The sequence below is a fragment of the Mesoplodon densirostris genome, chromosome 4 (assembly GCF_025265405.1).
Source record: "Mesoplodon densirostris isolate mMesDen1 chromosome 4, mMesDen1 primary haplotype, whole genome shotgun sequence".
NCBI classification, from domain to species: Eukaryota; Metazoa; Chordata; class Mammalia; order Artiodactyla; family Ziphiidae; genus Mesoplodon; species Mesoplodon densirostris.
In genome coordinates this window covers 87732363-87952381 of record NC_082664.1, presented here as the reverse complement: position 1 = coordinate 87952381, position 220019 = coordinate 87732363, and the positions used below count along the sequence as shown (strand labels likewise).

General features: G+C 43.2%; 5 protein-coding genes, 1 non-coding gene and 2 pseudogenes across 12 annotated transcripts; 4 read left to right on the top strand and 4 right to left on the bottom strand.

The window, feature by feature from the left end:
* The first annotated feature begins 267 nt into the window (after positions 1 to 267).
* CDAN1 (codanin 1) lies at positions 268 to 13688 on the top strand. Of its 2 annotated transcripts, none has more exons than XM_060096698.1 (28): positions 268 to 385; positions 617 to 1107; positions 1330 to 1536; positions 1726 to 1895; positions 2028 to 2141; positions 2224 to 2302; positions 2728 to 2848; positions 3021 to 3130; positions 3599 to 3688; positions 4581 to 4656; positions 5421 to 5626; positions 5926 to 6046; positions 6389 to 6535; positions 6652 to 6818; positions 7210 to 7297; positions 7543 to 7632; positions 7832 to 7886; positions 8107 to 8240; positions 8331 to 8434; positions 8713 to 8871; positions 9221 to 9284; positions 9451 to 9529; positions 9715 to 9863; positions 11062 to 11169; positions 11297 to 11360; positions 11523 to 11704; positions 11958 to 12065; positions 12897 to 13688. In XM_060096698.1, exons 1-28 carry the CDS (start codon positions 296 to 298, stop codon positions 13020 to 13022), a joined length of 3699 nt encoding a protein of 1232 aa, XP_059952681.1. In that variant the 5' UTR covers positions 268 to 295; the 3' UTR covers positions 13023 to 13688. The 2 variants fall into 2 exon arrangements, with proteins under 2 accessions (XP_059952681.1, XP_059952680.1); XM_060096697.1 differs by having other exon boundaries at positions 290 to 385; positions 1333 to 1536.
* Positions 13689 to 15789: 2101 nt separating this feature from the next.
* On the bottom strand, positions 15790 to 149625 carry STARD9 (StAR related lipid transfer domain containing 9). 3 transcript variants are annotated; one of them, XM_060096692.1, is made up of 34 exons: positions 149527 to 149625; positions 144895 to 144964; positions 142987 to 143103; positions 84032 to 84148; positions 82507 to 82539; positions 82356 to 82417; positions 80119 to 80231; positions 69030 to 69099; positions 67524 to 67596; positions 64756 to 64823; positions 63590 to 63687; positions 62966 to 63175; positions 62701 to 62798; positions 61254 to 61331; positions 60763 to 60834; positions 57398 to 57577; positions 53785 to 53836; positions 53314 to 53451; positions 52524 to 52606; positions 52301 to 52404; positions 46746 to 46912; positions 45809 to 46280; positions 43829 to 44103; positions 34034 to 43328; positions 33649 to 33846; positions 33051 to 33234; positions 32547 to 32684; positions 19115 to 19232; positions 18844 to 18962; positions 18578 to 18642; positions 18204 to 18406; positions 17990 to 18069; positions 17619 to 17777; positions 15790 to 17122 (listed from the first exon to the last, which is right to left on the bottom strand). In XM_060096692.1, exons 1-34 carry the CDS (start codon positions 149571 to 149573, stop codon positions 17021 to 17023), a joined length of 13458 nt encoding a protein of 4485 aa, XP_059952675.1. In that variant the 5' UTR covers positions 149574 to 149625; the 3' UTR covers positions 15790 to 17020. The 3 variants fall into 3 exon arrangements, with proteins under 3 accessions (XP_059952675.1, XP_059952676.1, XP_059952677.1); XM_060096693.1 differs by lacking the exon at positions 60763 to 60834; XM_060096694.1 differs by lacking the exons at positions 15790 to 17122; positions 17619 to 17777; positions 17990 to 18069; ... (2 more) ...; positions 18844 to 18962; positions 19115 to 19232 and having other exon boundaries at positions 32657 to 32684; positions 33020 to 33234.
* Positions 84318 to 85173, top strand: LOC132489187 (voltage-dependent anion-selective channel protein 1-like; annotated as a pseudogene).
* Positions 109990 to 112038, bottom strand: LOC132489186 (importin subunit alpha-1-like; annotated as a pseudogene).
* A 709-nt stretch (positions 149626 to 150334) lies between the features above and the next one.
* Positions 150335 to 150464, top strand: LOC132489685 (small nucleolar RNA SNORA11). Its single transcript, XR_009532075.1, has one exon. It is a non-coding gene; the product is annotated as a small nucleolar RNA SNORA11 (small nucleolar RNA).
* Positions 150465 to 164212: 13748 nt separating this feature from the next.
* HAUS2 (HAUS augmin like complex subunit 2) lies at positions 164213 to 175385 on the bottom strand. The gene is made up of 6 exons (XM_060096689.1): positions 175265 to 175385; positions 171759 to 171851; positions 171333 to 171402; positions 170129 to 170261; positions 167913 to 168021; positions 164213 to 166294 (listed from the first exon to the last, which is right to left on the bottom strand). Exons 1-6 carry the CDS (start codon positions 175355 to 175357, stop codon positions 166130 to 166132), a joined length of 663 nt encoding a protein of 220 aa, XP_059952672.1. The 5' UTR covers positions 175358 to 175385; the 3' UTR covers positions 164213 to 166129.
* A 47-nt stretch (positions 175386 to 175432) lies between these two features.
* On the top strand, positions 175433 to 181511 carry LRRC57 (leucine rich repeat containing 57). 3 transcript variants are annotated; one of them, XM_060096688.1, is made up of 6 exons: positions 175433 to 175527; positions 175762 to 175867; positions 175964 to 176102; positions 176766 to 177034; positions 179365 to 179550; positions 179978 to 181511. In XM_060096688.1, the coding sequence occupies exons 2-6, from the start codon at positions 175784 to 175786 to the stop codon at positions 180017 to 180019; spliced, it is 720 nt and encodes a 239-aa protein (XP_059952671.1). In that variant the 5' UTR covers positions 175433 to 175527; positions 175762 to 175783; the 3' UTR covers positions 180020 to 181511. The 3 variants fall into 3 exon arrangements, with proteins under 3 accessions (XP_059952671.1, XP_059952669.1, XP_059952670.1); XM_060096686.1 differs by having other exon boundaries at positions 175441 to 175671; XM_060096687.1 differs by having other exon boundaries at positions 175443 to 175520.
* Positions 181512 to 184224: 2713 nt separating this feature from the next.
* Positions 184225 to 217974, bottom strand: SNAP23 (synaptosome associated protein 23). 2 transcript variants are annotated; one of them, XM_060096690.1, is made up of 8 exons: positions 217865 to 217974; positions 199467 to 199568; positions 198643 to 198684; positions 198178 to 198226; positions 197311 to 197428; positions 187687 to 187845; positions 186482 to 186626; positions 184225 to 185286 (listed from the first exon to the last, which is right to left on the bottom strand). In XM_060096690.1, exons 2-8 carry the CDS (start codon positions 199521 to 199523, stop codon positions 185221 to 185223), a joined length of 636 nt encoding a protein of 211 aa, XP_059952673.1. In that variant the 5' UTR covers positions 199524 to 199568; positions 217865 to 217974; the 3' UTR covers positions 184225 to 185220. The 2 variants fall into 2 exon arrangements, with proteins under 2 accessions (XP_059952673.1, XP_059952674.1); XM_060096691.1 differs by lacking the exon at positions 217865 to 217974 and adding an exon at positions 217610 to 217854.
* Positions 217975 to 220019: the final 2045 nt, after the last annotated feature.

Here is a 220019-nt window from a genome sequence, read left to right as displayed (position 1 = left end):
GGGGCCGGGCCTCACCGATAGTGGTGCGCTGCACTTGGGGGACCACCGTACCTCTTGTCGGGAACCGCGGACCCATCCGAGGCCTTGAGCCAAAGCCTGGGCGGAGCCTCAGCCTGCTGAAGTGCCGCTACCGTCGGCCCAGATCCCGGTCTCGGTCCCGCCCTGGTCCCGCCCTGGTCCCGCCCCTCCGCCCCGCAGCCCAATGGTCGCCCCGCGGCGCAGGCCCCGCCCCCCGGGCGCCGGTGGCGCGCCGGCGCCTGCGCCTGCGTAATCGCCTCCGAGCGCCCGGACTGGGATGGCGGCCGTTTTGGAGTCGTTGCTGCGAGAGGAGCTGTCGGTCGCAGCCGCCGTGCGGTGGATCGCGCGCAGCGCCCAGAGCTCGGAGGTAACAGCGCCGACACGCCCCCAGGCTGGCCCTAATCTGCTTCCCGCGGGAGGTACCACCCCTCCCGTCCTCTTCCTCTAGGGTGCCTGGCTGTCAGCCCGGGCCGAGTGCGCTCCAGCTAGGGGCCGCTACCCCCGGCCGCCCACCCCGCTCAGCGCGCCCTGCGGCCCCGGCTGCTTGCGGCCCCGGGCTGGCAGCTGACCCTCTCGCCCCTCGCTGCTTCTCCCTCAGGATGACCCTGGGGAGGCGGCCGCGCTGATCTCACTTAGGCCGCTGCGGAAGGAATTCGTGCCATTCCTGCTGAACTTCCTGAGGGAACAGAGCAGCCGCGTCCTCCCGCAGGGCCCCCCAACCCCCGCCAAGGCCTCGGGCTCCTCGGCAGCCTTGCCAGGGAGACCCGGGGGCCCACCGCGGGGCGGCCGCGGGGCGCGCAGCCAGCTCTTCCCTCCGACCGAGCCTTCGAACGCCACCGCCGCTGAGGCCCCTTCGGCCCGCCGTGGGGGCAGGAGGCGGGGCCCGGGGCCGGCCCGTGAGCGAGGAGGCCGCGGCCCCGGGGCCCTGGAGGAGGGGGTCAGCGGGGAGAGCCTGCCCTGGGCCGTGGGCCGGAGGCCCAAGAGCTCTGGCGGCCCCGGCAGCCCCAGCCTCGCCCGCTCTGATCCGCCAAACCTCAGCAACCTGGAGGAATTCCCTCCCGTAGGCTCGGTTCCCTCCGGCTCTGCAGGGTGAGAACCAGCCCTTATCTGGGAGATGGGTGGCACGAAGGCTCTACTAGGGGAGTTAATAAACTAAGGCTGGGTGCTCTGTAGTAGAGCGTGGTAATGGCTAGAAGGTTGGGGATGAGATAACTACAGTGGTGAGGGGCATTTTGCAGGGGGTCCAGGCTGTTGTGGAGGGGGAGATGCTTGAAGAAAGGAATATTAGAAAAACCCGTGGCTACTCCTCAGCAGGACCAAGCCTTCACGCAGGATCAACCCAACTCCGGTGAGCGAAGAGCGGTCACTCTCCAAGCCCAAGACTTGCTTCACCTCACCCCCAATCAACTGTGTCCCCAGTTCCCAACCCCCAGTCCTGGACACTAGCCCTTGGGGCCATGGCCTTCCCCCAGGGTGCAGAAGTCTGCAAGAGGAGCGGGAGATGCTCAGGAAGGAGCGGTATGGCCTTGCTGCTCCCTGGGATGTCAGCTGCCTCTGTGGGGGATTGGCAGGGCTTTTCCCTGTGATTGATTTGTCCCCTGGGAACCCTAGGTCTGTTTCCTGGGCTGTGGATGTTTCTTTGAGGAACCTGAGTATGGCTGTGGAGGGGAAGGCGGGCTGACTACTCATGACATTCCTTCCCCATAGCTCTAAGCTGCTGCAGCAGTCACCTGCTCCCGCCTGCCCCACCCCAGAGTCAGGATGTCCTCACCCCAGCCGGACAGGAAACCTCACAGCTGAACCCGCTGACCCTGCCAGAGTATCCTCCCGCGAGCGTCTGGAGCTGGTAGCCCTTGTCTACTCTTCATGCATTGCAGGTGAGTGAGAGCAAAGGGCCCTGAAATGGAGATACTTGTAGAACCACAGGTTAAAACAATTGATAAGGCATGTAGGACTGAGCCTTGGTTCTGAATGGTGTTCAATACCCTGCAGTTTCTTTTCTTATGTAGAAAACCTGGTACCAAACCTCTTCTTGGAGCTTTTCTTCGTCCTTCAGCTCCTTACTGCCCGGAGGATGGTGGCTGCCAAGGACAGTGACCTTGAACCAAATCCAGGAGCCGTAGGTTGGTGAACAAGCCTCTTTTTGAGAAATGGGGTCTGGAAATGAAATCATTCTTAGCCAACAACTTGGTACTGTCCTTCTAGATTCCCTGGAAAGCCCTCTGTTCCAGAGTGTCCATGATTGTGTCTTCTTTGCAGTGCAGGTTTTGGAGCATCAGTTTCAGTGAGTTTCCCCAGCAGAGGCATTTGAGCCTTATTCCCATTGTCCACTTAGTTCTCTTGTTACTTGGGGTACATGCTTGTGCTTGACACAGGTGTAGTGTGACCCTGGACCTTTTCCTACACGTAACCTTCAATTTTGTGTCAAGGCTATGAATTTAGCCCTTGAAAGAATCAAACTGCCCCCGGTGGTCTTGGTAGCTGACCTTTGGGTTTATCTAATGTTTCTGCCCTGCTCTCTTGTTCGCTGCTCCATAAGGTCTCTCTCATTTCCTTCCCCTTTGCCTTCATCATCTTTAATCCTTTGCCCATGACTTTTCTTCATGTGCCTGCTCCATGCTCCAGGTAACACGCTATGTGGTGTGCAGGTGCCAGCTTCCTATTTTCAGTCTGTCCCATTCTTGGTCATCTGTGCTCTTGTCCCTGTAGCGTTCTTTCCCACCTGGACAAAGGGACCTTGAAGCTGTTGGCTGAGAATGAACGGCTACTGTGCTTCTCACCAGTTCTGCAAGGCCACCTGCGAGCTGCCTACGAGGGCAGTGTTGCCAAGGTAGTGACCCCATCTTAGACATCTACTAGCCTGGACCTTACCCTTTCTGGTCTCATAACTCAGGCAGCCCAGCTCACATCACTGTAGTGTCATTTGCACTGGAATGGGGATGAAGTTTTCTGAGCATGAACTCTGCCAGCTTCAGTCCCTAATTGTCACTGCCATGTTTTAGGTCTCTCTGGCGATGCCACCTTCTGCACAAGCTGTCTCCTTTCAGCCAGAAACTGACAATCGTGCCAACTTCTCCAGTGATCGAGCCTTTCATACTTTTAAAAAACAGAGGTGATAAGAAAAGGGAACTTTGGGGGAAGGGGATGAAGCAGGATTTTCTCTGGGATAGGCAGCCTGTGTCATTTTCATAGAAACTAGGAATTTGACACTAACAGGTGGTAGTTTAGCACTACCAGGCCCTTCCTGGCAAACCTCATAAGGGCCACTTAGCCTCATTCTGTTCATGCCCATGGACTTGAACCTCTGACCTCAGCAGCCTTCTCGCAGGTGTATGACTCTAGTCACAGGGTTCTCAGATGAGAGTGCCAGATCAACTTTAACTGCCCACAGAAGTATGTGAAGCATGTGGTGTACTGCTACCGGGTCTGTAGCATTATCACATAGAGAACCCTGGAGAGGATAAGGAACGGGGCTGTGGATAGTCCTGTCCTCAGTTCTTCCGAGCTAGGGAAGGCACTCCTGAGAATGAGTTAGGCCAGCTATGCTTCAGTTGATCGGACATTCTTATGTGTCTGTCAGGGATGTGTTTTATGAGGTGCTTCGAGAGTGGGAAGATCGCCATGAGGAGCCTGGCTGGGATTTTGAGAAGGGCTTGGGCAGCAGGATCAGGTACGTGCTCATACACCGGTCACCTTGTCTTTCTTGCTTCCAGCAGTGAGCAGCTTAGTGGTGCTTGGGTAGCTGATTGGAGGAAGGCTTTGTCCTTCCAGGGCAAAGCTGTTTTCTTCTATCCTCCTTAATCTCTTCAGTTACTGCCACCTCTGCCTCTACTCAAAAGTGATTTGTCGGGCTTCCCGCAGTGGCGGGAAGTGGTTGAGAGTCCGCCTGCTGATGCAGGGGACATGGGTTCATGCCCCGGTCCGGGAAGATCCCACATGACGCGGAGCGGCTGGGCCCGTGAGCCATGGCCGCTGAGCCTGCGCGTCCGGAGCGTGTGCTCCGCAACGAGAGAGGCCACAGCAGTGACAGGCCCGCGTACCGCAAAAAAAAAAAAAAAAAAGCAATTTGTCTCTCCAGCTCCTTCCACTCAGAAATCACTCATACTTGCTCTGTGATTGCAAATGCTTGAAAAAAGTGGAGTGCTCTTATTTCAGGTTGCTTGAGTTTTGGCCCAAGTTTTAGACCCTTTCCAATCTCCATTTTCTCCATCATCTCATTTGACAATACAGATAACTTTGCATAGCTAGATAACTAGGATACAGAAAGAATATCCTCTTGTCCACGTTGGTCATGAAGCTCACTGGCGCTCGGTGTAGACTGAAGATGAGAGGGGCAGTACTATTTCATGTTTGGCTAAGTGTATCTCTAGCTTTGAGGGGTCTTGGGGCTGAGGAGAGTGTCCCTTACCTTTTCCCGTATCCTTGTGCCAGCCAGCTCTGGCAGAGGTCTGCTCAAGCCCCTGGTAAGGGCTGAAAGGCCCAAGCGTTGGCTTATTCTCTCAGATCTTTCTCTCCCTCTTCCTCCTTCCATCACACTCCATCCCTGCCTCTTTATTCCTCAGAGCCATGATGGGTCAACTCTCTGCAGCCTGCAGCCACAGCCATTTTGTTCGACTTTTCCAAAAACAACTTCTCCAGGTAATAGCCCCAGCGGGAGACTGATTAATCTACAGTGGACAGTATGTATTATAGGCAGCCAAGTAATGGCTGACACTTTGGGATAGGGCAGGCAAGCAGGCAGGTCCTTGTCTGGAGATTGAACAAGAGTTCTGCTCTTTGGGTGGTGGTTGAAACTCAGGAAGCCAGAGGAGGCGGAGCGCTCTCTCCCATGCCCTGCACCTCCTGCCTCCCCGGGCCTCCTCAGACACCCGGCTCTCCTGGCCTTCCTTCAGCACCTCGCTACTTTCTTGCCCTTGATTTGTGCTGTGGTAGAAAGAGCACAGGGTTAGGACTCAGGTCTGGTTTCAAATCCTAGCTCTTGTGACCCTAGGCAGATGTTGAATCTTACAGGTTCCGTTTCTTCACCTGTAAAAATAAGAATATAATCCAGACCTCAAAAAACATATCTATGGGGCTTCCCTGGTGGCACAGTGGTTGGGGGTCCGCCTGCCAATGCAGGGGACACGGGTTCGTGCCCCGGTCTGGGAAGATCCCACATGCCGCGGAGCGGCTGGGCCCGTGAGCCATGGCCGCTGAGTCTGCGCATCCAGAGCCTGTGCTCCGCAACGGGAGAGGCCACAACAGTGAGAGGCCCACGTACCGCAAAAAACAACAACAACAACAAAAAACCATATCTGTGGCACATGATACAGGGTTCATCGCTTCCTCCTCATCTTGTTCAGTCCTTCTTTCCAGAAAAAGTCACCGTTTTTTTGATTTCTCTCTTCCTCCCCCTGCCCCAGATGTGTCAGAGTCCTGGTGGTGCTGGGGGCACTGTCTTGGGCGAGGCTCCGGATGTGTTAAATATGCTTGGAGCTGACAAGCTGGGGCGGTTGCGGCGCCTACAGGAACGGCTTGTGGCCCCTCAGAGCAGTGGGGGGCCCTGCCCTCCCCCCACCTTCCCAGGCTGTCAGGGCTTCTTCAGGGACTTCATCTTGAGTGCCAGCAGGTAAAGGTCTCCTGTCTTGCAGAGAGTGGGGGCAGAGGCCGGAAGAGGTTTGTGTTCACAGAAGGGCAGCGTTTTCTCTCCTTTGTCTGGAATATAACAGGGTGGGACTGGGTGTTTCCTGGGCTCCTTCTAACTCACACTTCTGCCTCCATTTCCCTTCTCATTCTTTCACCCATGAAGGTAACCGCATTGGCCTCCTCTGTCTACCCTGCTGAGCCTTTCTGTCTGGAGCACCTCTTCTCTATTCTGGTCCTTCCTACACTTCTTCCAGTACCTTTATTTCCCCCTCCCCTTCATAGCTTCCAGTTTAATCAGCATCTCATGGATAGCCTGAGTTTGAAGATCCGGGAGCTCAACAGCCTTGCCCTGCCTCAGCCTGAGCCCAGTGATGAAGACGGGGAGTCAGACGTGGACTGGCAGGTTAGAAAGCAGAGGGAGATGATGGGGTTCTGACCTAGCGGGGAAAGGGTATTTTCAAGAAGAAATCTGTAACAGATTTGGCTTTTTTTTTTTAAGATTTTTTTTGATGTGGACCATTTTTAAAGTCTTTATTGAATTTGTTACAGTATTGCTTGTGTTTTATGTTTTGGTCTCTTGGCTGTGAGACATGTGGGATCTTAGCTCCCCGACCAGGAATCGAACATGCACCCCCTGCATTGAAAGGCGAAGTCTCAACCACTGGACCACCAGAGAAGTCCCACAGATTTGGTTTTGTTCTAGAAGCCTTATGCTTGGGACCTTTTCCTTCTTGATGCACTGCAGGGTGAACGGAGGCAGTTTGCTGTGGTGCTGCTTAGCCTGAGGCTTCTGGCTAAATTCCTGGGCTTTGTGGCTTTCCTGCCATACCGGGGGCCCGAACCACCCCCGACCCGTGAGCTCCAGGACACCATTCTGGCCCTGAGGAGCCAGGTGATTGGGGGTTCTGGTAAGGAGGGAGCTGGGAGGAGCTGCAAGGCAATGGCGTTAGAAGGCTTCCCCTAGCCCCTGGGACTGACCCACCCACTGACTGACGCTGGCCCTGCCAGGTGCCCCCGGTCCTGGATGTGCGGGCTCTGCTGCAGCAGGGGCTGCGGGCCCGCCGAGCAGTGCTCACAGTGCCCTGGCTGGTGGAGTTCCTTTCCCTGGCTGACCACATCGTCCCCATGTTGGACTATTACCGCAGCGTCTTCACTCTCCTGCTGCACCTGCATCGGTGAGTAGAGAGAGAGCGGGCTTGAGAAAAGGGTGTGGGGAGAACATTGCTGAGGCTGCTGTTTATGAAGAGGGTCAAGCAGCCTGTGCTTCCTGTGTGGTACCATAGCCATAACTGACCCTCAGGGAAGAGGCCAGGCCTTGATCCACAAGGAAAGACAGTGGGCAGTTATTGAATATTTGCACTTTGATTGACCCTTTTCTATTCCTACTGTGGCCCAGCTCAGAAGGGAGTACAGATCTGGGAGGGGTAATGAGACCTGGTTTCTTGTACAACAGCAGTCCCTTTTAGGTCTGCTTTTGAGAAGTACCTTCCCAGTGATAGCCTTCTGTTACTGCATTCCATTTCTCTCTTTGCACAGACTCCATTCACACCCTCATTTACCTTTTAGGAGCTTGGTCTTGTCAAAGGAGAGTGAAGGGGAGATGTGTTTCCTGAACAAGCTGCTGCTGCTGGCTGTCCTGGGCTGGCTTTTCCAGGTTGGTGGGGTGAGGATCCAGGTTGGAGAAGGGGGTGACTACTGTGGCTGAAGACAGGGAAAGGGAGGATGCATGAGTCTGAACAAGGGTGGGGCCAGAAGGTGAAGGTTCAGAGGAGGGGTAGGGATTGCTATAGTTTCAGAGGAAGGTGGCTTTGAACCTGGTGTCTAAACCCTGGAACCATGAGGTAGGAGGTGTGACAAATCTCTGAAGTGCTGACTTGCACTGCCCTAATCTCTTGCCAGATTCCTACAGTCCCTGAGGACCTGTTCTTTCTGGAAGAGGGTCAGTTGGATGCCTTTGAGGTGGACACAGTAGCTTCAGAGCATGGCTTGGTGAGTGTTGGGGTCAAGCCAGAGCCAAGGGAAGCACAAGAGTAAAGGAGGCAGGCTGCCCGGTAGGGCCCAGCAGGAGACAAGCTAGAATAGAGACTGAAGTCTTTTATGTAATTCTCTTACCTGACCACCCCGTTTCTGGCACGCTGGGGAGGAAGGGAAGCCTGCCTTCCCAACACTGGCCTGTTCTCTCCCCCAGGACAGCATGCCTGTGGTGGACCAGCACCTGCTCTACACTTGCTGCCCCTATATTGGTGAGGATACTGGTCTCCCCTTAGAGGGTCCTTGGTCCTTGGCCTGTCCCTTCATGAGTACCCAAAAGGCACCCTGTGGGCCCAGTGCCCCAATATGTTGTTCTGTTCTTAGGCGCTCCCTGGTGCCTCCGTCTTTCTATTCCATAAATGCTTAAAAGTCAAGATGCTGGGGAGGGTGGGACGGTTCTGGAACTTAAACACTTGGGCTTCTCTGATGCAGGGGAGCTCCGCAAACTGCTCGCCTCCTGGGTATCAGGAAGCAGTGGACGGAGTGGGGGCTTCGTCAGGAAAATCACCCCCACCACCACCACTGGCCTGGGAGCCCAGCCTCCCCGGACCACCCAAGGGCTGCAGGTAGGGGGCAGGGCGGAGGCGGGGGGTGGGGGGGGCGCAGTGGAGAAGGGAAAGCGGGCCCTTCACTGCCCTGCCCCCTCCTCCCGACAGGCACAGCTGGCTCAAGCCTTTTTCCACAACCAGCCGCCCTCCCTGCGCAGGACTGTGGAGTTCGTGGCAGAGAGAATCGGCTCGAACTGTGTCAAGCATATCAAGTGAGGATGAGTCGGGATTGGGAATGGAGGTGTTGAGGGTCCTCAGTCTCATTTCCTTACGATTTTCCCCTTTGTAACACCTTGTTGCCAAACTGAGGAAAGTCAGCTGAGGGGCGGCGGGGGAGCGGGTGATAGAGGGCAAGGGCCAGGTGGGATGGGGGGAGGCTAAAATTGCTGACGTTCTTTCAAGTTAGTTCTGACCAGATTTCCTTGAAGTTGCAGCCCCTTTCCGATTCACCCTTTCCAACTACCTCAAAACCTTGCTGTTCCTACTGCAGGGCCACACTGGTGGCAGATCTGGTGCGCCAGGCAGAGTCGCTTCTTCAAGAGCATCTGGTGACGCAGGGACAGGAAGGGGGAGATCCAGCCCAGCTGTTGGAGATCTTGTGTTCCCGGCTGTGCCCTCACGGGGCCCAGGCATTGACCCAGGGGCGGGAGTAAGACGCCAGTCTGTTTGAATCTTCTCATCTCCACTCTCCTCTTAGTTTTACTTTCCTGTCCCTTTTTCCTCTTTTGTACTCACCCTTTATTGCATATCCTCTCCCCACCCTGCTTTTTTGGTGCTTTTTGTGCTTGCTCTGTAGGCTCTTATCTTGGTTTTTAGAGGTTTTAGGGCCCAGAGTCCAGAGTTGAATTGGAAGGGCATCTGGGGTGGGGCCAGAGGGCTGAGGGTGCCTTCCCCTGAGGCAGAGCCCTTCCAGCTCGGGCGATTGGTGCACTTGGGGCGTTTCCTTCTGTGGGCCAGGCTGATGCACCTAGACATCACTGACCTCTGTCTCCTTTCAGCTTCTGCCAAAAGAAGAGCCCTGGTGCCGTGAGGGCATTGCTCCCTGAGGAGACCCCGGCAGCCGTACGTAGGAAGGAGTCCTGGGGTCAGCGGGCTGGGCGGTTGGTGGTGGGAGAGGAGTGCTGTGGGGTTGTATGTGTGAGGCTTCTGGTGGCAGGTGGGTCACTCGTGGACTTGGGCATTCGTCATTGTCCTAACTTGCCCCTGACGCAGAACTTCTGTGTCACAGGTTCTGAGCAGTGCAGAGAACATTGCTGTGGGGCTTGCAACAGAGAAAGCCTGTGCTTGGTTGTCAGCCAACGTCACAGGTAAGGTCCAGGGAGGGGGAGTGGCTGACCAAGTTTTTCAAAAGTGGACTGGCAGGAAGTTGGAGGCCATGTGGGGGAGATAGGACTCGAAGCCAGTTGGTAACAGGGAAGGGCATGGGTTGGCATGGTGAGCCTGTGCAGGGCTGCTTTGATGACCCCTTTTCTGTCCTCCCTCTGACTTGCAGCGCTGATCAGAAGGGAGGTGAAAGCGGCTGTGAGTCGCATGCTTCGAGCCCAGGGTCCTGAGCCAGCTGCCCGGGGGGAGCGGAGGGGCTGCTCCCGTGCCTGTGAGCACCATGCTCCCCTCCCCTCCCACCTCATCTCCGAGATAAAAGTACACAGCTCCCTACTCCCTTCGGCTCCCCTCCTCCCTCTCCCTGCTCTTTTCCTAGTCTCCCTCCTCTCTCCCTCAACTCCAGTATTTGTGTGGCAGCTTTCTGTGTTGTCCAGCTAGTTCCCATTTTGTTACTGAATGGGATTAGGTAGGGCAGAACTGAACTGAATGGTTTTCGTAACTGCTGTTCTCTGACTTCTGTACTTGAATCACCCAAAAGGGTGAAAGGGAAAGGGGTAGCTGTGAAAATTGTTGACTGAGTACACGTTACACAGATGATGATGGGAGTGGGTTAGGGAATGGCTGTCCAGTGCAGTAGGAAGTCTCTAAGGAACAGTCATCACAGTATTGGGATATGATTTCAGAAGTATTCTCCTATGTGGGAGGTGATGCTTGTTTAGTTACAGGCAATAAGAATAATCTATCAATGCTCTTAATTTGATAAAAAAAATTTTTTTGATACTGTCTAGAGCAGGAGTCAGCTGACAACCTGTGGGCCAAATCCAGCCTGCTGCTTGTTTTCGTAAAGTTTTATTGGAACACAGCCATACTTGTTCATTTACGAATTGTTGGGCTGCTTTTGTGCTCCAGCAGCAGAATTGAGTGATTGGGGCAGAGTCCTAAACTAGTGACCCGGATCTGGGGTAGTAGTGTGAGAATAAAGATTTGGAATAGGGACTAAAAAAAGGAATGACTAAAATTAGAAGAGTAAGAGGGAGAAGAAAACTCTCAGCAGCCATTAGCTACTGGTTTTCAACATGCAGAGGATTTCTGTACTGAAACCTCGACTCTCGTGAGATGAACAGAGAATCATGAGGGACGGAAAATAGTACGACATGTACACGACAGGACAGTTCCCTTGAATGCTTTCAGAATAAGATGCTGTCTGGGAATTGGCTAGGTATGACTGTCCCAAGATGAGTGCCATCTCTTGAGCTCTCTGGCAGCGCGTTGTCCATTGGCTTACCTGCTCCATCTGTTCCTTTGTTGTCCACTTGGTTGCTTCTCCCAGCTGTGCTGTCCTGCCCAAGCCCCAAGTCTAAGGGCACCTTTGCCCGTTACTTCACCCCAGGGCCCTGTCTTCCTTTTCCTTCTGCCTCTTTCCACTGGCTGATCCCCACCCCAAGCCACATTCTCTGTGGCCTTCTTGGCCCTGGCCTGGCATGAAGCCTTACTCTGCTTCCACCCCTCTCTGCAGGACGTGCTCTCTTTGGCCGTGGGGCCCCGGGACTCTGAGGAGGGAGTTTCCCCAGAGCATCTGGAGCAGCTTCTAGGCCAGCTGGGCCAGATGCTGCGGTGCCGCCAGGTGAGACACGACAAGATGCTCTTCTTATGTATCTTTGTCCAGCGCCTAATAATCAGAGCTGCATTGGCTTGGGGCTGCTGCTCTAAGGATGGTGCTAATGTCCAAGGTCTCCCTGTTTTTCACCCAGTTCCTGTGCCCACCTGCTGAGCAGCATCTGGCGAAGTGCTCTGTGGAGTTAGCATCCCTCCTTGGTATGGCTCCTTTTTATCACATCACTCTGTTGCCAGATCCCCCAGTTCTCAGGGTGGGGTACAAGCAAAATGAGAAAACAGCTTTTTTCTACTCTGTGTCCTCCCAGGGCCATGTGACCCTGCCTCCATTTCTTAGAGCTTGGCATTCCTCTCTCCCCATAGTTGCAGATCAAATTCCTGTCCTAGGGCCCCCGGCACAGCAGCAGCTTGAGAGAGGGCAGGCTCGAAGGCTCCTGCTCATGCTGGTTTCCCTGTGGAAGGAGGACTTTCAAGTGCCGGTTCCGCTGCAGCTGCTGCTGAGGCCAAGAAACGTGGGGCTTCTCGCAGCTACTCGGCCGAGGGAGGTGAGCTAGAGAGGTGGGGGGAGGGAGGCAGGTGGGCTTCTGAGAAGTGTGTTACCCCTACCACCCCCACCCCAAATGTTATTAGCTGGTTTAGTCCCCCTTTGCTGAGGCTGTGCTTATCTTCTCTTCCGCGCTCAGACTCCCTTAGTCTCGTCTCGTCTCCCCCTCCTCCCTCAGCAGCTCTGTCCTTTGTATCAGGGTCACTGTGCGGTCCTCCTGGCCACCCTGACCTCTTCCTCTGTGTGTGTTGCAGTGGGACCTGCTGCTGTTCTTGCTCCGGGAGCTGGTAGAGAAAGGTCTGATGGGACGGATGGAGATAGAGGCCTGCCTAGGCAACCTCCATGAGGCCCAGTGGCCCAGGGTAAGGAGTCCTCGTCTCCTTTGACCTGGAGAGAGAACAGGTGTCATATGTCCCTTTTATCCTGAAAGGGGGCAAGCGATGGGGCCTGGCATTCTTAGGATCTTCCCAAAGCTCAGTGGATTTTGTCAGATTTCTTGAGGACCACCCTGAAATGAAGTGGCTGCTCTGGGGGGCTTCCTTCACGTTTAAGTATCTATTGTATGAAGGACTGTGTCCATGGAGGAAGGGAAGATGGAAGGGGCAGACAGTGCATGGCATAGTGAGTGTGGGGTTTGTGGGGTTTTTTTTTTTTTTTTTTGGCCACGCCACACATCTGGTAGGATCTTAGTTCCACAACCAGGGATGGAACCCGGGCCCCAGCAGTGAAAGCACCGAGTCCTAACCACTGGCCCACCAGGGAATTCCCGAGTGTGGATTTTTAAAATCAGAATAACCTGGATTTTAATCTCAGCTAGTCCTTAATGTTATTGTGATTTGGGGCAAGGTAATTTTAGTTTCTTCATTCATAAAATGGGAATAATTTAGACCTCGTGGGGTTCTTCAAGATGAAATCATGTGCATATTAAGCACTCATGAGTGGTTTTGACCTTCCCATTAGACTTCACTCTCCCTGCCGGAACTTGAGCATCCTAGAGTACTAATGGGACAAGGTTTCCAAGTCCATTTCCAGGTAGAAGGCAGTTGGGGAAAAATAAAACAGGTTGTCTGGTTAGCTAGGGCTTGATATTTGGGATTGATTTTTAGTAAAGAGGGTGAAGATGATAGAATCACGTGGGTGAACAATCTAGGATTTTGTGTCTGCCTTTTCCGTCATCCCTCTGCTTATTCCAGGATTTCTCTGAAGAATTAGCAACACTGTGCAACCTCTTTCGAGCTGAACCCCATGTGCTACAACCTCAGCTAAGAGCTTGTGAGCTGGTGCAGCCAAACCGGGGGACTGTGCTGGCCCAGAGCTAGGGCTGGCAAGCGGCCCTACCTTGGGCATCTCACCAGAGCGCTGGAACCCAGCCTGACTGTGCCTCGGGAGGAGGCCCCAGAGCCACCCCAAGTGCCCACCCTCACCCTTGCTGGTGTGGAAGTAGCTCAGTCTGTCATCAGGCTTCCTGCTCACGTGTGAAGGAAGAGAGTGGCAGCCTGGCATCCCCGTGACTGCGGGCTCACCATGCCAAGTCCTAAAGGAAGAAGGAGGGGGTCACCCGATTCAGGATTACGGTGGAAGACCCTAGAGACTCCAGTCCTGGAGAAGAAGAGTTGGCATTTATTATGAAATGATGTGTGGGGGCTTGTCAACACAAGACTCAAGCCCCACTTGCTGCTGTCCCAGCATCTCTTAGAACTTTGTGCTTTGGGAAATCATGACAGAGGGAAGTGACTTCTGCTTAACTTGTGAGTAAAGTTAAACATGAATCTCGGGAGTCTACATTTTCTTACCACCAGGAGCTGGACTGCCATCTCCTTAAAAACGTACAACAAATGTGGGGCTCGCCCGACAGAAACCTGCCTTTTACCTTGCACCCCGCCTGCCTTCAGTCCCGTGCAGGTAGTAACTTTTGACTCTAGCTTAATCCAGGGGCCAAGCACGGGCAGAACATTAGAGCTTTTTAAAATAAACTGTTTTTTTTACCAAGGGCTTCATGTCTAGTTATTTTCACCTTACTCATCCCTGTAGAAGGCCGCAAAGTCTTAGGTGGGCTTGGAGGTGGGCATTGACAGGGTAGAGCTGTCCCATTGGTTGGCCACTTAGCAATGCCTAAACATTCCATCATGTGAGACCCTGCGGCCTTTTTTAAGCCACTGCCAACAGTATTGACTTCTGTTCAACTCCTTTAAAGGTTTAGGATGTGTGAAGTTTCTACTCACCAGATACTGCCCACTTGTGATGCTTGCTTCTTGGTGGGCTGGGGGTGTTTGATTTGGCTCAGAACAAAAGCATTCTACCTGTCTATAAATGATGCACCAATTTTGACTAAGCAAGCACTACCTTGATAACGTGCATTAAATTCACTCCTCTAAAATTCATGGTTTTTCTACTTTGGCAGTGTGTGCAGAGAGATTCAGTCTCTGTCAGGGGAAGGAGAGAGGGTAGGGTACTCAGCGAACCCTCTTGAAGTGGCTTGCAAAATCTGTCTGTGCATATGTGTGTATTTCTTAGGAGAAAAGTTCCCAGCTGTCAAAGGTCTCCAACCCAAGGAAGGTTAAGATGCTCTGGGTCTAAAGAGGTCTGCTGTATGACTTTAGTAAAGCCAGTTGGGAGCTCTTACAGTAGGTCCCATCAGCACAGAAAAGTTAAAAATGGGGGTGTGTCTCACCACTTTGTAATCATGCTTCTGCACAGTCAGGCAGTGATCATCCCTTCCCCTCAGCTCATCCTAATCAATAAGTTTTTGCATCTGAACCTTTTTTTCTTCACCTCTTCATTTGTCCTTTAAATCCAATTTATACTATAGCAAATTATGGAAGTTCTGAATGCTTGGGAACCAAAACAGTTTTAAGAAATATTTTATCTTTCTGCACCCATCAGGTGTGGCTGAACGAAAGCACTGCCCCAGGAAGCTGAGCCCCGAGGTAAGCAGACACCCAGCTACTTCAGACACCCAGCTCCATGTGAGGTGGGACAGGCAGGCAAGCATGGAGGAAGCCTGAAGCCCCAGGATGCTGAGTTTAAAGCCCACTTAGTTAAACCACACAGGCCCAATTCAGGAAACGCTGGCCAGTGTGAACCTTAAGGGTTTACTTTAGGCAGGCAGTAAGATAAGAAAGGAATTAGAGACAAGCAGCTAATGAACTAGGGAACTCATTAGTATTTAGGTTGTTTTCCATATACCTGCTCTCTACCAGTATCAGTGGTTTTCAAAGTGTGGTCCCCAGACCAGCAGCCTCATCATCACCTGCAACTTCCTAGAAATACAAATATGTGGGCCCCTCTCCACTCTTCTAAATCAGAAACTCTAGGGTGGGGGCCAGCCTGGGGTGTAACAAGTCCTTCAGGTGATTCAGAAGCACAATAAAGTCTGAGAACCACCTGTCTTAACCAAAACCTGACTTCTCCTGGATCATTTGGAGCCAGGTCCCTGGATTATCCTTAACACCTCTGCATTTTACTGTAAGATCAGCCTCAGTTAATGTTCTTTAGGTTTGCTGACTCACATGCCTGGCTTGTGGCTTCTCTAGTTTAGGGGATACAGTCACCTCCAGGCTAACCACCGTTCAGATTCCCATTGCTGGCTCTACCTCAGAAGCCCTAGAGGTGCATACCTGTTAAAGAGCTTCCTTCCAGGGGTCTGTGGTCACCGTTGAGTGTGGCAGTGGAATCTGTTCTGGAATCCTCCCTCATGTTCATGTCTGGGCTACAGCTGGCTGTAGCTGGGCAACTTACCTGGTTGCTCTTTATGTGCAAAGCAGTGCTGAGCTCATGGGAAACACTCAATACATATGTGTAAACTATATAGCTTGAAACTGGGCCATGAGTAGTTACTGCCATCATAATCACCAGGCTGAATTCTGAGCCCAGATGACACTTAGGCTATCCCAGGGTAGTCTTCACTGAATAAAAGTACACATTGGACTTTTAATTTGCAAATGTTCTGCACTTTTCAATCAGTGGTCTTAGAGATTGATATGAAGAGAGATGGGAGTACATAAATAGGGTGTTAAATATATCAATTGTAACCAAAAAAATTAACCAGAAAAATAAGTTTAAAAGCAATAAAAAAAAACCCTTCAATAATATATAAATAACTTAATCTGAGGTAAGAGAAAAACAAAATCCTGCAGATACTTTTAGAAAAATAAACTTCTGCTGCACTATACAGAAATTTACCTTTTACCACATCTTCTCAATCCCCATATGGTCACCCTCCTCTTCCACCAAAGACTCGGCACCAGAACTGAAGCTGAGAATCTCTCCGACCCCTACACTTCAGGTAATCATACAGAATATTCAAAGCTCGAGTTCAGCCAGGCTAAGTTACAAGAAAACTGAACCCATTCTCTATCCCACCCTAGAATAGAAGGGGCTACAGCAGTGCGTGGATTGCTCAAGAGACGACTGAAGGCTGGGACCAAGTCTCTGAGTGAGGTAAGGAATGGAATTGCACTTCCTCCTAACAAATCACTTACCTCCTTCTAGGAGGTCCATTATCTTCCCTCCAGTCTTCAAAAGACAGTTTTTCATCTCTGAAATGAGAGATGCCCACGCACCACACCAAGTCCTCCTCAAAGAGCTAGGCCCCCCCCACCACAACCCCAAACCTATCCAGCCAGTTTCTACAGTGGTCTTCCCATTCTTCTGAGCTCTGGAGTGGTGGCTCCATGACAGAGCATTACTCTATACTCCTTACTGGGGCCAAGACCCAAATAATTGTCTTCTTCTGTGAGGGAAAGGAAGAGGGAGGGCAAAGCAAAAATTAATAATAAAGCATTTTGTAAAAATTCAAGGAGGAGAAACAATTCTAAATCAGTGTTCTGGTTTGTGCAGCTGTTTTTTTAAACCATTTTCTTCCCACAGTGGAGCTGACTGCTGGAGCACATTCTGAGCAGAGTCTTGGCCAATGGCTCCTGCTTCCCTACCAGCCCCAGGGCTGCACCGAACTAAGTAAGCCCCATGTCAGAGCACTGCAGGCTCCCAGCTCTGCTGGCTGTGTCCAGTCCTGATCCTTGAGTGGCCTGTATGCCACAGGGTCCCAGAGACGGGAAAAAAAGGTGAGAAATCCAAAAAGGTGAATTGAGCTTCGTTCACTCTGGACAGCCAGGAGCTCAGGCCCCCTCACTCTGCAGAGGTGCCAGCTGTGACCAAGTACTGACTAGGTTTCGCTGGCAACTCAGGGCTGAGTGCTGTCTGCCCAGTCGGGCACAGCAGGTAGCCTCGGCTCTTCTTAACATCAGGGTACGGAGAGTAACAAGAGCCGCCCCAGCATCTCTGGGGCGTCCTGGAGCGCCATCTTGACCGTGAGATGCTAACTACCAAGGAAGGAAGCCAGTCTGGCTATAACCAGCGGCTGCTGTTTGATGAAGGAGCTTAGGAGCTGAGGGGGGAATCCTGGAGCACCAAGTTCTACCTGAAATAAACCAGAGAGGGAAGTGTTAAAGGTGCAGACAGACCCAAGAGAGTACACGGGCACACTTCAGCCATAAGCAGCCACCCCAGGCTGCTGTGATTGGAGAGGCTCTAAACAGAACTGTCTACAGCCCTGTGCTCTGCTGTTCAGATCTAGGCAAAAGCTTCACTTCCCAATGACGAAAGGTCAAGTCAGGGAACTGAGGGTGCTGCTCCGCCTCACAATGACTCATCTATCTCCTGAGGACCCTGGGAACAGCCAGAGGATGTAGGCCGCCAGGCTCTGGTAAGAACAGCTTCAGAAGGTTGATCAACTCTGCCTCATTCCTTCCTCTCTGATTCCCCACTGATTCGTGACCCAAGAAACCCTGGAGTCTCCAGCTCTCAGGCCACAGGTCCTGGGTACTGAAGAATGTTGAACAGCTATACAGAAAGCTCCCATGGGGCTGGGGTCAAACCAAGGCATGCTGTGAGGCCAGCTGCACAAGGTGGATCACCTGGACCAAGTAGATGACTCTGGTGATCTCCTTCCCTTCCACAGTGAGGGGCTGCAGGATCCAGGCACTGGGCAAGATCTCCCCTCGGACCATCTCCCTGCTGGGTCTCGGCATGGACGCATCATACACAGACTGAGCTGCCATGATAGACAATTGCCCCTGGAAACAGAGCAATGTGAGTTCAGCCTACGTGATATGGGAGGGACAGGGACAGACAGGGACAGGCTCCAGTGCAGTCAGTACCGGGGAAGGCACCCTGGCCCAACTTGCCCTCCTTCCCCCAGAGGACCTGATGCCCACAAAGACTGCTTCTCACAACACGCCAGTCCAAGTTCCTCCCACAACATCTTTACCACCAGCAAGGCAGGCACCTCTTTGGCTTCCACGCAGACACAACAGAAATCCCGTGGCTGCTTCAGTGCACACAGGGTGGTATTGCACACCAAATACACTGGAGGGGCAGGGATGCAGAAAGTCAGACCGAGTTCTGCCCTGTGACACCCCATCATCCACAGCATGACACCCCGCTGGACCTAGCTGAGTACCCGGCCTTCTGAGAGCACTGCCTCTGTCCCCTGGGCTCACCCAGGTTGATGTTGTTGGTCACCCGCTGATGCAGCCTCACTGTCTGGATGGGCTTGTGGTATAGGGGCCACAAGGTGGGGTCACTCACAGCTGCCCACACATGAGACAGTGGCTGGGACACCACGCCAGCCCCCAGGAAGCCATGCCGAGTAGAAGAAAACACCTTGTAGTACAGATGCACGTCCTGCTCCTCGCCCTGATGGCTGGGGGAGACACCAAGGGTGGGGAAGAGGAGGAAGGGATGAAAGCTGGGTTCTAGAGTCACAGAGGAAGAGCTCACGGTGAGGGACTCAAGGAAGCCGGGGTGGAGAAGGGAAAGGAGGAGAGAAGGCGAGCAGGGCCACAGGGAGAAGACACTGTGCAAGGGAACTTACTTCCAGCCAGCTGCTGCCTGGCAGCTGAAGAGGTTGTTCAGATTATCTGAGCAAGCAGCCATTACCTGGGGACACAGTGACCACACCCAAATTAGTGGGCACGGTTGGTACAAAGCACACTCTTGGATTAGTCCCTCAGGCCAGCATTTACTGAATTCCCCGCTTTTGTAAAGACAGAGAACTGATGAAGAAGCCCTCATCTGCCCTGTTCCTTCCCTCCTCTTTCTTCCTCCCCACCCAGCAGAGTTGGCTACAGGAAACCTCACATCAGCCATAGAGATGTCCACGATGTGCTTGGCCAAATCCTTGTAGGAGGAGGAGGAGGTCCCCAGGCTGGACAGGCTGGACGGAGAACAGCAACAACTGCCCAGGGAGGCTCTGCAGCCTACAATGAACAGGTGGAGATTCTTGAGATGGCATGAGCATCAGGGCCTCAGGGCAGCAATGGCCTCCTGAGGGACAGTGGCTCCCTAGGATCTAGCAGACCTCAGCCCCGAAGTCCCCACACCAGGTAGGTAGCTCTGCCCCACCACTCACTGCAGGCTGAGGTTTTCCAGGCAGAGCTGGCCAGGTTCAGCTGACTGTTCCTCACTGCAGAGCGGCCCCACACCTCCCCTATTGAGGAGTCTCTGGAATCAGGTAAGTTTGTGTCCCGCTGCAGAAGAGAAGACGCTCAGGACCAGAGCAGAGGCAGGGAGAGCAGAGCACCAGAAAGCCGGTGCAGAGTTCTCTCCTCTGCCTCTGAACAGCACCAAACAGCTTTAGACATAGAGGCTCAAGTGAAAAGGTCTTCCCTGCTGGATGCCCTTGAGAAGTCAACCACAATAGAAACCAATCCGCTGGAGAGTTTCCTTGCCCTTCAAGCCACACGCTCAAGGTTGCTTGTAGGAGAGTTCCAACAGGGATCAGAATGAACTGGGACCTGAGACGATGGGGTACCAGGGGTCAGTGAGTGGGGGGGGGCCCTCTGCACCACTGCAGCAACAGGAACGAGGCCATGGCTGGAGCTCTGTTTAATGTGGGCAGCGAACAAAGCCCAACTGGGAGGTGGGAGGTGGAATGGGGAAGAAAAGTGACGGGCTGTGAGAAAAGCTTGACCCTTGGCCCCAGCCCCAGGTACAGCAGCTAAGCCAAAGGTCCTAATTTGGAAACAAATGGGGATGATCCTCTGGATTTGCAATACAGCCACCACACCTTTACTACAAGCAGCTCCTCAATGACATGACCCTTGACCTCTGCTGGATCTAACAGGCGTCCACTATCCTACCTCTTATCATCAGTTCCTAACCTAGTGCTACTTTTAAAAAAAGGTGAACAAAGGTATTCTGTCTCCATCCTTACGTCCTTTCTTCCTGCTGCAACATCCAAGTGGTATCTCTCCTACTTCAGGCAGATTGAGATTTTGTGCCACCTTCTTAAGAACCTTTCACTACTGATCATCTCTCTCCTCACTTATTGCCTCCACCTCTACCTCTTCACTAGATTCTTCATATCAGCATTTAAGCATGCAAAAATTTCTCCCACCTTTAAAAACTTTCCTCTACAGGCATCTTTGCTCCTTTGTCCTTTACAGATAAACTTGAAATGATTGTCACCATTTGCCATCTCCCACCTCTTATACCCTTCTGAATGCACTCAAGTCTAGCCTTTGCTAGATCCATGTGCCTGGATGTGGTGAACAGGTCCCAGTCCTCATCTTGCTGAGCATCTCCCTTTCACTTGCTTCCTGAATCCCTGGGATCTTGGCTTTCTATCTCTCTGGGTGTTCCTTCCCAGTTTCCTTTGTTGGCTCATCTTCCCCAAACATGAGTTGATTTATTGGGATTCTTTCAAGACTCGGGCCTAGGCCCTCTTCTCACTCTATAGTATACTCCTGTATGATCCCATCTGTTCCCAGTGCTATACTGATGACTTCCAAAAGTAAATATATGTGGATTAATCAAATATTGCTGAGACGACAGGGTCACCATCTGAAGAAAAGGTTACATCAGAGCCATTTCATACATCTTGCCAAAACAAATTACTTATGCTTTGTGGCTCAAAAATATACAGGCTGGGCCTCCCTGGTGGCGCAAGTGGTTGAGAGTCCGCCTGCCGATGCAGGGGATACGGGTTCGTGCCCCGGTCTGGGAGGATCCCATATGCCGCGGAGCGGCTGGGCCCGTGAGCCATGGCCGCTGAGCCTGCGCGTCCGGAGCCTGCGCGTCCGGAGCCTGTGCTCCGCAACGGGGGAGGCCACAACAGTGAGAGGCCCGCATACCGAAAAAAAAAAAAAAATATACAGGGTGGGGGAGAATTTAGTATTACTATGAGAAAATTTTTTTTTTAATTTAATGATCTCATAGTGCAGAAATGCCCTCCTAAACAGGGCACAAACTCCAGAGGCCATGAAAGAAAAGACTGATAAAAACTAGATTAACATATAAAAACAAACAACTAGGAAAAAAAACACTGGCCTCTCAAATGGCAAAAGGATAACTGTCTTAATATAAAGAAAGGCCACCAAAAACAAAAGGAGAACAACCTAACAGAAATGGACCCAGTACACTGGCAGGCAGAACAAAAAGCCAAAGGGCTCTTAAATATCTGAAAAGGCACTCCATCTCAGACACAAGAGAATTGCAAATTAAAACTAAAATGAAGTACTATTTTATGCCTATGAGATGCACAAAGATTGAAGGAAAAAAACCCTTAATAAACACTGTTAAGCAGAAATTTGGTAAGTAGGCACTTATATATTGTTATTTGAGAGTGTAAATAAGTATATTTTGAAAATATTCATCACATATTTTAAATTAAAAATACATATATCCTTTGACACCTAGCAATCCTGCTTCTAGGTATTTAATCTACAGATATTCTTTCATTTAAGTGGCAATAAACATTTTCAAATATGAACTCAGAGAATATACTGCCCTTGAGTCTTTCCTGAAGAAATTACAAGAAGAATTACTAGGGTAGAAAAAAGAATGTATACCAAAGAACTGCAAATGAGCAGTAGCACGAGAACTAGAACTCTGAATACAAACACTGTAAACAGTATAGAAATACTGTAACAAAAGGTAATGAGAAAAAATGAGAGAAGGTGGAAACACGCTGATTTCCTCATGTTTTACAGCCAGGGTGAAAAGAAAACTGCTAAATCAAGAAATAAAGACTATTTAAATATATATAAGTGATGAAAAGAAAGGGAAAAAAAGGCTTCCAAATTACCAGAAAGAAGACACATATACACCCCCAAATCAAGGAAAACACAGACCACAAATGAAGATAAACAAGATTTTTAGAAGCCAATGGAATATTCATGACCAAAACCCTCAAATATAAAAAATAGAAATTTTACTGTCTCTGAAATCATACATTCTCTCAACACATGGCAAACTTAAAAATTAATAACAGGGCTTCCCTGATGGCACTGTGGTTAAGAATGCACCTGCCAATGCAGGGGACACAGGTCTGAGCCCTGGTCTGGGAAGATCCCACATGCTGTGGAACAGCTAAGCCCGTGCACCACAACTACTGATCCTGTGCTCTAGAGCCTGCGAGCCACAACTACTGAGCCCTCGTGCCACAGCTACTGAAGCCTGTGTGCCTAGAGCCCTTGCTCCGCAATGAGAAGCCACCATAATGAGAAGCCTGCACACCGTAATGAAGACACACCCCCACTCGCTGCAACTAAAGAAAGATGGGTGAAGACACATCCCCACTCGCTGCAACTCAAGAAAGCCCACACAGCAATGAAGACCCAATGCAGCCAAAAATGAATAAATAAAAATAAAGTTCCCTTAAAAAAAAATCAGAAAACACGAGGGCCTTTCTACCAAAAAGTTTTGAAAAACTCTTAACAACTGGGTAAAGAAGAAATACAAACTGAAATTTCAAAATTACTATAAAGCAAAATTATATACAGATATATATCTATATCTATATATATATCACAACTTGTGGAATACAACTAAAGCAGTGCTCAGAGGGAAAGTTTTAACTTCAGATATTTACATCTATGAAAATGAATAAAAATGAATATTATGAACAACTACATGCCAACAATTAGGTAACTCAGATGAAATGGACAAGTTCCTAAAAAGACACAAACTACTGAAACTGACTCAAGAAGAAATGGAAAATCTGAATAGACATTTAATAAGTAAATTTAGTAATCAAAAAATTTTTTAAATTCCCACAAAGAAAATTTCAAGATGGGATAGCTTCATTAGTGAAATCTACCAAGCATTTAGAGGAGAATTAACACCAGTTCTTCACAGTTCTTCCAAAAATAGAGGAGGGAACACTTCTCAACTCATTCTATGAGGCCAAGATTACCCTGATAAAACCAAAGACATCAAGTAAACTACAGACCAATATCCCTGTGCATTTAAACAAATAAATCCTCAGCAAAATAACTAGTAAACTGAGTCTAGCAACATATAAACAGGATATATACCATGACCAAGTGGGATTTATCTCAGGAACACAAAGTTAGTTCAACATAGAAAAATCAATGTAATATATTAATAGAACCAAGGAAAACACCCACATGATCATCTCAATAGATGCAGGAAAAAGTAAATCCAACACCTTTTCATGATAAAAACACTCAATAAGCTAGGACTAGAAGGAAATTTCCTCAACTTGATAAAGATTATGTATGAAAACCCCACAGCTAACATACTTAATAGTAAAAACTGGATGGTTTCTCCTAAAATCAGTAACAAGACAAGAATGTCTACTCTCACCACTTCTATTTAACATGGTACTCAAGATTCTAGCCAGGGCAGTTAGGCAAGAAAACAACAACAAAAGATTGGATATTCTATATACAAGGTCATATCACCTAAGGAGTCTAATAAAAAAGTATTAGAACTAATAAATGAGTACAGGAGACAACATCAATATACAAAAATCAACTGTATTTCTGTATAGTAGCAATGAGCAAACCAAAAAGGAAATTAAGGAAACAAGCCCATTTATAATAGCATCAAAAAGAATAAAATAGGTAGGAATAAATTTAACAACAAAAAAAACTGAAGAAGTTATACTCTGAAAACTATAAAACATTGTTGAAAATAAAGAAGACCTGAATAAATAAAAAGATATCCCATGTTCATGAATTGAAAGACTTAATATTGTTCAGATAGCAACCCTCCCCAAATTGATCTACAGGTTCAATGCAATCCCAATCAAAATCCCAGCTGACTTCTTTTCAGAAATTGAAAAGATTATCCCTAAAATTCATATGTACAGTCAAGGGACCCAGAAGAGCCAAAACAATCTTGAAAAAGAACAAAGTTGGAAGACATATACTTCCTGATTTCAAAATCTACCACAAACCTAAACAGTTATCAAGACAGTGTGGTATTGTCCTAAGGATAGATATATAATTCAATGGAATGGAATTAAGAGTCCAGAAATAAATCCACACATCTATGGTCAGTTAATCTTTGACTAGGGTGCTGAGACAATTCAATGGGAGAAAAGACTATCTGTCTGAACAAATGGTGCTGGGACAACTGGATATCCACATGCAAAAGAAAGAAATGTGATCCCTAATTCTCACTATATACAAAAATTGATTCAAAACAGATCAAAGACCCAAATGTAGGAACTAAAACTATACAACTAAAAGAAAATATAGGCATAATCTTTGTGACCGTAGATTGAGCAAGAGTGTCTCAGATATGAAACCAAAAGCACAAGCAACAAAGAAAAAAAGTAGACATGATCAAAATTTATAAATTTATAAAATTTATAAACTTTGTGCTTCAAATGACACCATCAAGAAAGTGAAAAGACAACACACAGAATAAAGAAACTTTTTATAAATCATATAACTGATAAGGGACTTATACTAGAATATATAAAGAACTCTTTGCCTTAATAATAAAAAGACAACCTAATTAGAAAATGGACAAAAGATGTGAAAAGATATTGCTCTAAAAAAAATTTATAAATGTATAATAAGCAAATGAAAAGTTCAACACCATTAACCATCAGGATGATGCAAACGATGAGGTACCACCTGACATCCCACTGGGATGAATATAATTTAAAAGATGAATAATAACAAGCGTTGGCTAGGATGTGGAGAAATACATTGTTTATACACTGTTGATGGGACTGCAGAATAGTGCAGCCACTTTGAAAAACAGTCTGGCAGTTCTTCAAGTGGTGAAACAGAGTTACCCTATGATCTCAGTCCAACTCCTAGGTAAAACCCAAGAGAAGTGAAAACACGTCCACACAAAAACTTGTACATTAATGTTCACAGCAGCATTATTCATAATAGGCAAAAAGTGGAAACAACCTTAATGTCCAACAACTGATGAACAGACAAATAAATGTGATAGTCACACAATGTGATATTATTAGCCATAAAAAGGAATGAAATTCTGATACATGCTACAAGTGGATGAACCCTTGTTGTGGGGTGAATTATTGTTCTCCAAAAATGATATGTTGAAGTCCTAACTCCTGCTGTCTATAAATGTAACTTTATTTGGAAATAGGGTCTTTGCAGATGCAATCAAGTTACGATGAGGTCCCACTGGATTAGAGTGGGCCATATATCCAATGACTGATGTCCTTATAAGAAGGCCACACGAAGACACAGGGACACAGAGACACACAGGGAGAAGCCACGTGATGCCAAAGGCAAAGACTGGAGTGATACAGTTATAAGCCAAGGAATGCCAAGGAAGAGAGATATTTATAGCCATACAATCTGACCTCAGGAAACAAGAAAAATCTCAAATAAACAACCTAAACTTACACCTAAAGCAATGAGAGAAAGAAGAACAAACAAACCCAAAGTTAGTAGAAGGAAAGAAATCATAAAGATGAGAGCAGAAATAAATGAAACAGAGATGAAGAAAACAATAGGAAAGATCAATGGCGCTTCCCTGGTGGTGCAGTGGTTGAGAGTCCACCTGCCGATGCAGGGGACACGGGTTCGTGCCCCAGTCTGGGAAGATCCCACATGCCACGGAGCGGCTGGGCCCGTGAGCCATGGCCGCTAAGCCTGCGCATCCGGAGCCTGTGCTCCGCAATGGGAGAGGCCACAATAGTGAGAGGCCCGCGTACCACAAAAAAAAAAAAAAAGAAAAGAAAAGGGCTTCCCTGGTGGCGCAGTGGTTGAGAGTCCGCCTGCCGATGCAGGGGACACGGGTTCGTGCCCCGGTCTGGGAGGATCCCACATGCCGCGGAGCGGCTGGGCCTGTGAGCCATGGCCGCTGGGCCTGCACGTCCAGAGCCTGTGCTCCGCAACGGGAGAGGCCACAACAGTGAGAGGCCCGTGTACCGCAAAAAAAAAAAAAAAAAAAAAAAAGAAAAGATCAATGCAACTAAAAGCTGGTTCTTTGAAAAGATAAACAAAAATGATAAACGTTTAGCTGGACTCATCAAGAAAAAAAGGGAAAAGGCTCAAATCAATAAAATTAGAAATGAAAAAGAAGTTACAGGGATTTCCCTGGTGGTGCAGTGGTTAAGGATCCACCTACCAATGCAGGGGACACGGGTTCGAGCCCTGGTCTGGGAAGATCCCACATGCCGCGCAGCAACTAAGCCCGTGTACCACGACTACTGAGCCTGCACTCTAGAGCCTGAGCCACAACTACTGAGCCCACGCACCTAGAGCCTGTGCTCTGCAACAAGAGTAGCCACCGCAATGAGAAGCCCGCACACCACAACAAAGAGTAGCCCCCGCTTCCCGCGACTAGAGAAAGCCCACGTGCAGCACAGCAACAAAGACCCGATGCAGCCAAAAATAAAATAATTGACTTTAAAAAAAGAAGGTACAACTAACTCCAGAGAAATACAAAGGATCATAAGAGACTACTACAAGGAACTATATGCCAGTAAAAGGGACAACCTAGAAGAAACGGACAAATTCTTAGAAAGGTATAATCTTCCAAGACTGAACCAGGAAGAAACAGAAAATATGAGCAGACCAATCACAATTACTGAAATTGAAACTGGGATTAAAAAACTCCCAACAAACAGAAGTCCAGGACCAGATGGCTTCACAGGTGAATTCTATCAAACATTTAGAGAAGAATTAACACCTATCCTTCTGAAACTATTCTAAACAATTGCAGAGGAAGGAACATTCCCAAACTCATTCTATGAGGCCACCATCACCCTGATACCGAAACCAAAGACAACACAAAAAAAGAAAATTACAGGCCAATATCACTGATGAACATAGACACAAAAGTCCTAAACAAATACTAGCAAACTGAATCCAACAATAGAACTGTAAAAGGATCATACACCATGATCAAGTGGGATTTATCCCAGGGATGCAAGGATTTTTCAATATCTACAAATCACTCAGTGTGATATACCACATTAACAAATTAAAGAATAAAAACCATATTATCATCTCAATAGATGCAGAAAAAGCTTTTGACAAAATTCAACCCCATTTATGATAAAACTCTCCAGAAAGTGGGCATAGAGGGAACCTACCTCAACATAATAAAGGCCATATATGACAAACCCACAGCTAACATCATAATCAATGGTGAAAAGCTGAAAGCACTTCCTCTAAGATCAGGAACAAGACGAGGTTGTCCACTCTCGCCACTCTTACTCAACATAGTTTTGGAAGTTCTAGCCGTGGCAATCAGAGAAGAAAAAGAAATAAAAGGAATCCAAATTGGAAAAGAAGGAAAATTGTCACTGTTTGCAGATGACATGATACTATACATAAAAATCCTAAAGATGCTACCAAAAAACTACTAGAACTCATCGATGAATTTGGTAACATTGCAGGATACAAAATTAATACATGGAAATCTGCATTTCTATACACTAACAATGAAAGATCAGAAAGAGAAATTAAGGAAACATTCCCATTTACCACTGCAACAAAAAGAATAAAATACCTAGGAATATACCTACGTTAGGAGGCAAAAGACCTGTACTCCGAAAACTATAAAATGCTGATGAAAGAAATCGAAGATGACACAAACAGATGGAAAGATATACCATGTTCTTGGAAAAAATCAATACTGTCAAAATGACTATACTACCCAAGGCAATCTACAGATTCAATGCAATCCCTATCAAATTACCAACGGCATTTTTCACAGAACTAGAACAAGAAATTTTAAAATTTGTATGGAAACACAAAAGACCCCAAATAGCCAAAGCAATCCTGAGAAAGAAAAACTGAATTGGAGGAATCGGGCTCCCTGACTTCAAACTATACTACAAAGCTACAGTAATCAAAACAGTACGGTACTGGCACAAAAACAGAAATATAGATCAATGGAACAGGAGAGAAAGCCCAGAAATAAACCCATGCACCTATGGTCAACTAATCTGCGACAAAGGAGGCAAGAATATACAGTGGAGAAAATACAGTCTCTTCAATAAGTGGTGCTGGGAAAACTGGAGAGCTACAGGTAAAAAAATGAAATTAGAACATTCTCTAACACCATACACAAAAATAAATCAAAGTGGATTAAAGACCTAAATTTAAGACTGGATACTATAAAACTCTTAGAGGAAAACACAGGCAGAACACTCTTTGACATAAATTGCAGCAATATCTTTTTGGACCCACCTCCCAGGGTAATGAAAATAAAAACAAAAATAAACAAATGGTAGCTAATTAAACTTAAAAGCTTTTGCACAGCAAAGGAAACCATAAGAAACAAAAAGACAACTGACAAAACGGGAGAAAATATTTGCAAGCAAAGAGACTGAGAAGGGATTAATCTTCAAAATATACAAACAGCTCATGCAGCTCAATATCAAAAAAACAAACAACCCAATCAAAAAATGGGCAGGGGGGCCTCCCTGGTGGCGCAGTGGTTAAGAGTCCGCCTGCCGATGCAGGGGATACGGGTTCGTGCCCCGGTCTGGGAGGATCCCATATGCCGCGGAGCGGCTGGGCCCGTGAGCCATGGCCGCTGGGCCTGCGCATCCGGAGCCTGTGCTCCGCAACGGGAGAGGCCACAACAGTGAGAGGCCCACATACCGCAAAAAGAAAAAAAAAAAAAAAAAAAAAAAATGGGCAGAAGATCTAAATAGACATTTCTCCAAAGAAGACATACAGATGGCCATAAAGCACATGAAAAGATGCTCAATATAGATATTAGAGAAATGCAAATCAAAACTACAAGGAGGTATCACCTCCCACCAGTCAGAATGGCCATTATCCAAAGTCTACAAATAACAAATGCTGGAGAAGGTGTGGAGAAAAAGGAACCCTCCTACATTGTTGGTGGGAATGTAAATTGGTACAACCACTATGGAGAACAGTATGGAGGTTCCTTAAAAAACTAAAAATAGAACTACCATATGATCCAGCAATCCCACTCCCGGGCATATATCTGAAGAAAACCATAATTTGAAAATATACACATACCCCAATGTTCATTGCAGCACTATTTACAACAGCCAAGACATGGAAGCAACCTAAATGTCCATCGAGATTGATGAATGGATCCATTGATGAATGGATCAAGAAGATGTGGTACATATATACAATGGAATGTTACTCAGCCATAAAAAAGAATGAAATAATGCCATTTTCAGCAATACGGATGGACCTAGAGATTATCATACTAAGTGAAGTAAGTCAGACAGAGAAAGACAAATATCATATGATATCACTTATATGTGCAATCCAAAAAGATGATACAAATGAACTTATTTTTTTAATTTTTTTTGTGTGTGTGGTACGCGGGCCTCTCACTGCTGTGGCCTCTCCCGTTGCGGAGCACAGGCTCCGGACATGCAGGCTCAGTGGCCATGGCTCACGGGTCCAGCCGCTCCGCGGCATGTGGGACCTTCCCGGACTGGGGCACGAACCCGTGTCCCCTGCATTGGCAGGCAGACTCTCAACCACTGCGCCACCAGGGAAGCCCCACAAATGAACTTATTTACAAAACAGAAAGAGACTCCCTTTGAAAACAAACTTATGTTTACCAAAGGGGAAAGGTGGGGCAGGGGGGAAGGATAAAGTAGGAGGTTGGGATTAACATACACACACTACTATATATAAAATAGATAATCAACAAGGACCTGTTGTATAGCACAGGGAACTCTACTCAATATTCTGTAATAACCTATATGGGAAAAGAATCTGAAAAAGAATGATATGTATAACTGAACCACTTTGCTATACATCTGAAACTAACAACACTGTAAATCAACTATACCCCAATATAAAATAAAAATTAAATTAAAAAAAAATACACTACAGGGTCCGAAAAAGAAGAATAATGGGAACAACAAGGTCCTACTGTATAGCACAGGGAACTGTATTCAACATTCTATGATAAACCATAATGAAAAAGCATATAAAAAAAGGAATGTACATATATGTATAACTGAATCACTTTGCTACACAGCAGAAATTAACGCACTATTGTAAATCAACTGTATTTCAGTAAAAAATAATGAAAATCTTAAAAAAAGAAGAGTAATGAGTAGGAGAATATATTATAAGCCTTGGTACAAGAAAAGCTGACACCTTAAACTGGTGAGACAAAGAGGAACTGTCTAGATGAACTATCTAATAAGCACGATAGGGATAACTAGATAACCATCGGGAAGAATAAAGTTGGATCCACACCTCACACTATATATGCATTCCAGATGGAGCGAAGACTTATATATGAAAAATAAAACCATACAAGTTTTAGAAGAAACTACAGGAAAAATTATTTATAACTGGAATGGAGAATGTATTTCTAATTATGATTCAGAACATAGACACTATAAAAGGAAAACCGATAAACAAAACTTTCTGAATGGCTCCAAACAGAAGAAGCAAAGCCAAAAGAGAATGAAGAACTAGGGGAAAAAATTTCTAATTCCTATCAGGCAAAGGGCTATCTTACTAATATATAAAGAACTCCTTGAAACTGGTAAGGGAAAAAAAAGGAGATAAATGAGCAAAGGATATGAACAGACCACCCAGCAAAAGTCCCAACATTTGGTAACACGTTGGTGAGGGTGTGGGGGGAGACGTACTCTCTCCCCCTGCTGGTGGTGGTGGGGGCGGGCGAGAGTATAAAGTAGGACATCTGTGAGGGGAAGCCTGCCAATACCTATTGGTTTCAAATGCCCATATCTTTGTATAAGTCCACTTCTGGGAATTTACCCCACAGATATATGTGCATATGTATGAAATGATACATGCACAAAGCACTGTTTACAACAGCAAAAGACTGAAAACAACCCAAGGTGGAGGACTGGTTAAATAAATACAGTGCTTCTCTATAGCGGAACACTGTGCAGCGACAGAAAAGAAAAAGTTCTCTGCATTCTCGTGTAGAAAGGGCTCTAAGATATACTGAGTGAAAAAATGTAAGGACAGAACACTGGCATAATGTACTTTAATTCTGTATTTATAACACTCTAAGAGGGCCACCACTGGTCTCTTGGGTGGACGAGGGGGAAGGACTAGGTAGATGAGGGACAGGAATGGCTATTTCCCTGCATACCTCTCTATATGTGTATTTTTTTTGCCTTTCCTACTATATGAATATATTATCTCTACAAAACATCACATTTAAAAACATGCAATAAAAGAGAAAAAAGAAACACTATTCAACTGTTAAAAAGAGCATTTACTGATATGAAATGATATCTAGAAAATATTTTTAAGGAAAAAGACAAAATGGGTACAGTATGCTCCCATTCATGAGTTTTACAAAAAAAGATATACATATTCTCAAAAGATATACATTTTCTTATAGATGCGCAGACTATCTCTGGAAATATACACCAAACTGGTTCTGGGGAGGCAAAAAGACTGAAAAATGCACTTGACATTCTATGTCTTTTGCTACTGTTTGAATACTATTTTTTTTTTTTACTATGTGAAGTTTTGCTTATAAAAGGAATTTCAGATTTTATATCTCCAGCCAGCTCTTACCTCTGAGCTCCAGACCTGGATTCCAACTGCCTGATTTCCAGCTGCTCCCCTGCATTTCTCACAAGCACTTTCAACCTGGTAAATACCAAACTAGACTCATGATCTTCCCCTCAAAACCTGCCCCCTTCAGGGCTCTTCGACACATGGACATCACCAGCCCTTCGAGCCCAAAGTGCATGTGGTTCTGACTCCTCCTGCTTCCAGCCTCCAACTTCCAATCTGCCCCTGCGTCCTGTGGATGCTCTAGCCAGCGCATCCACATCTGCTCCTCCACTCAGGCGGTGCCCTGAACCAAGCAACAGTCATCTCTCACTTGGCTTTGCCAAGGTCATGAGCGGGTCTACCCAGGGCTGCTCTTGCCACTTCTCTGGCAAGCTCGTCATTCTCCTCCCCGCTAAAAAGCTTGTCAGCAGCTTTGAGAAGTAACATGATCAGATGGATTAGAAAGCAGCCAGAATTTTCAATAGCGTCTACATAACCTTGCCTTTTCTAGTCCCTTCTCATGTGATTCTTCCATCTCACTCTTTACATTCCAGCCACACTAACCTTCTTTTAGTTCCCCCAACTTCTCCTCCCTCACTTGCTGGGCCCTCTGCCTGGAAGGCTATTCTCCTGCCCCCCACATATCTCCGGACACCAACTTTTACTGAGTTAACTACCTCTCGGCCTTCCAGTCTCAGTTTAAACACATTCTCTTCAGAGCATCTTTGCTGACCCTCCAGACTAGGTCAGGTCCCTGTTTCATCCGGCTTAGCACCCCTTCACAGAACCTACTGCAACAATAATTAAATAATCATAAAATAAGCTGTTTAATATTTATCCCTCTAATAATCTGTTTAAGGACAAGAACAATTTGCTCAGTGCCTCAAATAGTGCCTACAAAATAAACACTTGTTGAATGAATGAATGAATGAATGAGTAAACAGGGAGGAGAAACAAAAACCACAGGGAAGACAAAGGCCATCATACAGGAGAAGGGCTCATGTCAGCAGTGGCCTCCAGGAGGCAGAACTTCCTCCCAAACTCTTGGCACGGCGCTCCCGGCCCGATTGGTGCTTGCATTTGCCTACTCACCACACTGTCTGGGGACTGGAGCTGGCCTGGCAAGGCCGGGCTGCTATTGTAGCCGGAGGTGACACCAGAAGAGAGGCTTCCGTTGGAGCTGGTGCACCAAGAGCTGGAGGTGGCCAGGGTGTGCAGCTTTTCTTCTTCCTGGGAAGGACAGATTACTGTCAACCAGCTCCAGGTGCACCCTCACTTCCCACCCTCACTTTTGCCCCTTCTCACCTCCCCAGTTCCCGTCACCTCCCACTGCCTCCTGCCTCAGCCTCATGCCCCCATGCCTCCCCCATCCCCACCCCCAACTATATACCCAAGCCGCCTCCTCCCAAACTCTGGCCCGGGGACAGGAGCTGGTCTGACGAGGATGGCATGAAAATAGAGAGTGAAGCAGCTCTGAGCTGGCACCAGGGGCCCGACGCCCTCCTCCAAATTCTACGTCCCAAGACTCAGAGGCAGCCCTGGTCTGCCCCAGGCTCCAAGCCTACCCTGACATCAGAGGCTTGCCCCACTCCCCACCCGCAGCAGCTGGCAGACGATCTGCTGGCGGATTCTCAGCTTTTCCTGTTCAGTCTGCTCCCGCAGTCGAGCCTGGGCCCGGGCAATCTCCGCCTTGGCCTCCTCACGGGCCCGCTGGTATTCTCGTAGCATCAGCTCTATGTCAGAGGGTGGGTGAGGAGACCTTGACGCTGACCCTGGGCTCCTGGGGAAGACCAGAGGGTTGGAGAGATGCCTTCTAACATGGTGAGTGGGCACTGGCCCAGGCCCGCTCAACACTACCTTCCTGAAGGGCCCATCCTCTCTTTGCCCACAGGGCCTTCGGGTGTGGTCTTACAAACACCCTGAGGCTCAGGCCTGCAGTCTTACATAGCATGGCACGGCTCCTCTATCCACCCCCACCCCGTCCGCTGCTCCCTCCCGCACCCTCCTCTTTCCCTTTGCCTCAGTCTCCACAGCCGCCTCTGACTGTCCACAGTCACGTAGGACCCACTCCTGGAATCGCTCCTGGCAAAGGAAGCTGCAGCCTCCGGTGTCCAGGACACTCAAATCCAGGCCCTACTCCCCACACTTGCCCCACACAGAGCCTGCTCCCCACAGGGTTCTGGGTCCACCATACCTGGTGGTCTCCACAACATCCTTCCTCAGCTGCTGCAGGTATTCTCGGCGCCTGCTGGGCAAGTCAAAGGCCCAGGTGGGGAGATCCCGGTTGAATGGGAAGCTCAGCTGTTTCTGGGGGCTGAGGCTTCGCGTCCTGCGGAAGTTCTGAAGTCGCTCAGCCCGCTCCCTCCGGAGGTTTTCTGCAGTACGTTCTGGCCTGAGACAGAACGTGAGTGAGACACTGAAGCTGACCCTGACTGCCCTTCTCCATCTCCAGACCTATCTCTGACCCCCGGAAGGTCCCAGAGCTGAGCCGGGAGGAGGGAACGGCCAGCTGTCAGCCGGCTCGGCTCCCTCTCCTCTCCGCCCAGCCCTCGCCGCCCCACTCCGAGCCGGGTCCTTACCGGGCATACGGCTCCTCCTCTTGGGCAGCGAGTGCCTCCCCCGTCCCACTCTGCAGCACCTGCAGCAGGGCGTCTGCCTCCCCAAAGCCGTGGTGCAGTTTTGCTTCCGTGAGTTCCACGCTGAGGGAGAGGTTCTGGGCCCCGACTCGCAGGGGGATCTGCTCCCTCTGGGACCACTCGGGCGCCTGGCTCTGGTCCTCAGGAAGTTGTGGGAGCCTCTGTCCCTGCTCTCCTGAGCTGCAATCACATCTGGTCCCCAGCAAATCCATCACACCCAGCGCCCCAGGGGAGCCGTCCTGACCCCCACACCAATCGCTGGATTTGTTATACACCGGGAGGTCCCTCAGACCGTGGTGCTGGGGCTCAGGGGCCGTGCATGTCTGGGAGGAACTGGGGCGCAGCAGCCCCTCAGGCTGGCAGGCCTCAGTAGGGCCCAAGATGCAACCCCGGAGCCCTGGGGTGTCAGCCAACTCAAAGAAAGGGCAGGGGCAGCGGCACCGGAGGCCGCCCCACGAAGAGGAAATGTTCAGAGCAGGCCGTGGCTCCTCTGGAGATGCTGAGCTCTCACCCCCATTCTCTGTCCTGCACTGCCATGGACTCAGCCCCCTACTGCTCAGTGGGCCACACTCTAGGGAGGCCATGTCCTCAGGCACAAAGCCATCAGCCAGCCTCCGGCTCCTGCTTCCCAGTGGTGGAGACGACAGTCTGCTCTGGACCCCGGTGGTGGTCCTGGGCTGACGCTGCTGCGGGGACTGCTCCACGCAACGGACTTGGGGCTTTGCGCTCTTCTCTGGGTGGCCTCGGGAGCTCAGCCCAAGGGAGCACCTGTGGTCACCCCCTTCTAAGGGACTGCTATCTTCTCCACATGGAACCTCCACTCTCTGAGAGCTACCTGACTCATCAGTGGTTTGAGAATAGTTACCCACTGCAGGCCTCGGGGTGCACAGGGGAAGGCTTGGGCGGGAGACAAGCTTCTGGCAGCCTTCAAGGGAGTGAGCTGAGGGGGCCGAGAGAGACAAAGCGCCTGGGGGGCGCCCTGACCCTTGGGTGCTGGCGCTAAGCGTGAGGATCGGGGAGGAGGCCCTGTCCACCAGCAAGGCGCTCGTGGGGCCCTGCTCCTTCCGCACCCCGGGCTCCTCCTCAGGCTCCACAGCATGGGGGCAGGGCCCTGGGAAGGGAGATGCACCGAGGCTGTGGCCAGGGCTGCCACTAGCCAGGCTGGGAAGCAGGGGGGCATCCGGAGAAGCCTGGGGGATCAGAGGAGGCAGGTTCTGCCCAGGGGGAACTTTCTGAAAACTCAAGTGGGATGAGGGTATGGGGGCGCCCTGGGGCCTGCAGAGGGTGCTTTCTTCCTGAAGGTCTTGGGGCCCTGCTATTTTCCATGTGGTCCCCTCTGCCCCTCTCTTCTTAAGCGTCCCAGGGACATGTCCCTTTTCCTGAGACGTGATGGAAAGATCTGAGCCCAGCCTTTCAAGGACCGCATTGAGTTTCTGAGGGTTGGCCTCTGGGGCCTGGAGGTGCAGAGGTGGTGAGGCCGGGTCAGTCTGGATGCCCTCATCCATGGTGGTCTGAGTACAGCCATCCATCCTCAGTGCCTGGGGCACCTCACCCGGGGTCTCCCTCTTGGCATTCCACTCCTTTTCGGCCACACTTGGCTGGGAGAGACTCCCCAACAGCTCCGAGGTGCTGTGCAGGAGCTGCGAGAGGCGGAGAGACAGGTTGTGTGTGCTGGCCCAAGAGGCCAGATCTGACTGAGCAGAGGAGAGGTCAGCGTAGCTCCAGCGCGACCTGCAGCCCGGGGTCTGGGTGCCCTGCTCCAAGGTGTTCATCCTAGACACACCCACAGGGTCGCCCTCCTCTGATGGGTACAGCAGCATAATCTCATCCACCGGGCCCACAGCACTTACTCCAGGCAAGGGAGGCTCCCTCCTCAGGCAGCCTGCCTCATCAGGGGTGCCCGGGAACCCGCCTCTCTCGTCAGGACCCTTAGCGGGGGCTGCCCCTTCAGAGCCGATCAGGACGTGGGGGCTCCCCAGGGCAAACGAGGAACCCCCGACTCCCCAGGCCTCACGGGAATGGCGGGCACTTTCGACGTGGCTGCGTGTGCTCGACAGGCCTCGGGCACTGGCCAAGGTGCTGCGGTGGGAGTAGACCGGGAAGCCCTGGTCGTCTAGGCCGTCGTCCTTGCGGGAGAACCGGTCCACGTCTGACGGTGTCAGGCCCTGGGGTGTGGGGCCACGGGAGACATCAGCTGCGCCGCCAAACACATACTGCTTCCAGCCGACGCGCGCAGGCCCCTCGGGACGCCAGGGCAGGACGCAGGGATCGATGGCACTGGAGCCAAAAAGCAGGGCTCCTCCGTCCGCTTCAGAGCTCCATGCCTCTGGCCGAGCCTGGCCACCCAGTCTCTCTGGCTTTCCTGGCTGGGCCTGGTCCGGAGTACCAAATGGCCGAGCAGCCATGAGATCGGGGGTCAGCAGGCACGAGACAGCTGAAGTTGCCAGGGAAGGAGTGGGTGTGGATGGCAGGGGCCTGGGATCAGCAGCGATGCCGTCCAAGTCAGAGGCGGCTTCCTGATCACGGCCCTCAGCTTTCAGAGACGTTCTTGCCACAGACTTTCCTGAGGAAGAGCCTCTGGGATGTGGGGTCCACAATCTGCTAGGCTGCTGTATATCCTCATCTGTTGGGGAAGGAGGCTCCACGCTCAAGCTTAGCTCCTGAAGAGACTGGGGAGAGCTGACCACAGAGAACTGCGGTCTAGAGTGTTTGGGGCCAGAGACGATGGCGACCACAGGAAGTGAGCACCGGTGGCGGGGTGCCGGCTGCTCCCCGCCAGAAGAGGGCTGCCCGAGGCCCTGGGCCACAGGCCAACATGCTCCACGTTGCCCCAAGGTGACACTGGCTGAGTCTCTGAAGGCTGCAGGGGGCCTGGCCACAGCCTCGTCCTCTCTGCCTGCACCACTAATCTGACAGCTGCCTGAGCCACCTTCATCCGCACATGGGGGGCTCCTGCCCCAGGCAGCGTCTTCTCGGCCACCTGAAGCCTGGTCCCTCTGTTGCTCTTCCTCCTCCCGGGGGCTGTCAACCTGGGGACTGGAGACACACTGTAACTCTGCTACCAATTTGGCTTGGGGATCCAAGCCACTATGATCCCTTGACTCCGTGGAAAGTTGTGACTTTTCTGGAAGGCATCTGATGGCATTTCCCAAACATCCATGTTGTGGTCCCACCAGCGGCTCACTCGCAACACACCCTTCACTTAAATTCAGGCTGTGTGGTCCCCCAGCTGTTGCAAGTGGTTCTGGCTTGGTTTGAGAGCCCTGTGCACTCCGGCCACCAGCGGAGCTGTCCTGAAACCTCCCGGGTGGCTCGGAGCACCTGCCTGCGTGGAAAGGGGGAGCCTCAAGCTCGGCGCTGACTTTCTTCTCGGCAGCCTTTTTCTCAGGATCCCCTACTGACCTGGAGCTTCCGTCAGCAACCCAGGGGCTGAGGGGACTTGTCCTCACATCAGGAGTGGAAGGGGAGCTGCAGCCCTGAGCCGGAGGCAGGAGAGCAGCAGCAGAGGTCTCCGGGGTGCTGCCGTCTGCCGGCCCCAACTCCACATTAATGCTTTTGGGCTCAAGGCCATGTGCCCAGAGCACATCAGGTTCCCTGCAATGGCCCTCTCCTCTCTCCACCCCCCAGGCCCTGGGGGGGACCACGCAGGGTGGGTGGCGAGTGTGTGGGGTGGTCTCGGAAGCCCCCTTGCCCAGGTCACCGTCTCTGTAACACAGGGAAGTGGAGGAAGGGGAGGCACGGGCCCCGGAAGCAACGGGTTGAGGGTTGCACGGTTGCCAGCAAGGATGAGATCTGCTGTCTTCTTGGCCCCCGGACGGGCTGAGGGTCCTGCTGCCTTCAGTGCTCCCCGAAAAGACACCACAGTCTGAAGTTTCCTGCGGGCACCTGAGCAGGGCCTCCTCCCTAACTCCCCCGGGTCTCTGATCCGGCAACAGAGTTGGCCTGGGACCTTCGACGCTGGCCCTGCAGGCTTCTGCTAGCCCAGAGCCAACACTCCCCTCCCGTTTCACAGGCTGCTGAGAGGGAGCTTCCGGTTCAATCCCTCCTAGGGCTCTGGGCAGGACGGCACCCCATTTGGGACTCACCTTCCCTTCTTCTAAGCCGGTGGAAGCCTCAAGGCATTGGCCCTGGTCTTGGTTAGGCCCTGAGAGACTGGCAGAATTCTGAACATCACAGATCACAAGGTGACTTTCAAAACAGGTTGGTTTTCCTCCTTGTGCAGCCACTAGGAAGCTACCAGGACCTCCTCCCCATGTGTTGTCCAGAGTCCCAGGTTCTTGGTGGGCTGGGCTGCTCTCCTGCCAGCCAGGGAGCACGCCCTGGGCAGCCTCCCAGGCAGCGAACGGGCCTCGCCTACATGGAATCCCTCCAGCATCATCAAAAGGGGCCTGAGAATGTAAGGCAGCCACTATTTCCTCCGCCATTACCCTCCTGTCCTCCTCCACAGCTGCTGAAGAAGGAAGACGGTCTGAGCCCAAAGCATCAGCAGAGGAAGGTGTTCTGGTTGCTTCTCCCTCTTTCTCTCTGATTTCAGAAGAGCTAGTGTGGTGCACAAACTGTTCACAGGCTCCCAGGAAATGTCTCAGTTTTCCAGTACAGTGACTTTTACCTGGAGCAGGGTCAGCGTGGGAGGAAGTCCGTGAGGGGTGCCGCGGCCCTGTGTCAGTGTCAGTGCTGGGCAAAGGGTGACAGCTGTCTGCAGAGGGGGGTGTGGCCTGAAGGACAGATGTCCTCTCATCACTTGACATGTGTCCTGGTTTAGCAGGGAGAGACGCCACATGAAATCCCCGTGATTCACCCTCATTTCTGGTCCTGGCTGACACTGACTGGCCCATTTGTGCACACTGAGGCCTGCCAGGGGCCCCTGAAGAACATTCAGGTCCAGATAGCGTCTCATCGTGAGGAAGGACTGTGCCCCCAGCCACCACGTTGTGAAGCTGCTTTCCCTGGGCCTCTGCCCGTCCTATCTCCTCCAACTCGGCCAGGCACGTGGGTGGATGGGCAGAGGGCTCCGGCTGAGGCAGCCTTGGCGAGGACACGGGTGCTGAGAAAGCACCACTGGCTGGAGTGAGGTCCTCGGCCTCCTTCTCTGCCTTCTGCCTCTCTCCCCTGCCTCGCTTGCCCCCCTCTTCTAAGGGGCAGCTGGCCCTCCCTTCAAGCGGGCTAGAGGCCCTGTTCAGGGACCTGGCTCTGTCTGGTCCCCTTGGTACAGCTGCCTCAGCTTCGGAAGGAGAACCCACCCTGCTACCCAAGCCCAGCAAGGTGCTTCTGAGGTCCCCTCCGTGGCCTTGCGGACCGGTGCTTGTTGACCTCCTGCCCTCTGCCCCCAGGGGAATGCTCGCTGGTGCACTGGATTGACTGGAAGATCCCACAGCCATGGATATCACAGACCCGCAAGAAGCAGGGTGCGCTGCGGAGAAGCCCCGTCTATCGTCTCCCTGCTGTGAGCTGTGGCGTCCGGGCTCTCCACTCTGGTCCTGATGCCCCCCTCCAGTTACCAGGGGACTGGTGGGCATTTTCAACAGGGTGGGATCCACCACACAGTCAACAGAAGAGACGCCTAGAGTACCAGGTACATAAAGATAGGTTCTTGGCGGCCTTGTTGAATTCAAGGGCAAGGCGTTACTCAGGTCTCGGCGAGGAGCCATACAGGACCCTGGCGGGCTTGGCAATGGGCCGGTCTCTTGGCTGAAAAATGTGCGCACACAATGCTGGCACGGGCCAGGGAGTTTCTGAGTTGATGAAACCACTTTGTTTTTCTCCTGTAGGCTCCCTCTTTGCACAGCAGTTTCTTCAACTCTGCCTTGAACTTCCGGCTCCTCTTGCTTAGAACTACGTATGCGTTTGGCAAAATGGCTTTCCTGAACACCCTTCACAGTCTCCAGCTCCTCGAGATTTCCCAAGCCCCGGGGCGGCCATCTGGGGTACACTGCATTCGCCGGCTCGCCCTCCTCAGAAGTCCTCTCAGGCATGGGCTGCAATGGCAGAGCTCCAGCCAAAGCTCTCGTTTTCCTTGGGTGAGCAGAAGTGTTGGTGCATTCCCTGCAAGCTGTAAATGTCCCTAAATAACCACCAGTTTCCCTGGCGGGTCTGTCTAATACAGCTGGGTGGGTGTGCCCTTTCACAAACCTGATGTCGCGTACCCAGGGAGCAATGCTACTGTTAACCTCCATTTGTCCAGCTTCACCATCCCTAAAGAGAACATCATCTTTCCATTTTGGAGAAGATGGCTGATCCTTGAAGGACAGGTGGTTTCTAAAGCTGCCTGGCCTCAGCACATGGTCAGCCATCTCCTGGTCCTTCTGGTCCTGGGACATAAACTCCTTACTGACTCCCAGTGTGTGGTAAGCACATAGCTGCTTACTCTGTTTGGATTCAATTTCCAAGATGACATTTTCCAGCTGCATTACACTCCTAATTAGCCTAGCCATCTCATCAGTATTAGTATCTCTTTTACTCCATCTCTTTCCAGGAGGTTCTTCTTTGGGGTTTAACGTTTCTCGCACCTTTCCAGGGACCTTGCATTCACTGAGGTTTCTTTCCTGAAAGCACGCAACTGACTGGAATCTTTCATACGTAGACTCTGCCTGTGGGAGCCTAAACTCTTCTGAGCCATCTTTGGGATGGAGCGCTTTTCCAAGAAGCCCAGCTTCATTCCTCCTTTCCCCCTTGTGGGTTGGACTCTCATCCTGGGCTGCTGTCTCTGGGCTGCTTACTCTATGATGTACTGATCTGGACTTCAAAGAAAGAGCGGCTTCCTCTATCTTGTCCTTGTCAAGGCCTAAATTGATGGTTTTATAGGTGAAATCAGTCCTGACCCCGGAAGGAAACCGTCTCTTCATGTCAAAGGCCTGGGTCTCTCTGAGGACTGCATCCTGCCCCTGCTCTTCTTCCCCACTCGTCTCAGATTCACACACCAGGAGAGGCTTCCTTGACCCAGAACTGTCTGAGGAGACACTGCAGGAGGACTGTACAGCAGCCTTTTCTCCCTGCTTGAGCACTGGAAGACTGTGTTTATTTAAAATTCCAACTTGATTTTCAAATTCACATACTTTTATGCTGGTAGATGGAAGGAAATGTCTGTTCTGAGTGACAGAAAAATAAACTGAATTATGGCTTTCTTCTTTAATGTTTCCAAGGCATTTCCCTTTTTCTCTGCAAACGTCCTTGATGTTCAGATCAGCTGGCCTCTCTGCTATGACCTGCTGAGATGATGCAATCTTGGAATTCTGGTTTTGTAACAGTACTGGCAATTTATTCTTCACATACACATTTTGGAGGACTCGGTGCTCATGTCCAAAGCCCCATGCTTCCCTGGGAGGTGGGGAGGGCGCCCTTGCTTCTCTGCAAGCAGGGATTTCCAAGGCGGTTTCTGTTAGGGCATCTCGGCTTTTGGTCACATAGAATGTTTCCAAGGGAGGTGGCTGCAGGGAAGATGGGAGTGGATTCCAGGGAGCAGGGTGGAGGTACAGCTCTGGACCTGAAGGAAAGGCAAAGGAAAACCTGCTGTGTCTTCTACACGCTTCCTTGGAGCTCTCCTGGGAGTCTGCCTTCTCTTCCTGCGGGGGGCGGTGGCTGTTCTGACCTAATTGCCCCCCTGGGTCTGCACTATTCTTCCTCAAAGGAGCCCAGCCTCGGGGCCAATGGGGTTCTTTGGTGTCTATGGTGACAATACGGTGACAAGCGTTCGTTAGGATGAAACATTCATCAGAGGACGTCACGAGTCCAGGTTTCTCGCTACTCTGAGAGGCTTCTTCCAAGCTGCTCTCTTTGACTCCCCATGCTTCCATCACGGGATGCGCTGTCTTGTTCGCTGCTGTAGAGACCTGGGCATTTGTAGTTCCAGAAGTCGATGATTCTACGTCCGCTGAATAAGTTCCACTATGACTGACCTCTTTCTCACTAGTTGTAAAGGAATCTGAAGTACTTTCTACCTCAACACGCAGACTGTCCTGTTCTTTCTCAGCTCTCAAACGCCTAACTGTGGACAGATGGATAGGAAAGTTGTTGAAATCCGGGCTGCTAGATACCCTAGGACCAATTGGCAATAGAGCATCTCCTCCCCTGCCAGAAGCTTGGGTCAGGGAACCAGAGTTTTCCTCGAGGGAGGGCTTTCCCTTCCCTCGAGGAGGAAGACTGGGTGCTCCTGTGGCCCCCAAAACAGGATGAGACAGTTCAAGGAGGTACTTTTGCTGAAGGGCAGCCCAGTCTCTCTCACAGGCACTGCCAACGTAAGTGAATGAGGTGGCAGAGGCAGCCAACAAGCTGGACACACTAGAGTCGGATGCTTCAGAGACGCCCTTCTGGGCCATCTCAGGGACCCCTCTGGCCTGAAAGGTGCCATCGGCTCCTGGCTGAAGAAGCCTATAAGAGTCCCAGAGGGACACCCTGGTCGTATCAGAAACAGGGACTGTGTACACACTTCTGACACTGCAGGGCAGCTCAGCACCGCCCAGGGGCAGTTTGGAGCTGTAGGACAGAACTGTTTCTGTATCTGATGACTTTAGTTCTTCCATATTGGGCCAGTATCCAGGCCTCTTCCAACCGCAGGGCTGAACATCCTGGACGTCAGGACTTGGACATAAAGAACCTGGGGGGCTACTGGGATTGTTCTTAGAGTCACAGGAGAACCAGGAATCCATGGACACCAGAGGGCTCCCTCTTGAAAGCTGCACGTCTTGGAGAGTGTTGGTTTGTTCTGTGGAGCTTGCCTCCACCGCCAATTCTGGCTGCTCACAGCGGGGCTGGAGCTCCAGGTAAAATGATCTGCTCACTGGCAGGGGGGCATCCAGCCTGGCTCCTGTTCTGTGGCTGATGGGGCCAGGCCTGCACACTGCCTCCTGGTCCCCTGCGGGCAGACTGGAGCTCTGCAGGCGCCAGAAAGTCTCCGTGGGCATCTCGTCAGCTGAACGGAAGAAAGGCTCTTCTTGCCGATGGTCCCCCAGTTCTTCCTCAGCGTCAATCAGGCTGTCGAGGGAAAAGCTCCTGTGAGTTCGGGTGAACAGTCGATTGTCTGAGGATGTGGTGAAGCCCCTCACAGAGGCTTGAGCTCTGGCCCTGGAGCGGCCATGGCCATGGGTGAGATAACTGAGCCCTGGGCTGTCCTGTGGGCTTTGGTACCCCTTCTCGGCCAGCGAGTCCTCGGATATTTGGCTGTCTTCGCTGCCGGAGTCATCTGGCTCTGGGAGATCCCGCTCCTTCCCCTGGGGCTCCTCCAGCTTCCATGGCTGCAGCAGGGCTTTGGCACAGACACAGGAGAGAGAATCTACTGAGTGACTGCTATCTGCGTCAGATAAATCACCACCTTTTTCTCTTGCAAGATCCTCTACGGGGCTGGAACCTGAGAGTTAGGCCGTGGTACCTGGGTCCCCCGCACTGTGTTGCCTCTTCAAAGGGCTGCTGTGAGGCAAGCGAGAGGACTTCTCCGCCCTAGCTGCCAGGACCCTCTGCTGCCTCTTCGATGCCCCGCTTGGAGAAGGTGGGGAGGATTCTGCCCAGAAAGTCTTGGCTGCCTTTCCACGCCCAGTGGCCTGTTTGGATCCATGGGGATGTGAGGAACTGCAACTGGCTCCCTCAGCAGCCTCACGGGGCCCAAGGTTCCCTTCTTTTCCCCACCCTGCTGGTGAGTGGCCTTAGCCCTCCTGGTCTGGGTGGAAGGGGTGAGGACCTCCGGCTTATCCCACGGCTTTAGCTTGTTAGCTGTGAAACTCTGGGCCACCATCTGACAGGGCTGCTTACCCACTCTCTCCCTTTCTTGGACACTGGCAGACTCGCAGCTCTCAGTGAGGCAGGTGCCAGAGGCTGAGGCTCCCTTCCTGGCCAGGGCCTTCCTGGCTGTGCAGAGCTGCCCCTCGCCTGAGGAATGGAGGGCATGCTTGATGAAATGCCCTTTCCTTGGGGGGTAATAAGCAGCCTGGGACAAGTACTCTTCTGATGGGATTTTCTCTGATAATTGCTCAGTACGGTCAGGCATAGGAGGTAACGTGGTGGAGGGATCCCAATTCAGGAAAACACTGTGGAAACAAGGAAAGCCATCTCAGAAAAGTAAGAGGTCCCTACTTCCTGCTGACAGAAGGAATATAAAGTCCCACTTAGTTTGCCCTGAAAGAGGTTTAAAACTAGGTCAATGTCACTGTACCCTATAGCCTTTGGGGTCAGCTCTATAGGTACATAAGGAAACTACAGACTATAGTCTTGGCTCTCAAAGAAGCACCAGGTACACTCTGTTCCTCATTTTCTTTATCTTACAAAAAGGTTGAACTGAATCTGGATCTAATCACGCCTTTAGGGAAAACTTCCAACATGAGGAACTGAAGAATAACTTAAATGGCACTACAAGCAATCAAACAGACAAATCTATAAAGGAGTACATTTTACAGAATTGACCCGCTTTCTTTAACAAATCGATGATATGAAGAAATTTTTTTTGCAGTACGCGGGCCTCTCACTGTTGTGGCCTCTCCCGTTGCGGAGCACAGGCTCCGGACACGCAGACTCAGCAGCCATGGCTCACGGGCCCAGCCGCTCTGTGGCATGTGGGATCCTCCCGGACCAGGGCACGAACCTGTGTCCCCTGCATCGGCAGGCAGACTCTCAACCACTGCGCCACCAGGGAAGCCCAAAGAAATTTTTAAAAAGCATGATTAAAAGAAACTTAAAAGACATAACAGCCACATGCAGTGTGTAAATTCTATTGGATCTTAATTTCAATTAACTATAAATATATATTTTGAGGCAATTAGAGAAATTTGAATATGGCCTAAGTTTTTGATTATACTGAATAATTAATCTTAATTTTGTTGGGTGTGATGACAATGTGGTTATAAGAAAACTCCTTATTTTTCAGAAGTGTATACTTGATGTAGGATTGAAATGACATCACATCTAAAAGTTGCTTTAAAATGCTTCATCAGAAAAAGGAAGGAGGGGAGACAAAGCAAGCATGGTAAATCTCGACATTTGCTGAACGTGGGTGACAGGTACACAACTCTCTCAACTTTGTGTATGTTGGAAATTTTTTCATAATAAAACTTAAACAAAAAAAAGGCCTACCTAGTACTCTAAAGACCAGATTGGTAAGCAAACATAACAGTAATAGACATTAATTGGGCACCTAATATGGGCAAGGCCCTGCGCTCGGCCTGGAGGATATAAAGAGGTAGACAGAGACTTCTGCTCCAAGCAGTCTGGGAGGTAACATATCCTCACCTTGACTGAATGTGAGGAGTGAAGGAGAAAAGAAACAAGGAGGATCCCAAAATGAACCCAGGAGTCAGAAAGAGAGTGTTTCACTTGCTCAGCATGGTAGGTGGGCTGGGAAACTGACTGGAGCCAGCAGGTCGGGTGGGAGGGGAGGGGAGGGAGGAAGAGTGCGGTCTGAGGCAATAGGAGACAGAGTGGCGGCAGGACACACACAAGGAGACGTATGTGGCTAGTCAGGGTCTAGAGCACACGGAAAATGAGGCTGAGATTCTCCCTCAGCAGATATGATCAAAGAGGCAAGAGCCGCCCCTCAGAGTGGGGGCAGGGAAAATCTTAGAAGACATCAACTACAGAGGAAGAAGAGAGTGATCAGGAGAAAAAGGGATGAGGAAGAGAAGCGTAGACACATCTTTCCATTTCACAGATGGAGGAAACTGAGGCCCCAGGAAGTAAAGATCGCTGCAACAAGGCTGTAAACCTCAGCCAGTGCCCCGAGGCGGCCTCCGCTGGCTGTACCTGCGCAGTTGGGCCGAGTGCCGGCTGCAGGGCCTTCGGAGGCTCAAAGAACTGCAACTTGTCGATCTGCTTCTACGCTGAGGCCCTGGGACCAGGGCACCAGGGCAGGGAGCCGGGAAGGGGGGCCTCCGGGGGCAGTCATCCTGGAGCCAGCACAGCTCCCTGAGCTGCTCCAGTCTCCTGTGGGCCTCCAGCAGCCTCGGCTTCTCGATGATCCTCTTCAGCTGGAACGAGACCCTTCTCTGCCGGCCGTTCCGCTGCGCCACCCAAAGCGCTAGTCTCCGCAGGAGCTGCGGGTGCACCACCCTCTTTTGGCTTTGGACCAGGGGGGATGGCTGAGTCTCAGGGTCTGTCTGGCACCATGAATCAGATGGAACAGCGGCTACAAGTTCTTTCTCTTCTACACGGTCTTGCTGCAGCTGCTGCTGCAAGCCGGCCCGCCAGGTCCCTTCTCTGAGCAGCCACTGCTGGTCTGCGAACCAAAAACACCCTGAGAGAAGGTCAGCCCGTCCTCCCTCCCTGGACTCAGGCACCTCCAGCCACGGCTGCACCTGCACAGAGTGAAGAGCTGGCCAGGGTGATGTGGCGGGATGAGGGCCACATGGCCCTCTGGGGCAGCAGTGCCGGGCCCCCTGACCACAGGGCAAGTGGACGAAGCCCCGGGCCTCAGCAGGGCAGCGGGCACACGCTAGGGCCGGCAGCAGAACCTGGACAAGCGTGCATGAGGGCAGTGAGGAAGGTCGCTTCCTTATTCTTGCTTCCAGCCCCATGTAAGAGCCTCTGGTCTCTAAAAGAGGGGAGAGGACCCCTAATTCCAAAGATTCCATCATATCACAAAGAAAACAAAGGAGAGAATACAGAAGGCCGGGGTGGTGTGGAGAGATGGGAAGGGGAAGCAGGCTCCTACCGTCTTTAACCTGCCGGCTGGCACACGTACCGTCCAGTTCCCGTTCCTGTTTGGCTCTAATCTGTCCCTCTAGGATTCGCTGCCTCAAATCCCCCACGAAGCACAGCCGCTGCTGCTGCTGAATCTGGGCTCCGCAGGGTGTCTCTCCAGCCCTTGGTGGCCTGTGGTCCTTGTCACTCTGCTCTCCCAGCGCTTTCCTGTCACAGGGGCCGGGGTTACCCGGGGGAAATGTAAACCCAGCTCAGCACACACCTCCGCGGCCTCAGCCCCTCCCAGAGAGCCCTGCATTCAACAGGGCGGAGAGGGCTTTGGACTTCTGGCAACTTGGGACACACAGGCACGGTGTCACAGGCAGCTCATGATGTCACAGTGCGGGAGGGGAGAACAGTCCTGAGACTAGCATATTCTTAGACTGTGGGTTTAGCAGAAACACACGTTCATTTTGGTTAAGGAAAATAACCAGGAAAGTAAAGCGGCTGTTTTTAGGAAACACAACATTTTAGCTAAATCAAGAAACTTTGTCCTTTAAAAAAGAATAAAAAGGTATCTGCTAAAAATCTGTTGTAACTAGACTAGAGCAGAAGCTCCAGAAACACTGTGGGAATGGAAACCCTCTCCTCCATGTCAGTGATCACTACTGTACCTCCACTCCTAAAGCAGAAACCCTCTTGATGTGGTAGTAGGAGGAGAGGGAACTCAGACGCACGCCAACCTGTGTGTGCAGCAGGAGCCCCAGGGGAGAGCTGGTCTCCACTCAAGGGCTGTTCTCGGTGAACGAGCCCTGGACAATGGTTCAAGAGCTTTAGACTCGGCCACACCTTTCAGAGATACATGCTGACACGTTTACTGGTGAAACTGTCCAAGATTTGTTTAGATCCAGTGGGGAGGAGTTGGGGATATAAATGAAACAAGATTAGCCATGAGTTGATCATTTGTAGTGTATTTAAAATTTTCCAATAATACAAAAATTAAAAAGGTTTTCTTGGGCCTCCCTGGTGGCGCAGTGGTTAAGAGTCCGCCTGCCGATGCAGGGGATACGGGTTCGTGCCCCGGTCTGGGAGGATCCCATATGCCGCGGAGCGGCTGGGCCCGTGAGCCATGGCCGCTGGGCCTGCGCATCCGGAGCCTGTGCTCCGCAACGGGAGAGGCCACAACAGTGAGAGGCCCGCATACCGCAAAAAGAAAAAAAAAAAAAAAGGTTTTCTTGGGACTTCCCTGGTGGCACAGTGGTTAAGAATCCACCTGCCAATGCAGGGGACATGGGTTCGAGCCCTGGCCTGGGAAGATCCCACATGCCGCGGAGCAACTAAGCCCGTGCGCCACAACTATGGAGCCTGTGCTCTAGAGCCCAGGAGCCACAACTACTGAAGCCAGCATGCCTAGAGCCCATGCTCCACAACAAGAGAAGCCACCGCAGTGAGAAGCCCGCGCACCCGCTAGCTGCAACTAGAGAAAGCCCATGCGCAGCAACGAAGACCCAAAGCAGCCAAAAATAAATAAATAAATAATTTTTAAAAAGGTTCTCTTGGCTTGCATGAGGACCCGGGCTCAATCCCTGGCACCTCCACCAGAAAAAAAAAAAAAAATTCTAGACTACAGTCACGCTTTTACTCTGCCACCAGGTTCTTGTGTGACCATGGATAAGTCAGAGCCTTCCTCTGAAGACTGACAGCTTCTCCTCTCATGCTAACCTCTCCCTAGGTCACACATGACTTCTATGCAAGGGCCTCCCATGCTGTTTCTGCAGGGCCTCTCCGTCCCTGTCATTCAGGTTTCAAAAAGAGCCAAATGCACCGGGCTCCGCTCCGGGCTGGGAGGGGGAGCGTCTGGGAAGGGTCAGGGTCTGCTGGAGACCGACACAAAAGCCCCAGCCAGCCTCGCTTATCCTGCCCTCGGCCCTCATTCCAGCCCCAGGAGGCCACGGCTCTCAGGCTTGGAGATTCTCTAAGTGACTTGACACTAGAAGCAGACGGCAAACCGCCTGAGCAGTGTGCTCTGAGGGGTCCATTCCACTTAGGAGGTTTACCACTTTGTAGAGCAGAATGAAAGCAGAGGTCCCCAAACTACAGCCTGTGGGCTAAATGGTGCGCTGCCTGCTTTTGTGAATCAAGTTATTGGAACACAGCCACACGCGTGGTTTACGTATCGTCTCGGGGGCTTCCGTGCCTCACTGGCACAGCGGAATAGCTGCGGCGAAGCCTACAGCACAACCTGGCCCTTCACAGAAAGTCTGCTGTCTCTGTCTTAGAAGAAATTAAGATACCTTAATGTAGCCTTAGGAGAACAGTGAAGGAGGGACGGGTGGGAGAGTGCATAGATGGATGGGGGCGTGGGTGGGAGCTGACACAACAGCAGGCTCCTCTCTGGAAAGGAGGCTGGGAGGTGACTCAATCCACAGTGAGTCCAGGAATCAGGAGGGGCCCAGGCACCTGTGTGAGCGTGCTCTGGGGAAGACGGCTGCTGGCTGCTGTGGGCAAAAGGGCAACATACAAGAGTGGAAGATACAGAAAACAGGAAAGGCGCCGTTCGTCACACATAAGGCAAGGGCCAGGGATAGCAACTGGAACAAGAAGCCGGTTAGCGCCACACAAACAGAAAAAGCAGTTAATGGAAAACATTTCACACATATATTTATATGTATCACGCCTGCGTCACAGCTCCAAATTGTGTCTGACCACAGACACGGCTGAATTACAAACCTGAGCCCAGCAGAGGGTCTCAGACACACCCAGCTAAGATCTACACCATCAGATACAAAGGGTAGGAAGGAGATCTTTATTCTGAATTCCCTGAGAGTGTTCAACTTCCTCCTCTGACTGTCCCCGGACCCTCAGATTTACAATCTGCTTCTCCCTAGAAGAGAGCTCCTCCACCCTTCCCCGGGGAAAGCTGTAGCCAGCCTGTCAGCTTCTACAGACCCAATACAGCTTCCTCCATAGCAGCCGCAAGCCCGCAAGGAGAGGCGGTCTGGGAGAAGCCCCACAGACATGCACGTTTGTCCGAGGAGCCATACACCTTCAGACTGAAAATGTCTCCTGTGCTGAGTACATCAGCCAAGTTCCCCGAAAGCATGTGAAAAAGAACACGCCGACCTAATGCTGTATGTTGGGTAGATCACCGAGTGCCAGCCTTCAGTAACCTGCGGCCAAGGACCTCTGTCCCTCTCAGATGGTGCCCTTCTCCCTGGGGGACTCCAGCATCCCCAGCTGCTGCCAGGGCTCCATCACGCCCTCCGGCTGCTCGGCTCTGGCAGCTTCCACAGCAGGAATGCAATGGCACCTACTCGCTGAGGTGGCAGAGACTGTGGCCGCAGCAACAGTGTCCCCCGGGCTCTAGGCACTTAAGGCTAAGCTCTCAAAATTCCCAGGAGGAAAATGCCAAGAACACAGACAACAGTTTTCAAGGACAAACTGCTCTCAGGTCCAGATCACTCACTGCTGCAGGGAGAAAAGGAGGCCGACAGGCCAACTTCCCCTGCTCTGGAGTCAGCTCTGGCTTCACAGGCTCCCCACCAGAGAAGCATCCATCCAGAGAGAAAGAGGACGGAAAGGAAACCTAGGACACGGGGAGACTTTGGAGCCGACCCCACCCAAGAGCATATGAGAGACCCTCATGGAGACACAAGCCCAGATGGGGAGCCCTGCTGACAACGTGCAGGGCTCCGCACACTCACTTTCTCTCCTGGCCCCTCTGCCCGCTCAGAGGCTTGAGCCTACACCACCTGCTGCTGCCAGGGGCTGGCGCACGCGTGCTGGCAATGGTAGCTGGGCAGGACCGGCCCGGCCCACAGGCTCCCAGAGCTGGAGCTTAAGAGCGAAGGCAGTGATGGGGAGAGGCCTGCTTCTCCAGCCCCCCTCTGTCCTCTGCATGAAAGGGTGCATTCTTGGTGCGACTGAAAGGTCACGTCCATGCCCATGGGGCTAGAGAGCCTGAGGAGACCTTAAAAAGGCAGAAGCCCGGTGTTCTCTGGGGTGGATGGGTCCACTGGGGCAAGGTGGGAGGAAAGGAAAGCAAAAGGGAGGCCACCTTCCCGGGCAGACCCTGCCGCGAGGGCCTCCCGGCAGCGGTGCTGTGGGGTGTCGGGCACTGGGCAAAGCATTCCATGTGCACTCGCTCTTTCAAGCCATGTCACGAGGACCCCTGGGAGGGAGACGGTAGCATCCTTACTTAGAGGTGAGCCAATGGGCTCACCTCTCAAGCCAGTAGCTTGCCTAAGGTCACACAGCTTTTCTGTCGTAGAGCCAGGAGGTAAGGCCGCTTTACCCAACTCCAACGTATCTCTTCAGCATCCACGGGTCTTTAAGTTGCAGAACCATTCCCTGTAGACCTCTGGACTTTGGGAAAAACACAACCTCAGTGCGACTTCCCAACAGAACTGACCTAAGACAAGGCCTCCTTTCATGACTTCACTACAAAAAGGGAGGCCACTCTGACAAACAAGAGCCCCGGCCTCAGGCCTGAGTCTACCTTGATCTTGACATGCTCCACCCTATGTCACCCCTCAGGGCCCACAGTCACCCAACACTGACCATCCTCCCTTAGGCCCTGGAGCATCGTCCTCTGGTCGTCAGCAGCCCTCCTGTGAGCACCTGCCTGCTGCTCGTACTACCTGCCTCAGAGCACTCCTGTCCTCATCCAACATCTCACCACCGAGGTCTGCCCCAAGGCTATCCTCAGCTGCCATCAAGGCTCCTGGCCTGAGGAAAGAGCAGCAGGGGACCAAGGGCCATGAGAACCCTCCCAGGCACCCTGTGCACATGGTGCTGGACAGCCCCCCACACCAGGGGTCTCACAGGTACCGGGTCCCCTGCTGACATTTTCTATAGGAAGTCTCCAAGGTACGAGCCACTGTGGCTTTCAGAACAGGAGGACACCACTATTCCCAGGATCCAACCCACAAGGCATCTCGATCTGGGAGGGGGCTCCTATGCAGAAATGGATAAAGAACGACTATGAAGAAGAAAAGCAGTTCCTATGAATCATGTAGAAAACTCGGACCCACACTCCACAGTCTCAAGGCAGGTGAAGCGAGTAGCACAGGGCAGAGCCCCGAGATATTTTCATGTTGGTCCTGGAGTTCCTGCCCCTCAAGCACAGTACTGGACCCACGGTTATGAGGAAAAGAGGCTTCTCAATCCCACAGTAACTTTAAAAACTCAGAGGAAGTCACAGTCCTGGAGCTAACTGACACACACGTGAGCTCACACACAGGCAGGCCAGAATTTAAAGGGGTTAATAGAATTTAAAGAGGTAGGTCCAAAAGCAGCAAAGATATCCAGACACATCAGTTGTAAATCTTGTTGACAGAGGAAGGTGGCCACAGGAAACATCATGATATATACCTCTTTCAGTGATGAAGAAAGTTGCAATACCCAAGGGGAAATGAATGAAGGCCACGACCACTACCCTGCCAACCACCAGCGGAGCGGCTAGCTCAGTGTCCTCAGGACACTCGCCCACGTTGGTTCAGACCAGGCCTCATTCTGAGCTTGGCTGCTACACTCATCTCCTCCCCACTCCACGTTTTAACGAATTAAAAAGCAAAACCAAAATGTCCCACAGCAGAAGGAGCAGCTGTCTCTTACCTTTCCTTCCCAAGCAAAGGGCAAAGACCCAGCCGGGAGGCAGTGGCATCTCCGTCCAAATCCAGCCACTCCAGAGAGCCACTGCTACCAACAGTCTCTCCAACCTGCAGACAAGGAAGGAAGCATCATCACCCCCATCCCAACAGGCCCGGACAAAGCTGGACCCCCTCCAGAAAGGAGAAGCGGGGAGGCCAGGAGCCACGTGGAAACACCATGTGCTCACCTGCCTCCTCTGCCGAAGGACGGCGGCCTCTGCGGGGTGGTTGAATCGGAACTTCTGTGCTTTCCCCAGGGTTATGACTGCTCCTGTGGCACAGAGACCGACGCGAATTCAATGCACAGCTCGTGTTCTGAGCACATGTAACGTGCAGGCCACTGTTCTGGGGCATAAAGTCCTGCCCCCACAAGTTGATAATTTAGCTGGGTCAATAAGATATGTATTCATTGGATACCGTACAACGTATGTATTGAATTAACGAGATGAACAGAAGGAACTCTGGTATTCCCAAGGAAAGCAAGATGAGCTCCAGGGGGAGTAGTCAGGGAATGCTTCGTTGAAGAGGGGGTATCCAAGCTCAGCCTCAAAGGACAGACAGAATCTGAATAGATTAATAGTAGTAGTAATAGTGACAATAATCATGATAAGGGATGTTTTCTAAGTGCCAAGAACACTGCTAAGAACATTACACAGATTAGCTCATTCAATCCCCACAACGATTTTATTATTATTCCTATTTTATAGGAAATTGAGGCTCAGAGACTTTCCCAAGGACACAGAGCTAACAAACACAGGTACTAATTTCAGAGAGTCACTCTCTACTCTGGAGCCCCGGAATTGGGGCTTCTTTGTTTATGGGAAGAGGACTGTATTAGGGAATCTTCAGAACCCTGGGTGCAGAGGCTGGGTGTTCCATCATTAAAGCCTGCCTCACTGAGCTCTCTGGGTCTGGCCCATGAGAATGGAGCTCACCGATCACTCATCCTGGCATAAACCGGGCTGTAGGGGGCCCTACCTTGGGTCAGACGGCAGGAGGCGGTGACCTCCCGGCCATTGACTGTGCAGCGGGCCCCGCGGGCAGGCCGCAGAATGACGACCCCACAGGCGCTGGTGATAGTGCAGTGGTCTCTCTCGATCCACTGACCCTGCAGGACTACAGAAGGGGGCGGGGGTCACTTGGGTGGAGGCACAGCCCAGGGAAACACCTCCTCCAGTCTTCTGATGAGATCAGAATCCACATCTGGAAGACCTCACATCATGACAGGAGAGGAAGAGCCACCGCCTGAAACCACCCAGACCTGGATCATCCCACCGTGTGGGTCTCCTCCTATCATGTCCCAGACCCACAACCTGTCAGGGAAAGAGGAGCGGCCCCTCAGACCTCAAAGATTCCTTCCTCTCAGAGCACCATCACGTTCCTCTGAAGAAACCCATCCAGCATGAATACCTGCCACGGAGCATCGGACCCACATGCTCTGTCACTCACCAATGTCCTGTTCCTGGTCTGAGTCAATCCTTCCTATTTTTGTTGTCCCCTCCTAAAGGGAAAAACAAAGCCATTTTAATGAGAATAAAAAGGGACGCAGCCCTACCCCCAAAGGAGAGCCCACCTGTTTGAGCGTCATCACTGTCCTCCCATGCCCAACCCAGCCTTTTCCACACCACTTCTCAGCTTTGCTCCAGGCTGTTCTGACTGCTCTGCCCACTCACGCTGCAGCCCAGGAAGCCCCTGAGAGGGTGGGGTCAGAAAAATGCATGACTAAGCAGCACCAGCTTTTTGCAAAGTCCAACTAGGGCTGGCCGGTTCCTTTCTGTCCCATAGCCTGGAGTTAGGCCGTCAGAGCTTCTCTAGTCTGAGGAAGCAGGCACATGGGTATAGCTTTCTCCCGGGGCTTAAGGTTAATGTGGTCCAAGTTTGGTCCAGTCAGTCTCAAAGAGACACGCCTTCTAGGATGCTGTATGGAAGCACAGGATTTTTACCTTCTTGGTCCGCAGATGAAGTTTAACAGACACCAGATTCTAAGAAGAGTAAAGCACAAAAAGGAGAAAAGCACATCTAGAATCAAAAAAGACTGGAAGAGAGTACAAGAGAGGAGGGGGAAACTGGAGTTAGTATCAGTGAATCACTGGGTTAGTAGAAGACAAGTCCTTTGGCCCTTGCTGGACTATAACAATGCAGTTTAAGACCACATAGCTCTGTTTGAGGAAGGCAGCAACACGGCAACAGAGATGCGAGTTTAGATATGTATTTATCTTTTTTTAATTAATTTATTTATTTTTGGCTGCATTGGGTCTTCGTTGCTGTGCACGGGCTTTGTCTAGCTGTGGAGAGCGAGGGGCTACTGTTTGTTGCAGCGCGCGGGCTTCTCACTGCGGTGGCTTCTCTTGTTGTGGAGCATGGGCTCTAGGCACGCGGGCTCAGTGGTTGTGGTTGGCGGGCTCTAGAGTGCAGGCTCAGTAGTTGTGGCGCACGGGCTTCAGTAGTTGTGGCTCACAGGCTCTAGAGCACAGGTTCAGTAGTTGTAGCGCATGGGCTTAGCTGCTCCACGGCATGTGGGATCTTCCCGGACCAGGGCTCGAACCCGTGTCCCCTGCATTGGCAGGCGGATTCTTAACCACTGCACCACCAGGGAAGCCCAAGATATGTATTTATCATTTACTGACTAACTATTCCCTATGTCTCGGGCACTGCGCCGAGTGCTTTACAGATAGCTCTCATTTAATCCTCTAACAACCCAGAGTGTAGGTATTACGATCAGGAATCTGAAGCTGACAGGGGATAAGCTGCCCAGGGAGCCCACCCACTAAATAGGACGACCCTGGCTAGAATTCAGGTCTCTCCAGGTCCTGTGCCCACGTGTTTGCAACCTCGCCAAACCACCTGCCCGGTGTCCGATGTTTTTGAAGTGACTGGAAAGTTCTGCACTAGGCTTCACTATCAGCAGCCAGAAAGGAGGGCCCTGTAGCTCTCCCAAAATTGCTTGAGGAGAAAGACCCCTGGACGGAATGAACAAGGCTCTGGCTCCCCCCACACACCCACAACGAGCCAGAGCCCAGGCTTTTCCGCTCAGCCACTGAGGATCACACGATGCAACGGATGCCGGTCTCCAGACACGGCCATCCAGAATCAAGGGAGGGGGGTCAAGACCACTCTCAGGGGTTCAAAGTCAGCCCTGATGATGAGGCACATTCCTCCCAAAGGAAGAAAGGACACAGCACATCCCAACTTCTAGATCTGCAGAGCAGAAACCACCCAAGAACGCGCCGGCATCTCCTTTAACACGGGCTGACCTGGCGCCTGTGCCCGCTGCCCCTCTGCCTCTTTACGCCTGCTTATTGGGAGGGGCAGCGGGCACAGAGGCAGTTGTGAGACCGAGTCCAGGGTGTCAGTAACCTGCTCCACCCTCCCTTCCTGCTGCCCGCTCCCCACCGAAGGTGCCTCCCAAGGTGACTCAGGCAAACAGCTCCCAGGCCACTGCAAGGGACTAGTTCTGGGTCTGGAGCCAAGTTAGCAAATAAAAACAGAGAATCTTGAGTGACTACTGTTATACTACTACCCAAACCAGGATCTAAACAAACAAAAAGGGGGGAAATGGGTACAAAACTTGCAGAAATGCCACGATTAGAAGTAGACTGAAATCCTGTTTCCCCAGGTTCACGTCCAGAACATGAGGGAGGGAGTGACCCCCAGTGCACTGACTTGGCAAGGACACCAGCACTCCAGCATCGTCCATCTCCCGCCTCCAACTCAATCTCCCCAACATCCTTCAACCCTCTGCGGCTACCCTAAGCTCTGCCACTTGACGTCTAACTTCATCCACTCACTCCACCTCCAATCAATATATCAGATCAGCTCTACTCAAATACTGAGCATTTTGATCCATCTGGTCTCTCCTTGACCTCCAACCTCTCCCCATGGTTCTGACAAATGGAACGATGGATAGCCTTTGGTGTTCAGATTTGTTATTAAGGTAACAGCCACTTCTGCCTGAGGCATTTTCACTGAGATGATTTATACTGTGTCAAAAAAAAAGCTACTTTAACCTTCTGTCTGGGAGGCTCAGTCTCTGACAACTTCCCCGAGGGCTTATCCTCAGAACACAGACTTTCTAAATGTGTGAGACTTGCCGACATCTTCCCACCACATGTACTGCGGCAACAGCAACCTGATTTCTCCAGGGATGACAGCAGCGTCACACATCCCCATAAACTCTGTTCCTTTTAAATGTCAGTTTAACGTGCTGGGGACAATTATGAAAATGAAGACTGGATTTTCAGTGAGCACAGGGATTTGGGCCATGTAAAGTATGTTCAGCCACATCCATGGGGACTGTCCTTCTACAGGAGGACACTTTTGATGAGGACAGGAGATGAGATTACGTGGGTCACTAACCCTCAAAACACTTCATTCAGAAGTAAGGCCCCGGCCTCCAGGTGACAAAGACCCAGGGCCACGAGGTCTCTGTGGAAGGCCTTCGCATCACTCTGTTTTCTGTGGGTGGCTGCATGTCACGCCCTGGTCACCCCTCACCCCCCAGCTCTCTGGACTCCTGCACGCTTTCTTGAAGCTTCCTAAATCGACTCCCTCTTTCCTCTCTTCTTTCCCAGGCAAACCTAGTAATGGAGAAGCGGGGTTGAATGAAGTGGGAAAGTACGGGAAGGGAACTGTTTCAGATCTTTTGATCCCTTTAGCCTCTGAAAGCCATCTGTGAGCAGCCTGCATTTGCGGGGAGCACTCAGGAGCGCTGCCGGGATTTCGAGGTTAGGATTTCACCCCCATGACTGCACTCCTGTGCTTCAGGAAGCCGGATAAGGAATACAAGCAGCATTATTCTTACTTTAAAACAAGGATATTTAGGCATAGAAAACAAAAGTAAGAGCGACAGGAGCAGCAGCTGAAAACCAAATGACTGTTCTGATTACTAGTCTTCTGCTGTATTCATACAAAAACAAAACAGATCACAGTTGGTTGGCAGGCCCAGTTTCCTGAGGGCACACCTGAGGGCAGCTCTGCGGCTTTGGATGCTGCCGGCTTTTCCCTCCCTGACCTCTGGGGCCAACGGCTTAAGGAGAGAGGGGGGCGCGCCCTGCCCGCTCACCTTGAGGTGATACAGCACGACACCTGTGCTGAGCACATCGTCCTCCAAGGCCATCAGGTGTGGCAGGCTGGAGTCAATGACCAGCCCAGCCCTCCTCCTGTTGATGTCCACTCTGTAATGTTCCACGAGGGCCTTCCACTCGTTCCACTTATGGGCCCAGTCTTTAGTCAGCTGGTCAATCTGAGGAGACAGAGGAGGTGGTCTTGGACACTCAGTACAGGGAGCAGATGAACGGTCCGGCGCCATCCTGGCCCAATTCCTCACGGCATGACTTGCTCACTTTCCTCCCCGTGACTATTCAAGGCCGCACATGGGCCCCTGCACCTCTGTGGGCTCTCTCTGTTTTCTAAGTTTTCCTCGAAAAGCAACTGTTACTTTTATAAATAGAAACTCAATAAATGTTATTTCTAAAATTTTCTGCAATGAGCATGTATTGTTTTTATTTTTTTAAAAAAAGCACCATAAATGTTATTTTTAAAAATTATTTGGGGACTTCCCTGGTGGCGCAGTGGTTAAGAATCCGCCTGCCAATACAGGGAACACAGGTTCAATCCCTGGTCCGGGAAGATCCCACATGCCGCGGAGCAACAAAGCCTGTGCACCACCAACTACTGAGCCTGCGCTCTAGAGCCCGCAAGCCACAACTACTGAGCCCACATGCCACAACTACTGAAGCCCACGTGCCTAGAGCCCGTGCTCCACAATGAGAAGCCACCACAATGAGAAGTCCGCGCACCACAACAAAGAGTAGCCCCTGCTCACCACACTAGAGAAAAGCCCACACACAGCAACAAAGACCCAATGCAGCCAAAAATAAATAAATTTATTTTAAAAAATTAGTTGGGATTTGAGTCACATATCTATTGATATGTTTAAATTCCCCTCTTTCCACCCCCCCTCCTATGTGATCCATACTGGGAGTCCTCTTGTGAACTTCTTTCCCAAGGTGCAGCACCTTGAGTTCTAATATAAGCTTGTATGCACCTCAAAAACCAACAAAGCACCAAGACGGGTCTCCCCAGGGAGAATGAAGACTATGAAACTGGTCTGAACTACCACACAATAAAAAAATAACAACAGTAATAACTAATGTTATTAAACACTGAGGGCGGAGGGTGGTGTAAATTGGGAGATTGGGATTGACATATATAATACACACTACTATATATAAAACAGATAACTAATAAGGACCTACTGTACAGCACAGGGAACTCTATTCAGTACTCTGTAATGGCCTATATGGGAAAAGAATCTAAAAAAGAGTGGGTATATGTATATGTATAACTGACTCACTTTGCTGTACGGCAGAAACTAACACAACATTGTAAATCAACTATACTCCAATAAAAATTAATTTAAAAAAACACTGAGGGCTTACTATGGATCAGGAACAGAGTTTTAAAAATAAACACACCAAGGCTTAGAGGCCTTAAGCTAAGCCCACTTGGGAAACATGAAGGAACAATGTTGAATATAGGGTCCTTTTTATTTCTTACGGTGGAAATTGTTATCAAGGCAGGAAGCTTCTTTTGGGAGTGGAAGAACTGAGGAAGACCAGGAAAAGGAACTGGATTCAGCTAAGCCCTTCTCTCATAAAGAGAAAACTTAAGCAAAAAAAAATCATGCCAAGTTTAGGTACAAGTATTTTATGACTCTAGAAACATTCTTTTTTTTTTGGCTGCCTACGCAGCTTGTTGGATCTTAGTTCCCCAACTAGGGATCGAACCTGCACCCCCAGCAGTGGAAGCACAGAGTTCTAACCACTGGACCACCAGGGAATTCCCGAAACATTCTTTTTAATGTTATAATCATTGAGTTGAAGTTTGAAAACTACAGGGTACCCGTGAAGGGCTGGGTTGGATTGGGCCCTGGCAGAGGTGGGTGGCAGGGCACATCCCCCTGGAGGTGCTGCAGACGACACCTCCCCTCTGGCCAGCCTTCATCACCCACTCCTACCTGCCTAAGGTTGTAAGGCTAGCAAGCGGCAGGTTCAAGTCCAGGTCTGCCGGCCTGTATAATGTAAAAATGCTAATGTGCCTGGAATGAACCAAAAATCAGAACATATAGCTGAATACAGAATTTTTGAGAAACTTCTGGATATGTGAAGTAGTCCTAAAGTTTAGTTTGGGTAACAAAATATTGACATAGCCAGGATACTTTAATAACATATAAGGATGATGCAGTAGAGTACTGGAAATGGGGACATTTATTTGCAAGACCTAAATCTAACCTGTCACCAAATAATGCCTGCTACTTCTTCCTTTTAAATGTCGCTGGGGGACTTCCCTGGTGGTCCAGTGGTTAAGACTCTGTGCTCCCAGTGCAGGGGGCACAGATTCGATCCCTGGTCAGGGAACTAAGATCCTGCATGCTGTGTGGCACGGCCAAAAAAAACTTAACACAAGTGATTAAAAAAAAAAAAGTCTCTGGGAATCACCATTTGATTCAATCTCCCAAAATGTCCTCACCCTCATGGGGTCACAACAACAGTCTCTCTCTTTGTTGGTCTCTCTGCTTCCAGCCCTCAATCCATTCTACATGCAACTGCCATATTAATTTCCCCAATATACTCCTTTATCATGTCGCTAACTGGGTTTAAGAAGCTGTGAGTAATCCTGTTCATGTCAAGTTCAGACCTCCTGAACTGGCCCTCCCCTCCCCTCTGCTCCTCTCTACCAGGAGCACATATCCTAGCCAGCTTCGCTGCCCTCACACCCCGTGTGTCCACGTGTCTCACACCAGCCCTTCTCTCACTTCCGTGGCTTTGCTTCTGTTATCCCTCCCTCACCCCAATACCTCTGCCCATCTCCCTATCTAACAGACCCTATCCATCCTCCACGGTCTAGTTCAAGTTCTCTGCCTTCCAACTCCAGCACTGAGGCTCGCCCTGAAAATTCCAAGCCACATCTGATTTCTTCCTTCCTAAGCTCTTTACGTCTGACTCACGTAAGTTATTACATTTAACCATGCTCTAAATGTGCTTCCAACTAGACTGCAAGCCATCTGAGGGCAGGGACTTCTTTGTATCTCCTGCAGCATCGTGCTGAGCACCTAGCTGGTGTTCAATGAATACACGTCACTGATTTACTTATTTACTAGAAAATAATTTTTTTCCTAGGCTACTGTCACTATCTGAAGGGAGTTATCATGATCCCCTGGGAAAACAAAGCAGAGTCAGAAAGCCAGTCACCAGCCCTATGACAAACACACCCCCCAACTCAAGGCTCAATGGAGACAAAGGCTGTCTCTATACAGAACCTCTCTGTCCTGGTGGGGGAGCAGTCCTGGCCCAGGAATGATGGAGGGAGGTCAGATCTGTTCCCAAGGTGATGTGAAGCACAACTGAGTCTCCCCAACAGACCCACCTTCAATTCATTTTGGAGAGCCAGCTCCTTCAGATTTTCATCCTTTCCCTCATTCAATGAATGGAAGTTTCTCTGCACAAAGAGAGAGATGTGCTTCATGGGTCCCACCCTCACTCTTGTGAAGGAAAAGATGCAGATAAAGGAAAGACTTTATCGTTACAATCAGAAACAAATCAGAAGCCTAAGTATTTGGGCTCAGATTGGTACAAAGAAGGAGAATTCAAGGAAATTTTTTCTGGAGGGCCCCATTCCCCGTATCTGCCCACATACAGAACAAGGGCCATTCAGGCAAACGGCCTCTGGACAGCAGACGGGACACAGTGAGAGGGTGCTCACCCCATCTGAAACTACACAGGTAATCAGAGTAATCGCCATCCTATCTCTGGCCTCTGCTCTACAAGCGTCACCTGACTGAGAACACAACGCAGCAGGGCTCAGATACCCTGCATAAGGGGCTCTGGAGGACAGGAAAGTCCTGACTGCCCACATACCAGCTCAAAGCTCAGCAGCATGGCTTTCAGTCTTCCAATCTCTTCCCTGAGTTCTCTGATCAACTTCACGTTTGCATCCTGAAACAGAGAGAACTTGGTCACCACTGATTGATATCAGGCCCCGAATGGCTGTGAGATGCTACTCGCAATTAGCCTGGAAGAAGCGGATTACTCCGTTGGAGTAACTTCTAGGGCAGTCTTTTCCAAGTGTGGTCCCAGGATCAGCAGCAACTTCACCTAAGAACTTGTGAGAAATGTAAATTCTGTGGACCACGCCCCCTCCCGCAATGCCCCAACACCTTTTTTTTTTGCGGTACGCGGGCCTCTCACTGCTGTGGCCTCTCCCGTTGCAGAGCACAGGCTCCGGACACGCAGGCTCAGCAGCCATGGCTCATGGGCCCAGCCGCTCCGTGGCATGTGGGATCCTCCTGGACCACGGCATGAACCCGTGTCCCCTGCATCGGCAGGCGGACTCTCAACCACTGCGCCACCAGGGAAGCCCCCCCCCCCGCCCCAACACCTATTAATCAGAAACTCTTGAGGGCTGGGCCCACCTGTGATTTAACAAACCCTCCAGGTGATTCTGATACACACTAAAGTTTGAGAATCACTGCCTAGAGCAGGACGTCAGGTAGGTAATATAATACAAATGCCAGAGCATGTATAGGTAGTAGGTGCTAATCTTCCTGTATTGAGTGTGACTAAACTTAGTACCTGACGAATTACGTTGCCCTTTATTTTTTTATTTAAGTCTTTATTGAATTTGTTACAGTATTGCTTCTGTTTTATGTTTTGGTTTTTTGGCAGCAAGGCATGTGGGATCTCAGCTCCCCGACCAGGGATCGAACCCACACCTGTGCACTGGAAGGCGAAGTCTTAAGCACTGGACTGCCAGGGAAGTCCCTACACTGCCCTTTAAAACAGTCCATAAATGGGCTATATGTGGGCCACCCATTTGTGATCCCTGCCCTGGAACTTTTCACCAAAACTGCAAAGCAGATGAGGAACTTTTTGGAATATTCTCATTATTAATTCAGCTTTCAAGACTAAAGGATTCCTCATATGCCACTTTTACCCAAAACAGAGACTTCACTGCAATTTGCATATGAAAAAAGGCACAGAGCAACATAAACTTGGAATAAAGGCAGTAAACACAGACACTTTTAAATGATCTTTCCTCGAGTGGCAACAGTGTACAAGGGATCTTAAGACCAATGGCCTTAGAGAAATATCTAAAATAAATTATTCAAAAACGGCAACTGAAAGAAGCCAGTTGAGACATGAGAGAACGGTATGACACTGAAAGAAAGAATTTCACTCCCTCGCCATTTGGAGAACAAGTCTGGCAGTTGGGGTGAGTACAAAGAGAAGGAAATCAAATGAGAGGAAAAAAGGAGAACTTGGTGTAAACTGCTGTACCAGATCAGGACTCAACTGAAGGTCTCACCTCATTCACCCGTGGCTTGTTGATGATGTTTTTGGCATTGGATGCATATCTCAACGTGCTCATGGTCTCACTGTAGCTAGTGTGTGCAGGAGACACGGCTGGGGTAGAAGGAGAAGGTTAAAACACACGCCAAGCCTTTCCAACCCAGCCCATGACCACTGGCCTTGCTGCCGTCGCCCAGGCTGTCTGAGAGCCTTGATGAAATGGGCGGCAGTGGCGGAGCACCAGTCCCAACACAGAACCAGCTCCGGCAGCCTCTACTCACTGGCAACCATGATGGTTCTGGAGTTGCCTCCGAGGCTGTCCTTCAGCAGCCAGGTCAACACGGAGTCCCGGTAGGGGATGTAAGACTGCCTCTGGGAAGGTCCTGCTCCACTGCTGGTCCCGGAAGGAGAGCTAGGGATCCCACTGTCACTACCATCGCTTGCTGCGCTGTTGAGGCTCTGGCAGCTGTTGAATACCTGAGAGTTCTGGGCTTAAAAGACAAAAAATAATAAAATTGGAAGAAAAAAAGGAATTATGAAACAAATGCATTAAAACAAAGCAATGGTTGGAGAAGGTAGACTTAGCATCACACTTCCTACTCCCTTTCTGCATATGACTGGATGCTTTAAGTGTGGTCCCTGAATTAGACTCTGGACTCAAGAGATGGAATATTTAAGCCAAACAATTTTGTAGTCTCCCTTCTTTTTGGAATGAGAGTGGTAGGATGATGGTCACACTGTGTTCAAAAACTACAAATATCAATTATTCATGCCCAAAGCCAGAAGGTAAACTTTATCAGAAAGAACCTTTAAGTATCTACTCCATTTTGACAAAATGAAAACATATGAGTTATTTTGCAAAGTCTCTCCTCCCACTCTGATAATCCAGGCTACCGTCAAAATACCTAAGGTGGAGATGACGATCCCCAGAGTCACAAGAGACTTGTTGATATTGGCTCCTTCAGTAATCCGGTCCTTACAGTAACTGGGATCTGCTCTTTCACTAAAACACAGTGGATGAAAAGAGAAACAAAAGTGAACAAGAAGACACTATCCTTATAATGCTGTTGAAAAACACTATCCATTATGTTGCACTTTGCGTAAAAGATCCATATAATAAATTCCCCTTAGAATTCAGTTCCAGAAAAAATGTTACCATCGTGTAACGGACTGGCATTCTTCTGCTTCTCAGGCAATAAAAATCAAACAATTCATTACATTTGGCTGCCAGAGCATTTTGAGTTAATACTTATTCACAGTAATGATACCAATATAGTTTTTTGGTATATACAATTCCCCTTTTGTTTTAATTTCACATATTAATGGCTTTATGCTGTGTCATTAATGGTTTCAAATTCCTTATTTAAGTAAATGTGAAATATTAAAAATTCACACTTCCAGTTGGCTGATACAATTTCTTCCAGAAAGCACTTAAGCTTTTAAGGGAGTGGTGTACCATATTAATTATTTAGCAGTTTTAAAATAAGAAAATATGCCTTATTTCATGTTACACTTTTTTCTGACCACATTATTCCTAAGAGATTCTTCTTTCTGGATATGTAAATGAGTACAATTCATGTTTCCTTCTAATACTTAAAAAGGCAGTAGCTTCTCCCCAATGCCACAGTATTTTTTAAAGCTTTTTTTTTTTTTTTTAAGAAATGTGTAGAGCTGCATAAAATCAATATTAGGTCAAAGGAAAAAAGCACGCTAACTCAGTCCCCTCTACTTAGAGCACTGGTTTTCAATCTTGGCTATACACTGCCGGCACTCCCTCTGACTCCACTAATAATCTGATTTATTTGATCTGAGGTGCAGCCTAGGCATTGGGAGCTCTAAAAGGTCCAGGTGATTTTAATGGGCAGCTAAGATTGAGAACCCCTAACAAAATTTTTTAGCCCTCAGAAAACTAGTTTCTTAACCTAGCATTCAAACAATTTGTTTCTTTTGTAATTTTCTCAGGATGACTGAAATGTGTAAAAGGTGGGGAAAAGTTTATTCCCCGTAAAATGAGCAAGAACAAGGTCATTGTCAAGGGAGTAATTCCACTTGGCTTTGAGATCCTAATTACCTGCCTGCTAGGTCCACAAGGTTGATCTTGCTAGCGATTTCAGAGGGGAGGTGGTTCTCCAGGATTGCCTAAAGGGAGAAAAGATATTTAAAGCTTGTCACTTGGGACAATATGTTGTTTTTTTCCCATGACACCCTCCTAACCAAGGTGATATTCGGATTTTTAGCCAACTCACTCAAGAAATCTGTATTCTAATGTGTTCTGAACCAGATGAGCTCTCAATATCTGACAATCAGTAAGCCCTGGGTCCTGCCATCATTAAAAATGTGAGCAAAACTTCCAGAGGGTAGGTGGGCAACCCCCCCACAAAGTCTCCCTAGCACGGTTTACCAGGTAAATGCTCAACTCTTCTCCAGGAGGCTCTGACCCATCAGTAGAGATCCACAGCAGGTTTGCAGGGGCGGATGATGGGGCTTTGTCTCTTGTTAACCTGAGTCACAGCCTGTTAACTTGCTGGGCAGGACTCTGCCTCTCTCTGTTCTATCCAGGGGCATCCAGCCCTCAAGAGCAAAACAACCTTTCCTTTTTTTAAAAAAATTCAATATGGGGTTTTTGTTGTTGTTGTTTAATTTTAATGTTGTGCATCCATCACTAAAATCCAGTTTTAAAATATTTCCTATAACTCCCCAAATTCCAAGTCTGTTTGCAATCCATCTCCATTGCCATCTCCAGCCCTAGGTCACCATTCAATTTTCTATCTCTATAAATTTGTCTTCTCAGGATATTTCACACAGATGAGTCATACAATGTCTGGCTTCTTTCACTGTGCATAATTATTTTGAGATTCATCCAGGTTGAGGCATGTCAAAAGTTCAATTTTATTGCTGAGTAGTATTCCAGTGTATGAATGTACCATGGTTTGTTTATCTATTCACCTCTTGATGGACATATGGGTTGTTTCCAGCTTTGAGCAATTACAAATAAAGCTGCTATGAATATTTGTGTACAAGCCTTTGTATGGACATATGATTTCTTTTCTCTTGGGAAAATACCTAGCACAATGGCTGAATCATATGGTAGGTATATGTTTAATTTTTAAAGAAACTATTAAATTCTTTTTCAAAGTTGTTGTACCAGTAGTATAGTGTATGAGAACTCCAGCTCCTACAATCTTGCCTATATTTAGTATAATCATTCTTTTTAATTTTAGCTATTTTAAAAGGTGAGTAGTGATACTTCATTTCGTGTTAACTTGCATTCCTCTAATAATTAATGATGTTTGCATCTTTTTAAGTGCTTAATTGCCATCTGTATATTTTCTCTAGTTAAGTATCAGTTCAAAATTTCTAACCATTTTTTTGAGTTGTTTTATTATTGAGTTTAGAGAGTTCTGTATATATTCTGGATACAAGTCTTTTATCTGACATATGTTTTACAAATAAATTCTCCCTGTGGCTTTTCTTTTTATTCTCTTAATAGTGTCTTTTGAAGAGCAGAAGTTTTAAATTTTGACCAATTCCAAATTTCAATTTGTTCTTTTGTTCAAGTTGTGTTTTTAGTGCCATATCTAAAAAAACTTTGCCTAATCCAAGGTCACAAATGTTCTCCCATTGTTATTTTCTATGAGTTTAATTGTTTTAGGTTTCACATTAGTGCCTACGATCCAGGTTGAGTTAATTTTTGAATAAAGTGTACACTAAAGACTTTCAACAAATTTGGCAATGTTTTTGGCCATTATTTTTCAATTTTTTCTTATGCCTATTTTCTCTTCTTTCTTTCTGGGTTCCCATTACACTTATGTTGACACACCTGATGTCCCACAGGTCTGTGCGGCTCTGTTCATTTTCCTTCAGTTACTCTTCTTCAAATTGGATTTCTATTTGTCTATCTTCAACTTCACTAATTCTTCTGCCATCTCAAATCAGCGCTTGAGTCCCATTAGTGATTTTTTCATTTCTGTTATTGTACATTTCCATAATTCCCCCTTTTAAAATAATTTCTATCATTTTATTGAAATTCCCTAGAGTCATTATCATGTTTTCCTTTAATTCTTTAAAACATGGTTTCCTTCAGCTCTTGGAATGTATTTATATTAGTTGCTTGGAAGTCTTTGTATGCTGAATCCAACATGTGGAGCCCTTACAGTCAGTTTTTTTTTTTTTCTAATTATTTATTTTTGGCTGCTTTGGGTCTTTGCTGCTGCATGCGGGCTTTCTCTAGTTGTAGCGAGCAGCCTCCTCATTGCGGTGTGCAGGCTTCTTACTGCGGTGGCTTCTCTTGTTGCGGAGCACGGGCTCTAGGCAGGCAGGCTTCAGTAGTTGTGGCACGCAGGCTCAGTAATTGTGGCTCACGGGCTCTAGAGTGCAGGCTCAGTAGTTGTGGCACATGGGCTTAGTTGTTCCATGGCATGTAGGATCTTCCCAGACCAGGGCTCGAACCCACGTTCCCTGCATTAGCAGGCGGATTCTTAACCACTGAGCCACCAGGGAAGTCCCTACTTTTTAATTTTAATGTTTATTTTCATTTCAATCTTGCTTTTCATTTTAAATGCCCAGACTGATCATATAGATATTAAAGTACTTTGAAATGTTAAAAGTAAAATGTAGGTCAAAGATATTTTGATTAGTCTTTATGAAATGCCTGTACGCTTTCTGAGTGTGTAGCTTAGTAGACTGTGTGTAGGTCCTACTTATAATGTTAGGTCATATCAGAGGACCTATAAAGGGAAAGGTAGGAAGAAAGAAAAAGAAATAGGAAGGAAGACAGGAAATCAAGTCAAAAGGGACAATGAAAGGAAGAAATCTAAGCAAATATAAGTGGTAACCAACCTGCGTATAGTAGATAGTGAAGATGGCATGGGATCTGCTGCTGGCCTCATGAACATGGGTTGCTGCTGTGATTCTGTGTATATAAGGGAAGAAAATTAGGACAAGGATTGTTTATGCATGGTGATCCTTAAGGATCCATGGGGAACACAAGAGATGTTAGTGCTGAGGTTCACAAGTGAGGATCATGAAACACACGTTATTTAGTCTGTTATTGTTAGGAGAGTGGCCCCAAGAGGGCAGGAGCAGTGCTCTAGGTCCTGATATCTGAGAATAAAAGTGAGTGTAGCTTCATATTAAACCACAATTAGAACTTTTTTAAGCAATAGAAGTTAAAAATCAGAGATGAAAGCGTGATACTAAAGAGTCATCAACCTGTAAGAATATCCCTAAAACAGACCCATTTAAATAAGACAAATGGACATAGAGAGCTTGCTGGAGAAGAAGGCTCAAAGGCAGAGAAAGTTAAGTCATGATTAAACACAGAATATTAATCTTATAGTGCCAGAAAGGGCTAAAATGAGATCTTGAATTACATGAACATCATGCTTAAGCCAGGTAGAATTCATAGGCTCCCTGAAAGGTTCATTCCAATCTTGACCCTTAGAGTCAAGAGTCTTCCCTTCATCTAAATCTAAGTCAATCTTGCCTCAGTTTAAGACCAACTCATTGACTTCTGTTCTCAGAGGAGTTACAGAACTGAAGAAAAGAGTCAAAACCTAGAGGCTGTTTTATTCAAGGATAAAAAGGACAAGGTGAGGCCTGACACTTAAAGATCAAGGAGCTCAGGGTACCCTGAAGACATGAAGCAAGTGCCTCCAGAATAGTTCCATGAAAGCCAAGGAATAGAATGTTAAATTTAAATTTCTTCCTTCATGTTCAATTAACTCAGACGTGTTATTAATAGGGTACGTAGAAGACTCTAAATTCCCCCAGTTTTTTTTTCAGGTAAAAAAGGCTATTTTGGGGTGTCAAATAACATTCTGGGTATTTCATAGTAACTAAAAATAGAGTATTATCACAATTTACAACAGGTTTAAGGAGAGTCAATAGCACTTAGTATTTCATAGCAGATTCAAAACAGTCATTTTTTGAGTAACCTTTACAGTATGCAAAACTAGAAGAAAAATGGTTTTCTGAAACATTTTAAACTATATATAAACTATATTAAAGTATATCACCTCTATCAAAGAGAGGACAATGCAGGCAAGAATCTGTTCTTTGATGAAAACAGCAGAAGTCGTGTATTATAAGACAAAACATAGAGTAATACTCTGGGCTTACTGCCTAATATTATTATACCCAAAACAAACTCCAGCTTCACCACTAGTGAGGAGAGCACTAAACCTCAGCCACCGCCCCCTACACTGGGTACACTTCTGTTCTGAGAAAGGCCTGCTGACTGTGGATGTGGGGAGCTGCAGAGAGAATATACACTGTGAAGGGGGATGAGAACACAGGAAATAAGAATGAGACTGAAAGAATGACAAGGACAAACAAACCTGTTACCTGTTTGCTATTCCCTCCTCCAAGAGCTGAATTACTTGCTTATAGCTGGTAACTACATGTTGAGATAAACCTATCCAATTTGCAAGGAGGAAAAAAGAAATTAAAAATTTTTGGCAAAGTTTAACCTTTTCCTGTAGGTAATTAAATTTATCATCCTATTTCATATCAGTTGACAGACAAGAATGAGGGAACAACTTAATTCAGATAATAAATTAAGTCAACATATATTTATTGGAAGCCTACTGTCAGGCATTGTGACAGTCTCTCTGGGAACACAGGTCTCTGCCCACACAGACATTATAGTCTAGAATTCATGTAGCAGTTATGCTAACAACAATGAGAAGAATAGCAATAACAATTCCTTAGAATTTTGCTATATAGGTTATAAGAAAGTTCTCATAAATTACCTCATTTGGCCCTCACAAAATTCCTGAGGCAGACAAGGGCTATGTGCCCCACAAAATGGCAGACTCGGTTTGACATACAAACCATACAGTACACATGTCCTTATCCTCCCACAGTTTACAATCATGAGAAATTTTATGATACAAGATAATATGGCCAAGTGCCACAGGACTAGAAAGATAATAAATGCTGAGGAGATCAGAGGAGTGGTCAGGGAAAGCTCCATGGGGGAAGCGAGACTTGAATTGAGCCACTGTAGAATGGGCAGGCTTTAGATAGGTAAAGAGAGCTTAAGGGCATGAAAGTAAATCTTTATGGCTGGTTACCCACCAAGTCAAAAAAGGCCTTCACAACTGTGCTAGAGAATCTCTGTATTAGAGATTCAGGAACCAAAGTAAATTTATGGGCTCATAGCTGAATACACTTACACTAAAAATTAGCAAAGTAACTTGAACACTGACTGGATTTTTTTATATTAAGGAATTATTACTATTATTTAGATGTAATAATAGTTTGGGGTATGATTTTTAAAAAAGATATTCCTTATCTTTTAGGGCTACATACTAAAATATTTATAGATGAATTGATGTGACATCTGGAATTTGCCTCAGAATAATATAGAATGTGGACAGGAATGTGGACAGGGCAGAATTTGCAAAGGGTTATTGGGTTATGGGTTATTGTGAACATGGGGGTACATTATACTAGTCTATTTTTGCTCAAAATTCTCTATAATAAAAAGAATTTAAAAAATTTAACCAAGGATAGGGACTTTCCTGGTGGTTCAGTGGGTAAGACTCTGTGTGGGTTTGATCCTTGGTCAGGGAACTAGATCCCACATGCATGCTGCAACCAAGAGTTCGTATGCTGCAACTAAGAAGTCTGCATGTCACAACTAAAAGACCCCATATGCCTCAACAAAGATCCTGTTTGCTGCAACTAAGACCCGGCGGAGCCAAAAGAATAAAAATAAAAAAATAACCAAGGATAGAGACCTTCTGCTTTCTGTAATGGCAAATTACATAATATAAACCAACCCTTCTGCTGAAGACTATTAGAAACAGCTGGACAAAATATAAAAGATATCAGTGTGAAGGCACAGAGGGATGACGAGATAGTGAAAAATTTCCAGGCTATATACTGGGGGAGGATGGAAGTCCAGAGAGATAAGGCCAGCATTTGAGGACGCTTCTCCTCTGAGAGCATTTCCCAAATCTTGAGAAGTGGCTGACAGCAGTTCTCTTGACAAACTCACAGGCCTAGGGAGACACAGACTGCAGTCCACAGCCCACCTGGAGTGGGCCCTATGGCACCCCACCTCTTTAACCCAAAGGGTTAAAACACAGGAATAAGGCTGAATTAGAAGTAAATAGCCTCTGAAGGGATTACAGCTCAGCTTTGAATATTCTCAGTCCTTAAATTGGACTGATGTGATTCTGAATCACTAGTGTGTGCAGGAACCTGGCACAAATAAATAAAAGTCTTCTGTACTGGCAGATATCACTGTTCTAGACCTACAAATTACTTCTATAAGCAATTTAGCAAATACTGTCTGGCACAAAATTATAACAAACCAGACACATAAGTAGACCTGATAACATAGATGAAAACCAGCAAAAATAATAGGGAATAGAAAGAGACCTAAGAAAGATCCAGATATTGGAGTTACAGTAACTTTAAAGTAACTGTGCTTACTATTTTCAAGGGGCTAAAGACAAGATTATAAAATCTCAGAGAAAATTGGAAACTATAATAAAAAGATCAAATGTAGATTTGGGAAGTAAGAACTACTGTAAGTGAAAAAAAAGAACTCAGTATCTAAGTTTAACAGCAGGTTAGACATAGCTTAAAAAACAATTAGTGAGGGCTTCCCTGGTGGAGAAGTGGTTAAGAACCTGCCTGCCAATGCAGGGGACACAAGTTCGAGCCCTGGTCCGGGAAGATCCCACATGCCGCAGAGCAACTAAGCCCGTGTGCCACAACTACTGAGCCTGCGCTCTAGAGCCCGCGAGCCAGAACTACTGAGCCCACGTGCCACAACTACTGAAGCCCACGCACTTAGAGCCCATGCTCCGCAACAAGAGAAGCCACTGCAACAAGAAGCCCGCACACTGCAACCAAGAGTAGCACCCGCTCGCTGCAACTAGAGAAAGCCCATGCGCAGCAACGAAGACCCAATGCAGCCTAAAATAAATAAATTTATAAAAAAGTTAAAAAAAAGTTAGTGAACAGGAACATATGTCAGAAACATACAACGAAAATAAAGCACAGAGAGCCAAAAGATACAAAGTATTATATAAGAGAGGGTAAGAATCATAAAGTATATATAACACACCTGTAATTGGAGCTCCAAAAGGAGAGAGTTGGGTAAAAGCAATGTTAGAAGTAATGGCTTAGAAATGTCTGCAAAAAAAGATATAAAACCACAGATTCAGGAAGCCTGACACAATAAAAAAAATAAAAATCTATCCCTCGACACTTAATGGTAAACTGTTAAAAACCAAAGACAAAGAGAAAAACCTTAAAGGAATTACTAAGATAACGTCTCAACAGAAACAATGGAAGGCAGAAGTCAGTGGAATAATTTTTAATTGCTGAAAGAAAATAACCACCAACTTAAAATTCTATACTTAGCGAATTTCTCCTTTAAGAATAAAGAAGAAATAAAGTTATTTTCAATCAATTGAAAACCAAGAGAATTCGTAAACAGCAGACCCACACTAGAGAAAATAATGAAGATTATTTTTTAGCTGAAGGAAAATATCAGACAGAAGGTAGGAGATTTAAAAAAAAAAGTTTAGACCACAATATTAGACTTTGATAAGTCAATGACCCATGCTGTAATCTCTACAAAGACTACTAAAATAATAATAAGACAATGTGTAAACAGTAAGCTAAAAGAGGAGAAATATGGGATAATTTAAAAAATTAACCAACTCAAAAATCATGAAGGTAGAGAAAAAGGAACATAAAATGTAAAGAGAAAACACAATGTAACAGAATTAAACCCAAATAAAATTAGTAATTATATTAAAAATAAACAGACCAAAATATGCTTGAAATATGTTCAAATTACAAGACCAAAACTGTGATGCTAGATAAAATAAAGCAAAAGCCAAATATTTTATTTTAAAAAAAACACATCTAAAACATATGGATATAGTAAGGGAGAAAGTATAAAAAAGATTAAAATGCCAACACTAACCAAAAGAAAGCTACAGTAGTTATAGTAATTCCTGACAAAGTAGAGTAGATTTCATGGCAAAGCATTATTAGAGATAAAGAGGGATCCTTCAAAACGATAGAAGCATTCATCAAGAAGATTTAATAATTCTAATTTTGTATGCACATAATAATAAAGTCTCAAAATTTATAAAACAAAAATTGCTGGGATTAAAAGGAGAAAAAGACATTCATAGTCATAACAGGAAATTTTAACTAGCCTTTCTTATTATCTCATAAAACAAGCAAAAAAAATCAATAGGGTTATAGAAGATTTAAGCAACTCAAATAACAAACTTGACAAATAATATTATATAAATGCTATACCCAACTACTGCATAATTATTTTTAAGAACACATGGAAAATTTTAAAAACTTAGCCATATGCTAGGCCACAAACCAAACTGTTATACATATATATTTTTAAATGAAATCATATAGAGAGTGTTATTTGAATGCCATTCTATTAAACTAGATACCTATAATAAAATAGAACTATAAAATCTCCAAATATTTGAAAATTAAGAAATGCAATTCTAAATAACCCATGGGTCAAAAAAGAAATCATTATGAAAATTACATACAATTTTAAACTAAATAATGATAAAAATACTACACATTAAAACGTGTGCAGTGCAGCTAAAGCTATATTTACAGAAAAATTTATAGCTGTAAATAAATATATTAGGAAAGAAAAAAGGATGAAAATCGACAAGCTAAGCATCTACTTACAAAGGTTAAAGAATCAGCAAATTAGACTCAAGGAAAGGATGAATAAAATAATAAAAATATGAACAGAAATTAATAAATACAAAATAAACTTACAGTGGAGGAAAGCCACAAAACCAAAAGTTGATTTTTTGAAAAGACAAATAAAATTAATAAGTCCTTAAATTGAACAAGAAAAAAGAGACAAGGGATAGATAACCAGTTAGGAATGAAAAAAGAGATCCTACATTTAAAGAGACATCTTACACGTAAAGCGTAAGAGGATATTACTCTTTATGCAGATACATGTCTTACATTTAGAGGAAGTGGATTTTTTAGAAAAATACAATTTACCAAAAATCAGTGCAATAAAAAATAGAATATTTGAAAGAAATCAAATCTATAATCTTAAACCTTCTCAACAAAAACTCCTCCAGACTCAGAAGGCTTTGCCAGCAAATTCCACCAAATATTTAAGGAGGAATAACCCCAATCTTACAAGAAATCTTTCAGAAAATAGAAAGAGGCAGCATCTCTCAACTCATTTTAGGAAACAAACAGAACCTTTATACTTAACCCTGATAAAGGAAAATGGAGAATCAGAGAAGGATAAAGAAGAGAAGAGGAGGAGGAAGAAAAACAGGACAAGGAAGATGATAATTAGAGGAGAATTTCACTCTTGAACATACATGCAACAACTCCCAACAAAACACTGGAAATCTGAATTCTGCAATATATACAAAGGAAAATATATCACAAGTAACTTGGGTCTATGCTAGGAATGCAAGACTGCTATAGCATTCAAAAATCAGTGTAATTCACCTTATTAACAGGAGAAAGGACACAAATCATACAATATAGACAAGCATATATAAAGCAAATATTTAAAAAAATTCAGGGACTTCCCTGGTGGTCCAGTGGTTAAGAATCTGCCTTCCAATGCAGGGGATGTGGGTTCGATCCCTGGTTGGGGAACTAAGATCCCACATGCCACAGGGCAACTAAGTCTGCGTGCTGCAACTACTGAGCCCACACGCCACAACTAGAGAGCCTGCATGCTGCAACTACAGAGCCCACACACTCTGGAGCTCACGCGCTGCAACTACTGAGCCCGCGCGCTCTGGAGTCCACGTGCCACAACTAGAGAGAAGCCCATGCGCCACAACAAAGAGCCTGGCTGCTGCAACGTAAGATCCTGCATGCCACAACTAAGACCTGATGCAGCCAAAATAAATAAATAAATAAATATTTTTAAAAAATTCAATAGCTATATATATATATATATATATATATATATTTTTTTTTTTTTTTTTTTTTTTTTTTGCAGTACGCGGGCCTCTCACTGTTGTGGCCTCTCCCGTTGTGGAGCACAGGCTCCGGAGGTGCAGGCTCAGCGGCCATGGCTCACGGGTCCAGCCGCTCCGCAGCATGTGGGATCTTCCCTGACCGGGGCACGAACCCGTGTCTCCTGCATCGGCAGGCGGACTCCCAACCACTGCGCCACCAGGGAAGCCCAGCTATTTATATATTTTTAAAAATTCCTAGAACCCGTTCCATTTCCCTTTCGTGAACAATTTAGTCCTAAAGTCCTTAAGTGGAGCAGAGCCTGCAAGGCAGGCAACCACGTCAGGGCGAAGAGCCTGAGAAGAATGAGGAGGGCGTCCCCGCAGAGGGAAGGCCTGGCGTGAGAGTGGGGTGAGGAGGGGACGACACGGGGGGCAGCCCAGCACAGAAAGTCAGAGCCTGGCGGGCTGAGCAGAGCGTCCCCACGGAGGCAGCCCCGTGCAGGGCATGGGAGCCCGGGGAACGTGAGCAGGCTGCCCATGTGTGGGGGCAGCCTGCCGTGAGAAGTCAGAGGCCCGACAAGGAGAGAAAGGCATCCCCACAGAGGGACTGGCTGTGGAACAAGATTTCTAAGTTGGCTGAGGAGGTGGCCCAGCAAAAGAATACCAAGACCAAGAGGGATATGGAAGGTACCTGCACAGTGAGCGGTGGGGACAGGCAGCCCTGCACGGAGCGCTGGAATGCAGGCATGGTGAGCATGGCTTCCTGTGGTGAAAGGCACAGCCAGGTGAGGCGGGCATCCACATAAGAGAGAGGACAGCAATGACGAGACTAATTACACATGGGGGTGGAGGGACCGATCAAAGAAGCATTTCCACCTTTGGATAAAGGAATTACAAATCTGGAAAGGGAGAAATCCAGAATGAACCCTGTCGTGCTGGACTGCAGTTGGAAGTACTGGTGTGAACATATATGAGCTCCGTCCACTCAGAAGGACTAGGAGTTGCAGCATCTCAAAAGCAATGAGCATACCTAGCACTTAGATCTTGGCTTCCAAAAACTTTTCTCCAATAAAAAGGACCAGATTACATATAGAATGGATAAACAACAAGGTCCTACTGTCTAGCACAGGGAACTATATTCAATATCCTGAGATAAACCAAAATGGAAAAGACTATTAAAGAAAAGAATGTATATATATATATATGTATAGCTGAAGCGCTTTGCTGTACAGCAGAAATTAACACAACATTGTAAATCAACTATACTTCAATTAAAAAAAAAAAAGAAGAAGAACCAGGGCTCCTGGGAGAAATGGCTGATTCAAAGACTGAGGCAGGGAAAGCAGATGAACCTCGAACATCTCCTGTCAGAAAGCAAGGAAGTGCTCAAAGAATGATGGTGATATGCCAAAATGTCACAGGAACACACCTGAAGTGGATTCCATTGGCTAAATCTGGAATAATTGGAGCATCAAAATAAAAAATAGTAGTAACAGAAGGCGACTCGTTCAATAAAATAAGAAACCATGAGTCTATGCCAACATAAATAAATAAATTGAAAGTCAGATGAGGATAGGACACACACATGGTTTCACAGGACCACACCCACAAAAAACACTTGTTGATTACAAAAGGAAAACAGCAATTTCAGAGTGAAGAAGCCTGGCAGATATGACCTTAAGTGAGGAAATTAAAAATCATGAATAATGGGACATATCAAAATTGTGCACCACTTAATGGTGTCAAGTTCATGACAGTCAAGAGAGACCAAGGAGCCTTCCAGACTGGAGAACACTAGAGAGACACCCTAACCAAAGGCAACCTTTAACTCTCAAATGGACAATTACTGGGACAATTAGTGAAACTTAAATGGGTTCTAAGGATCAGATGGTAGTAATGTGTCAAAGTTAATTTCCTGATTTGGATGGTTGTGTTGTAACTATACAGGAGAACATTCTTGTTTGAAAGAAAAACACCCCAAAATAATCAGGGGATAAGGGTCATTAGGTTGGCAATTTACTCTCAAATGGTTCAAGTAAAAAAGTTCTTTAGGGACTTCCCTGGTGGCGCAGTGGTTAAGAATCCGCCTGCCAATGCAGGGGACACGGGTTCGAACCCTGGTCGGGGAAGATCCCACATGCCGCGGAGCAACTAAGCCCATGCACCACAACTGCTGAGCCCGCGCTCCAGAGCCTGCGAGCCACAACTACTGAACCCTCGTGCCACAACTACTGAAGTGTGCACGCCTAGAGCCCATGCTCCGCAACAAGAGAAGCTACCGCAGTGAGAAGCCCATGCACCGCGACAAAGAGTAGCCCCTGCTCGCCGCAACCAGAGAAAGCCTGACGCACAGCAATGAAGACCCAATGCAGCCAAAAATAAAAAATATATAAAAATTAAAAAAAGTTCCTTATACTATATTTGCAACTTTTTCAAAAGTTTCTTTCAAAATTAAAAAATAAAAACTCTTAGAAAACTAAGATAAAAAGAGAATTCCCTTAACCTGCTAAGGCAGTGCTTCTCAAAGCTGCTGCACAGACCGGAGCCAGTTCTCAAACAGTTACCGATGTGAGATGAGACAGGTACAGAAACCTTTACAACAATATGACAGATTTTATATCTTTTGAATCTAATAAAGAAGAATTGGGGCTTATAATTAAGATGTCTTTTTCTTTTTTTTCTAGTAATTCATCTTTATTTTATCAGAGTATTTGTTTGCCATGGATTGGAAATTTTTTAAAAAACCGGTCCTTCCTCACAGATAGTTTGAGAAGTGTGTGATAAAGAGTATCTATTAACAACAAATGCTACTGCAAACACCATAGTAAAATGTTGAAGCTTTCCCCTGGGAACAAAACTAAATACTGTTACCACTCTTATTTCATATGGTACTAGAGGTCCTAGTCAGTGTAGAAAGGCAAGGAAAAAAAGGTGTAAGAATTAAAAAAACAAACACACAAAAATACTCCTGTTATGTGCAGAATGAGTACAAAGAAAATACAAAATAATTTTTTTCAGAGTCCCAACTACCCTCTTCCAACAACCTCCTGCTTTGTACCCATCCCTGTGTATAAAGATAAAGACCAAAGCAAAAATACGATAGTGTCTTTGTCTCACTTAAATATCACTTTAGACCCTGTAACCATTGGGCTTTTATGTGTGCTTTGGGTAGGGCCCTGTACATTTCAGATTTCAACTTAATCTGTCATCTAATTCATAAACTTTTTAATGAAAAGTAAGAGGCTACTCCTTTTCTTTTCTTGGATTTAGGCAGCTATCAAGTTCAGGCTTATAGTTCTAAACTGGAACTACAAGTTTTTTAAAGGCCTTGTATCTTTCATATTTCCCCATGGCAATCTGAATAGTATAGGCATCCAGCAAGTACTCAATAAATTCCTGTAGAATTGGTTTCAAAGCAGAAACCACTTTCTGCTTTGGAATCGTATTCACAGAATATATGAGCCTAAGATAGAGAAAGATAGACAGACAGACTGGTAGGTAATATAAATACTAAATGAATAAAGAAAGCAAACATTTTTAAAAATAAAAAGTTTGCTGTAATGCCATCAGAGGGTAGTAATGGGAATAAGTTCAGAGTGACTATTCAGGGTCTCGGCTTCCAAGCCTGGCTCTATACTATGTGAGCTTACGGTTCCTTTACTAGGAAATAAGAGAAATGTCCACCTGTATTTGTAATGATTTGAGAAAGTCCAGACCAACTTTAAGAAACATGTAACCCAAAGGACCTAAGAGACTTTTTGCTGGTTTAGAATTATTTCTTACCAAGCATCCTTCCTCTCCACAAGGGTTCACTCATGAAGGTATCCAAAAGAGCCCTGAGATTTAAGTCTGATCCTGTCACTGGGTATATGACCCAAGCTGTACCACCCTGTGTGAATTCTCAGGGTTTCAGGTACTATGCCAATCAAAGAATCTATGATCATAGGTCTCCTCCATGTACAGGATTCTGTCCCATTCTTCTCTTCCAGTCCTAGAAAAGGTTCCCAGTTCCAACCCTGCCCCAACCGGCTGTGCAACTTTGGGAACATCCCTTAACTTCTGCCAGACTTCATTTCATTTTCTGTGCAACGAAGACATCAGGACTACATCTGAGGTCTCCTCTAGTTACTCCCCCTACCCGCCCCCCACACCCAAAAAGCACATTAAGATAAAAATAAATTAAAATATGAGAAACTGTGGCACTATTGCATCCACTCATGGTCTGCCTTCAAATTACTGTTTTACACAGAGATATATATCCACAGAGTTTTACAGAGGAATCTCCAACTGGCTCCTAGCAAAGTAAATGGTATTTTCATCATTGTTTCCAGGCTGCCAATTACGATGGAACATTTGGGAAAAGACTCAGCAGAATCAGTGACTAGCACACCTACTGAGTCAGCCATTAGCCATGCCCTGATCAGAGAAGAGACCAGCTCTTGATCTTTCATGTCCCTCTCCTTGTCAAGATTTAAATAAGCTTCCCCCACAAAAGAACCCAACAGTTTCTACTTAATAGCAAGACTTAGCCTAATGGAATAAGACAGATGGAACCAAACACCAAGTATCAGTGCTTGATGAGGAAGCAGCAAGTAGACCCTGCTCCATGTCTTACATCTCCCCTTGTTCCCGACTATCACCACCACCAGAACAGAAAGTACCCCGAAAAGGAGACTGGCTGACCTGGGAATCAGTCCCAGCCCTGCTGGACCTGGCACCACAGACCCAACCCTATTCCATGTCACTTTCCCCCTCACTCACCATGCTTTAGACACACTGGCCCCCTTGACACCACCAAGCCCTTCACTCAGGGCTCTAGCCTATGCCGCTCCCTCAACCTGAAACACTCTTCCCCTTGCTACGCCATTCTTCACACAACTGGCTCCTGTATCCCCTCCAGGTTCAGCTTAAAATGTTACCTCCTCAGGGAAGCTTTCCTGACCATGCTATGCAGATGGGTTGCCTACACCACCCAGGGTTCTTTGCCATCACTGTATCTATTTATCTTTTTTTTTTTTTTTTTTTGCGGTACGCAGGCTTCTCACTGCCGTGGCCTCTCCCGTTGCAGAGCACAGGCTCTGGACGCGCAGGCTTACCGGCCATGGCTCACGGGCCCAGCTGCTCCGCGGCATGTGGGATCCTCCTGGACCGGGGCACAAACCCACGTCCCCTGCATCAGCAGGCAGACTCTCAACCACTGCGCCACCAGGGAAGCCCTATTTATCTTTTTATTAGCCTTTATCACAACTGTAAGTAGTGCTTGTTTTCTGACTCACCCCCACAAGAGTATAACCTTGCCTGGGAGGATAAGACTGCCTTTTCTATTTATTGGTACCTATTTGGCATCTAATACCAGTAGCTGGCACATAGTAAGTATTCATTATATGTTGTTGAATGAATCAGCGACCGTCAGGAGAGCTTCCCAGGCTTCAGTTTGGTCTCAGACCTCCAGGACCACTGTGGCTCACCTTGTACATAGGGCCCCATCTCTGGGTGCTCCCTGACCCGCAGATTATAGGTCTTTTTTTGATCAGACTGTTTCAGCAGATCCCGCACTCGTTCATTATAGATTTCCAGGAAGCTAGAGACATGTAGAAAAAGGCATATAATTAGATCTTGAAAAAATGTGGGAAAAACACTAAGCCAAGAATCAGAAGACCCTAGTTCTAGTTCTACCTCTGACAGTCTAAGACCTTGGTCACGCCAGGTTTCCCCCTTGAGTCTCGTTCTGCATGTGTACAATAGAGTTTTGAGCATTGGCTGTCATTACTCCACAGTTTCAGGTTTACAGTGTCAGTGCTGATTCAAGTTTAGCCTTCAGGAGGCTATTTCAGCATGGGTTTAGGCTGCCACCAGCCTGTGCCTCGATCAGGACCCCAGAGCACAGAGTCTACAAGCATGTTTCTTGAAGTGGTTTTCAAATGTGATCTTTGAGCTCTATTATTCACTGAAGGCATCTCAAGGGCCATGCTGAGCAAAACAGGAAGCTAAGTGAGAAGGGTCTGCTCCCCACCTACTTTAAGTAGCACAATTCTCATTTTACCTGTCTTATACACTGGGATTTTGTTTAAGATATGCTGTCTTATTGGTATCTACTGGCATTTTATGCCTTTTTAAAATAATAACACAGCTACAATTCTTAATTAAAATCAGTAAATATTTTGTTAAATAGGAAAGCAGACTTCTCACAGAAAGGTCTTCCTCACTGGAACACAGATGCTTGCCTGTGGAGCCAGCAGAGAAAAAAAGGCTCCAGTTCAAAGCTGCTCTCTGCACACTCTTCTTATAAAATTTTTCTCCTTAATCTTCTCATATTTGGACACAGGAACTCCAGATATCTCTTAGAATAGTGGTTCCCAGATTTCATGGACAACAGAACACCTAACATATATGTATATGTTTATACCCATAGAGGTTTGCAAATTTTTACTTTATAAACTTAAAAAATGTAAAAATAGTGTTCACAATCATTTAATTTTAAAAACATACAGTTGGGCTTCCCTGGTGGCACAGTGGTTAAGAATCCGCCTGCCAATGCAGGGGACATGGGTTCAAGCCCTGGTCCGGGAAGATCCCACATGCCGCGGAGCAACTACTGAGCCTGTGCTCTAGAGCCCGTGAGCCCCAACTACTGAAGCCTGCGCACCTAGAGCCTGTGCTCCGCAACAAGAAAAGCCACCACAATGAGAAGCTCATGCACCGCAATGAAGAGTAGCCCCAGCTCGCCACAACTAGAGGAAGACCGCGCACAGCAACAAAGACCCAATGCAGCCAAAAATAAATAAATAAATAAATTTATAAAAAACAAAACAAAAAAACCCCAGACAGTTATTCTTTGTAGGGTAATGAAAATGTTATGTAATTAGATAGCGATGATGGTTGAACAACCTTGTAAATAAAAATATATATATATATATATATATATATATATATATACACATACACACATATCTCATTGAAATATATTCTTTAAAAGTGTGAATTTTATGGTATGTGAATTATGTCTCATGTTTTTAAACAGGGACATTGAACACCAAAAACAAAAACAAAAAAGAATACAGAGAATTAAGGGCAATTGGTAACCTTCCACCAACATTTACAGTTCAGACTGGTGAAAACGTCACGTTGGGGTAGCCAGCACTAGTCTAGGAACGAGAGTTTGGGAACTACTGACCTGGAGGACAACCCAGGAGGGGGCTGGAACAGAAATCCCAAAAGCTAGTATGAAACTGTACAGAAAATAAAAGAGGGCTTCCCTGGTGGCGCAGTGGTTGAGAGTCCGCCTGCCGATACAGGGGACACGGGTTCATGCCCCGGTCCGGGGGGATCCCACATGCCGCGGAGCGGCTGGGCCCGTGAGCCATGGCCGTTGGGCCTGCGCGTCCGGAGCCTGTGCTCCGCAATGGGAGAGGCCACAGCAGTGAGAGGCCCGCGTACCGCAAAAAAAAAAAAAAAAAAAGAAAATAAAAGAAAGGAAACCAGCTAGCCAGGGGAAGCTGGGCCACAGGAGACGCCACCTTGTTAAGCCTGAGGATAGGAACTAAGTTTCCTACAACCTAAAACTTAAGTAAGTTTTTCATCTTGTACTGCAAGATATTTCTGCTGTGGCTTTTCTCCATTCCTCTGGACAACTCTGGAAGCGGAGAGGACAGCTCTGGAGTGGAAACAGAAACACTTCAGGCCGCAGAGCCTGACAGGTTCTTACCTTACTTTTATTCTGCAGGAGGAAGGCAGTGGGGCACAGTTTTCCTCCCTGACAAAGAGACCCTGCACAAACCAGAGGGTTGGAGTTTCACTGAAGGGAGTGTACAAAGAAGACCTACTTTGAGGGGATCCAGTCAAAAGAGAGTCTATACCTCACATATCCGTGGTGTCAGCCCAACAGAGGCCTGGAGAACAGAAGAGAAGAAAGCATTACTGTTCACTCACGGTGATGTTCTCCCCCCAACACCCAGGGCCCACCCTCAGCAGGGATGGGCTCCTTGCGCTAGCCTCTTCACTTCAGGCAGTTTCCCCGGCGGTATGTGGAAGACTCTATTTGCCAGTGCTCTCAGGAGACTCTCACGGGAGGAATGTACCAGATGAGAGGCAGATCACCACCGTAAGAAGGAAGAGAGAAGCTAGCAAACCCAGGTACATACTTTCATGAAGAGAAGGTTACATCCTTCTTGGATGAATTCACTTTACCATGGTGGTCCCTCCCAGAACCCTATCTCCTAACCCTGCACACACAGGAGGACTAGAGTACATGGGTGTTCAAAACACACATTTAGAGAGAAGCGGCTTCTTTTTTCATCTTGGATCCAGTGCTAACTTATACTCAGGTTAAGGGCTTTACACCCCTGGGTTATTGGACATTTTCTCCTTTTAATTTATAATCTATAAAATCAGGCTAAACATGGACGTAGTAAGCAATGATCTGGGCCCACGGCAGCAGGGATAATCTTTCAGGAGGACCAACGTCCTAAAGAATGTCCCTGTGCGGTGTTATTTGTCACCTGCCCTACCAGTTCATCTCACCAGGGTACTTCTAAGCCTAAAACAAAGAGGTATTCTTAAGGAACTCTACCCTCTTAATTTTCCATGATAATGGAAGGCTCTCATAAGTCCTACACACTTTTGAAAGCTCCCATCCCAGTAGCTGGTTCTCCTGCTTCTTTCTGAACACTCAGATCGAACACACACATAGCCCCATATCCACATGGCCTTAGCCACCACTTAACACTCAGTCTGGGATTTGTCTACACCAAAGGTGTTAAAAAGCTACAGGTGATGAACTTGGAAATGATATGAGAAATTCAGAAGGACTGACAAGGTCTGTGTCATCAAAGGGAATTATAAAATTCTAAGATTCTTCAGGGAGTAATAAAGAGGGGCTAATTATTCAAAGTTTACCTTTCAAATAAAGTGCTGAGAAACATTGTTTTTTTAACTTTTTTTTAATAAAAAGTTATATAGCTGATTAACAATATTGTGTGAGTTCCAGGTATACAGCAGAGTGATTCAGTTATAGATATACATGTATCTATTCTTTTTCAAATTCTTTTCCCATTTAGGTTGTTACATAATACTGAGCAGAGTTCCCTGTGCTATACTGTAGGTCCTTGTTGGTTATCCATTTTAAATATAGCACTGTGTACATGTCAATCCCAAACTCCCTAACTATCCCTCACCCCACCCTTCCCCCCCTGGTAACCATAAATTTGTTCTCTAAGTCTGTGAGTCTGAAGAAACGCATTCTTAATATAGAATAGGACCCATTAAATCTTACTGAAGTTGACTGACTATGAAACTCACATCCTCTCTCAGTGGCAAGGACAATGCAAGATTCAGGCTTCCTGTGGCTTTAGGAAGATACTGCATTCCAATCCCAATACTCACTGGGGTGCCCAGCATGGTGTATGTCTTCCCAGAGCCTGTCTGCCCATAGGCAAAAAGGCATATGTTGTAGCCTTTGGCAGCTCCAGACAGTACTTCAGTCCCCAAATCCTGGAACACCTATAACAATAAAAATAGAGAGCATGTCACTCTGGTCCTTCACCCCACAGCAGCTTTTAAATTATTTTTTAACCTAAACTAATATAAAATGTTTCAAACATCCATGACTATAAATTCCCCACTGTTTTATGAGAATCAATTCAGTTTCAAAAAAAGATTGCTGACTGCCACCGCTTCTGAGCAGAAGATGGCTGTGCCTCCCACATATGCTGATCTTGGCAAATCTGCCAGGGATATCTTCACCAAGGGCTATGGATTTGGCTTAATAAAACTTGATTTGAAAACAAAATCTGAGAATGGACTGGAATTTACAAGCTCAGGTTCAGCCAACACCAAGACCGCCAAAGTGACGGGCAGTCTGGAAAGCAAGTACAGATGGACCAAATATGGTCTAACGTTTACAGAGAAATGGAACACTGACAACACACTATGCACGGAGATTACCGTGGAAGATCAGCTTGCACGTGGCCTGAAGCTGACCTTCGATTCATCCTTCTCACCAAACACTGGGGAAAAAAATGCTAAAATCAAGACAGGGTACAAGTGGGAACATATCAACCTGGGTTGTGATGTTGATTTCGACATTGCCGGGCCTTCCATCTGGGGTGCTCTGGTGCTGGGTTATGAGGGCTGGCTGGCTGGCTACCAGGTGAATTTTGAGACCGCAAAGTCTCGAGTGACCCAGAGCAACTTTGCAGTTGGCTACAAGACAGATGAGTTCCAGCTTCACACTAATGTAAATGATGGCACAGAGTCTGGCGGCTCCATTTATCAGAAAGTGAACAAGTTGGAGACTGCTGTTAATCTGGCCTGGACAGCAGGAAACAGTAACACTCACTTCAGAACAACAGTCAAGTACCAGATCGACCCTGACACCTGCTTCTTGGCTAAAGTGAATAGGGTTAGGATATACTCAGACCCTAAAGCCAGGTATCAAACTGACACTGTCAGTTCTGCTGGATGGCAAGAATGTCAACACTGGTGGCCACAAGCTTGGTCTAGGACTGGAGTTTCAGCATAAATGAATACTGTAGAATCATTTAATTTTAAACTATTTTGCAGCATAGCTACCATCAGAATTTAGTGTACCTTTTAATGTTGTATGTCTGGGATGCAAGTATTGCTAAATATCATGTTAGACTTCCAGGTTAAAGATGATTCAGCTTTAGGGTGTTACCCTTGCAGAGGTACAGAAGAAACCCAATTTCAAAAAAGGTCCTTTCAGCTGTAGACTTGAAGGGGAGCTTGCTGGCCCTTCTAGAGATGTCAGGTTTCTTTTTTACCTAGAAATGGCTGCAAGTGGATGTTGATAACTTGCAGGCACTTTGTAGTTTGTAAATTTGTATTAAGTAAATGAATGAAATTGTGACCTCCTGAGAATTGAACCTTGGTTTCCTACCCTGATTGAGGAGAGGCTCTTTGATGGTGTATACAAACTCATCTGAAAGGGACTTTTTTAGGCAGGGACTTTTTCCACCCCAATCCATCACCTCTTTTACACCAAAAGTAGTCTGTGGGGCGTGGTAGCTGTTTCTTTTGTGCCATTTTGGGGTGGAGAAGGCGGATGTGATGAAGCCAATAATTCAGGACTTAATTGTGGTTTTTCTCATGTTGTGTTTTTTTGCCCTTGCACCAGAGTATGAAATAGCTTCTAAGAGCTCCAGCTGTAAGCTGGGAAGAGTCTCTGTAACTGTAATCACATGGGGACAACACTCAGAATCTAAACTGAACTTCTGTTGTATTCTCGCCACTCAGTTTATTTTTTAGCAGTTTAATGGGTACGTTTTAGAGTCTTCCATTTTGTGTGGAATTAGTTCCTCCCCTTCAAATGCTATAATTAACATCACTTAAAACTTGAATAAAATATTGAAACCTTAAAAAAAAAGAAAATTGCTAAGGAAAATTCATTCATTCAGTCAGTCAAATATTTTTCAAAGTGCTTACTGTATGCTGGGCACGAGGCTAGACATTAAAGACACAGAATTGATATATATGGTCTCTAATCTTAAGGCAAAAAGAGTCTGGGAGAAAGGCAAAGACACACAAGCAAATTAGTAAAGAAAAACCATGTACATTAATTCTTTTTCCTTCCCATTACCAAAAAAATAAATAAAAGTTTAATATGGTTAATCAGGTAAAGCTACAATGAAATACTGCCCAGTAACATGTCACACAAATTCAGGGTCTCAAGACACCACACTGAGAATCAGTTAAGCCCAGAAGTTAGGGAGGAGTTTTCCCTATGGGGCCCTTTTCTACATGCTGCCTCTTCAGACTGATCCTAACAGCTGACTGCTTCTGCTGTCACTCATCTCTGTAGTGGTCAGCTTTAATGAAACAGAAACAGCCAGAGGTCCTCCTATGAAAACCCCTATACTTTGTGTAGTGTCTGAAAGCCCTGTTGGACTCTGTCAGGCAGACTCCAGGCTCAGGACAAAACAGCCTGGCTTATGGGGAAGGCAGAGCTTCCAGCTGAACCAGTCCTCAGCAGAATGCCACATGGACATCTGCATACACAGCTGGTATGGTGGGCATTTACCCTTTGTATTGCTGCTGCTCAGCATCCAAATACTCTTCCTATCTGAGAGGGGAACCTGATTGTATCAGTCTTGGTTGGAAGCAGGGCCCAACCCTCCCCGACAGAAGCCAAACAGTCCAGGAAACCCTCTCCACCTCCTGGTGGCTAGAACACGAACATGTGAAATGAGGCCTGCCAACTAGGTGCTTGCACTTGAATTTTCAAAGAAAGACACAAAAACAAAGGAATAAGTTCTCCTTGTTGGCATCGAGAGTCCATCAGTACTACATCCTGAACGTACAAGTGCCAAGTGTGGTGCTCAAATCAGACTATTCTGTGATATGGCTTTGCCTGGCTTCCCTGCTACCTAGGGCCCCATGGTTTCCTGCTCATTTTTTTACTTTCCCTTAAATTCTGTGAATCTCCTGATACAGTTCCAAATTGATTCCAAATTGGAATATTGTTCTTATGGTTCATAGCCGTGGGACCATACAAATTTGTATGGTCCCACAAAATTTTACTTAAAATTTGTAAGCCTCAGTTTCTTTCCCAGTAAAGTGGATATTTTGTAACTATATCACAGGTTTGTTGTGAAGATTAAGTGAGATAACACACGTAACTAGGGACCACGGGAACGAAGACAGCAGTTGCTGACCTAAGACACCCTATTCTGTTTTAGCAGCTATAGTTATGCTTCTTGACCAATGAACTATTATGTTTTGTTTGTTTTTTAGTGCTTCTAATATTCAGGCATAGGGTCAAAATAACCCAGGGAGTGGTGAAAGATTTGGACCTTGGACCATTCCCACCCCCTTCCCCAATCTCCCTCCCAGCTCTGTACTCGCCATTCATTCACCTCTATATTAGCAAAACTGAAAACTGGGCAGAGTTCTCTTTGCCTCCTGACATCTGTCTTGGTAAAATTCCCAGGGACTGAAGGAAGGAGAGGTTATTTCTCTTTACCAGACCACTTGAGTTGGCTGCCACCCATTTCCTAGTTGGAAATGTTCCCCAAAACTCAACCTTTCTTTCTAGTGCTCCAGCAGGAAGTGGAAACAGAGGTGCAGACAGAGCAAGATCACATCTAGTGAAAGTGTTATTTCTTCCCACCACTCACACAGCAGAATGAGCTCAGTGGATTGTAAAGGAAGACAACAGAATGTTACTCTGCCCATGACTTTATCCAAATTCAAATAATCCCTGGAGGTTTTATGAAAAACATCTTTGAAGATACCATTTTCACTCAACGGTAAAAGATGTGAACAAGCAAAACTAGTAGGCTCCAAACGTGGAACTGGTAGAAAGTTAAGATTCCATTCTTCAAGAACTGTGAGGCTTAGCTCATCATAAATTCTAGGAAAAACCACAGCCCTAAACAGAGCACAACAGAGCCAGATGACACCGTGGTTCACTCTGACTGTGGTATTATAATGAAGCAGATGGAAACAGCTCAATATGAATACCAAGAACAGTTTGAAGGCTAAAATAAATCACCAAAAGGCAATCAAAAGCTAGAGGGTCCAGTTCAGGAGGAGAGATGAGCAGTGTAACTTTATTTTTTCTGGAATATAAATAGAAGAAAGCATTCAATAGACAGGTTAATTTTATGTGACACAGCACTTCCAGTCTTTTTAAGGGTTCGCTAGATAGGGGACAGTCCACTGGATGCTTCTGTATTGGGACTCACAACACCTGAAGCCCAAACCAAAATCCGTAGCAATACTCATTTCCTAAGGGCAACTGAATCTAGGAACCAGAATCTTTTTTTTTTTTTTTTGCGGTATGCGGGCCTCTCACTGTTGGGGCCTCTCCCGTTGCAGAACACAGGCTCCGGACGCGCAGGCCCAGCGGCCATGACTCACGGGCCAAGCTGCTCCGCGGCACGTGGGATCCTCCCGGACCAGGGCACGAACCCCTGCCCCCTGCATCGGCAGGCGGACGCTCAACCACTGCGCCATCAGGGAAGCCCGGAACCAGAATCTTTGATGCTCAATATCATATGTCATTAGGGTTGCTAATTAAAACAAGGAGATACCACCACACACCTGTTAGAATGGCCAAAATCCAACACACTGACAACACCAAATGCTGACAAGGATATGGAGCAATAGGAAATCTCATTCATTGTTGATGGGAATGCAGAATGGTACAGACACTTTGGAAGACATTTTGCCAGTTTTTTTGTGTTTTTATTTATAAAACTAAACATATTATTCTTTTTTCTTTTAACATCTTTATTGGAGTAAAATTGCTTTACAATGGTGTGTTAGTTTCTGCTTTATAACAAAGTGAATCAGCTATACATATACATATATCCCCGTATCTCCTCCCTCTTGCTATCTTGCTCCCACCCTCCCTATCCCACCCCTCTAGGTGGTCACAAAGCACCAAGCTGATCTCCCTGTGCTATGCAGCTGCTTCCCACTAGCTATCTATTTTACATTTGGTAGTATATATAAGTCCATGCCACTCTCTCACTTCATCCCAGCTTACCCTTCCCCCTCCTCCTCGTGTCCTCAAGTCCATTCTCTACATCTGCATCTTTATTCCTGTCCTGCGCCTAGGTTCTTCAGAACCTTTTTTTTTTTTAGATTCCATATATATGTGTTAGCATACAGTATTTGTTTTTCTCTTTCTGACTTACTTCACTCTGTATGACAGACTCTAGGTCCATCCACCTCACTACAAATAACTCAATTTTGTTTCTTTTTATGGCTGAGTAATATTCCATTTAAACATATCATTCTTTTTTTTAAAATTATTATTTATTTATTTATTTATTCATTTATTTATGGCTGTGTTGGCTCTTCGTTTCTGTGTGAGGGCTTTCTCTAGTTGCGGCAAGTGGGGGGTCCACTCCTCATCGCGGTGCGCGGGCCTCTCACTATCGCGGCCTCTCGTTGCGGAGCACAGGCTCCAGACGCGCAGGCTCAGTATCTGTGGCTCACGGGGCTAGTTGCTCCGCGGCATGTAGGATCTTCCCAGACCAGGACTTGAACCCGTGTGCCCTGCATTGGCAGGCAGATTCTCAACCACTGCGCCACCAGGGAAGCCCTAAACATATCATTCTTAACATACAATGTGGCAAGCATGCTCCTTGGTATTTACCCAAAGGGGCTGAAAACATATCCACACAAAAAGCTGCACACAGAGGTTTACAGAAGCTTTATTCATAATTGCCAAAACTTGGAAGCAACCAAGGTGTCCTTCAATAGGTGAACGTGTAAACTGTGGTACATTCAGACGACAGGATATTACTCAGTGCTAAAAAGAAATGAGCTATCATGCCATGAAAAAACATGGAGGAAACTTAAATGCACATTGCTAAGTGAAAGAAGCCAATCTGAAAAGGCTACTTACTGTATGATTCCAACCATATGAATTTCTGGAAAAGGTAAAACTATGAAGACAGTAAAAAGATCAGTGATTGGGAGGATTTGGCGGAGGGACAGGTGACAGGTGGAGTGCAGAGGATTTTTAGGGCACTGAAACTACTCTCTATGCTACTATAATGGTGTACACATGTCACTATACATTTGTCAAACCCAAGAAAGAACAAAACCAAAAATGAACCCTAATATAAACTATGGACATTAGATGATATATCAGTCAATGTAGGTTCACCACCTGCAGTGAATGTACCACAATAGTGTGCAATGTTGATAGTTTGGGGGCAGGAGGTATACGAGATCTCTCTGCACTTTGTGCTCAATTTTTCTGTAAACCTAAAACTGCTCTAACAAATAAAGTCTATTTTTTAAAAAGAAGATCTACAAGATAAATCTCAAGGAATGGACTTCCCTGATCTCAGCGACATTTAGCAGACATACCCTTCTCAAAAGCAGTTAGAATCAACTATGTCTCTGGAGATTTCATGATGACTGTTTAAGGTCCAAGAATAATGGTTGTGCTGTATTTTCCTAAAGGAACTTTTCACTGATAGATTTTTTGGTTTGTTTGTTTGCTTGTTTTTGGTAGCTCTGTAGTTCTTTCTATTATATACCATGTTCTCTGAGCCCCAAGTAGACTCGTAACAACAACAACAACAAAAAAAAACTGCGATTTCCATTTAGGATGAAAAAGGGTTCAAAATGATGAAATAAATATTGATTTCAAATACAGGTATCAGAAATTATTGGAACTTCCCTAGTGGTCCAGTGGGTAAGACTCCATGCTCCCAATGCAGGGGCCTCAAGTTCGATCCCTAGTCAGGGAACTAGATCCCACAAGCATGCCACAACTAAAAAAGATCCTGCATACTGCAACGAAGATCCCACGTACTGCAACTAAGACCTGAAGCAGCCGATATAAATAACTACTAAAAAAAATTGTTGATAAGTGAGAAGAGGGACATTTTAAGGAGGGAAAAATGTTAGTTAAAAATAAATCTGGGCTTCCCTGGTGGCACAGCGGTTGAGAGTCCGCCTGCCGATGCAGGGGACACGGGTTCGTGCCCCGGTCCGGGAAGATCCCACATGCTGCGGAGCGGCTGGGCCCGTGAGCCATGGCCGCTGAGTCTGTGCGTCCGGAGCCTGTGCTCCACAACGGGAGAGGCCACAACAGTGAGAGGCCCGCGTACCGGAATAAATAAATAAATAAATAAATAAAATCCAAAAACCATGTGTTAGTAGGCATCTTTAAACTGGAAAATAATTCTAGACAACTCTGGAAACTATTCAAACATATGTTTTCACTAACTCTGTTAGCTGCTTAGGAAAACCTCAAGTAGCCCAGAGTTGTACTTACTGTTACTTGTCATCACACAGAGACCGTGAGGTACAGCTGGTACTACTTGTGGATCTACTGGCCCATCCTATCTCCAAACTTGTGGCAGCAGTACAGAAAACTAGGGTTCAGGGCCTATTATTATTATTATTTTTATTTTTATTTTTTTTTTTTGCGGTATGTGGGCCTCTCACTGTTGTGGCCTCTCCCGTTGCGGAGCACAGGCTCCGGATGCGCAGGCCCAGCGGCCATGGCTCACGGGCCCAGCCGCTCCGCGGCATATGGGATCCTCCCAGACCGGGGCACGAACCCGTATCCCCTGCATCGGCAGGCGGACTCTTAACCACTTGCGCCACCAGGGAGGCCCAGGGCCTATTATTTGAAGAGAGTGTTCATGTGTAAAGTATAACAATGGGGCCTGGAGTTGGGGAAAGGGCTTAGAATAATTTGCCTTCCTCTAAACAGCGACAGTTACAGTTTAATGGTTAAGAACACAGGCTTTGCAACTTAATAGATTCTAAACCTGGTTCCTGGGGCAAGTAACCTTCCCTCAGTTTCCTCACCTGTGAAATGGAGATTAAAAAGCACCTAAAACTCACAGGGTTTTTGAGAGGATTAACTGTGTAAATACATGTAAAACTTTAAGAACAATGGCACAAAGTAAGCATTTTACTGTGCTAGTTTTTGTTGCTCTTGTTACTACACTTTATTTTTGTCCATGTTTTGGTATAAGGAGTAGTCAAAAGAGTTAACATTCTCTCTGGTACTCCCATGTACTTTAAAAGAACCATGGACTTTTGGAAAACAGATATCCGAATACAGACACCATAGTTAATATGCCCCAACTTCACATAGATACCTTTTAAAAAAACTTCTACCTTCCATCCTATTAAATATTCATTTCTAAAAAATCTTCAGAAACCATTAACGTAAAAAAAATTTAAACTCTTTCTTCATGTCTTATCGGTTTTCCTAAGGCCTAGGGATCATTCTTTCCCTTCTATAAGTATGAAAATCATGTAACGGAGAGAGAGGTTACCTAGCCAATAAAATACATGAAGTTCTTAACCCTTAATACTTTCCCACAGAAAGGCTTCAAACATTTCTCTTTTTCCCCAGGCTTTTTAAAAAATTGAGGTATAATTGACATATTAGTTTCAGGTATATAACATAATGATTCAACATTTCTATATACCACAAAATGATCACCACAAGCCTTCCGTGGTGGTGCAGTGGTTAAGAATCTGCCTGCCAATGCAGGGGACATGGGTTTGAGTCCTGGTCTAGGAAGATCCCACATGCCGTGGAGCAACTAAGCCCATGCGCCGCAACTACTGAGTCTGCGCTCTGGAGCCCACGAGCCACAACTACTGAGCCCGCGTGCCTAGAGCCCGTGCTCCACAACAAGAGAAGCCACAGCAATGAGAAGCCCACGCACCTCAACGAAGAGTAGCCACCACTCGTTGCAACTAGAGAAAGCCCTTGCACAGCAACAAAGACCCAACTCAGCCAAAAATAAATAAATAAATAAATAAACAAATAAATAAATTTATTTTAAAAAATGATCACCGCAATAAATCTAGTTAACATCCATCACCATACACAGTTACAAATTTTCTTCTCCTGCTGTGATCTTTCACAATCCACCCACCTAGCTACTTTCAAATATGCAATACAGTATTATTAACTATAGTCACCATGCTGTACATCGTATCCCCATGACATTCATTTTATAGCTGTAAATTTGTACCTTTTGACCCATACATTTCTATTATAAAATGAAATTGCTATTATTAACTATGATTTTCACACAGAAAAGAAATTCTTCACCAGTTTTTGTTAATTTACCTAAGAAATATTTATGAGAAAACAGCTTTAAATTCTATGATGTATTCCATTTAAATGGATTTTAAACATCACGTATCTCTCTTGGTCTATAACTCCACTGTTAAAAGGATTGTACTAGAAGACTTTTTTTTCCCTTTTAGTAACGCTGCTACTTAATGCAGTAATAGATGTCATCTTTATTGACAAGGATCAGTATTTCAGTATTCACCATGAGAAGTATTCTTATAATGTTTTATTACATAAATAAATATATTTAAAATAGAAAAAAAAAACAGAAAATGCTGATAAAAATACTCCCACCATTTAGAGATAACTATTGTTAACATTTTGGTGTACAGCTTACTCTTCAGACTTTTGTTCTATTCCTAGATAATATCTAATGTCCCTTTCAGGTCTTAAATTCTGATGTAAATATAGTAATTAGGAATACTTGAATACAATGAGGATACTAACTGAACCCAACTGTTTTTATTTTTTATTTTACTATAGTTATTTATGATACTCATAAGTACAGTTTTCCCTATATTTATAATTAGACAACTTAATATTTTAATTTAAAATTCTATTTAATTTCTCAGTAGGAAAGCATGCTATAGCCCCACCCATCAGGTATCCAAGTCTATCTAAGCCACAGCCTAGGCTCCACTGTCCACCTGGCTACAGCTTACCCAAAGAGCAAACAAGGTATCTAGGAAGGGAAAGAAAGCCTCAACTGTGCCAGCTTTGCCAAAACAACCCCACAAAGTATCAGGAAATGCTGTCCACTCTTTATAAATGTCAGGCCAGTCCCTCAACGCCACTGCAGGTCACTGATCTTTGGGTCTCTGCCCAGTATAAATGTTCACAGTCCATTCCCACTGTAAGCCCAGCTAGGGGTTAATCAACATCTTTTGGGTCCTGCCCCTGGTTTTTTGTAGCAGATTTTTCCAGAGAAAACAGGCAACAGCCTATATTTGACTTTGACAGATGAAATTAGATTTCCTATTTGGTTTCTCCACTTCACACTGTGAACTACAAAGAGATTTATTTCCCATATTTATTCATATCATATATGTATATCCATGCATTGTATACCATGGAAATTGCTGTTTGAATAGTTTCCAAGGAACAGGAGGAGAAAGAAACTACAAGAGAAATTTTGAAATGCAGGTAAAGATAAGCAAGGCCAACTGGAACCTATGTCATACCCAATGAGGAGAAGAATTGTTATTCTGAAAGAAACCAGTCTTTCTTTTTCTTATTTTTAATTAATTTTTTAATTTTTTAAACATCTTTATTGGAGTATAATTGCTTTACAATGGTGTGTAAGTGTCTGCTTTATAACAAAGTGAATCAGTTATACATATACATCTGTTCCCATATCTCTTCCCTCTTGTGTCTCCCTCCCTCCCACCCTCCCTATCCCACCCCTCCAGGTGGTCACAAAGCACCAAGCTGATCTCCCTGTGCTATGCGGCTGCTTCCCACTAGCTATCTATTTTACATTTGTGGTAGTGTACATATGTCCATGCCACTCTCTCACTTTGTCCCAGCTTACCCTTCCCCCTCCCCCATCCTCAAGTCCATTCTCTAGTAGGTCTGTGTCTTTATTCCCGTCTTATCCCTAGGTTCTTCATGACCTTTTTTTTTTTCTTCTTAGATTCCATATATATGTGTTAGCATACTGTATCTGTTTTTCTCCTTCTGACTTACTTCACTCTGTATGACAGACTCTAGGTCCATCCACCTCACTACAAATAACTCAATTTCGTTTCTTTATATGGCGGAGTAATATTCCATTGTATATATTTGCCACATCTTCTTTATCCATTCATCTGTTGATGGACACTTAAGTTGCTTCCATGTCCTGGTTATTGTAAATAGAGCTGCAATGAACATATTGGTACATGACTCTTTTTGAATTATGGTTTGCTCAGGGTATATGCCCAGTAGTGGAATTGCTGGGTTGTATGGTAGTTCTATTTGTAGTTCTTTAAGGAACCTCCATACTGTTCTCCATAGTGGCTGTATCAATTTACATTCCCACCAACAGTGCAAGAGTGTTCCCTTTTCTCCACACCCTCTCCAGCATTTATTCTTTCTAGATTTTTTGATGATGGCCATTCTGACCGGTGTGAGATGATATCTCATTGTAGTTTTTTTTTAAACAACTTTATCGGAGTATAATTGCTTCACAATGGTGTGTTAGTTTCTGCTTTATAACAAAGTGAATCAGTTATACATATACATATGTTCCCATATCCCTTCCCTCTTGTGTCTCCCTCCCTCCCACCCTCCCTATCCCACCCCTCCAGGCAGTCACAAAGCACCGATCTGATCTCCCTGTGCTATGGGGCTGCTTCCCACTAGCTATCTACCTTGTTTGGTAGTGTGTATATGTCCATGCCTCTCTCTCGCTTTTTCACAGCTTACCCTTCCCCCTCCCCATATCCTCAAGTCCATTCTCAAGTAGGTCTGTGTCTTTATTCCTGTTTTACCCCTAGGTTCTTCATGACATTTTTTTTCTTAAATTCCATATATATGTGTTAGCATATGGTATTTGTCTTTCTCTTTCTGACTTACTTCACTCTGTATGACAGACTCTAGGTCCATCCACCTCATTACAAATAACTCAATTTCATTTCTTTTTATGGCTGAGTAATATTCCGTTGTATATATGTGCCACATCTTCTTTACCCATTCATCCGATGATGGACACTTAGGTTGTTTCCACCTCCGGGCTATTGTAAATAGGGCTGCTATGAACATTTTGGTACATGACTCTTTTTGAATTATGGTTTTCTCAGGGTATATGCCCAGTAGTGGGATTGCTGGGTCATATGGTTGTTCTATTTGTAGTTTTTTAAGGAACCTCCATACTGTTCTCCATAGTGGCTGTACCAATTCACATTCCCACCAGCAGTGCAAGAGGGTTCCCTTTTCTCCACACCCTCTCCAGCATTTACTGTTTCTAGATTTTTTGATAATGGCCATTCTGACCGGTGTGAGATGATATCTCATTGTAGTTTTGATTTGCATTTCTCTAATGAGTAAAGATGAGCATTCTTTCATGTGTTTGTTGGAAATCTGTATATCTTCTTTGGGGAAATGTCTATTTAGGTCTTCTGCCCATTTTTGGATTGGGTTGTTTGTTTTTTTGTTATTGAGCTGCTTGTAAATTTTGGAGATTAATCCTTTGTCAGTTGCTTCATTTGCAAATATTTTCTCCCATTCTGAGGGTTGTTTTTTGGTCTTGTTTATGGTTTCCTTTGCTGTGCAGAAGCTTTTAAGTTTCATTAGGTCCCAGTTGTTTATTTTTGTTTTTACTTCCATTTCTCTAGGAGGTGGGTCAAAAGGATCTTGCTATGATTTATGTCATAGGGTGTTCTGCCTATATTTTCCTCTAAGAGTTTGATAGTTTCTGGCCTTACATTTAGGTCTTTAATCCATTTTGAGCTTATTTTTGTGTATGGTGTTAGGGAGTGTTCTAATCTCATACTTTTACATGTACCTGTCCAGCTTTCCCAGCACCACTTATTGAAGAGGCTGTCTTTTCTCCACTGTATATTTATACAATTTTTAAAGGTTACATTCCATTTACAGTTATTACAAAATATTGGCTATATTTCCCATGTTGTACAGTACATCCTTGTAGCTTATCTTACACCCAATAGTTTGTACCTCCCATCCCCCCACCCCTATATGCCCCCCCCAACCCCCATAACCACTAATTTGTTCTCTATATCTGTGAGTCTGCTTCTTTTTTTATTATATTGAAAGAAACCAGTTTTGAGACTAGCAGGTCCCAGAACTGGATTTCTCTTCACCTCGGCAGCAAGTATTTATTAAATTCCTAACAGGGCCCTAGCACTGCATGGTTGCTGTGGGAGATTTGAAAGACATTTGAAATACTGTCTCAATCTACAATGATCACAGAGTTAGTAAAAAGTTCAATACTTTTACGTAGTAGAAAAAGAATGAAGGGTAGACATAATATTGTATTTGGAGAAGGAAAAAAGACTGTGGGCTGGGGTAGAAAAATCTTCATAACATAGGTGGCACTAAACCTGTGTCTTAAGCTTGCTTTCAGATAAGTCCCTTCTTTGAATAATGTCCCCCGGATAAAGGCCTTCTCTCTTAAGTGAGGGTGACCTCAGGACTGCACTACTACAAAATCTAAAATGGGGCTTCCCTGGTGGCGCAGTGGTTGAGAGTCTGCCTGCCGATGCAAGGGACACGGGTTCATGCCCCGGTCCAGGAAGATCCCACATGCCGCGGAGTGGCTGGGCCCGTGAGCCCTGGCCATTGAGCCTGCGCGTCCGGAGCCTGTGCTCCACAACGGGAGAGGCCACAACAGTGAGATACCCACATACCGCAAAAAAAAAAAAAAAAAAAAAAATCTAAAATGTATCCTTGTCATTTCAATCCTTCAAGAAGTCAGAATTCTGGGTGAAACAACAGAACAACTAGGTCACTTTACTCTCCCTGAAAAACTTTCAGACCTCCACTTGCCATCTCTTAATACCTGGCTGCCAACTGTGGAAAGTTCATCCCAAGGACTAGAGATCTCCCACCTTAGGAATAACAAACATCCATGCAAGTAACCCCAGAAACAGCCAAACAAATCTCTCTGCCTCATCGCTTCACTGAAGTTATTTTATTCCCCTTATTTGAACAAGGAAGTATGGGTACAAAAAGGACAGGCATCAGCAGCTATCTGTTCTTAGCTTCAATGAAAGAGGCCCAACTGTAGTGGCAGTGGTCCATTCCCACAATGCAACCCTTTAGTGGTATGAGAATATCACTCCCTAAAATGAAAATTACTCTGTGGCTGGATATAACAGGGTCTTTCTAGGATCTTCTGCTTGGGATTGATAGACTAGTCCTCTTCTCACAACCCCCCGAAAGCTAAGGGATCCATGAGCTCCCACCTATAGAGGGAAGAGGAGGAGACAGAAGGGTTGCAATTTTCTTAACCATGACATAGGCCTGAAGAATCTCCCAAAGTGTCCCCACTTAAAGTTTCTCTGACCCTACAGCTACTGCCATGACCACAGAACCAGGAGGCACTTGGAAAAGACCAAAGTACTCACTCTTTATCCAAGTGCATTCATTATATTGTGTTAGTTAGCAGAAAAAAGGAAAATAAAGACTGAAATGTAAAATACTTCCATCTCATTTTCTTCTGTCTCCTCCAAACGGCATTTATTATCTACAATGTAGACTCACCACAACTTAATATTGCAATACAATGAGTAGTTCCAAATCAGTAAGAAAATAATCAACATCCCAAAAGAGTAAAAAAAAAATTAAATAACTGACCAAATACCATTGCTAAGCACAATAAATTTTTACTGTACTTTTCCATCTTTCTACAAATATATAAATTTTATATTGTTATTCATAGTATATAACCTGTTGTGTATTGCTTTTCATTCCTATATTCTTCAAACACTTAAGCATTTTAAACATTTCTGTGATTCATTTTCACAATTCTGAGTTTAGAGGTTCATAACTGACACAACTAACTTAATGAGTTCTTAACAATGGACAATCTTCTTATTCTCATACCAACATGAGATGAATGAAATCCAAAATTCCCATTAGAAAATATCAGTAGCAACTAGTATTTATAATTGCAGCTCAAGGTCAATGATTCCTAGTTATATGGAACACAAAGAAATAAAGCAGAAGAGTTACCTTCACTATTTGTAAGCCCTCAATTTCCAAAATTCTATGAACGCAACTCTCCTTAGTCAAGCACCCCCTGTCCTGAAACACATTTGCTAGGTTGGTTGGGTTATTTTTCATTTACTTCCATCTAGCACTCAAATTCTCTCTTCACACTTCCTTCTTTCAACTGTAGAGTATTTGATCAGAATCAGTGAGAACTCATGAGTTTCAATATAAGTAAATAGATATAATGGAACTGTGTGCGTGTGTATATACATCTGTATATGCAAATATATATTCCCTAGCTTTGTCTAACTCTACTGAGGAGACCAAGGAACAGTGATATCTCAATAGCAATGATCACACCTAGCACCCAGATCTTGGCTAAATGCCATTCCCCATTAATGGGAACAATCTGAGCATCATAACAAACAATAATACTAACAGACTCTCATCCACTGAATAAAATGGGAAACCATGAGTCAGTACAAATATAAACAAGTAAATAATTTGAAAGTTTGATGAGGAATGGGATATTTACATAGTGTTTCAAAGTACCTCTCGACAAAATATTTATTACAAAGAAGGGAAAAGAGTAACTTTACAGTGGAGAAGCCTGGCAAGACGCCACCTTAATCAAGAAATCAAAGTGAACTCTGTGATATTCCTACTGAAGATGCATAATCTGAATCTAATCATGAAGAGATATTGAACAACCAAATTAAGAAACATTCTAAAAAATAATTCACCTATAATCTCCAAAGTGTCAAGATTATGAATACAAAGAAAAACTGAGGAACTATTCCAGCATGAATTAGACTAGACATAAGACAGCTAAATGCAACAAGTGATTCTGAACCAGATCCTTTTTCTATAAAGGACATCACTGGGATAATCAGCAAAACTCAAATGGGATCTAATGATTAGATGTAGTAATATAACAATTTAAATTCCCAGTTTTGAAGGTTGTATTGTGGCTATGTTAAAGAATGTCCTTTACTATAAGGAACTGCACACTCAAGTATCTGGGGCAACTGGGTAACAGGTTGGCAACTTTTAAATGGTTCAGGAAAATTTTTTTTGAATGTACTTTCATCTTCTCTGTAAATTTGTGATCATTTCAAAAAAAATTTTTAAGTTTAATAAAAAGATGTAAGGAAAAATACAACAACAGAAAGCGCCCTGGATTCTGAGTCAGGCCTGGGTTCCTACAGACACCAGCACTGCCACTTACTAGCTGTGTGACCTGGTGTGAGTAACGTGCTTTGTTTCCTTTTTCCTCATCAGTAAAATAGGGATGACGTTTATTGTAAACAGTTTATTGTAAAAATCAAATGAAGTAAATTATGAGAAAACACTTAATACATGAAAATGCTAATGAAGCATAAGATATTTATTTTGCAGTCTTATTGAATCAAATTAAAAAAATAACCATAAAGATAAAATGAAGTGTACTACAGGTACAAGAAACACATTGTGGCACTGTATCAATCAGGGTCTGAACAGAAACAGATGGTATATTCAAATTAGAATCATTCAGGTTTAATTAAGTAAAAAGACTATTCACAAAGGTGTGGGTGTGAAGTAGGAAAACCACAAGGCACAGTGGAGTAACCTGGAACCAGTACCTGGAAATTCACCACCTCAGAGTCAAAATGGACGAAGGGGGAAAAACGTTCACCAAAACCTGGAAAAAGAGAACCACGCAGAGAGCACCACATTGAGAGGAGCTGTGACTTAAGTTAACAGATGAAGCCAGACCAAGCCAATCCCTCAGGAGTAAACCTCTCCCTCTCATCTGCTAGAGCTCTCCACCGTTCAACCCCAACTCAAGCCAGAGGGCAAGGAAGCCCAATGATTAGTCCAACAGGTCAGACTTTGGTGCGCAGAAAAAGGTAGAAAACGATGAAGAGTTGACCTGGAAGAGCAAAAGGAAGACATTCAACAGAACTGAATTCAACTGAAGAAGCAGGGAAGACTTCATGAAACAGGGAACATCTGAAGTGGGCCTCAAGCCATGAGTAGGATTTTAATTATTAGGTTGATTATCTAGGCAGTATGAATAACACATGCAAAGCTGCGAGTAATGAAAATGCATGGCTGTCCAGGTGAAATTTAGAAAATCAGGTATGTTGTAAGATAAGACTAAATATTGGGGTGATGCAAAGGATGAGGTTTTCTTTTCTTTCATTTTTAAAAAATTGAGGTATATGGGACTTCCCTGGCGGTCCAGTGGTTACAACTCTGCACTTCCACTGCAAGGGGGTGCAGGTTCAATCCCTGGTCGGGGAACTAAGATCCTGCATGTCACATGGCTTAGCCAAAAAAAATTGAGGTATAGCTGATTTACAATATCATATTAGTTTCAGGTGTACAACATAGTGATTAAAATTGTTTACAGATTATACTTCATTTAAGGTTATTATAAAATATTGGCTATATTCCCTGTGCTGTACAATATATCCTTGTAGCTTATTTATTTTATTTTATTTATTTATTTTTTTTTTCTTTCTTTTTTTTTTTTTTTTTCTTTTTTTCCCTTTGCGGTATGCGGGCCTCTCACTGTTGTGGCCTCCCCCGCTGTGGAGCACAGGCTCCGGACGCGCAGGCCCAGCGGCCATGGCTCACGGGCCCAGCCGCTCCGCGGCACATGGGATCCTCCCAGACCGGGGCACGAACCCGTATCCCCTGCATCGGCAGGCGGACTCTCAACCACTGCGCCACCAGGGAGGCCCTGCTTATTTATTTTATACATAGTAGTTTGTACCTCTTAATCCCCTACTCCTATCTTGCCCCTCACCTCTCCCCAGTGGTAACCACTAGTTTGTTCCCTATATGTGCCAGTTTGTTTCTGTTTTGTTATATTCATTTGTTTGTTTTATTTTTTAGGTGCCACATATAAGTGATATGTACAGTATTTGTCTTTATCTTATTTATTTCACTAAGCATAATATCCTCCAGGTCCATCCATGTTGTTTCAAACAGCAAGATTTCATTCTTTTTTATGACTGAGTAGTATTCCATGACATACATTATATATATATATATATATATATATATATATATATATATATATATACACACACACACACACACACACACATATATATATATATATTTTATATATATATACATATATATATATATCTCACATCTTCTTTATCCATTCATCTGTTGATGGACACTCAGGTTGCTTCCATATCTTGCCTATTATAAATAACACTGCTTATGAACACTGAAGTGCATGCATCTTTTCAAATTAGTGTTTTCATTTTCTTTGGATATATACCCAGGAGTGGAATACTGGATCATATGGTAATTCTACTTTTAGTTTTTTGAGGAACCTCCATACTGTTTTCCACAGTGGCTGCACCAATTTACATTCCCACCAACAGTGTTCAAGGGTTTCCTTTTCTCCACATCTTTACCAACATTTGTTATATGTGGTCATTGATGATAGTCACTCTGACAGGTGTGAGATGATATCTCATTGTGGTTTTGAGTTTCATTTCTCTGATGATTAGTGATGTTAAGCATATTTTCACGTGCCTGTTGGCCATCTGTATGTCTTCTTTGGAAAAATGTCTATTCAGGTCTTTTGCCCATTTTTTAATCAGGTTGGTTTTTTGTTTGTTTTATACTGAGTTGTATGAGCTATTTATATATTTTGGGTGTTAACCCCTTAACAGTCATATCATTTGCAAATATTTTATCCCACTCAGTAGGTTGTCTTTTCATTTTGTCAATGGTTTCCTTTGCTGTGCAAAAGCTTTTAAATTTTTTTTTTTTTGCGGTTCGCGGGCCTCTCACTGTTGTGGCCTCTCCCGATGCAGAGCACAGGCTCCAGATGCACAGGCTCAGTGGCCATGGCTCACAGGCCCAGCCGCTCCACGGCATGTGGGATCTTCCCGGACTGGGGCACGAACCCATGTCCCCTGCATCGGCAAGCAGACTCTCAACCACTGTGCCACCAGGGAAGACCTTTAAATTTAATTTGTTCCCATTTATTTTTGCTTTTGTTTCCACTGCCTCAGAATATGGATCAAAAAATACTGCTATGATTTATGTCAAAGAGTATTTTGCCTATGATTTCTTCTAGGATTTTTATGGTTTCTGATCTTAAATTTAGGTCTTTAATCCATTTTTAGTTTATTTTTGTACATGATGTGGGAAAATGTTCTAATTTCATTCTTTTACATGTAGCTGTCCAGTTTTCCCATCACCACTTACTGAAGAGACTGTCTCTTCCCCATTGTATATTATTGCCTCCTTTGTCATAGATGAATTAATCATAAGTACGTGGGTTTATTTCTGGGCTCTCTAATCTATTCCACTGAGCTATGTGTCTGTTTTTGTACCAGTACCATACTCTTTTCATTACTGTAGCTTTGTAGTATAGTCAGTAGTCAGGGAGCATGACACCTCTAGCTCTGTTCTTCTTTCTCAAAATTGCTTTGGCTATTTGGGGTCTTTTGTGTTTCCATACAAATTTTTTAATGATTTATTCTAGTTCTATGAAAAATGCCATTGGTATTTTGATAGGGATTGCGTTGACTCTATAGACTGCCTTGGGTAGTAGGGCCATTTTAACAATATTAATTCTTCCAAACCATGAACATGGTATATCTTTCCACCTGTTTGTGTCATCTTCAATTTCTTTCAGCAGTGTCTTATAGCTTTCCAAGTACAGGCCTTTCATTGGGTTGGCCAAAAGTTTCATTTGTTTTTTTCCATAAGATAGCTCTTGTAGCACTTGGTTGTATTTAACTTCATTCGAAACAATTTTGTTAGATTGTATGTGACAGCTGTCATATCAGTGCATTTGAAAAAGACATCCAAATTGGTGAATTTTTGTGTAGCCATTTTAATATTGAAGATGGAAGAAAAAAGCAACATTTTTGGCATGTTATGCTTTATTATTTCAAGCAAGGTAAAAATGCAACCGAAATACAAAAAAAAAAAAAAGATTTGTGCAGTGTACGGAGAAAGTGCTATGACTGATCAAATGTGTCAAAAGTGGTTTGCAGGCTTCCCTGGTGGCGCAGTGGTTAAGAATACACCTGCCAATGCAGGGGACATGGGTTTGAGTCCTGGTCTGGGAAGATCCCACATACTGTGGAGCAACTAAGCCCATGTGCCACAACTACTGAGCTTGTGCTCTAAAGCCTGTGAGCCACAACTACTAAGCCCGCAAGCCACAACTACTGAAGCCCACATGCCTAGAGCCCGTGCTCCAAAACAAGAGAAGCCATCGCAACGAGAAGCCCGCGCACCACAACAAAGAGTAGCCCCCACTCACCACAACTAGAGAAAGCCCATGCACAGCAATGAAGATCCAACACAACCGGGAAAAAAAAAAAGTCGTTTGAGAAGTTTCGTGCTGGAGATTTCTCGCTGGACAATGGTCCAAGATAGGCTAGACCAGGTGAAGTTGATAGCGATCAAATAAAGATATTAACTGAGAACAATCAATGTTATACCACGTGGGAGGTAGCCGAAATACTCAAAATATCTAAATCAAGCGCTGCAAATCATTTGCACCAGCTTGGTTATGTTAATTACTTTGATGTTTGGATTCTACGTAAGTTAAGCGGAAAAAACCTTCTTCACCATACTTCCACATGCAATTCTCTACTTAAACTTAATGAAAACGTTCTGTTTTTAAAACAAATTGTGACAGGCAATGAAAAGTGGATACAGAAGATACAATAATGTGGAACAGAAGAGATTGTGGGGCAAGCAAAATGAACCACCACCAACCACACCAAAGGCCGGTCTTCATCCAAAGAAGGTGATGTTGTGTATATGGTGGGATTGGAAGGGAGTCCTCTATTATAAGCTCCTTCCAGAAAACAAAATGATTAATTTCAACAAGTACTGCTCCTAATTAGACCAAATGAAAGCAGCACTCGACGAAAAGCGTCCAGAATTAGTCAAGAGAAAATGCATAATCTTCCATCAGGATAATGCAACACAACATGTTTCTTTGATGACCAGGCAAAAACTATTACAGCTTGGCTGGGAAGTTCTGATTCATCCATGGTACTCACCAGACATTTGGGCATCTTTGGATTTCCACTTATTTAGGTCTTTAAGAAATTCTCTTAATGGAAAAAATTTCCATTCCCTGGAAGACTGTAAAAGGCACCTGGACTAGCTCTTTTCTCAAAAAGATAAAAAGTTTTGGGAAGAGAGAATAATGAAGTTGCCTGAAAAATGGCAGAAGGTAGTGGAACAAAAGGGTGAATATGTTGTTCAATAAAGTTCTTGGTGAAAATGAAAAATGTGCCTTTTATTTTTAATTAAAAACCGAAGGCATTTTTTGGCCAACCCAATACCTTCTTTAATTTATTTTTTAAATAAATTTATTTATTTTATTTATTTTTGGCTGCATTGGGTCTTTGCTGTTGCGTGCGTTTTTCTCTAGTTGCAGAGCGTGGGAGCTACTCTTCATTGCGGTGCGCAGGCCTCTCATGGCAGTGGCTTCTCTTGCTGTGGAGCATGAGCTCTAGGTGCATGGGCTTCAGTAGTTGTGGCTCACGGGCTCTAGAGCGCAGGCTCTGTAGTTGTGGCATACGGGCTTAGTTGCTCCATGGTATGTGGGATCTTCCCGGACCAGAGCTCGAACCCATGTCCCCTGTGTTGGCAGGTGGACTCTTAACCACTGCACCACCAGGGAAGCCCCCCAATACCTTCTTCATTAGGTTTTCTCCTAGTTATTTCATTCTTTTTGAAGTGATGGTAAATGGGATTTTTTTCTTAACTTCTCTTTCTGATAGCTTGTTGTTAGTGTATAGAAATGCAACAGATTTCTGTATTTTAATTTTGTGTCCTGCACCTTTACCAAATTCATTGATGAGCTCTAGTAGTTTTCTGGCGGCATCTTTAGGATTTTCTATGTACAGTACCATGTCATCTGCAACCAGTGACTGTTTTACTTCTTCCTTTCCAATTTAGATTCCTTTTATTTCTTTTTCTTGTCTGATTGCTGTGGCTAGGACTTCCAATACTGTGTTGAATAAAAGTGGCAAGAGTGGGCATCCTTGTCTTGTTGCTGATCTCAAAGGAAATGCTTCAGGTTTTCACCACTGAGTATGAGGTTAGTGGTGAGCTTGTCATATATAGCCTTTATTATGTTGAGGTATGTTCCCTCTATACCCACTTTGTGGAGAGTTTTTATCATAAATGGATGTTGAATTTTGTTAACAGCTTTTTCTGCATGTATTGAAGTGATCATATGGTTTTTATTCATACATTGTTTCATACATACATACATGAATGTATGAATACATTCATACATTGTTTTATTGTTTATTCATACATATTTTTATTTCTCCATATCTTCCTTTAGTTCTTTGAGCATTTTTAGGACAGTTAAAAGTCTCTGTCTAGTGTATCTGCCTTTAGGTCCTTCTCAGGGGTGGTTTCTGTTGATTAATTTTTTCCTTTACATGGGCCATACTTTCATGTTTCTTTGTATTGTGATTTTTTTGTTGAAAACTGGACATTTGAATCTAATAACGTAGTAACTCTGGAAATCAGATTCTTTCCTTTCTCCAGCATATGCTATCTCTTGTTATTCTTTTCATTTATTGTTTTTGTATTTTTGATTGTTGTAGGCTGTCTCTGTGCTGAGGATCAGACAGAGGTGTAAAGCTAAAGTATTCTCAGGTCTTTTCTGAGCCTTTCCCTGGGCATGTCTGGTCACTTTTTAATTTTCCCTGTGTGTTTTGTTGTTTTTGAATGCCCTGGTCATAAATATCTGGCTCCCAAAAGGAGAAAAAGAGAAAAATGAAGTGTGGTGGGGGTGGGGAGAAGGGGTGCTGGCCCTTTAAATCCTCTGGAAGTCACTTCAGCAGGATGGGGAGGGACTTGGAAAAAGGTGCAACGACAATGGCTGCCTCCCTCTTTGTCTGCACCTCTGTGATCAGAAGCAGCAATTAGCAATCAGAGCAGATTCCTGATATTTGGAAAACAGGGTCCTTTTTGCCCACACTGACTTCTGCAAGCTACGGGCAAGATGCTCCAGGACCAGTGCACAGCTGCCTGCCACTTGGCTGGGAACAGGGAATGGGTGGCTGCTACTATGTTAAGAGATGAAATTAATTTCAATTTGTCCTCCAAGTCTTCCTCTGGAAGTGGCAAGTCTTCAATAGACCCCAGGGTTGAAAAACAGTTACTTAAGATGGATTCTGCCAGTGCAATTGTTATCTAGGTGGGAAGACAGACTCCTGCTTTCTTCCCAGAATCCTCTCCTTCATAATAATTTTCTAAAATACAAATTAGTACCCTCATATTTCCCTACTGAAAGCTGTCTATATTTAAGTACATAGGAATCTGTTTTATTCTTGAATCCATTAACTAAGATGCACCCAAATTATTACCCTATATATGTACTTTTCCTTTTAAATTTTTGAAAAATATAAATATGTGAAATGATATTAATCTAAACAGAGACTCTAAAAAAACCATATGAAATTGTTTACTCAACCAATATTTGTAAAGTGCCTACTAAAGCAAAATACTGTGCTTTGCACTAGTCCTATTGTTTAAGGATGATTGTTAGGATTATTTTGCACAATGAATACTTCAACAGAAGTGCTTTATTCAACAAACAGTTCATACAACTCAACAACAAAAAAACAAACAACCCAATCCAAAAGTGGGCAGAAAACTTAAAGAGACATTTCTCCAAAGAAGAAATACAGATGGCCAAGAGGCACATGAAAAGATGCTAAACATCACTAATTATTAGAGAAATGCAAATCAAAACTACAATGAAGTACCACTTCTCACCGGTCAGAATGGCCATCATTAAAAAGTCTACAGGGCTTCCCTGGTGGTGCAGTGGTTGAGAGTCTGCCTGCCGATGCAGGGGACGCGGGTTCGTGCCCTGGTCCAGGAAGATCCCACACGCCACGAAGCGGCTGGGCCCGTGAGCCACGGCCGCTGAGCCTGTGCGTCCGGAGCCTGTGCTCCGCAGCGGAAGAGGCCACAACAGTGAGAGGCCCGCATACCGCAAAAAAAAAAAAAAAAAGTTTACAATTTTTTCTAAAAGTGCTTTTTCAAAAACCAGAGTTTTAGATTCATATAGCTAGTAACATTTACTAAGCAATTATTTTGTGTTAGGCTCTCAGCACCTTAAATGTTATTAATCCATTTAATCCTCACAATACATCTATGAGGGTAGTTAATATTATCAAAGTTCTCTAATGTTCACATGAGAAAATTGACGTCCCATGGGTAGTAAGTACCTCTAAACAAAGCTCTTGCTTTTAACCACTGTGATATTCTGCCACTAGCAAAATAACTGTTCACCAGACTTATCAGGAAAAGCAAATCTTATCTGTTGAACACTAAGCTATTACCCTACAATTTTAAATTGTTCTTCAAGGTTTCCTTACTTCCTGTTGTTTTGCTTCACACTGGGAGAAACTTTACCAAGTCTCCTTTGAGTATTTCTAAATAGCAGTCTCAGTAAAATTTTGTTATAGCCTTTGGTCAAAAACAATAAAATCTGATCCTTCTGCCATTTGTTAATCACTTTTGGAGTCTTTTTGCTCCATTAACCTTTTCATTTGCACATGAAGAGAATTATAATCTCACCCCCAAATTTCACCCATATTGCTATTATTAAATGACCAGAATTTGAAGCCTTATTAGAGACAGACAAGATTACATTTTTTTCTTTCTTTGCTGTTTTTCAAACTACAAAGAACACCCATTTTTTGTACCAACTGAAAAAATACAATGCATGAAGAAAAAACTAAACTTCCATCCCTACCTCAACCCCGAATCCTACTCATTTAAGTATCCAACAGGTCCCCTTCAGGTACTGACGGAAAGAAGGATATAACCAACAGGTATGTCCTTCCATACCTTTCTCCACATATATAAGGATGTACCATTCTTCGTTTTTCTTTATTTTCATTGAAATAGACACATATAATGCACGTCAACCTGCAACTTGCTTTTTATCACATAACATAGCATGAACATACAGGTTATTTCCCATAGATACAACTCTTCCTTTTTTCATGCATACACAAATCCACAGTTACACAAACACAATTTAAAATAATTGGGGGACTTCCTTGGCAGTCCAGTGGTTAAGAATCCGCCTTCCAATGAAGGGGAGGTGGGTTCGATCCCTGGTTGGGGACCTAAGATCCCACATGCCACAGGGCAACTAAGCCCATGCACCGCCAACTACTGAGCCCGCACTCTCTGGAGCCCACGCACCACAGCTAAAGAGAAGCCTGCGCACCGCAACGAGAGATGCTGCGTGCTGCAACTAAGACCCAATGCAGCCAAATAAATAAATAAATAAATAAAATAATTGGGCTATCATGCATGCTGCGGGGGAAATGCTTCATTTTATTTCCTTTTGATTTGCCACCCCTCTTTTCCCTTCCTCTTTTCCTCCCTCATACATTAACCCCCACCTGCGGGTAAGATGTTAACAACTGGCATCATTTCTTGTTCTTCCCACAGTCATAACCATAAATGCACACATGCTCACTCACATATTTATGGGTTTTGAATTCTTCTAAGGCATCTGCAATATATTTCACTATGTATATGTACCAAAATTGAGTCAATCATTCCCCTATAAATGGGCACTCACTTGTTTCTACTATTTTATCGCTACTCAAAATGGTTCAATAAATATCCTTGACCATATATCCTTATTACTGGTGTTTTTATTTTTATAGAATATGACCCTTACCTCTAGACACTCCAAAGTATAAAGTCTAAATTCCTCTATCAGAACTGCAACAAAGCCTGAGGCCTCCCCTGAACCCTCTAGGCCCTGACTGCCTGCTGACCCACAGCTGCTGCTGCTTTTTTTTTTTTTTTTTTGAAGCAAAGGGTGAAATAATCTTTTTATAGGACACTGCAAGATATGAAATTCCACACTGAAATTAAGAAACCCATTGAGAGGAGAAGCTTCATACAATATGCACAGTTTGGAACTGTTCAAGTATAGTTTCCTTGTAAATAGTGGTTTTACCATAGCAAACCACATTTAAAGAGCTCTTAGAGAAACAGTAAGACAAACTTATACCAAACATAGTACACGTTTGGTATAATAAACTTATGCTTTAGTTGTACAATCTAAAAGTGGTTCCAGAATGCCATCCGGAACTTGGGATGTACAGCCTTCAGAGGCAGTTTCTGGCACAACACTTTGATATTCTTGTTCCTCCACAGGGAAGCACTTCTCAATCAAACTTAATGAAACTTTGTACACAGACTCATTTTCATGGTTTTATAGAGCTTCAGTTTTGTCCAGACCTCTACATTCTTCAATTATACTAAGTTTCTCAGTTTCACCTAGTTTCTCAGAAGCCTGGAAGATACCTGAAATGGCATCCAGAATAACCATGGTAATTTTGGTATCTTTCACAGTTCAGAGGTTCATCAACAATTCTATTATGCACAATGAACAATCTGTTACACAATCTGTTCAACTGTTCCACAACTTTTCTAGTTGGTCACAGCCCATAAAGCTTCCTTTTGTGTCTTAAAGTCTGCCTTAGAACACCAACATGATTCACAACTCACTGTATCTGGTGATGGTGGCCAGCTATGATATTTGATATTGTCCATGTATCTGCTAATACTTCTGGACATCATGATACAGGAGAAGAACTAAAGTAGGAAGAATTTGCTCAACAGCATCTAACAGGGATGCAGGATTCTTATTCCAACAAAGGTTTGAAAGTGTCCAGGTAAGGTGCTACAAGTAACCACATGCTAAAGATGCCACATTAGGAACTGCAAGAAAAGCCAACAGTGGATCAACTGCACCACACTTGATAGCCAAGTCAAAAAAAACTGAACCATCACCTGCAATGTTTCCGAGAGCCCATACAGCTTGTTCACTGATATAAGCATGGGGAGATGCCAGCAGAGAAATGAATGCTGGGACAGCACAGCCCCAGTCTGTTTTTCTTTTTTCTGTTTTTTTAACATCTTTATTGGAGTATAATTGCTTTACAATGGTGTGTTAGTTTCTGCCGTATAACAAAGTGAATCAGCTATACGTATACATATATCCCCATATCTCCTCCCTCTTGCGTCTCCCTCCCACCCTCCCTATCCCACCCCTCTAGGTGGTCACAAAGCACCGAGCTGATCTCCCTGTACTATGCAGCTGCTTCCCACTAGCTATCTATTTTACGTTTGGTAGTGTATATATGTCCATGCCACTCTCTCACTTAGTCCCAGCTTACCCTTCCCCCTCCCTTTGTACTCAAGTCCATTCTCTACGTCTGCGTCTTTATTCCTGTCCTGCTCCTAGGTTCTCCTAGTACCATTTTTTTTTTAGATTCTATATATATGTGTTAGCATACGGTATTTGTTTTTCCTCTTTCTGACTTACTTCATTCTGTATGACAGACTCTAGGTCCATCCACCTCACTACAAATAACTCAATTTCGTTTCTTTTTATGGCTAATATTCCATTGTATATATGTGCCACATCTTCTATATCCCAGCCTGTTCTGATTGATTGATTTATGCATGTATGCTGCGCCGGGTCTTAGATGCGGCATGCGGGATCTTTAGTTGCGACATGCATGTAGGCTCTAGTTCCCCAACCAGGGATCGAACCTGGGCCCCCTGCACTGGGAGTGTGGAGTCTTACCCACTGGACCACCAGGGAAGTCCCAGCCTCAGTCTCTTCTGACGTCCTAGAGGCAATGTTAATGAGCACCCAAGCAGATTCAAACTGAATGGGACTAAAGTCAGTTCTGCCCAAGAAGGACACAAATTTTGGAATCAAACCAGCCCAGATTATGTTGTCTACGGGGGGCTGTTTTTCCTAGAAGGCAGTTTCCCAGCAGCTTGAGTTGCTTGGAGCTGGCTTTCCAAATTGTTCCTCTTGATGCCTTTGACAGTATCATCAACAGACCAATTTACAGTGCCCTGGTTGTTCTGGTTTTCTTGCAGTGGAGAAGCAGCAGCCTCAGGAAGCAACCTTACATTTCTCCTTTTCAGCACCTGGTCATCCTTCTTAGCTTATTAGCTTTCCTCAGCTCCACATTAACCAGTATTCAGTGCGGCCTCATTTCTGTACTATCATGCCCTTGAATCTGTTAAGGCAGGCAGCTGGTGAGTTAGCATTCCTGTTGCTCGACATGGTTATGAGACACAGGGAGAAAGCTACAGAGCCAGCTCAGGTTTCCACAGGAGGCTGTGCAGACCCTATAGCTTCTTGACTTAAGAAAACTTGGGGTTAGAAATGGAAGTAAGCTGAGACATATTCAAGTCTCTTCTTTCTAGATATGCTCTAAGCATGTGATTTCCCCTGATTCTTCAACCTCTTGCCACGATGTGCCCCAAATGATTTTCCCCACCACCCTGTAGAATACTAGAAATTCTCTCCATTAGAGTAATTCATCTGAGTTTGCTGTAACTTCACAGTGTCCCTATTAAAATGCACATGCTACTAGGAAGGACAGAAGGATACTTTGTTGTGAATAGAAAAGGGATTGGAGAAATTATTGTGTGCTGGATAAGATGGTGATCAGGTATCAGAGAAGATAATGATAATAATAATAACAACACTTATGTAGCATTTATTATCTGCGAAGCACTGTTCTAAGTGTTTTATATTTACTTACTCATTTAGTCCTCACAACAACTCTGAGGTAGGTATCATTATCCCCATTTTACAGATGAGATAAGTGAAGCACAGAGAGATAAAGGGACTAGCCCAGGATCACAGCCAGTAATCTGTGAAACTGGAAAATAAACCATATTTTTAATCACTATACTTCACCACCTTTCATCTAGGAAGGAGATGGGGTGTCAAAGAGGAAAGTCTAGGGTCCCTCTGGTTTCAGACCCTAAAATATGCCCTCTCTACTGAATGCAACTCTTATTACCTTTATCAAAAGATAAAAATAGAAATCCCTGTCTATTTGTCTAGGGCTTCTTTTTCTGAAAAGAAAAAAAGTAAAGAAAAAGAGGGACTTCCCTGGTGGCGCAGTGGTTAAGAATCTGCCTGCCAATGCAGGGGACACGGGTTCAACCTCTGGTCTGGGAAGATCCCACATGCCACGCAGCAACTAAGCCCGTGTGCCATGACTACTAAGCCTGCACTCTAGAGCCCGTGAGCTACAGCTACTGAAGCCCACGCGCCTAGAGCCCATGCTCCGCAACAAGAGAAGCCATCGCAATGAGAAGCCCGCGCACTGCAACGAAGAGTAGTCCCCACTCACTGCAACTAGAGAAAGCCCGCACACAGCAACAAAGACCCAACGCAGCCAAAAATAAATTTAAAAAAAAAACCTCAAAAAAAAGAAAAAGAAAATTGCACATAGCAGCAAACAATCAGAGGTAATAGATACACATACCACACAGAGAAACATAAATTCACATTCTTAGTTTAAGCCTCTGATTACTGAAGGAATCAGAAAAACTGAGCTTTGAGATCACCAAAACACATATCTTTGTTTATACAAGATTTTGCTATTTCTAACAATGCTTTTTTGCTAAGGAATGTTCCCATGAACAACTGTCCAAGTGGCATGTGCCATCTGGTAGGTCCCATATGTGGCTTTCATACTCTCTGGACATAAGCAAGGAATTCACAGGACAGATAGATGGGTTTCTAGCTCTAATGCTTCCCTCCTCCTTGCAAAAAGACAGATTCCTTATACAGGATCCTATGAGAAAAGATGGATTTATTGGAATAGAATCTAAAGACTTGCCATTCCCACAGCCACTTCTGAGAAGACAACCACAAGTGATTCCTTGATCATAATCTGCCACGTTTTATGTCATTTAACCCTGTTTTCTAGGCCCCATCTGACTGGGCCCCAAGCAAAGCAAGTATGGGCAAAAGAGAGACTGTCAACCATTACATGACCCCAAACAAGAATGCTAATAAGGGTGTGCCAAATTGGATAAAGATTAACGGACACGATCAACTCTTGGGGAGCTCTGAATGCGAGACAGAGAGCTGCTGTTGTCCTCCTACAGTTACTGCTGAATTCTGAGCAGTAATGAATAACGTTCCACTGTCATGTGGCCTGGCTGTGTGACTGTGGACAGTTTCCTTATTTCCTCACATAGCCTCACATTCATGACCCATCGTGTGAGACAACCTGATCACCTCTCTCCCATGCAGCTTGAAAAAGCCCTATCAGATAGCTACAGCTCTGCGTCTGAAGATGTGAGCCCTGTTGGTTTTCAAAGTTAGGGCTTTTGGGGGCTCGTCTCTCAGGTGCAGGTCCTAAAAGAGCTGTGAATCTTTTTTCTTCCTGGACCAAACTAAAGTGAACTTCGTTCCTGTCTGATATTTATCCAGCTTCAAAAGTGGAAGCACCTGAAGCTACTTTGTTCAAGCAGTTTAAGCCAGGAGAGTAAATCCAGTTCCTATTACTCCATCCTGTCCAGAAGCACAGGTCTTAAGTGAAATTTAATACCAAAGGAACAGTTCCAAATTTTACAACGGATCTATCACTGGTTGTTAGCATATCTTCCCACACCCAAGACACCAAGATACCTTCTACTCACTGTTAAAGCTTTATGATGAGCAAAACTTCCACCACTGTTGCTTCCTTAGCATCCAACAATATGAAACCTGAAGCCAAGCTGACAAATAGAGTGTGAAGGGCCTTCTACTGCATTTAAGAAAAAACTGAGACTTGCTATAGGAGACACAGTCTACTGGAGAGAGGCAGAACTGTGAACAGATGACTGCATAAAGAGGCAAAGTCAAGTCTTATTTATTCAGAGGAAGAAGTCCCCGTGATCAAGCAACAAGTAAAATCATTTCAGTGTGCAAGACATGGATTTGTGATTGAAAATGCACAAGCATATTTATTATCCATCATAGATGATCACCTATTATAATCAGTGAGATTTCTTAATGGCACAGCATCTAGAGGAGGACGTCATGCATGAACCTGTCATATTCAGAAAATTACAAGCTTCTTAAAAAATAGACTGTGCACAGATCTAACTTTCTGGCCTACATTTGCAGCACTGGAGACTACTATTGAAATATTAATTCAAAGGATATTTTAGAAAACATTATAGACAGAACTCTACCATAAAAGAGCATATGTAAATATAGCATATTTTCTGATGTTACTGAATCATCTTAAATATTGGTTAATGCAAATTTCAATCTCTAAGGCACTTCTACAACATACCTGAAAAATGATTGTCATCTTGTACTTGAATGTCCTCACTGAGAAAGAAATTGCCAACTCAAAATAAGTTTATTTCATTTTTAGGAAGCTCTAATTGTTAGAAAACTCACTCTTAAAATAAGTTAAAATCTCTATTCCTCAACTTCTATGCATTTTCTTGGTTTTTAAATTAGGGGCAACTTGATCTTTTTTTGATTTTACAGCTCTAACATAGCTAAAGCTGGCGTTCAGGTCCTTTGCCCACTTACCTACTCTTCATAATTATTTTATTAAAAGAAATATATTGTGGTATAATATAAAAAATATACTAACTTGAATGTCCACTTTAATGAATTTTGACAAATGTAAATATTTTGTAACTCTGTTTCCATCAAGGTAGACAATTTTCCTATTACCCCCCTTTGCAGTTTTCCCTTGCCTCTTTGCAGTCACTCTCTACTCCATATTTGATACAGGCAACTGCTGATATGTTTTCTGTCGCCATAGATTCATTTTTCCTTTTCTAGAAAGTCATATAAACAGAAACATAAAGTATATACTCTTGTGTGTCTAGCTTTTTTCTCAGCATAGTGTTTCTGAGATTCATCCTTGTTGCATTCCTCATAATTCTATCCTTCTACTGCTGTATGATATGACATTGTATGGATATACCACAACTGGTTCACCCATATAAATCTTGTTGGAGATTTTCTGATGATGGCCATTCTGACCGGTGTGAGGTGATACCTCAATGTAGTTTTGATTTGCATTTCTCTAATGATTAGTGATGTTGAGCATCCTTTCATGTGTTTGCCGGCAATCTGTATATCTTCTTTGGAGAAATGTCTATTTAGGTCTTTTGCCCATTTTTAGATTGGGTTGTTTGTTTCTTTGATATTGAGCTGCATGAGCTGCTTCTAAATTTGGGAGATAAAACCTTTGTCAGTTGCTTCATTTGCAAATATTTTCTCCAATTATGAGGGTGGTCTGTTCGTCTTGTTTATGGTTTCTTTTGCTGTGCAAAAGCTTTGAAGTTTCATTAGGTCCCATTTGTTTATTTTTGTTTTTATTTCTCTAGGAGGTGGGTCCAAAAGGATCTTGCTGTGATTTATGTCATAGAGTGTTCTGCATATGTTTTCCTCTAGGAGTTTGATAGTGTCTGGCTTTACATTTAGGACTTTAATCCATTTTGAGTTTATTTTTGTGTATGGTGTCAGGGAGTGTTCTAATTTCATACTTTTACATGTACCTGTCCAGTTTTCCCAGCACCACTTATTGAAGAGGCTGTCTTTTCTCCACTGTATATTCTTGCCTCCTTTATCAAAGATAAGGTGACCATATGTGTGTGGGGTTATCTCTGGGCTTTCTATCCTGTTCCATTGATCTATATTTCTGTTTTTGTGCCAGTACCATATAAATGCTGGAGAGGGTGTGGAGAAAAGGGAACCCTATTGCACTGTTGGTGGGGATGTAAATTGATACAGCCACCATGGAGAACTGTATGGAGGTTCCTTGAAAAACTAAAAATAGAACTACCATACGACCCCGCAATCCCAGTACTGGGCCTATACCCTGAGAAAACCATAATTCAAAAAGAGTCATGTACCAAAATGTTCACTGTAGCTCTATTTACAATAGCCAGGACATGGAAGCAACGTAAGTGTCCATCATCGGATGAATGGATAAAGAAGATGTGGCACATATATACAATGGAATATTACTCAGCCATAAAAAGAAACAAAATTGATGTATTTGTAATGAGGTGGATGGACCTAGAGTCTGTCATACAGAGTGAAGTAAGTCAGAAAGAGAAAAACAAATACCGTATGCTAACACATATATATGGAATCTAAGAAAAAAAAAAAAAGGTCATGAAGAACCTAAGGGTAAGACGGGAATAAAGACACAGACCTACTAGAGAATGGACTTGAGGATATGGGGAGGGGGAAGGGTAAGCTGTGACAAAGTGAGAGAGTGACATGGACATATATACACTACCAAACGTTAAATAGATAGCTAGTGGGAAGCAGCCGCATAGCACAGGAAAATCAGCTCGGTGCTTTGTGACCACCTAGAGGGGTGGGATAGGGAGGGTGGGAGGGAGGGAGACGCAAGAGGGATGAGATATGGGAACATATGCATATGTATAACTGATTCACTTTGTTATAAAGCAGAAACTAACACACCACTGTAAAGCAATTATACTCCAATAAAGATGTTTAAAAAAAAAAAAAAAAAGCCCTATCAAAATGGCAGGTACAACTGTCAACAGCAACAAGCACAAAGCCGAATCACTGAGCAGCAGTCACATGACAAAGTGGACTTGTTAGCAGTTTGCCCAGCAGCTGGTCTGGACAAAGACAACGAGGGTGGCAATATGGAAAAATGGTTTGATTATCAGGCGTGAGGGAGTCTTTGCTTATCCATAGGCAGAATCCAAGAGGGATAAGCTGTTTCACTGCTTTTAGGGTAGTATATAAAATAAAGGGACATTGAAGATCCAGGAGAAGGCCTTCACTCCATCAGATAGAACTTCCAAGAGCTAGGATATCTGCAGCAATTCAGGCAAATCATCTGGGAATCTTTCCATTCCTAATAATTAAGGATCTGTGAGACAGTTAGAAAATTTTTTTCTATTATGAGCCATACAGCAAATATATTAGGCTTTATGGGCCACAGAGTCTCTGTCACAACTACTCAACTCTGCCTTTTTGTACAAAAGCATCCATAAACACTACATAAACAAATGGGCATGGCTATGTTCCAATAAAACTTCACTAAGTCAGGTGGTAGACAGATATGGCCCACAGTTGTAAGGCAAAAGTCCTTTTTAGAGCCAACTTCTTCAAAAATATAAGTGGGTTTGAAGGTTCCAAGTGGAAAAAGAAACAAAGCAAAACTAAAGAGCGTCCTACATACATGAAAGGCCTTCTAATCCTTTGAAATACATTAAAATCATTTATCATTGAAAATAAAGTGAAAGTATATGGACAGATCACCTAGACCCATTTTCTTATTTATTTATTTATTGTCTGCGTTGGGTATTTGTTGCTGTGTGCAGGCTTTCTCTAGCTGTGGCGAGCAGGGGCTACTCTTCATTGTGGTGTTGTTATGGTTCACGGGCTTCTCACTGCAGTGGCTTCTCTCGTTGTAGAGCACAGGCTCTAGGCATGCAGGCTTCAGTAGTTGCACCAGGCAAGCTCAGTAGTTGTGGCTCGCGGGCTCTAGAGTGCAGGCTCAGTAGTTGTGGCGCACGGGCTTAGTTGCTCCGCAGCATGTGGGATCTTCCCTGACCAGGAATCGAACCCATGTCCCCTGCATTGGCAGGCAGATTCTTAACCACTGCACCACCACCAGGAAGTCCCGACCCATTTTCTTACAATAACTGATATTGTACCAAAGTTAAAGTCACTCAATAAGATCAACACTGAAGAGTCATCAGTCAAGACAAGCTTAGGTTAGCTTAGGCTATTGTAGCAAACCTCTAAAGCACAGTAGCTTAAAACAACAAAAGTTTATTTCTGGCTCATGCTACCTGTGGGTCAGTAGGGAGTCTTGATGGTTGTAGCTTCTCTGACAGAACTACCTATCTTCAACATTACTGATCTTGGTGCCAGAAGGAAAGAGGGCTTTGGAAGGTCATACTCCAGCAACTGAAGGCTCAGACATCATTTCTCCTTAAAATATACTGGATAGAGCTCATAATATGGCCCCCCTCCCCTCACACAATGGGACCAGGAAGTGAAATTCTATCACGCAACAGAAGATGAAAAGCCAGGAATACTGAGTGAGCAGCATGAGTGACTATCACATAGCAATGGTTAAGTTACTTTGACCTAGATGATCACAAAATGCGATTTTCATATTAAAAACACATTTCTGATATACTGGTTAGCCAGGAACCACTGTCAACTTCATTTACATTAAAATTTCAAAGTGTTCGGTATACTCTTCCTTAGTGTCTAAGGATTTGGCAATGGCAGGACTTGAGGTCATCATTCTGAGTATCAATTCTTAATGCCCATACTGGTAGATGTAGAGAATACAGTAGACTGAGTGTTTACTGACCACAGGACATAAGCAGAAGCTGTGTTGGGGGCAGAGCTCTCCCAGGAGGTTTAGGGACAGGATACACAGAGTGGTTTTTCCACAGCCCTCTCCAAAACCAGCATGTATTTCAGAATTCCTTAGCTCCCTACTGCAGTCTTCTGGACCAGCTTTGATGGTATAGCAGGTGCTGTTAATGTTCTACACGTATATACTCTTGGATTCCTTTACTATTTTCATGTGCACCAGCCAGTGGGTGTGCTTTAACTTCCAACAGTCAGTATCTGTGTCTCTTTATCTGTTTTTCTTGGACGACTGCCCTCAGGTTACTGAAATGCCTTTTAAGAGCCAGATGTTCTTTCTTTCTTTATTTTTAACATCTTTATTGGAGTATAATTGCTTTACAATGGTGTGTTAGTTTCTGTTTTATAACAAAGTGAATCAGCTATACATATACATATATCCCCATATCTCCTCCCTCTTGCGTCTCCCTCCCTCCCACCCCCCCCATCCCACCCCTCTAGGTGGTCACAAAGCACCGAGCTGATCTCCCTGTGCTATGAAGCTGCTTCCCACTAGCTATCTAGTTTACATTTGGTAGTGTATATATGTCCATGCCACGCTCTCACTTCATCCCAGTTTACCCTTCCCACTCCCCGTGTCCTCAAGTGGTGCTCGGAAAACTGGACAGCTACATGTAAAAGAATGAAATTAGAACACTCCCTAACACCAAACACAAAAATAAACTCAAAATGGATTAAAGACCTAAATGTAAGGCCCAAAACTATCAAACTCTTAGAGGAAAACACAGGCAGAACACTCTATGACATAAATCTCAGCAAGATCCTTTTTGACACACCTCCTAGAGGAATGGAAATAAAACCAAAAATAAACAAATGGGACCTAATGAAACTTAAAGCTTTTGCACAGCAAAGGAAACCATAAACAAGACAAAAAGACAACCCTCAGAATGGGAGAAAATATTTGCAAATGAAGCAACTGACAAAGGATTAATTTCCAAAAATTTACAAGCAGCTCATGCAGCTCAATATCAAAAAAGCAAACAACCCAATCCAAAAATGGGCAGAAGAGACATAAATAGACATTTCTCCAAAGAAGATATACAGATTGCCAACAAACACATGAAAGAATGCTCAACAACACTAATCATTAGAAAAATGCAAATCAAAACTATAATGACCTCACACCTGTCAGAATGGCCATCATCAAAAAATCTACAAACAATAAATGCTGGAGAGGGTGTGGAGAAAAGGGAACCCTCTTGCACTGTTGGTGGGAACATAAATTGATACAGCCACTATGGAGAACAGTATGGAGGTTCCTTAAAAAAACTAAAAATAGAACTACCATACCACCCAGCAATCCCACACTGGACATATACCTGGAGAAAACCATAATTCAAAAAGGGTCATGTGGGCTTCCCTGGCGGCACAGTGGTTGAGAGTTCACCTGCCAATGCAGGGGACACAGGTTCGTGTCCCAGTCCGGGAAGATCCCACATGCTGCGGAGCAGCTGGGCCCGTGAGCCATGGCCACTGGGCCTGCACGTCTCGAGCCTGTGCTCTGCAACGGGAGAGGCCACAACAGTGAGAGGCCTGTGTACCACAAAAAAAAAAAAAAAAAAAGAGTCATGTACCACAATGTTCACTGCAGCTCTATTTACAATAGCCAGGACGTGGAAGCAACCTAAGTGTCCATCGACAGATGAATGGATAAAGAAGATGTGGCACATATATATAATGGAATATTACTCAGCTATAAAAAGAAACGAAACTGAGTTATTTGTAGTGAGGTGGATGGACCTAGAGTCTGTCATACAGAGTGAAGTCATAAAGAGGAAAACAAATACCATATGCTAACACATATATATGGAATCTTAAAAAAAAGAAATTGATATGAAGAACCTAGGGGCAAGACAGGAATAACAGCCAGATGTTCTTTAGAAGGCAGTTTTTACCAATGACTGATGGGTACAGGGAAACTCGGGACATTCTTGATTAGGAAAACTCTATACTCTGTCTTCAGAGCACCTCGGTGGAGTTGCTTGGCCTCCTCCTTCCCTTGCTGGTCTCAGTTCCCCACCTTACCTACCACTTCTTTTCCAGCAATACGTCCTAATAAATGACTTCCACATAACTCGTTATCTCAGGGTCTGTTACTGAGGAAGCCAGACTGAAAACAGCCCACTCACAGCTTGAGGACATAAAGGCTATACAGTGCTACAGAACGAGACCAGGATTTGGACTCAGGAGACTCCAAATGACAGAGTTCCCACCCTACAACTTATTAGGTAACAGCAGTCTTTATCAACCCTTCTAAAATGTAGAAATAATGGTACCTAACACAACAATTTTGTGACAAATACATGGGACGATGACAATACGTGTGAAAACACTTTGTAAACTAGAGAATATTACACTAGGAAGAAGTTAGCTCATTTAAGATAGGTGTTTCCCAACTTCTAATCCTTCCCCCGACCTGTAATTATGACTATGCTCCCCACTGTCCACAAATAGAAGAAAATTTGTACAGTGGTGGTTCTCAGATTTTAGCATGCATCATAATCACCTGGAGGGCTGTTTAAAAAGTTTGATGGGCTCCACCCCCTAGAATTTTTGATTCAGTAGGTCTGAAGTACAGCTCAATAATTTGCATTTCTAACAAGTTCCCAGGTAACATCAATGCTGCTGATCTGGAAACCTCACTTTGAGAAGGAAAACTTCAGCCACCTCGGCAGAATGAAACTTACAGTGGTCCTACCTTACCATAGAGAGAATTTATAGGAAACAAAGACTAAGCTTTAAAAAACTTATTGTGAGATTTTCTTTCCCAGGCTGTGGATATATGTCCTCATGTTATGAAATAAACATGTGCAAAGTTGGCTGTGAAGAAAATTTCTGTAGAAGAAAATTTCTATATTCCATCTCAATTCCATACTGACTTGCATTTAATTTAAAAAAAAAAGAGGTTCAGATAGCTGTTACTTTAACATCTGTCATGACACTAGATTGACAAGAACAACAATTTATTCACTACTGAAATGTACCAGGTAATATTCAAAGCACTTTACCTGCATTAATAATTTATTCCTCACAACAACCCATGAAGTAGATATTATCATCTTCATTTTACAAGTGAGGCAACCAAATCAGAGAGAGGTCCAGAAAGCTGCCCAGAGTCATACAGCTAGCAAATGTCAGAGGTGGGGTTCAAACCCAAGCAATGTGATACTACAGTCCACAGTCTAAACCAAAAACAACATTGCATAATGGATGATTTTTTAAAACTCTGACCAGTTTACAAAATTCTAACTCTATGATCTTTCTTCTTATTGGCTCCCTTTTATGTATATACCTTCCATTACTATGTGGGCCATATGATCAAGCATGGAGTTACCCCAAGCACAGGCATGGCTCCCAGGAAGCTTGCCAGTTGCTTTGCCTACATGTGGATAATAACTCATAATGCTGGGCTGTAATACAATCCTACACACAACTATTAAATATGGCATATGCTCAACCTGAAGAGTACCAAAACTGAGAAGGGATGATAAACAGCACACATACTAAAACCTCACTAATCTCTATTTTGAAGATGCTCTCCATGACATTTTTTTGCTAAAGAAATTCACTGAACAAACTAAAATGGGGACTTCCCTGGCGGTCCAGTGGTTAAGACCTTGCACTTCCAATGCAGGGGGCACGGGTTTGACCCCCGGTCAGGGAACTAGGATCCTGGATGCCATGCAGCACAGCCAGAAAAAAAAAAAAAAAAAAAAAGAACAAACCAAAATGCATCTCTATAGCTAGAAACCAGCCCCAGGCTGAATGCACGAGGAGGGTGATTGGATCCTGACAGCTGCAAGTCAGAAAAAGAAGGGAAGACTGAGGAGAAAGGCTGGCAGGGCTGTGTTTGGCCTGCCTGCCCTCTCTTAAATTCAGTGATTAGCTAGGCAGGGACATTACTTTGCCTCTCAGAGCATTCACTGGAAAAAAGCCCCAGGAAACAGCTTTACAGTGTATTTTAACAGAGCACAAGTGGGACTTCTGAGGTGCTGGTAATGCGCTATTTCTCGATCTGGATGCTAGTTATGTGGGTATGCTCAGCTTGTAAAAGTTCAAGTGGGTAGAAAATTTGAGCTGTTCACTTATAATGTGTGAACATATAATTTTTCTGTGTGTATATTTCAATTTAAAAGTTTTAAAAAGAGTAGTTCTGTCTCCTTACCAGCCAAAAATAATGACACGCATCTGCTAAGGAATCTTTTCACCACACAGGCTGTTCTGCTGCAGAAGCTTGTTCATGACACATCGACTGAGCCAGAGGAGGGGGTTGTGAACAAAGGGTGGGGTGACAGCGAGGGCTTGGCTCACGTTTGTTCACTGAGGGCTTCAGAAGCCTTCCTCAAGGCTGGACTGTTTAGGCAGAGTGCCATCACAGCGGGGGAGGAAGAAAAGAGCATTTCCTCTCTAGCTGTTAGCTTCCTTTGTCCTTACTCCCTTCTTCCAAAATGTCCCCTGTCCACCCCCACCAACCTCAGCAGCAAATTATGCAAAAGAGCAGCAGTCCCGGGAGTTGAACCCCCAGATTCAGGGATGCCCTGGGCTGACCGTCACGAGCAAACCCAAGCAGGCCCCTGCAGTACTGAAGGGGACGCACACATCACACACCTAAGGGCCCCACACACGACGCACAGAGTACACGCTCAGTTAACACCGACTGAATAAATGAATACATAACCCGTGGACCCAATCCAGAATACACACCATAAATGTGTGCTGAATAAAATTAACGATAGCTGTTCTCCAGGTCTCCCCTAAGCACTGCCTGCATTAATTCCACACACGTGATCTTCAGCCAAGATATACATCACCAGGTCAGCATCCTCCACATAGCACTGTTTCCATATTTTTGAATGTGTTCAAGAGGGCTCTTTACCACCTTTTGTAATGGATGCCCTCAGGCAGCACTCTGAAGGGAAGTCAAGTAGGGCAAAGTTGCTTCAAGTTGTTGGAGTTGCTAATACTACTTCTATATAAGAAGAAAACAGGCCCCGAGGATGGAGTTCCTGTTCTTAACTCTCATTCCTGCCTAAGTGGAAAAAGTTTTCCGCAGCCATGCTGCTAGGAGCAAATTTCCTGTTTTTAATATTGTTTAGTCTGAATGGGTCTCTAGAGACCAAACTTAATGCTGGAGAAGCAAATAAGCTGAGCTCCCAAGACAGTTCTAACTTCATAGTTGAGCTCAGCCAGCCCAGCTTAAGCCTATACCATTCTCAGCAATCCAAGGTCTAGTTAAAGAGATTAGTTTTGCGTTGACCTGAATTGCATCTGCCTCATGCATCCCACTGGCAGGGGCCTTCCTCCCTCGAGCCACAGCTCCCTCTGCCAGTCTTCCCTGAAGACTTGGTAGTTTGCAGAAGACAGAGCTGCCTGTTAGAACCACAAGACCTCTAACCGCACCCATCTTGTGGTGCTTCTTGTGCCTCAGCCCCTCATCTCAAGTCACCTCAACCAAATAAACAAAGCATGACTCCAGCCTTAGCCAACAGCCCCGGAACAAAGGTGCTTCTTGGAGCTGTCACAGCCACTTACTAAAGTGTATGCAAAAGACAAAAAAATTAGATGATCGAAGAGAGACCCGACAGTGGTGAGCACTCAGCTCAAAAATTACTTGCTGGTGACAACCAAGAGATGCACTGACACAAACCTGGACAGTTAGGAACCTGGGACTGATTTTCAATGCAGTGTAGTTAATGAGCCTCTAAAAACCCTAACAGAGCTGATGAATGCCTAAGAGATTCATTCTCTCTGGTGCATAAATGCTTCTATGTGGAAGATACTGAGCAGATGAGGTTCATCTTTGCAGAAAAATGAATATTTGGAAATTAAAGCTGGTGGAATTTAGGATAAAACTAGAAAACAATGTAGGATTTCATCTCATTCAAAAACACATATTAGGAGTCTTCTGGATTCAAACTGGAGGTCCTGCATTCACTGTTTCCCTCCCCAATATGAAACAACACCCCAGGGTACTTCACAGATGAGAAAGGACTTACTCAGAAAAAGAGGCACCAGCAATACTGAGTTGTGCTGGGAAGGAAAGAAGCACACTGGCTGGCAGGGTTAGTGCACAGACCCCAGGCTCCTTCATGGGCACTTCTGGGTACATTTCACCACTTTTACTGTTATTTTTTTGGCCACACCGCACAGAATGTGGGATCTTAGTTCCCCAACCAGGGATCAAACCTGCGACCCCTGCGGTGGAAGCGCGGATTGTTAACCACTGGACCAGGGTGGTTAACACCAGGGAAGTCCCCATTTCGCCACTTTTAAAGTCCACTTCAAAACCTGGCCCCTGGGTCAGAACAGGTGAAATGAAGCATCCACTTGCTGTAACCTGGGAGCTATTTTTTGTATCTCAGAAAGTGATTGGGTCAATTAGAGCTATTCGGCAGATTCAGAAGAACACACGCTGACTGCATCTGTAGACAAGCACTTCAGATACAAAATTTAAAATAGGTGGTGTCCTCCATATCTCAGAGAAAGGCATCAACAGGGAGGCTTGAAAACACATGATCCTCATCATGGCTCCTGGGTCCTTTCCTATGGTAAATGCACAGTTTATCAGTTGAAATTTTTCTAATTGTCAGCTAATTCATGTCATACTTCAAATATCAGAGGCAAGCGCACAGTCAGGAGGAGTTAGCACACACAGCAGGCAGCAGGTGTAGTGGAAAGAGCAAGGGCTTTGGAAGCAGCAGATCTGGGTTCCAATCTGGGCTCCACCTCTTAGTAGTGTGGCCCTGGGAAAGTTACCTAACCTCTTTGAGCCTTGGTTTTCACATCTGTACCATAGAGATGATAATAACCCACTTTGGGGGCTGCTGTTAAAGAGTGAATGAGATGAGTCAGTTCAGTACCTGGAACAGAGCAGGTTCTCAAAAGGTGGTATTTTCTTCTCTCACTTCCCACTTAAGCGAGTTGTTCACGAGAATATTCTCCGAAATTAAGCACAACTTTTCCAAACCCTGAAATCAAGTCTCTAAACTCCAAGGAAATGTTGCCAGATGCTTACTGAAGGGGGAAGTTGCTTCTACTTTCTCAAAATCTCTAATGTGGGAGAAAAGGAAAAGCAATACCAGCCAAAAACCACTACATGTTTGTGCTTTAAACCATAACACCACCACAAACAAGATGGGGTTAGTTTACTAGGGGAGGAAGAGCAAAGAAAAAAAAGTAATTAAGGGTTTTCATTCCTGTCAGATCTCTTCTCATCTGAGCAGAGCCATTGTCTCCACCAACTACATGGAAAAGCTGCATTAGCTCTTCCTCCTACATCAATTCAGCACATATCCCCAGAAAGCATCTGTACTTTGTCTAACTGCCTAACTACAGAGAGAAGAATTGAGCAATGAAATGACTAACAAAGAAATAATCCCCCACTTCAAGGAAGAGAAGCAAGAAAAATGAGTGCGCACACGCTTCTGTTTACCTCCTCCGCTCCTGGGGACAGCAAGGGGCTGTTTGTATACAAACAGCAAGGGGCTGTTTGTATACAAACAGCAAGGGGCTGTTTGTATACAGATGAGAATCTTATGAGTGAGTCCAACCGTTTCTGCCCTGAGACCAACGTCCTAGGGGCTCTACCTTTTCCAACTTCTAAGTACAAACTGGGGGATGCCTGGGCACATCTGGTCACCATTTGATTTCAGGCTCCTATTGTGTTCAGTCTGTGGGGGGAAGTGAGTCTATAAATAGCTCACACTCGAAAAAATGAGAAACCATCCACTCTGCCTTTCCTGCAGAGAGAAGAGAGGGTTTTCACTGAACACAGCTCCCTCATCATGATTATAAACCAAGTTAATATGCTAAGTAGCCAGCCTCAATCAAATGATTCATACACTTATTTATAAGACTAAACAGTATCTAGAATGAAACCAGGAAGGAGCTTCAAGTTAAGATTAGTGAATGATTCATGTGATGCTTTTGAGAAGTCTTTTTGGAAACACACCAAGCTGTGTAGTTAAATCCATGTATGTGAAGCACCACTTTCAAGTCTTAAGAAGAATGCCCTTCCTGCCTTTGGAAGAGAACTACAGGTTTAAATCCTATTCAATCCTGAAAAGAGCAATCACGCTGTGGACTAGACTTTTTGACAACCTCCCCTCCCTACCCCCGACAAAAAAAGGCCTACCTCCCTCTTCAAGTGTTTTCAAATGCTTAATTAAAATATTTATCAGTAGTATTTACCACACTGTAAAGTAATTAACTCTGTGTATCTCTCTCCCTCAAGAACTAAGAGTTTTTCATGGGTAACTACAATGTCCAATTCTTACTGGTTATTTCCAGTGCTTAGCACAATTCTTGGCATATTTTTCAGTAGAAGTATGTTGAATGAATAAGGTAAAATAATCACATATTACATGACCTTAGTGAGCTTTCACAAATAAAAGATACATCAAATTTAATGTTGATTTAAGGGAGAGGGGAGAGAAAAGGGGGCCAAGCAGGTAAAAGTAAACAAAACAGCGATATAAACAGATTGTTTCCCTTCATCTCCACACCTGCTCAGGATTCCAAAAAGGCTATTTTTGCTGGAAGCTGAGATTATGTAAATGTATGTAAACCACACACTAGTAAGAGCCAGTATACAGTAACAACCACCCCTAACTTCAGATCCTGGAAAAAATAATTTGAAGCCAAACTCCTGTTCCCAAAAAATGCAGTTCAGAAAGAACAGCAAGCAGCAACAAAGATATTGGACAGCTAAGACCTACAACTTGAAATGCTCCAAAATGTTTCATAGTAAATTATCAATTTCTGATTTTGTCTTTAGAATATAACGAAAAGTCTCCTGTACATGTTCTAGAAGCCACAGCATATTATCACTGTGCCTGTCAAAGGATCTAACTGTCTTTGGTTTAGAAGACAAACGCTAAATTAAAATCTGCTCTACTGAGTCCATAGAGCAAGTCACAAACCAGTGTGGATCCATCTGCTGACACCAGAATTAATGCTATACGGTTTGTCAGATATAAATCAAACGCAGTCTTCATCTTTTCATTGTCCAAAATATGATAGCTGAAATAAAGTTAAAGAATATACCAATAGAAGGAAAATGATACCAGATGGAAACATGGATCTACAAAAAGAAACGAAGAGCGCTAGAACCGGTTAACTACATGGGCAAGTATATGATTTTTTTTCTTACTATTTAAATTCTTTAAAAAATAATTTACCATTTAAATGAAATTACTGACAATGTATTATGGAGTTCATAACATATGTAGATATAAAATGTATGACTTGATAGTATAAAGACTGAGAGAGAAGAAACAGAAGTATTTTAGTGTACCTTATTTTATGCGGGAAGTAGTATATTATCACTTAAATATAGACTGTGATAAGTTAAAAATGTATACTATAAACCCTAAAGCAACCACTAACAAAACAAAGACTTATAATTAATAAACCAACAAAAATAAAATGGAAACACAAAAATACTCAATCCAAAAAAGGCAGAAAAATACAAAAAAGGGAACAAATAAGAGATAGGTCAAATAGAAAAAAAAGAAAAAGAAAAATGATCGTCATAATTATATTAGTAATTACACAATGTAAATGTTCTAAATAGCCCCAATTAAAGGCAGAGATGGTCTGATTAGGAAAACAAAGCAAGACTCAATCATATATATGCTGCCTACAAGAAATTCACTGTAAATATAAAGACATAAATAGTTTAAAAGTTCACAGTAGCAAATATATTATGGTACACTCACATAAAATGTTACTATGTGGCCATCAAAAAAGTGAGGTAATCATATATACAGATATGAAAATGTCTCCAAGATGCATTAACTGAACAAAGCAAGATGCAGAATAATATGTGTCTGCTACCATTTTTTTAAAAAAGAATAAATATACAACTACATGCTTAGATGTACACAGAATATATAGGAATATACACAAGAAATCAGTAACAATGGTTGCCTCAGCATAGGGGAAAGAGGTACCAGGAGATAGAAAAGAGATTTAATTTTCACTGTACACCCTTTTGTACTGTTTTATCTGCCATGTGCATATATTACCTATTTTTAAATTAATAAATTATAGTATTTTTAGAAAAAAATTTTATTATTAAAGAATTAAGAACAAAAGATACTTTCACTGGCAGTATATAGAACTCTGTAAAGAGACTTCTTTCCTGGTACAGAAACATCAGAGAATATAATGTAGTAATAATATCAACTGATATTTATTTAATCTTTCTAATTTTTTTCAAAGTCCTCTCAAGCCTAATACTTCATTTTAGTCTAACTATTCCTGTGTGTTGGTAGGTGGGGATCATCACTCCCTCTTGAAAGGTAAGAAAACTGAGGCTATTTAAATCACATAATATAAAGTTGTTCCACTAAACCAAAAGCCATCAAGGTTTGCCTGAGATGGCACTTGTGTAAGTGGATATGTCAGTGTCTAACATGTCTTCCTTCTTACATCAGCCAGACAGACAAGTAAGAGAAATGTCAACCAGGGAATAATCCGCATTTTACAGCCAAAGCAAAAGCACAGTTATCTGGACCTTGGGAAGAGCAGTCATCTATTCAAAATTGTTTAATTTAAGGTACAATATATCATGAACTCCAGAATCTTGTTACTAAAAGCGTAGTCCTCAGTCCAGCAGTATCTTAAGCTCCAACCCAGAACTCTTTGATCTGAATCTGCGTCTCTAACTTTAATTACTTTCACATGCATACATATCACCTGGTGATCTCTTTAAAATGCAGATTTTGATTCAATGCATTTGGCTTAGGGTCTGAAAGTACACATTTCTAACAAGCTCTAGGCAATACCAAGGTCCACACTTTGAGGAGCAAGGCTCTCTACATCTGTGTTCCCAAAGAATAGGAAGCATGTCCTCTTCCTTTCATTGTATGGAAGCATCTGGACACGCAGAGTTCTTAGTAAAGCTCAGCAGGCACATCCAGAAGGAAAAACCAGTAATGTGTTCCTGGGAGGCATTTTTCTACAATAAATCAGAACACTTGAACCATTCTGGAACAAAACAGGTCTGCATGATGTCCCAGGGGCAGACTCTTGAGAGAGCAGAAACAATGGAGATACCATGGCCCCAAACCAAGGTTCTGAAAACAAAGAAAGGCAGTGGTGTCCAAGCAACAATGGGGATGGACAAATGGATGGAATGGGCACTATAGCCTATTAGAACCTCTAGAAAAAAATCTTGAATGAGACATAGATTTGCTCAAAATCTGATCAGCATAAAACGTGATATATCAAGTGAGGTAAAGCAACTAAGCAAAACTCTGTCTCTGTCACACACTCACACACACACACTCACAGTTTGTTTACCCAGCACCTAGCATATACCGACATACAACAGATGAATGGTGAGTGAATGCTGTTTCTGTAACCCAGGATACGCCGCCTCCTGCCCTCAGGTTAAATATCTTCATGGCCTGTATGACATGGCCTGTATCTGCTGGATTCAGCTAAGCATCCAGGATGCTGAGGCCACTTTGTCACTGTCCCAAAGAACCTGGGATTAGCCTCCATATCCCCTAGGAGTCTGGAGCAGCGCAGAGATGGAATGTGGGAGTCTGGCCTCCTGGGACACTTGGAGAGACGGACACTATGACTACATCCTCTTAGCTTCACCCTGGACTGGCAGCACTTGATCCACTCAAGCACTCCTTGTACATTCTTGCCCTACAATCATTGCTTTTTATGCCTTTCCTTCTGACTTCAATGACCTCCCTTGAACTCATTCAAAGGCATCTATGGGTAGTGTGTTACTCCACTGGATTCCTGAAATATTTAATGTAAGTGCCACTCATTTAACACTTGAATGCTTGGTATTGTTGATTATTTTTATTATTTTAAGGATTATTTATAAATATAAAATTATACATTTATAATATAAGTATACTGTTATTATATTTACTATTATTATTATTCCCAATAAGACTGTAAGCTTTCTGAAGGCAGGAATCACATCTTATATCACTCCATATTCCTCACAGCACTCAATCCCACTGTGTTGCAGATGGTAGCTGCTTCTCAAGTGCTTACTGACTGAATGAGAGAAATGTCACTACGCTAGGAAATGTAGGGTATTCAAAGATGGATGAGGCCTAGTCTGCCTTCAAGGATCACTCAGTCTAATAAAATAGGTAAGTCGTGTACCCAAAGAGCGTTAATTTAAATTAATACACAGAGTGTCACAAGAGAGTAACAAGATATTATGAGAATCTAAGGGATGGTGACAACTTCAAGGAGGAAGTACCATTTTAACTGGGTCTTAAAGAACAAGCAGCATTTTGAATGGTAGGAACTGGGGAGGTGAGATATTTTAACATATTTTTGGAAAGAGGAGTCAGCATGAGCAAAAGCAGGGAAGTACATGGCATTTGGGGAAGAGCAAAAACCAAAATAATCAGGATAGCCTGAAAAAGAAATGAGAAAGGACCAGCCCTGTCCAATACTAAAAAGTAGTAAAACAGTATGGTATATGCTTTTATGAATATTTGAAAACTTGTGAAACAGTATAGTTCTGGCACAAAAGTACGAATCAATCAATGAAACAAAACAGTTTTAAAAGAGACCCCAGGTGGGACTTCCCTGGCGGTCCAGTGGTTAAGATTCTGTGCTTCCAATGCAGGGGGCATGGGTTTGATTCCTGGTCGGGGAACTAAGATACCACGTGCTGCACAGCGTGGCCAAAAAAATTTTTTTTTAATTTTTTAATTAAAAAAATAATAAAAGAGACCCCAGTATATACAGGAATTAAGCAAATGATAAAAATGGCTTTTACATATCAGTGGAGAAAGGATGGGTGTTCAGTAAACGGCAATGAGGCAATTGGCTAGCTATCTGGGAAAAAAGTAAAGATGAAGCCCCACCGCATTTCCTACAACAAAAATATTAAAATGGATCAAATATTTAACTATTAATAAGATAAATCCATTAGCATACCAGAAAAAAATGGCAAATACTTTTATAATCTCAGAATGACAGGCATTTCTAAGCTTAGTATACTAGGAAGCCACAGAGAAAGGTCAATAATTTGACTACATTTAAACGCACACACACGGGTGCACGGGAAAAAATTACACAGTCAAAACAAAAGTAAACAGGGGAAACATGCAACGTCTATGACATGGATCAATTTCCTTAATATTCTAACTGCTTTTAAAAATAAGTAAGAAAAAGGGACTTCCCTGGTAGTCCATTGGTAAAGAATCCACCTTCCAATGCAGGGGATGTGGGTTCGATCCCTTGTCAGGGAACTAAGATCCCACATGCCACGGGGCAACTAAGCCCACACGCCATAACTGCTGAGTTCGCACACCTCAGCTAGAGAGTCTGTGTGCCGCAAACTACAGAGCCCACGCACTCTGGAACCCGCACACCACAACTACAGAGCCCACGCGCCCTGGAGCCTGCGCACCACAACTAGAGAGAGAAAACGCGCACGCCACAACTAGAGAGAAGCCCACACGCCGCAAGGAAAGATCCTGCGTGCCTCAACGAAGATCCTGCATGCCACAACTAACCTGAAGCAGCCAAAAATAAATAAATAAATAAATCTTTTTTAAAAAAAGAAAAAGATGAACAATACAGTAGAAAAACGGGGAAAAAATATACGAACACACAACTCACAGGGAACAAAACATACAAATGGCCCAGAAACATACAAAGATGCTCAATCCCAATTATAATAAAAAGAAAAGCCAAAAATAAGATACCAGGCTTCCCTGGTGGCGCAGTGGTTGAGAGTCCGCCTGCCGATGCAGGGGACACGGGTTCATGCCCCGGTCCGGGAAGATCCCACATGCCGTAGAGCGGCTGGGCCCGTGAGCCACAGCCACTGAGCCTGGGTATCCGGAGCCTGTGCTCCACAACGGGAGAGGCCACAACAATGAGAGGCCCGCGTACCGCAAAAAAAAAAAGATACCATTTCTACCTATAAGATAGGCAAAGATTAAAGAGTTTGATAACACCTAGTATTGACAAGGAATGTGATAAAGTATTCTGATACACTACTGTTAAGCATGTAAATTGGTAAAATCTTTTTGGAAGACAATTAGACAAAAATCTATTGAAATTTAAAATATACATATTCTCTGAACATACAACTGCACTTCTAGAAATTTACCTTACGGTTACACTTGCAAAAATGCAAAGATGATCACTCTAGTATTATAGTGAATAGTAGAAACATAATATAATATATATAATAGCAGAACTACAAAATTTTGGAAGTATAATTATATAATATGTAATAATATATTGTATTATACAGTTAGCTGTAAATATTCTAACCATCCATCATTAGAAAACTAGTTAAACTGCAATACCTTTATAGGATGGAATTCCATGTAGCATTAAAACAATGAGGTAGAACTATAGGTACTACAAATAAATTAGGGCCAAGATAAGTTGAACAGAATAAAGCAAGTTGAAAAACAGTACATAGAGTGTAAGCCCCTTAGTATTTTTTTTAAAAGAGACATACTATATATGCTTACTTAAGATTACAGAATGTCTGAAAGGATAGCAAAGAACTGCCGACAGTAGTTACATCTGGAGAATGAGACCAGTGGGGAGGCATGGAAGGGGAAGCGATTTTCACTTTTTACATTACACCCTTCTGGACTGTTTGAACGTTTTCCAGTTAGCTTGTATTGTTTTTACAGCAAAATATTTTAATTAATTAATCTACTGACACATTTTATGCAGTTTCTGCTTTCTGCTGAGCATAGAACTAGAGAGAGTCCAGTCCTGTTCCTTTCCCCATACTTTCTGAACCCTTTTCAGAACACTGCACTTAGAAGGGGCCTTTTGTTGGTCAGCTGGACTGGCTCCCCCAAACAGAGGACCATTGAAAGGTGCTGAGAGGGGACTTGGACACAGGCTTACCGTGCAAGTATGTGGGAGAGAATTTAGCACCTGGTGATGCAGACCAGGTGGCTTCCTCTGGAGAAGGCTACTGTTACCAGTCTGCCTGTGCACACGTCTGCTGTGGTGGACACACAGACCTTTTGTTCAAAGGTCTGCGCTTCATCTTATATCCTCTTGTTCACATGATTTTTCAAATCAGTTTTTCCAAAGACCCTAAAAGTGATCACCTCCATCATCATTTCTTCAAGCAATTAATTGACAACCCTTATAAACCCAGGACAAATTCAAGTGTAAAGGGAGCGGAGTATAGGGCAACTTCTCAGCACTGCAGATGCAAGCAAGAGAACTTCTGGGGAACATCAAGGACGCCTAGCTCAGGACCTCTATCTGTATTTATGCTTAGGCTGCACCAGGCTTCCAGTTGACTATCAAAATTTGGGCATGCCGCCCCTACAGATAACCTCTCTCCCAAGCCTAAATCTCAAGGACTCCAGATACAACCAGAAATTCCTGTTACCCTTGACTCACAGAGGAGAAAAAAGAATCCAAACAAGCTATTGCATTTTAAAAGATTTCTCTAGTTTCTGCTGTTCATTTTTGTAAAGGTATCCAGCACCAACAGCAAGCATTAAGTGTCAAGGATCTCTGTTCTTCAGATTTTTCTATGAATCTAAAAGCTACCCTTTAAAAATTCATAATCAAGTTTCCAGAGAGGGGAAAAAATGAGTTAGAAGAAGCCAAAAGAATGACCTTATTCCTTTAAAATCCAGCCCATGGACATGCTTATGGAGCTGAGCAGCTGTGCTATTGGCAGAGGGAACTTACTGAAATGAAGCACTCATGGTAATCTCCCTTCCCCCACTCATGCCAGAAGAGCCCCATCCAATTATTGCACAAAAAGGCTTTTTCTTATAAACTTCTCTCCCTTCAACTTCTGTCTCCATCTTGGTTGGGAAGAAATAGCACTAGCGATGGAATGTACACAGCTCTGCAAATATTCATGAGAAAATCCTTTGACGCCCACACGCTCCCCAGCTGCCCTAGCACATACATGCATTAGGGAAAGGGATGCACAGAGAAATTCATAGATGTCTATGGTTCTCCAACTTAAGCAAACTGCAAGGCCTCCTCAAAACAGGCAGCAAGATTCAAGAAGGCACAGACAGCAAGATTCAAGAAGGCAGAGTGCTAACTTATCACTTATCCATTGAACCATAAATTGAATTATCAACCCAATAACTGTTAACTGATAATTTAAGATGTGCAGCACTAGAAATACAGAAATAAATAGAGCTGTGTGTGGTGCAGCATTTGACAGCTTGGACTTTGGAATCACACAGTCAAAGGTTTGAATGCTGGTTCCATCACTTGGTTGGTGACCTTCAAGCAAGCTACTCAACCTATCTGAACCTGCTCCTGTACCTAAATTGCAGATAATAATATTTACTGTAAAAAGTGATATACCCCTAACCCCTCTGTGAACTCTCAAATTCCTTCTCACCTTAGTTTCTTCTTCATGTTTGCCCCTCCTCTTGCTCCTCCAAGGCCCCTCCTCAGTTTCAGTAGCTCTTCCACCTTCTTTCCTCTTTCCCCAAAGCCTTCATTCATACTCCAAGTTCAGGAGACACAAAAGAAGTGACAGCCATACCCCTCTCCACCTCGCCCTACTTACTTTCCTAAGCAGGAGATCACAGATCACTTGTCTTCATCTTATAATGGGTTGCAGTCCCCAGACAGAAATGCTGCTTCTGTGGCAGCAGTAACTAGCCCCAGCCTGGTCACGTTACAGAACCTATGATAATAGTCACTCAACACCTTCCCACCTCCATACTACTAGATGGTGATAGTGTAATTTCCTCATCGTGACGAGTACAGAGCCAGGGACAGGCCCAGTCTCAAGAACAAGATCTTTCCTTGGGATTCTGCTAAGCATCACACTTCCTGCCCTGCAGGAAACTATGTGCTGCAGTTCACGATCCCGTTACTAGAATAAAGCAACAGGAATTTCCCTGCACCACCAAGCACAACTCTGGACTGGCCAAAAAAAAAAAAAAAAATCCTGTAACTACTATTTTTGTCTCTCTAAGTCTTCATCTTTTTTTTTTTTTTTTTTGCAGTACACGGGCCTCTCACTGTTGTGGCCTCTCCCGTTGCGGAGCACAGGCTCCAGACGCGCAGGCTCAGCGGCCATGGCTCACGGGCCCAGCCGCTCCGCGGCATGTGGGATCTTCCCGGACTGGGGCACGAACCCGTGTCCCCTGCATTGGCAGGTGGACTCTCAACCACTGCACCACCAGGGAAGCCCTAGGCCTTCATCTTTAAAATACGTGTCATGATGGTCTCTAGCATTTCTTCTAACACCAACATTCTGGAATTCTAAAGTCAAACTATTTAGGTGCCACATATCCAGATTCAAAAACTCTGCACAAGTTACTCTTCATGTCTTTATAAATCCTCTGCAATTTAATCTGAAATCCTCTATTTTCTCCAAATGGCAATGAAGACCAGCTGGTTCTAATGCTCCATAAACTATTAAAATCATAATGTTCTGTACCTGTAGAGCATTATTATTACCTGTTTTCCCGTCTCCAGAGCAACATTCCTTCATTAAATAATCACATGCAGAATGCACATGAGGTGCACTACACTGACAGTGGCTTTCCTCTTGGTTCCTGCAGCCAGCCCTTTAATCATTTTGGGGTGTGTGGGGTTTTCCTCTGAAGCCTCTCCAAGTTCCTAACATCCTCAAGCTGAAGTCCGGAACTGGAGAAAATACTCACCAAAGAAACTGTAACACAAACGCACATGCACGAGCGCACACACACACTCTCCTCCCCACCTTGCCCCTCGGCAGGGCTCTTTGGGTGTAAGCAATGGATGTCCTGTGTGTGTTGTTTGGTGTTCAGTGTATTACGGAGATGAAACAGTGTTAAAACAACAACAAGCATAATCACATTGCTGCTATAATTTCAGTTTTGAAATTTGGTGGCTGTGGGGAGGAAATCTTTGCTCACTCACATGATATTTCATCTGGAAAAGCTACAGGTGTTTTAACTATTGTGTTTTAGCCAAGTAACAGAGCATTTTAAAATAAAGATTCCCAGGAGAATAGAAGCAATTACGTCCCACAAGGGCTGGGTAGCTTTTTGTTTCTGACGCACTTTCTGTTGACTCAGTCTACACTTGTTTTGACAGCCACTCACAGTCCTTGGTGGGTAAAGCTGAGCTAATGCTCCTCATGGAAAGTTTTACAAACATACAATCACCCAAACACAAAATGCTTGTGCAGAGGACTCCTGCTCCAACAGATGTTCCTGACCAGGAGGAAGGGAGGGAAGTTAATTTTCCAAGTGGAGCATGCTGATCCCAGAAGGGATCACAACCAGATTCAAAGAAGAGATTTTCAAATCTAGTTCAGCTCTTAGAAAGAAGCATGGGCCTCACTTCTCTTGTACTGTGATAGTGATAATCACAACAGGGACCCAAGCCACAGCACTCATGACCTCACTTATTCCACTTTTAGCTGTCAAGCCCTGGGCTGACACTTCACATCATTATTTGTTTCCTCTTCACAGTAACTCAATTTGAAGAGACTAGGACTCAGAGAGGTTAAGTAACTTGTCCCAAAGTAAGCCAGCTGGTAAGTGGCTGTGCCTGAATTCAAATCCAGGTCTAACTTCAAGAGAAGAAGCCGATTAATATAGATTCAAGGCAGATAAAATGCAGGTCAATTTTTAAGAAAAGCCTTGGCTGCAAGTCCAAATGTTAATAAAGACTGAAAACACAATTAGGTCAGTAACAACCTCCCTTAAGAATGGGACGCTGGGGACTTCTCTGGTGGTGCAGTGGTTAAGAATCTGCCTGCCAATGCAGGGGACACGGGTTCAAGCCCTGCTCCGGGAAGATCCCACATGCCGCGGAGCAACTAAGCCCGTGCACCAAAACTACTGAGCCTGCGCTCTAGAGCCCACGAGCCACAACTACTGAGCCCGTGTGTCACAACTACTGAAGCCTGCGTGACCTAGAGTCCACGCTCTGCAACAAGAGAAGCCACTGCAATGAGAAGCCCGCGCACCGCAACAAAGAGTAGCCTCTGCTCACCGCAACCAGAGAAAGCCCACGCACAGCAACGAAGACCCAAAACACAGCCAAAATAAATAAATTTTTTTAAAAAAAGAGGGCTTTCCTGGTGGCGCAGTGGTTGGGAGTCCGCCTGCCGATGCAGGGGACGTGGGTTCGTGCCCCGGTCCGGGAAGATCCCACATGCCGCGGAGCAGCTGGGCCCGTGAGCCATGGTCACTGAGCCTGCACATCCAGAGCCTGTGCTCCGCAACAGGAGAGGCCACAGCAGTGAGAGGCCCACATACAGCAAAAAAAGAATAGGATGCTGATGACATCAGGGTCGTGGGGTAATGGACAAGTCAGGTAGTATAATCCCCTGCTAGTCCCCATTCACTATAACCTTTTCTCTCTCTCTCTCTTTCCCTTCACCCTCTCTCCTCAACTTTCCATCTCTTCCTTTTCCTATATCCCTCTTTTTATCTTTTTACACTGTAGTTTAGTAAAGAATATGAACTTTGCATTCAGGTGATCCTGTGTTCAAATCTAAGACTCATTTTCTTATTGTGTGACTTTGGGCAGATCATATCTCTCTAATCCTAAATTTCCTCAACTATAGAAGAATAATAAAATCTTCTACCTTTCAGGCTGTTGAAGGGATTAAATCAGATAATATGGATAAAGAGAGGACCAGGTCACTGGCAGACTAAATGAGATTTGTTTAATTTTGAGAGTCAGTGAGGCTTGGTGGACACGACATACAATTCAGAGCCGGACAGCCTGGGTTTGAATCCCTGCTCTACCACTTACTGGCTAAGTGACTCAGGCAAGTCTTGTAGCCGTTGTGTGGCTCGGTTTCCTTATCTATAAAATGGAGTAAATAATATAGGGTTAATAGATTTTGGAAGAAAGTCAAATGAAATGATTAATTAGAGTCTATAGATATTTAACAAGGAAGCTGCCTCTCAGCAGAACTTGCAGTAGCTGATTTGCTCTCTAGAGGCTCATATTTGTTGACACCTGATCTATGTGTTCAAGTGTGTCACCACTAAGGACTGGGAAGAAGTGCTAAAGCACAAAGGAATTTTAATCTTGAACCTATCTTTTGAGGCTGTAACGTAAACATAAAGAGAGGGAGGTAGAGTGGTACAATGCAATGCAAAGGCCACCACAGCATGCAAGGGTCCAGTCCCACTTTGGCATTAACTGCCTGTATAAGACCATGTAAGTTACACGCTGTATCTGGAACAGGAGAGGGTGGCCTAAATGAGTGGGCCTTGCCTGGAAACATTTTTGATTGCCACGATTGGGACTGCTACTGGCACCTAATGGGTTGAGGCCAGGGACGCTGCTAAAGATCCTACAACGCCCAGGACAGACTCCCTACAACAAAGAATTAACCAGCCAAAATATCAACAGTGCTAAGGTTGGGGAAGCCTGGCCTAGATGACTGCTAGGTTCCCTTCAAGTTCTAACACTCTAAGAAACTATGAGGAGAAGGCAACACCAACACTGAACATGTGACTTCTTGTCAACATCCGTCAAGCAATGCCTTATGACGTTGCTCAAAATCCCCCTAAGGCCAGTGGGGAAAATTTCCCCTCGGATATCTGGATATTCTGAAATCAGTGCTGTACTTCTGAGGGTGATGACAGTCCTTCCTTCACAAAAGGAGGCACAGTCCTCCAGGGACTTGGTCCCTTACTCTGTGCAATTAGAGTTGGTGTTTCCAAAGCCATGAGGTTTCTTTAGGGCAAAAAGATGATGTAAATGAGCCTGAATAGATCAGAATGATACATGGTACACACAACAGCAGAGGTGAATATCAAGTATTGATACATCATGCTAAGTAAGCCAGACTCAAAAGGCTACATACTATTTTATTACATTTATACAACATTATGGAACAGACAAAACTGTAGGGAAGAAAACAGATCAGCAGTTGCCAGGGGCTGGGTGGGTAAGAACAGTCTGACTACAAAGGGACATGAAGGAATTTGGGGGATGATGCACTGTTTTATATACTTATTGTAGTGTAAGTTATACAACTGTATGTGTTTGTCAAAACTCACAGAACTGTACACTGTACACTAAATGGTGAATTTTACTGTACCAAAATTATACTTCAATAAGACTGGCCCCTTTGCCCCCACGCCCCCAAAATACGATCACAAAGACAGTAGAGAGGATTGCTGTACTTTGGGAGAAGATGAAACAGATGACATCTAAATGCTTTCTTATGCCAAGTCCTATGATTTTATGATAATCTGCCATTCCTATCCCTGGTGACCTCAGAGCCGTAATGATTAGGATTAAGACTGGGCTCCAATTCCTGTGTCCAAGTGATGATTCCCTCCAACCAAATCATGTGGATGTGAGTCTTGACATCATTCTGGGACCTCTGGCCCTTCTCCAGCCTGTGACAGAGATTCCTTTCCTTCCCTCTCGTAACCTGACCAATGAGTGCCTTAGACAACTAGTAAACAAGCCAGAATAAACCTTAGGAGACACTGGTTTTATCTCTCTGCACAGGCTTCCTGTCCAAATGCCATTTGATCTTTCCACTGAACTTCAAATCGGGCAACAGAAAAGGAATCATATTTATGAATTCCCCTCCTCTATGGGCTTCTGGGTTTCCACTAGGTTATTTTTATACACTTAAGCTACATAAATATAAAAAGTGAGTCTCATACCAAAATTACACCTGAGCTTGCTGATATATAGATATAGATATGTAGTTTTGTTTTGTTTACACATACTTCCCAGATTATCTATCAAATGTTACACAAAATAGTTAATGTTTCTTATGTACAGAACAGTCCTAAGTATGCTATGGCCAAGAAGGATGGAAAGAGCCATCAGAATGCTCACACTTTCTGCTAACAGAAAGACCACTGTCTTCGATACCACAAATACAGTCACAACGGTGAACTGCTTTAGGAGTCCCATGCTCTTATTTGAGAGTCACTTCCTTTCCTGGCTCTTCTTGGAGGATCTCAGTGGAACAATGCAAACACCAGTAACCAGATACCTCATACCTGCTTGAGTGCTGGGATAAAAGTCAAGGCCCACAAGATAAGCCTGGACCTGTCAGTGCCCTCATCCTCCAAAGGATGGAGAAGACTTGGTAGGGGCCAAGTAGGGTAATACCCACACTGCCCCTTTCTGCTGAGCATTTACAGCAAACACACTGTGACTACAAAAGTGGGGTGCTCATATTATAATAGAAGGGACCCATTGAAACAACAAATCTCACAGTGGTCTAGGGTCTTGTTTCCACATGTTCCCCATCAAAAGGGAAGGATGGGGAATTATACTTCCATGGTTTAGAATTATCCAATCATCTTCAGAAGTCCAATCATCTTCAGAAGTCTGCATCAGCAGAAAATCAGTACAGGCAGACCTCGGAGATGTTACAGGTCCGCTTCCAGACCAACACAATAAAGCAAATAATTGCAACAAAGCCAGTCACATGAATTTTTTGGTTTCCAAGTGCATACAAAAGTCATGTTTACACTATACTGCAGTCTACTAAGTCTGCAATAGCATTATGTCTAAAAAACACTGAACATACCTTAATTTGAAAATTCTTTATGACTAAAAAATGCTAACCATCATCTGAGCCTTCAGTGAGTCATAGTGGTGACATCAAAGATCACTGACCAGGGATCATCATAAAAAATATAATAATAATGAAAAAGTTATAAATATTACGAGAATTACCAAAATATGACACAGAGACACAAAGTGAATAAATGTTATGAAAAATGACACGGATAGATTTGCTTGATGCAGGGTTGCCACAAACCTTCAAGTTGTAAAAAATGCAGTATCCATTAAGGCAATAAAGCAAAGTTCAATAAAACGAGGTATGCCTATGCTGTCCTCCAAGTCACTCAGGCTTGATAACATTGTTTCTTTGGCATAATTAGGAAAAGTTTCACAAAAGACTAACATACTTAGCAGAAAACACACTTTGGCTTTTTATTCAAAGATGTATGCACTGATAGGCAGTGGTTGTCTAGGGTTCTCCCCCAAATTTTTCCATTTTCAATGTTTTTTCCTAAAGACATATTCCTCTAGTGTTCTCTTTCACATGTAAGAAAGAACATCTGAAAGGCCAAATAAATGATTTTTCTAATTTTACAGAGGACCCCGGCAGCTGCTAGGATGAGGACTATTGTCTGTGGTCACAAACTTGAATCAGGCAAGGCTTGCTGGACGTCATGGGTACTAAATGCATGACCTTTGACAGTGCTCCAACCAGGACAAGGCTGCTGCTGCACAGAAACACAGAGAGAGAAGTCCTGTAGACCCACCTGGCCAGACCTGCCGCCTCAGAAACTTATGGGAGAGCTAATCAGCAGGACGGGTGACCCACAGCACCAGCCAGTAAAGGCTTGGCTCATCCTCTCAACCCTCAGCAAGATGAACAGAATTCACCTCTTACATACATTGCAGGCTGGCAGACTAGCTGTCCAGCCCTTTACACTCAGCCTAGGAGCACAAGCCTAAGGCTCAAAGAAGATACCAGTCTCTACGACTCATGGGCCCTTCTGCTGCATACAATACAAGGTCAAGTTTGAGGTGAGCCCATTCACCTACCACAGGAGCAGAACACTGCCTGAACTACCTCGTACCAACCTGAATCAGACGGAGGTCCAAGCCTAAATGGACACGAGTCAATTTCCGTGCCCTCAACAAGCAGTCTTTTCTTATCTCCTTTGCTCTTTCTGCAACTGATGCCTCTCACTACCACTTCCCAGATCAAAACATCATTAGTTTCTGACCAAACTACCATAAGTAAGAAATAGCCAGGGCCCAGATTCCATGTTAATTTCCCAATAACTATCCAATTATAAAGACCTGGGGAGAGTGAAGGAAAAATGACATTACCACATCTTGAGATGCATACTGGGGGTCCTCTGGGTTGACTGACCAGTAGCAGTAATCAAAGCCAAATGCCACCACCTTCTCCCGGGAGTCGCCAAAGCCACTGGGTCGACCGTCCACCTAAAATCAAACATAGGATCCAGTGTCTTCTCTACTATAATATCAGAATCTGGCCAGTAGCACTTGATTCCTCTCTGCTGTAGCTAGAGATACCTGGACTGATCATGAGAATCTTTATCATATCTACCTGAAAAATAAAAAGTAACCTTTGTCTTCATCTTGTTAGGTACAATGAAGCCCCAGAGAATTAAATGCCTGTCTATCATACTATCACATATCAACCCACATACGAACCAGCCCTATGAGGCATAAGACAGCTTGGGAGAAAAAGCCTTTCCTTCTCTGGGCCTCTTCTTCTTACTACCATTTCTTCTCTAAGCATTCCTGTAGAAGATACTGGTAGTACATGAGTAATTCAGTCCCTGGGCCTGACAGGCTCTATCAACCTAGGGCAAACACAGAGGTCCTTGGGGTATCCACCCCCAGTGAATGAGAAAGCATGTTGGACAGAAGAGTTAGGACCACTCCAACTGCCCAAGGTAGATGAGGGCAGAGCCAGAGCTTGGAACTGTACTGACCTCCAGGTACTGGGGAGAATGGCATTATTCACAGAAATGCCTATCTTACTATTTAAAATTTAGACTCTGGACAGGGAGAAACAATCCCTTGAACTAGGTACCATAAGCCACAATAGAATGAGGCTGCCAGAATGACTAAGAGATTCTTAGTGGATAACTGGCCTCAGGGAAGTAAGCAGTCAGCGAGGTGTGCAGGGGGCAGATTGGAGTTTGATCTTGGCCAGAATTTATTCTTAAGAACCAAAAATATGGGCTCTCAGAACAAAGCAGCTGAAGTGATTAGGCAACAGAGACATAAATAAGAGACAGCAGAGAATGAAAGGTCTTTTGTCCCCGGGGAGCTCCTGTTGAAAGTCTGGCAGGCTTCTCTTTCAGCAGAGAGCTACTGACAAAAGGAAACAGATCACATCAGAGGAGTAACACAAGGGTGGGCATGGCTGGGGGCCCTGGGATCCAGATAACCCTCATCCTGCAAGTCATCTTCCTCAGCTCTTAGGAATGCTGAGTACCACCTGCAAGCTGACCACAGCAACAGTCACATGGCCGGCTGCCCTGTCCCTCTCCACTGCTCAAGGGCCATTTGTTCTTTCAAAAACAATCCCTTCCACTTCCGCTGGCCTGGGAAATGGAGGAATGGGATGGAGGAAATTAGCCCTAGGAAGGGGTGAAGGGTAGGGGAGGAAGTTGCCAGTATTTGTCCAATCGTGACTCAAAGATCAGTCAGATCTGTAAAAGAGAATTTGTAGCAAGACTCGGGCTAGTGACCGACTCTCTTCTGAGATCTAAAGTCTCTTACTTCGCCTTCACTACGGCCAAAAAAAGAGCCCTGCATTAGCAGATGCATACTAAAAGCCCTGGTAATGCTTCTAGATGAAGTGATATCCCATAAGAAACTTGAGCCGAAGTCTAATTGGTGGTCGGGTGAGTTAAACATATGCGTGGATTGTCCCCAGCATGATTTAAGCTGGCCACAGCCCCCATAACACTCCTAGTGTTTGCTTTCAGAACAACTACTGACCAGTTTCCAAAACAGCTGTACCCCATTTGATAGAACTTGGGCTGCAGCAGCCACATCCCTGGAACTTCTTTCCTGCTGTATTTTTATATTTGCTTTGTGGTTGCTCAAAGCTCTTCCCACAATCCCCCTTACATGCCCTTCCCTCTCCCAATCCCCCTCTCTAAACACATTCACATACCCACCTTCACCCGCAGAAGCCCTGTAATAATACTAGCTCCTCAGTGGAAAGAAAAAGGAAAACAATTTCAGGCTTACCTTTAAATTCCTGATTTTTGCCACTTTGCCATCAACTTCCACAATAATTCTTGCCCCTTCTTTGGTCTCCCTAGAAACAAAACACAACCCATATGAGAAGAAATATTGCTTCTTTAAGTTAATCAAGAAAAGAGGCACTTCCTTGGTGACACAGTGGTTAAGAAGCCACCTGCCAATGCAGGGGACACGGGTTTGCGCCCTGGTCTGGGAAGATCCCACATGCCGCGGAGCAACTAAGCCCGTGGGCCACAACTACTGAGCCCGTGTGCCACAACTACTGAAGCCCGCAAGCCTAGAGCCTGTGCTCTGCAACAAGAGAAGCCACCGCAATGAGAAGCCTGCGCACCACGACGAAGAGTAGCCCCCGCTTGCCGCAGCTAGAGAAAGCCCACACATAGCAACGAAGACCCAACGCAGCCAAAGATAAATAAATAAATTTATTTTAAAGAAAAGAGCAGCTGAGAACAGAGCTATTGGGACAAAGTGTTTCCCTACTGCTGTCTCCATAACTGGGGTGTCCGTCTCCATAAATGGCTATCAGCATCATATCAAGCAGTCCCCTAGTTGGCACGCTTCCCTGGATTATTAGAATTTGGCTTGGGAACAGTGAAGAGTCACCGTTGTTGGGCACACTCTATGTGCCAGGCACTGTATTAAGTAGAGTATGTACTATACTTCATCTTACGCAATCCTCTTAACACACCCTCCTGACATAGCTTCCTAACATATCTTCATTTTTTCAGAATGAAGACTAAGGCTGAGAGAAATCATGTAACTTGTCCAAGGTCACACAGCTAGCAGTGGCAGAGCTGAAATTTCAACCCAGATCTGTCTAACCACAAAGCCATATGACTTAGAAATCAAGCTTGGAAACCATGGAGAATATCCTCCACTCAGCACACAGCATGGCATCACTTCTCATTTTCTCTGATATTCTGAGCACAGAAAATAACGAAAAAGGTTTGGAGTCCTCTCTGTTGAGACCTGAGAACAAGCTTCCCAAATCCTTTCCTTATGTCTTCCTAAATCAGAATGAGAGCCAAGATCCTTAAGAATCTTCCTAAACTGCAGTTCTGTAGTAACACTACTAACAACTATCCAACCCGTAAATTCACTTTAAGGGGCTTAATCCATATGATCCATATACCTTAAGGCCAAAATGAATGGAATACACTCCTTTCTAGATATGAAATCCTTTTTCACAACATAAAGAACTTTAGCTAAAGTGCTTAAGGTCAGAATGTTAATAGATGAGAGTTAACTCACTGGCACTTTTTCTACTACAAAGAAAGTTATCAATTAAATTACTCCTGGTCTGAGACCTGAAAGTTGAGCAAATATATTCAGTCTCATTTTTATCTTTCCTCAGGGTTTCCAGGATGTGACCTTGAGGATCTGGGGGCTGGGGGATGGCAAGGTGTGCACAGTGAGACAGGGGTCTTTACACTTAAGATTATTTTTTTAAACCTGTCAGTGTGTTTGGGATAAAGTCCTGGATAAAAAATTTCCCTCTCCCAGATGATGACATTTCTGTTACTTAAATTTCCTCAAGGCCCTGATGCTCTTTCTTTCACATTTTATACAAGACTGTACTTAAGGCAGCAGGGATATTCTTTGTCCCCGAGGATCATAAAACTACACTTCCTGCCCCCAGCCCTCAGCTCTCCTAAAGAAAATCTTTCATCTTTGGTGTTAAGATAATTTTTTTTCCTTTCTGCATTTAAAAGTAGGTTTTATTCTCCCTCCACCCACTATAAAATACGCAGGTTATAGTAAATTTGGACAATAAAGAAAATAAGGGGGAAAATATGCAATAACGTTTGCAAATCTATTTACTTTTTTAAAGTAAGCCCTTTTTTGACGATTTATCTAGGACTTTTTAGCATAAAGCAGCCAAAAGAAAAAAGGGTCTTGAAGTTGACCTCTTGACAGAAAGATATGACACTAAAGGTGGGTGAGATGCTGCCCCTCCCCTGCCTGGACCACTGCCATTGGTAATCTAGTGGTTCCAAAATATTCTAAAACAAAATGAGGACAAATTAAAGTTGAGCAGAAGAGAAAGAAAGGGCACCAACCTCAACTGGGCAGCGGACTGCACAGAGCTCATAGGAAGTCTACTGATGTCTCTGGGTCCTGAATTCTACCAACAGGCATTCATTCGTTAGGGTTAAAGATTTTGCACAGGAATAAATCCTCAGTTACACGTTTACTCCTAGGACAGTGTTTCCCAAAGTGTGGTCCACAGGTTACCTTCATCAGAATTACGGGAGAAGCTGGGGCTAGTTAATTGGAACTCCTGTTAACAACTTGCATTATAACAAGCTTCCCAGGTGGACTGTATGTCTCCTATAATTTGAGAATCACTGCCCTAGAGGAGAAAATAACCAAGCCATTTCCACTGATCTATTCATTTGTAAAACTTAAAAAAAAAAAAAAGACAGCTAAGAAGAGGGAGGAATAAAAGCAGCTGTTTAAAATTATATAGCTAGCACTTTACTGGATACTTAAAATGAGCCAGGCTCTGTTCTAAGTATTTTTAATATACCCTCTCATTTGATCTTCACAAAAAAAACCCCATTAAAGTAGTTACACTATTTCACAGATTTAAAAAGAAGAGCACAGAAAGGGAATATAGTTCATGAAAAGTAACTTTTGCCAGGGAAGTGGCTAGTGTTCCAGAGCCTACAGTATTGGCAGAAGGAAACATGTTCTCTCAATGATGGATGATTTGGGACAAACAAGGGCCAGCATCTTATAATGAGACATGATTTTCTGATTATGGGAAACAACGGTGAGGTGGAAGGGAGGGCACCAAAGCCATTTCCCATATTATCATTTTACTGATGGTCTATTCTAGTCCTACTGAGCAAACAGGCTTCTGAAAAAGAAGTCCAACTTTTCTGTTATCTCAAGAAGGAGCGGCTTGGTCTGGTGAAAGGAATCTCGGCTCTTATCTACTTTTAGATCTTAAACAAGACCATTTTCTCATCTGGAAAAATTAAGAATGGAAGCTTGACCTCTAAGATTTCTTTCCAAGTACCACATAAGATCCAATGACTTTGTTAACTGAGTCTGTGCCTCCCAAATAGTTCCAATATGTGCCTTCAGGTCCCAAACCACATTCTGCCAGCTTTATCTCCTACTACTCATCTCCCTCCACACACCCTCTCCTCAAACAACTGAAACTTTTGTTTCCTAACAGCCTAAGTCCTTCGCTCTCAGTGTTCTCACACAGAGTGCTCTTTACACCTTCTCCACCTGTCAGCAGACTCTAGCAGCTTTTTTTTTTTTTTTGCGGTATGCGGGCCTCTCACTGTTGTGGCCTCTCCCGTTGTGGAGCACAGGCTCCGGGCGCGCAGGCTCAGCGGCCATGGCTCACGGGCCCAGCCACTCCGCGGCATATGGGATCCTCCCGGACCGGGGCACGAACCCGTATCCCCTGCATCGGCAGGCGGACTCTCAACCACTGCGCCACCAGGGAGGCCCTAGCAGCTCTTTTAAAAGCATTTGGGTTCAAGCATCAACCCTTCTGTGAAGCCTTCCCTGACTTTCCAAACCTATGAGTGGAAAATCAGTAAGAAGGGAAAGAAATTATGCGGCTGGACCCTGGATGCCTCAACAGCTGAGAAGTGCAGGATCAGATTCACGCACGAGGAAATGGGCACTGACTACGTTGAGGGAAGGGGTTAAAACGACTTCCCCTTCTTGCCAGTTCTGCTGTCGAGCACCGAATGAAACCACCATCTCTCTGAGCCTCCGTTTCCCTCTCATACCTTACAATGTGCTTTCCTCCACATCTTCACAGAGAAACCCATGTGCACTCAGGCACGCACACAATTCTGCCCCATTCCTCACAGGTACTCCAGAGCCACGAAGGAGAGACAGGAGACCGCCCGATCCCTCTCCCCCTTTCCCAGCCCTTCTCGGTGTACCCAGGGAGAAAGGCCCACACCATGCATCAAGAAAGAGAAAAACAAATACCGTATGCTAACACATATATATGGGGGAAAAAAAAGGTTCTGAAGAACCTAGGGGCAGGACAGGAATAAAGACGCAGACGTAGAGAATGGACTTGACGCGGGGGGGGGGAAGGGTAAGCTGGGACGAAGTGAGAGTGGCAGGGACATATACACACTACCAAACATAAAATAGATAGCTAGTGGGAAGCAGCCACATAGCACAGGGAGATCAGCTCGGTGCTTTGTGACCACCTAGAGGGGTGGGATAGGGAGGGTGGGAGGGAGGTGCAAGAGGGAGGGGATATGGGGATAAGTATACATATAGCTGATTCACTTTGTTATAAAGCAGAAACTGACACACTATTGTAAACCAATTATACTCCAAAAAAGACTGGAGCCGCGGCCCCTCAAAACTCCTGCTGGCAGGACTCCAGGGACACAGGGTAGGCCACCCTGAGGCCATCCACTAACCGCTACCCGCCAGGGCACTAATCGAAAACCCAACCCGAGCGAGGCTTTGTCCCGCCAGGCTTTTACAGTTTCCGGACGCTGGACCCTTGAGCCACTTTGTGTCTGATTTCTCCGCGCCAGAATCACTGGAGAGAGAGGCGAGAACCTCGCCCAACTCTCAGCTCATTTGACGCCTCAGGCGCCCCCTCCCGCCCAGACTCACCTCTTGCTGAGGGGCCGGACTCTCACGGCCACCCGCACGTTGGCCATCCCTCGGGCCAAGGCTCAAGTCCCGCAGGTCGGCCCAGCTGCAGCATCCCCAATGCCAGCCCCAAGCCAAGCCCCAGCCCAGCCCAGCCCCGCCCCGCCTGCCCCACGCGCCTCACGGGACAACCCCGCCCCATATGCGGGCGGATGCCCGGCCGCAGCGGTGCCTGCCAAACCTCAGCCAATCCTGAGCTCGGTGGACTGGAGGACGCCCGGGCCGCCCCGCCTCGCTCCTCCCACGCGCCTCACGGGACGGCCCCGCCCACGAGGGCGCAGGCTGCCCGACCAGGGAGGTGCCTGCGGAGCCTGGACCAATCCTGTCGGGGGCGGGAGGGCGCGGATGCTGGCTGGTTGGGGCCGGCTCCCGCCTACTGGGAACTAGCGTTTGTTCTCCCACCGTACGACAGTGGTATAAAGTCGAGTAGATCCGTTAAGTTTAGTTAGTTTACAGACAGACTACAAAAACAGTTTACAAAGTAATTTGCTAAATACTTTTATTCGCTGCGTTCGCCTGAGCTGTCAATTCTGTGGTTAAATTTTAGGAGCAGAAATGAAATGGGGAACACCGATGTTTTTGCAGTTCCCTGCAAAGGGCATCGCCTTTCTTTGAAGAGGCACGGGAGATGAAGGAGTTTAGAGGGCTCGCTGGCGAGCTTCTCTTGATCGTGCTGGAAGCTCACAGCCACCCTGACAGAGTTCGTGATCGTGGCGGGAAGACTATCGGACCGAATTAGTTCATTAATTCATCCAAGAAATAGCTACTTGGGGTGTGCTCAGAGCAGGGGGGCTGAAGAAATGGCTCGTGTGTTTACAACACACCCTACAGGAATCTGGGTTCATTGTGAGAAGGGGCACAAAGCTTGTGGCCTTCCTATGAGCAAATACCCAACACGTGTTCCCCTGCACCTCCACGTGGCTGCTGGACCAGTGCGACAGGGCTCAGTATTGGAAGGAAAGCTACGGTATTTAGTAGGGGAGTTTGCTACTTAGAGCCTGTCCGGTCCACGCATGGGTGGGCCATGAGTAGTCTTACAGACATAAAGGCTTTGAACCTTTTCAAGGAAAAAAAAAATAGATTCCAACTATATGCCATTCTGGAAAAGGCAAAACTATGTAGACAACAAAAAGATCAGGGTTTCCCTGGTGGCGCAGTGGTTGAGAGTCCGCCTGCCAATGCAGGGGATACGGGTTTGTCCCCGGTCTGGGAAGATCCCACATGCCGCGGAGTGGCTGGGCCCGTGAGCCATGGCCGCTGAGCCTGTGCGTCCGGAGCCTGTGCTCCGCAACGGGAGAGGCCACAACAGTGAGATACCCGCGTACTGGAAAAAAAAAAAAATAGATCAATGGTTGCCAGGAGTTTGGGGGGAGAGGAGAGATGAATACACAGAGTACAGAAGTTTTTTATAAGCGGTGAAAATACTTTGTATGACATTATAATGATTTTATGTCACCATACTTTTGTCCAAACCTGTAGAACGTGCAACAATATTCATTTCATTAAAGTGAACCCTAAGATGAACTGGGGACTTTGGTGATTATAATGTGTCAGTGAAATTCATCCTTTGTTTAAAAAAAAAAAAGAACATTCAGGGTAGACGTTTTTGGCAAAACTTTTGTTTCACTTTTATATATGTATACATATTATATATGTGTGTGTGTTTGTTGGATTGTGATGTAAAATGTACCTTTTAGATCAAAACAGTTTGCAGGCCACTGTAGTTATATTGGCAAATAAAAGCACAAATTAATCTAAAAAAAAAATAGCTACTGAGTACCTACCAAGAGTCAAGGGCTGTTCTAAGGCCCTGAGGATACAGTCCCAGCCTTCATGGGAATTAGAATCCACAGGGAAGGGAAGAAAGAATAAATACATGAATATATAATATGTCGAAATGTGCTAAGTGCAATTTTTTGGAAAAAGAACGGTGAGGAGATTCAGTAATGATCTCTGTGTGTATGTAGGGGGAAAGGTGCTACTTTGTATAGGATCTTCAGGAAAGGCATCATTGATAAGGTGACATGACAAGGTTTGAATGAACTGTGGGGCAGGGAGTGACTTGCAGGTATTCATTTATGTATTTAACAAATATTTCCTAAGTAATCACCTATTATGACCAGGGACATAGCAGTGAAGAAAACAGGCAAACCTCTGACCTCATGCAGCTTGGTGAGAGAAACTTATAATAAGTAAGACAAATTAAGTAAAATGTATATCAGATTAGCTAAGGAGTGAAAATAAAGCAGGAAAGGGGATGGGAAGTGAGTAAAGGAAAGTGTTGAAACTGTAGATAATATGCCCAGGGAAGACCTCCTTGAGAAGGTGACACTTGAGAAAAATCTGAAGGTTGTAAAAGAGTCATGCTGTTATGTAAAAGGGCAATTTCAGACACAGGGAACAGGCCAGTGTAAAGGCACTGAACTTGGAGAAAGCCTGGAATGTTAGAGGAACAAAAGGAAAGCCAGTGAAGGTAGCATAGAATGATGGGGGGGAGAGTCATAGAGGTAGCATGGGACCATGGTAAAGCCTTTGGATTTTATTCTAGGTGAGCTGGAAAGCCATTGGAAAGTGTTAAGGAGAAAAGTAAAATCATATGTTGTACATATTTTAAATGATTACTCTGGCCACTGTTTTGAGATTATTCTGAGGAGTGGGGAAGGATGGAAGCCCAAGAGGGATCAGTCAGGAGGCTATTTTAGCATCCCAGGGGCAGTAATAGAGTCATGGTGAGCCTTTGATTTGTGTGTCAGGCATGTTCCAATAGTAGTTTACCTATCCAGTCTCCTCTCTCATCTATTTGAAAGGACCCACCCCTAGACTATTGGGACAGCTAGTTTACAATTCAAATTTGCCTGGAACCCTAGGCTTCTGAATGGCTTCTCTACTCACTGTGCTTTGCAGTGGAAAAAATGGCTGTATTAGGGAAAACAGTATGAAAGTTCCTCAAATAATTAAAAATAGAGCTACCTATGATCCAGCAATCTCTCTTCTGGGTATATATACAAAGGAAATGAAATCACTATCCCAAAAATATATCTGCATCCCCATGTTCACTGCAGCATTATTTACGATTAGCCAAGATGTGGAAACAAACAACCTAAGTGTCCATCGAAGGATGAATGGAAAATTTTATATACACACACATATATATATACATACATCTCAAATTGTATGTGTGTGTATATATATATATGTATATATATATATATATATGTATATATATATATATACATATATATACAAATACCGTGGAATATTACTCATCCTTTAAAAAAAGAAGGAAATCCTGCTGTCTATGATAACATAGATGGGCATTATGCTAAGTTGAATAATTCAGACAGAAATATCCTGTATGATCTCACTTGTATAAGTATCTAAAAAAGACAAACTCATAGAAACAGAGAGTAGATTGGTGGTGGCCAGGGCTGGGGTTGGGGAAAATGAGATGTTGGTCAAAGGGTACAAACTTCCAGATGTAAGATAAATAAGTTCTGGGGATCTAATGTGCAGCAGGGTGACAATAGTTAACAATGCTGTATCGTACACTCGAAAACTGCCAAGAGAATAAATCTTAAGTGTCTCACCACCACTACCATCACCAAAAAAAAGGTAATTATGTGAGGTGAAGGATATATTAACCAATATTAATGTTTCACAATATATACATGTATGAAATAATCATGTATAATTTAAACTTCCACAATGTTATATGTTAATTATATCTCAGTAAAGCTGGGGGGTGGATGGAAAGTATTGCTGCATTAATATATTTCTATCTTGGGAATTCCCTGGCAGTCCAGTGATTAGGACTCCGTGCTTTCACCCTGGTCAGGGAACTAAGATCCTGCAAGCCACGTGGTGCAGCCAAATATATATATATTTCTATATTCAGGTTGGAGAAGTCAGCATAACAATATTCTGTATTTTTAGTTATGTCACTCATAAGTATTTCAATGTGTCTTTGAAAGATGAGGACTACCTTTTTAACATAACCATAATACCATTATCACAACCAAAGACATTAGTTTCTTAACACCATCAAATACTCAGCATTCAAATTTCCCTGATTTTCTCATAAGTTTTTTTAACAGTCTCTTTGAATCAGGATCCAAATACAGTTTGATTGATATGTCTTTTAATCTTTTATTCAGTAGCTTCCTTGTCCCTCTCCTTTTTCCCTGCTGGCATTAATTTGTTTAAGAAACCAGGCAGTTTTCCAGTAAATTTCCCACAGACCAGTTCTGCAAATTAATCCCTATGGTGATATTTAAATGTTTTTCTGTCCTCTGTATTTTCTGTAACTTGGTAGTTCAATCTAGAGCCTTGATCAAATCAGTTGGCACCTATCTTTCTTTTTGTGTTATTTGCAGTCACTAATGAGCATCCTCTGAGTTAATTAGATCATCACTTCATTATGAGCTTAAAGGTTCTGGACCCAATTTCCAACGTGGGGCTGGGGGGCGGTCCCCACAAGACCAAGCAATTCTCAACACCAGCTGGGTGTCCTACAATTCAATTCTGACACTATCTGCTCAGAGATAGCGTCAGATTCCACAGGTTGAGTTCAGTCCCACAAGATTGCTCTCCACTTCTAACCTCAATCGTAAGCCCATGGTTGTTACCTCTTCTTCTGACCCACCAGCTACAGACTAGAGATTCTGACTGTCTCTTGCCTGGGCACAATTAATTTGCTAGAGCAGACTTGAGATCCTAGTCGAAAATCCAGGTTGTTACTTGTACTGATACTTCTGACCTTATTGGCTATAAAATCAGAGGTTCCCACAACCTCCTTCTTGGGTTTGGCTTATTTGCTAGAGCAGTTCACAGAACTCAGGAAACCCATTTACTCACGAGATTACCAGCTTGCTACAGAGGCTATTAAAGGATATAAATCCACAGCTAGTTGAAGAGATACATAAGGCAAGGTTCTGAACAAAAGAGTTTCTGTCCTTGTGGAGTTTGGGGCCCTGCACGTGACACATAGAAGTGTTCTGGTCCCCCAACCTGGAAGCTCTCTGAACATCATCCTTTTGGGGTTTTATGAAGGCTTCATTACATAGGCATGGATGATTAAATCATAGGCCATTGCCGATTGTTTAAATCTCCAGCCCCAGGAGGATTGTTTAAACCTCGAGGATTGGAACTAAAAGTTCCAATCCTCTAATTATATGGTAGCTTCTCCTGGCAACCAGGCCCCATCCCTCAGTGGGGTCAAAAAGTCACCTCATTAACATAACAAGATACACCTTTACCAGACTCATCATTTAGGAAATCCCAAGGGTTTTAGGAGCTCTGTGCCAAAAGTGAGACAAAGACCAAATATTTATTTCTTACTATAAGTCACAATATCACAAGGTTGCAAAGTGATAAACTCCAATTTTATCCTTTTTCATTTATGTGTTGACATACTTATAAAGAGCAACTTTTCTTCATCAACTGAGGGACAGGTAGCATAGTAAAGGCAGGACAAATGCTTGTTTCAATTACTAGTTTTCAAAATAAGTTGGTTCCCTAGCACTTTCCAAAGGTGGATAATGAGCTGCTGTTTTTTTTAACATTATTATAAACTCATGAATTTAAGCATATTTTGTTTGCTTCAGCCTACTGCAGTTACTATTTTTTTTTTTTTTTAATTTGGCTGCGCCGGGTCTTACTTGCGGCATGCAGGATCTAGTTCCCTAACCAGGGATGAACCTGGACCCCCTGCATGGGAGCATGGAGTCTTAACCACTGGACCACCAGGGAAGTCCCTGCAGTTACTATTCTTGATAGCCAAAATCATCCCAACTTTGGCCAGTGGGAACCTCACTGACTTTTGACTCACCTTCAGTAATCTTTGCTAGCTTCCTTTATTTCTGACATGATAAGAAGTTCCAGGTGCCTCTTGAACATGTTCCAAGTGTGCTATCAGCCTTTTCTTCAAGGATTTCTGGTTCCTTTTAGGTCTCTATTTTATTTTTTTTAATTAAAAATATTTAAATTGAGGTATAATTGACATATAACATTATATTTGTTTGTGTTAGGCCACAAAATAAGTCTTAATAAATTTAAGAGGATTGAAATCATATCAAGCATCTTTTCTGACCATAATAGTATGAAACTAGAAACCAATTACGAGAAGAAAACTGGAAAATTCACAAATATGTGGTGATTAAACAACATGCTACCGAATAACCAATGGGTCAAAGAAGAAATCAAAGGAAAAATTTTAAAATATGTGAGACAAACAAAAATAATAAACATAACAAAATTTATGAGATTCAGCAAAAACAGTTGTAAGAGGGAAGTTCATAAATGCCTACCTTAAGAAACAAGAAATATCTCAAATAAATGTCCTACATTTACACCTGAAGGACTAGAAAAAATTTTTCCAAAATTAGTAGAAGGAAGGAAATAACAAAGATCAGAGCAGAAATAAGTAAAATGGAAACTAAAAAGACAACAGAAAAAAAATCAGTGAAACTAAGAGCTGGTTCTTTATCAAGATTTTTTGAGTCGACAAACTATTAGCTAGACTTACCAAGAAAACAAGAGAGAGGACTCAAATAAAATCTGAAATGAAAGAGGAGACATTACAACTGATACTACAGAAATACAAAGGATCATAAGAGATTGCTATGAACAATTATATGCCAACAAATTTGACAACCTAGAAGAAATGGATAAATTTCTAGAAACACACAACCTATCAAAACTGAATTATGAAGAAATAGAAAATCTGAACAGACTGATTACCAGTAAGGAGACTAAATCAATAATCAAAAACCTCCCAACAAACAAAAGTCCAGGACCAGATAGCTTCCCTGGTGAATTCTATCAAACATTCAAAAAAGAATTAATACCAATCCTTCTCAAATTCTTCCAAAAAATAAGAGGGAACACTCCCAAACTCATTTTACAAGGTCAGCATTACCCTGAGGACACCACTAGAAAAGAATATTACAGACCAAATTCCTGATTAACATAGATGCAAAAATTTTCAACAAAATAGTAGCAAGGCTATTTCCACAATACATTAAGAGGATCATACACCATGATCACGAGATTTATTCCAGTAATGCAAGGATGGTTCAACATCTTCAAATCAATCAATCTGACACACCACATTAACAAAAGGAAGGATAAAAATTATATGATTATCTCAATAGATGCAGAAAATCATGTGACAAAATTCAGCATCCTTTCATGATGAAAACTCTCAACAAATTAGGTATAGAATGAATGTGCCTCAATATAATAAAGGCCATTTATGACAAGCCCACAAGTAACATCATAATCATACTCAAAGGTGAAAAGCTGAAAGCTTTTCCTCTAAGATCAGGAGCAAGACAAGGATGCCCACTCTCACTACTTTTATTCAACATAGTATTGGAAGTCCTAGCCAGAGCAATTAGGCAAGAAAAATAAATAAAAGGCATCCAAATTGGAAAGGAAGAAGTAAAACTGTCACTAATTGCAGATGACATGATATTATATAAAGAAAACCCTAAAGACTCCACCAAAAAACCTCTTAGAACTCATAAAAGAATTCACTAAAGTTGCAGGATACAAAATCTTGCATTTCTATACACAAATAACAAACTATTAGAAAGACAAAATTATTTTAAATTCCATTTACAATTGCATCAAAAAGAATAAAATACCTAGGAATAAATTTAACCAAGGATGTGAAAGACCTATACACTGAATACTACATTAATAAAAGAAATTGAAGAAGACAAATAAATGGAAAAATGTTCCATACTCATGGATTGGAAGACTTAATGTTGTTAAAATAACCATACTACCCAAAGCAATCCACAGATTCAATGCACTCCCTATCAAAATTCCAAAGGCATTTTCACAAAAATAGAAAAAAAATTTCTAAAATTTGTATGGAATCACAAAAGACCCTGAATAGTCAAAGAAATCTTGAGAACAACAAAGTTGGAGACATCATACTCCCTGATTTCAAGCTATATTACAAGGCTATAGTAATCAAAACAGTATGGTATTGGCATAAAAACAGACACATAGATCAACAGAACAGAATAGAGAATATATGAAAACAGAGCCAAGAATATACAATGGTAAAAGGACAGTCTCTTCAATAAATGGTGTTGGAAGGGCTTCCCTGGTGGCGCAGTGGTTGAGAGTCAACCTGCCGATGCAGGGGACACGGGTTCGTGACCCAATCCGGAAAGATCCCACATGCTGTGGAGCGGCTGGGCCCGTGAGCCATGGCCACTGAGCCTGCGCATCCGGAGCCTGTGCTCTGCAATGGGAGAGGCCACAACAGTGAGAGGCCCGCATACCGCAAATAAATAAATAAATAAATAAATAAATAAATAAATAAATAAATAAATAAATGGTGTTGGAAAAACTGGGTGGCCACATGCAAAAGAATGAAACTGGACCATTATCTTATACCATACACAAGAGTTAACTCAAAAAGACATGAACATAAGACCTGAAATCATAAAACCCATAATAACATAGGCGTTAAGCTCCTTGACCTGAGTCTTTTTTTAAAAATAAATTTATATTTATTTATTTATTTATTTTTGGCCTTGTTGGGTCTTCGTTGCTGCGTGCAGTCTTTCTCTAGTTGCGGTGAGCGAAGTCTACTCTTCATTGCTGTGCGCAGGCTTCTCATTGAGGTGGCTTCTCTTGTTGTGGAGCACAGGATCTAGGTGCACGGGCTTCCGTAGTTGTGGCATGTGGGCTCAGTAGTTCTGGCTCGCAGGCTCTAGAGCGCAGGCTCCTTAGTTGTGGCGCATGGGTTTTGTTGCTCCGCAGCATGTGGGATCTTCCCAGACCAGGGCTCGAACCCTTGTCCCCTGCCTTGGCAGGCAGATTCTTAACCACTGTGCCACCAGGGAAGTCCTTGACCTAAGTCTTGGTGATGATTTTTTAAATCTGATGCTGAAATCAAAAACAACACAAGCAAAAATAAACAAGTGGGACTACATCAAACTAAAGCTTTTGCACAGCTAAGGAAACCATCAAAGAAGTGAAAAAGCAAACTAGAGAATGGGAGAAGATATTTGCAAATCATGTATCTGATAAGGGGTTAATATCCAAAATATATAAAAAACTCATACAACTCAATAGGCCAAAAAAAAAAAAACCACCCCAAAAACCAATAAACAAATTCAATTAAAAAGTGGAGTTCTTAAATTAAAAATGAACAGACATTTTCCTTAAGAAGGCATACAAGTGGCTGACAGGTACATGACAGATGGCCAACAGGTACATGAGAAGCTGCTCAACATCACCATCATCAGGGAAATACAAATCAAAGCCACAATGAGATTATCAGCTCACACCTGTTAGAATAGTTATTATAAAAAAAGCAAGCTACAACAAGTGTTTGCAAGGATGTGAAGAAAAGGGAACCTTTGTGCAATGTTGGTAGCATTGTAAATTGGTGCAACCACTATAGAAAACAGTATGGAGGTTTCTCAAAAATTAAAAATAGAACTACCATAGGATCCAGCAATTCCACTTCTGGGTATTTATCCAAAGAAAACAAAACCACTAACTCTAAAAGGTATATGCACCCCCATGTTCATTGCAGCATTATTTACAATAGCCAAGATATGGAAACAACCTAAGTGTCCATTGATGGATGAATGGATAAACAAGATATGTTACACACACACACACACACACACACAGAGTGAAACATTACTCAGTAGTAAAAAAAAGAATGAAATCTTGCCATTTGCAACAACATGGATGGACCTCAAGGGCATTATGCTAAATGAAATAAAACAGAGAAAGACAAATACTCTATGATCTCACTTGTGTGTGAAATCTAAAACAAAACCAAAAATAAACAAAAAAAATCAAGCTCAAAATTAAGAATATAAATAAATAAAAATTTAAACTTAAAAAAAAGAAAGAAAAAAATCAAGCCCATAGTTACTGAGAACAGATTGGCTGTTGCCAGAGGTGAGGGGTGGGGGGTGGGAGAAATGGGTGAAGGTGGTCAAAAGGTGCAAACTTCCAGTTATAAAATAATCAAGTCAGGACTGCCCTGGTGGTCCAGTGGTAAAGAATCTGCCTTACAATGCAGGGGATGCAGGTTCAATCCCCGGTCAGGGAACTAAGATCCCACATGCTGCAGGGCAACTAAGCCCGCACGCCACAAGTACTGAGCTTGTGCACCTCAACTAGAGAGACTGTGTGCCACAAACTACAGAGCTCACGTGCTCTGGAGCCTGCGTGCCACAACTAGAGAAGAGAAACCCACACGCCACAACTAGAGAGAAGCCCGCGCGCTGCAACGAAAGATCCCGCACACCTCGACAAAGATACCGCGTGCCTCAACTAAGACCCAACGCAGCCAAAAATAAATAAAATAATATAAATAAATAAATATTTTTAAAAAATAAATAAAATAAACAAATCATGTGGATGTACTGTACAGCACAATGTGGTTCCTTTTAGTATGAATTGCTTTTCAGAGACTATAATCTTGGTGCTTGTTGCTATTTTGTTTGTCATTGATTTAAGGCCTTTTTTCCATTTGGATAGTTTTATTTATTTATTTATTTATTTATTTTTAAATTGAAGTATAGTTGCTGTATACATACTTTTAATTCAAATTCAGGACCACAGAGTTTTTAGTCTCATTGAAATCTTACATCTATAAATACTGTCTCCCAAAGGAGAACAGACTTGTGGTTGCCAAGGGGCAGGAGAGGAGGGAGAGGGATGGGCTGGGAGTTTGGGGTTAGTAGATGCAAACTATTACATATAGAATGGACAAACAACAAGGTCCTACTCTATAGCACAGGAAACTATATCCAATCTCCTGGGATAAACCATAATAGAAAAGAATATAAAATATTCTTTTCCATTATGTATATATAAAATATATGTGTATACCTGAGTCATTTTGCTGTACAGCAGAAATTAGTACAACACTATAAATCAACTATACTTCAATAAAATAAAAAAGTTTCAAAAAAAGAGTATAAATACTGTCTTCCATAACATATACTGCTACCCTAACTACATCAACATAATTAGTCATTTGCTTTATCCCATGGTATACTCACAGTCTCTGAGTAATAATGATAATAATAATACCATCAATAAGAAGCATACTGAAAACAGTTTATTTTTTTGGAGTTTTTTTGTTCATAGGGAATATCTCACTAGGAATATTCAGTCAAATTTACTGAATTTTAAACTCATTTGAAATAATTCTTCTCAGTTTGATTAGGCCACCAACTTGATATATAGTCAAATGTTTCATTTTTCTATCAATGTTAGGAATCCTTTAATTTTGTTTTATAATTATATATTTACCTGGTTCCAAAGTCAAATTTACAAAACGAGATCTATTCAGAAGTTTAACTTCTTACCCTATTCCCTCTACCCTGTTGCCTCTCACCCCCATAGGTAACCATGATTTTTAGTTTTGTATATATATATATTTTTTTAATCTCCCCCCTTTCTTACATAAGCAGTAACATATCATACATACAATTCTGACTTTGTTTTTTTTGTTTGTTTTTTTGGTCACACTGCGCAGCTTGTGGAATCTTAGTTCCCTGACCAGGGATTGAACCCAGGCCACAGCAGTGAAAGCGCCGAGTCCTAACCAGTGACAGCCAGGGAATTCCTGATTCTGACTTTGTTTTATACTTTACAGTGGATCCTGTAGATCACTCCTTGTCAGCAAATATAGATATACCTCATTCCCTTTTACAACCGCACAGTGTTCTACAATGTGGATGTCCATGGTTTATATTATCAGTCCCTTATTAACTGCAAATTTGGTTGTTTCCAGTCTTTTGCTATCAGAAATATTCCTGGTATGAATAGCCATGTGCATACATATTTTCTTATTTTTGCCAGTATATCTTTGCAATAGTTCCTATAAATAGAATTGCTGAGTCCAAAAGGAAATGCTTATGCAATTAAGCTAAATATTCCCCAGTTCTCCTCTGTAGGGGCCATATGACTGATTTTTGCATTCCCATCAGCAATGCTAAGCATGCTTGTATTTCCACAGCCTCATCAACAGAGTATCTCGACAAACTTTTGAATTTATGCCCACCAGATAGGTGAGAAATGATAACTCAGAAGTTTTCATCTGAATTTCCTCTGTTGTAAGTGAAGTTACACTGTTCTGTGCTTTAACCAAGCTAGCTCTCTGCCTCTTGACTCCTTAGAGTGACCTCACCATGATTTACATGGTAAAATTTCAGGGAATCCAGAAAGGTCTCTTTAACTAAGTTCCACCATATCTAACTCATATTTTTGGAACTTATTGCCTGAAGGAATAAAAGGAATAGCTTAGAAAGGGAGTTACCAAAGCCATCTTTGTTTTGGTTATAACTAACAGCAGTGACTTTCAATTATTGTGTACTAGGAGCTGATTGTTTTTTATGCATTATCTCATTTAATTTTCCCAAGAATCCATGAAGTAGGTACTGTTATCATCTCATTTAGAGATGAGGAAAGTGAGACTGATATTAAATAAGTTAGAAAGAACATAGGGCTAGTAAATGGTGGAACGTGGATTCAAAACCAGGTATAATTCTAAAGCCTTTGCTATTACTCTCCATATTGTAGTAGCTAAAGACAAGCCCTGTCTCTAAATCTCCTGAAGTTGGGGGTGGAGATGGAGAGAGGAATATAAGATTAAGATGAGCTTGGGGAGATAAGGCAGTTCAGATTACTGATATCCTATTCCATGATTCCCACCTACCGTCAGGTATTCTACGGAAAGCTTTCCATCCAGCAAAGTTTTTCAAGTAAATCTTCATCGACCAAGGTAAATTTTTACGTCCCACAAAAGCTAAGACTCAGAAAAGAAAATGTAAGTTACAGAAAATTTTATTAGCATCTACTGATCAAAAATAAGTATATGGGACTTCCCTGGTGGTCCAGTGGTAAAGAATCTGCCTTCCAAGGCAGGGAACACGGGTTCGATTCCTGGTCAGGGAACTAAGATCTCACATGCCGCAGGGCAACTGAGCCTGTGTGCCACAACTACTGAGCCTACACGCCTCAAATAGAGAGCCCGTGTGCCGCAAACTATAGAGCCCACGCGCCACAACTAGCAAAAAAAAAAAAAAAAAACCCGCATCCCACAACTAGAGAGAGGCCTGCGCACTGCAAGGAAAGATCCCGTATGGCTCAGCAAAGATCCCACATGCCACAACTAAGACCTGACAGACAAAAAAAAAAAAAAAAAAAGAAAAAAAGAAAAAGTATATGTTGCCCTCTAGAGGTAAATTGATTTTTTTTTTTTTTTTTTTTTTTTTTTTTTGCGGTACGCGGGCCTCTCACGTTGCGGAGCACAGGCTCCGGACGCGCAGGCTCAGCAGCCATGGCTCACGGGTCCAGCCGCTCCGCGGCATGTGGGATCTTCCCGGACCGGGGCACGAACCCGTGTCCCCTACATCGGCAGACGAACTCTCAACCACTGCGCCACCGGGGAAACCCTAAATTGATTTTTGATAAGGAAGCATATTCAGAGTTTGTGTAGGGTCTCCTTGAAAATGTCATCTCACAACAACCTTCAGGAAATGAATGACTTTTCACTTTTACCAGCCTTCCCCATTAAGAAAATAAAGTGATTCAAAGTCTCAAGTAAGATATTTGACTCCTATTTTTTTACCTTAAATTCTGGTAGAGCAACATCAGAGGTCTATAGTCTCCCAGGAAAAGTTCATAAACTGCTAATGGGACTCCTGTTCCTACCACATCCTAATGTAAATTTTTCCTACAAATATTTATGAGGTATTTCCAAAAGGAGAAGAGAAAATATAACTTGGAAATGGTGAAAAAGGAAAAAGAAAAGGCAAAATTAAAAGAACTCAAGAACATGATCTGCTTATCTTGAACTATACTAATTTAAAGTAAACTCAATTACATGAGTAGATTCCCCAAATTGTAGAATAAATCTCTTACATAAATTCATTTTACATCTCAGGAAATTCCACAATACATTGATTAGTTTTATTAATATCTCAACTCTATAGTTTGCATGTCAAGAAACCCTTTGGGTTTTCCTATTCCTCAGACTATTTTCCTAACCTTATGGAGGTTTGAGAGGATAACACGGGTCAGGCTGGCAGAGTCACAGATCAAAGCAAGGAATAAAATAAGAAAAATGCTGGAAAAACCAGGTAGCATCTCAATTCCTTCAGAATAGTCTTCATAAAGTGGCATCATTATTATGTTGGAAGTGAATTCACAAATCTCACACAACTTCTGGTGTTAAATAGAAAGACATTCAGAGTTATTTTTGTTTGTTTTTATTATCCACATATCTAGAAGCTGAGGAAAAAAAAACTGATGCACACTTATTGACTCTAGCACAGACTAAATTAGCTTTTCTCTTTGTAGTAGACCTCAGCCTCAACTTACCTCAAGCTTTTGTGAATCAGATAACCTGTATGCTTACACTTTAACTGTGTATGTTAAATAAAGAAACTGTCCTTTTAATCATATAGGATTCAGACAAGAGCCACAAAATTTTAGTTAAAAATCGCAGGTTTATTTTTTTATTTTGAAAAAGACATAAAAGTCAAAAAAGCAAAAATAAAACCCAAAACAACCAGGTATATCAATAATTGTGACATATGTGATGTAAAAAATATATATATATACACATATATATGTATATATATACATACATATACTCATATATATATATATGTATGTATGACGATACATGAAGAAGCTTAGTAAGATGTTTGAAACCAAGGCTGGGCTTGAACAGATTTCTAATGAAATATAACTAAAAGTTTTGCTTAAAGAGTCTAGGCAATGTTCAAGAAATTATGACCACTCTTCTATATCCCATTTGCAAAGGTCAGCAAAATAGGCTTCAAGACATGTTTTTTAGCAGGGGTAGTATTGGGTGATGATCCTGTTTCCTTATGAAAAACTACCTAACTCATCCACTATGTTGAGGTCTTCTTGCCTTTAAGAGTGTGATGAATACAAGGATGAGTGAACTCCAGTGATACAGAGAATAGGACAGTATAAAATTATTGAAGCATCCATTTAAAGCAGAAGAGGGGACTTCCCTGGTGGTCCAGTGGTAAAGAATCCACCTTCCAGTGCAGGGGACGTAGGTTTGATCCCTGGCTGGGGAACTAGGATCCCACATGGCACAGGGCAACTGAGCCTGCGCGCCACAACTACTTGAGCCCTTGTGCCTCAACTAGAGAGCCCGTGTGCTGCAAACTCCAGAGCCCATGTGCTCTGGAGCCTGCGCGCCACAACTAGAGAGAGAAAACCCGCACACCACAACTAGAGAGAAGCCCGTGGGCCGCAACAAAGAGCCTGGGCGCCACAACGAAGATCCCGCATGCCACAACTAAGACCTGACGCAGCCAAAAAAAAAAAATAATAATAAAGCGAAAGAGAACCCCAAGTCTGAAAATAAGCCAAGGGTAGTTGTACTACTGATATAAATGAAAGCATCCTGAGACTTAGTATACCACTCCCTTTTATATGCATAATAATCTCAGGTAAAATATCTGAGCAATTTGTAAAACCTCTGTAAGTTTTACAAGAATGTGCCTTTTTCTTTGCTTTGCTCTACTTCTTTGCCTATTTCTAAGGCTGCCAGTGAACACCCTCTGGAATTGCTTAGTGTGTCGGGTCCCCAAGAGCCCCCTCCCACCTCCTGGGTTTGATGATATGCTTGGAGGAGTCATAGGACTCAGCATATGACTGTACTCATGGCTATGATTTACTACAGCAAAAGCACACAAAGCAAAAGAGCAAAGGGAAAGGTGTATGGGGCAAAGTCCGGGGGAAACCAGGCACAATCTTCGAGTCCCTGCCAGTGGAGTCCCACAGGATGTGCTTAATTCCCCCAGCAACTGAGTTGTGACGTGTGAAATGTTGTCTACCACAAAGCTCATTAAAGATGCAGTGCCAGGGTTATTACTGCGGGCTAGTCACATAGGTACCTTCTGCCTAGCATATACCAAAATTCTAGACTCCCAGGAAGAAGCTGGTGTTCAGCACAAACCACACTGTAAAAACACCTTAGTCACAGCGAGCAACTCTTATCAGTGAGTGGAGGGAACCCTAGAAATCTAAGTTCCCAGATGCCAGTCAAGGACCAACCTTACGAGCAGGCCTTTCACAGGATAGCGGTCAGGTCTGCTATTTTGCTCTTTTTTGCATACTTAGTGACAATCTCACGGGAATAAGCAACATGCTTTCAGATTCAAGACTCTTCTAACTCAGAAACAAGCATTTTTTTAAAAAACAACATAATAAAGTCTGCTGCCTAAGATATGGTTAATGCACTCACGTTAATTATCATAGTTATATTTGAGTTTTATTGAAAAGTGGAATGAAAATACATTGAAAAACAAAGGAAAATTCAGTTTTGTCTTAATGAACTTGCAATCTTGGTATTTCAATATAAAGAGGGCTCTTTCAGTATTGCTAGTGGCAAAGTCTATAAATACCCATGTTATAATTGACTAGAAATGGACTTCACATGACTACATATAATTAAACAAAAATTAAAAGTTGATAATTACCTTGCATTAATAGTTTGAACATTAACTTTAGAAGTAAAAGGTTAAGGAGGCACTGTAACATCGTATTTATGAAGAAAATTTTCTTCAGCTAATATTCTGGGCATACAAGAGGAAATTTCCTTCTGTTGTTCTCGCCACTTGAGTATATTCTCTGCCAGTTCTGCTGTCTCAGCCACCAAAATATCCATCTCTGCTAAAGCTGTGCTCTGTAACATTTGAAAGAAGGGGAAAACAGGAGAGAAATCATGTGTCATTAACACAACATTACTATACCATAAATAATGACACCAAAAGTTGACAACTGATCTTCTCCAGCCCCTTAATACAAAGGCTCCTTAAAATTGTGCTGTCCTATATGTTCTGTTTCTTTGTGAGTTCATCTCTCCTTTGTCTTCAGTGATCACCTCAATGCAGATGACCCTCAATCTATATTGTCAAACCTAATCTTCTTCCTAAAATTTAGTCCTACATTTCAGTTTGCTGGAAATCTCCATCTAGATGCATATTCAATATCTCAAACTCGATTTAACCACAGTTCAACAAACCATGACTGAACATTTACTATCTCTGCAAGACATATCAAAAAACAAACTCATTGGCTTCTTTAATCTCTTGATCCTACTTATCCTCAAGTCCCCAAGGCTAGAAACTTCATTCCTTGGATGTGTCCCTTGTCCAAGTAGTAGCCACGTGCTAGAAATTTGACCTCCAAAATCTAAAAATCTACACAGTCCTTTGTATTCCTATGCTTTAAATCTTTTCTCTGAATGACTGTATTTATTCTCCAAGTTCCTCTGCCTTTTGCTCCTCTGCCTAGTCCTCTACACCACAGCTCATCAAACTTTCATGTGCATAGGAATCACCTGAGGAACTTGTTAAAATGTAGATTCAGATTCTGAAGGTCTAAAGTGAATGAAGTCTGCGATTCTGCATTTCTAGCAAGCTTCCAGGTGATGTTGATGCTCTGCCCATACTTTGAGTGACAAGCCTCAGTCTACTTTATCCAATATTTTCTCCATGATTAAGGTACAGTCCTGCTCAAGCCAACCCTGTGCCCTCCTCTAAAAAGACCAAAGAAAAAAACATCCAATGATTCCCCAGTACTCAGACAAAGTCTAAATTTCTTAGTCTGGTTTTCAAAATATTCCATAAACTAACCCCGAGTCAATCTCCCTCTCAATACCTTGAAGCATCAGCCAAAGTGGAGTACCACTCTTCCCTCAAACTACCTGTGCTCTCTCATTTTCATGGCTTTCCTCACATTGCTGCTTTCGGCTGAACTACTCTTTCTGATGCACATCCAGTTTTCACTGATTCTTCAAGATGGAGCTTGCTATTAACTCCTATTTAAAACTTTATTCAAGTATTCCTACTTCCTATCCTATTCCCAATCTCCCTAAAGTGAAAGTAATCACCCCCTTCTCTGTGCTTAAAAGATAGCATCTTCTTTATAATTCTCTGCTGCACTCATTGTGCAGATACAATAAAGTAGAGAGAATCTTATACTTTCTCTCACCAAACCTTGAGAATTTGAGGGCAGGGATTGGTCATATCTGTTTATCTCTCATGATACCTATAGCATAGTCCCTTGCACAATGAAGATAACACATATTTATTAAATACTGGAATAAAACAATGTAAAATGACTCCTAAATAAAGAAAAGGTATCTTGATTAAAAAAAAGTAATTTGCTCATAATATTAGCCAACAAAAAAAGTTAAACGAGATCACACATTTGAGATTCTAGTATAAAAGAACTAAAGATAGATAAAAGCAATGTGGAAGGAGTTGATGAGGTACTTAAATGCTATTGGTAATACTCACCATTTTCTTTAGATTTTCATCTAAATGAGGGATATTTCTAATTATTTCAAGATGATCTTCTAATCTCTCAATGAAAGTTACTGCCAACTCCAGCAAATGCACCATGTATCTGAAGGAGGGAGAAAAAAAGTCAACTCTTCTTTTTTTTTAGTTCAGGTATTTTGTGTTCTCTTTCTTCCCTTTAATTAGGACCTTTAATATGAAATTAAGAGAATTACAATACACCCAATGAGCTGTTAATAACCTTTCTGCATTCATGGAAATATCAGTGATAAAAAAGGTTCTTCTTCCAGGCTTCCCTAGTGGCGCAGTGCTTGGGAGTCCACCTGCCGACGCGGGGGACGTGGGTTTGTGCCCCGGTCTGGGAAGATCCCACATGCCGCAGAGCGGCTGGGCCCGTGAGCCATGGCCACTGAGCCTGCGCGTCCGGAGCTTGTGCTCTGCGACGGGAGAGGCCACAGCAGTGAGAGGCCCGTGTACCGCAAAAAAAAAAAAAAAAAAAAAAGTTCTTCTCTTTCACTTTAAACAGGAATTAACTTTTCATCCAAACACAAAAACAGAAAGAGACAACACTAATCATATCTGTAACCCAATCTAATGTTAGACAAATATCAATGTTAATAATTTTCTCATATAAGTAAAAAATTGGGACTTCGGTGCAGTGGTTAAGAATCCGCCTGCCAGTGCAGGGGACACGGGTTCGATCCCTGGTCCGGGAAGATCCCACATGCCACAGAGCAACTAAGTCCGTGGGCCACAAACTACTGAAGCCTGCCCGCCTAGAGCCCGTGCTCTGCAATAAGAGAAGCCACCGCAATGAGAAGCCCGTGCACCACAATGAAGAGTAGCCCCTGCTCGCTGCAACTTGAAAAAGCCCGTGCGCAGCAACGAAGACCCAAGGCAGCCAAAAATAAAATTTTTAAAAACTTTAAAAAATAAATAAAATTTTAAAAAAGAGTGAAGAGGGCCTCCCTGGTGGCGCAAGTGGTTGAGAGTCCGCCTGCCGATGCAGGGGATACGGGTTCGTGCCCCGGTCTGGGAGGATCCCATATGCCGCGGAGCGGCTGGGCCCGTGAGCCATGGCCGCTGAGCCTGCGCGTCCGGAGCCTGCGCGTCCGGAGCCTGTGCTCCGCGACGGGGGAGGCCACAACAGTGAGAGGCCCGCATACCAAAAAAAAAAAAAAAAAAAAAAAAAAAAAAAAAAAAAAAAAAAAAAAAAAGAGTGAAGAACTTAAAAAAAAATTTCTCTAGGTAAAACCTCATTCCATTTCAATCTACTCATTCTTGGTGAAGGGTGAAGACAATAAGGATAAATGTACTTCACTGAAATAGCCTACACATGAAACTACTTTGAATCTTTGTATTTGCAAAATGCCTTAAAACTATTACTCAGTTCTTCTGATATATATAATGTATAATATACACATTAATGATATTTAACTACACTGAATACTGAATATATCCACAAGAATGGGATTTGTATATTTATTATTTTACTGCAAGATAAAAGATCTGACACTTAGAGGAAATATTGACTTGTTCAGGGTCAGTTAGTGAGGCACTGGCAGACAAAGTTAGCAATCAGATCCCCAGATGAGTGCTTTTTAATTTTGTTATTTATTATTAATAATAACCTACACCTTCAATTTGATACTTTCCATACTCCTACGAGAAAGAGAGCAATAGAAAGCAACCCCATTCTATGGATTGGGAAACTAAGGCAAAAACTTAAATCATTTGCCCAAGGCTCTGAGGCATATAAACAGCAGAGGTGAGATCAGAACTGTTATTTTTCTCCTTTTAGTTGACATTGTTTTCATCTGTCCCTGCTTAAACTCCCCCAACAGAATTTTTATACAGAGGCAACATTAATGCAACAATAAATTTACATCACAGAAAGCTGTCTATACATAATAAAAATGATTTTTATCCACCTTACTATATATTATGGATCTAATTTCTTTCATTAAAGTCATTATTTATAATTCCTAAGACACAATGGGCAAAAGGAATGTCTTTCTCTTCACCATTGCTACAATTCTTTAAAAGTAAAGGATTTTCTTTCTGGTTTAATGTATCAGCATTAATAATAATGTTAATAGATATGATCACTCATATACTGTTTAATGAATTATGCTATGAAATAACTACTAGTCTAAACAAAAACTACCCTCAGGGAACATGTGTGACTGTTAACTTCTACTTTTTAGTCTAACCTGTGATAAACAGCTTCAATAGGCAAGTTTTCTTGGCACATGGGTTTCAACAGTCTTTGCCTGAGGGACCGCTTTTCTTTTAGCACCGCTTCCAAATGATTATTCATGCTTTGCAGAGTATGACACTTCTGAGCTACACAAACCAGAAACAGTAATTATAATTAGCAACAGGACAAGTTTTGAAGTCACTAATACTAACAATGGTCAAAAATTAATCCCACCATTTCTCTCCTAAATATCTCCCCTTTGCTGTCTTTAATACCAATACCAGTTTCATTTTCAACTATTTTCTCTTACTTTTACTACTGACAACCCAATCTAGTGCTAAATTCTTTGTGTTTCCCAATTCTATTCCTAGTTCAGTTTTTATAGCCAGAGCCATATGCTTCACATAAAGTGTCTGTCTCTAATATTCTATATTAGAGCATTAAAAAACAAATATTTGTCTTTTAAGCTACTTTTATTTCAATATTTTTCCCAGAATTCAGTTAATGGCTGTCAGTTGTCTCTTCTTTTAAATTTTTATTTAGAAAAAATTTCAAACTTAAAAGTTTCAGGAATAGCTCATTGATTGAACTCTCATATACATTTCACCTAGACTCACCAACTAACATTTGGCTATGTTTTCTTTTTTTCCCCTTCTTCTCTACACGCCCATACATATATTTTTGCTAACCAATTTGAGAGTAAGTTGCAGATGTCATGACCTTTTACTCCTAAAACTTCAGCATGTATTTCCCAAAATAGGAACAAGATGTATAACTATACTACAAGTATCAAATTCGGATAATTTAACATTAGTACAATACTACCAATGTTTAATACAGCCTATATTTAAACATCACCAAATATCCCAATAATGTCATTTATATCAAAAAAATTTTTTTCTAATCAAATATTCAATCCATGACTACACTGTGCTTTAGCTGTCATGTCTCTTTAGGATCCTTTCATCTGGAAAGTTCCTCAGCCTTTGTGGGATCCTCGCGGACCGGGACATGAACCCATGTCCCCTGCATCGGCAGGCGGACTCTCAACTACTGCGCCACCAGGGAAGCCCCATGTCTTTTAAGCTCTACTGACTTTGTTAGTTTTGGGGCAATACCTGGAAAAATTATCATAATTTTATAGCCTAGTGCTTATTTAAAGTAATCCAAGAAAAAGTTGAAATTTCAATGATTACTCATTTAACTAAACCACTTACCCAAAAAGGAAGGATGGACAACATCTGCTGCATCTTTTTCTAGACTTAGGAGTTCAATTTCCAGGTTTTTCTACATTAGAAACAAAAAAACACTTAGCTCATGCAGAAAGTAGCCTGAAGTAAAGGCTTTGATAAAAATGGACAGTCTTTAACTCAGGAATATTTAAGGGGACCAGGAGGATGATTTGTTATGAGAGCCCAGGGATTTACTGAATCTCTTCATTTTGGTGTTCAAGCCCTGTTGCTGCTACTGCTACTACTCCTAACTATGACTATGACCATTACTACTATTACTAACTACTGCAAAGAAAAGCCTATATGACTATGTGCTAGACAGTGTTCTGCGTGCAAGAGGATTACTGTTGGAGCCAGTTAAGATTTTTTTCCATACTAGAGGTAGAAAGTAAAAACTCCAACATAATTTACCTGGTAGATCTCAGCTTGAAGATCTGTGATCTGCTGTAGTCTGGAGAAGTTCACAAAGCAAGAAGTTGATTTCTTAGATATATTTAACATCTCCTATTGGTAAGTGAACAGAGAAAGCAGCAATATGTCAGAGTTTATGTGTGTGTTGGAATAGCATGCCCACGTGTCTAAAATATGAGGATATATTATGTCCAACGCTGCCCCTGAAAAATGAAATACAGAGTAGGACAGTGCAATGTATATTTCCTGTTTTTTAAAACCTCCACCATCACAAATCTTTTGTCCAAATATTAATATTTTAAAAATAAGAAAAACAAAGAAGAAAATCACTTTGTACTATTTCTTAAGGCATCATGCACAACTAGTCTCTCAGACTTTCCTGCGGCTAAAATTAAACACTTCCTGGGCTATGGAATCATTCACCTGATTCATTAAATGACCTCTATTGGTTACAAGTCATTCATACTGTCTCTTTCCGCATTCTCTCTCTCTTAGATAAAGGAATGTTTTGTCCAGGCATAATTATTCCTTGAAAAAGCCTACCCCCCACCTCCTTTTTATCCTTTCATTCTATATTATGCTGCTTTCTTAAATTGCAGGTTATCTCAGAATAAGAATATTATCTTGTTCATCCCTTGGCTTCATCCATAATTTTTTCTATCCTCCTTTTCTTCTCTAGAATGTTAGCACAGGAAAGAACTTCAGATATCATATAGGCCAAGGATTGGGAAGCTACAGCCTATGAACTAAATGCACCCATTGCCTGTTTTTGTATAGCTTAAGGGCTAAGAATGGTTTTTATATTTCTTAATTGTTGGAGAAAAAAAATCAAAAGAAAAACATTCTGTGACACATGAAAATTATATGAAATTCAAATTTCAGGGTCCAGAAATAAGGTTTTATTGAAACTCAACTTCACTCATTCATTTACTTATTATCTCATGTTGTTTTCATACTACAACAGCCTAGTTGCGACCCTATGGACCTAAAAGCCTCAAATACTTATTCTCTTGCCCTTCATAGCAAACGTTTGCTGACTGATGATAATCAATTTTATAACATTTATTGAGTTAGGCAATAGAAGATTCAAGGATGAATGAAACAAGCTCTCTGCCCTTAACAAGCTCATGATGGATGGGAAGGAAAAGGTACTCCAGACAGAAAGAACTAAACATTATAAATGCTCAGTAACTGGGACTTCCCTGGTGGTCCAGTGGGTAAGACTTCGTGCTCCCAATGCAGGGGGCCTGGGTTTGATCCCTGGTCAGGGAACTAGATCCCGCATGCATGCCACAACTAAGAGTTTGCATGCCTCAACTAAAGATCACATGCGCTGTAACTAAGACCGAGGGGAGCCTAAATAATATTTTAAAAAAAAAGAACAAAGCTGAAACAAACATTTTCTATAAGAGTTGTATCATATCACATCACAATTTTAAGCATCACTCAATTTTTAATTCACATGGGAGGATGTGCACTTAAGGGATGGACTGTTTAAAGGGATCATATAATACATCATTTTGAAAGAATCAATGATAAATCCTTGTAATAAAAATAGGTTTTTTATATGTAAAGTTTGCTTAAAGTAAAATCATGCTACAAATCTTCAGTTTCCTCACTAGGCCTAGCTGTGCAGTAAGATTATAAGAAGGTCTTTTTAAAAAACATTTATTGGGCTTCCCTGGTGGCGCAGTGGTTGAGAGTCCGCCTGCCGATGCAGAGAGCACAGGTTCGTGCCCCGTCCGGGAAGATCCCACATGCTGCGGAGCGGCTGGGCCCGTGAGCCATGGCCGCTGAGCCTGCGCGTCCGGAGCCTGTGCGCCACAACGGGAGAGGCCCCAACAGTGAGAGGCCTGCGTACCGCAAAAAAATAAAAATAAAAAAATTTTAAAAAATTTTATTTATTTATTTATGGCTGCGTTGGGTCTTTGTTGCTGTGCGCGGGCTTTCTCTAGTTGTGGCGAGCGGGGGCTACTCTTCGTTGGGGTGTGCGGGCTTCTCTTTGCTCTGGCTTCTCTTGTTGCGGAGCACGGGCTCTAGGCGCACGGGCTTCAGTAGTTGTGGCACGTGGGCTCAGTAGTTGTGGCTCACAGGCTTAGCTGCTCCGTGGCATGTGGGATCTTCCCAGACCAATGATTGAACCTGTGTCCCCTGCATTGGCAGGCGGATTCTTAACCACTGCGCCACCAGGGAAGCCCGAATTTACCAAATTACTTTGCTACAGAACTGGACAATACAGGTGAGAGCACTAGGCAATCTGGTAGCAAGAAAACACAGGAGAGAAGTGAGGAAGGTGAGAACTGGGGAGTGCTGTGGTTATGTTTTGCCTATTTTCCAACGCATTCATTCCTACCCCTCGTTTCCCCCAAAATCCATAAGGTCTGGCTACTAGGTCTTCAAGTAATCTAGAAAAGTCCTTCAACAGACGTTTAAACTCTTTCAAGATAGTGTTACAGTATCTATCATCTATTACAGTTCATTTTAGAGATGATATAATGTGTCAGAAAAGGGAGAGCTCTGGGATCTAACTCTACTTCACTAGTTGAGTGGCTCTGGACACGTTTCTTGGTCTCCTCAGGTCTCAGTTTCTGCATCTTAAAATTACTGTAAGTAGATAGTAGAATTCTCTAATGACTCTTCTAGGTCTAAAAAGTTGTCTATTTTTCATAAATCTTTCATCATGTGCATAGTGCTAATCTCTGTAGATGGTTTTACCTTTTCTATTTTTCTCAGTTGCCTTTTTAGTGAAATTCCTCAACTTCCTCATTATCTCAAAATTTCTTTCCCTTCTCTCAACCCCACTTTTCCCATTCCCTTGTCATATCTGCCATTTCTATTTCATTATTCCCTCACATCTTCAATTTCTCCCTCTGTTGGCTTGTTCCCTTTGGCCTATGAACATGCTCTTCCCGCCGAACCTAAAACTACCACCCCTTGGCCAATCTCCCTCTTCTCTCCTTCTCAAAATTAATTCCTTCCTCCAATCATGTTCCAAGGTCTCTCGGGTCTTTTTCACCAATGCTTTTTTGTCCCCCCCCCCCCCCCCCGCACCGGCCTTTAAAGATGCGTGCTTCCCTTGGCGCTCTCCTGTACCCGGCGCCTCCCGCAATGCTTCAGTATTTCACACAAACGAGCGTTCTTTGGGAACGTATGTTTTAACCACCTACCCGTTATTTCCCAACCCCGCCACCGATTACAATCTAGAGGCGGTATTACTGGATGAAAAAAGGCGGGTAACACTAGTCTTTATTACCGCCCAAGAACTGACCTGGGATAACTCGCCTGCCAGACACTTGAAACACCATCTCCTTAGAGCCCCGCTTTTGCAGAACCCACCGCGGACCAGTCACTTCTGCTGCCTACAAGGAGCTCCATCGGCCACGACTCTAGAACAGCCCCCAGCCAGCACCCTCCCACCCACTCCCGCAGCCAGCACCACCACCTCACAGCTATCTTCTGTCGCCACCGTGGGCACCCCCTTCATGACGCCATCGCCCCCCACGCACCTGAGTAACCAACCCCGAAGCTACGAAATGGCCCAGCAGTAGCCCCGCAGCGTTTGGCTCGGACGCCGGGTCCCAGGGGTTCGCCTCAGCCATAGCTGGCAGCCGCCTTTCCGGGTGGCGCGGAGTGTGAGCAGAACGAACCGCGCGGCTCGATGACGTCACAGGGCGTTTCCGCCCCGGCGGAAGCCTGGGGAACGCATCCCAGGCGAGCGCGGGTCCCGGGTCTTCCCCTGCGGAGCCGGCTGTGAGCTGAGGGGTAGGAGGCGAGTTCGGGGATCCCTGATCCTCTGTAGGCTCCTAGCGGCGTCTAGCCTTTGAACAGCTGCAAAAGCGGCGGGGCCTGGTGTTCTTCCCTTTCTTCCTTGCCACTCTTGAGCTGGCCCCCAAGATCCAGGGATCGGCAGGAGGTGACCGCTGGAGCTTGGGACCTAGCCGGGAGGCCGACAGGGTGGCTGGGTGCCGGGCCGAGTGGTGACAGCTGCTCATCCTTCCCGCAGAGACCTGAGCCTTGGCGCTAGGATGGGAAACAGTGCCCTCCGCGCTCATGTGGAAACAGCGCAGAAAACTGGTGTCTTTCAGCTTAAGGACCGTGGGCTGACCGAGGTGAGACTGGGAGGGATCCGACCAAGGGAATTTAAAGGGAGAGGGACGGCGGGCGGTGAAGTTAATAGGTAAGGCGCTGAGAGCCCCTTTCTTCAGTTCCCCTCAGAGTTGCAGAAGCTGACAAGCAATCTCAGGACCATCGACTTGTCCAACAACAAGATCGAGAGTCTACCGCCTATGATTATAGGGAAGTTCACTCTGCTGAAGAGCCTGTCCTTGAACAACAACAAACTGAGTATGGCTTTTGCGCCTGGGAATTTTGCTAGTTATCAGCTGTTAAGAAGGGTGGTTTTTCTCTTGGAATACAGTGTGGAGTACGATTATAATGTTATTAAACTGGTTTTCAAATAAATGTATCAGAATCTTAAAAAAAAAAGAAGGGTTTTTTTTTTCTTACAAGCTGATTTTTCTTGTTATGAAACTTCAGGAGCTCAAGATGCAGAAGAATGTCAGAGTCCTTGAAGCTTTCTATCTCTTGTAATTACATCTATAAGCCTCCTCTCCTGGTGTAATGATTGGTAGGAGGTTAATTTGGACTTGAAAGGGACCATCTTTGGGGTGTAATGTAAACAGAGCTAACTTTGCTGCTAATTTGGAAGGGCGGATGGGATGGTAAGGAGAGGGCCTTCCAAATCCCACAAAATTGCTGTGGGATTGTGCAGTGGCCCCTTCACAAAAGGAGCCTGTTATATACATAATGCTTTCCTGAATTTTGATGGCACCTTCACCTTCTGAAGACTATGTTGGTAAAAATGCAATACTTAAAAATGGCACAACATGTGAAATGCCTATGTGTATTAACAAGAGGCATAACAGACTGCCATATAGTTTTTATAAACTTCATCAAAGGTGTTTTTCAGCTGTATTGGATTCAGGTTTTTAAATTTTTCTTTGCCAGCTGTCCTTCCTGATGAGTTATGCAATCTGCAAAAACTAGAGACACTAAGCTTAAACAACAATCAGTTGAGAGAGCTGCCATCTACTTTTGGGCAACTATCTGCCCTTAAGACCCTGAGCCTCTCTGGGAACCAGCTGAGAGCACTACCATCCCAACTTTGTAACCTACGGCACCTGGATGTAGTGGATCTCTCCAAGAACCAAATTCGGAGCATACCTGACACAGTGCGGGAGCTGCAGGTCATCGAACTCAACCTCAACCAGAACCAGGTCTAGAGCTTAAGGGTTTTTTTCTACAGCATGTATGTGGGTTTACAGTCTCCTGAATAAACAATTGTTTTCTAAACTGTAATCATGGAGAGGGGTATAAGAGGCTAGAAGAGAGGTATATTCTATGGGCTGGACTAATTTCAAAGCCCAAAGTGCCGTGAAGTTAGTTGAGACACTGGGTGTGTTGGTTGTGTAGGTGTTTTTTGGAGGGTAGGGTGGGTAACATGGTGAGGCAATTTCAAAAGTTAAACCCCTGTCTCACAAACCTTGAGTTCTTCAAATCATCCTCAGATATACCTCTAATCATCTAGCAAGGAGCTATGTCAGGAAGATAGAGTGGAAAAGAGGCTTAAACTCATATGTTCTCAGAGTTGGACATCAGAGTTCATTCAGTTGTCCTTTTGCTGACATCTTTGTCAAGTGTGTGTCCTGCTTTTGCAGAAAAACCGTCAGTGATAGGAGTTTTGGAGATTGTTGGACAGCTCTAATTTCAGTATTTGAAATTTATTTCCATAACTTCAGAAACTCTTTGGTTAACATGTATCTGACTGGAGAAACAATCTTTGGTCTAGACATAAGGCACAAATGATGAAACACTGATCATAGTGAGACTGGGTAGTCTTTAGTTTTTCTAGTGTCTATGCTTCTACATCTGCAGAGTCCATTACAGTAGCCACTAGGCACATGGCCATTAAAATTCATTTAAATTAGACTTAAAAATTCAGTTCCTCGGTTGCACTAGCCATATTTCAAGTATGGCTCAATACAGCCATATTTCAAGTATGGCTCAATACAGCCATATGTGGCTAGTGGCTACCATATTGGACAGCACAGATATAGAACATTCCACTAGTTGCAATAAGTTTTATTGGACAAAACTGTTCTAGATTGTCCTGACCTTATGTTATGATGAAATTCAGTCAGTCTTGGACGAGATTGGCTCTATCTTTTCCTTAAAGTGGATATTCTTGTATGTTCTTGAGCTTTTTGGAAAAAAAATTCTGAATGTTTGGCAAAAAATATTGGAAAAAACTTGTTAAGCAAATTGAGCACTTGCTCCACATTCACCTATGCTGCCTTAAATCAATGGTTCTCAGGTTTTAGTGTGCATCAGAATAACCCGGAGAGCTGGTTAAGAGATCACTGGGCTCCACACTCATTGTTTCTGATTTTGTAGGTCTGGGGTAGGGTCTGAGAATTTGCAGTTTTAACAAGGTCCCAGGTGATGGTCTGAGATGATACCAGGCATAGTAAATATAACTAGGTGGCTTGGAGCATTTAAAGGGCAGAAGAGCTGAATGCATCAAAGATAACTGCTTGCTACTGAGCTCAAGAGCCTAAAAGAAGAGTTGTGCTATTGGGAATGGGCATGCTGAGTGGGTTATGATGATGAAACATCCAATGTGTTTTACTAAAAATCAGAAACATAGGAGTGGAATAGAGGTAGGCAGAAATGAATGTAGATAGATAGCTTAAAAGAAGTGATAGCTTTAAGAATGAATGAGCTGGGCTTCCCTGGCGGCGCAGTGGTTGAGAGTCCACCTGCCGATGCGGGGGACACGGGTTCGTGCCCCGGTCCGGGAAGATGCCACATGCCGCGGAGCGGCTGGGCCCGTGAGCCATGGCCGCTGAGCCTGTGCGTCCGGAGCCTGTGCTCCGTAAGGGGAGAGGCCACGCAGTGAGAGGCCCGCGTACCGCAAAAAAGAATGAATGAGCTTTCTAGGAGAAAGTTTAGAAAGATTGAATATTAAGTATTAGGGACTGCTGCTTGAAAAATGTCCATACAAACAAGAAGGGAAGCCAAAAATCGGGAATAATTCAAAAGATAGGAAGAAAAACACAGCACTTAGGTACAAGAAGTGGGAGTTTCAAGAAAAGGATAGATAGCACAGTCAGATGCAACACGGAATGAGGGCAACGAATCCTTGACTTTGGCAGTAAAGTGGTTGGCATCTATGTACACATAAAAGATTGGCAGTAAATGTACCAAAATGTTTACAGTGATGAATTACAGGTAACTTTTTTCTGTAAACTCATATGATTCTCAAATTTTCTATAATGAAGTGCTTTTATTATCAGAAAAATGTGTTTCCAAAAAGCCACTGGTGACCTTCAAAAAAGATTTGTTCTTTTTTCCCCAAAAAAGTGTAGTAGTAACAGAAGCTGGATAACACAGGAGGCTTCTGGAATGAGTGGGTAGTGAGAAAATGGAGGTGGTAGAAGAAAAAACTAGGACAAATAGTCAAGTAAAGATTTTTTAATTTAGTAAAAAATAATCATTACAGTGCTTATACTTTTTCCTATTATCCCTTTTTAAAATTGTTCAATAGATAGCTCAGATCTCAGTGAAGATATCTTGCTGTCCTCGCCTTAAAGTTCTTCGTTTGGAGGAGAATTGTCTTGAGCTCAGTATGCTTCCACAGAGCATCCTCAGTGATTCCCAGATCTGTCTGCTTGCTGTAGAAGGCAACCTTTTTGAAATAAAGAAACTTCGAGAACTGGAAGGCTATGATAAGGTATGTATTAGTGTACTTCTGAATTTCTAGTCACTGCTCCAGAGAAGAGAAAGGTGAAGTAACTCAAACGAGTGTTTCTAGGTACAGGACATATGTATAATCCGTTTATGTCAATAAGGATTTGTTCTCCATTTTGGAGGTGGGTTCTGAGAATCAGCCAAATGGTATTGTGCCACGATGATATTTTTCTTTAGACAGCTTATTGTAAAGCATCTTTTTCTTTTGATAGGTGTCCTATTAAGATATAAAGGAAAAAAAACACCCCACAAAACCATGTGCTTTAAATTTGCATTTAGAATAGGTAGATTTTGTAGGAAATGAAGGACCATAAAAACCTAAAGGAAAAAAGTCATAAAATCCTAAATAACCAATAAGTTAGTTATTTGCTCAGGGCAAAATAACACATGTATTCTTTCATGATTTTCAGTACATGGAGAGGTTCACAGCCACCAAGAAGAAGTTTGCATGATGTTCTCCAGGAGCATGTGAACCATACAGGACACTGACTTGGAACCTGTTGCAATCTGGCTGAATGAAAGGCTCCTGTTGTTGTCAAGGATATCTGCACTGAGGAGATGATATTCCAGGAGGTTATATTTCACTCAATGATCTTTTTCCTTTCCAGGGCTCATCTCAAATAAGCTAAAGGGAATCAAACACAGGAAGACTCCTCCATTTTGAGTCATGGATAGGGCAAAGGACAATGTTGATCTTCAAAACCATCATTTGTTTGGCTTTGAGAAACCCAGTAGCTAGTTGCTATGTATACAGTGAGGGGATGCTGCCTGGTACCAGAATAGCTCCACACAACAGCTTGAAATTTCATGTGTCTCAATGTGCGAGCTTTCAAAAAATCAGTTACCATTCCACCCTGTGTTGACACTTCATATTTTTATGAAATTCAAATAATTCATGAGAGGCTGCTATAGTTAATCTAAGGATTTATGATTTTACTCCAGTCCATTAGTTCAATTGCAATGTTTATACTTGGAATTTAGGATGTACATAAAGGTATGACTCTTGATTAAAAGTGTACTTTGTCAGAGAAGCAACAACACAATACAAAGAGGTGTTCCCAAGGCTGCAGTAGCAATTTTTTTTTTTTTACTATTGCAGGTGCCTTATTGATAGAGGGCTCTGAAGAGCTGAAACTGTATGCAAAACTTGTAAGATACAAGGGTTTTAATAATCAAGATTTTCCTGAAGCTTTGTTAGAAACAGTCTCTTATTTCTGGTCATCTTTTTGTATTTACAACTCTAATACAAATTACCTATCAAAAAGCTACTGTTACAGTATTTTACAACAACTTATATGTTTATCAAATTTATTCTCTGAATGAGAGAAAGATTTTTTAATAACTATGGCTGGAAGAAAGGTTAATCCTTTAAAGTAAGACGACAGGGGAACTTTAACCTGTAGATGGCCCTTTGTTTGAAAGTAAACTGATAAGGAAGAAATGTTTTATGTTCTTGTTCAGGTTGCAAGAGTACTGAAATGCCTTCATGTGACTGATAAACATTTTTGTGGTACTGGAAACCATGCTTATTAAGAGAAACTGAAGCTATAAAAGTAGATTTTTTTCAGACCGTTACTGGCATGAACATTTAGAAAGCTAAAACTCTTGTTTTCTGATGTTTTGTCTTAGCCAAGGGGCTGTCATTTACCATGTATTGTTAGTTCTCATTTTACAAACCTAGTTTAACCATTAAGTCAAGAGATCACAAGAGCCTAGTGTTTATATGAGGAAAGTCTCTCTGACCTTAAATCTAGTCTAGGGGTTCTCTTTTTCCCATGTTATTCTCTGTTTCTCAACTGGGGAGGGATGGGGGTGCCAGTTTACATTACCAATTGAGTTTCGTTTTTTATAAACTTTGTTTAATGCTTAATCTTATGGACCTACTGAACATTTCTCTATTTTATCAGTACTTATCTAATAAATCAGAACTTATAAATTAAATAACTTAAATGTCCCAAGACATTTAATTATTAATGGGAGTTTTAAAAATCCCTACCCTTATGAGAATCCTGTTATGATGGCTAACTTTCACAACTTGGACCAGCCTTGTTTCCAGATACCCTCTCCTCACTCTCATTCACTTGCCTAGTCTTACCAGGTTATTCTGCTCCTTAAACCCACAGTGCAATGTCTCTCTCCTTTAACTGTCTTTACATTGTTTGCTCAATCAGAATGCCCTCTTACTAACATGCTCCTTTTCTATGTCTAAGCCCCCTCCTGAGAAGTCTAAGCCGAATTAACTGCTCCATCTGTTACGGCAGCATTTCTCACATTCTGTATTCATCTGCCTCTTGCCTGAGCTACTTGAGGGCAGGGATTAAGTAAAGTAATATGCCCAAAGATATAGTACACAAGTATTTAGACTTAAATATGAGCTAATAAAGTGGGTTGACTTGAGGTCTGGAGACTGAAATTCTCGTGGCCACCAGCTCTAAATCACCTACCTTCTTTTAGAGCTTGGTTAGAAGTCAGTGTAGTATACTGAGTAAGAACATGGGCCTTGGAGTCAGAAAGATCCTGATTTGAATCTGAAGTCCATCAGTTACTAACTTTATGAATTTGAGCAACTTACTGTCATCCATAATATGGGGAACACCTCCTACCTCTCATGTATGTTATGAGGATTTGGTGAAAAGATACATAAAAGCATTTAGAATAGTGCCTATGACAGAGTAAGCACTCAATAAATGGTGCTATTTATTTCACCTGTAAAACATTAAAATAGAATTTAGCAAGTTGTACAGAAATGGAAGGCTTGGAGCAAACACTACATTAGGATGAAAAACAAATGAGTAGAGAATAAGGAACCTGAATATCAACCTGAGAACTATAAGTATGCTTAGGAATGTAACTGGGATAACATAGGATTTTAGTAAGAGAGTAACCTAAAGAATAGCGTTTAAAGAAACTAATTCTAAGAGCAATTGAGTATAGGATGTCTGGGAAGTAGAAGTTTAAGTTAAGGGGAGATTCCTAATCCATACATGACATGAAAAGATCCAGAGTTGAAATGTGGTAAACAAAGGATGAATTAAAACTGTGAAAGAAAAAATAAAACAGGCACAACTATAGGAGATAAAGATCACTGTCATTATAAGACCGGAAACCTGAAGAGGGAGCTTATTGTTAAAAAACAATTAAGTTCAGTGGAGAATAATGTTTAACTCCTTAATTATAGGTCAGTTTTATGCTCAAGGTCACAAAACTAGTAAATGATTGAACCAGAACTTGAACACAGATGGTCAGACTCCAGAGCTTGTGCTAACCACCTCAGTTACTACCTTTCAGAAGCAATAGAAACAAGTTTCCAGTGTCACAGGAGAACACTTTTAAGTCAACAGCTTCTATTTCTAGTGTATTATGAGCCTAAGTTCTAGGTCCTCATTCCTCTTTTCTCAGTAGCAGAAGCTTTGAAAAAGTATGTAACCTGGGATCTATGGATGGGCTTTCAAGACCCATTTATGCATGATTCACGTGTGTGTGTTTGTGTGTCTATTTCTCTGGAGAGATAGGCTGTGTTGTCTTTCATCAAATTCACGAAGAGATCCTTGACCCAAAAAGAGCTCCACTCTAGAGAGAACAGCAGCTATCATTTAATAAGCTCTTACATTTGCTGGGCACTGCTCTAAGTGCTTTACATGCATTACCACATTAAGTCTTCGCAGCAACTCTATGAGGTAGGAATCATTAATCCCACTTTACGCACAAGGAAACTGAGGCACAGAAATGCTTTTATAGTCAGCCAGCAAGTGGCAGAGCTAGAGTGTAAATCCAGACAATATGGTGCCTTAGCTCACACTTCTAACCAATTACACTGTCGGAACAGCATACTGGTATCTTCAGAACTATTTCCTTTAGCCATAATAGTGTTAAAAAAATTTTTTTTAACGCTTTTAGGAAGGACATTTAAGTATAGAACAGCCCCCAGTGTTTTATACCTTCTTATTGTACACATTTACTACCACCTGCCAAACTACTCCTTTTTGGCATGTGGCATTTCTGTTACTGAGGGCCTAATTAAATCTCACTATAAATATTTTCCTTTTCAGCCTTTGAAAGTTCCCATGTTAACTCTATCTCCTCCAGTAAGTGCGTTGCGGTTTTCACTCATAAACACTTTCAGTCGCTAGTGTATTTAAGCTCAAATGAATAAAAGACTAGTAATGATTAAAATGAACCTCATGACAAATCATAGCAGGGAAAAGTCCTATATTTCCAATAAAAATGGGAAAGGTGCTAATAAAGTCAGCTCTTTGCTGGAGTGCCTTTTGATTTATGGATCTTTGCTCTATTCAGTTTGTCAAATGAGAGCTGACAAAATTATTGCTTTCCACCCCCCAAAAAGTACTCACAGAAGCACATCACTTATTTGAAAAATCAGTTCCATTAGTTAGTTACAAAATTTAATTGTAAGGATCAAACAGTGGTTATTGGTCAAACCAATCGACATTAATAGCTTTGAAGTGTGCAGAAGCTAGTTTTTAAATAAAGGTGACAAATACCAATCAGATTCTTATAACACTGTTCAGGATCTAAGCAAATGTGATTCTGGAAGTTGAATCCAAAAAGCTAAGAGAATCATAGTGCAATCATCAATAAGTAAACCAAAGACATAATTTTCTAAATCATTTTTAGTTAAACAGAATAAATTCTAGTTTTTAAAAAAGTTTAAAGCTACATAAAACTCAAAGCAATCTAACTATTTTCTACCTGAGATCAAAAGAAGTTTATTTTTTTCCTATCTAAACAGAATTCTTGGCATTGAGGTAAATCTGAATTCACGTGATATACTTTGTCAAACTTTTCCAAAAAATTTTAAGCCCTGCTGTAGAGAGAAATTCTCATATTATATATACATATTTACATATTTTTTCTTCAAAGACTAATGACAAATTTATGAGGTTAATAGGCCTGTAATGGGACCATGATACTATTAATAATATGAAAATAAAAAGCCATTCATTTATACCATGCGTTCCTATATGGTGCAATATGAAATGGGATCATAGAATCTATGTACATAGATGAACCACCAAGAGTTCAGAAATTAAGCTCACTTTAAGAAAACTCATTCTGTTTTTTGAAGCAGAGGTTGCAAAGTTGTGATGTATAACAAAAATATTGTATATACAGGCTCCAAAACCAAGCATTGGCCTAAATTGGCAAAAACTGCAACTTAAACAGAAATTAAACCCAACTAGATCTTCACTGTGGTTATGCAACTTTTGGCTTTAGGGTCTGCAGGTTTTACTGAGGTAACAACCTCTTATCTCTTGCCTCTCCTCCTTGTGCCTGCCCCTACTGCCCCCAGCCTTTTACATGGCTGTCTTTGGCAATGCTTCCAAAGTTTGAAAGCAGAAGAACTTGCTAAGTAAATGGAGAGAATGAAAAATAACACTATATATGATGTATGAAAACCAACCTAAGAGTATGGACTGAGAAAGAAAGTACTAGAAGGAAAACTAAGCCACAGTCTACCCTCAAGGGAAAAAGAGAAAATAAAAGAATAGGGCGGCTGTTACTCCTAGATCTTCTTCCACATCATCTCCCGATTAGAAGAGTGTGGAACCAAAATTTCAAACTCTGGAAAGGTAATGACTTTGAAGGAGGAGCTAGGGAAGTGAATAAATGATAAAGAAGTACAGCAGTAGCTTTAGCTGTCAATGAGTTTCTTTGCTCTGGCATTGGCATTGTCAATACGATCTTTGTTGGTGTCAGCCTGGAAAAAAGAAAAATATACCAGCATTACTTCACAAGGTAAGCTGCTCTAATAAACGTTAAATTTCATGTACTTAGAGTAACTGACACATTGAGAAAATTCAGGAAATAGTCCAAGCCACATTACAAAACTCATTTTGGGCAAGAAGTGACAGAATATCAAATTCATTTGGAAAAACCTGGGTGTACAAACATGACAAAGATATAACAGAAGAACTTGCCAGTATTTCATGAGTTCTATAACATTTTTTTTCATAGTTCAACATGTCTGAAACTAGGATGCATCTTATAATCAATGGCATGCAGATGCAGTGAAAATATAATGCTCTTCTCTGTTATAGATCTGGACCTTGTAGGAGTCCCGTGAACTGAATCATAGAATCTCATCTGGAGCTACCCTAGATCTCACCCAGAGACTGAAATAACCTACCCCAAGATCTGTGGAACAGATGTATCACCATCCACATCAATATGTAAATTAAAATGATGGGTAATATGTAGCCTAAACCCACATAACAGCATTGAAAACATCTTATGAACCATTGTTTGCCTCAATGAAATCCATCATAAGTGATTCAACTGAAAGCCAAGCTGAAAAACTTACCCCAACCTTTAAAGTATACTGAGATTTTAATGAAGTAACAATAAAAAAAGCTTTTAGACGTGACACAACCAAACACAGAACACAATTTAATCTCAGTATATTTTATATCATATGAAGTAAAAAATAGCAACCACACTTTTTTGTAACTCTTGTTTTTGTGTGTCCACCCCATGAGAACCATTCTGCAGAACTGATTTTTACCTACTGACTCATGAGATGAAGATTCAGGAACTTACTAATTTGTTATTAGTTAACAAAATAAAATTCCAAAAGCTAACTCGCTCTTTCAGGGGAAAAACAAAAAAACACCCGACAGCTCACAGAAAGGTTAGAGGAGATTGTGAGCTTCATGTGTGAAATTTTAAATAAAACCACTTGGTGCCAAGGTCTTGGTTTCAAAATGAACCAACTGAGTAAGAGATAGGAGGACTTGACTATTGTTTTTCAATGTGTTAGAACTCATCAAAACTGCAAGGCCTGTGAGGACAGGATCTTATCCCTATTGCTCTCCCCCAGAGCATCTAGCACAGATGTCTATTACTAAACACTATACTGGATGTCTCATTTTCCTGTGGCACTAAAAAGCTCTTACCTTTTCTGTGATCCGTTCTATTTGTCGATTTTGAGACTCAATCTCATTGCCTATGTCCAGGGCCATGTTTTTTAGATTTCCTAGGATACTGCCCACTTGAGTCAGGTTCTCTTCCATTTCGTCTTCCCTGGCATCATTTGTTATACTATCACAAAAAGATAGTTAATTCAGTACTTTTGGGTGAATTAGAAATGGAGTGAGTCTGGATTTAGTTTTTATAAAAATAAGTAACCAAAATGACCCCAGCAAGTGTTAGACCCAATAGATGCAGGTTACCATGCTTGGGAAACATTCCATAGTAAAAATGGAAAGACTAATCCAAGAGAGCACAACATCTTAAAGCCATTTAAGATTAAGAAATAACTTTAAGATAGTGGTTTTTCAAAGTGTAATTCCCAGCATAACCTGGGAGCTTGTTAGACATGAAAATATGCTAATTCTCACACTCCACTCCAGATCTCCTGAATCAGAGACTGGAAGGGACCCCAGGGATCTGTGTTTTAATAAACCTCCCAGGTGATTCTGATGCATGCTTAGGTCTAAAGAACTACTCCTCTAAAGTAAGTGTTGCAAAATCCTGGCCCAAAGCCAAATCTGGCCTGCCTTCTGAATTTATAAATAAGGTTTTATTTGAACACAGCCATGCTCAATTGTTTATATATTGTTTATGGCTGCTTTTACCCTACAACAGAGTTGAGCAGTTGAGTAGTTGTGACTGAGACTGTATGGCCTGTAAAGTCTGAAATATTTACTATCTGACCCTTTACAGATATCCTTATAGGGATTTGGTCGACTCCTACTCTAGATGATACATTTTAAAACACGTCTTTTTATTTACAGAAGTAAAACATGATTACTTGAATAATTTGGAAAGTACTTTACAAAGAAAAGTTAATCCATCCTTGAATGTCAACAATCCCAGTCACCATTTTGTCAGAAGGCAAATATTAAAATGGAATAAGGGACTTTGCTGGTGGTCCAGTGGTTAAGACTCCCCGCTTCCACTGCAGGAGGCACGGGTTCGATCCCTGGTCGGGGAACTAAGATCCCGCATGTCCCCACATGCCGTGCGGCCGAAAAAAAAAAAAGGGGAATAAATGCTATTTCTAATTAATAAGTTGGGGTTCATGCATAATTACACCCAGTCTCCAGAGACAGCCATTCATTTAGGAAAAGAATAAAAATATCAGGAAGAGCTGGCATACCGTTTAATGTATCCGCCGCTGGCTGCTCCTGTGGTTGCTTGCTGAGGCTGACCATTTGTCACTCGGCCTGGCTGCTTAGATACTACATTGCTAGGAGAGTTGTCTCCACCGTCTCCCCATGTTGCCTTATAGGCTTTCTTAGACTCAAAGTTCTTTGTCCTATATAAGAGTCAGGAGTGTAGAGATACCAAAAAGCAGGAGAGGGAGAAATGACATTATTAGTGTTTGTTACCTTAGGGATGCCCTAGCACCCTTAGAATAAAAGCTACATGCAGCTAGATCTAGATTATCTACACTATGCTCCATCACAATCTGGCATAGGAAAAAGATGAACTGTGTAAGCCCACTGACATTAAAAACATTTTTTTAGAGGTTAAACTACTTCCACCAAATCTTCACTGAGCAGTTAGCAAGTACCAAAATGTAATTATTTGATTTTTCAGGTTCTCCTAGCCTCTGACACTCTCCAGAAAAGAGGTTAATGGACACTAGGAAAAAAATTCTTTAGGAAAGGTGCTCTGGGATGCCCTAATGGTTCCTTGGAAGCACCTCAGATGTTGATGAGGGATGGAAGAGAAAGAAGGCTGAGTGGGCAGTACTTAGACCTCAGCTGCTCACTTACTTAAACTAGTAGTTTCAGCTGATCTGTTTTTAAAGTTAGAATTGTGCATTAAATTTTTTAAAAAAGGTTTCTTTCGGGGGGTGGTGGTGTGATAAATTGGGAGATTGGGATTGACATATATACACTAATTATGTTTAAAATGGATAACTAATAAGAACCTGCTGTATAAAAAAATTTTTTTAAGTTATTATAAAAAATTTTTTTAAAGAAAGGTTTCTTAAGAAACAAACATCATGACGGAAAGGCAATGAATGGGTTCCTTGGCTACAATGGTACCAGTTATAAATCCTTTGGTTTAGGACTTTTTCATTTAAGAGTTTACTGTTCCACCTTAAAAAAAAAAAGATGCTAAATCCAAGTCTCTTAAAAATAGAAGCATATGTTTAGATTAACTGATATAGCTAAAAATCAGCCAAAGCCAGAATTTTACCGTGGGATTTACTACTTAAACTGGTATAAATGGCAAAAAAAAAGAACCTAGTAAAATGACTTTTAAGTGGCTATTACAAAAAACACAAATAAAACTTCTTCTTACTGATTATTTGGCTAGGTAAAGTTTCCACTCACACAATTTTAGTTTTTGCTTTTCTATAAACAAAAACAAAGTAGTGGGCCTCCCTGGTGGCGCAAGTGGTTGGGAGTCCGCCTGCCGATGCAGGGGATACGGGTTCGTGCCCCGGTCTGGGAGGATCCCATATGCCGCGGAGCGGCTGGGCCCGTGAGCCATGGCCGCTGGGCCTGCGCATCCGGAGCCTGTGCTCCGCAACGGGAGAGGCCACAACAGTGAGAGGCCCACATACCGCAAAAAGAAAAAAAAAAAAGAAAAAAAAAAAAAAAAACAAAGTAGTATATGGCTGTAACATTGGTTTCTGATTTATTCCACATGATACATTAATGAGGAAGTTTTGAAATCGCAAAAGCAAAGGAGAGATTTTAAGAAAGCAGTGGCTCCTTTCTTAATAGGATCATGTGAGGATTCATGTTTGGCAAACCTAGAATTGGATCTTAGACCTTAATCATCAATGCTACAGAAAGGGTACTATATGTTTAATTAATCAATCTATTTAGTTATTAATAAGCCATGTTAAATCCTTCCTGGAACAAGGTGGGATACACATTATTTAGTACTACTTTTTTATTTTTGGTTGCATCGGGTCTTAGTTGCGACACACGGGATCTTCGTTGAGGCATGTGGGAGCTTTCCTTGCAGTGCGCGGGCTTCTCTCTAGTTGTGGCGTGCAGGTTTCCTCTTCTCTAGTTGTGGAGCACAGGCTCCAGGGCACGTGGGCTCTGTAGTTGTGGCGCTCAGGTTCCAGAGTGCGTGGGCTCTGTAGTTTGCAGCACGTGGGTTCTCTAGTTGAGGCACACGAGCTCAGTAGTTGTGATGGGCGCTTAATTGCCCCGTGGCATGTGGGATCTTAGTTCCCTGACCAGGGATCGAACCCGCATCCCCTGCACTGGAAGGCAGATTCTTTACCACTGGACCACCAGGGAAGTCCCTGATATATACATTATTTAAATGAATATTTATAAATAATTTCTGTTTAGTAAAAAACCCATTTACATGTATTCTTTTTTTTTTTTTTTTTTTGCGGTATGCGGGCCTCTCACTGCTGTGGCCTCTCCCGTTGCGGAGCACAGGCTCCGGACGCGCAGGCTCAGCGGCCATGGCTCACGGGCCCAGCCGCTCCGCGGCATATGGGATCCTCCCAGACCGGGGCACGAACCCGTATCCCCTGCATCAGCAGGCGGACTCTCAACCACTTGCGCCACCAGGGAGGCCCATGTATTCTTTTTTAATAATATGGGTCTCAGGCAAAATTCTGAAGCAGAGTAATAGCAACCAATCAAAATAAATAACATATAAGTTTATCAGAAAGTTAACCAGAAATATTAATAGAAGTAATATAAGATAAGTGAGGCTTTTATCAGGATGTTAGACTGTAAAACAGGTCAAAGATTGAGGGCTGGAATTCTAATGTCACTAAATAATAAGACACTGTGCTTCTGAGAGTCTTAGCACAGAAGCACTGAGTTGGGACAGACTTGTGGGCTCTTGGTCTAGCAAGGGATATACACATGCTCCAACCTCCTCAACCTTAAGAAATAATATTTGAAATTCCTTCAACTTCCGAGAATTCTTCCTTCAACTAGATATAAGGGGCATACGATGCAAACGAATTGTTTTAACATGATATTGTGAATGAGGTTCAATTAAAGCATAGTTTATGAATAAAGAATCAGACTGGTTATCAAACCCTTCTCCCTTTAAGATGACTGGATCTTTGATGTTCTTCCAATATCAAGGGGAAAAGGTACAAAAAGCTCACTTGAATTGTCACATTTATTTTCAAATGGATTGGGGAAAAAAACTCTGCACTTCTTTTTCATGCAGTTTTGACATGTTCTGCATGTTTGTAAAGCAGTGATTTTTATATGCTGTTGATTTCATATCTTCATCCTGGTGATAGTTCCAAGTCTCTTTCAGCACCTCTACTCCAGGTAATAATGCCTTCTGCTTGCTCAAGATCCTGCCACATGCTGTTACCCTGGAGCTTCTCCCACTGAGTTGTAAAACCCTTAAAGACACCTGTTTTTAAGGGCATTGTCAGGCAGCTGAGTGTCTAATAAAAACAACAATGGTTTTAATCTAATTTGTCTTCCTTCAAAGTGTCTTAAGTGCTTTAAAAGGTAGTATTTCCTAAACTTGACTGAGCACCAAAGTGACCTGGATGATTCTGAATACACAGATGTGTATTTCAGGCCACACTCTGAAAATTCTACTTCAATTTTTATCGGATGGAGCCTGGTAATCTTCTGTTGTAACTATGGTTTTATTTAAATTCAATAGATCATTTAGCTGCCCAACCAGGGAAGAGAAACACTGTTCTAAGAGACTTCCAATCTGTTGTAGAAGGAATATTTTAGATGACTATGGTAGTACACCTTAGTATTACTATATATTGGGACAGTGAGGAATTAATCTGGAGGAAGCGAACATACACACATGGTTTTTTTTTTTTTAAGCCACAAGATTTAGAGTAAATTGACTTGAATCCCAATCCTAGACCTGTCATTCAGTAGCTACAGAACCTTATGCAAAGTTCCATCTCTGAGCATCTTTTCCTTATATGTAAAACTAAGATGATAACAGTACTTAATAAGTCACAGGGCTGTTGATAATAGATGTAAAATTGTTCTGTAAAGCATTAGACAAATATTTTTGTTCTTTGGTTTCAACTCAACTTGATCCTTAGCTAAAAGTTCATGTCTTTAATTGCACAGATTACCAATTGGCATGTTTATTCTTATAGCCCATTAACATTCCCTAGCTTTGAGATCTACAAGCAGCCGAATATAGTTGGAATATAGCTATATAAAAAGGCATCTAGGCCAGGGTTGTTTCTGGTCTACAGTAAGAAAGAAATGGTTCTGATTTGCAACAGAACTCTTCTGCATAACAAAATTAACAGCCCCTCTGGGAAGAAATTAGATTTCATAATAAAATGCTTAAGCAAATTTGTGGTAGATTTTAATGCAATTAAGAACTCCATCTAGAAAGTTAGATTTACCCCTGACTGTCAGTTTTGAAGAGTTTAATAATCTTTAACTACTACATTTTTTCAGATAAATATCACATTCAAAAATGGCATGTCTGAAATAAGAATTTGAAATATCCCTTAAGAAGCTGCTATAAATATAGAAAACAAGTATCAGGATATGAACACAGTAACTTTAACAATTTCTTTTTTGAGTTTTGGTTGTCAACATTAGTACTAACTGAATAAAATAGCAAAAAGAAAGCCCAAGCGGGGAGGGGGAGAGAGAGAGAGAGAGGTGATCAGGTTACAGGAAAGAAGAAAAAGAAGGGCAAGAAACAAAGGGTAGAAATCAAACAATTTTCTAACATTTAACCACGGTATTCATAGTCCCCATAAAGATCCAAAATTAAGGAGTCAAACATTATAATGAACAGTAGGCTGACTAGAGGGTTAACTTCCATAAAAAAATTAAGTTTAGTTAGCTCTGCATTAATTCAATACGAAACCACAGCAAGCTAACACATGACATAATAGGTATTATGGAACAGATGATAATATATATAAAGAGGGTAAACCCTTATTTAAAAAAAGGAGATAACTAGATATGGCAACATTTTAAATTTATATCCCACCTTGTTCCAAATGGCATTTAAGATGACTTACATTGGCAATTAATTCCTCAATTTGGTAGTGGCCTAAATCATGGGGAATCCAAAATCATTAGAAGCAATATTTCAATAGAAGAAATATTAATTCTGGAACCAGAAAGGAGTAGGAAAACTTAACAGAAGAAAGGAAGCTGAAAACAAAGTCTATGTATTTAGCCTGAATTCCCTTACCTTTGATCAGAACTAGAATGCAGCAATTCTCTACAAAGATCAACCTATTTAAAACTTCTTAGGAAACTTTAGGGGTGTTTTTACTTTTATAATCTTAAATGTTTTTTAGCAAAAACTTAGTATCAGAGCCATTAGTCAAAGGGTGGTATTATAAATTAAGATCCTTTCGTCAATCCATCTTCTGGCAGACAGCACTCATCAAGAACAAATTCACTTTACATTACACACCACAGCACAGCTTTTAAGAGTCTCTACCATTCACAAGATCCATGCACATGCACAGAAAAGCCATTTGAAGCATCACCTTTAGACAGCAGGTTAACAGCCCAAATTGCGCCACAAGACTGCATCTTAAAGTTCCCTTTGATCAGTTACTGAGCTCAGCTTCTGATGTTAAATCTTCATTTTTAGTAAGCATATTAGAAAGGAAGAGATTAGGTGAGAGAATGAAATTCAGAAAACAGTGAATGCCAATCAAACAGAACAGAAACAGGTTTAGTTTTCAAAGCATAATGCATTTAAATTCCTGCCTGGTTTCATAGAAACAACCAACATCTGAGAATCTAGATAAAAAGAAAAACATGAAAACTATTTAAACCAGAGCATACTTCGTTTTTCCTAAGAATGTCTGAATGATGATATTCTGTCCTAAAATTATGAAAATTAACATGAAGAGAAGACAAATACTTTGTATCTCCAGTGAGTAGGATGGAGGAAGCACTCAAATGTTGACTAAAATACAGTAATTCAATATTTATTTTAACTAATCAGAGTTGAATATTTACATCTTAATATGACATAAGATTCAATAGTATAAAACCTGTAGTACCAATTTTCAACTTCTCTAGTAAGTGGTCCAGAAATACCAACCTGTCTTCAAACTACGTGCCAATATGTTTGACATTTTAAGCACAGAATGAAGAGAGGCAGGTTAAGACAGAGGAATACTTTGTCTGACAATGGTTAAACTGGGACATCAGGCAGTTTACTATTCTGAGACTTCCCATTTTAAACCTGCCTCTTTTTAAACTCGTTAATTAGAATTACGACTTATCAAAGTTACTGACAAAGGGACTTCCCTGGCGGTCCAGTGGTTAGGACTCGGCGCTTTCACTGCCGGGGGGCCTGGGTTCGATCTCTGGTAGGGAACTAAGATCCCGCAAGCAGTGTGACGCGGCCGAAACAACAAAACAAAACAAAACAAAAAAACTCCAAAGTTACTGACAAAGATATAGGATTTTTAATAAGGATCTGTTCTATTTTGCTTTTAGGATTCAAATAGTAGCAAGCTAAAAGAATGACATTTATTCACAATTTTAAAGTTTAATCCTGGTAGTCTGTTTTCAAATTCTAGTAGTCCTTTAAAAAGAATTAGCTAAAATTAAAATTCACTTCTAGTATAGGGTTCTGTTAAGTGAAGCTATTTTCATGTCTTATTAGAAAAAGATCTGCTGATATGGCTTTAATGAATACTACTAAAAAAAGAAATCTCAAAGAACAAATCTACTCAAGACATTTTCTATATAGTAATACATCTAACAAAAGCAACAACAAAAAGGTTCATTCTCTTCTTGCCAGTCAAGCAATGTAGCATACAGTTAAAAACTCGGGCTCTGCCTGGTTTTGAATCTCAGCTCTTCCACTTGTTAGTGTAGCCTCCTTATGCCTGTTTCCCCATATGTAAAATGGTGATAATAAGAGGAACTATCTCATATTAAGGGTATTGTAAGGATTACATTTAAAGTGCTCAGGATAGTAAGAGCCTAAATTAATATACAGGCTCACAACTCTCATGCAAACCTTTGGATGTGAGACACATTGAGCAGTACGACACAATCACATACATCAATATTTCTGCAGTGAAACAGATTAACATTTATGCTAAGTGTAATAAAGACTATTAAATAGCTTCAGTTCAGGTTACATCTTGTAGCCTAATTAATAAATTGTGGCACTACATTCCGAAAAAAACAAACCTTTGGCTTGCAGAGTTTTTTAGATTTCTAAATGGCAGATAAGAGACTGTGGACCTGAGTTGTTATTGCTAGTACCAGAATTAGTACTAGCTTTATACAGAAGACTAAGATACCGTCTCTACCTTTGAGAAGCTCATGTTATGGCTATTTATATGATAAGCCTAACTGAAACACAGATTAGCAGATTAAGCTTAGAAAGATCACGCCCCTGGCAGGAATGAAAATAGATAAAGCTGAGGACAAGAGATACCATAGAGGGCAAGGACTCAATGGTGTAAAGGAGAGATGGATGGAAGGGAGGCAATTAAAATCAGAATCTGTAAAGTGAAACACTACTCTCTCCTCTTCAGAGAACAAGTGTTCTGTTATAGGAGCCCCTTGATTCCAACTGTTAAGAAGTTCTTTCTTCTCTTGACCCACTAGGAAAGGGCTCTGCTGAGGTTAGAGGCTGACGACAGACCGCTTCAGGACCATACTCTACCTTCTCTCTCAGACTGTCCAAGAAAACCCTGCCTATGCCTGTCTGGGTACACAAAGAAAAATAAAATTAATACTTATGTAGCTCCATTTCCCACTTTCTATGATATCAGACCACCTTATTCACTGCTCTTCCTACTCATCAGAGATAATTTGCTCTAGGTTCTAGGGAGGACTTCCTCTTCCTTGCTCTTCTCTTAATATGTATCTCAATGAAGTTCATTTACTTTTTTCCCCTGAACTCTTCCAAGAGGGTGCATAGAACATAGGAGAAAAGTGCAAGTAAGTTTGTAAAACATAGTTAAAAAAAGAGTTTAGATTTTAAAAAAATCTGTGCATTTCTAACTTGTTTGCTGAAAGTAATCTTCTAAACCCTGATTTGCAGGTCATAGTTATTAAAATACGCACTTTTGGAGAGTCAACCAAGGTCTAAACAGGTCAACAGACTTGTCCTTCTTAGCGTCTTATGACCAAAACAAACACTAAAGTTGACCAACAAGTAATTTAACTCTATTTTCTCCAGTAGAAATGGCACAGAGAATGTTGTCACATGAAAACACTTATCTGAAATCATGACAGAGCAAAACCCCCTCCATTCCTAACTACTTTGTGGAGTAAAAAAATGCTGAGAGTCTGTAAACCTTCGTATCTCATTTTTGGTTTACCACACCAGCTGAGACAACTGGATGGAAGCAGTAATGCTTACAAAGCTCTTTAAAAATGAATACTCTCAGCAGAAAGGATAGTCATTCAACCTCCAGACAATGTCATTTCAGCCAAAGGTAAAGTTCAAAGTTGCTTTGTTAATGACTCCTCATCTTTGTCTGAATACATGTACTTTTGTCAACACCATGGAGTTTGTTTTACCCAAGATTAAGTAGAGAATTTAAATGTTAATAATAAAGTCACGGGCCTCCCTGGTGGCGCAGTGGTTGAGAGTCTGCCTGCCGATGCAGGGGATGCGGGTTCGTGCCCCGGTCTGGGAGGATCCCATGTGCCGCGGAGCGGCTGGGCCCGTGAGCCATGGCCGCTGGGCCTGCGCGTCCGGAGCCTGTGCTCCGCAACGGGAGAGGCCACGGCAGTGAGAGGCCCGCATACCGCAAAAAAAAAAAAAAAAAAAAAAAAAAAAAAAAAAAAATAATAAAGTCACTAAAAAGAATGAATTCCTTTCTGTCAAGTTTAATCTCATACACTATACACAAATAATTTGAAGACTTTTCATCTCCTAGTTTACTAGAGGCTTCAAATCTTCAGAGTCTTCTTTGATGTTTCCTTCCTCATGTTTGATATACAATCAGTTGATTTAAAGTGAATTTTTTTCACTTACATTTTTCTCTCTAATCTTGATGATAAAGTTATACCCCACAGGCCTAGTTTACAAAAGGTTCCTAACTGGTCTCTTGGTGTGCGGTTATATACTCCACTCCAATCAATCAACCCCTTAGGCTGGCATTCAAAGTTCCTCTATTGTCTACTTATGTATTATTTTCCACTTCTCATCTATATGAATCATGTAGTACAGTTAAGTCAAGCTCCTCTGTAATCTTTATTTAAATTAAATCTTCCACAGGAAATGTCTTCCCACTTCTTTCATGTCCATCCAGATCTTTCTAATCATTCAGAGCCCAACTCAAGTCCTATCTCTCCTATAAGATGGTCTCCAAACCAACCTTTATCAGTTCTATACCTTTAGCCTCAGTTGATATCACATGATCTAGCACTAGATTTATATAGTTCTTACTTTTTGCTATTCTTTCTCATATACCCAACCACATGGTAAGTCTTTTGAAGCCAGGATCCAAGTCTTTTATTCCCTTGACCTTCCCTCATGTGCCTACCACAGAACATATATTTTGTTAATTCTTATTTGAAAGGAAAAGACACTAATTCTATCCCACTCTGTATTACCCAGATGTATATTTCCTAACCTTTTCTTGTATTATTAAAAAATGAAATTGGGACTTGATCGAAAGATTGATCAAATTTAAGCGATGGTTTGCAGTGAACATGCCCATTTATACAAAAAGTTTGATCTGACTGAAGGAGAAACAGCTTCAGTTGATCTAACAAAGTTCCTTATTTAGGCCCTGTCATACTTATTGGGAGGTGGGGAGGGGTGTGCTCTCACTTTAGATTTATTTGAAAAAGGTCTTGATTTATCAACTCACCTATTACAGGGGCATACACAAAGGCCACAGCACTTGTTTAGTTCTGTTAAAGTCTTCTCTGCTTCTCTCATGTCTTTGTTTATTTGGTCCATGCCTTCTTCTACGCGTTTTAGTTGTTCTAAGAATAAGTTGTGGAAGTTACATTTTGTGTTACATTCATGGTGCCAACCAGAAAACGCCATTATGATGGAACAGCAAAAACTTTAACCTCGAATCCACCAATAACCCATCACAGTGACTGTATCAGGGCCAGATGGTATTACAGACTGTCCAGAATGAAAATAGTCTTTCACATACTGATCCTGGGGCACCTGGCCTCTGACTGTGGAAAGATTTGTTCTAAAGAAATTTGTATAATAGGAGCATGTGAGGATTGGTTTAGAGATCACTTCTGCAACCAAATTAAGTATACTTTGACTAGACCAGATCCCCAGCATTTCTATTATTGGATAGGCTCAAAACCTGAAGGCTGTCATACGATTAATAAAAACTAGACCAGATTGCTCAGGGCCAAATCAAACAGAATGTTTCCAAGCCTGCCTGAATCTGACCTATTTAAGGACTTAACTTGATTTCTGAAAATGATGCAAAAATATCATAATGTCTAGTTCACATATGACCAATACACACAATAAGCCCTGCTACATAATAAATACTTGGTATACAATGGGGTATTGTGGCCCCCACCTCAAATAGGCAACAAACATGATATAATTCAAATCAGCAGAAAAGAAGTAAAATATCACTCTTACCTTGCAAAGGGAAGGTACTCCCAAAGGCTTAATTAATTTTATACATGGCTGATTTGAAAAGGCTTTCTGGCATCCTAAATCAAATCAAGAATTTCTGCCAATGACTGCAACTCACCCCCTTGTTCATCCAGCGTAGTGATAGTCTTGATTCCTGCATCCTGAGACTAAAAGAAGGGAAAAACGCTGAGAGCACAGCAAAATAAAAACAAAACAGAAACAGAACCTACAAGGTCTGAAAAACAGCAAGAGAGAATCATTAGAAACTTAAGTTTCTCAGAGGACTAGAGCTACTGAGGAAACTAATCTCCCCAAACCAACACACTTTAACATATTAACCCCCCAAAATAAGTCACAGACTCATGGTGAATTGTCTTCCCTGTCATATTCCAATACTGTCAATTAGAAAAACATAAAAGGCCCATTACTGCATGGTTTGACAATTTCAGCAATTGCTGGTTTCAAATAATAAAGCTTATTGATACAATACCCTTCTGATTCTTAACAGTAATTCCAGCCTGTGCTATCAGAATCCCTTCTATACAGTTTCTATACTTAACTTGATGATTAAACACTTTCTTACCTCAATGGCTAAACCCAGGATTCTCCTTGTACTTTCCAGAGACTAGGAAAAAACACAAGAGTTTCAGCATTCTACAACAATCCACACCCCCTGCCCAAAATCTGAACACAGGCCATATTCATAATGCTACTCTGTTTTTAAAGATTGCCAGCCCAGGGCTTCCCTGGTGGCGCAGTGGTTGAGAGTCCGCCTGCCGATGCAGGGGACGCGGGTTCGTGCCCCGGTCCGGGAAGATCCCACATGCCGTGGAGCGGCTGGGCCCGTGAGCCATGGCCACTGGGCCTGTGCTCCGCAACGGAAGAGGCCACAGCGGTGAGAGGCCCGTGTACAGCAAAAAAAAAAAAAAAAAAAAAAAAGATTGCCAGCCCATCCACCTCTCCCTTTAAAACAAAAAAAGAAAGCTTATTACTATAATTTGGTTATTTTCTTCCTACCAGATGGTCCTTAAGAGAAAATTTGGAAGGTGAAGTTAATGGAATTTATAAAAAAATTAATGTAAGCAGAAATCTAGGTATATTACACAGATATTAGAAAATTCTATTAAAATTAAATGTCAGAATTCCTCAAATCTAGAATATCTTTGTTGTAAGTAACTGTTCAGTAATGACTAAAAAAAAAAAAAATTCATACAAATTGTTTTCACTTTTTTAGCTTTTTGATGAGTTGAAAAAATAAGGAGCTAGTAACGGTGCTCTAGAGCAAATGCATTCTTTGATATAAAGAGACTAGGAAGAAGCCAAAATGGTCTTCTAAGAAAGCCCTCTCATCCTTCCACTGTGAAAACTGAAAGAGAATTAATTACTTATTCCAAGTAAAACCTTTACCTCATCAGTAACCTGGTTAGCCCTCAGCTGAATTTCTTCTGCTGACAGATTATCCATGATGAATTAAAACTTGATAGGTGGAGAAACTGAAATGTGGATATCCTGTAAGAATAAGGACACAAAAAACAAGTTTGTTTGAGCAAAGAGTGTATATTTATGGAATTTAGGATACTTGGAAAACATGGTAAAATAGCCTATCTTTATCCCTATCTATTTATCTGTCTATCTATCTATCTATATTTCAGGTGAAGAAATTAAGGCTGAGAGATGGTAAGTAAATGCTTAAACGCTAGTTATTACCAGAGGTGAAACTAAAACTCAGGTTTCAGGACTTCCAGTGAAGCACTGTTTCTAATAGGAAAGTGGTCCTTCTACTTTGAGAAGGAAGGCATTACTAGAAGACAAGCTTCAAGAAACTATTAAAATGAATTCCTGGTTGTACAATGTTCTTTATGGAAAAGCAATAAGGTGAAGAAGTCGAAGTTAGGTAGTGTTCCATTAGTAAAGTAACAAATTCAAAGTCGTGTGCCTGCAGAGCACAGGAAACATTCTAAAAATGTGTCAGTTGTCCAGGCTACTCATTGGAAAAAATGAAATACTTTCATTCTTAACAAGAAAAGGATAATGTTGATACAAAGGGCTCAGAAAAGACCTAGTTTTTATTAAGAGTAGACTCTCCCTTTCCAATTACTGTATGGTCTGTTATTTTAGTGAAGTCCCTAAGAAACTGTATAATTATTCTTCTATACTTAGTAACTTAGTAACTCATAGTAACTCAGGAAGTGATCTCACAGACATTCAAACTGAAACATAAAACATTTAATAGGTGAAAATTCCAAGAGTTCTGCCCTCTAATATTAACAGCGATACACTGTTGTATAGTATTCTTCTTTGAGTAGTCATGTGGAGTAATAAGCACTGTGTGACATACCTAGGTTGTTTTCTTTTTATTACATTTGCTAGCTTTGTTATTAAAAATTTGAAAACCAATTTTACCAAAGCCCTTTGTCAATGACACATATAAAAGTGTGGTTCACATTCTGGATTTATCCCCAGGGGACATGTGGCAATGTCTGGAGAATTTTTTGATTGCCAGGAGTTGGGCGGGGGTAAGGAGGAGTAACGTTACTGGCATCTAGTTGGTAGAGGCCAGGGATACTGCTAAACCTCCTATAATGCTCCTTGTGACTGTCCCACAACAAGAATTATCTGGCCCAAAATGTCAAAGTGCTCAGGTTGAGAAATCCTGCCATGGAGTACACTCACTGACGAGCAGGGAACTTTGTTAACTTCTTAGTACTGAACACTTGGAGGGAAAGGATTTTATTTTATCTTTGTACCTCTAACACCTAACAGGATCTGACAGTTCGTACCCCAATAAATGTGTGCTGAATGAACAAAGAAGTAGAAAAACAAGATGTACGCTCATTTAAGTGGATCTTAAGAAACAAAGCTACATGTAATAGTAGCGCAAAGCCTTCAAGTAAACACTAGAACCACAAACCAAAAGTTGCCATTACATGTGTACAATTTAGAATGGCCTGCTGGTCACATACAGATCTTTTTAGTCACATCCGTAGCTAACCAACACTTTTATTAGAACCATCTAAACAAAAAGCGGCAATATCCCATTCCTAGGACAGGAAGGCATTACATTTAGAGCCTTGTTTATAATTCTACTGTCATTGCTAACCATTTCAGGATTTAATTAAGATTTTGAGCCTTGATTAAAGACATTAATGCTCACAAAACTACTGTTATTAAAATTATTAAATTAAAAGTTGCAAATTTAATCTCATAGCTTGTATGCCATAGTAGGACTGTGGCTCTGCCAAAAGGTTCATATACTAAGATACATAATCAAGATATAAAGGTCTCTCTTAAATTAAGAACTGATCATTCAGTAGATATAAGCATAAACAGAACCACATGCTTTATTACCTTGCTAATTCTTTAGGAGACTTTAGCTTTAGTCACACATATGATTATGCTACAGTTTCTCTTCTGTCAATCTTTCATAGTTGTAATTATAAAAAGAAAAGGAAGTTGCTTTGTACCCTCCCACCGTTTTTGTACGCTTTTCCTTTCTATAATATCTCCATCTGCCTGCCCAGGCAGTCTCGTGCTTTCCCACACAAGGTACCTTTCAAAGCCTGTCCTTCCTAGGCGGTATGCTCCAAAGTTATCTATCCCTCTCACATGAAACTCCTAAATGCCCCACAGAGCAGAAAGTGTTAAGAAAAGCAATACACACTAATCAGTTACTACCTGGAAATGACATCTCAATTAGGTTTTCCGATATAGTATACTATGGGTAGGAAGATATTTTGGGAGTAAGGAAGCTCAGATCTCTCAAATTGTATAATTTTGTAATTCTACTCCTAGAAGTGACTCTTGCCAATTACAAGTCAATATTTGTTATTCTCCTAGTAAATATGAGCAAAACTTATGTAAGTTCAAAGAGAGGCTTGAATGTAAAACTCACCTCTGTCAAACTTAAAGATTCCAAGAGTCCTTGCCTTTAATTATCAAAAAGGCAGATTAAAAAAAAAAAGGCAGATATAGCTGGGAAGCAGATGTGAAGAGTCACTCCTGGCATAGCAGTGGTGCCATTTTTTAGGACACACCTTTTAAGTGAACTCGAAGTGCTGCTGCCTAGTACTTCTTTTTTGTCCTCCCTGAGCAGATGACACACAAAACAAGAAACAGACTTCTGTAAAGTTCTCACATGTTTGGCGTGCTGGTACCAGGACAGAGCTGCCCAAGACTTCTCTACTCTGGATTTTTGAGGATGTTGAGCACATGATTATAGTAAATGGGAGTAAGTGAGACAAAGCAGAATTGTAAGGGGAAGGCCAAAGAGAGACAAAGAATAATACTCCCTAGGCTCTTTTAGCCTTTACTAAACTGCCCAGAAGTGTCAGGCAGGGTGCAAGCTAGAACTAGCTATATAGCTTTACTCATATTTATTATCTCCAGAAATTTTTCTCATGGAGTCAGGAAAGGCTATCCAGAATGGTAGAGTAAAGAGAATTAGAGAAGGGGGAGGGGAAGGAAAAATGAAACATCATTTGACACAAAGATCCCATTAAACTTACTTTTCTTAGGTATAACCCAATAGATTAAATATCTGTGTCATTTTCCCAGTGCTCCTGGGAACTTACGCTATATGTGTGACTTGGAGATGAAAATGCAAGATTTTTCTCAGTGCTTTTACACCTTATTTCCCTTACTATGGTTCCTTTGGGCTTACTAGCAGACTCCTAGTTATCTTTCTTAATTTCTTTTCTATTATAAACCTTGGGGGGACAGGGGAGGAAGAAATGTTCACTGAGCATGTACTATGTATCATATAACCATCTAAGTTATTTATATATGTCATTATGTCTGTTATACCACTTTATAGGTGGGGAAACTAAGGCTCAGTTTAAGTAAGTAATTTGCCCAAGGTGACTGAGTAAAGAGCAGATTTATTATTCAAGGCTGGATCAACTCTGAAACCAAGGCTAGCTCATGGTCTGGTAAATGGTCTTACTGTTGGATGTACCGCCCCTTAATAAGATATGAGAACTGTTGAATATAAGAATATAGGCTAAGCTCTCTACTTGATGGCTCATTTCAAAATTTCAGATACTTTCTATAGTAATACCATGAAATCTTATCTCTTCCACAGACTCAAAGATGGTTAAACCGAAGGAAGAACTAGAAAGACCAGAGTAATCATGGCCTTCATCTGTTTTATAATAATTTAGAACCTGAAAAATATCTAAATTAATTTAGAAAATGAAAATAATACTACTGGGAAGAAGGAATACAAAGTAAAAAGGACTCAGAACTTAATCAACAGGAGAGCCACATGTCTTCATTGATAAAAATGGAGGGATACTCAGGAAGTAATGAAGAAATAGCACTTTAAATCACTGATTCCTGACAAGACCAATATAAGAATGATTTTATAAAGTATTAACTCAGTTTATACAGGAAGGCAAGGATTTTTGCATTAAAATATTCTACCATTAGTTTCCTGCCTATTCCTTCTCTTAAAACATAATCACAATGTAAGTTGCTCTATCAGTTACACTCATACAGTTATTACTGTACTCTTTAGCAGTTTGATAAAATGTGCAATTCTCTTTGGCATATTTTGATTAGACTTTCATGGTAACTAAAGTATTTACAACAAGTAGAAACTTCTGTTCAGAGCAGGCTAGCACAGTGGTGAGTAGTGGGAGCTCCAGCATCCAAATTCTGGCCCCAAAAATGTATTTGTTGTGTGACCCTGGGCAAGCTACCTATCCCCACTAAAGTTCAGAGTCTGCATTTGTAAGATAAGAGATAACAGATCTATTTCAAAGGCTTTTCTGGTGAAGATTAAAAAAGATGATCCATACAAAGTGCTTAGCACAGTGCCTGAAGCATAGCTGGTATTCAAGTGTTAGCCATTATTTCAATACCATTAGGGAAGGAGAAATAGTAGGCAAAACAAAAGTAAAGTAACAATGTTAAATATGAGTGATATCAATGTAAATGCAACTGAAAATAATCACTACTAAATATTAACTGTTCCATCTGAAGACTAAATTTGAATATTAAAGTTGATGATACTGTATAGGCTATACTATTTTCATGCCAGTCATGAGGCCTGTGGTTCTCCCACTTAATCAATCAGCTCATGGAAGTGATGTTGGTCCATGAAGGTTACCTCTCAGTACTGGTTAATTAAACTTCACTGCTTGTTATCAAAAAAAAAAAATCCATCAAGATGGAGAACTAAACCAAGTTTCCGGTTGACAGATACTTATCTAGACAAATATATATAACTTTGCATGTCTAAAAAATTAAAGACTGCCCTTAAATGATTCTTTTTTTCTGGCTAAAGCCGGCAACCACAAAAGGGCTCAGGTTATGAAGGTTAGTATATTATACAGTGAACAAAGGAGACTTTAAAAAAAATCAGATATGTGCTATAATTACCAGAGGGTTAAAATATGGGCAGAAAAAAGTCTGGAAGGGAATCATCAAAATATAACCAATGGCTGTTGTGGTATAGTAGAATTAAGAGTGATTTTTCTTCTTTTTCCAATTTTCCAAATAGTTTGCAATGTACTACTTTTAAATTTCATACATTTATTTTTATTGTAAAATATGATAGTTTATGTCAACGAAGAAAAGAGATTTATAAGATTGGAGAAAACAAGGACAAGGAATAAATTCTAGACCCTAATTCATAAGCATAATATCAATTCTTAGCCTTTCCTGAGACAGATTTTCCAGTTGGCACATATTCACAGTAAGTGTAAATCTGTGGAAACATTTCTATCCACTAATTGATGATCACCCACCCCAACCATAAAAGTATAGAAATAATACAGTGGAAAAATCTGTCCTAAACTGCTAAAAGTTGTTTAGAGAAAAGGCCCTTGCTATGGTTTGGCTGGGAAACATACTTCACATGATGTGGCAGGAGTGGGTTCTAATGGAGTCTGAATAAGTTCTTAGTACTTTCATGGCAAAATACTAAGAAGTGGATAAAAGAGGATCCCATAAAGAAGCAGAGAACATAGCTGTAACTGAGAACTTACAACAGCTCCATCCTGGAGTACAGTCAATCTTCTGTCATAGCCCCTCACCTCCAGTGTATTCTTGTTCTCTAACTTTTCTACTGACATTCAGCACCGTCAGGGATTCAAAGAAAATGTTATGAAATGAGAAGCCATTTAAATGAAAGTCTGGGACTTCCCAGTTGGCACAGAAGTTAAGACTCCACCCTCCCAATGCAGGGGGCCCGGGTTTGATCCCTGGTCAGGGAACTAGATCCCACATGCATGCCACAACTAAGAGTTCGCATGCCGCAACTAAGGAGCCTGCTGGCTGCATCTAAGACCTGGCACAACCAAAAATAAATACATAAATTAATTAATAAATAAATGGAAGTCTGTAGGATTTGCTTTAAAATAATTCGAAGTTGGGACTTCCCTGGTGGTCCAGTGGTTAAGACTCCACACTTCCACTGCAGGGGAAGCAGGTCCAATTGCTGCTCGGGGAGCTAAGATCCCATATGCTATGTGGTGAAAAAACAAACAAACAACAGAGGTGGGGAAATGGGTGGGAGTACAGAGGATGCAAAGAATGGCCATGATTGCTGAAGCTGGGTGAATAATACATGGAGGGTCATTATGCTACTTTCTCAACTTTTTATTATGAAAAAATTTAAAAATATACAAAAAATATTTTAAATGGTAGCTAACTTTTTAATAATCCTTACTCACCATTTTGAAAGTCTAGATAGTGGGTAGGGGATTGAGAGGACTCTAACTACAATAGTTGATATTTATAAAGCATTATACATGCAAGACACTATTCTAAGAAATATTAAAAAATATAAATACACACACACATTCATTTAATCCTTACAACACTGTCTTAGTACATTAAGGCTTCAATAACAAAACACCACAGACTGGGTATTTTAAAAGTTCTTGTAAGGGCCCTCTTTATGATTTAAAGCACCCTCACATGGTGGGAGGGGCTAGGAGCTCTCTGGAGTCTCTTTTATAAGAGACTAATCCCATTAATGAGGGTTTCACCCTCATCGTTTAAGCACCACCCAAAGGCTCTACCTAATAACACCATCACATCCAGCATTACGATTTTAACATGTGAATTTTGGAGGGGAGGACGTACAAACATTCGACCCTAGCAAACACTGTTTAATCCCACATTTTACAGATGTACAAACCAAGGAACAGTGAGGTTAAGCAACTTTTGCAAGTAGAGCCAGGATGAAACCCAGGAAGAGTGCTCTAGAGCATGTGTTTTCAATTACTGTTATGCATACTAGATGGAGAGTAAAGAACCACATTATCAAGTCATTCAAATCTGTAGCAGCTTTGCCCAAAGAAAAGTACAGTTGACCCTTGAACAATGCAGGGGTTACGTTAGTACTGTAGTAGGTATTTATTGGAAAAAAAAAATCTGAGTGTAAGTGTATCCACCCAGTTTAAACCCACCTTGTTCAAGGGTCAACCTGTATACACATGAAGTCCCTGTGAGACAGGAAGGGGGCTGGGCACAACCTTTAAAAGAATGGCATTGTCACTGAGGACACAACATAAACTGGTTACATAAACTGGTTAGGTCCAAGATGGCGGAAGAGTCGACTTCCACTAGACCTTGGGCCTCAGTATACGCTCATCATAATACATCAGCAAGCTAAATGACACACCCACAGGTGCCATGACAGTTCCGAGGCGGACCATAAAAGGCCAAAAAGTGGGTGGTGGCCCAGTTCCTGGAAATCCCTGCCCCTTTCCCAAAATAGCTGGAATAATCTTCCCACTCATTAGCCTATGAAATTACCCACCCCTATAAAAATTGACAACCCCGTACCTTGGGGCCCTCGCCTTCTGAGATGGCCCACACTCTGTCTATGGAGTGTGTATCTCTCCCTGAATAAACCTTCTTTCACTTTACTATGGCGCTCTTGAATTCTTTCCTACGCCAAGCCAAGAACCCACACTCAGCGACCCTCCCAGCGACTCACCTGAGAGCTGGGACATGACTGTAAGGCCAACTGGCCCGAGGCAGGGGAACGCAATCAGATTCACAGGTTGCATCAGACCTAAACTCTCCAGACCACCCAGTTCCAGGAACTGACCTGGGGGCTTTCCACCCGGCCCAGCCTTCCCGCCTTTCGAGGGGCGGGACTAGCGGTCCCAAGACTGATGTAACCGGCACCAGATATTGCCACGATACCCGAAGAGACCACCAAATAAGGAATACCCTGCGCCCTCCCAGATTCACCACACCCCTTTCCCTTCTTCCCCTATAAAGTCTTGCCCAACCCTCGCCCGGGTGCGACTTCTCTGGCCCCTTTCTCTCGGACCAGTGAACCTCGCCTGGGAGCGCCCCCTAATAAAGCTCACTTGAAGCTTTCCTCTGTTTCGCGATGCCGCCTGTTAAGATCCGACCTTACAATGACCATCCACTCGAGTCCCACTTTCTTTCCTGCAACACCTGCCTCCTGTTTTTCCAAGTTGCAGGTCTAACTCCATGCTTAAAGCACATTTTAGAGCAGTGATTCCCAGCCTTGGCTACATGTTATAATCACCTGATGAGCCTTTATAAATTTGGAGGCCAAGGCTGCAGCCCACACTAATTAAATAAGAATCTCTGCGGGTGGGAGCCAGGCATCAGTCAGTTTTAAAACTCTCCAGGTGATTCCAACCTGTGGCCAAGGTTGAAAACCACTGTTTCAGATAAAAGTTTTCGTTTTTTAATATACAAACAAGTACTAATGGATGATATTCTCCCTGTTACAATTCTGGTACCTAATGGAGGAAAAACATAGATAGAGGTTAACGACACAGGACAAGAACAACTTAGGCTTTGAAAAGTTAAACACAGAACTACCATGGGATCTAGCAATTTAATTCCTACATATATTAGAAATGAAAACATATGTCCACACAAAAACTTGTACACCAATATTAAGCATTATTCGTAATAATCAAAAAGTAGGCAAAAGCCGAGAGGGGGATGAAGATGGCAGAGTAGAATGACGTGGAGCTCACCCTCCCCAACAAACACATCAAAAACACAGCTACAGGGCTTCCCTGGTGGCCCAGTGGTTGAGAGTCCGCCTGCCGATGCAGGGGATGCGGGTTCTTGCCGCAGTCCGGGAGCGGCTGGGCCCGTGGGCCGTGGCCGCAGGGCCTGCACATCCGGAGCCTGTGCTCCGCGGCGGGAGAGGCCACGGGGGTGAGAGGCCCGCATACCGCAAAAAAAAAAAAAAAAAAAAAAAAACAACAACACAAAAAACCCCCCACATATACAAGTGGAACAATTCTCAGGGAAAACTGCTGGGAACTGACAGAAGAACTCCTATACAACCAAAGCTACAAGAGAGATCTCCACTTAACGGAGTAGGATAGAAAAAAGGCATCAGGTCAGGATCTGCAACCTTGGGAGGGATCTGGAAGGAAGAGAAGGTCTGCACCAGCAGACTCTCACCCTGGGGAACAAGCAGGTCAAGCAACAATCTGGGCATCCCAGTCCTGGGGTCCTGCGCAAAGAAGAAAAGCCCTGTTGGCTCCTGGGAGAACCACTATGACAGTATGAAGGGCTAGAGAAGAATAGATTCTACTTGGGAGGAGTGCACATGTGCTGGCCTACCAACAATCAGGGAGAAGAGAGCCTTGCACTGGTAGCTGCCCTGTCCCTGCAGATCCTGAGTTCAAAGGTGGTAATAAAAATGCTAATTGAATTAAGAAAGATTATCAATAGAAATGCAGGTCACTGTTACAAAGATCTAGAAACTATAAAAATGAACCAGTCAAAAACAGATAATTCGGGCTTCCCTGGTGGTGCAGTTGTTGAGAGTCCGCCTGCCGATGCAGGGGACACGGGTTCGTGCCCCGGTCTGGGAAGATCCCACATGCTGCGGAGCAGCTGGGCTCGTGAGCCATGGCCGCTGAGCCTGCGCTTCCAGAGCCTGTGCCCCGCAATGGGAGAGGCCACAACACTGAGAGGCCCAAGTACCGCCAAAAAAAGAAAAAAAAAAAAAAAAGAAAGAGCAGAAAAAAAACCCAGATAATTCAATTGCTGAGATAAAAAGCAATCTGGAAGCAATGAACAGCTGACTAAATGGCACAAAAATAAGTGATTTGGAAGACAGAATAATGGAAATAACCCAGTCAGAACAAACAGAACATACAACTCAATAACAAGAACAAAAAACAACCCAATTAGAAAATGGGCAGGGACTTCCCTGGTGGTGCAGTGGTTAAGACTCTGCACTCCTGCTGCATGCCGCAACTACTGAAGCCCGCGCGCCTAGAGTCCATGCTCCACAACAAGAGAAGCCACCGCAATGAGAAGCCCCCGCACAACAAAGAATAGTCTCCACTCACCGCAACTAGAGAAAGCCGATGTGCAGCGACAAAGACCCAATGCAGCCAAAAATAAATAAATAAAATAGTTTTTTAAAAAATTAAAAAAAAAAAGACTCCACACTCCCAATGCAGGGGGCCCAGGGTTCGATCCCTGGTCAGGGAACTAGATATCACATGCATGACGCAACTAAGAGTGAGCATGCCGCAACTAAGGAGCCTGCCTGCTGCAACTAAGACCCAGTGCAACCAAATAAATTTAAAAAAAAAAAAAAAAAAAAAAAAAGGGCAGAAAGGACTTCCCTGGTGACCCAGGGGTTAAGAATCCGCCTTCCAGTGCAGGGGATGTGGGTTCGATCCCTGGTTGGGGAACTAAGATCTCACATGCTGTGGGGCAACTAAGCCTGCTCATTCTAGAGCCTGTGTGCCACAACCAGACAGCCCACATGCCACAACTACTGAGCCTGTGCACCACAACTAGAAAGAAGCCCACATGCCTCAACGAAAGATCCCACACGGGTCAAGGAAGATCCTTTGTGCTGCAACTAAGACCTGATGTAGCCAAACAAATAAATATTAAAAAAAAAATGGGCAGAATATCTAAATAGACATTTCTCCAAAGAAGACATACAGATGGCCAACAGGCACATGAAAAGATGCTCAGCATCACTGACTATTAGAGAAATGCAAATGGAAACTACAATGAGGTATCACTCACACTGGTCAGAATGGCCATCATCAAAAAGTCTATAAATGGGCTTCCCTGGTGGCGCAGTGGTTGAGAGTCCGCCTGCCGATGCAGGGGACACGGGTTTGTGCCCCGATCCGGGAAGACCCCACATCCCACATGCCGCGGAGCGGCTAGGCCCATGAGCCATGGCCACTGAGCCTGCGCATCCGGAGCCTGTGCTCCGCAACGGGAGAGGCCACAACAGTGAGAGGCCCGCGTACCGCAAAAAAATAAAAATAAAAATAAAAAAGGCTACACTAAAAACTATGTACAGTTTAAAAACTAAAGGCCAAAAATGTGAAGGTCCACCCTATCTTAAATTACATGGAATAAAATGTTTAAACATTTTTACAGGTGATTTTTTAAAAAAATTAATTAATTAATTTTATTTATTTATTTTTTACCGTGTTTGGTCTTTGCTGCTGCATGTGGGCTTTCACTAGTTGCGGCGAGCGGGGGCTACTCTTCGTTGCAGTGCGTGGGTCTCTCATCGCAGTGGCTTCTCTTGTTGCAGAGCACAGGCTCTAGGCACACGGGCTTCAGTAGTTGTGGCTCACGGGCTCTAGAGCGCAGGCTCAGTAGTTGTGGCGCACGGGCTTAGTTGCTCTGCAGCATGTGGGATCTTCCCCAACCAGGGCTCGAACCCGTGTCCCTTGCATTGGCAGGCAAATTCTTACCCACTGTGCCACCAAGCAAGCCCTTTACAGGTGATTTTTATTTGTCTTATACAATAATGTATTTTCTAAATTTTCTGTAAAAATCACTTTAGCATTAGAAAAGTTACAAACACACTGGTTTTGTAGACAGATTTCAGAACACTCTAGAAGTTTGTTAACAGCAAAAGTCTATGCTGTAACTACAAACCTTTGATTGATAATGAAAAACTCTAAAAGATAAAAAATGTTGTAAGCTCCAATGACAAAAGAAAAATTGATATAATAGTATTTTTCAAGCCCAGGTTATCTATGGGCATTTCAATTCTTACTCCTATACAATTAAAATTTACTTGACCACTATTTAATAAAATAAAATGCTGATTTAAAAAAATCAAAACTCTCAAAAGATAATGTAATACAAACAAGAAAAATTTAAATATCCCTATTCTTTGGCCTTTCCCACTTTTATCAATTTAGAAGAAAATCACAGATACAGGCAAAAATACATTTGTCCCAGTATTATTTATAGTGTTAAAAACATTGAAGTGGTCTAAATAACCAGTAATAGAGATTTGACTGAAAAATTATTGTATAACTACATGATGGAATGTTATTCAGCCATTAAAAGTTATTTTTGAAGATGTGATATTCTTCCATATTTAATTTTGATCAAATACATATACATGGTTTGAGACGTCAAACAGTTCTACACCAATAAATAGCAGTTGCCCTGACCTTCCTCTTCCCCCAAACCAACTCCTGCTCCCAGGACCCTAGAGGCAAAATTTTCAACAGTATTAGTTATTTTAGTGCTTAACTCCCAACTTCTAAATCATGCTTATAGTGTTGTTTCTTGATATTTGTCAATTTTGGGTATCATCCACTGACTTTCTACAGTGAAGATATTTAGCTCTTACACCTTCCCATCCCCTCCTAGTTTTGATGTTTATCCTCACATTACAGACTGGCTGGCTTATTAAATTCTTGGCTGGAAATCATAAGTTCTAAAGCAGTGAAGACGTATATTTATTCACCTTTGTCTATCCCACTCAAATGTAGATGACCATAAAATCCTTCCAAGAATACTTCTATTAATCCCAAGGAACCCAGGGTTCCATGGAACACCATTTGGAAAACACCAGCCTACAGAAATTTCTGCTTAATTAACCAATTAAGTGTGAACAAAGTTTCTGTTTAATTCTCATCTCAGAGAATTATCTCTAAAGAGAAACCTCAGAGATCATCTAGTCCAACTTTTTTATGCTAAGAGAATAAAATGCAACTCTTAGGCTTTCTTTACACAGTCGTTACTGGAGAAGTGGCAGGGGGTGGGTATACTTCCTGGAACAGACTTGATGATAGCTGAGAAAGAGAAAGCAGAGGAGCGTGGTCATAAGAGGGCAAGTGAGACTGAGGTCCAGCTGAAGAGGAAAACCATAAGCCAGGGCTGTCAGAACAGAATTGATAAAAACTACCATGTAGCTATGGTGACCTCCCCAAGGGAGCTGAAAACTTCCTTCTGCTGACAGAGAGCAAGGAGGAGTCAGCAGCCTACCTAGTCTGAAGGTGTGGAAGAAAGGAACCCTGGTCCTAGAATTCATCTCTCTCAATACATTCCACAAACATTTTTCAAGCATCTACTATCAAATAAGGGAACATATTTTGATGCCAAGAAAATTACCTTTGTTTCTTTTGCAATGTTTATTTTATGCTACCTGCCTCCAAATATATATAGTTTTCCTTTTCACTTAAGTTTTCTAATTGTTTTATGCACATAAATTCTGCCTCTCTACAAGACTATTGTCTTCCTAGCCTGAGGCTAAGACCATCTGAAATACTGTCAAGGCCTAGTTGGGTTGAATATGATTTCAGTTATAATTCTCCTGTGACTAAACTTTCTACATCCAGATAAGGTGAGATAATTTAATAAATTGTGTTGAATGAGCATAATGTAGTGGTTCAGAACACAGACTCTGAGGTCAGATCGACCCCGAGTTCATCCTAGCTCTGGTACCTGGGCAATTTACTTAACATATTCAAGTCTCAGTTTCCTCATTCGTTAGGATTACAGTTCTACCTCTCAGGGTTGTTTCAGAAATAAAATTAGTTAAGGTATATAAAGTGCTTAGCACAGTGCCTAGCACAGAGCAAAGACTCATGAAATGACAATTACTAATGAACTGCGCATTTTCACTCATGTTATTTGTTATGTTCTCTGTGGTATCTGACTCCTGGTATCAAAATGTTTGAGAAGCTAATCAGAAAGTTTCCAGGTAAACTTAGAATCAGAGCCAAAACACTTGGATGGTTGGGGTGAATATTTTATTCAGGCTATTGGAAGCCTTGCCAATCATTCCTAACTCACACGTGGTATCTCATGTTGTGAGTTATTAGGTGCCATTCCAGGCGCCTAATAAAGTACTAGTATATGCACAATACACCTAAGCAGCTCTTTTTTGAAGACTCTTAAACATGAGTAATGGAGAATAAATGGAAAGAATAGAAAAAAGGATTACAGAGAACGAAGGAGAAATTCAGATATGAACCATCACTTACTGCATAAAAGAATTTAGTTTCTCTTTAGAAATATGTTTCATTCTTAGATTCCATTTTTAATATGGAACATTAAAAGTGTTCGCACACAAAGAAGAAAGGAAGGAAGAAAAAATGTTCACACTTATACTCACAAAGTACAGGTACATGGTATTCCAAAATACTCTAAACATTCTAGGTTAGGCCAAAAAGAATACATGCTCTGATTAGGAAATTTAATTCTTCCTGAAAGCATTTAGATGAGATGAGAGTCTTAGTTATGTTAGGGTTCATTTCTTCCTTCTACTTCCCCCTATAGGAACAACTTTAGCAATTCTTATACCAAAGCCCCAAAGCTATGCAAATATAAGAAGTACACCTCCGAATCATACCTATTAAATACCTTGGTTTCAAAGACCGCTGAAGCACAAGAATCAAGACAGAAATCATACTACTGAGGGAGAAAGTACCACTAAAGATCACTAACCAAAAAGATCAAAATTACACTTCAGTTTTACAGAAGCACCTATTATAACTTAATTGCTTGATGTCCAACACCTAGTTTTCAAGTACTGCTCAGCCTTGGAAATTCTCCAATTCTACTTTAAGTGATCAGGATATAATCTTGGGGAGGAAGATCTAGGTGTGATTATAATTAATTACATTGACCACGTCTAAAGGAAAGGCCGTGAGAACAGAAAAGGGATGATCTATATGAAAGATAAGGAGGCTCAAGAATGCAGCAGTCATTCCCCAGGGAAGAGAGAGACGCAGTCTGGCAGACATAAGTATGGTATCTGCCAGGGAAATACCAAGTGTGAGGTGGGGAGGACTGGCATGGCTTTACCTTGCCTGAGAGAAATATTCACCTAAACCATCCAAGTATTTTGGCCCTAATTCCAAGTTTACTTAGATGCTTTCTGGTAAGTTTCTCAAATATTCTGATGGGAAGAGTCAGGTGCCACAGGCAGAAAACATAAGCATTCAGATCCCTGGAAAGGAATATCCCCCACAGTAGATTGAATGGCATTCTTGTTTATATAAAAAGCAATATGGTGTAGTGGTTAAGTGGCCAGTATTTGGAGGCATAATGGTTTCAAATCATGACTATTGCTTACTTAACTTCTCTGTTCTTCAGTTTTCTCATTAAATGAGAATATAATGCTTACTTCAAGTGTTGTTATAAGGATTGAGTTAATTTATACAAAGCATTTAGAACCCTGCTAGAATGTAATGCTAACTAAAACTATTATAATTTTTCATAATAATTATTAAATACCTCTCAGGATTGTGATTTGGGAATCAAAGCACAATCAACTCTAAGAAAATTGTGATTTTGGACTATTAAAGAAGTGCCACAGGGAATTCCCTGGTGGTCCAGTGGTTAGGATTCGGTGCTTTCACTGCTGGGGCCTGGGTTCAATCCCTGGTCAGGGAACTAAGACCCCATGAGCTACACCACACCGCCAAAAGGAAAAAAAAAAAAGAAGTGCCACAACGTAGTCATGCAGGAATATAACGTGTGTATGTATGTGCCTGTGTACAGAGGAGGCAGGATGGCTTTAAAAAGCAGGTAGGGGGCTTCCCTGGTGGCGCAGCGGTTGAGAGTCCGCCTGCCGATGCAGGGACACGGGTTCGTGCCCCGATGGCCGCTGAGCCTGCGCGTCCAGAGCCTGTGCTCCGCAACAGGAGAGGCCACAACAGTGAGAGGTCCGCGTACCGCAAAAAAAAAAAAAAAAAAAAAAAAAGGCAGGTAGGAGAGAGGTTATGAAGGGCTTATATCCTATACCAAGAAGTTTGGATTTTATTTTATAAGTATCAAGAGGCAGTCTAAAGGTAATCTCAATTGTCAAACCTTGTTAAAATAAATGTTAAGATTTTAAGATGAGGGAATTCTAGAAAAACATAGTGAACAGTGATTTAAATATTTTGGTAGCGATTCAACCTAAACTGAAATCAAAACCAAAATGTCAGTGACTTAAAGGACTGCAAATGGAATCCCATCTCCACCCCCCAATATTACAAAAAGAACAGTGGATGCTGTTTCCTGGCTCCACAATCCACTTCCTCCAATTGTTAGAGGCACTGGATCCATCTGTTCCAAGCCTCTACCCGCCCAAGACAAAGAAAAAACCAGTCCTTGTCATCTACTTCTCTGTCAATCTACAGAGCTGGAAACAAAATATGGCACTGGAATAAAAAGTTCAGCACTCTTAGGGCCTCCCTGGTGGCGCAAGTGGTTGAGAGTCCGCCTGCCGATGCAGGGGATACGGGTTCGTGCCCCGGTCTGGGAGGATCCCATATGCCGCGGAGCGGCTGGGCCCGTGAGCCATGGCCGCTGAGCCTGCGCGTCCGGAGCCTGTGCTCCGCAACGGGGGAGGCCACAACAGTGAGAGGCCCGCATACCGCAAAAAAAAAAAAAAAAAAAAAAAAAAAAGTTCAGCACTCTTAGATGCAAGCAACATCATATATTATAAATGTTAACATATACATAACACAGAGTACAAACACAGTTAAAAAACAAGATTTCCAGAATATTTAAGACAGAGGAACACACAGGAGGAAAACAAAGCACCTTAATTCAGAGGAAACAAAACAAAAGGCAGCTGATTTCACACAAAAATGTCAAAGAGCACACATCCTCTTTTTCACTTTTGCTATTCTGGTGAAACCAGATAAGTAAGTTTGTTAGAACTGTGTCACAATAATGATGGCCATCATCACAAGGCTCACAGAATTTTGGAGTCCACTGGCCTTAGAGTTTAGGTAGTTCAATCTTCACTTTCTCTTAAAAATGAGGAGATTAGGCCCAAAGCAGTATTTTCCAAAGTGCAGAGCAAGAACAAGAAATTATTTTAGTTGTTATACAGCAATACTTATGCACTTAATACTTATGTATTTATTATACTATGCACTAGAAAAAGTTATAAAATATAGCAAAACTGTGATTTCACAAATTATCACTTTGGAAGAGGGTAATGTTTAAAAGAAAGTCTATTAAAATATGATCTAAAATAGTAACACAGACGATCTTCTAAAATGCATAATTCATGATGGTGGTAGGGTTCATGCCAAGTGAAGTACCATAGCTGTCCCATGAGCAACAGGACCTGTTTGTGTGTTTGCTCTCCTCTTGGTTCAAGGTTGTGCTCTGTATGATTAGAAGAGATGTGACCTTTAGTTCAGTGAGCTTGTTACTAAAGTTGATTGAGAGTAAAAGAAACAAACACTAAGATGCATACAGAAATTCTACTGTTTGTAGGAAAGAGTATAATATTGTTAAGAAAATAATGGCACAGTAAGTCATTCCTATTCTGGAATTAAGATAACAGCAATTTTCTAGTGCATACCCACATACCACAAGCACCTAAAAAAAGAACCCTAGCAACACTGAAAAATATTTAAGTTGTAGGTTGTTATATGATCATTTTATTTACTTTCACACGACCTGTCAAAGGAGCAGGGTAATGTAAGAAGTTTTTCTAATATCAATATTTGTTAATATTTATATGACTGTGTTTCTTCTCATTACCTCTTGCCAAAGGAATGAATGACCAGCGATCACTGGATGCCTTTGGCATCAACTTTACTGGTGGCAGAAATATTAATATTTTTAAATTTTACTACGAAATATTTTAAGATTAGATGTCAAAGTATTCTTGCTAATGATGTCTCATGAATTTCAAGTGTGGTATTTTCCAGGCAAGACAAGAAAGTGGGAGAACCATTTCTATCTGGTCACAGCTGCAGTATTTCACCCGGACATCTGAAAACCAGGCTTAAGGGCACCAGGGCAGATGGAGTAATATCACTCTCAATTCTCGAAATATCTGCTACTAAGAAGCTACATTATTTTCACAAGGCAAAGGGAACACTGTCAGAAGCTGCCAGTGTCCATAACTCTCCTCTCCCAATAGCCCCCACCCCTCCCCGAAGTAGATGACAAGTAGCAAAAGGCAAAATACTACCCCTTTTCTCATCTTCTTTTCCCAACTTTGACGACTTTCGGTTTCCTCTAACTCCCACCTGCTTTTCCTAGTATTGCGGTGACTAACAAAAAGTCCCAGGTAAAATAGTACTTTCCAGGACTTTCCCCCCGCCCCCCTTACTCCGTGGAATTCGATCTTTTACCCACCCTTTCCTTCGTGTGTCTTCAGTAAAGCCGCTAGGTAAGAATGGACTTTCCTGGAGAGCATGGACTCTCCAATGCCATGAACCTCAGAAACCTTCAAACAACTAGTTCAGAGTTATCTGATCACTGTGGCCACCATACAGTCTATTAATCCCGATCGCAGCAACACTGCGAGGGTGGGAGGTGAGGGAGTGGGAGTTTACCTCTTCTAGGTTTCAAGGAAGGGTCCAGAGAACCATCATCTCTCCACCCTTCCTCCTCTGGCCCCTAGATAGTCTCCAGGCACCTCGCGTCCTCGATCCGGGCCGGACCTGCCCAGTCGGGGCCAGAGCGCCCGCTCCTCCCCTTAAGCCCGACGCCACCAACTTTTCAACCGTCACGATATACTCTTTCTCCCTGGGATTATGATCCCAATCTTCATCCGGCCAGCTCCCTCAGCCCCACTCCTGGAGACTCACCAAGCAGTTCCGGCCACTCCTCTCCGGCCGCGGCAGGTCGGACACCCGCAGGCCGGACCCCAGGCTGAGCCCCAGCTGCCCCCTTTTTGCGCCTGCGCTCTCCGGACCTGCGCGCCTGCGCACTTCCCCAGCGCGGGGGGGGGGGGCGGACACACCCCTGCAGCTGGAGCCAATCACCGTGCGGAGGCTTTAAATCTCCTTGCCACGCAGGCAGAGAGCCCGGGGACTCGCCCGTTAACCGGATAATTCGAGTCCCGCGCGAAGGTGGGAAGTGTTCACACAGCAAACATTTACTGAGGGCAAACAGTGTGCCAGGCACTGTGCGGGATGAATGCTGAGGAAAAGAAGGCGAATAGAATGCCTTCCCTGACCTCCGTCTAGATTTGGGAGAAAGATATGTAAACAAATTATGGTGGACTGAATATAATGCTTGACAAATAGAAAATCCTAGGCGCTGCTGGCGCACAATGAACTAAGCGCTTTATTCTTAGGAGTATCTGGAAGGGTTCCCGGAGGAAGTGACTTTTGAATCATGAAGGATAAGCAGGAGTTCCCCCGGAAGTCCGGGAGGGAGATAGAGATTTCCAGACTGTGGGCACTGGAGAGTCCAAGAAGAACATAGCGCCTTCTGGAAATTTCCTTGTAGTTCATCCTACTTAGAGGCTTAAAGTTCATCGTATATCATCCGGTGAAGGGGGGAATGAGTTTTTAAAAGTTGGCAATGGCCAGATCTTGGAAGATCTTGCATTTTTGGACTAGTGAACCTGCACTTTCCCATGATCACTGAAAATATTGAAGGGTTTTAAGCAGGTCCGGAAACGGTTCCAGGCACCTCTGAGAGTAAAGCATAGTGCTGGAAATAAAGAGTTTCAAAGGAGTTGTCTGTTCCTAAGGAGTCAAGGAAGATGAACCCTGAGAAATATCTTTTCAATTTAGTAACACTGGTGATCTTAGTGAAAGCTATGTGGTGAAATGATGAGGTTGAAAGATAGATTGTACTAGTTTGAAGACAGAGGAGTTGCAGAAACGGGGACAAATTGTAGAATGCTTTTGGAGAGTTTGGTCTTGAAGGGAGGCTGGAAAGAGGATGACAAGGGGTCAAAGTTTTTTTGTTGGGCCTCCCTGGTGGCGCAGTGGTTGAGAGTCCGCCTGCCGATGCAGGGGACACGGGTTCGTGCCCCGATCCCGGAGGATCCCACATGCCGCGGAGCGGCTGGGCCCGCGAGCCATGGCCGCGGGGCCTGTGTGTCCGGAGCCTGTGCTCCGCAACGGGAGAGGCCACAGCAGTGAGAGGCCCGCGTACAGCAAAAAAAAAAAAAAAAAAAAAAAAAAAAAAGTTTTTTTGTTTCTGTTTTTTTTTTTGTTGTTGTTATTAGAATTAAGACAGGAGAAACTTAAGCATGATAGGGAAGATACAACTGAGAAAAAACTGTTTTAAAGAGAAGGGTTAGTCAGTAGGTAAAGATCTTGAGTGGGTAAGAGTAGAGGCAATCTAAAGCACTGTTGGAAGGAAAGTTCTTGGAAACAAGATAGAGAAGATATCTCCTCAATTTTAATGAGAGGAAGTATTTGTAAGTTTGTATGTTTAGTAACAGGAAGTTAAAGAATTTCTCATCTGATGGTCTCTGTTTCCTCTGTGAAGTAGGAGACAAGGTCACCTACTGATAAAGAGGAGTTTTAAGAAAAGTGGAGAAGATTTGGAATATTGTTGTAGAAAGTGATGGAGCAAGTTGACCAGAGAAAAGTAGTAGGACAGGTAAGTGGTGTTGAGGGCCTGTATAAGATTGCAAAACTTGAACTCACCAGTTTCTGCCCTCCTGCGTGGCTTTCTTAAGCAGTAATCACTTCTTGAGGGTAGAAGTGGAGAAAATGAGTTCATTTAGGGTTGGGATGGTGGCTGGTATAATGCTGTGGTTCTCAACCAAGGATATTTTTGCTCCCAGAGAACATTTGGCAAAGTCTGGAGATTTTTTTTTTCCTTTGGGAGATATTTTTGACTGTCAGGACAACAGGTGTGTATGTGTGGGAGGTGGGAGTCATAAGGGGGGTACTATAGGCATGTAGTGTCCAAGGATGCTGCTGCATATCCTGCAGTGCACAGGACAGCACAAGTGTTATTTCCGAAATGTGAATAGTGCCAAGGTTGAAAAACGTT

Coding starts and splice junctions, on each gene's coding strand:
- CDAN1 (XM_060096698.1), top strand. CDS start 296: ATGGCGGCCGTTTTGGAGTCGTTGCTGCGAGAGGAGCTGTCGGTCGCA. Junction 1,108..1,329: donor GTTCCCTCCGGCTCTGCAGG/GTGAGAACCAGC, acceptor GCTACTCCTCAG/CAGGACCAAGCCTTCACGCA. Junction 7,298..7,542: donor TCCTGGGCTGGCTTTTCCAG/GTTGGTGGGGTG, acceptor ATCTCTTGCCAG/ATTCCTACAGTCCCTGAGGA.
- STARD9 (XM_060096692.1), bottom strand. CDS start 149,573: ATGGCCAACGTGCGGGTGGCCGTGAGAGTCCGGCCCCTCAGCAAGAG. Junction 80,232..82,355: donor TCCTGCAGAATAAAAGTAAG/GTAAGAACCTGT, acceptor ACATGTCTCTAG/CTTCCTGGAAATCTATAATG. Junction 18,963..19,114: donor CTGGAAAACCTCAGCCTGCA/GTGAGTGGTGGG, acceptor TGTTCATTGTAG/GCTGCAGAGCCTCCCTGGGC.
- HAUS2 (XM_060096689.1), bottom strand. CDS start 175,357: ATGGCTGAGGCGAACCCCTGGGACCCGGCGTCCGAGCCAAACGCTGCG. Junction 171,852..175,264: donor CTTCGGGGTTGGTTACTCAG/GTGCGTGGGGGG, acceptor ACTTACCAATAG/GAGATGTTAAATATATCTAA. Junction 170,262..171,332: donor TGTCCATCCTTCCTTTTTGG/GTAAGTGGTTTA, acceptor TGGTTTGTGTAG/CTCAGAAGTGTCATACTCTG.
- LRRC57 (XM_060096688.1), top strand. CDS start 175,784: ATGGGAAACAGTGCCCTCCGCGCTCATGTGGAAACAGCGCAGAAAACT. Junction 175,868..175,963: donor AGGACCGTGGGCTGACCGAG/GTGAGACTGGGA, acceptor CCCTTTCTTCAG/TTCCCCTCAGAGTTGCAGAA. Junction 179,551..179,977: donor AACTGGAAGGCTATGATAAG/GTATGTATTAGT, acceptor CATGATTTTCAG/TACATGGAGAGGTTCACAGC.
- SNAP23 (XM_060096690.1), bottom strand. CDS start 199,523: ATGGATAATCTGTCAGCAGAAGAAATTCAGCTGAGGGCTAACCAGGTT. Junction 198,685..199,466: donor CTAACCAGGTTACTGATGAG/GTAAAGGTTTTA, acceptor GTTTTTTCCTAG/TCTCTGGAAAGTACAAGGAG. Junction 185,287..186,481: donor TAGAACGGATCACAGAAAAG/GTAAGAGCTTTT, acceptor TCTTTTTTCCAG/GCTGACACCAACAAAGATCG.